Genomic DNA, 288,358 nt, shown 5'->3' on the forward strand with positions numbered 1-288,358 from the left:
ATATACTTTAGTCTCCAGACTAGTTAGAGTAGATAGCAGAGGCAATTACATAAATCTGGTACTTCACAGCATAAAAAAAAGAGTAAAACCAAATTTAATGCTTTTAAACAATTTTCAGAATAGCAATTTTGTTTAGCAAAAGTGGACTTTGTTAAGCTTGTTTTCACGGCCCAATTATACAGGCAATAATTCCACAAAGATGCAGTAATCACTTTTTTTCAGATGTCGTTAAATGAAGATATTCTTGTTTTCTTGGTAGTTTTTATTTATTATTATTTTTAAGCTATTGATAACATAGCATGGCAGAAAGATTACATCAGGAATGTGATATAATACAACTGTTTTCGTTGAAGCTTTAGACCTTACTATTCCCTAGGTGGCTGGGAGGTTTCCCCTCCCTTGCCCTAAAATACAACTGTGATGCCTCCATCGCCTCTCACCAGTGAATAGAAAAATATCATACTACACTAAAGGTACATTTTACAATTATCGTTAGCAGCATCTCTGAGCTTTCCATAATTGTGGTTCTACAGAGTTAGATACTTTAAAAACATGAGCAGATTTTTATGAAAGCGAAGTTCTGCATTATTTCTACAGCTGTTTCAAAGGCATCCGTTTCAGCAGCATGCTTGGATGTCACTAAAGCTTCCATGGTATAATCCAAAACCACCAGTCACTTACTCTGCCTTCCAGGTTGTCATTGGTAAGGTGATTTTTTTACGTTAAGATGAAAGTTTGTGATCACGCTGGCAGATTATTGTTTACAGAACAGTATTTTAGCTTTCAGTGAATTTGGTGTATAGAGACTTCTACAGCAGTGTTCTTTTAAAATGCAACCATGCTTAAACAAAAAAGGGGGGCATATAGATATATATTTTTGTTATAAACTTGGCCAAGAAAGGTATTTAGTTTCCTTATATTTTACTTGATAATAAAACAGCAAGAATGAGAACTGGCTATTGATTTTAAAACTGGAATAGCTTTTCTACCCATAAAAATGTTTTACCATCCATGTAAGTCATCCCTTTTATTTGAACAGCTTTTTACTATTCAGAGAACTTCCACAGTTAAGCTGTTGTTATCCTCACAACAATTCTGTGAGGTAGTTAAGAGGAAGTTTTGGTTTATTTCTAATTTAGAGCCGGGGAGACTGCAGCATGGAGCCCTTTTGTGGCTTGCTTATGCTTACACAGTTTGCTAATGGCCAACAGAAGAGCTTCAACTTAAACTCTTGTATGGAATCCTGGGTTATGGACCTGGGCCAGAATCCTTACTATTATACGATGCCTTTTCCTGCTAGTTATAAAAGCTGTGCTATCTAGTTTTAAATTCATGTCAGTTTCACTATATAGCAATTATCATAGTAGCTACCTACGAAAGGGAAAAACATGTACATATCTTTTATAGACATATAAAAAGCCAAAACTTTTATGGTATACCAACAAAGGTCATGCTCACACGTTTTCCCTCAGTCAGGTGTTACCGAGGCTCCACACAGTGAACTATTACAGTAGACCTTCCTTTTAAGATACCTGGTCCCAATTCCTAGGTATCTATGCTGTCCAGTTGTTTTTTTTTTTTTAATGACTAAAAGACAGTCCGAACTATAGAAGCATTCAGAGTGATCATTCCTTTAAGTCTGCAGATGTCAGATAAAACAATAAATGTATTTTGCATGATTCCTCTCGTTCACAACATTCTCATGCATGAAAAAATTTCTAAAACAAAACAGCCAAACCAGATATCAACAAGGTCATTTTAAGAACAGTCCTCTGAAACTTCAAATATCCTTGCACATGCTTTATTTCCTATGGGAGAACTGAAGCTGAAAAATAATGTTTCAAACTTCTATTTGAAAAGAAAGTATCAATATTTTAAAAGATTATATTTCAAAATCCTATGGTTACTGGTTTTTTTTTTTAAAGTAATCTTGTTATCCTCTCAAAATTCTTAACCAACTATAGTCTATATTTATTCCCTATTACATTTTGTTTTTCAATGCAAGCTCTTCAAAGTAATCACTATATTCTTACTATACTTAAACTGCACAGAAGCTTTAGAAAAAAATTTCACAGAAGCATAAAAAACAAGCAATATAGGTAATTTTTTTTTTTTTTTTTACTAAATCAGCATAACTAACTAAAGCTGCAGCATCTGCTTTCATATTACATTTGGCAAAATCAAAACAGAAAGCGTAACCTCCAAACCCCAAAATAACAAAAATCTCAAGCAAGTAGAAATTACAAACTTCATAACACAAAGTAAGATTCAAAACCTGTTCCCTCAATGATTGCTGTTGTCAAGTTGGGCATGCAGCAAATTTGTTGTTACAACCGTGATGGAAGTGAAAATATTTCAAGAATCTGGACAGTATGCTATTTAACACTAATTCAAAAACTAGGAAGAGGAGGGGGAAAAAAACACGATGAGACATCACACATACATAAACACAAAAAGTTAGCTTACATAATTACATAATTAGAAAAAGTTAAAAATAAATTAGTAAAAATAAATTCCCAGTATAAACCCAAAAAAGCATAGCTATAAATGCAATCTGAAACAACCAATTTAGTGGGCTGGTCATGTTTTAGCTGGAAAACCACCTTTTCCACTTTAGTTCTCACACAAGTAAATAACTGTGAAGCAGCAGGCCAAAGTGCATAATGAGAGGGTTTAAACGTGGTTGTATCTATGGTACTTTAGATGCAACTTCTCCTCAATCACTTGAAAGTTTAAATATGGACTGTTACACAGACTCAGATGGGCCAAATAAGTCATCTGATATGCTACTGAATGGCTGAGAGTCTATGAGTTGGGTTATCTCACTGTCGAGGTCTTCTTCTGTGTCATCTGTGTACTTGCTGATTTTCTTGGAGTGCTGGTCTGGACTTTCTGAAGATTCAATGTCTTCAATGCCTGCTCTGTAGTGGATCATAAGAAGTGTAAGAGCTTGCAGTCTTTCACCAGATTTAGCCAAAGCAGCAGAAAGAAGTAACTTTTTCCTTGTGTCAGTTGTCTCCTTTTCTTCTCTAACAAGGGAATTATTATGTTCCAACTCCTGATCAATTTCATTCTGCAGTTTATCTAGCATGAACTCTAGTTTCTGAATCCTCTCCTCTGTAGGCAAGCCTCTGTACAGATCACGACCGATCTCTTTAACGGCAATGAAAACGCTATCATCCAGACCACCCTCCTTTTTCACTAACTTTATTCCTGCGCTGTTGCCCCGTTTAGAAGGGCTATTTGAACCACAGACCTCTGTGTCACTGCCTTCATTGTCTGATGTGTTGGGTGTCTGTTTTGGTGAAGGTTCTACTAGGTCAGTTCCTGGCTCAGACAGGCGAGTTTTGGAGACTTGACGCAGGTTTAACAAACGAGAGCTAGTATTGATAATATGTCTCGTCAAACCTGTTGTTCTGTTGACTGACTTCCCAGCTTCAGCATCAACACGAGGGGGCAGGCCTAAGACGGTTTCTTGTCCTTCTAGCCTGAGATTTTTCAGGGCCCGGTCTATCCGCTGATCTGTCGCTCCACAAAGAGGAGTCTCGGCTAGACACTTTTCCTGACATTTTTTATGGCAGACATAAGCACACACCATACACTGGGAAGCAGCTTTAGTCCAGACTTTTTTCTTACAGTAATCACACCAAGTCGGGTTCTGGAACTGAGTGTCCTGGAAACTGTGTTTATTTTCTGTTAAACCCATTTGTCCAACAAAATGCTCCTCTTTAGGCAGGGCAGAAACCTCTTCGACCAAATGGAGTTCTTTTTCTTTCTCTAAGTTAGTAACTGCGTGGTCTGGCTCTCCTTCTTTCAAATATTTGAAGTGAACAGTAATGTCGCCGTAGCAGAACTTGTCGTTGAACCCCTTCTGCATACTCAAATTGCGCAGTGCGGTTCTCGTGACCATGGCCTTAGGTGACGGGGCTTCCAGTCTGAACTTGGAAAGGTACTCCATGTTCGAAGTAGCTAAGCATCCTAACGCCACCTCTTCAAGTTTCAAGCTCACGTGCCCCAAGCAGATGAGACCCCCTAGTTTGAAAGGGTCCCTGCACCACAGGGCAATGTTTAAGTACCTGTGGCAGGCTTCTATGTCAAAGAAACAGCTGGCTCTGGTTCTTGTCCATTTTCCCAGCTTCTTGCGATAAGGAATTTCCGATGATTCCCACATTTGATGGTCATCTGAACTGTCCTTAGGGGCGCAGGTGCTTTCAGAAATCAGATCTTTTGCCACTTCTTGCTTGGCTAAAAACTGCTTAGCTGCAGTCGCTTCTTCTATGTGATCCAGATTCTTCACTTGCTTTTCAGCAGGTTTATCTGCAGGAGGCGGTGGCAGCACCTTCTCTGGCTTTTCAACAGAAATATCTGGTTCAGCCTGAGTCGGGGCATCAGTAGAAGGCAAAGGAACTTTGACTTGCGGTCGTGGTGGCACAGGTGGTTTGAAAGTGGATCCTTGGGTGGGTTTTGACACTGGTGCTGGTTCTGTTACCTCAGAAGATTTTAGGGCTAAGGGCTTATTTCCTTCTTTGGATGGAAGTTTTGGTGGTGGTGGGTAACTTCCTGCAACTAATTTACGGTTTAAAACAGGTGATATAGTTCCAAGGGGTTTCACAGAAAGTGTTGTTGGAGTTCGCTTGGGGCTGTGACTTAGCGACTGTGCCTCCTCTCTGGCTTCAGCTTGTGCTCTGACATCACTTGCTAAGTCTTCAAATTCAGAATCCAGGTCTCTATTTTCAGCATCTACTGCCAACCCAGTGGCTTCCTCTTCAAAGTTCGGTTGGCAGGAGCCTGTCAGAAAGTTTTCTTCCAGCTGTCCAAAGTTATCCTGCAGCACTGTACCCTGATTACTCCGGCCAACAGGCCTCTCATAATATACCAGCACTCGGTCACCAGCCTGCTTGATGAGCTTCAGCACCTGCAGTGTAGATGTGATTTTCACACCTGTTTCAAGATTTTAAAAGGGGAAAAGAAAATTACTGCAGTAAAAATTACCTACATTCACGAAGTATAACTGCCATTAATTCATGATCAGTTAACTAACGGAAAAGCAATAGTGGAAACTCTAAAATCTGCTATGGGCTTATGGATACATCAGTGTGCTGATTCTTAAACTCTGACTGCTCCAACGTCCTGGAACTGTTTACCTTTCCAAACCAAATGGTGCCATGAAAATCTTAGGAGAGTGTCAAGCTGCTAACTCCCAACTGCTTCCCATTCCTTCCTAGGTTTAAATGACATTTTTTCTCAGTTTGAATTGAAGTGAACCGAGTGAAACCTATTGAAAAGGATTTTATTAATGGTTAAACCAGGCTTAAAAATGATGGGAAACTGTGATTCTACTGAAGGAAATTCTACAGCGCTTCAGGGATTATAAGCTAGGTGATGAATGATTCAAATTAAAGAGACCGGTGCTTGAACTAAACTTAGCAAAATACTATGCTGTGAATAGTGGACACTTACAGATTCTATTAGCCCTACCCATGAAACAAATCTTTTTCAGGACAAGAAAGAATAAGGAAGGGATAGGAGGGCTTTAAAGTTAACCAAGTTGTTTATTACCTGTATCTGTATCAATAATACCTATCTTAAGTTTTCATTCTATTTTCTGATAGGTGCTATATTAACTCAAAATTCAAAAGGCACAAAAAGAAGCACAGTGGAAAGTCTCCCTTCCCTGAGGCAAGCCAAGCCAGCAGCTTCTGATGCATTCTTCTAGGGACACTCCAGGTGTAACTTTAAAAGGTCTTTCTGCCCTCCCTCAAACAGTACTTACCTAAGCAATCCGCTGCTATAGGACTTAAGAGAAAGGTGAGTCTTGGCTTTCCAAAGATCCTACAGCCATCCTCAATAGATCAAAAGAGTATCAGCCCCATCTAATAACCTGACTTCAGAGTTCCCCAACCTCTATATTCTCCAACTTCAGCTGCCCAGGCAAGAGCATGCTTTAGATCTGGTCATCACTTGGAACTTTTCCACATCAAAGATCTTCTACTTGGAAATGAACTTCTGATCACAGTCTCCTATTTCCACCTCTAACAAGCCTGTCTGCTGTTTTGAGGTAGTGTCCATGCCCGGTCATTCCTCCTTTTGCTCTCATGGTCCAGCTGGTCCACTTGCTTCCCTCCCCAGGCTCAGTCTCAAGACCTTAATGGTCTTCACATCAAGCTTTTTTATGCTTTTGCCCTAGCCTGTCCTCTTCACCATAATGGTGTTAACAACAAGCTTTGATGCCGGGAGCCAGTGTGAGGAATCCCGCCCGTGACAAGGTCATGAGGAAGGAAGCTGACATACGCAAGGCGTGCTCAGACTTCAGGGGCCCCTCTGGAAATTCCTAAGCATGTACCCCAACAAAAATCTGCGGCTTTTGTGCTCTGCTTTTCCACTCTTCTGACATTTTCTGGAAAAAGTCAATTCAGGGCTTTAGTCTTCTGCGTTTGAAAGACTGTTTCAATCCAAAAAACCCTCTGATGGCTTTCTAGCCTGCCTGCAGGACTCCTACAGCTGCGCGTGTGATTGTTTGAGGCCTCCTGACCGCAGGAGGCACAGGAAGCTTAAAACATCCTAGGAATGTAGGAGCTTCCGAGGAGTCAAAATCTTTAGAATAGGGCTGATTAAAGGTTTCATTTGTTGAGTCAATATTTGCTGCCAAATTTTCACATCCTTTAGTTGTAGATATAGTTAGAAAAACAAGTAGTAGACCTTGTGTTAGCAACATTAGATCTTTGAGTTAAGTACCTTCTTTGTTATATCCCACTGCACCTTTGTTCTATAGAGATGTAACTTTAATGCTAATGCTTTAAGGAGATGTAGATTAAAGAAAAACACTTCAGGGGAAACAAGATTAACATTCATTAAGGAAGAGAGCCAAAAAGTGTTAACAAGCCTCTTGGCCAGAAGATAATGTAAATCACCTGAGACCTTTTGTATACCAAATGATGTATAGAAAGAGCCTGAGCTGCGAACGCTACATAATCTTGTGTTACCCATTGATCTCTGTGTTTTATCAAAAGTATAAAAGGCCTTCTGAACAATAAAGGATGGGGCCAGGGGCCGGGGGCCAGCTTCTTGGACCAGCTTCTCTAACTAGTCTCCCGGCCTGGTTTCTTGGGGCTCTGGCTCCCCCCGTGTCTCTCTCTCTCTCTTTCTTCTTCTCTCTCTTTCCCTCTCTCTGCTCTTTACTTTAACTTCAGGCTGAATCTCCACCTGGGGCGCGGAGGCTCGCCAGGTCTACTTACTTGCCCTGGCTGTTAAGACCCGCACGAAAGGGAGCTTAAGGCGAGGCACCCTTAGATATTCAAGCGGGCGCCGGTGGCCCAACGTAGATGGTGCAAATTCCTTATCTGGAATTTTATTGGCCTTCCGCGTAAACCAAGCTATTCAGCCCTCTTCCTCCACTTAATCTTCTTACTACACTATAGTTTCTTAATCTAATCTTACATTAATAAATAAACAAGTCTTTCCACGCCGACGCCGTCCACCCTTCGAATTCCCTGGATCCACCGGGGCTGGACCCCGGCACTTTTTTATGCTTCTGCTCCAGCCCTCTCCTCTTCTACCATCTGCCTGTCCCGATGATCCCTAGCTGGGCTAGCCCCTTCCCTGCCCTTTCCTACTGCTGAGCTTCCTACCTGGAGACAGCATCAAGTTATGCCATCTGTCTCCAGCATGTTTCTCAGTGATGCTTTAGCATTCTTTGAATTGGTCTCTAAACAACTAAGTCTCCAAACACCAGCTTCAAACCTTTCTTATTCCCCTGAAACCCACCGTTCCTGCTCTTTTATTCTATAGATGACATCACTTTATTTACTGAAAAGACCAACAAACTGCTGCCTTTTCTCCCTGCCAATCATTTTCCGGACTGAGCTGTCTGAGAGGGGGAAGCCGCCCTTCACCTGTACTCTGGATTCTGTTCCCCATCTCCTTCAGGACTTTGCTCTGTCAATTATTCTTGCTGAAATGTAAATTCCCGTCCTTCTTTTCCTTTAAAACCTTCCTTCCCCTTGTTTTTTACAATGCTGTGGTAATTTAGCTCTGATCACCTTTCCTTTCCTTTCTTTCTCCCCCCACCTATATCGGTCCCTTGTATGCAAACATTCCCATGGTTTTGTCACTAGTTTCCTTGACCTTTTTGTTCTCTCCTTAGATTACACCCATTCAGTAGTTTCAACCATCAACTTTTTCTCTGGGTGGCGACCCCTCTTCTTCAATCTAGTCATACATTCCCAAAGGCTTCTGGATATCACCACCTGGATGTTTTATAAGTTAAAACTTCTCTTTGACATTCTCATCTTGCTGTCCTCACTAGTACATGAATCAATCTGCTGCCCTCTCAGTTAACCTGATTTGAATCGTGAAGATGGTGGACTCGAGGTTCATTCTGCTGTGAATCCAAGAGTTCCAGTCCATTTTCCTTCCTGGCTCAGATCCTCCTGACCACTTGTTTCAACTACAGTAATAAACAGCTTTTTACTATGATCCCTCACTTGGAGCGTCCTTATTTTAATCGCCAAACATATGCTGCTTCCCAACTTTCCTAAAACATTGGTTCAAAACCCTTTAGCTAAACTCAGTCATACGGAAATCAAGAGCTAACATGACTTCATGATTCATCCAGCCTTAAGCTCTACTGCCTCCCTCTAACCATACTATTTTCCAGCAAAACTGTAGTCTGACATAAAAAAATAAGTCCATCTGAAGATCTGAGGTAGACAAAACTTCACATCAATCTAAACTCATCCTTCAGAACCAGCCAGCCAAATCTGGATTATTCTCCTTTTGGAATATTTCAAATATACACAAGAGCAGAGGAAATAGTAAAATGAACTCCATCATTGAGCTTCAATATAATATTTTGTCAGTCTTATTTCAACTATCACCAATCCTGTTAATTTTTAAAATATTTTTTAAATGATACATACCTGCATAAATGAAGTACAGTGATTAAAAAAAAAGAATGTGTATTATACCTGCCCCTTATCTCAATATTATAATTTGTAACAAATGTTAGACATGAAGAGGTGACTTTTGTTTTTTCACCCCATCTATATTTATATTGCTTGGATTTACTTTTGATAATAGATATTTATGACTTATGTAACTGAAAACAAATATCTCCCGTAAAAGGGCCTAAAAAGGAAAATTTTATGCTGTAGGTAAAATAAAAACAGGGTATATATAAATATAAAAAATTTATACTGAACTGTGATTTTTGGCTGAGGGATAAGTGTTATGTTTATGTTAAATGACTATGTAACAGATGAGGCCTATTTTATAGCCTTATTATCCTAGGTGTTTATGAACCAGAGTCATCATCTGGGAGCTTGTTAGAAATGTAGAACCTGGAGCCCCACCCCAGATCTACTAAGTCAGGACTCACACTTTAACACCATGCCTGGGTGACTGGAATACACAAAAGACTTTGAAAAGCACTGTTTCAAAATTTTCAAATTCTAATTTTTCAACATTTTGAAACTTAAAAAAAATTTTCATTATTTTATTGTCATGATGGATATGAATTAAAATAAAGGCAGAGTTTCTCTGACATATAACCAAAGAAAACTGCTCCTTAATTTAGGAACTAAGCTACCTGGTTATTTATTGTCTTAGCTGTGAGACAATATTCCACATTGCCTTTAAAAGCTCAGCTGTAACCAACCATGTGTTCAAAAAATCTCTTGACAAGTCTAGAATAGGTGGGCCAGGTACTACAAAGATCTGAAAAGGTTTAGACTTTTCCCCACTGGTGTCCGTAAGTTAGCCTTATTGATAATTTATACACATGCAAGCAAATAATCTGCCAATCAACAGGTTTGCAGTTTTTGTTATATCAATGCAACTGACAGGAAGGCATGCAGGTGACACATTCTTCTGCTAGTGACAGTGACTTGGGCTGCACTCTGAATGACAGTCTATCAACAAAAGGCTGGCCAATAAGGAACAAGATAGGCCAGCAATATGGGGGTCACAGGATAGATCAGGTATGCCCTGTTAGACAAGGAATCTCTCTCCTGTTCATTATCTAGTCCTAAGTGAGGGGGTAGCCGTGCTAATTCTGTCAGTTTTAGGCTCAGACTAGTAATGGTGGTGAACATACAGAAAGATAAGAGAACTGTTGACCTGCCCTTTCATATTCAGTAAAAAATAGAGAAGTAAAAGGAGGAAAGTGGTCCAAAGAGGAAGTATTTTAAAGATTTATACATTAGAACTAAAATGATACCTGTTTCAAATTTTTTAAGGCTTCCTTCAGATTTTTACTTATAGTAATGAATTTTTTCCCATTATAAACGTAATGTGCTTATAGAAACAAAGAAGGAAGAGGAAAAAAGCCCCACTTCCACTCTCTGGTTTTCTCAGTAAATGTCAAGTATACTGCACATCAGCATAATTACCTCCAATAGCAATCAGTCGATCTCCCCGCTGAAGGTTAGCAATTGCAGCAGGTGAATTTGGGGCCACAGTCTCAATTATGACGTGCCCAGCATAGCCGTCAGTTGACTGGACAAGACGAAGTGTAAGTCCGACACTTTGTAAATTCCCCTTTATTAATTCAACCTTTGATAAAGAGAAAAAAATGGAAACAGATTCAGTGGGTCCATAGTGGTGGAGTGAGAAAAACACGAACACACAGAGCACTACAGCTGATGCTTTTGCGCCTGGTGATTATTACAGACCGATACAAGGCAGGAAATCTCTACTGTGACAACAGAGACTAACCTACGCTTGGATTGCACATCTGGGCCACTGGAACATGAAACACCTTATCTCACATATGTTAGGAAAGATGCATGCTTGCTGCAGAAAATTTGAAAATAAGGCAAAATTAAAAGAAAATCACTCCTAATCTAGAACTGCTGTGTGTGTGTAGAGCTGAGACCCCATTATGAATATAATCCTGAATCTTGCTTTTTTGAAATAAAATGGGAATAATCTTCTATTAATATCTATTAAGATGTGCTTAGGAACTTCCATTTTTTATAGTATATTGTTAAATTTTTCTGGGGGGGGGAGTTTATGCTCATGTTTTATTAAGAATTATCTTGTGAAATATCCTGTTCTAACTCATCAAGATCATTCTGTTTTCTAAAGAAATACCACCCAATTTATTAGGAGTATGTGTCTCAGACTCATATCATCTATAAATTAAAAAAAACAACATATGCTATCTGCCCTCATTTGAATCACTGATTTAAAAAATGGATAGAATACCACAACCCTCTAGATGACAAGAATTTAATCTGTGTTTATTAAGCTAAATTATAAATCAGTCTAACTGTATTATTACTCAGGCCATGTCTATTCTTCAAGCTATCTCATGAAGGACTCTGCCAAATAATCTACTAATATCCACATATATCACTGTCTGTAGTGCTTTAATTGATAAATCCCATTTAAAAGCCAAAAATTCAATTCTCCTACCTAATGATGCTGGCCTAATGATGTTATTGAATGTTGTTCTTTAATATGGATGTTAATAGATATTGACAAGTTATTTTTATATTAAGAAAAATCTTACCAATATTAATAATATGTTCAAGAAATGGAAAATGTAGTCAAGTTTTTGACTATTTAAAAGTTTACCAAAAAATCTACCAAAACAATCCTTCCATAAAACATCATTTCTGTTTAAACCTCCGGAAACACTGGTCCAATTCTTGCCTCATGATATAGTAAATAATCACCTTATAATGTTAAAAGCATTTTTCAGTTAATAAAAGCCCTAAAGAAAACTTTCTCTCAAATCCATGAACCTGTATGTATTCTTAATATACAGAGTACCAAAGCTTAAAAAGAATCCAAATTCTTCTACTTTCAAAAAGTTAACGATGGCCAATGGATAAAAAAAGGCTAAACTGTATGAGTCTGAGAACTGTAAATTTTACAAATTAACATTTAGAATGTGCTTTTTTGTGACGTACTCCTTGCTCCTAAAGTGGAACAGAGATGGGAGGATGGTGGGGTTGAGAAGGGAATTAAGTCTAATACAGGCTTCTGCACAATTCAGTTTCTTAATTTATTTTCTCCCAACCAATCATATTATTTCCTTTGCTTTTCTTATTTCCAATGATCCTTGAAGTAAACATTTCAGATGGAAAAAAGGTTTTTAGTAGGAATAATTAATAAGGGCAAATACTAAATTACTTCCTTCTCCCAACTTTTCTGATTATTAGTAAATGCTCTTAATTTCATACATAGGGTACAGAGCTTAAGATACTATTTATTTCATCTCCTTTCTTATTAAATGCTTATTTCCTTTTAAGCTAATACTGCTGACCCATCTACTTTCAGAATTAGTTCCAGCCTTCTCTGAAATACAAATTTAAAACTTATAATTAAGTTGTGACAATGATTCAAAAACTTAAAATTAAGTTGTGACAATGATTTTAAAGTTTTAAAGTATAAAAACCCCTAATAATTAAAAACCTGAGAAAAATTTTGAGGAAAATATTTAAAGATGAATATCACAAAACATTTTTATTTTAATGAAAATTTAAGATAATGTTTACAAGACCATTCAAATATCCCATACTTTTAAAACAATACTGACATGTCCATTGGGGTAAAACTATTTTTAAATTAAAAATAGCAAAATAATTATATAATTCTCCCCTATATACATGTATCTATATTTTAAATTTTTATATGATTATTGGATATACCATGTACTATAAAACATACGACAAAATAGATAAACTTTTAAATGATGAAGTGAAAATAGAAATCCTAAATATTTTCCTTACATCTGGTAGCAAAATTTTAGGGAATTTCACCAGTAGATGAGGATAATAATCACAATCAAGTGGAGTTGATTCAGGAATTCAAGGCTGATTCAAGCAGCCAGGAGTCAATAGTATAAGTCACTTTCTACTTTCTAAACTCTATCATCAAAGTTGATAACTATTATATTCATTTTTAAACTATTTTAAGCCATCAAGGTTGACTGAAAGTCAGCTATGTTTAAAACTTTATAACTATATAAATATTATTCATTGAGATCTGGGACATCTTTACATTTTCTGTTCTTGCTTTTCTTGGAGGTTTTTCTTAAAACAACAGCTTTCACTTTAAATGCAGGATTTATGTAATAAGTACTGTTTCTGTAATTAGCTCTTAAATGCACCTATCCATTTGTTTACATATTAAATTATTTAGCATTTGGTCAAAGGGAAGTTTTTCTTTACCTCTCCCTCATTCCTGCCTAAAAGAAGCCAGTTAATAAATACAGAGAGAATGATTATATTTGAAAAATCACTCTTTTATAATCTCCCAAAAGGGGAGAGAAGCATTTAGATTAAAAAAGAGAGAGACAAAGACTAAAGAGATGTAAACAACAATGTGTGAATCTTGGTAAGACGTAAGCTTGGGGGAGGTGGAAAAACTCACAAAAAACATTTATGGGCCATTGGGAGCATTTTAATATAGACAAATTAAGGAATTAATTTTTTATGTGTGATGATGGTTATTGTAGCATCTATCTACCAATAGAACATGTAGTAAAATGTTCTATTTTTAGAAGATTCATACTGAAATACTTAGAGGTGAAATACAATGTCTTCAACGATCCTTGCCTATGACTTTAGGCAAATATTAAGTTCTGTGAATGTCATTGACAAAATGATGTCTTTTTCATATGTGGAGCTGTGAAAAGTTTCAGCATTTATTATTATTCCTATTAGTAAGACTTGGCATCACTAGTCAAAATGGGATACAAAAGCAAATTTAAAAACCAATCTGCTGTAAATGAACTTAATATACTGCTCAACAAACAAGGCAAACATATCATGAGTGAGTGAGAGAGTGAAGTCGCCCAGTTGTGTCCGACTCTTTGCTACCCCATCGACGATAGCCTACCAGGCTCCTCCATCCATGGGATTTTCCAGGCAAGAATACTGGAGTGGGTTGCCATTTCCTTCTCCAGAAGATCTTCCCGACCCAGGGATTGAACCCAGGTCTCCCGCATTGTAGGCAGACGCTTTACCATCTTGAGCCACCAGGGAAGTCCTGTGAACTTAATATACTGCTCAACAAACAAGGCAAACATATCATGAAACAAACATTAATTCAGGACATTAGAACAGTTAAACTATTTTATATCATACAAATGTTAATTTACTTTTATAGGATCAAGACTGAGAAGCTAAAAATAATTTTATGATCACATAAAATTTAAAAATTTAAAAACTGTCTCATTAGAAAAGACATAGATGGTGACTGATGTCAACATCCAATAAGAGAACAGCAGCTGGTTCAAACCCACTAGGAGAAGAATGGGCTCAAGCATGGTCTTTATTAATATTTCTGAAATCTAGAAACCAGCACAGTGATGATAAATATCTACCTTTTCACAAAATAATGTTTTTGTATTTCTATCTAAATTATATTTCTATCCCACTGGAAAGTTTCCTCTATAGAAGACTAAAGACATATCAAATGAAAGGGGAAGGAGTCAAGAAAAGCAACAGCAGGAAGATAAAAAAAAATTATATTTCTTATGGACAAATAAGAACATATATTTTGAATGAGGAGAGTGAAAAAGTTGGCTTACAACTCAACATTCAAAAAACGAAGATCATGGCATCTGGTCCCATCACTGCATGGCAAATAGATGGGGAAACAATGGAAATAGTGACAGACTTTATTTTTTCGGACGCCAAAATCACTGCATCATGGCAGATGGTGACTGCAGTCATGAAATTAAAAGACACTTGCTCCTTGGAAGAAAAGCTATGACAAACTTAGGCAGCATATTAAAAAGTAGAGACACTACTTTGCCAGCAAAGGTCCATCTAGTCAAAGCTATGTTTTTCCAGCAGTCATGTATGGATGTGAGAGCTGGACTTTTAGGAAGGTGAGCACCAAAGAATTGATGCTTTTGAACTATGGTGCTGGAGAAGACTCCTGAGAGTCCCTTGGACTGCAAGGAGAACAAACCAGTCCATCCTAAAGGAAATCAGTCCTGAATATTCATTGGAAGGACTCAGGTTGAAGCTAAAGCTCCAATACTTTGGCCACCCGATGCGAAGAACTGACTCACTGGAAAAGACCCTGATGCTGGGAAAGATTGAAGAGGGGAAAGAAGAGAAGGGGATGACACAGGGTGAGATGGTAGGATGGCATCACCGACTCGATGGGCATGAGTTTGAGCAAGCTCCGGGAGTTGGTGATAGACGGGGAAGCCTGGCGTGCTGCAGTCCATGGGGTCGCAAAGAGTTGGACCCAACTGAGTGACTGAACTGAACTAAGTGAATTACAGTAAAACACCTTTTACTGGGAAAAAGAAATAGCCTTTCAGAGAACATTTCATTACCTATCATAGAATCCTACATATTCTGATTATCCTACAGAGAAAAAATCCTATAGGAAGTTGTTTGGTAAATGTATAAAGAGTTTGCAATTAATGTATAAAGAGTATAAATGTATAAAGAATATAGAAACTAATATCTAGTTGCTATAAACATGTTCCTGAACGAGTACTTTGTAGCATGGCAGATATTTTATAAGAGAAATAAGAAATGAAATTAATACTTACCACAGGCTTGGTAAAATAAACACTAATGTTTGCCAAATTCTCCTCTCTGGGACTATGTCTGCAACCCTTTAGTCCTTCCTACAGTTACAGTGGGAACAGCCATGCTTATATAACATGCTTCTACTGCCTTGCCTCATTGGATGGTCCAGGGGCACAAACCTGGCCCAAGCTGTATCAATCAGAGTCCTTTCCTGGCTGGTAGGTATTCAGATTCAGAGACTCCTTGAATGGAATAAAAATAAACATGGCTATAGGTGTCTGTGTATCTTCTTATGGGCTGGGAAGGGGAGAAAGCAAGTCTACAGAGTGAAGAATACAGCACTGAACAGCCAGAAGCAGGGAGGAAAAAGAGTGGTTTAGTTTCGGGTTCCAGTTTGCAGCTAAAGCCTAGCTGGATTCCTACTAAAAGAGATGCAGAACCTAGCCCACACAACCCTGAATAGTGACCAGGACACCTGACTGTGGCATGAAACACCATGGAATCCTCAGAATAAGTACCCGTTTTGTGCTTAAGCAAGTTTTAGTAGGTATCTGTTTTAAACATGTTCAGGCTTACCAGGCCCTGTTTTAGAAATCATGATATACAATATGTCATAAACTCAAGTCGCTGTATTTATTAACTACACAGCTACAAATACATTATGAGTGTAGGGGGGAAATCTGCTTGTACCTAGCCAGGGGCCTCTGCTGCCTGCCCCTGCAGGGACTTGGGGCCTGCGAGATGGGTCAGAGAAGGGAGGAGCATGAGGACCGGCACTGTACCAGCAGCTCCTCCTGACAACACAGGCTGCCTCTTCCACAGACAGGGGCCTGTCTAGCAGCTCAAGGGGACTCAAGGCTTCAGAAGTGGGGTGCTATCCTTGCTAAAACCAAGTCCCCCCAAAGCAGAGTTCCCTTACTGAGTTTGTGGTTATTCTATCTAAAGCTTTATTTCCTTTCTTTGTCACCTCTTACTCCAATCCTGTGCTTAACTGAACAGCAATCAACTAGAGTCATAGCTAAGATTACTGCTAACATCATTAATGTATCAAAATTGCTATTGTAGATATCATCTTTAAAGTACAAACTCAAGTTGTTTCTCCAGGGCAAGTTTAGCTAACAACTCCCTGGGGAACACCTGGCCTGAGAATCATAAACCAGAGATGGCCTGAGAATCATAAACCAGAGATACCCTGACTCCTAAAATTATGATTAAGACATGCCATATACAGTAAGTGAAGAAGAACTAAAGAGTCTCTTGATGAAAGTGAAAGAGAGTGAAGAAGTTGGCTTAAAACTCAACATTTAGAAAACTAAGATCATGGCATCTGGTCCCATCACTTCATGGCAAATAGATGGGGAAACAGTGGAAACAGTGATAGACTTTATTTTTTGAGGCTCCAAAATCATTGCAAATGGTGACTGTAGCCATGAAATTAAAAGACGCTTGCTCCATGGAAGGAAAGCTATAACCAACCTAGACAGCATATCAAAAAGCAAAGACATTATTTTGCCAACAAAGGTCTGTCTAGTCAAAGCTATGGCTTTTCCAGTAGTCATGTATGGATGTGAGAGCTGGACTATAAATAAAGCTGAGTGCTGAAGAATTGATGCTTCTGAACTGTGGTGTTGGAGAAGACTCTTAAGAATCCCTTGGACTGCAAGGAGAACAAACTAGTCCATCCTAAAGGAAACCAGTCCTGAATATTCAATGGAAAGACTGATGCTGAAGCTGAAACTCCAATACTTTGGCCACCTGATGTGGAGAACTGGAAAAGACCCTGATGCTGGGAAAGATTAAAGAGGGGAAAGAAGAGAAGGGGACAACAGAGGGTGAGATGGTTGGACGGCATCACTGACTCGATGGACATGAGTTTGAGCAAGCTCCAGGAGATGGTGATGGACAGGGAAGCCTGGTGTGCTACAGTCCACAGGGTCCCAAAGAGTTGGACATGACTGAGCGACTGAACTGACTGACTGATAAACACTATGTGATTAATAGATATAAATTACTGTAGACCAAAGATAAACACCGAAGCAACAAAGATTTACTCTATAGCACAGGGAGCTATATATTCAATACTGTATAATAACCTATAATGAAAAATAACCTGAAAAAATACATACATAAAACTGAATCACTGTGCTGTATACCTGAAACTAACACACACTGTAAATCAACTACAGTTTAAAAAAATAAATGCCATGTAGAACAACCTAGTGGTTACCAGTTGGGGGAGGGAAGTGGGAAGGGACAAGACAGGAGCAGGGGTTAAAAGGTCTTCTCTGGTGGCTCAGATGGTAAAGAATCTGCCTGCAATGCAGGAGACCTGGGTTCGATCTCTGGGTCAGGAAGAGGCCCTGCAGAAGGAAATGGCAACCCACTCCAGTATTCTCGTGTGAAGAATTTCATAGACAAAGGAGCCTGGCAGGCTATGGTCTATGGGGTTGCAAAGAGTCAGACACGACTGAGTGACTACCACCACCACCAGGGGTTAAAAAACAGCAAACTACTATGTACAATATAAGTAAGCTACAAAGATGTATTATACATGCAGCACAAGGAAGATGAATCTGCCTGCAATGCAGGAGAAAGAAAGAAAGTGAAGACTCTCAGTCATGTCTGACTCTTTGTGACCCCATGGGCTGTGGCCTACCAGGCTTCTCTGTCTATGGGATTTTCCAGGTAAGAGTACTGGAGTGGGTTGCCATTTCTTCTCCAGGGAATCTTCCCGACCCGGGGATCAAACCCTGGTCTCCTGCATTGTAGGCAGACACTTTACCGTCTGAGCCACCAGGGAAGTCCCAGCAGGAGACCTGGGTTCAATCCCTGGGTTGGGAAGGTCCCTTGGAGCAGGAAGTAGCAACTCGCTCGAGCATTCTTGCCTGGGAAATCCCATGGACAGAGGACTTCTGGTAGGCCACAGTCCATGGGATCGCAAACAGTGGGACATGACTGAGTGACTGACACACACACACAACAAGGAAGGTTGCCAGTGTTTTAGAATAACTATAAAGGGTATACGACCTATAGAATGGTGACTCATTATGTTGTTCCCCTGAAAGTTATATAATACATGAGCTATGCCTCAATTAAATCACAAGGTGATGATTAATCTTGTGACTTTCTTACCCTTTAAAATAGCCCCTGAATCAAAGACCAAATCGGAGTGGATCTGAGATCTGTCCCCCACTCCCTTGCTCGGCACCCTACAAACAAAGCCTCGCTTTGATTCATGCCCCTGCTGTCAATGTTGGGCTGCTACATCTCGGGTACACGAGCCCTGCTCCATAACAAGAGGACCCCCAGGCTGGCAGCTCCAGGTCCTGGAGTGTCAGCGACAGAGAGGCTCTTGGAAGGGTGCAGGTCTAGGCATCTCCAAACTCATAAGCTGCGTCTCCAGGGTCTCCATGAGGCTTGAGCTGCTGTCCCCAGCCCCCAGGAGAAGCACAGTGGCTTCAGAGAGTCTTGGGAGGAGCAGGGAACTGCTAGAAGACATCCTTGTTGGGCAGAAGTACACCCCTGCTCCCTGCCCTTGTAGTACCCTCATGTGTTAAGTAAAGTGGGCTTTAACATCTGTAACTTGTATCTTAGTAGTTGATTATACTCTGAACTGTTATGAAGAAATTCTTTAACTGTGCTGTAAACATAATCAATATACCAACCTCTACTAGGAATAGAAAAAAAAATGTAGGATGGAAAAGTGTTTTCTCTGTGGCTTAGCATGTATCATTTGGCCTGAATTTTGCGGAAACCAAAAGATAAATTTCTACTGGAATAGAAATACTATTTCCAGTATTCTTTTGCATGATATACCAAAAAAAAAGTTTATCAATTGTTAAGAACTGCTGACACATACAAACTAAATGCAATTACCTGAGCTAAATCACTAGTCAATACATACAAGATTGCAGACAGCCTGCATTTAACTTCACCAATAATGTTGGACTCAGGTTAAAAAATTCTAACTGTATGGGTACCTATCTGGCGGACAGCGATTTAGTAAAAACACCAAGATAGCCTTTAAGAGCTCTCACACTCTGACATAATTTTAGCCTTTCCTGGACCCAGCTGTGATGCCTTATTTTCACCTAAGAGGTTGGGAAACAACATATTGATTTTTAAATCCCTTCCTAATGGGGACATAATTTTATATAATTGATAAGAAGAGGATTTATTTTAATAACACATCAATATAACTCCTTCACAAACTGTTCCCTTACTTGAGCTTGTAACATTGAGCAAAAAACCAGAAATGCAAGAAAGAATATAAGGGTCTATGTGAAAGACCCTTGAATTACTGTGACCATGTATACGTCTGAGTATTCTTTCATCAAAAAAAGCTTCTGAAAAAGACATCATGAGGACTATTTCCTAGCTTTTTTAGTAGAGTAGGGAAAAAGGAGGAGAAATGACACAACAGCCTGTACACATATGTACACAGCACCTGTACAAAACTGAACTTTTTAACAGATCACCTTTACTTGGCTTACTTTGGGATGTGGCATTTAAATTCTGAATATTTGGGGCCCAGTCAATTATGATTAAAGATTTATCCCCAAACTCTGATTTATATTTGAGAGGTCAAGATTTCTAAAATTAGAACAACTTTTATATTAAATATAAGTTTCTGAGCTGTTTCCAAGGGAAACTTTGAAGTACAACATACTTGGCATAGAGTGTCTTAGAGGTGTAACTTTCCGGTCATTTGCTTGAATTCCAGATGTCAGATCAATCTGTTTATGGCTATAGGGCACAGAATATAGCCAGGCTTGGGACCAACAGTTTACTGTCCATCTCAATTAGAAGCAGCAATGAGGCCGTTGAAGAGCTAGAGCCAGATTTCACTTTTTTTGTGGGTGTGATCTTTTTTTTTAATTGGAACATAGTTGCTTTACAATGCTGTGTTAGTTTCTGCTGTACAACGTGAATTGGCCATATGTATACATATATCCCAGGGAAGGCAATGCAACCCACTCTAGTACTCTTGCCTGGAGAATCCCATGGACAGAGGAGCCTGGTAGGCTGCAGTCCATGGGGTCGTGAAGAGTTGGACACGACTGAGCGACTTCACTTTCACTTTTCACTTTCACGCATTGGAGAAGGAAATGGCAACCCACTCCAGTGTTCTTGCCTGGGGAATCCCAGGGACGGGGGAGCCTGGTGGGCTGCCGTCTGTGGGGTTGCACAGAGTCGGACACAACTGAAGTGACTTAGCAGCAGCAGCAGCATACATATATCCCCTCCCTCTTGAGCCTCCTTCCCATACCCCTATTCCACCACTTTATGTCATCACAGAGCATCGAACTGAGGAGCTGAACTTCCTGTGCTATAGAGCAGCTTCCTGCTGGTTAGCGATTTTACACACGGCAGTGTATATATGCCAACGCTACTCTCAATTCCTCCCACAATCACCTTCACCCACTATGTATTTTACCGTCTATCACCTTTAAAAAGCAAAACCATAATTGATGATTCCACTAACTCCATTAGTTAATCATGGGGCTCTAGACTATTGGGTAACTATGCTGCTTCCAAAGATTCAACTAAATTCTCAACTGTCTTCCACTAAAGTTTACCACTCAACCAGAAAAAAGAAGATACTATGTTTATTAGCTGTCTTCTTTCAAACTCTTATCAGCAAAGAAAATTCATAATTTACTGTCTTTTTCACAAAAAAGTGTAACTCTTAAAACATACATATGGCAAACGTCTTGTTTTTATCGCTTGGCAAACAACTATCAACTCAGTAAACTTTTTCAAAGACCGGCATTAAAGTTAACCACTTCATAAAGGTTTAAATCATAACAGATTTTAAACTCATAAGCCAGATAAATAAAAAATAAAAGAATCTGTCAGATAGAGAAGTGCCACCACAGAAGTAAATTTTCATGCCCTGTCCCAAATGATGACAAAAATTATTTTTAAAAGAGATGGGTGTTTCTTAAAAAGGCATATATTAATAGTACAGGGGATAAACCGTAAATTCTCTCACAAAGACAAGTACACATCTTTTTTGTTAGCAGAATGTCTAAATTTTCAGTCATCACATCTTAATGAATAGGTTAAAAAAAAAAACAACAAAAGAAACAACAAAAATACTGAAATAAACTCGTCAGTACTAGGACCAATTCAAAATTCTTCTTTGAAGAAAAACTGCAGTGTCTGAGATGGCCTGTATTCAGTATTGGATTTGAATTTTAGCTGTACTAGTTTTGTGGTCTCAGGCAAGTGAGTCAACCTCTATGGGTCTTCTTTGTGAAAAGGAGACACTAATATCTACCACACTGGGGTGTTGTCAAGATTAAATGAACTCCAGGAATAAACTTCAGTACAATTCAGGCACTTTAATTATCTCTGTTCAGGTGGATGAGGAAGACCTCTTTCTGGGATAAAAATACAAGTGAGACCCTGAAGTGTTAAAACGGAATACCAGCTTGGCCACCTGATAATCTTGTCTCTAAAGCAACTGGATGGTAAATTAGGGCTGCATCCTTTCATTGCCTCATCTGAGAGACAACAAAGATGTACAGATATGCTGAGAAAAAAAGTCCATTATAAAAATACCATTGACCTAAGAGAGCCAAAGAATAATAATGACCCTTTGCCCAGGTTCAAAGGCTCTTAGGAAAGTAAGCTGAGCCAAATGATTACCTTGCCATACCCTAGGTTTCTTCTCTCTCTCTTTTTAAATGCGATTGAAGTCTGCATTAATATTTTGATCTCCAGTGAAATAAAAAGCTCTGAAAAGTACATTAAGTCTGAGCTGTTGCGGAAACACGCAGTGGAACACTTTCGCCCTTTTTAATTCCTTTGCCAAACAGAAACAGCTGATTCTGAATCACCAAGTCAACTCGCAGCTCTATGTATTATCAACCATCCTTCTGCTGGGTGATTTACACCTCACTAAGAAAGTATGAGAGCTTTAGAGCTGGACCATTTTTTATTTTGAAATAATTTCAAATTATACAGAAACATTGTACTAAGGGTTTCCATTTATCCTAAATCCAGATTTACCAATTATTAACATTTTCCTGCTTTTTTCCTCTCTCATATTTTTTCATGAACCATTTGAAAATGAGTTGCAGGCATGATGTCCCCTCACCATTAAACATTTGACTGTGTATTTCCTAAAGAGGACATTTTGTTATATAACCACAGCACAGTTATCAAGGTCAGAAGATTAACACTGATATAATACTATTATCTAATTTATAGCCTTGATTCTAGCTGGGATGCAATTCTGAAATACCTACTAAATGCTTTTTTTGGGGAGGGCATAATCTTTGAATCAAGGAATCATTTAGATCAGGGGTCAGCAAACTACAGTCATTCCTAAAAAAGTTGTATTGGAAAACAGCCACACTAATTTATGTATTGTCTCTGGCTGCTTTAGAATTAAACAGGTGAGTTGAGTAGTTCTGATTTTCTACATCAAAAAATTGGAAAAAGACCAAATGTTTACCAATAAATGATTGGTTAAATAGATCATGGTACACAGTGGACTATCGTGCAGACATAAAAACAATAACATATGTATTGAGATAAAAATATGCCCTTGGTATATTGCTTAGTTGGAAAAAAAGTAGGCTATAAAATATACAATCTCATTTTATTCTTATTTACAGAACCATATACATACCTGTGTGTATATGCTTGTATCTATAAAGTTCTTCTTAAAAGTTATTAGTGGTTTCTCTGGAAAGTAGTAATATGGCTGGCTTTTACAGTTTTATTTATAGCCTTCTCTCTCTTTTTTTTAGTATGGGCAAAAAAAGAAAGCTCATACCAATTTCCAAACATATATAATTTTAATCTTATATAAATTACTGATTTTACTGTTAAAATACACAAATTTCCTCCAATTTCACAAATGAGTGTAACAAAAACTAAAACTCTGCTTCATGATACCTACTTCCTCATGCTCAATGGTTTCCTACTTAGACTTGTGACAACATTCTCATACGTGTGCTAAGTCACATCAGTCATGTCCAACTTTTTGTGACCCCATGCACTGCGGCCTGCCAGGCTCCTCTGTCCAAGGGATTCTCCAGGCAAGAATACTGCAGTGGGTTGCCATATCTTCCTCCAGGGGATCTTTCCAACCCAGGGATCGAACCTGTATCTCATTGTGGTTCCTGCATTGGCAGGTGGGTTCTTTACCACGAGCACCACCAGGGAAGCCCAAAGTTCTGATCAGTTTACAAAAGATAATCATCAGCTGTGATGAGGAGTAGCTAGTTGATCTCTATCTCTCCTCTAACAGCTTTTAATAACCTTGTAGATGTTTTTAAAAGTAACCATCTGAAACTCTTAAAACAATACTATCCCTTCAGGAAGCTATTTCCTTGTCCTCCTCACCTTGTTATAGGAAGGATTTAAAAGGGAGAGGGGGATTTATAAGAATGTACAAAATATCAGATAGCACTAAAAACACTGGTGCAAAAGAGGCAGCATTTGGGTCAAATTCAATAATAATAGTTACTGTTATAGTTACCATGACACTGGGCTAAGTGTCCAACCGTTACTAGTATTTCTTTCTTAGAATTATGAAATAACTTGTTCACTGGCATAGAACTAGAGTGGAAGAACCAGACTTGAAGCCACCATTCATGGAGATGGCATAGTAATGCAGAACCCCAGCTCTGGAGTCACACTGCCTGGGTATGCAAACTGTCTTACCATCTGTTTAGCTGGATGGTCTGAGTCAGTTACTTTCTCTCTGTGCCTCAGTTTCCTCATACATAAAATGGAGATGATAAAGTGCCTGTCCTCAAGGAGTTGTTATAAGAATTTAATGCATGTGTCTTAAAATCCCAAGAGGCACAGAGAAATCACTGCTATCTTGTTATTGCTCTTAAATACCACCGGACTGAATGAACACATGTGGGCAAGGAGCTGTAATACACTGCAAGATCTCTGATAAAACCTAGCACTTTTCTAAACTGTCTATTTCCTAGTTCTGTATCCTGTATCTGAGTGTATCAGTCAGAAAATGAGCTATCTGGCTAAGCGGATTTCTATGGGAAGGTGCTACTGTGCCTTGAACAGAATGTTTCAGTTCATGACAAAGAAGGACTTAGGGAATCAGTTTTACTTGGATTGCAGTGAACTGGAGAGTTCTTATTTAAAAAAAAACCCCAAACCAGTGTTTAGGTCTCATTAGTATTATTTCCTTAATGTGTTCTCAAAGGCTCTTAAAAAAAAAAAATTTAGATTCTTACTATTCTTTTGCAAAACCATTCTGCTTCTTTTTATCCTTAAATAAAGAAATCTAAAAATAGAGTGAAGTGAAAGTTGCTCAGTCGTGTCCAGTTCTTTGCGACCCCATGGACTGTACAGTCCATGGAATTCTCCAGGCCAGAATACTGGAGTGGGTAGTCTTTCCCTTCTTCAGAGGATCTGCCCAACCGGTGATCGAACCCAGGTCTCCTGCACTGCAGGCGGATTCTTTACCAGCTGAACCACAAGAGATATTCCAAATAAAGTGTTCAACTTACCAGATATTAAAACTTTGAGGGTGTCCCTGGTGGTCCAGTGGTTGAGACTCCGCACTCCCCATACAGGGGGGATGGGTTCGATCCCTGATCAGGGAACCAGATCCCACATGCCGCAACTAACTGCATGCTGCCAATTAAGAGCTCACATGTTGCAACTAAGCCCATGCCACAACTAAGACCCAGTGCAGCCAAATAAAGAAATAAATATTAAAAAAAAAAAAAAACTTTGAACAACAGCACTGAAAACATTAAAAACAAATGAACAGAAAACAATAAAAGCAGCACGTTAAAAAAAAATTATCTCCGGACTGACCTCTGACCATCACTGTACCCTAACATGTTACAGGGACAGTGATGTGTGCGTACTCAGCACATCCAGAATGAGACCTCCTTTCTCCTCTTCCTTTACCCTCCTCACGGCTCTTGTCTTTCTGGTTTTCTCTCTCATTCTCCAAAACCCTCCATTTCCAGTGGTATCTGAGCCACACTGATTCTATTTTCCACATTCACCATTGTTCTGTTTTAGACTTCCATTACCCTTCACCTCTTCTATTTCAAGTCTTTCCCTTGTCAAATCATCCTCGCTTTTACTCATTTGCTGCCAGGTTTAGTGAACATTTTATTACCTACTATATGCCAGATATTGTACTAGGCATTTTAATATACATATTCTCATTTATCTACTGGTTCAGTTGGTAAAGAATCTGTCTGCAATTGCAAGAAACCTGGGTTTGATCCCCGGGTAGCTAAGTTCCCCTGGAGAAGGAAATGGTAACCCACTTCAGTACTCTTGCCTGGAGAATCCCACAGACAGAGGAGCTGGGCAGCCTACAGTCCATGGGATCACAAAGAGTTGGAAACGACTGAGCAGTATTTGAGAGACAAAATACTTGTGAATGAGATAGGTTTGGGGACTTTAAGATCCTCCTGCCAATAAGTGAAACAGCTAAGACTCAAAGTGAGAGCCAAGTCTGTTTAAATCAAGATTGCGCTGACATCAGTTTCATTCTAAAAGCCTCTGTAACTGCTGTCTGGGAGTTAAGTCAAATTTAACATGATCCCACTGCTTTTACTCTTGTTTTGCATGATCTACCTGCATTACCAAATTCTCTAGCCTCAATGGATGACACAATGCATGCTCACTCACTCAGTTGCTTCAGTTGTGTCCGACTCTCTGTGACCCTATGGACTATAACCCACAAGGCTCCTCTGTCCATGGGATTCTCCCATGAATACTGGGAGTGGGTTGCAAGAACACTGGAGTGGATTGCCATGCTCTCCTCCAGGGGATCTTCCTGATCCAGGGATTGAACCCAAGTCTTTTTATGTCTCCTGCAGTGGCAGGCGGGTTTTTCTTTTTTTTTTTTTAACCACTAGTGCCATCTGGGAAGCCCCCAATGTATCCTGCTGCTGCTAAGTCGCTTCAGTCGTGTCCAACTCTGTGCGACCCCATAGACTGTCCCTGGGATTCTCCAGGCAAGAACACTGGAGTGGGTTGCCATTTCCTTCTCCACAATGTATCCTAAACATGCTCAAACATTCGTACTATTTATTTGAATTTACCCCATGTCTTCCACCCTTAAATGCCCTCCCTATTACATTTCAAAATCCTACATATACTGTGAGGCTTGGCTCAAATGTCACCTGAAAATATTCTTTCCTGGTTTTCCCAAAAGAAAGCTATCTACCCTCCAATGGAACCTTATCATGAAACTCTCTTAGAGCATTCATGTGCTAACAGGAATATTGATGCTCATCATGTTGTTGTTGTTCAGTTGCTAAGTCGCATCCGACTCTTTGTGACCTCATGGACTGCAGCAGCCAGGCTCCCCTGTCCTTCACTATCTCCTAGAGTTTGCTCAAATTCATGTCCATTAAGTCAGTGATGATATCTAACCATGTCATTCTCTGCTGCCCCCTTCTCTTTTTGCCTTCCATCTTTCCTAGCATCAGGGTCTTTCCCAATGAGTTGGCTCTTTGCACCAGGTGGCTAAAGTATTGGAGCTTTAGCATCAGTCCTTCCAATGAACATTCAGGTCTGCTCATTATATTGCTGATCTTATTTCCTCCTCCTTGAAGGAAAGGACCACATTCTCATCGCCTTGCACCTCATGCTCAGTTTCCTCTTTCTCATACTCAATGCTTTATACTGACTTGATTTGGAGATACTTCTGTATTTTAACCTAAGTTCTATTCTTTTCACAGGATTTCACAATCATATTAAACACAGAAAACATGAGACAGAAAACTGCATCCTTCATTTCTAACCAAGATGAACTTAAGAGTGGAAATGCTAAATAGGATTTACTCCTAAAGCTCAAAGGTATTTAGTTTATTTAAGAAGCCAAATTACAGAGGGTTATATATGGTTAAAATTTCAGAGTCCCTATTGAATTCATAAATATTATAAAATGGAACTAAAGCAGAGTTTTCATAAAAACTGACATTTTCAAAAAAGCTTTATTTGTTTTAATCTTTCTCTTCCTTTCAATAAGATTAAGACTGTAAATGGCAAATGGTTAAACAGGAGCACCAAAAAATACCATCTGCAAGGCATATGGCCTTAAACAAACACACCAAAATGCCAACTCTGAAGTATCTAGCTTAATGTGCTTATAAATTTGTCTCTTATGTTCTTACTTAAAATCACAGTTCTTTAGGGAGCTCTTTTCGACAGTTTGTGTGTACACACAATTCATGGACGAATACTATTCAGCATGAACTTCTAAAACTCTCCAAAACTAAGAAAGAAGTGAGGCAAGTAAAATTTTAGATCCCAGTCATTTTATTTCAGGATACGCTGAATTACACACATTGGGTAAGAAGTTCTGATATTTTCAATAATGCCATTATGCTTTTATGTGCCACATGTGTAAATTCCTCACTCTAAAAACTAGGCCTCTTGAATACTGAGCCGTAAATCTCATTTTGTGGTTATCCTTAACCTAAATATTTTTATTTGCTTAAAACATACATCAGAGATAGACTTGAAGGGAGAAAGGGGACAGAAATGTGACTAAGCCATGCTGAAAGTTTGGAAGAAACACTGTGGGATCTAAATTTTACTAGCCTTACTTCCCTTTAAGTCGTGGAGAGTTTTAGAAGCTCTTGCTGAACATAGGGAGGAATTATAATATTATTAGCAGAGGCTAGAGGCTGGAGCATCAAGCAGATTTTTCCACCAGAAGGTACAAGTGTAGTGAGTTTGTGTCCTGTGAGAAGTATGGAGCCATGAAGGCCACCAATCCTCCTCGTCCCCTCCCAGGACATGCCAGGAATTCTAATAGGTGTAGGACACATAGCGTAAATAGAACAGAATATATTTGTGCTCCTGCAAGGTCTATCAGCAAGTACGTAGTGTGCAGTATTACCAAAGACCTTTTAAGTACCTTTCTTTTAGCATTTATCATCTTATTATCATCAGGGCTATGAGATTTCCTTCACAGACCTATAGACTTAGTTCCTTGACTCTGTAAATTTGATCATTCTATTGTTTACTTTTTATATTTATATTCTTCCATTAATCATTTGCCCACATTTGTCTTTTCAGCTGAAGAACATTAATTTTTTCGCATCCATTTATCTTTATATGGCTACCTCACTTCCATGTAAACTTTAGTTCTTTCTCCCTAGCTTATCTAGCAAATATAAATTTGTAGTATTATAGAAAACAGAAATGTACAAACAACTTATTCTGAGAATTTCATAGCTTTAAAATAAGCATATTCACTTTGTGACACTCACTCTAATGAAAAGCTGTCTTGTTTTGGAGATACAATGATATAACTGTCTATTTCCTTAGGGAACCTAGATTTCACATATTTGAGGCACAGTTTAGAATTCTTTCTTACACATTTGTCCTGAGAGTGCATTCTCAATTTTGTACCTCTTAACAGGGTACATTCTAGAAGTTTAATGATATGTGCAAAGCTGAGTTGCTTTCTCTACATTTGTGTTGTTGGATATAGTCACATGTGGTTGAGCACTTGAAATGTGGCTAGGATGAATTGTGATCTGTTGTAATTGTAAAATATGCACCACATTTCAAAGACTATAAAAAAACAGTCTCCTTAAATTTTCTGTTATGCAGAAATGACAATGTTTTAGGTTTATGGGTCCAATAAAAGATTACTAAAATTGTTTACTGGCTAATTTCTACTTTGTCAAACGTGACTACAAGAACATTTAAAATTACTTAAATGGCACACATTTTATTTCTATTGGAGAGTGCTATTTTATTTTAGAGTGTTTGTGAAAACTCACCAAAGTCCTGAACTCAATCATCCAGGATATTACATCTGGTCATTTTTACCCTGTTTCCCCTTATCCTTAAGGCAAATCTGTGACAAAATATTCTCCTAGTAATTAGATGATTTGGGAACCTACAGTATGGATATTCATCAAAAGCTTTTTGAAAGTTGAGAATACATTTACTGTTTCCATTCCTTTTATATGTTTAACATCTTCACACTAGACAGGAAAGATCTCCATATACATTGATTTTCTCCCAAATGACTAGCTTCCTTCTCCAAATGCTTCCTGTATTCAGTGGGCCTAACCTTCACTCTGGAAGTAGAGGAAGAATCATTCAGTTCAGCTGCTCAGTCGTGTCCGACTCTTTGTGTCTCCGTGGATTGCAGCACACCAGGCATCCCTGTCCATCACCAACTCCCGGAATTTCTTCAAACTCATGCCCACAGAGTCGGTGATGCCATCCAACCATCTCATCCTTTGTCATCCACTTTTCCTCCCTCCTTCAATCTTTCCCAGCATCGGGGTCTTTTCTAATGAGTCAATTCTTCGCATCAGGTGGCCAAAGTATTGGAGTTTAAGCTTCAACATCAGTCCTTCCAATGAATATTCAGGACTGATTTCCTTTAGGATGGACTGGTTGGATTTCCTTGCTGTCCAACGGACTCTCAAGAGTCTTCTCCAACACCACAGTTGAAAAGCATCAATTCTTCAGTGCTCAGTTTTCTTTACAGTTCAACTCTCACATCTGTACATGACTACTGGAAAAACCATAGTCTTGACTAGATGGACCTTTGTTGGCAAAGTAATGTCTCTGCTTTTTAATATGCTGTCTAGGTTGATCATAACTTTTCTTCCAAGGAGTAAGACTCTTAATTTCATGGCTGCAGTCACCATCTGCAGTGATTTTGGAGCCCCTCAAAGTAAGGTCTAGGACAGTTTCCCCATCTATTTGCCATAAAGTGATGGGACCAGATCCCATGATCTTACTTTTCTGAATGGTGAGTTTTAAGCCAATTTTTTCACTCTCCTCTTTCACTTTCATCAAGAGGCTCTTTAGTGCTTCTTCACTTTCTGCCATAAGGGTGGTGTCATCTGCATATCTCAGGTTATTGATGTCTCTCCCACCAATCTTAATTCCAGCTTGTGCTTCATCCAGCCCAGCATTTCTCATGATGTACTCTGCATATAAGTTGAATAAGCAGGGTGACAATATACAGCCTTGACATACTCCTTTCCCTATTTGGAACCAGTCTGTTGTTCCATGTCCAGTTCTAACTATTGCTTCCTGACCTGCATACAGATTTCTCAAGAGGCAGATCAGGTGGCCTGGTATTCCCATCTCTTTCAGAATTTTCCATAGTTTATTGTGATCCACACAGTCAAAGGCTTTGGCATAGTCAATAAAGCAGAAATAGATGTTTTTCTGGAACTCTCTTGCTTTTCCAATAATCCAACAGATGTTGGCAATTTGATCTCTGGCTCCTCTGCGTTTTCTAAATCTAGCTTGAATATCTGTAAGTTCACAGTTCACGTTCTGTTGAAGTCCGGCTTGGAGAATTTTGAGCATTACTTTACTAGCATGTGAGATGAGTGCAACTGTGCAGTAGTTTGAGCATTCCTTGGCACTGCCTTTCTTTGGGACTGGAATGAATACTGACCATTTCCAGTCCTGTGGCCACTGCTGAGATTTCCAAATTTGCTGGCATATTGAGTGCAGCACTTTCACAGCATCATCTTTTAGGATTTGAAATAGCTCAACTGGTATTCCATCACCTCCACTAGCTTTGTTCGTAGTGATGCTTCCTAAGGCCCACTTGACTTCACATTCCAGGATGTCTGGCTCTAGGTGAGTGATCACACCATTGTGGTTATCTGAGTCATGAAGATCTTTTTTGTACAGTTCTTCAAGATTCAGTTCAGTTCAGTCACTCAGTCATGTCCAACTCTTTGTGACCCCATGAATAACAGCACGCCAGGCCTCCCTGTCCATCACCAACTCCCGGAGTTCACTCAAACTCATGTCTATTGAGTTGGTGATGCCATCCAGCCATCTCATCCTCTGTCATCCCCTTCTCCTCCTGCCCCCAATCCCTCCCAGCATCAGGGTCTTTTCCAATCAGTCAACACTTCGCATGAGGTGGGCAAAGTATTGGAGTCTCAGCTTCAGGATCAGTCCTTCCAATGAACACCCAGGACTGATCTCCTTAAGGATGGACTGGTTGGATCTCCTTGCTTCTGTTAGGTCCATACATTTCTGTCCTTTATTGTGCCCATCTTTGCATGAAATGTTCCCTTGGTATCTCTAATTTTCTTGAAGAGATCTCTAGTTTTTCCCATTCTATTGCTTTCCTCTATTTCTTTGCACTGATCACTGAGGAAGGCTTTCTTATCTCTCCTTGCTCTTCTTTGAAACTGTGCTATCAAATGGGTATATCTTTCCTTTTCTCCTTTGTTTTTTGCTTCTCTTCTTTTCACAGCTATTTGTAAGGCCTCCTCAGACAGCCATTTTGCTTTTTTGCATTTCTTTTTCTTGGAGATAGTCTTGATCACTGTCTCCTGTATAATGTCACAAACTTCCATCCATAGTTCTTCGGGCACTGTATCAGATTTAATCCCTTGAATCTATTTGTCACTTCCACTGTATAATCATAAGGGATTTGATTTAGGTCATACCTGAATGGTCTAGTGGTTTTCCCTACTTTCTTCAATTTAAGTCTGAATTTGGCATTTAGGAGTTCATGATCTGAGCCACAGTCAGCTCCTGGTCTTGTTTTTGCTGACTGTATAGAGCCTCTCCATCTTTGGCTGCAAATAATATAATCTGATATCAGTGTTGACCATCTGGTGATATCCATGTGTAGAGTCTTCTCTTGTGTTGTCAGAAGAGGATGTTTGCTATGACCAGTGGGTTCTCTTGGCAAAACTCTATTAGCCTTTGCCCTGCTTCATTCTGTACTCCAAGGCCAAATTTGCCTGTTACTCCAGGTATCCCTTAACTTCCTACTTTTGCATTCCAGTCCCCCATGATAAAAAAAAAGGACATCTTTTTTGGGTGTTAGATCTAAAAGGTCTTGTAGGTCTTCAAAGAATTGTTCAACTTCAGCTTCTTCAGCATTACTACTCAGGGCACAGACTTGGATTACCGTGATATTGAATGGTTTGCCTTGGAAACGAACAGAGATCATTCTGTTGTTTTTGAGATTACATCCAAGTACTGCATTTTGGGCTCTTTTGTTGACTATGATGGCTACTCCATTTCTTCTAAGGGATTCTTGCCCATAGTAGTAGATATAATGGGCGTCTGAGTTAAATTCACCCATTCCAGTCCATCTTAGTTCACTGATTCCTAGAATGTTGACGTTCACTCTTGCCATCTCCTGTTTGACCACTTTTAATTTGCGTTGATTCATGGAACTAACATTCCAGATTCCTATGGAATATTTCTCTTTACAGCATTGGACTTTGCTTCTATCACCAGTCACATCCCCAACTGGGTGTTGTTTTTGCTTTGGCTCTGTCTCTTCATTCTTTCTGGAGATATTTCTCCACTGATCTCCAGTAGCAGACTCATTGGACTCTATATTAAGGCAGATTATCAAGCTCAATCTTTGGCAATTAAACATGGCTGACCTTATTATGAAGGCTCTTCCACTCAATTTCCATCTCCCCACAGTCTCAAAGCTCTCCTTGCCTCTGGTCTAAAATAATCCCACTAACACCGCTCCCAAATTGTCTCCTAATTATCAGACTACCACACATAGTCTAATTTTTGTTAAGAGGTAGTAGGATTTGAGGGAACAAGAACAGATCCTATGGGCAAAAAGACTTTGGTTCTTTATATATGGTAAAAGAATCCAGTATTTCATAGACTCTTAAGTATTATTTATGTGACATATTTGGTTTACATGTTTCTTTTCCTACACTGACAGTTCTTAGAAAGTAGGCATCATCTCATCAAATGTTTCTCTAATTCTAGTCAAAGTCTAAGTTGCTCAGTCGTGTCCAACTTTTTGAGACCCTATGGACTATACAGTCCATGGAATTCTCTAGGCCAGAATACTGGAGTGGGTAGCCTATTCCTTCTCCAGTGGATCTTCTTGACCTAGGAATCGAACTGGGGGTCTAATTCTGAGGGTAGGTTAAAAGAAAATGGAAGGGAATCTGATATAAATTATTTTTCCCTCAGAATCAAATCCTTTCAAAAAATGAGGTTTTGATAGGGAAGCGGTAGTAGAGAGAAGGAAAAGTATCAATCAAGTAAAACAAAAAGATAAAAGTCTAGACTCTAGAAGACTTCTTCTGACTTCATGATTTTGGAGGTGCCTGATCCTATCTAAAGCCCTTCTTAGAGCAGTGGCCAGTTTCAAGTTGCCAGCTGACAACACATAACCCTCTAAAAGGAATACATTCGTTCTGGTTAAGAGTTTCAAATTATTACTTATGGACTCTCCCCAAGTGGTTAGCCGAACGCTTTTCAGGAATTTATTACTTATTTTTCAGACAAATCTGAAATGTCATGACATCTCCTAATGTCTTTAACGGTTCTCTCTGGCATCTACATACTGGGCTACATAAGTGCTTAATAAGACATTAAGTGCTTTTGCTTTTCATACTGAACACGTGACTGTAACAGTAGCTCTCTTTTGTCCACCTACTATATATCCAGAGAAGATTCCGTGCTAATTCTTCATCACCTCAAAGGAAATCGATATTCTTTCTTCCTGTTTGATAGTGACATATTTATGTGGATGAACTGCCTTAACAGTTATTTAGATTTTTAGCCTTCTATCTCTAATTAGAGAAGGGAAAACTTAAATCTTACAAGGGACAATTGCTATAAAGGGTCTCCGGGCATAGTCTGGTAGGCTGGAAGGAGAGGGAATAGGGCTAGTATCAAAAATGTACATTAAAAAGCTTGTTTTTCAAAATTAAAACTCCTTTTATATTTTTATTCAAAATGGAGAACAAGGGAAAGCTAGACTGAACAGCCGGGTGCCAAGAGGCCCACACTGCTTTTCCCTCAACCCCAGAATTTCCACATTCAGAGGTTCCACAGCTCATTTTCATGGTGCCTTCTCTTCTCCCCAAATGGCCTCAAGAATTTCACGTTGCACCAAGAATAAAACAATGTTTGAAGACTCCAGTGGCAGTTTGGATAACTGATGGACGAGAAGACATGGATGGCACAGACAGGATAGTTGAGAGAGAGTAAAAGAAAAGAGCATTTACAGATAACCTATCTTATGTCCAGGAGTAAGGGTAAAGCGGAGAAGGCAATGGTACCCCACTCCAGTACTCTTGCCTGGAAAATCCCATGGATGGAGGAGCCTGGTAGGCTGCAATCCATGGGGTCGCTAAGAGTCGGACACGACTGAGCGACTTCACTTTCGCTTTTCACTTTCATGCATTGGAGAAGGAGATGGCAACCCACTCCAGTATTCCTGCCCGGAGAATCCCAGAGACAGAGGAGCCTAGTGGGCTGCCATCCATGGGGCTGCACAGAGTCAGACATGACTGAAATGACTTAACAGCAGCAGCAGCAAGGATAAAGCAAGTGGGTGGTCAAGGATGAGTGAACTCCAATTCTGGGAGGGTAGCACTCAAGATCTCTCCTTCTTTAAAACCATGTGTGTCTAAGCGACATTTATGAGATCTGTTTGCTTTACCATGCACACAATAGTGATTGTGATCAATATGTTTAATATGTGTATATGTTAAGTTGCTTCAGTCATGTCTGACTCTTTGCAACCCTATGGACCATAGCCTGCTTAGCTCCTCTGTCCATGGGATTCTGCAGGCAAGAATACCAGGGTGGGTTGCCATGCCCTTCTCCAGGGGATCTTCCCGACCCAGGGATCGAACCAGTGTGCCTTAGGTTTCCTGCACTGGCAGGTGGGTTCTTTATCACTAGCGCCACCTGCGAAGTCCCATGTTTAATAGATGTCAGGTTAACCGTACTGTCAATAGAGCTGAGCTATACTATTGTCTTCATCGCTTCCTACTGAAATATCATCGCCTGAAACTTTTTTAAAATCTGAAACCTCCTTAAATTTGTTCCTTAGTAAAAAAGCAAACTATCATCACCAAACCTGTATAGTGCAACAGACTGAAATAAATCATAAAGTGTCCTGTCTCTTTTGTGCAAGTAAATAAATTTTTAGTGCTAGTAAATACATTTTTAGTACTGACACTGTCATCACTTGCAAGATGATCCTGTAATTTATGTTTAAGCCTAATTTCCAATTTATTCCTCATTCTATCTCATGAGGAATCTTTACTTATTATTTTTAAAGAACAAACACTACCATAGAGTACTTCATTTACCCTATGAGCTCTTTCATTGTGCAAATAAGCTAACAAACAGGGCACCAAACTGAGTGTCTGAGTTTGATCCAAACTTTCCTCAGATTTCTAATAAGGTAGAAAGTAGGTTCTATGCAGGGTATTTATTAAATTATTCTTTTAAATTATTCTCTGACATCCCAATTTAAGAAAAATTTCACAAGACAATTAAGTTCTTTTCTTGCTTAAGCCACTAGTCATTAGATTTAGCTAGGCCTTACAGCTATTGCATTACAACTGTTCCACAATTCAAAAACTTTCCATTTATTATTGATCTTACCCAACTTAAGAGCATAAGGTACATTACACTTTAAAAAAGGTTTGAAAAACTCAAAGGCATATTTAAAACATGTAATTAAGTTTCTTTCAAATACTTTTTTTTAAATACTTTTTTTAGCACACTTATTTTGAAATGATAGACTTTTTTCTAGCCAATTTGCAATGTATCTCAAATTATCAAATCCTATTCTGTAATGCTTTACGTAGTCTTGAGAAACACTGTGATTCTCCTCCCTAGAGTTATTAAATTCAGACACATGTGATTTAATGCCTGCAGACACTTCAGTGCTGCTGCCATTTTTGACACCAGATGTAATTACTAACCTAGAATTCCTTCCCCAAAACTACCTATGACATATGCTAAGATCTAAAATTATGACTCAAGATTAAAGTCTCAGTAACCTTTGCTACAAAATATTAAAGCTGTCTAATCTCATATCTTTGCAAGTATAATAAAGGAAACTGAAAATGCCAACAGCAATGGCAAATTAGGACCCTTTCATATCTAGATAAAACAATGCTGGTTTTCATGTATTTATTTATTTGAGAACAAACTGTAAACCTGGCTATTTTCTCTGAGAAGTTGCTTCAAATTGTTTGAGATGTAACAAAGGAAAGGTGGCATGAACAACCACAAGAGAAAGGGGAGGTTTTCCTATAAAAAACTATTTTGACCCTGTCACTCAGTTCAGTTCAGTTCAGTTCAGTCATTCAGTCGTGTCCAGCTCTTTGCAGCCCTATGGACTGCATTCCCATGTCCCAAATCCTATGCTCCCAATTACTTTCACATATTCAAACTCTGGGGGTCAGCCCATCCTCCCTTTTCAGCTTTATTTCTCCCTCCTTTCCCATACTCACTGAAATTACTCTATTCCAAAAGAATTTCACAGTGCTCAACTTTTTTACATAAGAATGTTCACAACAATTACTACATAGAGAAGCTGGCAACAATTCAAAAGCCAAAGGGACATCTATAAAAATATCATATAACCGTTAAAAGTAAAAATTTTTGAAAGCATGGTAATATGTTTACATACCTGTTTAAAAAATTGAGAACTGTCTTTTTTAAAACGCTATGAAGAATAACAGATTATTCTAGAGATTCCAAAAAGTACCCTTACTACTACCGTGAAACAGGTAGGTAGTACAGTTCAAAAGTACTTATTCACCAGTATAATGAAGACAAAAGAGAGAGCTTTCTTAAATACTGGCTAAAAAATAATAATCACAGGATTAGTTATACTGCCACCAAGAGTTAAATGTGAACAGCTAAACATCTAACTTATTAAACACAACTTTAAAAACACAATAATTTATTCCTGCAAAAAACTACTGATGTACTAAACAGATCTTACCTTAAAACAGACTAAAAGTAACTTTGGAGAGGTCTGGGGTTCCAAAAGCACTCTTGGAATTTTATTATTACTAAATCCATAATATCTCAGTATATGCAGTAAACTAAATAAACCTTTTTTTTTTTTTCCACAGTCTGAGGGTCCCTTTAGGACACTGACTTTTTTTTCTTCTCTATTTCAGCCATAAAATTCTGGGATTCTATTTTCATTGTGTAACTTCATGGGCTTAATGAAATTTTGTAGGCAATATCTTGAATAAATGCTCTAAAATCTTTAATAGACTACTAGATTTATGCAAAGTCCAAGAAGCAAGACATAACTGCTACTAAAACTGCTATGCAGAACATTCAAAAACACCAACTCAACTTTGAAAACAAATTAGCTAATAACTAGTGACAATTTTTACTCATTTACAAACCAAAAGAACACAGACAAGTCCAAATAAAACATAATGAGATTAAAGCACTGTTGTTTTTTTAATTATAGCACTTAAAATATTTTTTAAATGCTTTTACAGTTTTTTCAAACTCTTTGCAATTTAGGTGACAGCTTCTTTTGAGAGAGATCAAAAAAGGAACCAGAACTCCAAGTCCTTCACACACCAAAAGTAGGTCCCAAATCCATTCTCTTCTTTCCATTTCCTTGGCTACCACCTAGTTAAAGTAGCCAATGCCTCCCCTAAATGCCTCTTAACTGATCTGATCTCTCTGCAGGTTTACCCCTGTCCTCTTGTAATTCTTTCTCTGTGCAGGCAGATGAATATCAAACCTGTCTCGTAGGACAGCACAACAAAAACAGGGTCTCTTGTCTTGAGAGACAAGAGACTGTTTTCCCAGCAGCTAACACAGTGCCTGGTACCAAGTAAGTGTTCACAACATATCCGTGAATGAGTGAATGAATGCTCTGAATGTACACACTTTTCAATGTTTTCAGAATTATTTCCCTCTGATCCCACAACTATGAAACAACTGAAGTTATAAAAAGAAAATTAGTCAGACAAGGTTTTTGATGCAAGCAAGCAATTAATATTATAGTTTTACGTGATTCACTTTATTATGGATACATTACAACAAAACAAATAAGAGCTGTTCATAATTATTTGCAAATGACTAAAAATAACTCAAGGATACAGAAATATTAAAAAAACACTTATAGAATATAAACTTTATACAGATGTAAAACTAAGCAAATATATCTTACCGTCTTAATAGAACTCCTTTGCTTTTCTTCCCAAACACCAGTACTCAGTTCAAGTGTGCAATGAATATTTGCTTCAGTGTCATATGATCCAAAAATAAGTAATCTGAAGTATAAAATAAAATATAGGGACTATGATACCAATTATATGTATTAAACTTTTTCTTCCTGATCATTATACCAAAAACTAATAAATTACTCTGTTAATAGAGGAAAAAATTTAATTAAACACTTGGTACATGCTCTAGTGGAAAAGCGAAATAAAATGAAGAATCAGATGAAACTCTAGGACAAGCTGTTTTTAAGCAGCTTATTCAAAGAAAGTAGTATCTATTCATGAGGTAAAAAAATTGATCAGACATTTATACATAGTAGCAAATGCTACAGATTTTCAAATCAGGCTGTTGAATTTTAAAAATAAGTTGCAAAGTGATGCATATATACAGTATGATACCATCTCTGTAAAAATTAAACACACATAAAATAGTATAATATACTTGCTTATGAACACATACACACACCTCTCCATCCACTAATGTGACTTGGGCAAATTATTTAACTTCTCTAAACTCCTGTCTTCCTCTGGAAACTTCAGGCCAAGAACAGTAACTTACCTCTCAGAAGCAGCTGTTGTGAGAATAAGAGACAATGCACATAAGGCATTTAGCATAGTGTTCAGCAAACAGTTTGGAGAAGGAAATGGCAGCCCACTCCAGTATTCTTGCCTAGAGAATTCCATGGACAGAGGAGCCTGTTGGCTATAGTCCATGGGGTCTCAAAGAGTCAGACATGACTGAGTGACTAACACTTAGCGAACAGTCAGTGCATAATATATGTTTACTATTTCTATTACCTTGAAAACAACTGTCACAGAATAACTGCACCACTTAATTTTACTGTTTAATATTTAGATCTAAAAAGGAAATCTTTAATCCAATCTTGAGATGATATAAAGCAGTTTTTCTTATTGAAGGAGAAAAAACTGTTACCCACATGTTCAACTTCTATATTACATATTTCCTAAGTCAGAATGTGAGTCTGCCAATGTGTTTTAGGAGTAAGTTTGCAAATAGCTTTAGCATTAATCACCATTTTGACTATTACTCTATTACTTTATCTCTACACAAAGATCATAGGGATAGGAGCGAGATAATGAAAGAAAAGTGGGTAAAAGACCTTAGAGTATTAAGAGAAAATTATGTCCTAAGGTTGGAGAACTGAAGAAAACAATGCTCATAATTCACAAACTGGTTTCATAAACTGAAAAGCCAGAATAAACTCATAGCAAAAAAGTCCCTAAATTTAAATAATTTTTAATCTTAAATGGAAATTTAAACTTACTGCCTAACAATTTATTACCAAGAACATTAAAAATCTTCATAATTCAAAAATACTAGGCTTAAAAATTGAGAATTTTCATTCAGCAAAGCTCTGCTGCCACCATCTGTTCAAAAGAGCAAACTACCTGAAGGATTTACTGTCAATCCAGAGAAGGCTCTGCACCATCTGCTGCTGCTGCTGCTGCTGCTAAGTTGCTTCAGTCGTCTCTGACTCTGTGCGACCCCACAGACGGCAGCCCACCAGGCTCCCCCATCCCTGGGATTCTCTGGGCAAGAATACTGGAGTGGGTTGCCATCTCCTTCTCCAATGCATGAAAGTGAAAAGTGAAAGTGAAGTCGCTCAGTCGTGTCCAACTCTTAGCGACCCCATGGACTGCAGCCCACCAGGCTCCTCCGTCCATGGGATTTTCCAGGCAAGAGTACTGGAGTGGGTTGCCACTGCCTTTTCCAATGCACCATCTAGTACTCCCAAATTCTCAACAGGTATTACAGGATTCAGGAATGAGAAAGCGTAATTCTTGCAATCCTTCCCTAAAACCATAAATCATTCTATATTTTTGACAACACTTGTTTTTAATTGTAAAAACATGTAATAAAAAGTAATCAAAAAGTAAGCCACAGAACTAAATATCTGATAAGAAATAAATTTCTTTTTTGTTTCAGAAAATAAATTTCTGATAAGAAAACAAAAGCAAACATTTGTGACCTTAATCAGGCAACAATTTCTTAAAACAGGAGAACAACAACAAAAAAATAGGTGAATGGAACTTTACTGAAATTAAAATTTTTCTCCTTCAAAGGATACCACCAAGTAAGCAAAGATAATCCACAGAATGTGCAAATCAGGTGTCTCATAAGGACCTAGTATAACCCAACTGAAAAATGGACAAAGAATATGAATCGACATTTATCCAAAGAAGGTATGCAAAGAGCCAATCAGCACATGAAAATATGCTCAACATCTTAGTCATCAGGGAAATACAAATTAAAACCACAACGAGATATACTTCATACCCACTAGATGGCTAATTTAAAAAGAGAGAAGTATGGGTGAGGATATGGAGAACCTAGAATCCTCACACAGTGCTGGAGGGGTTGGAAAATGATGTAGTCACTTGCTTCTTAAAAAGTTAACATAAAATTAACACATGACCCAGAAATTCTACTCCTAGATATATAATCAAGAAAAATAAAAGCATATATTCACATAAAAACTTGACATGAATGTCCATATAGCATTAGTCACAACAGCCAAAAAGTGAAAACAACCCATATGTCCATGAAGTCATGAACAGGTAAATAAGATATGGCATATGGCATATATACACAATGGAATATTATTTGGTAACAAAAGGCAATGAAGTGATTATACATGCTACAATAAGGATAAACCCTGAAAACAAGCTAAGAGAAAAAAGCCAGTCACAAGAGACCTCATACTGTATGGAATGTCTGCTGGTGCTGCTGCTAAGGCGCTTCAGTCGTGTTCGACTCTGTGCGACCCCATAGACAGCAGCCCACCAGGCTCCCCCGTCCCTGGGATTCTCCAGGCAAGAACACTGGAGTGGGTTGCCATTTCCTTCTCCAACGCATGAAAGTGAAAAGTGAAAGGGGAGTCACTCAGTCATGTCCGACTCTTAGCGACCCCATGGGCTGCAGCCCACCAGGCTCCTCCATGGGATTTTCCAGGCAAAAGAGTACTGGAGTGGGGTGCCATTGCCTTCTCTGATGGAATGTCTGGAAATAAGCAAATTTATAGAGGCAAAAGTAGCATCAAAGATCACTGATCATAGATCACCATAACAAATGTAATAATAATGAAAAAGTTTGAAATACTCTGAGAATTAACAAAATATGATGTAGACACAAAGTGAGCAAATGCTGTTGGAAAAAATGGTGTTGACAGACTTGCTCAATGTAGGGTTGTCACTCAGTGTAGGGTTGTCACTCAGTGTACGGTTGTCACAAACTCTCAATTTCTAAATGTAATATTCATGAAATACAGTAAAGCAAGGTGCAGTAAAACAGGTATACTTGTGTATCTCTACTGCTATTTCATGTAGTAAAACGATTTTCATGCTTCTGATATCTGAATAGTAAAAGAATTTGAGAAAATTAAGTACAAACCCAGATGACATAAAGCCAACACTGTGTTAAAATGCCAGACTCCAAAACATTTCAGTGTGATGTTGGCATGCTATACACTTACATATGATACCTTCCACAAAAGTGAACTGTGAAATGAACTGTGGTCAGAAAAATAAGAATTCAAAAGACTATTGGTTACATAAGGTCTGGGGGAAGAGAACTAGAGGGAATAGGAATTGACTGCTAATGAGTGTGGAGCTTCTGTGACAGGGACAAAAATGTTCTAAAATCAGACTGTGAGGATGGCTGTACCTTCTTCTCCCTCTGAAACAAGTGTCACTATTTCCCCTACTAGTCCTGGAGAGAGAAACTTTGTCTTGAACTTTATAACCTCTAATATTAGAAAATAACCAATACTTGACCAAATCAAAGTTCAATGAGATCATAACTCACCTAGACTCAAATTCTTAACATTCCTTGGCTTCTTCTACCTACACCCACCCACATATTCTGTCACTCACTAAATCCTGTCCTAGTTATACCATTTGTCCCTTTTCGTTTCTACTAATACATGTATTTCAAGAACTTAGTTCCTCACTTTTAACCTATAATACCTCTTAATTTGTTTCTGGGCCTTCAATTTCTCTTACTATGCAATCCATACTATAAACAGCAATTTCTGAAAACAAGTGTTATCTTAATGTCACCTTCAGGTATCTTTAATAAGTTCATCAGAAGCACCTGATTGACAGTTATGGCATCATGGTGCAAAGAGAGGGAAAATTCAGATATAATACCCTTGGATTTTTATTTTTCTGACCACAGTTCATTTCACAGTTCACTTTTGCTGAAAGTATCATATTTAAGTATATAGCATGCCAACAGCACACTGAAATATTTTGGAGTCTGGCATTTTAACAGTGTTGGCTTTGTGTCATCTGGGTTTGTACTTAATTTTCTGAAGTTCTTTTGCTATTCAGATATCAGAAGCATGAAAATCGTTGTTTTACTACATGAAATAGCAGTAGAGGGATATACAAGCAAACCTGTTTTACCACGCCTTGCTTTACTGCTCTTTGCTTTATTTTATAAATATTACAATTTTTAGAAATTGAGGGTTTGTGACAACCTTGCATTGAGCAAGAAAGTCTATCAATACCATTTTTCCTACATCATTTGCTCACTCTGTGTCTGTGTCACGTTTTGTTAATTCTCAGAGTATCTCAAATTTTTCAATATCATTATATTTGTTATGGTGATCTATGATGAATGACCCTTGATGCTATTATGTAATTATTTTGGAGCACCATGAAGAAGGCAAACTTGTTTGACTTAAAAAAAATCTGTTAATGTACCTTTTATTTCAGTTGAACAATGCAGTGATAGTTTCAGGTGGACAGAGAAGGGACTCAGCCATACATATACATGTATCCATTCTTCCCCAAACTCCCCTCCCATCCAGGCTGCCACCTAACACTGAGCAGAGTTCCCTGTGCTAAACACAGTAGGTAGTTGTTGATTATCTACTTTAAACATAGCAGTGTGTTTGGGTTCATGCCAAACTCCCTAAGTATCCCTTCCCCCTGGCAACCCTAAGTTCATTCTGCGAGTCTCTGTTTTGTTAAGTTCATGTCTCATTTCTTTTTAGATTCCACATATAAGGAATGTCACATGATATTTTTCCTTCTCTGACTTACTTCACTCAGTATGACAATCTCGAGGTCCATCCATGTTGATGCGAATGGCATGATTTCATTCTTTTTAATGGCTGAGTAATATTCTACTGAATATACGTACCACATCTTATTTCATTCCTCTGTCAATGGACATTTAAGTTGCTTCCATGTCTTGGCTACTGTAAATAGTGCTGCGCTGAACATGGGGGTGAATGTATCCTTTCACATCATGTTTTTCTCCAAGTATATGTTGGCGAGTGGGATTGCGGGGTCATATGGTAGCTCTATTTTTAGTTTTTTAAGGAACCTCCATTCTGTTCCCCATAGTGACTATACCAATTTACATTCCCACCAACAGTGTAGGAGAATTCCCTTCTCTCCACATCCTCTCAAGCATTTACTGTTTCAAACTCAATTGACTTTTGAAAATGACAACAAAGGATTTAGATTATTACATAAACTTTACTGATAAAACAGTGGCAGGATTTGAGAGCACTGACTCCAGTTTTGAAAAAAGTTCTGCTGTGAGTAAAATACTATCAAGCAGAACTGCATGCTACAGAGAAATCGTCTATGAAAGGAAGAGTCAATCAATGCAGCCAATTTCTCTGTTGTCTTACTTTAAGAAATTACCATGCCATCTCATCCTTCAGCAACCACCACACTTGGTAAGTCACGGGAGCCATCAATATGAAGGCAAGATTATCCACCAGCAAAGAGTTTATGACTCGCTGAAGGCTCATATGATGGTGAGCATCGTTTGGTAGTCAAGTCTTTTATAATTAAGGTATGTACATTTTTCTAGACATAATACTATCACACACTTAATAGACTACAGTCTAGTGTAAACATAACTTTTATTTGTACTGGGGAACCAAAACATTCATGTGATTTGCTTTATCGTCATGTTGTGGTGCTCTGGAACTATGCCTATACAATTACAAAAGAAACAATACTATTTCCAACACAATAATCTTAGGGAAGAGGAAGCGGGGGGAGAAAAGAATACCTACATAAACCTAGGGCAAGTGAACTCCAAATTTAGCATCTTCTGAGAAGCCTGCTTCTAGTCAAAAACAACCTAACTACAGGAAGATTACTTAATTATACCCCAGAGAAGTGTATAGAAACAAAGGGAAATCATTCAGTTATTTTATTTTATTTATCTCTTACTGCTAGAGGAACTTAAACAGTTAAATAAATACAGGCATAGGCATAAGATCTCTAGGAATTCAGTTTATCTTGTAGAGTTATATGTCCAAATTCAGAGTTACAGACCATCATTGTTACAGATCCACATAGCTTTTAAAAAAAAACTCTAGGAATTATATTCAGCAACAGTGCCAAGTAATTCTTCTGTTTTTCAACAGCTCACTTTGAGTGGAAGTTTTCCCTTAAACAAAATTAAATATCTCATGTTTGAGCTAATTTCCTTTTATCTCTCCTCCAGCCTTTATATAAATGATGCTTCATTATTAATACACATTTCTATATCTCAAGATCTTCCTGAAAAGGTAATTTAAAAAATGACTTGCCTTCAAACAGATTTTTTAAAAAATTCCAAAATTTATATACTTCTAACACAATATGAAAAATTTAAGAATCAAAACTTTCTTCAGCAAGCTAAAGAAAAAAAAAGACTATGAAGATAGAATGAGTGAAGGATTTTGAAGTCAAACAAACTTAGCTTCAAATTCCAGCTATGTGATTTTAAGCAAGTAACTTGTGGATCTCAGTTCTTCATCTATAAAACAGATATATTACTAATCTCATGAAGATGTTCTGAGGACTGAAATAATGAATGCGAAGTACCTACTATATATATATATGTATATTGTAGATAATAAGTAAATGCTATTAATAACAATAAAGGTATCATGCCCCCAAATATATTCAAATTTAGCTAGATATTTTCTCTTTTGAAAAAAGATAAAACTGTCAAATATTAAAGTAAATACAGACTATAAGGTACATCTATTTACCAACTACTCAGAAGGGGAAAGTTAATATTTAAAATTATTTACTGCAGATAGATGAATGGATAAGAAAGCTGTGGTACATATACACAATGGAGTATTACTCAGCCGTTAAAAAGAATTCATTTGAATCAGTTCTGATGAGATGGATGAAACTGGAGCCGATTATACAGAGTGAAGTAAGCCAGAAAGAAAAACACCAATACAGTATACTAACACATATATATGGAATTTAGGAAGATGGCAATGACGACCCTGTATGCAAGACAGGGAAAGAGACACAGATGTGTATAACGGACTTTTGGACTCAGAGGGAGAGGGTGGGATGATTTGGGAGAATGACATTCTAACATGTATACTATCATGTGAATTGAATCGCCAGTCTATGTCTGACGCAGGATGCAGCATGCTTGGGGCTGGTGCATGGGGATGACCCAGAAAGATGTTCTGGGGAGGGAGGTGGGAGGGGGGTTCATGTTTGGGAATGCATGTAAGAATTAAAGATTTTAAAATTTAAAAAATAAAAAACTAAAAATTAAAAAAATAAAAAAAAAAAGAAAGAAAAAAAAAATAAATAAAATAAAATTATTTACTGCAGATAATTTTTTTTAAGTTACCACTCGAGTCAAAAATAAACAAGTGAATGTACTCAAACTCAATCCTAAAATAAACGGAAGATTACAGACAAATGTAAGCTAGAATTATATCTTTGGTTTTAACTTTTTAAATAGCTCATGAATTTGAAATGAATTTCAAAGCTCCATGTTAATAGCCTTCTCCATGGAAGAACTAAGTACTTCACTATATAATATGGATATAATGCTACTTAAAAGTATTAATTACTTCTGCCAAATTTTTATTTCAGCTGCCTCTAATAGAAGAAACAAGATCAGCTACTTTTATTTCAAAATTGTTTAATCACATGATTAAACCCTTCCCTTTGTCTTATAAAAATCTAAGTAAAAATATGTATTTCTGGTTCTAGAAGGATGGTGTAGTGATAGCATGGTTCCAAAATCTTCCCATAAAAGCACAGAGAACAATCAGGAAAACAAAGGCAAAACCTGTCAACAACATCTACAACAAAACCAGGTGAACAGTACTTCAGGTGATAGTGGTAAAGTGGTCACACAAACTCTCCAACAGACTGCAGTATAAAAAGTGGATAAAAAGAATTGTAAAAACACATTTAAAGGCAATGAAAACCTTTCCAAAGCAGAGAGAAGCCAGAGGACAGTCTAATTTCAAAAAATTTCAAGAAGGAGTACAAATTACTAGCTTGGGGTTTACATAGCTCAGGGCTAGAGCTGCAGGAAAATGGTGGTATAGTTCATGCAGCAGAAAGTTGAAGCTTTATGGGTTTTAACTATCAGAGGATGGAGTGCAAAGCCGACAGAGCAGCTAGAAATTATGGGGTGACCCCTACGAGCAAAGAAACCACGGAGAGGGTAAGTTCCATCTCTGCTCAAATCCTTGGCTGACTGCTATATACAGGAGGAGACTCTGGGACACCAGTCTAACACGGCAGCAGTGGGAAGACAAAACAGAGAGCGGAAACACGCTGCTGCTGGGAAGATGGAAAGGCGGGAAGGGTAAGGAGACGAGGACAGGAAAGCCAACTGCCCTCTAGAACATAACATCAATCATTCCAGAATATAACAGAATCCAGAGTTTCTACAACTCATTATTTCCAATGCCCAGTTTTCAAGAAGCAGCAGCAAGAAAAAGAAAAGCAAAGAAAAAAGACAAGGTCATGTCACAAGCATATAGGAGCCAGTTTGAAGAGGCTCCAAGAAGCTACATCTGAGAAAATTTAGGCACCAAAATAATTAAGCATGGTAAAGAATTTAACCATTCTCTCCTCCCCTGAAAAGCAGGCAGGGTTTATCAAGAGATTAAAAACTAAGAAACCTATCAAGTTTCCTTCTCCAGAAAACTGACCTCTTTTCTACAAGGCTGTTTTTTTAAATCTAATTTATCTTCTATTTAACTGCACATGGGAATATTATTTTCTTTTGCAAAGTATCTAAAATCCTCTTAGAAGCTGAACTATAAAAATAATCTTAATAATCTTAGTGACTGCAACACTAATGTGAAATAATTTAGTCTTCTAATAGCAGTACTACAAACACAGCATTGAGATCTTCTGTGATTAAAAAACTAACTTTAGTCAATGCAAAAAAAAAAAAAGGCAACTTCAGAATGACTGTTTGCTTTCTAAAACATTTGATAAAAGCAAGGTATAAGAACCAATTTTTACAAACACAATTATGTTTCCATTCCCAAGCTTTATTTGGGAAATTCAAAACTGTATTTCATATAATTAGAAAACAACTTCCCTTCACGGTGCAAGATCCTTTCAAATAAATGAAATTCAAATTCCAGTTCTCACAAGTAAATGTCCAAAAAACCCAGTTTTCTATAAAGATTTACTTTTTTCTTGATAAACATGAGAATGATTATATCAAGGCATAAGAACAGAAGTTACATCTACTGAAGCCTTAGTGTGTAGTAACGGCAACCCACTCCAGTACTCTTGCTTGGAGAATCCCGTGGACAGAGGAGCCTGGTGGGCTGCTGTCCATAGGGCTGCCCACAGTCAGACACAACTGAAGCGACTTAGCAGCAGCAACAGGCACTATAGTTTATTTACCTATCTCTGATCACAATTACCAGCAAAGCAGCACACTTGTCCATTTTTACAGATGTGTAACTTGCCCAAGAACATGTAACTAACAGTAAAACCGTAACGCCAGGATGTGAACATAGCACTTGTAACTCAAAAGTCAGGATTATTTCTACTTCGCGTTGCCTTCTGAAGCATAAAGCTGTACAACTCCACTATTTTCAGTAAAGGGCTGTCTATTAATACTTCTAACTTGTTTCCTCTTTGGCAAAATTGACTCTTAAATTACAACAGCTAAGTTTGGTAAATCTTCACACAGACTTCTGGCAGTCTGAAATTAAAAATAAAGTTAAGAAAGAAAAAAATCCTCACAGAGAACCAACCATTTTATTATTTCAAAATAAAGTTTAAGAAAACAAAGAAATCCTTGCAGAAAGCCATCACTGTCTGTGGGTGATGAGTATGATCCTTTCCTGGATTTTGGGAAAACATTATTAAAGTTATATTTTACTTGATTCAAGATCAAGTTCAAAAATGCTTAAGAAACAAACATTTAAAAGAATATTAAGCTAGGGGATTTCCCTGGTGGCAGAGTGGATAAGAATCTACCTGTCAATGCAGGGGACATGAGTTCAATCCCTGGTCCAGGAGGATTCCACACGCTACGGAAGCCCATGTGCCACAACTTCTGAGTCTGTGCTCTAGATCCCACAGGCCACAACTACTGAGCCTGTGTGATGCAACTACTGAAGGCCACGTGCCCAGAGCCTTTGTTCCACAACAAAAGCCACCACAATCAGAAGCCTTTGCACTGCCACAAAGAGTAGCCCCTCTCACAGCAGCTAGAGAAAGCACGTGTGCAGCAATGAAGACCCAGGGCAACCAAAAGATAAAAATTAAAAAAATATATTATATTAAATTAAAACTATAACAACATTGGGCTTCCCAGGTGGCTCAGTGGTAAAGAATCCGCCTGCCAATGCAGGAGACGCAGCAGATGCAGGTTTGACCCCTGGATTGGGAAGATCCTCTGCAGGAGGAAATGGCAAACCACTCTAGTGTTTTTGCCTAGAGAAGCGCATGGACAGAGGACCCTGGCAGGCTGCAGTCCATGGGCTGACACAACTTAAGAGACTAAGCATGAACGAACATGATAATACTAAGCTATCCCTATGACACTGTAACAACTTGGACATGTTTAAATAGGTCTCAAGTAGGAGAAGTGTGAACACGCATGCCTAAATGTTAAAAACCCAAGAAACTTTGAATCATGATAGCATGCTAATTTAGAACAATTTTGTATACATACAAGTGGTCTACAGACATGTTCTAATCTTAACTGGTTTATGCTCTTTCAAAAATCTGATCATTCTAAAACGTTCTTCTATTTGTTTCAAATATTTTCACATGAAGCTGGGTTTCAAAGAGGCAGAGGAACCAGAGATTAAATTGCCAACATTTGCTGGATCATGGAGAAAGCAAGGGAGTTCCAGAAAAATATCTACTTTTGCTTCATTGACTGTGCTAAAGCCTCTGACTATGTGGATCACAACAAACTGTGGAAAATTCTTTAAGAGATAGGAGTACCAGACCATCTTAACCTGTTTCCTGAGAAACCTGTAGGCAGGTCAAGAAGTAACAATTACAACCAGACATGGAACTCACTGGTTCAAAATTGGAAAAGTAGTACAACAAGGCTGTATATTGTCAACTTCTGTGCAGAGCACACCATGTGAAATGCTGGGCTGGATGAATCACAGGCTGGAATCAAGATTGCCAGAAGAAATGTCAACAACCTCAGATATGCAGATGATACTATTCTAATGGCAGGAAGTAAGGAGGAACTAAAGAGACTCTTCATGAGGGTGAAAGAGGAGAGTGGAAAAGCTGTCTTGAAACTCAACATTCAAAAAAACTAAAATCAAGGTCCCATCATGTCATGGCAAGCAGAAAGGGAAGAGTAGTAGTGACAGATTTTATTTTCTTGAGCTCCAAAATCACTGCTGACGGTGACTGCAGCCATGAAATTAAAAGATGCTTGCTCTTTGGAAGGAAAGTTATGACAAACCTAGACACCATATTATAAAGCAAAGATTAAAAAGCAAAGAGTCATGTTGATGTATAGTAAAACCAATACAATGTTGTAAAGTAATTAGCCTCCAATTAAAATAAATAAATTTATATTAAATAAAAAATAAAAAGTAAAGATATCACTTTGCCGACAAAGGTCCATGTAGTCAAAACTATGGTTTTTCCAGTAGTCATGTATGGATGTGAGAGTTGGACCATAAAGAAGGCTGTGTGCCAAAGAATTGATGCTTTTGAACTGTGGTGTTGGAGAAGACTCTTGAGAGACCCTTGGACAGCAAGGAGATCAAACCAGTCAATCCTAAAGGAAATCAACACTGAATATTCATTGGAAGGACTGATGCTGAAGTTGAAGCTCTAATACTTTGGCCATCTGATGTAAAGAGCTGACTCATTGGAAACAACCCTAAAGCTGGGAAAGATTGAAGCCAAAAGGCGAAGTGGGTGGCAAAAGATGAGATGGTTAGATAGCATTACCGACTCAATGGACCTGAATCTGAGCAAACTCCAAGAGATAGTGGAGGACAGAGGAGACTGGCATGCTACAGTCCATGAGGTCACAAAGAGTCGGATGCTACTTAGCAACTGAACAACTACTTTTCACATCACTAAGTGAAGTAGTCATGGTAAAAATATCTTAAGAGCTCTTAAGCCTTAAGCTTCCAAAATTGAAATAAACGAAAAGCATTTTTTTGTTCTTCCTCCAAAAAGGGGGGCATTATTATTCGTTCTTCTGTTTTTTCTAGAGTGTCATTTTCTGTTTTAGAAATTACAATAAACCACACAAGATGAATTTATATTCAGTAGGGAGAAAACTTAAAATACTGAGATTACAATAGTATATTTCCTTTAGTGTGAATTCTAGAAACTTGGACGCTATATGAATTGAGAGTTCTTTTTTTATAGTAACAAAAATGTTTAGAGGAAAATAATGTAAAAAAGATTTTAATAAAAATGAGATGAATGTTTCAACTTCTCAACACAAAGACAAAAAAGCAAGGATGAGTTGAAAACAATAATTTATTCTCTCCTCCAGTAACAATTTTACGTACGCCTTAAACCACGTGAATAATACTCAGCACCACAACACTAAGTAACTTTACACGGTCAGGTGTGTAACCACAGTGACTAAAAACTATTGAGACAGCGTGCTTGTTTCCAAGATTAAGCTGTCACCCGGGAAAAGGTGCTGGCACTATATAACCCAAGCTTACAAGGACTAACATAAGAACATGAACTATCCAGGCTTTGTCCTTCAACTCTCCAGAAATACTGGTCTTTATTTATATTTTTTGACAAGGTGATAACAGTCACAAAAAACAAACAGTACAAAAAAAGTTTATAGTGAGAAGTTTGGCTCTCACCTTCACCCCTGTCCAGCATCATTAACCCAGTTTCCTCCACCTTTTCCCCATAAAAATCTTTATTGGTTTCTTATATATTCTTTGTTATACAGGTCCTTATTAAAGTAAAGTAGGATACATATACTTCACAATTGTCATGTTTTTCTTCGTATCACTGATCTCAATTCAACATGACCTAAATAATGCCTTACCATACTCTCTTGATGCCTTCATAGTCTTGGGTCCAAGACTGACCCAAGGCTTTAGGTGAGCAGTATCTCAGATGCAGTAAGAGAATCGTGAGCAAAGGAGACAACAATAGCTAGTGATTAAAAGCCACAAGCAATAGACACAAGGAGCTTGGTATGTTTAAATATCTAAGGCTGGGAATGGCAAACTATGGTCCATGGACCAAATCCAGTTCACTGTTTGTTTTTCTATGGCCTGTGGGCTACCAATGGTTTCCACATTTTTAAATGGTTAAAAAAAAAAATCAAAAGAACTTTATGACACACAAAAATTATAAAATTCATATAATACAGTGTTATGCTTACACAGTCAAGTCAGGCCCATTCATTTGCCTACTGTCATATCTATGACTGCTTTCTTACTACAAGGCAGAGTTGAGTAATTGCAAAAGAAACCATGCGAATGCCAAAGCCTAGACAATTTACATATCTGGCACTTTAGAGGAAATATCTGCCATCCTCTTCTCTTAGGAAGGCCTATTTGGCTGAAGCACTGTGAGTGAGGGGCTGAGTACAAAAAGAAACTGGAGAAGTAAAGAGGGGCATGCATGTCATGGTAGTGATTTGGGTCTACAGTCTAAGGGGAATGGGGAAGCCATTAAGAGAATTTTAAGTAGGAAAAGGACAAGCATTTTGAAAAGCTTATTCTGCTTGTCATATTGGTAACCAGTGTTAGGAGATAAGGAAGGAGGCTAATGTAGTAAGTAGTTCAAGCAACGTATAAACACAGCTTAGACTATAGGGATGGAAAAATAAAGAGGCTGGGCCAGATTATTTCTGAGATTCCCTTCCAGCTCAAAATTTAAGAATCACAAGGGTTTACAAGTCTGGTTTTGCAACTTTCCAGGGTATTTTTAATTATCAAAAACAATTTTCCAAACTGTTATGCTATGAACAGCTTTCTAACAGGTAGTAAGAAATATGCCAACAGAGCATTATGTATCTAAGAAGTCTGGAAATTAGTGCAGGATGAATGATTCCCCCCATTAGCATGCTTTCTAAAATATTGTTTATATTTTCCATAAGTTGGAAAGGACTACTCTTATGAAATTTACCACTAAAGAATTTACAGATAATATAATATAAATTAACACAGAGGGGAACAAGCACAAATACTGCTCAAGTGCACTTTTGGTATACCTTCTTTCCTCTAAGGTAGTAATAATAACAAAGAACATACCTGCTACATTCTAGCAATGTAACTTTAAGGCGGCCTTCAGTAAGTGCCCATTGTTGTATATGGATAAGCTCTTCGTCGTCGTCTTCAAATCCTTGCAAGGTTTGGAACGGGAAAAAAGGCTTATACCTGACGAAAGTAAAGATAAGTCTAAATTTCTGAATAATAAACACCACACTTTAAAGCATAGTAACAAAACCTACCTGTAGGAAACAACACAAAGCAAAACACCTAATACTTAAATTATAAAACCAAAGTTTACCACTCTCCCGCATAACTGGCTGCAAATGGTGCTTTCTTTGCGGCAGTCAAAACTTCCTGGTTTTTCTGGCATGACCTCACCGACCAGGCAGGACTCCGGGAAGAAAGTTAAAGAAAATCTAAGGCCAACCAGTGGGCTCTGAAACTTGAGTGGGGAGGAGAGAGATTCTTTCTGGACCAGATGGGATCTTGTTCCTACAGTAACAAGATCAAAATTCAGAATGCGCTGTTCCATGGAAACAATATAACTGGATAGTGATTAGTACTAGATAATGATAAATAATAACACAACAACAATTAACAGCAGCAAAGGTATTTAACAGAGATGTTTACTATTTGCCAGGCAGTGTGCAAAGAGCTTTACATGCTTTGTATCTTATTTATGCTTTGTATCTTATTCATGCTCACAATCCTGAGTGGGCAATATTACTAGCTTCCCTTTCCAGATGAAGTGAGGGTTAGAAAGATTAAAGAATTTGTTCAACATTACATGGTGAGTAGCACAACCAGAATTCAAGCTATTCTTACTTCATCAAAGCTCAAACTACGTAACACTTCCATTATGTAGTGTTTATAAACAAACACTTCCATTACCTATGAATTATTCAGGTCTTTATGTGTTCGTTGTTAATACTCTAGGTTTTTATGGAGATGCTTGTGGTGAGTTACAAACTGCAGCTTTAAAAATCTTTACTTTGACACATAATTCGTACTTTTCCATTTAAGCAAAGGACAAAGAAAATAAGAGAAAATTGGAGGTGAGGGTCTATAGTTTTCAATTAACCCTACTTGCTGTCACTAGGTATGACATCTGCCTGCTCAAAAGCTTTATGCCTTCTCACTAACCATACAATATAAAAGATAGTCAAAAGTCCTTGGTTTCATATTCAAGGTCTACCAAAACCAATCTTTCCAATAGCATTTTTCCTTAATAGAAACTTTCCAATCTCGAAGAGTAGTCACCTCATGAACCCAGAAGATGGCATGTGTATTCCTGCTTTCAAGCCTTTTGCACAAAGTGAAGGTTTCCCCTATCCCTCAAAGCCTACTCAAATCCTAAACAACCAGATTTAGGTCCTGAATCATGGTAGACCACACACACTGCTTTCATTCTTCTTTATCTTATGGTGATTTAAAAATTGCTGGGCATTTATGCCTTGAAGTCTCAGATATAATCTGGTCTCACAATTATCTAACCCCTCACACATACCATCAGGACTGAAGCATGTATCGATCTGGTTTATAAAAATCCAACATTAAAAATGAAACAAACATTAAGAAAATATGAATGGCCCTCAACAGTTTATACTAAAAAAGATTGTTAGAGGGAGAGAAATACTATTTTACGGTTGCCCGCTAAAACAGGAGTAAAGAAAGGCACTTCTCAGGGAAAGGTGAGCAGGCACACAGACAACGCTCAGTGCTCTTCTGTTTCTGAAATGGATGGAAAGCAGAAAGGCCCCTTTAGTTTCTTAATTTCCACTTAAGTTATTTGATTCAGACAGACTGGCACCAAATTTCTGAGAGGAAAAAAAGTTAGAAACTACATCTATCATAGAAATGACAGATGATGTGGTAGCTGAGTGTTTTTAATAAGCCTTATGACTCCTGAAGAACATGTTACAGTCACTCTATTAAAAACAAAAAAATCGCAAAAAGCACTATATACACTAGCAACTTTGAATAATCCAGGTGCTAAATCACAGCTGCTCCATGAATTACCTCTTCTTGTCAAATATAAAGCTAAAATTCAATTAAGAAATTTCTCACAGGTGTGTGACTTCAATGTCACAAGCAGTAAAATCTAATTTGGGTTTATTAATACTTCTAGGGGTGTTGCTGAAAGGATTTCTACACAAAAATAAACCAAAATTTAAAAAATGTATTCCATTTAAAAATAGCACACTAAACAGTGGGATAAAGCTACTTGTTCAACACCCTCTCATCATTCACAAAAACAGAATCAAAATGACTTAAAGACTTTAAGACATGACACCGTAAAACTCCGAGAAGAGAACATAGGCAAAACATTCTCTGACATAAATCATACCAGTATTTTCATAGGTCAACCTCCCAAGGCAATAGAAATAAATATAAACAAATAGAACCTAATCACACTTATAAGCTTTTGTACAGCAAAAATAAATACATAAATAAACAAAACAAAAAGATGACCTACAGATCGGGGGAAAATATTTGCAAATGATGCAACTGACACGGGCTTAATTTCTGAAATATACCAACAATTCATACAACTGAACAAGAAAATAGCCCAAAATAAAAATGGGCAGAAGATCTAAAAAGACATTTCTCCAAAGAATAAATACAGATGGCCAGTAAGCACATGAAAAGATGCTCAACATCACTAATTATCAAAGAAATGCAAATCAAAATTATTACAATGAGGTACTACCTCAAACTGGTCAGAATAGCCATTATTAAAGAGTCTACAAACGAAAAATGCTGGGGAGGGTATGGAGAAAAGGGAACCCTCCTACCTGGTTGGTGGTAATGTAAGTTGGTGTGGTCATAGTCACTCTAGAAAACAACAGAGAGGTTCCTCAGAAAACTAAAAACAGAATTACCATATGATCCAGCAATCATACTCCTGGGCATATATCCAGACAAAACTATAATTCAGAAAAATACATGCACCCCTATGTTCACAGTAGCACTATTCACAACAGCCAAGACAGGGAAACAATCTCTACACGTCCACAGACAGATGAATGAATAAAGACGATGTGCTACACACATACAATGAAATATTATTCAGCCATAAAAAAGAACAAAATAATGCCATTTGCAGCAGCACAGGTCAACAGATGCAGCTAGAGATTATCGTACTAAGTGAAGTAAGTCAGAAAGAGAAAGACAGATACCATGTAATATAACTTATCCGTTCAGTTCAGTTGCTGAATCGTGTCTGACTCTTTGCAACTCCATGAACTGCAGCACGCCAGGCCTCCCTGTCCATCACTAACTCCTGGAGTCCACCCAAACCCATGTTCATTGAGTTAGTGATGCCATCCAACCATCTCATCCTCTGTCATCCCCTTCTCCTCCTGCCCTCAATCTTTCCCAGCATCAGGGTCTTTTCAAATGAGTCAGCTCTTTGCATCAGGTGGCCAAAGTATTGGAGTTTCAGCTTCAACATCAGTCCTACCAATGAACACCCAGGACTGATTTCCTTTAGATGGACTGGCTGGATCTCCTTGCAGTCCAAGGGACTCTCAAGAGTCTTCTCCAACATCACAGTTCAAAGCATCAATTCTTTGGCACTCAGCTTTCTTTATAATCCAACTCTCACATCCATACATGACCTCTGGAAAACCATAGCCTTGACTAGACGGACCTTTGTTGACAAAGTAACGTCTCTGCTTTTTAATATGCTGTCTAGGTTGGTCATAACTTTCCTTCTAAGGAGTAAGCGTCTTAATTTCATGGCTCCAGTCAACATCTGCAGTGATTTTGGAGCCCCCAAAAATAAAGTCAGCCACCGTTTCCACTGTTTCTTTTTTAAGGCCAAGTCACGCAGCATGTGGGATCTTAGTTTCCCAACCAGGTCTTGAACCAGGGACCCCTTCATTAACCACTGAACCACCTGGGAAGTCCCTGAAGAATCTAAAATATGACACAAATGAACCTATCCATGAAAAATCAAGGACACAGAGAACAGCCTGGTGGTTGCCAAGGGGGAGGGATTTGGGAGAGGGATAAAGTTGGAGGTTGGGGTTAACACATGTAAGTTTTAACATATAGAATGGATAAACATCTAGGTCCTACTGTATAGCACAGGGAACTATAGTCAACATTCTGTGATAAACCATAATGGAAAAGAATATGAAAAAGAACGTATTAATATATGTGTGTATAACTCAGTCACTTTGCTGTATAGCAGTAATTAACACAACGCTGCAAATTAAACTATACTTCAACAAAACAAAACAAAAGCCACTTGTTCACAAGTTAATAAACAGAATCCACACACTTTCAAAGAACACTTGGTTTTCAAAACTTTTAGTTCAAGTCTTTAGTTGCTCAAGCTCATAAAGGAATCTAAACAATGAAGCAGGCTACTTCTATACCTTCCTTTTGTCTTCCCAAGCAAACATTTCATGCAAAGACAGGCACAATAAAGAACAGAAATGGTATGGACCTAACAGAAGCAGAAGATATTAATTAAGAAGAGGTGGCAACAATACACAGAAGAACTATAAAAAAAGATCTTCATGACCAAGATAATCACAATGGTGTGATCACTGACCTAGAGCTAGACACCCTGAAATGCAAAGTCAAGTGGGCCTTAGGAAGCATCCCTACAAACAAAGCTAGTGGAGGTGATGGAATTTCAGTTGAGCTATTTCAAATCCTAAAAGATGATGCTGTGAAAGTGCTGCACTCAATATGCCAAAAAATTTGGAAAACTCAGCAGTGGCCACAGGATTGGAAAAGATTAGTGTTTATTCCAATCCCAAAGAAAGGCAATGCCAAAGAATGCTCAAACTACTGCACAACTGCACTCATCTCACATGCTAGTAAAGTAACGCTCAAAATTCTCCAAGCCAGACTTCAACAGTACGTGAACTTTCAGACGTTCAAGCTGGATTTAGAAAACGCACAGGAACCAGAGATCAAATTGCCAACATCCGTTGGATCATGGGAAAAGCGAGTTCCAGAAAAACATCTACCTGTTTTATTGACTATGCCAAAGCCTTTGACTGTGTGGATCCAAACAAACCATGGAAAATACCAGACCACCTGACCTGCTTCCTGAGAAATCTGGATGCAAGTCAAGAAGCAACAGTTAGAACTGGACATGGAACAACAGACTGGTTCCAAATAGGAAAAGGAGGACGTCAAGGCTGTATATTGTCACCCTGCTTATTTAACTTATATGCAGAGTACATCATGAGAAATGCTGAGCTGGAGGAAGCACAAGCTGGAATCAAGATTGCCGGGAGAAATATCAATAACCTCAGATATGCAGATGACACCACCCTTATGGCAGAAAGCTAAGAAATAAAGAGCCTCTTGATGAAAGGGAAAGAGGAGAGTGAAAAAGTTGGCTTAAAGCTCAACATTCAGAAAACTAACATCATGGCATCCAGTCCCATCACTTCATGACAAACAGATGGGGAAACAGTGACAGACTTTATTCTGGGGGGCTCCAAAATCACTGCAGATGGTGACTGCAGCCATGAAATTAAAAGACGCTTGCTCCTTGGAAGAAAAGTTATGACCAACCTAGATAGCATATTAAAAAGCAGAGACGTTACTTTACCAACAAAGGTCTGTCTAGTCAAAGGTATGGTTCTTTCAGTAGTCACGTATGGATGTGAGAGTTGGACTATAAAGGAAGCTGAGCCCCGAAGAATTGATGCTTTTGAACTGTGGTGTTGGATAAGACTCTTGAGAGACCCCCGGACAGCAAGGAGATCCAACTAGTCCATTCTAAAGGAAATGAGTCTGAATATTCATTGGAAGGACTGATGCTGAAGCTGAAACTCCAATACTTTGGCACGTGATGCAAAGAACTGACTCACTAGAAAAGATCCTGATGCTGGGAAAGATTGAAGCAGGAGAAGGGGACAACAGAGGATGAGATGGTTGGATGACAGCACAGACTCAATGGACATGAGTTTGAGTAAGCTCCGGAAGTTGGTGATGGACAGGGAGGCCTGGTGTGCTGCAGTCCATGGGGTTGCAAAGAGTCAGAGCAGACTGAGCGACTGAACTGAACTTTGTCATCCACCCTATCACAAAATCCTTTCATTAGCCTTTATCTCTTGTTAACCTATCAACTTAAAACTGTCAGTTTTCTCACTCAAGTTCCCAGAAGACAAACCTTTCACAAGCTCTCTGTATTTCCTCTTGTAGAAAACTTTAAAAACTAATCTGGGAAGATGGTCTTTCATAACAACGGCATGAGATACTCCATTGACTTGCTCCCAGTAAAACTGGGGAAATTATCAAAACAAATATTAAGGCCTCTGGAAATGGTTCCAAGGGCAAACAGCAAGTAAAGAAATTTCTAATCAAGAAAACCTATAGAGACGTGGTAAGAAAGATAACAATCTGTGGTGTTGAAGTCAAGACTGCTCCCACCAATAGGCTCAGCAAGAAAGAGATTTCACTCTGGACTGCTGAAGCCAAGAACACAGGCTGCCTTGCCATCACCACCGCCCCAACTCCAATTCCCTGTCAGAGGAAAGAACAGGTCATCAGTGTTTCTCATCTGGCCCTCAACTACCTATGATGAGGTTAAGTTCAGGGCAAGAGTGCTCAAGAAATTGGGAGCTCCTTTCATTGACCCTGTCCCCACTTGAGAAACTCAGACTCTATCTTGGGCATAACACATTTTGGATTGTCCTTGCCCTGGTTCATGACACAGTGGTTCTCTGCCAAGAGAGGCAACCCAAGAGGACCTCAGGCTTCTGCCACCCCGTGAGGCTTCTGCCACCCTCGCATCTCACTTCCATCTAACATCCAACAGCTAGAGCCAGGGAACATTCCAGGGCATTGTTGAAAACAAAAGTCATGTCAGAGGCTTAACATGCCACTAAAATAATCCAAGCAAGTCACTAAAACAATCATTAAACAAACACACACTAAACCCTGGGAGAGGGGGGACAGTATCCAGTTACTATATTATCTAAAATATTTGGTTTCCAACAAAAAATATGAAGATTATAAAGCAACAGGAATGCATGATCTGTAAAGCAGAAAGCAGGCAACACAAACTACAACCTGCCAGCTAAAATGACCAGGTGTTGGACTTAACAGAAAAAGACTTTAAAATAGCTCTTAAAAATATGTTTGCGCAAAAAATGTTTAAAGCATGATTAAAGAAGTAAAAGGAGGTATTATGACAACGTCACATGAAATCTTTAATATCAATGGATACATTGACATATTTTTAAAAATATATATTAAAAAAATGTGAATTCTGGACTTGAAAAATACAATAAAATTTAAAGTACAGAGAAATTTTGAAGTTCAACAAAAGGGCTCTGAACAGTAGCTATGAACTTGTAGAAGAAAAAAAAGTAGTGAACGGGAAGACAGAGCAACAGAGGTTGCCAAGTCAAAGAACAGGGGGTGGGGGGGGGTGGGGGGGTGGATGAAGAAAAACAAACTGAGCCTTAGATAAATGGTACCATTGAGTATACCAACATAAACATAATGGGCATGCCAGTGGGAGGGGAGGAGAGAGAGAAAAGCAGAAAAAAAAAATTCAAATAGAGGTAGCTGCTACTGCTAAGCTGCTTCAGTCGTGTCCGACTCTGTGCGACCCCACATCCGGCAGCCCCCTAGGCTCCTCCGTCCCTGGGACTCTCCAGGCAAGAATACTGGAGTGGGTCGCCATTTCCTTCTCCAATGCATGCATGCATGCTAAGTCACTTCAGTCATGTCCAACTCTGGGCGACCCTATGGACAGCAGCCCACCAGCCTCCTCTGTCCATGAGATTCTCTAGGCAAGAATAATGGAGTGGGTTGCCATTTCCTTCTCTAAAACAGAGGTAGCTAATAAGCTCCAAAGCCACAAATTACATGATTTCATTCATATGACAATCGAGAATAAAGACATCTACAGAGACAAAGTAATTAGTGGTTGCTTAGGGTTTAGGGTGATAGATGGGTAAGGAGGATGATGGTTGAGGGTATGGGGTTTTGTTTTTGAGGTGATAAAAAATGGTTTAAAATGACGATAGTGACAGTAGTACATTTCTGTGAATATACTAAAAACCACTGAATTGTAGCTTTAAATAGATGAATTTGGAGTATGAATTTTATCTCAATAAAGCTACTTTTAAAAAATCTAACCCAGTTACCCAGAGATAATTGCTCTTGTCATTGTTTTGATATGTAAATGTTTGGTTAGAATTATCTGATTAAAGAAACAAAACCATGCACGACACTTTCCATTAAAATAACTTATAGGGGACACACAGTTTTTCAAGGCAGAAGCCCAGTGTGTCCCCCTTTGCCTGACAAAACAATAAATCTCTCCTTTCCCAACTAAAATAAAATAAAGTAACTTACAGGTTGTTTTAAGGGTTATGAGAAAGAGTTACTGAATGGCTACCATACCAGGGACTGACTGTATAAAGCACTTGTTTGCTCACTTCACTCCCCCAAACCAGGCATTAGCACACCGTACATAAGGAAACAGCCCTAGATGCCTCACAAACACTACACACTGGAGCCAAAACTGGAACCTATCTTAGGTTCCTAGCACTGCCACAACAGAATCCCACAGACTGGGCGGCATGAAAAACAGAAACTCGTTTTCTCACAGTGGAAGTCAAAGATCGAGATGCCAGGAGAGCTGGTTTCTGGTAAAAGCTCTCTCCTGGCTCACAGTCAGCCACCTTCTTGCTGTATCCTCTCACGGCCTTCCTGCTGCATCCTGCTCACACACACTCTGCACACACACTTCTGGTATCTCTTCCTTTTCTTGTAAGGAGCCAGTCTCACTAGGACTAGAACTCCATCCTTATGAACTCTTTAATGTTAATTACCTCCTTAAAGGCCCTATTATCTCAAATAGTTACACTGAAGGTTAGGGCTTTAACATTTTGGGGACACAATTTGTCCATAAAAGAACCCCAACATAACTCCAGAACCTGGTCTACAGTTCCTGAGGCTGACTTGATGACCACCCTGATTTCTGCTGGAACACGTGCTCTAAACCTGGTCTGCAGTGATCTGACAAGGATGGGCATGGTTTCACATGTACTACTGTGCTTGATTCTCACTCAGCAACAACAGGGTGAGGCACAGCTGCAGATCATTTCCCCATTTCACACAATAGGTTCAGAGAGAACAAAGAGCCTTGCTGGAGACTGTATCCTTTATTAAAAAGTTACATGAAATACATGCCAACAAAATGAGGGTCTAAAGCAAGAAAAAAGAACGTAATCCAGGAAACAGGGGATCCAAGTCAAGAAGGCAATGATGTCCTAAACCCAGATGACAGGACTGTGGCAAACCAAGGGACAAGTCCAGTTTGGGGAAGGTGATGAAAACTCCGAGAAGGAAATCTCCAGAAAATAGGGAAAGAAAGAAGAAATAAGGAAGAGGTTCATTTTTCAATTAAATCTTGAGGATTTGGTTAAGACAATTTGGTAAGAGGATAAAAAAGAATTCAAACTTGACTCTAGGAACTTACTTGAATGGCTCAAAGATTTTTAAGCTGTAGTATAGAAAAGGAAGCATAAACCGGCATATTTGGCAGTTCTGCAATAAAAAAAAATATTGTACAGACCTAGCAATAAGGTATATATAGCAATCAAGGAAGATTTAAGTCTGAATAGAACATAATTGTTATCATATATAATGAAGGGTGCAGTTCAGTGAATGAGCTGAAAATAGCGACATAACTGGACTGGAAAAGACAGAAAGGAATGCGCTGCCGCTGCTGCTGCTGCTGCTGCTGCTGCTGCTGCTAAGTCTCTTCAGTCGTGTCCGCCTCTGTGCAACCCCACAGAGGGCAGCCCACCAGGCTTCCATGTCCCTGGGATTCTCCAGGCAAGAATACTGGAGTGGGTTGCCATTTCCTTCTCCAATGCATGCTGCTGCTGCTAAGTCGCTTCAGTCGTGTCCGACTCAATGTATGCATGCATGCTAAGTCGCTTCAGTCGTGTCTGACTCTATGTGACCCCATGGACAGCAGACCACCAGGCTCCTCTGTCCACGGGATTCTCCAGGCAAGAATACTGGGGTGGGTTGCCATTTCCTTCTCTGAAAGGAAGGTGAGAAGGTATCATTTAGCTAAATCTTCATCTGTCTTAGGAGGAAGTCAATCAATAGAAAATATTTAAAGATGCTGAAGCAAGACAACTGACTGTATGACTTTGTTGAACAATAAAGGTAATGTCATAATTAATTAGTACAGCTAACATTTACTGAGTACGTACTACATAAGTCATTTATTAATTCTCGCAATTTTCTAAGACAGATACTATAATTAATCCCCATTCTGTAGATGAAGAAACTGAGACACAGAGAGGTTTAAAACACTTGCTCAAGGTTACACAATTAGTAAGTGATAAAGCCAAGAAGAGAATCTAAGCAGTCTGGCTTCAAAATCTATGCTATTTATCACTGCCTCTTAAATTAAAAGTTGCTAAAAACAGAAATATAAATGGTACTGAAGACTGTGACTTACGGGAGGAAAGTAGAGGGTTTAGGGAAGTAATCATTGGTTTTAATTATCAGTCCTTCTATTATGTTTCATTTTAAAATTATGTACATTAACTCAAATGAAAAGACATGTGTGCATACATGGTAAATCACTTCAGTCGTGTCCAACTCTTTGCAACGCTATGGACTGTAGCCCACCAGGCTCCTCTGTCCGTAGAATTATCCAGGCAAGAATACCGGAGTGGGTTACCAGGCCCCACTCCGGGGGATCTTCCCGACCCAGGAATCAAACCCGTGTCTTTAAGTCTCCTACACTGGCAGACAGGTTCTCCAAATGAAAAGACAGAAGATATCAAATGCGGAAAAGGATGTGAAACTGCGAGTGTGCTATTGTAACTACTGTGAAACTGTGTGGCTATATCTACTACACCAGGATAGATGCTTAACCTGTGACTCAGCAATCCCAGATACCCAATAAAATGTGCATAAATGTTCACCAAAAACATGTATAAGAATACTCATAACAGCAACATCCAACTGTCTATCAACAGAAGGGATAAATCAAGGTACGTGTGGAAGACACCACAGCAAATACAATGAACAAACTATATCTATACACAATAACATGGAAACAATCTCACAAATGTACTGTTGAGTCAAAGAACCAGAAAAACAATGAGTGTAAACACTATGGCTCAATTTATACAAGTTAAAAGACAGGCCCCCCTGCCCCCCCGCCCCCACAAAAAGCAATGGTGGTAGATGGCAGGACAGTAGTTACTCCTAAGCAGAGCAGGGAAGGCAGCATATGAAGGACCTCCTGATTGCTGGTAATATTCTATTCCTTGTTCTGAACACTGTTTTGTTCATTTTGTAAAAATTCACTGAACTTTTACAGTTAGTATGCTTTTTAAGCAGTGAGTTATACTGCAGGAAAAGTTTAAAAGAAAAACCATGTTTAATTTTAAAATATGTTACTTTGATAACATTTTAAAAATACATATTTAAAAAATAACACTTACAAGAAATGCCAAGCCTTTTTCTCATTTGTGGATCCGAGAGACTCTTTTTTAACATCTAAAATATGTTTTTGCTCTAAGATGTTTCAAGACTATTCTATAAGCACCCTGAATGCCAGCTGGTGACATCTCCATCACATGGCAGCAGTAGAACTGTTTGCAAACACTGTGATCTTTAGAGAAAAGGCTTTACTACAAACCCAATGTAAAAATATTCTCAGGCCTAAATCTACTCTGGACTTTACCATGGGTTCTTGCATCCTTGCCATAATAATAAATCAGCTAGAGTTTTCAACTCAATAAAATGGAAAACTTTTTACCAATTAAGAGATAATAATAACAATAAAAAAGGCACAACTGTCTCGAAACATTGCTTGCCTTCTATTTCTCAGAATATTCATGTAGAGATTGGATGAGGCCTTGTCAAGGAGGCAAGGTGTTGTGTAAACATGATTTAGAGTCATACAAACACAGATTATGGTCCCAGTTCCTAAATATTTGTTTCAAAATAATCAAAGGAAGGGAGCATGGGAAGATATAGTTGATCAAAAGTAACTACAAGTTAATGACTGTCTGGCTACAGATAATGGGGTTTATCAAACTATTTCTCTTAACTTTTGAGTAAGCTTGAAATTTCCCATAATGGAGAATTAGAAGTTTATTCTGTATACTAAAACAACTTGGATTCTTTTTCTTTCCTTTCTCTTCTATACTTTCCTTAGCAACATCATTTGCTCTCACTGCATCTATGAATTCCATATATTTATGGTTAAAAGTAAATGGAATACCTTTGCTTCAAACTTGCTCCTCCTCTCCTGTTTTCTCTTATTGGCATCATTGATTTCATGAACTCTTATAAATCTGAAGTTAACTTGTACCTCCTCCTCACGACCATCCAGTTCCACCTCTGCTCCCCTAATTTCACACTGCTAAACTGTCTCTTCTACTATTCTTCTGTGTTCCCCACTAGCTTGGTTCAGGTTATCAATGATTACTCAGAATTTTGTGACTTCTAAAATTATGTTTCCTCTTCTTAAAAAAGACTATTTTCTGAGCCCAAAACAAGAGCCTTTGTCCTTTATTTTCTTTAAATAAAAAGCTACTTCACAGGGCTATTAATTAGAGAGTTCACACATGTGAAGCACCTCATAGAGTTCTCAGCAGTTAACAGGTATACAGATGCTAGTTTTCTCCCTTCTCTGTGCTTGAGTCTCATCAAACTGGCTTTCTTAATGTCCCTAAAGATAGTACACAGTGTCCTGATTCTGTTCCTTTGCTATTTCTTCTACCCACACTAAACTTCCATCCCATCTCCCTAGGTCTAAAGCCACACCATCCTTCAACAATCAGCTTAAATGTCATCTCATCCCTTCAACAAAGGTTTACTGTGTTCAAGAATGGAGAGACCAATTACAGTCAGGCTCTCAGAGACCAGTCTTATCTCAGGCTCAGGAACATAAACAGCACTACATCTTGCCTAATGAACAGCAGAACAAGCAGACATGAGCAGGCCACTGGGAGTTCTGAGTGGTTTTTGCCTTTTAGTCTGACAGTCTTGACTTTCTCACATTAGGAACTAGCAAACTTAAATGTGCTCCCAAATCTCCTAGACCAAATATATAAACTAGATAAATCAGTGGTGATCGTTTCAAAATGTGTCTCCATTCAAATTCATTGTTCTTCAGAGGCACCTCAGTAGTCATTTAAAGAAAGAGTTCTCCTGGTGCATTTAAACATCATCACAAACCTCCATTAGTCATAACTCGTATGGTGCCCATTATTACGCAAAGTATGGTACACATACAAAACCGTGTGTAATGAGAAAGAAAACAAAGTACAAGTAGTTCGAAACACTCTTTATTTTCTATATTGGTAAACTATGGAGCTAAATTTCAAATCTTCTATTTTATGTAGACAATTCACCTGTTAGTACACTAAAAAGACAATTCATACATCAAGCTCCTCCACTGAGCAAGGTTAGCACAGCCATATTATTTATTTCTCCTGAGAGACTTGTCTGCCTGCTAATCACTCTGATCTTGTAACTAGCCCCAGATGGTAAGTTCCTAATTTACACTATTCAAGTTCTCCTTCAAAGCCACCTCCTGTCTAACCAGCAGCCCCCTCCCCACCCCCACCGTCTGGTCACAGCTTCCTCGGCTGTACTCTAAAAGCACTTTACACATACTTCTGTTCTGTCACTAATCACCCCGCTTACATGTCTGTCTCTCTGTGGTTCTCCCACCCCTCCCACCCGTCCCAGCTAAACAGGGAGTTGCCTGAAGAGAGGAAACATCTATCGCAGGTAGTACAGAAGGGCGGTTAAGAGCAGACTCTGGAGCCAGACAGTGGGGCTTGGGGTCCTGTTCTGCCACTTTGCAGCAACATGACCCTGAGTCCACTCTTGCCTTTAAGCCTCAGTTTCCTCATATCAGAAGGAGGACAATAATAACAACTATCTCACAGTGCTGTTATAAGGATTATAAGAAATAATATAAAGCACTTAGCATCCCTCACTTCTCAGTTTCTTTTTAACATGGTAGTTTAAAGCAATGGTAAGGACACAGATTTTAGTTAAGACTTAGTTTTGAATTTCAGGCCCAACACTTATTAGCTTTGAGACCTGGGCAAGCTATTTCAACTTTGAGAGCCTCAGGCTCTCCATCTGTAAATGTAGTATAATAGTTAGAACCTACCCGTGGCGGATTCATGTTGATGTATGGCAAAACCAATATAATATTGTAAAGTAATTAGCTTCCTATTAAAATAAATCAATTTATATTAAAAAAAATAATTAGAACCTATCTTATAGGGTTACTCAGGATTAGATGAGAAAGTTCACATAAAGCACTTGGCATAGGGAGATGCTCTAGAAATATTTCCTGTCAAACTTTATTTATTTGAAGGCTGGTTTCCTAGAGACATGTTAGACAGCAAACTTCTTCCCTTCCACAAGGAACCATCTCATGACTTGGCAGTCACCACAGATGATGTTCAAGATTGTAGCTGTCTGTCTTCCTTGGACTTCAGATTTCTCATGACCATGGTTTCAGTCACTCTACTAGCTGACCTTTTAAAAACTGTGCCCATTATGTGGATATAAACTTGCAAGTGCAAAGAAACAAGTTAATAATAGCCAGTATGCTTCCCTACCTCAGGTATCACCTTTATACTTCTGTGTCATTAAGCTTTTTAAACAAAGGCTTATATTAAATTGAATATATTATGATATGGGTTTCCTTAAGAAACCGACACAGAATTGTTCTATTTATGGAATTCCTTGGGGCACACTAGGTGGATAAAGTTCATACTTGGGAAAATGATTTTAATTTCTGTACTCCTGGGGAGAAAAAAGTACTTCTAAGTGGTAATGAAACTAATAAAAACAAGGATAACAAATAATATTACAAAAAAACTTTCTCTCCTGCTCATTCATCCATACACCCTCTACCTAATATGAGGGGTTCACTTTTATCCAAACTCCTAATTCTGCATAGACTAATCAAGGTCTAAAATGTTACAGAATTTTCTGAAGTGGTTTTATATATAGCCTGATAAGAGTGATAACAGAGGCTGCAAGTCCCTCACTGAAGAACTCAATAGCTGGTGACTCAAAGGTGAGTCAGTGTTAACTGATATCCTATGCATGAGAGAGATAAAGTATCAATCGAGATGAGTTGCTCAGGAAACCAAAACAATTCTCTTGACCACGTCCAATAAATCTATCTTTTTATGTTCATCACGACCTACAACGTGAAGGTCTCTTACCATGGCCTATGACCAATTACATTGAAACTCTAACCTTTCATGAAGCTTAAAATAAAGGTAAGCAATTGATCCCTAAAATGGCCTTTCATTTAGATAAACTATATTCATGGGCTTTACTACAGACTAAGATTGCCATGGTTTGTCTCCTTATACTTCACGAATTTCAAAATACCTGAACTAAATCTGTGCTATCTACCATTCCAGAATGAGTAAACAAAAGCTACCATATTTCGTTACAAACATTTACTTAAATTCTTCCCATGTTAAGAGTCTGCAATTCTAGTCCTGATTAAAATCCAAATTTAAATACTGAGAACTAATAACCTTCCCAAATATTAAAATAGACCAGATATCATCTCCTGAATTTTACAGAATATTGTACTGAATAATGGTGAGAATAAAACAAAAATTTCAGTGTGTTATAAAAATAATTATCATATGATAAAATTAGCTATAGAAGAATGACTCTTAACTTTAGCTATATGAAGTTTCACAGAACTAAAAGCTTTGAATAATTTACTTGCTTGACCAAATAACTAATGCAGAGACTGTGCAGTCAGCAACCACATCCATCCTTAGTAATGAGTATGAGTATAATCTTATATGCATGAAAGGCTATTGTGTGAGGAGGACAATGAGTTAGCACACACCACCAGATACTCTGTTTAGTAGATACTGATGCCTGCATGAAACAGCTGTACTAAGAACACAGTCATTTTCAAAACAGACATTCTTATAGCCAGCTACTAAACAGAAATACTATCTCCCCATATTGCTACTGAAGATTTTACAGCAAGAAAAAAAAAAAAAACTAAACTAAAAACAATAGTTAGTCACTTATAACTGCAGATTATCTAGGAGGATATGGAGTTGATCCTAGCAGAAACACCATTTCTAAACAAACACCTATTCAATAACAGCCACATACCTCACCCAATGAAACAAGTAAACATTAACAGGTACTCAACACAAAACAGTGCGCACATGCTCAGTTGCTTCAGTTGTGTCCGACTCTGCGAGCAGGCCTCTGTCATGGGATTCTCCATGCAAGAATACTGGGAGTGGGTTGCCATGTTCTACTCCAGGGGCTCTTCCCCGTCCCGGGGATCAAACCTGTCTCCCCAGCGTCTCCTGCACTACAGGCAGATTCTTTAGTACTGAGCCACCTGGAAAGCCAGATACAAAAGATTAAACTCTTCTAAAAGATCTTTACTGTTGTGCTTGCTAATCAGCATGTTTGTTTTAAGTACATATCAAGAAAAACTAATTATGCTGGGGAGGGGGAAATTGTGCAGCTTTTTAATCAAAGTTATGCAAATCAAAGCACAGATATTTCAGTAATTCCCCTAGCGTATCATCAGCTCCATTCCCCCTACAATATATAAAGAATTCATGGTCATAAAATAAGACCCAATGTGCTGATTACAGAAGAAATACATGTTCTGAAGCATTCAGCTGGTTTTAAGAAAACTGGTAATTATGTGAAAATAAGTTTTACTGTTATTCTGTATCAGTCCAAGGGAAGGATGATAATCTAGTTTATCAATACTGACCTTTCCAAAGAATGTGAAATCAAAAACCAAGGTTTCTAGAGTGTTAGAGAAGGGTGCAAATGGATTCATGTTTTGTCTTTGTAAGAATCAGAGGAAGAGAGACGGTGTCCATAAGGTGCCTGACAGACCTTGAAGTCAGCACTGCGAACTTTTGGAAACCTCAATTAGCATCATTTGTGTGCATGTATGTGTGTTGGGAGAGAAGGCATTCCTCTTCAGTACTGATTTTACAATCAGAATTGGATTACATCATCAGTCTGTGTTTATAACGACAACCTTCAACCATTAAAAAAAAAAAGTTAATATATTCTATACATTCCATTTAAAGAAAGTCAACGAACAGGTATTCTTCAGACTAAATTCAAAATTCCAACACTTCAGTTACAAGGCTGAGTTCACTTTGTGAGAATTTAAGTGTATCCTTAGGATTTGGGCAGTTTCTATATCACACATAGAAACAGACACACAATGTGTCAGTAAAAAGTCTGTGCAAAAAAAATAATAATTCCATATAACATGCTAATGTACTTTTTATATAGGATAACTAAAAGGTGATAAGGAGGCAAGGACCTGAAAAGTGACAGGGTGAGCTCTTTGGCTATCTGTGGGAAATATATTCCTGGAGAACAACTAGCCAAGGCCTCGGGATGGCTGCAAGATCGGAGTGTGAGAACCCTCAGGAGGCTGGAACAAACTAAGTAAGAGCAAGAGGTATAGAATATAAGGTCAGAGCCAGAGAAAATAAGAGATAGAGAAAATAAGGTATGGCCAGGAGTGGAATAAATCAGTGAATTAGACCTATACATACTACCTGGAGGGATGTTCGTGTTACACCTACAAACCAATTTTCAGGGTCACATTTATATTACACTCCCCATTTTTTTATTAAGGAGAAAAGGATGGGGACATGGAAAGGGAGGGAAAGAGAGGAGACAGGCACCTCTTCAGTATATAAGAGGCTTGTATATGTGTGTTTGAGCATAAGAGTTTGGTGTACGCCTCAAAGGCTTGTATTGATGTACCTGTGATTGAGCACAGAGCTGGGTGTACACCACAAACTTAACAATGGGTTTATCGAGGAATGAAATTAAAAGGGAGAGGAGTATATTTTCAACTCCTTAACGCTTCTAACTACTACTTGAACACTGGCAAAAAAAATGGGGGAAAAACAAAACAAAACATACTCCTTCCAAAAAACAAATCACAAGAAAAAAAACTAGTTTCTACTCAAAGATATATAGATAGAGAAATGTCTGTGGTACCATTATATATATTAGTGAAAAACTGGGGGAAAAAAATCAACAAGAAATTGGTTAACTTGTGGTACTTGCAATCAGTGTAATTCCAAGCACCTTTAAAAAGAAAATAAAGCAAGATAAAACCTAAGATTTAAAAACCTAAGATACAGTGAGTAAAACAAACAAAGAAAGCAAGATGCTAACAGTGGGATACCAACTGTTTTTATAAACTAGTAACAAATTACAGGGGCTTCCAAGGTGGCACTAGGGGGTAAAGAATCCACCTGCCAATGCAGGAGACACTGGCTGGATTCCCTGGGTAGGTAAGATCCCCTGGAGGAGGAAATGGCAACCTGTTCTAGTGTTCTTGCTGGGAGGATCCCATGGACAGAGGGAAGCTCCAATACTCTGGCCACCTGATGTGAAGAGCCAACTCACTGGAAAAGACCCTGCTGCTGGGAAAGATTAAAGGCAGGAGAAGAAGAGGGTGGCAGAGAATCAGATGGTTAGATAGCATCACCAACTCAATGGACATGAATTTAAGCAAACTCCGGGAGATAGTAAAGGACAGGGAAGCCTGCTGTGCTGCAATCCACAGGGTCACACTAAATCTGACATGACTTAGTGACTGAACAACAACAAATTAGAATACATTTAGAAAAAAATATGCAAGAATAGTCCCTGACTTTAACAGTTTTCTTTAAGAAAACATATTACAGGAGATTTTCCACTGTGATTTTCTCTAACAGTTAGGTTTCCCCTGTTTCTATTTTTTTTACAATGAGCTTACCACTCATTTGAAAAGAGAAATTTTTATTGCGGTATCACCTAACAAATTTCTGACGTATCTCTGGCAAAACATGACAAATGTAGGATAATCAATAAATGTGTACATTCAATTAGTTACTAAAGCAAAGATATATTTATTCAGTAGGTATCATATATGACATTTATTATCTCTAATTAGATAGATATTATTTCATCTCCATTTTACAAATATGGAAACTGAGACTAAGAGAAGATAAAAGCCTTTTGTCCAAGGTCATTCTGAGCAGCAGAGTGCTGAATTAAGGTATATGGTAATCCAAAACTCTATATATTGGAATAGATAACTGAAGTACTTCTCTGTAGCCTCAAACAAAAGGATGAAATAATTCCACAGTACTGGCAGCCTCGCTGTAACACCTGCAGTTCTACTCATTTGAAGGTAAATAATTAACACTTAACACCTCATTTTTCCTTACAAAGTATGTGGTTTTATTGGAGTCCTAGCAGTTTGGCACAGAGAAGGCAATGGCACCCCACTCCAGTACTCTTGCCTGGAAAATCCCATGGATGGAGGAGCCTGGTAGGCTGCAGTCCATGGGGTCGCACAGAGTCGGACATGACTGAAGTGACTTAGCAGCAGCAGCAATTTGGCAAGAGAGATTTTGAAACTACTCTGTAAAACTTCTGCTAATGACCAGGTAGGTGCTTTACAACTTTCCAACGAAGTGTGATATGCTCTAATGTCATGACAAAAGTGTTGGTAGGTCCTAGAAAGAAACAAAGGGATTTAACAGCACTTGTTTCCTGGTGACAATGTTCGGAGGGTACAGAGAATGAGAAGGGAAGAAATGCTGGGTCAGTGAGCCATAGAAGCCATATAAGAAGGCCAGCAAAAGTATGAAGTGCTTAATATTTATTTCAGAAGATTAGTTCTAGTTGTATTTATGGGAACAAAATTGTATTCCTTTGTGTTTACTATGCAACCTGGGCTAAGAATCCCAGACAGGTTTCCAGGGGACCAAAAATCCCATGAAATTAAACTGTTCATGCATTTTTCTGCAAAGTACCACAGTTATCATTAGCTTTCCAAAAAGATAGGACCCTCAAAAAAAGGTTTAAAAGTACCTTTCAACGTACTGTATATGCACACATGTTCCTTTTTGTATACACTTAAGCACAACTTTTTTTTTTAAGGGCTTTCTGTTTCAGGGTTTAGACCAGAGATTAGCAAACCTTTTTTAATAATGGACCAGAAAGGAAATATTTTAGAATCCATGGGCGATTATGGTCTGTTGCACATTCTTCTTTTTGTTTGAACAACTTTAAAATGTAAAGTTAAAAAATGCAAAAGCCATTCTTAATTTTTGAGTCTGGCACCAGTTTGTTTGCAAACTCCTGGTGTATTTAGAGTAACCATTGATTTACCTCCGTAGAAAAAACACAGCATGGCTTTGGGAGTCCAGGACTTTTTAAAAGGACTCTGAGAAAGTCCCTAACCCCCTGGAAGTCTCCAGTTTCCAACATCTCTGTAAAAATGAGATACCAACTTCTCCTACACAGTTCCTGGAACTACGAAAAAAGATAGCAAGTATATGGAAGTACACACACAGTGCTTTGCATATAGTTAGCAAACTGATTTTATTACCTGTGACTCTATCTCATATGATAGACTAGTAATATTTATAAGTCAATATTAAGTGTTTGATCAGGCATGCTCCTTCAAGGCAATCTACTTTATAGTGATCTGCTTTGGCTATTTCCAGTAACACAGTAGGGCTTTCTCAGAAGCCAACAGATCTCTACACTACTGATTAGACACCAACAGCTTTCTCATTATTATTCTTCTCTTTTCAATATGTAAGTCAAATTTTTAGAGCAAAGATTTAATGTTCAATATACTATTTTCCATCTAAAGAGTTTTAAATGTCTAAATCATAATAATTCAAAATAGCTGAAGAAAACCCAACTTGCAAGAAGTTAAAACCAGCACTAAACTGGAGCATACTCAGGTATTCCAAGGTCACAAAACATCACACAGCACAAAGTAATCAAGTGTTTGCCTAGCAGACACTGATTGCTCCTCTTTATTTCTCACAAAACTGAAGGTCTTAGATGTATACAAAAGCCAGTATAATGATCTTTAACTGTTTTTTGTTTTTCCCAGGAAGAGTAACCAGCTTGAAAGCATGAACTACGCTATAACCATTTTTATCATCATACTCTTACCACAACACTAGGTATGGGGTGTGTGTGTGTGTGTGTTTTAGTCACTCATTCACTCAGTATTGTCCAACCACAACACTAGGTATGGTGTGTGTGTGTTAGTCACTCAGTATTATCCAACCACAACACTAGGTATGGTGTGTGTGTGTGTTAGTCACTCAGTATTGTCCAACCACAACACTAGGTATGGTGTGTGTGTGTGTGTGTGTGTGTGTTTGTTAGTCACTCAGTATTGTCCAACTGTTTGCGACCCCATGGACTTAGCCCACCAGGCTCCTCTGTCCATGGAACTGTCCAGGCAAGAATACTGGAGTGGGTTGCCATTTCCTTCTCCACCTGGTATGGTAGTCTTCAGGAAATAGTTACTAAAAATAAGTGACTATTTTAAAAATGACAATTATTTATCTAAGACAATGTTATCTTACAATTCCATTTATGTAAGATACTCATCTGAGCAGAAGTACAAGAAATAACAAATGAAAAATTAGCTAATACATTACATCATTACTCTAGAATAGCTAGAGTGATATCCCAATGTCTTTGTCTTCACTATCCCAAAGAACCAAAGGTGAACTTTATTTCCTACCAATATGAGTAAGTAAAATTATGATTAGTAGCTATTTTAAAGTACTTTCCAGCCTAAGCAAAGATATCTTTTAAAAGCGGTCCATATACAGAAAGAAAAGTATGAAAGTGTAAGTGAATAAACACAGTAGAATACATTTAACTTTACAAATGATTTTGTCAGCTTTCAGAGAATTCACTTTGATAATTTTTAAGAAGGCACTGATTACTAGAAACTATCTTTACTTCCAATATTCAATAAAATTTTTAAAAGTTATAATTAACATTAAGAATAAATGCTTTTCTTTCTCATCTCAGACCAAGGAAGAAATAACACAATTACAAGCTACATTATAGAGTATGAAGCTTTCCAGACCAAGCCTAATTTAGTTCTCTGAAATTAATCATATATTAGAGAAGATACAGATAATTATGCTAAAAGAACCTATCGAACTAAATACAAACCTATCCTCAATCTCCAGTCATTAAGAATATGTGAAAATTTTCTACAAATATGTATCAGAACATTGAATGAAACAGTTTTGACAAAACAGTCATGCTCAGAAGACATTCCATGAACTTGAAAAGTGAAGTTTTCCAATATTTGTTCCATACTCATTTATTAAATTCAAATAGTGTCAATAAGTAGATGCCCCCTTATTTGTAACTCAGAGAAGTAAACACTTATACATAGTTAATTGATGACCCACACTTTGCACTAAAGCAAAAGTCCAGCACTCAAGGGAAAAGCAGCCACTGTCTACTTACTATCACTATACATCAGATAAATGAAAAACATTCAAGGGATTTTAAAAAGATTTCCAATAGAATGATGTTTTTAACATTCAACATTATAATGATAATATCTTTTATAAAATAAAGTTGTTCAGTGAAAGGCTTTTCAAAGATATAATGTTTAAAAAGGGGTAAAAATGATCACCCTCTACTACCCAGCTACTGACACTCTTCCCACTTGCAGTGAAGAGCAAGAGTAATGTTCTTCATTTAGTAAGCAATTTCAAATGTATATAATGCCAGGCCAGGCAAGTGTCATCAGTAAATGTAGCAAGTGGGTGGGGACTCACTCTATGTACCAGCTTCCTGCAGCTGTGACTAGACTCCATCTCTCCCATCTTATTATTGCTAGGACAAATGCAGGCCTAGTGCTTTAAGATCTTCCAGATTTTCCTAAGAGAAGCCAGAAATCCAAATCATGCAATATTTTCCATTTTTAAGTGCTGGCAATGAAGAAACAAAAGAACTATAGTGCAGGCCAAATTGAAAGTACCTACGAACCAGATCTGGCCTTTCAGTATGCAACCACTGCTGACTATTCAGCAATGATACCCTAGGAAGAGGAGCATCAGTAAGAATCTTAAATATCTGACTTGCAAACCCTAAACTCCTCAGGACTATGACTCAGATTTCATGTTGAAGATGGGTTCTCCACAGAGTCAAGATCACTGGTAACCCACAATTCTCTGCTAATAGGAAATTGAATTTTAAAAAAATTTTTGAGAAAAAAAAAAAAGACTAGAACACTGATGGTAATCTTTTTCTCTTGAAGACTAATTTTTGGTTAATAATAATTTTTAAAATTATGGCTTTACTATTTTAAAGTGTACATTTTAAGAAAAAAATCAAAAAAATTAAGAGAGATCGTGACATTGGAATATTAATAAAATTAGAATAATATGTAAAAAAATGTATACTCATTAAAAAAATACTACAACCTTTACCAACTATGTTAGCTGGGTAAAATGAAGTGTCTATCAGCTAGGTCCTTAGAAAGCAGCCAACCACTTGAGCTGCCCTCTCATCTGATGAGAACTGGTAGCCCTGATGGGCCACTTTACACTTTTAGCAACATGAAAAACAAATGAGGAGGGGGAAGAAGTGACAACAAGGCCAACTGTGAAGATATTTCTGCTTTATAATAATTCCAAGTGCCAAAAGATCCTAAGACTCAAAACAGCTCTACTAAATAGAGTAGACAGCTAAAAAGGATAAACTAGCAAGACCTTCTATTTGGAAACAAAATCTGCTGGATTAAAAATGAAATGCTAAATAGAGTAGCACCCAAAGATTTCTTAAGAGTTCTCAGTTAATTTGGAAGGATACCCACCCCCCCCACATACATCACTTTGATGGCATACTTTAAAAATCCCTTAAGGACAACACAGTATAGTTTAAGAAAACAGGGTAGTCTGGCTTTATCTGAGCTGCATTTCACCATCTGACAGTTGTGTGACTTTAAGCAAGTTATTTAATTACTCTGAGCACTCTTCCCCCATCTATAAAAAAGGAGAAACCATAGCTATTTTAATTCTCATTATGAGAATTGTGACACATCTTAAATGTATTTTAATTTATTCTCTTTGCTAAAACTTGAATTTGCTCCACAACATCAGTAGTTTAAAATATTCCTGGCAGAAAAGCTACACACAGATAAGAGAACTCAACACTTTCTGAAGCAGCACTATCCATCCTCATACTTCTATCATTTTCTTTTCTAAACTAAAATCAGCTTCCTAGTTACTTCAATGTTACCCCATCAATGACATTCTAGCTAAATCTTATGAAGTACAGCTAATCCAATCCTCACTAAACTCCAACCTCCATTAGGGTTGAGACTGTATTTAAACTCTGTACCCAGAAAAATGGTAAGCACACAGCAGATGCACAGTAAATATTTACAAATTGAGTGATATATTCTGTGCAGTACTTACTGACTACTGAAATGCTTTGGAATACAGAGCACAAGTGTGTAGACTGGAGGTGACCATTTAACATTTAAGGTTTAAAAGTTGAAATATCATGAACACCCAAACACACCCAAGATTTTTAGGTTTTCTAAAAATCCTTGTGGACACAATAAATAAAAGCAATTTTAAATGATGATGTTATTCAATTCAACAGTGCTAAAGTTCCTTCAAAGGAAATAAACCTATTAATGGCTCCATAAGTCCTAAAATCGTAATTTCCTTCAGATTTAACTGAATTTCAAGTCAACATTGAAAACAAACAACCAAACAACTCAAATCACATGTAATCTCATTGCCGCTGCTAAGTCACTTCAGTCGTGTCCCACAGACGGCAGCACACCAGACTCCGCCATCCCTGGGATTCTCCAGGCAAGAACACTGGAGTGGGTTGCCATTTCCTTTTCCAATGCGTGAAAGTGAAGTCGCTCAGCTGTGTTAGACTGTTAGCGACCCCATGGACTGCAGCCTACCAGGCTCCTCCATCCATGGGGTTTTCAGGCAAGAGTACTGGAGTGGGGCGCCATTGCCTTCTCCGTTACCACTGGCTATCCTGCAAATAACCCCCAAATATTAGTAACAGCTTAGTCAAGTCTTTGGCATCTTAAAGCCACTTAGAAAATATTAGAACTGAAGTTGTGAAAACATATCAAAATCTGTAACAACTTTCTCTCATGACTTTCTCAGCCACACACTGCTATAAACACCTCACCGCTTAAACACTGCCATTCATTGAGAATTTAGTCACATATTCCAGAGCTGAAAGAGCAGGCTTCATAAAATATGTTCTACTTCACAGAACAGGAAATCAAGACAGTGATCAGTTCACCATCTTCTGCAAATCTATGGAACTTTTCCATTATAAATTTCTGCCACCTGACAGTTTTAAGCTGTCACTGTGCTATTAGCCTAAACAAACACAATTACTAAGGTAAACCTGCCACATAACACAAGTCAATACTCTGTCCCAAACATAAAACATTCCTGAATTACCTGGGTCATTGATGTTTTAAACTGTGGTAGCAAGTTAGTGATCTAGAAACATGTAACTTCCACTAAAGGGAACTAGGTAAGCCAAATACCAGACTGACATAATTTTATGGTAAAGAACAAAATCCAAAAGGGTTAAACACTTAAAGTAAAATTAAAAATTTATCTGTTTTAGAATGACCACATATGACCCTTCAACACCGACTCTAGCCCCACAAAACTTCTTTTCCCCTTCCACTTTTACGATATTAAAAATAAATAAAAACCCAAACCCTTGTACATTAATCAAAATAGTATACTACACAAAAATCAAACCGCCAAATATAGGTAGGCTTTACAAAGTTAAAATCACTACCCATCTTAAAATACTACCTGTTGGGCAATTTCAGGTACTGTGGGAGGAGCCTACAGCCAAGTAGAGTTGAAAGGTCACGGGGCAGCCTGGGGTTGTGCTACAGAATTTACCCTAGACGACAAGAACACAAAAGGTACAGAGAAGTACAAGATGTATAGGCTCCCAACTCGTTTCCAATTTGCAGTGGAAAAGTATTCCTTTCCGATAGATGCTGCCTCTGCCTTGAAAGTTGCCAAAGCACCACGGCAAAACTGGCCTGCGTTTGCAAAATACAACAGCTCTGGGCTCCCAGCACACTCCTCATGCCTGTACTTGGTATCCACGAACAATTTCTCAGTGTGGCCGAGGCGATGCTGCAAGGCTGCCCTCAATGCAGCAACCACCTAGAGAAATAGTTTCTCAACAGTCCCAGAGCCGTCCGGGGAAGGAGGGACTTCCCTTCCATTTTCAATATGCTGCTTCGACCCGCGCTGACAGCACCGTGGATGACCAAGAGCACACGGAAAGGCTTCCAGCTCCTTATTAATGCCCTTCGGAAGCAAAGAATGTGGGCACTTAATCGAGGGCCCCGTCCAGGGTGGGGAAGAGCCCTGGAAAGCAGGGGCTGTATAAGTCTTTGCCCTTCCCACCCAACGACGGAGGCAGTGCCCTGCCAGGCTCAGGGTCCCAGCAGCCAGGGGGCCCTAGCGCCCGGGCGACCTTCCCCCGCAACCTTCCTCTCACCTGATCTTGTAACTCGGGAGGGTGTGCTTGCGCTTGATGATCTTCTTGAGCTGGTTGACGATGAAGGAGGTGAGCTGGGGCAGGGGCCGCCCTTCGAACTGGGAGCGCACCTCGAAGTCGATCAGCGGGTCCTCCACGAAGGAGAAGAACCAGTGGGTGAAGGGCACGCGGGTGAGGACGAAGCGCAGCCTCCCCACCACCCGTGAGAGCTTGACGAACAGGTAAGCGGACTTGCCGAAGACCAAGTCCACGTCGATGGCCAGGTGGAAGCCCCCGTTGTACTCCACCTCCGCTTCGAAGGCCAGCTCCTCGGGGGTGGTGGCGGGGGGCAGCGCCTCCCCCTCGGGGCCGTCGGGCTCCCCGGTGGCCGAGGGCGCCACGGGCCGGAGGAGCCGGATGGTCTTGATGAAGGGCACGGTCTCGCCCAGGAACACCTCCCGCAGGCTCAGTCCCTCCAGCAGGCGCCCAGCCGTCTTGGTCTGCAGCAGCTCCTCGAACTCCACCTTGATCTTCTTGGTGACCCAGCGGCGGGCCAGTGCGGTGTCCCGCAGCTCCCGGAACAAGAACAGGATGATGGCGTTGAGGAAGTAGCAGGTCTCCCGCGTCGGCGGGGCGGGGGTCTCGGGGGCAGGGGTCGCGCCGCCCTCGGGGGGCCCGCCAGAGGGCTCCTCAGCCCCGCCGCCGCCGCCGCCATAAAGGTACTCTCTCAGGGGCAGGCCCGGCACCGGCTTGATGTAGCGGAAGCCGTCGGCCGCGCGGACGGCCTCGTCCGGCGGCGGCTCGGGCTGTTTGCGGTAGAGCAGCAGGAACTGGGTGAGGAGCGTGAGGAAGGAGCCCAGCACGGCCGACGCCAGGATCATGAGAAGCAGCCCCATCCCGCAGCCGCCGCCGCCGCCTCCGCCCGGGACGCCCGGGCCCTTGCCCCAGCGCCCACAGCGCCGCTTTCTTCACGCCGCCCTCCCCGCTGCCTCCATCTTGAGGACATCGGGCGGCGGGGGTCGGAGCAAGCGGCACGCTGGGCCTCGTCCGGCGGCTCCGGACCGGGGGATGCGGCGCCCGAGCCTGCGGCGGCCCTGCGCCCCCTCAGACACTCCCGGAGGCGGCTGCCGTGGTGGCGGCGGAGGCGGCGGCGGAGGCGGGAGGGGGCGGAACGGCGCCTCCCTCCGACCGCCGCTCATTGGACGAGCGGCGCGTGACGTCAGGAGCGTACTCGCTCCCGGCGGCGTCGCCTGGCAGCCGGCGCCCGAGCATGCGTACGCGGGTCCTTCTTCACCTCTCAGGCGCCCTTCCAGCCCCGCCCCCCACAGCAACATTCTAGTCCCCCGCAGTCCACGTGGCTGTCACTTCGGAAGCCGCTGTCCGGATCTAGGGGGATAACTGGGGCCACCGGCTGGAGGAGAAGAGGCCGGGCGGAGAGGGCGTGGCGGCGTGTTCTTGATCCCGGTCATCCCGTTATCTTCTAATGCGCCCATCCCCCTTCATTGGCCTCGGTCCCTGTCTGTTACCTCTGCTGCAGTGTGATTCTTCCACTCGCGCCCCTGAGAATGGGCTGGCGGCTTTCCATGCAGGGCCGCGCCGCAGAAGATCTGAGCTAGCGGTTCGGAGACTTTCCAAGCCGAGGACAAGATTGCATTGCCTCGGAGACTGCCGTAACCGACCATCAGCCTGACCAACAGACGCTCTGCGTCCGCAGAGGGTGGGCCCTGGGAAGGAGGGACAAACCAAAAAAAAAAGCTTCAGATGCGAACTAACCTAGATAGATATTTGAGATTTAAACCAGAAGGACAGAAAAGAACCGCTACAAGGAATGAATGAGGAGTGAGATGAACTTGCTAGATGATTGGAAGATGAATAGTCGCTGTCAAGCTCTTGGAGTGCGTTAAGCCCCTGAGTGTATTGCCACATTTAGTCCATTTAAGAGACAGTTTTCGTTAGCCACCAGTTTTAGTTAGCCAGCATCCGTTTTACAAATGCAAACGCTGGCACAGAGGCAAAGGAAGTTGCTGGGTTACACAATGGAGCCTGGTTTGTCTAAAACTAAACCCTAAGTCCTCGGTCACCACTCTGCACTAGGATAACAAGATGGCTAGAGTTGGAAGGGGGCTGATTGGTTCTCTGGGGCACAGGAAGGGGGAGTTGGGAAAGAGGGAGGGGGAGGTGAGGAAAGACTTTAGGAAATTTTGCACAGGGTAGCCCCTTGAGGAAAGCCATAGAGTTAATGAAGCCAGGTTGCCCAGCAACAATGTTACTCCCCCTGCCCTCTGGTTACATCATAAATGCTTTTGTGCTCCAACCACAGGGACAACACAAAGATCTGCCCCTACTCCCACACGGATCAGATCAGTTCAGTTCAGTTCAGTCGCTCAGTCCTGTCAGACTCTTTGGGACTGGACTGCAGCATGCCACGCCTCCCTGTTCATCACCAACTCCCGGAGTTTACTCAAACTCATGTCCATCGAGTCTGTGATGCCATCCAACCATCTCATCCTCTGTTGTCCCCTTCTCCTCCTGCCTTCAATCTTTGCCAGAATCAGGGTCTTTTCAAATGAGTCAAGTTCTTTGCATCAGGTGGCCAAAGTATTGGAGTTTCAGCTTCAGCATCAGTCCTTCCAATGAATATTCAGGACTGATTTCCTTTAGGATGGACTGGTTGGATCCCCTTGCAGTCCAAGGGGCTGTCAAGGGTCTTCTCCGACACCACAGTTCAAAGGCATCAATTCTTCGGCACTCAGCTTTCTTTATAGTCCAACTCTCACATCCATACATGACTACTGGAAAAACCATAGCTTTGACTAGATGGACTTTGTTAGCAAAGTAATGTCTCTGCTTTTTAAGCTGTCTAGGTTGGTCATGCTTTTCTTCCAAGGAGCAAGCATCTTTTAATTTCATGGCTGCAGTCACCATCTGCAGTGATTTTGGAGCCCCCCAAAATAGTCTGTCACTGTTTCCACTGTTTCCCCATCTATTTGCCATGAAGTGATGGGACCAGATGCCATGATCTTAGTTTTCTGAACTAAAGGTCAGAATACTCCATACCTAAAAGTCTCGTTGGTTCTGGATAGCCTTAAGGGGCCAGGGCAGGGCTCCTCTCTAGTCCTGGAAGATCCCCAAGCCAGTGACTGTCCTGAGTCTGGGCAAGTCTAGAACGAAAACAGAATTCTGACCCAGCTGGAGCAGGTATAGAACTTTGGAACCAAGCTGATCTCATCTTACTTACTCATGCCCAAGTTGGAGAAGGCAATGGCGACCGACTCCAGTATTCTTGCCTGGAAAATCCCATGGACGGAGGAGCCTGGTAGGCTGCAGTCCATGGGATCGCTAAGAGTCTAACACAGCTGAGCGACTTCACTTTCACTTTTCACTTTCATGCATTGGAGAAGGAAATGGCAACACACTCCAGTGTTTTTGCCTGGAGAATCCCAGGGACTGAGGAGCCTGGTAAGCTGCCATCTATGGGGTCCCACAGAGTCAGACACGACTGAAGTGACTTAGCAGCAGCAGCAGCATGCCCAAGTATGAGACCAGAATGGCTCCTTTACTATGAAAATGTAATCCTGATGAGAGAACTAGGCTCAAAACCATATTCCACATCCTGTGGAAGTCCAGAACCCTGCAGGGATATCTGGGAGCTCCAAGCAGCCTCTTTTCCTGTGATCACCTCTGGCTCCTGCCTCTGCTTCTGGGCTGCTGTCTCAGTTCTACACTGTTTCAACCCCAGTGGGAAATGTAGACCCTTAATATCCACCAAAAACCTTTGTAATACTCCTGCACCATTGTAGTAAGGCTTCCCTGATGACTCAGAGGGTAAAGAATCTGCCTGCGATGCAGAGGACCTGGGTTCGATCCCTGGGTAGGAAAGATCCCCTGGAGAAGGAAATGTCAACCCACTGCAGTATTCTTGCCTGGGAAGTTTCATGGACAAGAAGTGCCTGGTGAGCTACAGTCCATGGGGTCACAAAGAGTCAGACAGGACTGAGCCAATAACACGTTCACATTGTATTAAACATCACAGAAGCTGGAGGTGAGGTGGAAGATTGTCTGAGTAATCTTCACATTACTGAGATACTTCAAATTGTGCGTTAATGCATTATGCATCTTAAAATATTCTTCGCCCACTTCCCTCCCCCACACACAAGTTGATGATTTTCCTGGGAGTCTCGGTTTCAGACTCCATCTTGCAGGCTCTTCCCTGTTCTGCCCTCCTACCTCATCCTTACTCCTCAGATCACCCCTGAGAACCTCAAATCTTCTCAATCCATTATGTAGGGTTGATCAGGGGCCCAGCAGAGTTTGTCCCCTAAGGTTCATTCATTCGTGCTCATGCTCAGTCATGTTCTAATCGTTGCTACCCCACGGACTGTAGCCTGCCAGGCTCCTCTGTTTATGGGACTTGCCAGGCAAGAATGATGGAATGGGTTGCCATTTCCTTCTCCAGGGGATCTTCCCAACCCAGGGATTGAACCAGTGTCTCTTGCATTGCAGGCAGTTTCTTTACTGCTGAGCCATCAGGAAAGCCCATGTGTCAGGCTTAGTGTTACAGATTTTATGTGCCTTATCCCATTTTAAAATCAAGATGTCCATAAGCGTTGGCCCTGTCCCTCCACCCTGCCCAGGCCTGGGATAGCCAGTCCACCCCCTGTCTAGCTGACCTCATCATAGCCCATCTGGCCAACCCACTCCCACATTTGAACAGTGTCTGCCAATGCAGATGTCTGCCAGGTTGGGGGCTTCTCTTCTTTTGCCTTTCATTAAGGGCAGCTAGCCCAGGGTTTCTGAACCTGGGCACTATTGTCATTTGGAGCTGGAAAATTCTTTGTTATGAGGGACGTCCTGTGCATTGTGGGAGGTGATACTGTGTTCCTAGAAGCTTGTTATTTTTAATGGCATTCTCTGGAAGAATAGCAATTCAGCAACCTTTTAAAAATATTAATGCTAGTTCACAGAAACTCAAAAGTCTGAGAACCTTTGACCCCCAGCTCTCAACATTTATGATTCTGAGTATATTTTTGAAGGAAGAAGTACTTAGCCAGCCTGCTGACCTTTTAATGAGTTTCAAATGATGTCATTGGAATGTATCTGCCTCACCAGCCTTCCTGGGAAGTATCCATTTCAAGGGGAAAGGCAGTTGAATACTGGAAGATGGGGTACAAATAAGACCAGCATTCTCACCAGCCAGCCAGAGGCATGAACCACTTCTGCTGTTAAATTCTGAATTCCTCTTGGTGAGGGAACAAATAAGATGAGAAAGCCAAAGCATGTGAATATGGAGACTTTGTGAGTAACCTGCTAACCATTTATAAAAATGATATAAAATAATGCAAATATCACAAGATATGGAGAAAACCATAGAGTTTAGAATGCATTGAAGATAATTAAACAGAAAGAAGAATCTTAGAACACTGATGATACTGAACCTATATACAACCTTGCAGTCCCACCTCTGGACCTCTTTTGCTTTAGAGAAATATATCCTTTAAGCTATCTAGCTATTTCTCAGGTCTCTGTTGTTGAGTTGCTAAGTTGTGTTCAACTCTTTTGCGAACCCATGGGATTCAATCCTGACATAGGTTCATCATGTCTTTTTGTCATCACTTGTACAATGTGTGTCTTATAAACCACAGTGTTTCCCAGTCAATGTAGAGCTTGGAATGTAGTAAGTGCTCAACTGATATTTATTAAATGAATGAATATATTCACATGTCATCCTCTCCACTTTTGGTGAGAGAGAGCTACCCTATTTTTCTGAAACTTTGAGACCACTTGTTTGAAGGAAAAGGCTAGAGAAGAGGCAGCACTGTTACCAGAATGCCCCATTAGACTGAGAGGAGAGACACTGCTCTTGGCTGTACTCCCCTGCAAAGCAGAGGAAGGTAACTGTGGGGGAGAATGATAGGCTGCAACTGCAAGAGGCTTGAAGTTTGTAAGCCCCTGAGATCTACTGGCGGATCCAGATCTACTGCTGGGAATCAGTGCAACAATGGGGTCCCAGGGCACATTCACCTCTTTTGTTTTTGTATTCGCTCCTTCAGCCAGTCAGTTCAGTCACTCAGTCGTGTCTGTCTCTTTGGGACCCCATCAACCACAGCATGCCAAGCCTCCCTGTCCATCACCAACTCCTGGAGTTCACCCAAACCCATGACCGTCGAGTTGATGATGCCATCCAACCATCTCATCCTCTGTCGTCCCCTTCTCCTCCTGCCCCCAATCCCTCCCAGCATCAGGGTCTTTTCAGATGAATCAGTTCTTTGCGTCAGGTGGCCAAAGTATTGGAGTTTCAGCTTCAGCATCAGTCCTTCCAGTGAACACCCAGGACTGATCTCCTTTAGGATGGACTGGTTGGATCTCCTTGCAGTACAAGGGAATCTCAAGAGTCTTCTCTAACACCATGGTTCAAAATCATCAATACTTCACAGTCCAACTCTCACATCCATACCTGACTACTGGAAAAACCATAGCCTTGACTAGACGGACCTTTGTTGGCAAAGTAATGTCTCTGCTTTTCAATATGCTATCTAGGTTGGTCATAACTTTCCTTCCAAGGAGTAAGCGTCTTTTCATTTCATTGCTGCAATCACCATCTGCAGTGATTTTGGAGCCCCCCAAAATAAAGTCAGCCACTGTTTCCACTGTTTCCCCATCTATTTGCCATGAAGAGATGGGACCGGATGCTATGATCTTAGTTTTCTGAATGTTGAGCTTTAAGATAACTTTTTCACTCTCCTCTTTCACTTTCATCAAGAAGCTCTTTAGTTCTTCTTCACTTTCTGCCATAAGGGTGGTGTCATCCCCATATCTGAGGTTATTGCTATTTCTCCTGCCAATCTTGATTCCAGCTTGTGCTTCCTCCAGCCCAGCATTTCTCATGATGTACTCCGCATATAAGTTAAATAAGCAGAGTGACAATGTACAGCCTTGACGTACTCCTTTTCCTATTTGGAACCAGTCTGTTGTTCCATGTCCAGTTCTAACTGTTGATTTCTGATCTGCAAACAGGTTTCTCAAGAGGCAGGTCAGGTGGTCTGGTATTCCCATCTCTTTCAGAATTTTCCACAGTTTCTTGTGATCCACACAGTCAAAGGCTTTGGCATAGTCAATAAAGCAGAAATAGATGTTTTTCTGGAACTCTCCTGCTTTTTCAATGATCCAGCAGATGTTGGCAATTTGATCTCCGGCTCCTCTGCTTTTTTTAAAACCAGCTTGAACATCTGGAAGTTCACGGTTCATGTATTGCTGAAGCCTGGCTTGGAGAATTTTAAGCATTATTTTACTACCATGTGAGATGAGTGCAATTGTGCAGTAGTTTGAGCATTCTTTGGCATTGCCTTTCTTTGGGATTGGCATGAAAACTGACTTTTTCCAGTCCTGTGGCCATCTATTTCCCATGAAGTGATGGGACCGGATGCCATGATCAACAGGACCCTTCCATAAGTTATGTCATACAACAAAAAGGAATTAATGTTGCAGATGGAACTAAGGTTGCTATTCAGCTTCCTTTAAGAGAGGGATATTATTCTGGATTATCCAATTGTGTCCAGTATGATTGTTAGAGCCCTTAAAAGTGGAAGAGGGAGGTAACCAATCAGTAGTCCTTCAGCCTGAACACCCACTTTGTTACCCTTTCACCTGAATATTCCCTATATAAGCAGTGTAACCCAAAACTCCAGGCTCCTCTCCTTAGCTGCCGGGTCAGTAACGGTGGGAGCCCCAGCTTGAGCTTGGTAATAAAAACTTTCTTGCTTTTGCATCGGATGTTGGCTCCTGGGTGGTCACTGGGAGATTTCGCGACTTGGGCATAACATGGTTACATTTTCCTAACCACCTACTGAAGTGTTTAAATTCTCTTTCAATAAGGGAGTCTTTCTTTTGACCATATTCCTTGCCAGAAAAGTAGCTCGTTTCTTGCTGTCTAAAATTCAAAGATAGGGACTTCCCTGGTAGTCTAGTGTCTAAGCCTCTGAGCTCCCAATGCAGAGGGGTTGGGGTTCAACCCCTGGTCAGGGAGCTAGATGCCACATGTTGCAACTAAATATCCTGTGTGCCCAAATTAAGACCCAGTGCAATCAAATTAATAAAATAAATAAAACTCAAAAACAGAAACATTTTCTCTTGAAAAGGCAGAGGAAGATATTCCCAGGGCATCAGACTATAGTGATCAAGACAGGCAAATTCCTTAGGAGGAAGAGTCAAGTGTGGTTTTCCTTCAGTCAAGGAGGTATTTACTGTGTGGATTCCCGTTTACACCCTGGGATGTAGGGTGAGCTACATATTTAGAAACCAAGACTCTTTTCTAAGTAGTGTTGGCCTTGACAATCTGAGTGCAAATAGCCCTCCTTATTTTGCTGACTCGGCACTCATATTTCCAAAAGAGAAGGTCTGATTGGTTAGCTCCCCAAGCCCCCTCACCCCGCATTTGTGCTGAGTCATCTCAGTGTTGTTCAACCTCTCTTTTGTTCAACTGATGTTGTTGCAGGCTGCTCTGGGACCCATCTCTGGTCTACTCTGCTCTGGTCACAGGAGCAGAAGCGGCTTCCTCTACAAAGCATGTGGGCACTGGCCTGGCCAGCATAGATATAGCAGGCCTAGTTATGTCACTGGATATTTTTTTTGTCTGCCCAGCACTGGTTTCATTTGGAAACACCCCCTCGATCAGGGGTCTGCAAACTTTTTCTGTAAAGGAGCAGAAAGGAAATATTTTAGATTTTGTGGGCCATGAGTTCTCTATTGTAACTACTCAACTCTGCCATTGTAGCCAAATACAGCCACAGGCGGTAGATAAACAAATGTCGCTGTATTCCAAGAAAGCTATATTTACAAAACTAAGCAGGGGCCCATAATTTGCCTACTTCCTGGTCTGGAAGATCTGGAACTTTGCCCTGTATTCACAATCCAGCCTCACTAGCCTCCTCTCAGAATCTTCATGCTCCAATCCACAGGGCTCTTTCCTTAAAGGGCTCCCAGCCTGAAACAGTCTCCCGAGCCTTTGTATGGTTTAACCCCTACTACCACCTAGGTCATTGCTGACATGTCACTGCCTCAGGGAATTCGTCCCTACTTCCTTTGTAGCTCAGCTGGTAAAGAATCTCTCCCGCAATGCGTGAGACCTGGGTTCGATCCCTGGGTTGGGAAGGTCCCCTGGAGAAGGGAAAGGCTTCCCACTCCAGTATTCCTGGCCTGAGCAGACACGACAGCAACTTTCACTTCACCCTGAGACTGGGCCAGATCCCCCTAGTTCCCGCTTTTCCAGAACACCTACCTCTCCTTCGTGGCATTTTGGATCATCATGGCGGTTTTCAGTCTTTTCTCGTTAGTTTGCTCTCTGTCTCTCTGCTGGACATAAGGGTGAGGTTCTGTCTGTTTTGTCCTGAACCAGGCATAGTTCTTAGTGCATAGTGTTAACTCAGTGTGTATTTCCTGAAAGAGAGAGACAGAGACAGAGGAGACAGTGGGAGAGAGGGAGAGAAAGGAAGGAAAGAAGAAATCAGACCTCAGAATGAGCGTCTAAGAGTAACACAGTTACATGGGACATTCTTCTTCCCTGTGTATGTTAAAGTCAGGAGAATATGAAAAGCTGGCAACACTGGCACTCCTGCCCACCTGTTCAGATATCTGTTAGTCCTTGGTGCTTGGGGATGCTCCCTGGAGGGGACCTCAAATCTCCGGTCTGACTGCAAAGTCCAATGGAACGTGTCCTTACAGCCCTTTCTCCCTATACCTTGACCCTCCCACATCACCTTCCTCTGTCCAAGCTGCCCACGGCACTGTGCATCAAGGTTGCCTCTCCTAACTACCCCTTCCCAGAGTTACTCTGGCCTCCTGGAGTCAGATCCCAGCTCCAGGATTTAGAGGTTATATGACCTTGAGCAAGTCACTTAAACTCTACAAACCTCAGAGTCCTCTCTGTAAAGCAAGGATAATAAAATTACTGGTGACACAAGACTATTAAGAGGGTTTAATAAGGTAATATATGGAGAGTGCTTAATAGGAAGTCTGACACATGCTTAGTGTCAGTAAGTTATTACTAGCTAAACTTCAGGAAAAGAATAATCTGATTATCTGATTGAAGCAATGGGGCCCAGTCTTAAAGTATGTGGACTCAGGGCTAGAGTAGGAATACTGAAAATGTTTGAAAATTATAAATCAGGCTGTTAAACAGGATTCGTCTTCTCTTTCTGCATTATGAATATGGATTCACAATGGCAAAGCTTTAAAAAAAATTTGCACATTCTAGTTTTTATGTGGCTAAAAGTTGGCAAAATATCAAGGGCAACTGAACTTTATTATTATTGTTTATGTGCTATTGATGGCCAAGAAATATTTGCATTGTTACAAAGATTCCTACTCAACCCCCAGAGAATTTCTGGAGTGAATGCATAATGTATATGTGTTCATTATATGTCCAATTCGTTTTGAACCCGTGGACTATAGCCTGCCAGGCTCCTCTGTCCATAGGATTTCCCAAGCAAGAGTACTAGAGTGGGTTGCCATTTCCTACTCCAAGGGATCTTCCAATCCAGGGATCGAACTTGTGTCTCTTGCATCTCCTGCATTGGCAGGCGAGTTCTTTATGAATGCTGCCACCTGGGACCTTTAAAAGGAAATTTGTATAGTGCTGCCTGCCCTTACTGCCCCTTACTGCCCCCCACCCCCTCTATACTCTATTTTTTAGCTAAGCAGCAGTAGAGCCACCACTGTTCAGTAACAAAATACACAGCAATCAAATGCTTTAATTCTTTATTTCCTGGTTGATAGCAGAGTTTCAAGGAAGAGCTTGGATAAGTAACTCAATAATAAACACATCAAAATAAAACAGAACTAATGAAACAGGAATAAGATACTGATCTGCAGAAAATGCCAACACTATTTTTAAAATCAGGACAAAGTAACCAAGATATAGTGCTCATAAGTGCCTGTTAAAAGCTTTTTAAAAACAAAGGTAACTGCAATGGGCTAGGCCCTCAGATAAAAACTGAATCAGGACGCGTGCGTGCTAAGTTGCTTCAGTCATGTCTGACTCTTTACGACCCCATGGACTGGGGTCCACCAGGCTCCTTCTGTTCATGGGATGGAGATAGAATTCCTATTTTACAGAGAGGAAATGGAAGCACAGAGAGGCTAAGCAACATGCAGAAGGTCACACAGCCACTAAGTGGCAAAGGAAGAAAACGAATCCAGGTTCACGTGTCTGGATTCCAACCTGGTGACCACCTTGACGTACTGGCTCTTTGCTGCCTACCATCTCACATCCAGAGAAGCAAATAATCAACATTAGTGAAGAAAGATTCAATGGGACACCTAGCTAAGCATCTTTATTCTTCTAACTCCTTAGATTCTTCAGAAAGACAAAGCTTATTAACACCATGCAAACAGTTAATAAGCATGTGTTAAAAGTTAGTTTTAAGATGTTGTAAAACAATATTTTCTGACCTACCCTTTCCTATTGAGTAAAAACCTGACCTCTGAACTTAGAAGTACTTCTTCTCTCTAATTACAAAACTTTGACTTGCTTCATCTTTTGAAGACCAGCCGGCTTTACAAGGTTATTACAAGTTGAAAAAGTGCCAAGAGGGGTTTGAGTAACAAGCTGGGGAAACATACTGTAGTACTAGGAAGATATCGGCATATCTTTACGTTTTATATTTTGTTGATATCTTTATGATTAGTGAGATTTTTAATAGGTTTGTTGAAATATTTTTCACATACCATAAGATTCATCCATTTAAACTGTGCAGTTGATTAGTTTTAATATATTCAGAGTTGTGATGCCATCACCGTAATCTAATTTTAGAACATTTTTGTTACCTGAAGAAGGAACCTCATGCCCATTAACAATCACTCTTCTTTTCCTCTCACTCCAACCCCAGGCAACCACGGATCATCTTCTATCTGTGTGCTTAATCTGGATATGTCATGTGAAAGAAATGACACAATATGTGATTTTTTTGTCCCTGGCTACACTTTGGCCACCTGATGTGAAGAGCTGACTCATTGGAAAAGACCCTGATGCTGGGAAAGATTGAAAGTGAAAGGAGAAGAGGGCAGCAGAAGATGAGATGATTAGATAACATCACTGACTCAATGGACATGAATTTGCGCAAACTCTGGGAGATAGTGGCGGACAGAGGAGCCTGGCATGTTGCAGTCCATGGAGTCACAAAGAGTTGGGAGTGAATCAGTGACTGAATAACAACAACTTGCACTCAGCATAATCCCTTTAAGATTCATCCATGCTATAGCATTTATGAGTATTTTATTCTTTTTTAGGACCAAATAATATTCCCTTGCATGAATATACAATTTATTTATGCATTTAGCAGATGTTAGACATTTAGGTTTCTCTGCTTTTTTGGCTATGACAAATAATGTTGCTATGAAACAGTGTGTACAAATGCTTGTGTGGACATATGTTTCCATTTCTCTTGAATATACACTTATGACTACAGTTGCTGGATTTTATGGTAGCTCTATGTTTAACCTTTTGAGAAACTACTAGGCTGTTTTTCAAAGCAGTTGCACAATTTAACATTCCACCAGCAGTGCATATGGGTTCTAATTTCTCCACTTGCTTGCCATTGCTTGTTTTCTTGATTTTAGCCATCCTAATGAGTGTGAGGTAGGATCTCTTTATGGTTTTGATGTGCATTTCCCTCATATCTAATGATGATCTTCTTTGGAGAAATATCTTTTCAAATCCTTTGTCTATTTTTAAATTGGGGTACTTGTCTTTTATTATTAATTTACAAGAGTTCTTTGTATTTCTGGATATAAGTGCCTTCTCAGATATATGATTTGCAAATATTTTCTCCCATTCTGTGAGTTGTCTTTTCATTTCCTTGATGATTGGGCTTCCCTCATAGCTCAGTTGGTAAAGAATCTGCCTGAAGTGCAGGAGACCCTGGTTCAATTCCTGGGTTGGGAAGATCTGCTGGAGAAGGGACAGGCTATCCAATCCAATATTCTTGGGCTTCCCTTGTGGCTCAGCTGGTAAAGAATCTGCCTGCAATGTGGGAAACCTGGGTTCAATCCCTGGGTTGGGAAGATCCGTTGGAGAAGGGAACGCTACCCTCGCCAGTATTCTAGCCATGGAGAATTCCATGGACTATACAGTCCATGGGGTTGCAAAGAGTTGGACACGACTGAGCAACTTTCACTTTCACTTTTCCTTGATAGTGTCCATTGACGTATAAAAGTTTTCAATTTGGATGAAGTCAAATTTATCTGTTTTCTTGTGCAGTTTGCATCATTACTTAAGAAATCATTGCCTAACCCAAGGTCATGAAGACTTGCCCCTATATTTTATTGTAGGAATTATAGTTTTAGCTCTTACGTGTATGTAGTACATAATCCACCTTGAGTAGACTTTTGTGTATGGTGTGAGGTAGGGGTCCAGCTTCATTCTTTTTCATGTAGATATCCAGTTGTCCCAAATCATCTGTAGGAAACACTTTGTCCTTTCCTCCACTGTACTGTCTTGTGCCCTTTTCAAAAATCAGTTGACCATAAATGTGAGTGTTTATTTCTCAGGAGTCAGGTGATCCTGCTTGTTGCATATATTTAAGAGAGGTGGGCCAGTTAGCTGATAGGAACTTTGTGTATGTTAGTCTGCTTCTAGATTTGAACTGTCTGTAGAATGATCTGAATCAGCCACCCTTAGAGTAATTGCTCATGCTGTATCATTAGATATTTCCTCTCAGGCAAGTTAGATTCCTTAGAGAATGTTCTTTGATTCTCCTGGCTTAAAGATACAGACCAGAATGTCAGGGTTCTGGGAACTGTGTAAGGGCAGAAATCAGGAGGAATTCAGAGATCAGCTGCATCCATTTGCAAATTTTAAGTTATTTTACTATAGCACTCATGCCCTCAGCTGTGTTTTACTCTCTCCAAATATTATAATCCCAGTCTCTGCCAGGGTGAGAGAGGAGTAGTGATGTGGAGTGGGAGGAGGGAATTATTTCTCACACAGCTTTCAACTAAGTCCTCCCAATTTTAACTAATTTTAATCTCCCACCTTTACTTTCATTTCTAAAGGTATGTGGTGCCACCATTTCCTAAGTCTTTTGAATTTTCTCCACATTCCCCATTGCCAATTTAGAATTTGGCTTCCTTGTGTTTGTCAAGTCAATTAACACTCCTCTGTCTGCTCTCTGGGCTTCCCAGGCGGTGCTAGTGGTAAAGAACCCACCTGCCAATGCAGGAGACATAAAAGATGCCAGTTTGATCTCTGGGTCAGGAAGGTCCCCTGGAGGACCCACTGGCAACCCACTCCTGCATTCTTGCCTGGAGAATCCCATCGACAGAGGAGCCTGGTGGGCTACAATTCATATGGTCGCAGAGTCAGACATGACTGAAGTGACTTAGCACACACACACATCTGCTTTTCAGAATTTTGATATTGTCTCTTAGCCAACTTTCTCTGTCCTTGTGGATTTAGGTATTAGAAATTTTTTCTTTAATATAGTTTTAAGTGAGATTTTTAAGAGGAGGAAAACCAGATGCTTGGCTTAATACACCGTCTTTGCCTGGGAATCTGATAACCATCTATTTTAAAAAAACTAAGTGAAGGGAGAAGGATGGAGTGAAGGCCTTTCTTCTCCTTGTAGTCTGTTTTTCCCTTGGATTCCATTACACTGTCCTCTCCCAACTCCTGTCTTTAATCTCTGATTATTTCTTTTGGTTTCCTTTGCTGCCTCTTCTTCCTTTCTCTGTCCCCTAAACGATAAGAACCTCCACATTTGGGTCCTTAGTCCTCATTTCTGGGGCTTCCCTCATAGCTCAGTCGGTAAAGAATCCACCTGCAATGCAGGAGACCCCAGTTCGACCCCTGGGTTAGGAAGATCCCCTGGAGAAGGGAAAGGCTAGGGTCCTTAGTCCTCATTTCTGGCCTTTTCATCTTTGGCCTCATTTAACAGCCTTCATCTCAGAATAGCCTTCCCAGACCATGTTTTCTAAGCTGCTTTCCAAACCCATTACTCTGTCTCGCCTCCTGATTATTGCCTTCACAGCACTCATCACTATGTGAAATTAAGTTTATTAGCTTGTTTATCCTGTCTCAGCCCATCAGAACATAAACTCCATGAGCTCGGGAACTGCATCTGTCTTGTTTATTGATGTATCAAGAAGTACCTGCCTGGTAAGTAATAAGTATTCAGTAATGCTCTCTGACAGGGAGGCCTGGCGTGCTGCAATTCATGGGGTCGCAAAGAGTCAGACACGACTGAGAGACTGAACTGAACTGAACTGAACAGAATGCTATCTGAGGCTTCCCTGGTGGCTCAGATGGTAGAGTCTGCAATGCTATCTGAAGCAGTGAGTGAAAAATCTGACCTCTCCTGGTGTGGACAAAAGGGAACCCTCCTACACTGTTTGGACTTAAGTTGGTGCAGCCACTGTGGAAAACGGTATGGTGGTTCCTCAGAAAATTAAAAATAGAATTACCATATGATCCAGCAATCCTGCTCCTGGGCATATATCCAGACAAAACTGTAATTCAAAAAGATACATGCAGTTCTATGTTCATAGCAGCACTATTCACAATACCAAAGACCTCTAAATGTCTATTGAGGTTAGTAATAGATAATGAAGGTGTGCTACATATATACAATGGACTACTACTCAGCCACAAAAACGAATGAAATAATGCCATTGGCAGCAACATGGATGCATCATACGAGGTGAAGAAAGAGAAACGCAAAACCATATGATATCACTTATATGTGAAATCTAAAATATGGCACAAATGAATCTGTCTATGAAACAGAATCAGGGACATTTAAAATAGACTAGAGATTGCCAAAGGGAAGTGGGGTGGGAGAGGGATGGACTGGGAATTTGGGATTAACAGACGCAGCAGATGATATGTGTATATGTATGTATATATAGTGGATAAGTAACAAGGTTCTATTGTATAGCACAGGGAAGCTGTATTCAAAATTCTGTGATTTTGATGGAAAAGAAAATGAAAAAAGAATGTATATATGTATAATAATCATTTTGCTGTACAGCAAAAATTAATATAACATTGTAAATCAACTGTACATCAATAAAAATATTGATTTTGAAAAAGATCAGATCTCTCCCTATATTTCTTCACCTTTATCATACATCCCTGTTTCAATACTCATCATACCTAACCATCGGCAGTCCCCTGAGTACTAAGATTTTATACCTCAGGGCCTTTGCACAAGCAGTTCTCTCATAATGGCGTGCCCTTGTCTTCCTGCCAGCTTCCCTCTTTTTTCTTGAAATTCCTTCTCCGAGCCTTCTGACACCCCTGCCTCCAGACCTCCCTTTTCTCAGGACAAAATTCTATCCTTGACTCAGTCACTCCACAGGAACTTTTAATTTGCTGACATACCTGTCACTCCCACATGACTGTGCCTCTTGAAGGCAGGGATTACATTCTATCTGTGTTTGTAACTCCAGCCCAGGAATTCAAAGTGTGTTGAATGAATGATTTGGATACATTTGGTTTATGCGTACTCCTGTGGGTAGATAAGCACACTGATATTGTACAACTATTGACACTATAAGTCACATGTGTGGGCATGTTTCTTATACATACTGAACAGGAGCTTAGACAGTTACTGGATTCATTGACAAGTAATAGATGGTTTATTAAGAGCCTGATCAGGCTTTATACACACATATTTAAAAGAAATCCATTTGAGGACCAGAATGCATTGATCAGGTAAACTGTCAAAACTTCTCTTTTCTTGGAACTCTATAGAAATTGACCGAGGTGCTCATTCAGCCCCAGGAAATTCTGCTTTCATTTGTGCTAAAGCTACTTTCCTCAAACCACGCTTGGGCTCATTACATCCTCTAATACCTTTGATCAATAGGTGGAAGGTGCTCATGGGTTTCAGATGTTTCTACCCTCAGTGTCTCACTTCCTGGCTCAGACCGAAATATCTTTGGACTGAAGACAATTCAAAACCATCTATCCTGTCCAGTTTAGACCACATGACTTTTTATGGTTATTCCCATCACAGTGAGAGTAATTAAGACTTCGACTGACAAGTGTATGATTTTTTCCATAAAATCGCTTAGCTGGGCAGACTTTCTTCTTCTACGTTCTTTAGTGACCTCAAAGGTCTCTGGGGGTAGGTTTGGGTGGGGTCTCATTCTTAAAGAAAAGGAACCAAAATGTCTTTCACCAAGGAAAAATTCCTACTCCAACACTTAATACTCCATGTTGTCTAATGAACAAATCTGACACATGTTCCCAATGTATTGTGAAGGTTAGGAAACTTCTACTTTGAAACTACTCTCTACTCTGCAAAAGATCCTTCAAGGGACTTCATACTAATTTTAACCACAAAACCACTGCAAAAGGCCTTGCATTATTCCCTTCCCCTACCGTTCATGTTCAGAGGTCATATGCAAGCAAAAACGTGAAAAGTGAAAGCGTTAGTCACTCAGCTGTGTCTGATTCTTTGTGATCCCATGGACTGTAGCCCTCCAGGCTCATCTTGTCCATGGGATTTTCCAGACGAGAATACTTGAGCGGGTTGCTATTCCCTGCTCCAGGGGATCTTCCCGAACCAGGGATCGACCTTCATCTCCCATGTCTCCTACACTGGCAGGTAGGTTCTTTAGCACTAGCAGGACTTGATGACTGATTGGGCGTGAGAGAGCTCAGGATGACGTCCTGGTGGCTGACATAGGTGACTGTGTGGGTAGAGCTAGTGAGTAGGAATAAAGGGGGAGGTCAGTGATGATCTTGATCTGCACCGTGTGTCGGGAAAAATTCCACTGACAATAAGGAGGAAGAGGGAAACTATGAGAATAGGCTTTTGGAAATAAATTCTTCCCCTGGGGTTGGGGTAGAAAACTACCAAGACAAAACATGTACCAGGAGAAGCCGTCCCTTTGGGGCATGACCTTGAAGGCTGCTTCACTTCTCATCCAAGCCCACAACTTGAGAGGTGATATTAGCAGCTTCTCCAGCGAGAAGAGTATTCTTTTTTTTTTTTTTTTGAGAAGAGTATTCTAATTCAGGAAGTGCTTTCTCATCTTCAGTTTACAACTACCACTCTGGTGTCTACCTGTGTTGTGTTTCCTTAGGTTGGTAGAAATAGATCTATAGGGGCTGATAACTCCTGGGCACTGATGAGCAGGAGCACATGGGACTTTGTCCTACTGACTTCAGCAGGTTATGTCCAGGGAAAGACCTGGTTAGCCTGATTGGCCTCCTGTGAATTTCTGTACCATCTCTCTCATGGAGGATCTATAAAGATCAAAGGAGATAACTGTGATGACCCAAAGGCAGTGCTTGACATGTGGTAATGTGTGTGTGCTAGGTCACCTCAGTCATGTCCAACTCTTTGCGACCCTATGGACTCTAGCCCACTAGGTTCTTTTGTCCATGGGATTCTCCAGGCATGAATATTGGAGTGGGGTTGTCATGCCCTCGTCCAGGAGATCTTCCTGACCCAAGGATCAAACCCTCATCTCTTGTGTCTCCTACATTGGCAGGCAGGTTCTTTAGCTAGTGCCACCTGGGAAGCTGACACATAGTAGGGGCTGCCCACACTAGGTCCTTCTCTTTTCTCTAATATCCACAAGCCCTCAAAGGTGCCAAATCTCCAAAAGGTCTTCCTGGTGATGAAAATGCTGACTTTTCACCAGACCAATTTGAGTGTGACTCCTGGGGATATGAAAACCACCCTCAGAAGATCATGGTGTTGCCCCATAAAGAGTCAAATACAGTGTCTGATACCTAGCACGTGCTCAATTCACCACACTATATTATCATCAATACAAATCCAGAAGGGTCTAGAGAAGACAGTGAGTTCAGATATGACAGACCAAGGCTTGACTCCATCCCAGAATATTCAAGAACAACTGGTCACAAAGCACTTCCCCTACCAAAAAAAATACAAATTGCCTTTTATCTCATTTATTCATTCTTTAGAATCTATAACAGTTTGTGTTGTGGGCTGTACATCAACTGGTCACTGACACTTTGCAAGCCTAATCAGGAATGTTTGGTCAACTCACCCCTGGGCTCAGTGGGTTGCAAGGTATAATGAGCTGAATGGCGACCCTCAAAAAGCTATGTCCAAGTCCTAACCTACAGTGACTATACATGTGATTTCATTTGGAAAGGGATCTTTGCAGATGTAATTAAGTTAAAGATCTTGAGATAAGATGATCATGAATTAACCAAGTGGGCTCTTAATCCAATGGCAAATGTCTTTAGAAGTGACAAATGGGGAGAGAGGCAGAAGAGAAGAAGTTCATGTGAAAATGGAGGCAGAGATTGGAGTGATGTGGTTACAAGCCAAGGAATGCCAGGAGCCACCAGAAACTGGAAAAAGCAAAGGATTCTCCCCCTAGAGGCACCTGAAGGGGTCTGGTCATCTTGACACCTTAGCTTCAGACTTCTAACCTCTAGAACTGTGAGAGAACAAGTTCTGTTGTTCTAAGTCCCCCAGTTTGTGGTAATTCGTTACAGCAGTCACAGGAAACTAATACATAAGGAACAGAAACACAGTCAAAGCTCAGAGGGTGAAGCGTCTGCCTACAATGCCGGAGACCTGGATTTGATCCCCGGGTTGGGAAGATCCTCTGGAGAAGGAAATGGCAACCCACTCCAGTATTCTTGCCTAGAGAATCCCATGGATGGAGGAGCCTGGTAGGCTACAGTCCACAGGGTCACAAAGAGTCAGACACGACTAAGCAACTTCACTCACTCACTTACTCACTCCAAGTAACTTTGGCAACAAGAAATGTGAGGAGCGGGCATTTTCTCAGGAGACACAAGGGGTATCATGGATTCCAAGGATGGAAAGTTCAGGCTGGCCTCATAAGGGACAAAGATCACGATTCAGGAAGGTGGGAATGGGGTGGCTGTCTTGTTCATGGACACTTGACCTCTTGTCATCTTCCCTATCAGCAGGCTGGCCTTCTCTGGTTCTTCATACGTGCAGCCAACACAGTCACCTTCAACGTGACTTGTCTGCACATTACATTTCAAGTGCATAAACAATTCTATCGCACTTGACAGGTCAGGGAGAATCTGACCTTCTTTCCAAGTCTTCTTTCCTGCTTTAGACAATGTCCTTAGCTTTCTAACCTTCTGTGTCCTCAAACTCCTCGCTATGGTATAACGGCATCATATCATAGAGGGGAGAAAGCAAAGAGCTGTCCATTAGATTCTTGTTTTAAACATGAAGTTAATCTACTGGAAGGAAAACATTATTGATTTGTGTCTATGATAGCCTTCTGAAACAACTGGTGTATGCTACTCTTGGCAAAATATTTGGCTTGTTTGAACTCAGATCTTAATTTTTTAAAATTCCTATTTACTATTTTTGCATTCTTCCTTTGAAGGGCTCCTTTTGGCCAACTGGCACAGGAGATATTTGGAGGTGGAAGGACTTTGCCTTTGCCTATAATGCCTTTGATCCACAAAACAAAGCCTCAAACCAAACAGAAATCCAAGCCAAGCAGTGGTGTGGCAGAACAGGAGAAACAAGTTCTGGGAGAGAATCTCATTACTTGAAATTCATTGAATAACCAAGGAGAATTTTCTGAGTGCATAATATGCACAGAAATAGAGCTAGGATTGTGCATGTATGCATGCTCAGTCGCTCAGTTGTGTCCGACTCTTTGCGACCCCATGGACTGTAGCCCACCAGGCTCCTCTGTCCATGGGATTTTCCAGGCAAGAATATTGGAGGGGCTTGCATTTCCTTCTCCAGGGGATCTTCTTGACATAGGGGTTGAACCTGCACCAGGTAAGAGCTGGGATTACAGAGAGGAATAAGCTGGACTCTGTGCTTCCCACATGGAGCCTGTGACCCTGGGAGAGGCAGGCAGAGATAAAAGAAAACGACCCAGATGAATGCATCATTGCAAGCTACAGCTAAGGTCATGGAGGAGAGAGAGGGCTTGGCACAGAGAGTATGAATAACTTGGGCAATTAGCCTGAGGAGTCATGCAAGTCATCTCTGAAGAAGGCACATTTCCCTGAGATCTGAAGGTGTGTTGGTGTGTAACTAGATGAAGCTGATAGAGGTGGGGAGATGAGGGGTATTCCAGGTAAAGGGAATGCATGTAGATACTCATTATGCCATCCAGGTAGAAAGTCATGTAGAGACATTCACACACACATAGACCGACTGACGTGTGAAGGAATGAGACATCAGGCAGTCATGTGCTGCTTTTCTGCACATCCACAGATACAAGAGGTTGCATGCGGCTTTCCAACAGGCCTCTGAGTCCAGGTAACTCTCACTAGAGCCTCTGGCATCCCTGGCCTGACCCCGCAGGGCTCCCTCAGGGTCGACATCCTCTAAAGTGTGTCAAGGAGCTCAGTCTAAAGAAGACTAGGCAAGCCTGGATGGGAGGGGAGTTTGAGGGAGAATGAATACATGTCCATGTATGGCTGAGTTCCTTCACTGTTCACCTGAAACTGTCACAGTATTTTCAATCGGCTATACCCCAATACAAAATAAAAAGGTTAAAAAAAATAAATAAAGGTGCTCTAGGCAGACAGAAAACAGATTTTGTCAGAAAGAAAATTTATTCTGAAATGAGGAACTGTTTTGTCTTATTTTGTCTCTAAAGGAAATCAACCCTGAATATTCATTGGAAGGACTGATGCTGAAGCTGAAGCTCCAATACTTTGGCCACCTGATGTGAAAAGCCAGCTCATTGGAAAAGACCCTGATGCTGGGAAAGATTGAGGGCAGGAGGAAAAGGTGATGACAGAGGATGAGACGGTTAGATGGCATCACTGACTCAGTGGACATGAATTTGAGCAAACTCCAGGAGATGGTGAGGGAAAGGCATGCTGCATTTTGTGGGGTCGCAAAGACTTGGATACAACTTAGTAACTGAATGACAACAACAAAGGGAGGTAGGATTCCTAGGGCATGGGGAGATGTCCCCTTGAGATTTTTCTATTTGATGATGTGCTTGTCTGAGAAGGCTACCTGGAGGAGTCAGTTTATCACCCTAGAAGGAATCAATGCTGGCGACGTTAGTAGGAGCGTCTACCTTCTCCCCTGGACGTTGACCTTCACTGGCCATTCCTGATGGCCCTCTCCCCACCTGTCCCGGGAGCCTGGGCTACGCCTCTCTTGTGGTCCACTTTATAGTGTTTTCCTATCTGTCTGCTTCCCTAGCTAGCTACTGGGCTCTTTGAGGGACTGTGTCTTTCAGTTTTTGTTCTGTGCCTGGCACCTGGCAGTCACATGATAAGCATTCAATAAATATTCATTAAAGGAATGAATACTTCTACTACTGCTGCTAAGTTGCTTCAGTCGTGTCCAACTCTGTGCAACCCCATAGACGGCAGTCCACCAGGCTCCCTCGTCCCTGGGATTCTCCAGGCAAGAACACTGGAGCGGGTTGCCATTTCCTTCTCCAATGCATGAAAGTGAAAAGTGAAAGTGAAGTCACTCAGTCGTGTCCGACTCTTCGAGACCCCATGGACTGAAGCCTACCAGGCTCCTCCGTCCGTGGGATTTTCCAGGCAAGAGTACTGAAGTGGGGTGCCATTGCCTTCTCCGAATGAATACACAGACCTTATTAATTTACACTCTGTTTAGTACCAAACATTTTGAAGCTGAATCATGTTGCTTAGTAATAGATGAGAGGAGACTGGATGAAGGATATGGCTCACACTGTTGTACAGAGTCGTTGCTCAGTTGTGACATACCGAGTGGGTGGTTACTAACATCTCCCTGTTACTGCTCTGGTACAGGTGGTGGAGTGATAAAGAACCCTGCCAGCGCAAGAGATGCAAGAGATGTGGGCTTGTTCCCTGGGTCAGAAAGATCCCTGGAGGAGGACATGGCAACCAACTTCAGTATTTGTGCCTGGAGAATCCCAGGGACAGAGGAGCCTGGAGGGCTAAAGTCCATAGGATCTCAAAGAGTTGGACATGACTGAGGGACTGAGCACTCACACACACACACACACACACACACACACACACACTCACACACACACACACGCAGCACAATTCAGTTCTTAAAGGCATTGATTTTGTAACAAAGTGCCACTTTTGGGCAGGATTCACACATTCCTAAGCTAGTTGTTTCAGTGAGGCAGAATCTTCCAGTTACCATTCTTTTTTTATATAAGAGAATATATTTCTGCCCTTCCATTAAAGATAGGACATAGGCTTCTTTTGTTGTTTTGTGTGTCTTATTCTTGACCTTGGTAGATCAGGACAACTAGTTCCCCTAATTTGTGTGTACGTGTGTGTACGTGCATGTTCAGAAAACAAAGGCTCAAAGTCCTTCAGCAAAGGCAGCTGAAGCTCCTATGTCTCCTCCTTGCATAATGAGTCCTGCCAGTTAGGGCCATGCAAGGGTGGGAGGGGGTGGCGACTTGCCAGCATGGTCTGTGGCATTTGGATAAACAGACATCAATATTTATCAGAGCTGCTCCAATGTGCTTCCACAGCAGCTGCCAGAACAAGGAGCTCTAACTGTACTTGCATATAGTTTTCTCAGTATGAGATAAAAGTTTGGGGCCATTAAGGGAAAAAAATGTTTGTACTCTGATCCCCAGTTACCTAGGCTAATTTACTGCACTGGCAGGCTTTGTAGTTCATTAATAATATACAAATACAAACCAAGGGAAGAAATTGACTTGTTAATTGACTTTTGTGATGCTAATCTAGGACTCCTTGCCTTTAAACATTACTCAACAACTGGGCTTGCACCAAACACTTTAGAGAAAGCAGAAAGTCACCCAATGCAAATGCTTGAAATCGTTGCCTCTGGGTTATATAAACAGACACAACTCCACTGGTTCTCTTTAGGAGTCTGGAAGTGGAAGACTCAAGGAAAAGTCGCAGAGAGATGGGGATAGACTCAGCCATCCTAGAATGCAGCCCAGACATGCTACAAGTGCAGGCCAGGCCATGCTGGACTGTGCCGGGCTGTGTAGAAAGCTGCCAGGCTCTCTGCTCCAGACCAGATGGCTGCAAAGCTTGATTAGATGCAGTTTTATCAGGCTTAGCTGACTGGTCCAATTAGGAGCAAAGTTCATCAGTATCTTAAAACACCAAACCTCTCCCACTGACATCCCTAAGCTAGGCTTCTGTCTCTTGTCCTCTCTGATCATCGCCTATGGAGAAAATACAGAGCTTTTGTCAGCTCACTAATGATGAATTGGGAAGTAGCAGAGGTGAGTGACAAGGTTTCCCAGGCCAGCCTTGATTGTCAGATAGATCTGGATGTGAAATCCTACCCCTTCTCCCACCAATTACCCTTCCTTACAAGTCTGGAGAATGGGAGTTTCAAGTTCATGAATGTGACTTTAGGGATTAACAACTTCCTCATCCTCTTTGAGTCCGCTGGGGTCACCTGGATGACAAATCTGGTTCTTCCTGGTAGAAATCACTCACCCACGGTGTAAGGAGTCATGCAGATTTTACGGCAGATTTCACAGGGTAGACAAAGGGGAGCCTTTATGTTGCATGCCCCACAGCACAGAGCTTATTCTTTCTGCTTGATTTTTCTATTTCTCTAAGGTCCCCCTTTTCAAAAATTTTTCAAAATTTATTTACTTTTAATTAGAGACTGCATTGCTTTACAATATTGTGTTGGTTTCTGCCATATATCCTGAATCAGCCATAGGCATACATATGTTCCCTCTCTCCCCGAGGTCCTTCTTGATTACTTAATCTCTGGGACTTCTTCTTCTCTGACTTTGCCCTTTGGAGTCTCCTAATTCTTCTCATTCTTTTTTTTTTTTAATAATAAAATTTAAAAAAATCAGATCTGGTGTGTGAAGCCTGAGATTCATTTTTCTCCTGTAAAATGGGGATGACAATAATTCCTACCTCATAAGGTGACAGGGAGAATTAAATGAATATTAACTGAATTCTAAAGCCATGTTTTTCTAACATGACCCTGAAATCAGTTTAGTGGGTTGCCACCAGCATTTAAAAAAATAAAGTAGGATAAAAATAGAATAGAAAATATCAGAGGGCATGACTTGTAGTGTGTGTGTGGGGGTCACTCTTATTTTGCTAATCTTTTCTCTCAGCTTTATATATTTTGGTGCAATTGTGTGTCACCACTGATGGAGCATAAATAGATTATTTTACTGTAGATTATGGTAAAAAAATGTTTGAAATATTTGTTATTAAAATTTGTCTTCAGCTTTGAGGTGATCATCTCTGAGAGCTAGGGAGACACCAAATCCTAATGTTGATAAGATCAGAGACCCTATCTCCAGCCTGCAGCCAGGAGGCTATGACATCACACCAAAGCACGCTTGAGCAGCAAGGGACTCAATTCTGCTCATGGATATTTTTGGTAGCCTAGCACTGCACTGACAAAAAAAATTTGAAATCATTACTATCATTTGAAAATCAGATATAAACATCTAGATTTTCAGGTTCTCTGGAAAATTCAGATGATTTAACCATACCAGGTATCTTTCCCACAATCTCTGTCTTGTTTGCATCCTCACTTGTCTCCCATCTGGGTTTGGGAAACGTGCAAAGACTTCTGGTAGATTCCATGGGTGGGTTGCTGCTCATTCCTTGACCTAGAGTCCTGGGTCTATGTTTTAATAAAGAATCACAAAGCTGGATTGTAGTCAAAGACTTTGGTCCAAATGCTCATTCGGAGGTGGAAGAAAGAGGCCCAGGGAGAGGGAGGTGACTCATCCAAGGTCACACAGATCATCTGTGATGGGGATGGGAAAAGTACCCAAATCTCCATCCTCCTAGGTCAGTGCTCCTGTCCTCATAAAAACTGAGACTTCCGGGGGGGGAGGAAAAAAAAAAAAAAAAAAAAACAAAAACTGAGACTTCCTTAAGAGATGTGCTTGCTTCACTTTAAAGGTCATCAGCCCTCACTTTTTCCCTCTGTCTCTACCAAGGCAAATGTTTACCTTGCAGAACTGAAATTTGATCCTGAGTGGTTCCTGCTTGTTTTACAAGGTGTTTACATGACTCCGCCTTTGTCCTCCCTGACTTCCCTGTGGCTTGGCTGTGGCTGCAGCTGAGTGAATGTGGCTTCTGCAGGAGGAGGACACTCAGGCAAAGAGATTCACCCTGGTGGGTGTTAGGAAAGGCCATGTATCCCCAATATAGTCTGGTTATTTGTTTCTTTAGCTGAAGAGCAGAGAAAACCAGCTTCAGATGCATTGTTTGTCCAGCATGGTCACAGGCAATGCCAGTAACAGCACATGTGTGATTCCCCATAACCCTGCAAGAATATACAGGGTGGCCATTCTCAGAGGCGGAAGCCTCCCTCTGCCAGGCACAAGGCCAGGAGCTTGACAGATATTTTGGCTGTTTTTAATTTTTTTAATGTAATAAAATAGTCAAACATATACCAAAGTAGAAAGGATTAGTACAACGAACCTCCATACACCTATCACTCAGACTCAACATTTAAAGATCTTGTTGTGTATACTTCCTAATCCCCCTTTTAAATTTTTCTTTGACATGTAATTCATATTTAGTGTGATTCAGATATATTTAATGTACAGGTATGTGGTTTTTTTTAAATTGAACTTTTATTACTTCGAAACGATTTCATAATTGTAGAAAGTTACAAAAATAACATGAAGAATTCCCATATACTCTTTAATGTGACTTCCTACATGTTAAAATTTTACCGCATTAGCTTTATCATACTTTATACACATATTGTCATCGTCATCATCTTTCTGAACCATTTGCAGGTTGGTGAGTTTTGCCATCTAAGCAATTATCAGTGAAATCAGATTATAAAATATTTCCAGCAACTCCAGAAGGCGTCCTGGTGCTCTTTTCCATTTCTCATTTTTCATTGCTTTTCTTTCATTTTCATTTCAATTCTCATTCTCATTTTTATCATCATAAATTCATTCTGCCCTTTCTTGAGCTTGATGTGGAATCATCCCCCACTATATTTTTACTCAATTTTTTAAAACGCCTGATCTTATGCTGTTTCCTTTCTGTATATTTTGTGTCTCTCTAAAAGTTATGGGCATTTTCTTATATAATCATAATGCCGATGGAATTATGTAAAAAGTCTTCACAACAAGCTACTGGGATTATCTCTATTTTACAGGTGAGAGCACAGACCCAGGGAGGAGGCAAAACTTGCCCAAGGTCACCCTGGAAGTAGCTGGTGGGGTGGCAGTTGTTCACCAGAGCCTGTACTTAGGGCTCCCTAGTCTCAGATGTGAACCCGGTGAAGGGTCCTTGTGGAGGTATTTGCCTTCTCTGGGGCACATGCAAGGCTGGCCCCTCTGCAGACCCTTTCTTGTGATTCCTCTCAGCTGAGTCCCCTTGGCACATAGCACATGACAGACCAGAAACGCACTCAGAGTGACCCTTTGAGCATCCGCCCACATATACCCTCACTCACCCCAGCACTTTTGAGAATGTTGCCTGTGGCCTCTGGCTGCCTCTCTTTAAAGACAGAAGAAAGAAAACACTCAGCGCCCCAGTGGCTGAACAGACTGAGAAGGCAGATGTGTTTGAAGGCTGCCCAGAGCTTCCCATTCACCAGGATCTAGACCTCAAAAAGGTGCGGAGACAGTCCAAATGCAGAAAAATACATTTCTTGCCTTTAATACTGATATTTTAGATCATATTTGCAAATGAGTTCCAATAATACACAAACTCACCTTTCATTAAAAAAAAGAAACTATCAATAACACCCACAGCAATCTGTTTTCCAGGAGACAATTAGGTATTAGTAGAAGGAAATCCAAAAGGATCTTTTCCCCACTCTGGAAGCCCAGCACATAACTTATTGGAAACAACTTGTTGTAAGCCTGGATGAACTGCTAGTAATCATGATTTTATTCAATCTCATAAATTGTAGGGCTCATGAAGCAAGTAGATAATTCAGACTTAAATGTATTCACATATAAAACCTTACCCTTTTCCCGGGAGACAGAATTGTTTGGTAAATACATCTTTATTGCCTGTTTCCAAAACAGAGCTCGGAGAAGGCGATGGCACCCCACTCCAGTACTCTTGCCTGGAAAATCTCATGGACGGAGGAGCCTGGTAGGCTGCAATCCATGGGGTCTCGAAGAGTCAGAGCGACTTCACTTTCACTTTTCACTCTCATGCATTGGAGAAGGAAATGGTAACCCACTCCAGTGTTCTTGCCTGGAGAATCCCAGGGACGAGGGAGCCTGTTGGGCTGCTGTTTATGGGGTCACACAGAGTCGGACACGACTGAAGCAACTTAGCAGCAGCAGCAGCAGCAGCAGCAGCAGCAGCAAAACAGAGCTGGATGGACCTGCTTGATTGGAAATGGATTTTCAGCAAAAAACATATTTCTCAATTCCTTAGAAATAGACTCCTCCCTCCTCTCCCACCTTCTTCAAGTCTCTATTCTCCACATGATGGTCCCGTTGAACCCAAGCCCATCTTACAAGGTTTTCAAGCTCTCTTTGCTTTCCACAAAAATCAAAAGAGGGGCCTCATAGACCAGGGGATGGAGGTGGGGATGGGTGGAGCCTCCCTATCTTTCCCTCCTTCCCTCCTTGCTTCCCTTCCTTCCTTTTAAATAGCTCTCTGGCTCCTTTGTAACCTGTTTTATGTACTAAGCTTGTGTACAAGGCTCAGACAGTAAAGAATTTGCCTGCAAGGCAGAAGATCCGGGTTCAGTCCCTGGGTTGAGAAGATCCTCTGGAAAAGGAAATGGCAACCCACTCCAATATTCTTGCCTGGGAAAGCCATGGACAGAGGAGCCTGGTGGGCTATAGTCCATGAGGTTGCAGAGTCAGACATGACTGAACAACTAACACAACACTTGTGTATAAGATGGCCTTTGGAGAACAACCGGCCTCATTGACCTTTTCTTTCTCTAGCATGTGAGATGCTAGGTAAGTCAACATGGTGATGGTTTAGTTGCTAAGTCGTGTCCAACTCTTGGGACCCCACGGACTGTAGCCTGCCAGGTTCCTCTGTCCATGGGATTCTCCAGGCAAGAATACTGGAGTGGGTTGCCATTTCTTTCTCCAGGAGATCTTCCCAACCCAGGGACCAAACCCAGGTCTCCTGTACTGCAGGCAGATTCTTTATCGACTAAGGTAATTCCCTAGGCTGTCAGCACTGGGCAGGGCTGGGAAGTGGCCTTGGGTCCTGTAGCTGTCAATTCCGTCCTGAGGCCCATGGACTTATTGCCATGCTGCCTCCACCTCCCCAGTGACTTCTGGGTATCCAGAGAGGGAAAGTGTGATTTTAAATGGAAACCAGCAATACACAAAGGCTTGAGAGACCTTTCAAGGTTTCTTACCTCCTCCTCTTCCTTTCTCCCCTCATCCTTATCATCTTTATAAAGTTACATGCTGGGGTCTTCTCTGGTAGTCCAGCGGGTAAGATTCTGCACTTTCATTGCAAGGGGATAGGGGTTGATCCCTCGTTGAGGAACTAAGATCCCACATGCCATGTGGCATAGCCAAAAAATTTAAAACAACAACAACATGCTCATGGAAAAATTAGTAAAACACAGAAAAGTAGGAAGGGAACTTCCCTGGTGGTCCAGTGATTAAGACTTCACTTTACAGTGCAGGGGGTTCAAGTTCAATCCCTGGTTGGGGAACTAAGATCCCACATACTTCCTGGCCAAAAAACCAAAACATAAAACAAAAGCAATATTGTAATGAATTAAAAACTGACTTAAAAAAAAAGAAAAGTAGGCAGAAGACAAAAAAAAAATCATCATCCACTGGCTAGACACAAGAAGGTGTTTTCATCTTTAAAAAACTTTTTTAATGCATTTCAACATAGCTTGGATCATACAGCATGTAGTACAACTTTGTACTCTGTTTTTTTTCACAATCTTTTTTCAACATGAAGTTTTTACTGATCAAGTAAATCCCTTTGCAATACTGGACCAAGATTTCCCTACAAGTGGGAGTTTACAGGAGGGTTTTCTTTTTCTATGAAAATTGCTTAAAATGTGTCCTAACCTTGCACTGAGGGTTTCCCTGATAACTCAGTTAGTAAAGAATCCGCCTGCAATGCAGGAGACCCTGGTTCAATTCCTGGGTCGGGAAGATCCACTGGAGAAAGAATAGGCTACCCCCTCCAGTGTTCTCGGACTTCCCTTGTGGCTCAGCTGGTAAAGAATCCGCCTGCAATGTGGGAGACCTGGGTTTGATTCCTGAGTTGGGAAGGTCCCTTGGAGAAGGGAAAGGCTACCCACTCCAGTATTCTGGCCTGGAGAATTCTATGGATTGTATAGCCATGGCCTCTCAAAGAGTTGAACACAACTGAGCGACTTTCACTTTCAACCTTTCACTGAGTGGGGAGGTCCCTCCCCTCTGTCTCTCTCCAGCACGAAGCAAGAGGGTTGCATTTTGCACAGAGCCTGTGCTCACAGTGATGGAGCAGGCAGCCCCAAAAGCCAGCTAGGAATGAACTTCTTTTAAATTCTGCTGCTGCTGCTGCTAAGTCGCTTCAGTCATGTCCGACTCTGTGCGACCCCATAGACAGCAGCCCACCAGGCTCCCCCATCCCTGGGATTCTCTGACACAAACCCTATTCATGTGGAGCATGGTGAGTGCATGGTCAAGGTCTGTGACCCAGAAAAGTGCTCCTCAATTTGTGGTGCTGGAGCACCGCTGCTTCTGGGCAATAAATCACTTCCTTGGAGCTTTCAGGAGAGCTCACTGCCCTCTTGTCTCATTAATCATATGTATATTTCAGGTTCTCAAAGCCTTTCCCATACCTTTATTATTCCCTCCAAAGGACCCATCAAAATGTCCCCTCCTCTCCCTGCACCATCAGAAAGCACTCTTTAACGTATAGCCCTATAGAATGCAATGCCCCAAAAGGAAGGATGGAAATATTCACCAGATGTGTCTGCACCAGGCATCGTGCCAAGGCATTACGTGTAGGAGATTTCATTTAATCTTTATGAGGCAGGACTTGTTCTCCCCACTTTGCAAATGAATGAAGTGACACTCAGAGCTTGAATTATATGCTTAAGGCTGCCAGGGCTTCCCAGGTGGCGCTAGTGGTAAAGAATCTGCCTGCCAATGCAAGAGATGTAAGAAACATGGGTTCGATCCCTGGGTCGGGAAGATCCCCTGGAGAAGGAAATGGTGACCCACTACAGTATTCTTGCCTGGAAAATTCCAAGGACAGAGCAGCCTGGCAGGCTACAGTCCATAGGGTTGCAAAGAGTCAGACACGACTGAAATGACTTAGCATGCAAGGCTCCCAGGTCGGAAGGGCAGAACTGGGACTAGGACCCATCTCCCTACCTTACCTGCCCTGTCCGGCACCGCAGCCGTGGGCCATGATCAGTTGCAGAACCCCTTCACTGTGGCCAGTCAGGACTTTCTTCTTCACCACAATTCTCTTCCTGGCTGGAGGAGCCAGCCACCCTTCCTCCCAGGCCTTCTTAGTACCAAAGGTAAAGGTGTACCCTTGGCTGCATTGAAAGCCCTCACAGGATCTCCCCAGAGCCTGACAGTGTTCAGAGAAATGAGGCAGGCAGAGCTCCCTAGAGACAGGGCCTGTTTATTTTATTTCATTTCACAAACACAATGAAAAGAAAAATTCCGCTAATAGGATTGCCGATTCAGCATGCCTAAGCAAGCAACTCCAAGTAAATATAAAGCATCCCAGCACACCTTGAGACTGATGACAAGTCAGGAACAATGACAGGCAACCAGAAACCAACCAGGAGAGTTGTCTCTTACTAAAGGGAGGGGGAGGGAGAGAGAGCAGACAGGAGGGCGCAGCTGTTATAACCAACTCCTGTTGATTTTGTGCCTGCTTCTTTTGGGGCCCCTGTGGCTCCTAGGAGCTGAGGAAGCAGCCAGGTGACTCTCTGGGCTGCCCGAGTGCTTGCATGCATACACGTGAAGTTGCTCCAGTGTCCGACTCTTTGAGACTCGATGGACTGTAGCCCGCCAGGCTTCTCTGTCCATGGGATTCTCCAGGCATGAATACTACAGTGGGTTGCCAGTCCCTTCTCCAGGGGATCTTCCCAACCCAGGGACTGAACCTGAGTCTCCTGGGTCTCTTGCATTGGCAGGTGGCAACTCTGACCAAACCATCACTCTTCCTCCATAGGGAATCTCTCTGCCTATGAAGGAGGGGCTTCCTCTGGTCCAGGTGTGATAAACCTTCTGAGGTCCTGAACCCTGCACTTCAAGCCTTGCTGGCAAAGCATGGTGTCTCCTGGGCCAACACCGCCCTCCTTCTAATACTGACCTGGCACCAGCAGCTCTAACTTGGGGCTGATGGATCATGGCCAGCCTGCATACTGCTGTCAGTCACCTCCTGGGTTGGGCGGGTCTTGAGTGGACCATCTGCATGTTGCCCTTCCCTGTTCTTATCTTTCTCCTTCTCCCAGCAGCTGCCTGTGGTAAGGAAGCCGGTAAGTGAGTGGGCCAGTGTCCTCTGGGGGTGGCAGAGAAACCCAAACTGTGCTCTGCGCTGGGCATGTATGGTTCACAAGTCCCCTCCTCTTTCTGGTCATGGTTAGCTCACCTGGAAGGTGGTCTGTGCTTGTTCAGTTCTTAGAAGGTACAGCTTAAATGTGTCAGAAAACATTTATGATCATAAGCTTACCCTTCACCTCACATCCTATATCCTAGTCAAGAATCTTCCAGAATGTCCCATGCTCTATACCTTCTCCATGCTCTCTCTCCATGCCTCTACTTGGCTATTGAAGTCCTAGCTCCAGCATCACCTCCTCCCTGGTCCTTAGAAGGCCTTATTCCTCCTGAGTGTATCCCCACATCTTGTCTGCATCTAAATGGCAGGTAATTGCCACCCAGTTAACTGCTGTCCACTTCTTAAACCAAGTTCAGGGCCACATCCCAAAGAAATACACCCAAGAGAGGCATCTCAGGCTCAACTTTGTAAAATGCAGGCACGTGAGAGGGGTGAGAAGCACTGGATCCATTTCCAAACCCCGAAATCCTGCTACAGAGGCACCAGACTCAGACCCCCAGTTTTCTTCTAAGATCCAGAAGGTCTTCTGAGCCTGAGAGCCACCATCAGAGGCATCAGGTTGCTTGCACTGCTTTTCATTTTAAGATTCAGCAGTAACTTCTAGGAGCGCTAATCCCTGTGGATGGGAAGTGCTGCTGGCTTCCTTGGTTTTCACTGTCTCTTTGTCACAGGGCAAAGGGCAGAGCACCATTGCGGGGCTGGAGCCTTTTAGATGTGTGACTCTCATATCCACACAGACCTGTGTCTTCAGGAGCCCCTAGGCTCCACCAGGAGGGGGACATCTACATCTCTGCAGGGAGACATGGGCAGGGCACACCCAAGTGTCCACTTGTAGGACAGTGAGGCCTCAGAGGTTTCAGGCTCTCAGGGATGGCAGGCTGGTGGCGGAGAGCTAGAAGACCTGGTTTCGGCCCAATTCTGCCCTTGTAAGCCGTGAGTTTCTTCCTGCTGGTCACAGTGCAACAGAGGTTCATCCTCTTCAACCAGGCTTATTCTCCAGCCCCATTAGGTTCTCTCAGCTCAGCTCAGCTCAGCTCAGTCACTCAGTTATGTCCGACTCTTTGCAACCCCATGAATCGAAGCACACCAGGCCTCCCTGTCCATCACAAACTCCTGGAGTTCATTCAGACTCATGTCCATCGAGTCAGTGATGCCATCCAGCCATCTCATCCTCTGCCGTCCCCTTCTCCTCCTGCCCCCAATCCCTCCCAGCATCAGAGTCTTTTCCAATGAGTCAACTCTTTGCATGAGGTGGCCAAAGTACTGGAGTTTCAGCTTTAGCATCATTCCTTCCAAAGAAATCCCAGGGCTGATCTCCTTCAGAATGGACTGGTTGGATCTCCTTGCAGTCCAAGGGACTCTCAAGAGTCTTCTCTAACACCACAGTTCAAAAGCATCAATTCTTCGGCGCTCAGCCTTCTTCACAGTCCAACTCTCATATCCATACACGACTACTGGGAAAACCATAGCCTTGACTAGATGGACCTTAGTCGGCAAAGTAATGTCTCTGCTTTTGAATATGCTATCTAGGTTGGTCATAACTTTTCTTCCTGGGTACCTGGTTTTCTGGTTCTAGGAGATAGAGCAGAGGGATGTTCACATTTGGGGAGAATATTGGGACAATAGAGCAACTGTCATCCAGAAACCACTCACAGGTAGAAGCTGGCAGGGACTTGAGAGTCAGTCAACCCATTTGTGTCTTAAAGCTTAGTGCAGCAAGTTGGAGGGTTTTGTTTTGTTTTAACTTATGAAGGGCACGAACCATTTAGTGCTATGAAGTAACTGAAGAGGCAACATGGTAGTCAAAATTGTCAAGCACCAAACTGTGGTAGATACCCATGATGGGGATATGTAGATCACAACCCTGAAGGAAACTCACAGAAATAGGACCAAGTCTGGGCTGAGCGGTCTCATCCTATGCCACACCAAGCAATTGATTAGCTTAGTGCTGGCACCTGACTCAGATTAGACCGATCAGAGTTCTTACCTGGGAATTCAAAAACTTGGAACCATTTAGAACATAAGACAGGGTGCTCAAGGCTGGTGCACTGGGACGACCCTGAGGGATGGGATGGGGAGAGAGGTAGGAGGGAGGGTCAGGATGGGGAACACATACACACCCATGGCTGATTCATGTGAATGTGTGGCAAAAACCGCCACAATATTGTAAAGTAATTAGCCGCCAATTAAAATTTTTAAAAAAAGTAAAAAAAAAAGAACTTACAAAACAGGAAGAGACTCACAAACTTAAGAGAACCAACTTACGGTTTCCAGGGGTGGGGCCGGGAGAGGATGGGGGAAGGGAGAGTTAGGGAGCCTGGGAGGGACATGCACACGCTACTATATTTAAAATGGGTAACCAACAAGGACTACTGTAGAGCACAGGGAACTCTGCTCAGTGTTATGCAGCAGCCTGGATGGGAGGGGAGTTTGTAGGAGAATGGATACATGTACATGTATGGCTGAGCCTCTTCGCTGTTCACCTGAAACTGTCACAACATTGTTAATCAGCTATACCCCAATTCAGAATAAAAAGTTTTTAAAAAGTGGAAAAAAGATTAAAAATTTGGAACTCTTTGGAGGTGGGAGCATCGAGATGTGAGATAGATGAGTGAGCGTGTTCTCAGCTCATGGAGAAAACCGGGCTGCATGAGATTAACTCAACGGGCGGAGGAAAGGTGGTGCTGGAGTTCCTGGTTTCAGTCATTTCTGTAGCCCCGCTGCAGCTCTTTCCGTGGTTGGATGAGAAACCTTTCCGTCTGAGCTACTTTGGTTGCATTTCTGGTATTTGCAACCCAAAGTGTCCTGACTCACAGAAACAGAAAGCCTGACTCACAGGCTTAGAGCTGGTTGTCCTTAAAACCCTATCTGGATCTTAAGAAAGATCATAGCATCTGTAGGAGATGATGTCAGAAGAGAGTTCTGTAAATTGGAAGTATCTATATTGAAATTACATTAGGCTCCCAGAGAGAGCTTTCAGAACCAAACAAATAAACAAAGCACAACTTCTGGTGTTCCCTAACTGCTTCTGATCTCAGCACCTCCTCATCAATGCTCTGATCTGCTAGGCTGCATCTAACCATCCATGTGTTTCTAGGGTAGAAGCAGCGCTGGACTGGGAGCCCTGATGCTGTTCCTTTCTGTCACTTTATGTCAAACAAACCACTCACCCTCTGTGGATGTTTCCTCATCTATAAAATGGAGGCCCAAATGGGACTGAAGTTCCAAATTCAAGTGCTGTGACTATCTCTTGGGAAAAGAAAAACAGACCACATGGTCTGACAATTCTTCAGTCATTTGATTCAGTTCAGTACCGTTCAATAAATATTGCTGAGTCACCCCCCTGAGCCAGTTCTGTTTGGAGAGCTGGTGATGTTGTAATGAGCTGGGGAGATGAGGGCTGTTCTTATGCAGCAGAAAAATAAATAAGTCAACCAAGAAATGAACACACAGGGACACTTTGAAGAAAGAGAAGTGCTATGAAGAAAGCAAAATGGGATGCAGAGTGAGTGAGTGAGCTCCTGAAGAGAGCAGGGCAGGCTATTTGAAATGGGGCCAGTCCTAGAAGACCTGGGGCATGAGGCACCATGCTAATAAACCTGTCTTGGTAGGTTGTACACCCAGCATGCAGTGATGGGCCTATGGCCAATGAAGGATGTGGATAAACAGTTGAAGAAATCCCCATGCACACTGCCTACCCAGTTTTGGTCTCTGCAACCCAAAGAACTGATATCAGACTCAGCTTAAAAAAAAAAAAAGGGTATTAACTGAACAATGGCTTGAGTAAGGAAAAAAATGCCCATCTGAACTCACACTTCCTTTGGCATTTCTTTGCTATGGATGATAGTAACTTAAAACTTTTCCAGGTTAAGGCTGATTTAGCATCAGTGTTTCCCCCTCCCTCCACCTTAGACAATTGGGTCCCATTCAGTTTGCCCAGCTGCTGACATCTTTAGAAATCTGACTTTCACCATTGGGCTTCTAAATCCTTCTTCCATAATGATTCTAATTGTTGGAAGGAAGGTACTAAAGCCTTAGACATTATGGCAGGCACATATCATCATTTAATTCTTATAGGACTGAACTTGGTGAGGTTTTATGACTCAGCCTTGGTCACAAGTTACAAACCAATCACGCCTGAATCTCAGTCCTGGGTTGGTCACCCAGCCACTTGGCTTCTGAGCTTTGCCAGTGGCTCTGCCTACAAACGACAGGAAGCATCCCATAGGAGGCTTTAAACAATGCCATGTTGTGGGAGCTCTGTACCCATTATCAGTTTATCTGCACAATTTCTCTGTGAGGTGTCATGGACATTTTTATCATGACTTGTCAGCATCCCTTATTCTCTTTCTCAGGTTTGCTCCCCCTTTTCAAGGAACTGCACCTGCCTCATTCCAATGAATTGGATCTACAGTCACGGCAATAGATTTTGCCAGGCACCAAAAAAAAGGGAGGGAGGCTTCCAGTCAGCCCAGCTCAGTAGGTGGTTTCCTGGTAACAGAAGAGGCACCTGCTCCCTGTGGCCTGATTCTGCTGTGTGACTGGAAATTATACTTTTCCAGCCCTTCCTATAATTCTATAAGCTGTAAAAAACAAAACGGAACAAAGCAACCCTTCTAGGGATAGAATGGACTTCCTGGGTGGCTCAGTGGTAAAGAATCCACCTGCAAAGCAGGAGGAGACAGGGTTTGATCTCTGGGTCAGGAAGATCCCCTGGAGGAGGGCATGGCAACCCACTCCAGTATCCTTGCTTGGAGAATTCCGTGGACAGAGGAGCCTGGTGGGCTATAGTCCATAAGGTTGCAACTGAAGCAACTTAGCACACAGCACGTGCAGGGCAAGAATAGAATTTTTTACCTTGACAGATAGACTCACACAGCAACATAATTATTTCTTTGGCTTCGACACCCTCTGATACCTCAAGGAAGCAGGGGATAATTGGTTTATAGTTCTTTTAAATTAAGCTCAAGTAGAAAGACTGGACTAAGCTTTAAAAAATTCCGCTCTGGTAATTTATGAAATCTGATGGCATTGAAAGAGTCAGAACAATGGTCTTTGAGTCTCCAAAGTCACCTCCCCACATTTTCTCTCCTATGCACAACCCATTTCGCTATCTCTGGTCATCTCATAACTTCATTTAGAGCCACTTTGCAAGACTAGTCTTCCTTGCCAAAACCCTAGTCCTAATACAAATGGAAAAACAAGAGAAAAAATAAAAAAGAAATGTACAAGGGTGTAGTCTACTAGCGCAATTAGCATTAACAATAGCTCCCTTCGACATTAGAAGAAATGGTGCTTTGTGTTTTTCCTTTGGGTTATGATTCTATTTTTAAAAATCTGTTTGATATATGATTTTTGAAGTTAGCTGGGCTCTGAAGTTACTCAACTCTCAGAGACTTGAGTCCAGGGGAAAATGTAGAATGCCCTTTTCTGATGAGGTCACCCTGGCGGTCCAAGGCTGAGCCTCCAAAGCCTCAGTGAAATTGGAAATGTTATCTGTCATTTGTCCAAACCTCCATAGTCACTTCTCAACATGTATTTACCAGCTCCTGTTTGCCCTACTCTGTCCATCACCATTTCATCCTAGAAGCCCCAGCTGCACAGCATTTCGCAGCTTACAAAATGCTTTGCAAACATTCTCAAATGACACTTACCACAGAACTATGAAGCTGGCTAAGAAGGTAGCACCAGCCTCACTTTGAAGGTGAGGAAGCTGAAGCACAGAGAGTTTAAGGGGCTTGCTCAAGGTGACACAGAGCAGCAGGTCTTGAACCAAGGTTTTTTTCCTTGGCTGTGCTGGGTCTTACCTGCCACATGTGGGACCTTCGATCTTCCCTGTGCCCTGCAGGATCTTTAGCTGCAGCATTTGAACTCTTAGCTGTGGCATGTGGGATCTAATTCCCTGACCAGGGATTGAACCCAGGTGCTCTGCATTGAGAGTGTAAAGTCTTAGCCACTGGACCACCAGGGAAGTCCCTTGAACCAAGCTTTCTAACTTAAAAGCCAGTGTGTTTTTCAAGGCCCTGTGGCTCTTTAACATTTTAACTTTGTATGGTCTTACTGCATTGCCGGTGATGGCCCCATTTTCTCCCTATGACACTAGGGTCATCATTCAGATAACCCCTGGGCATCTTGTAAACTGGCAAGGCTTTGGACTGAGTTGCTTGGCCTCTGGCTACAGATCACACCATTTGCCAAGTTAACAGCATGTATTGGTAGCTGTCAGCTTCCATAGCTCCTCCTTTCCTTGGGTGAGCACCCACTGGATTCTGGGAAGACAGAGATGGAGAGCTTCAGGCAGAGAATTCTCTGCGACCACTGGATGTCAGTACTGACCTACACCAGATGGCAGAACCTCTTCCCAAGCCGGGCAGAGCCACCAGCACTGGGATTTAAAATGGAACAGGAGAGGCACGTTGATCAAAAGCTAAGTGTACCGTGACTTCATATTTTAATTAAACAGTTGGGTTTCTGCAGCCCCATCTCTGAAGGCTGCTGTTCTTGGATTCCCCCTCTAAGCTGTTTGGCTTAGCTGTTCTGGACCTGATCTAGCAGGAGAGAGAGCAACTGAGATTCCAAGCAAAGCTGAGGACATCTCTGTTGGCTGGTTAATTTCCTTTCTCAGGATGGTACAACTTCAGATGTAGCAAAAATATCACCAAGCAAAGAATTTCAGTTCAGTTCAGTTCAGTTCAGTCGCTCAGTCGTGTCCGACTCTTTGTGACCCCATGAATTGCTGCACGCCAGGCCTCCCTGTCCATCACCAACTCCTGGAGTTCACTCAGACTCACGTCCATCAAATCAGTGATGCCATCCAGCCATCTCATCCTCTGTTGTCCCCTTCTCCTCCTGCCCCCAATCCCTCCCAGCATCAGAGTCTTTTCCAATGAGTCAACTCTTCGCATGAGGTGGCCAGAGTACTGGAGTTTCAGCTTTAGCATCATTCCTTCCAAAGAAATCCCAGGGCTGATCTCCTTAGTGGCTGCCTTTGAGATGGAGAAATCAGAAGACTTGGAGACCTATGAGATTCTTTAAATTAAAATTATGGCAACGTGTAGTCTGAATAAAATGGAAGAAAAAAAAATGTTACAAAGCAGTCACAAAATGTAGAAGGAGGGGAAGGTAGCAGCATGTTCATCTCACTACTCCCAGACCTTCCAAAACGAACTTCCTCTCTGGAGGGACTTCTGACCTTCCTTATTTGGCCACGGCCTCCTGCCAGCTTTGTTTTTTTGCTATTTCTCATCACACCTACACACACCCACACACATTCATGTAAGTCTCCATGTATTTGCCTGTGGTTTTGCCCATCTGCAATTCTCCCACTCTCCTCCAGATTCTCCTCTTAAAAAAAAAGAGAAAACAGCTTTATTGAGATACAATTCACATACCACACAATCCACCAAAAGTGTAAGATAAAATCGTTTTTAGTGTATTCACAGGTATGTGCAATGTTTCACAGTTAATTTTAGAACATTTTCATCACCTTAAAAAGAACCCGATAAGCTTTAGCCATCACTTCCCCAGTCCCCTCAGCCCCAGGCTACCAGCCCTAGACAACCCATAGTCTATTTCCTTTCTGAATAGATTGCCCTGTTCCAGACATTTCATATAAATGGAATGGTACACGTGGTCTTTTGTGACTGGCTTCTTTCATTTAGCATAATGTTCCCAAGGTTTCTGGGTATCGTAGCGTGTCAGAACTTCATTCCTTTCTATGGCCAAATAGAAATATTCTCATTCTCCCTATCTTTCAAAGTTCAGCTGAATCTTCGTTTCCTCCAGGAAGGCTCTGTAGTTCCTCATGCTCTTCTAGACCTCTCCCTGGGATATTTTCAGTGTAGTATGGAATTGTCCCTGTGTCCTTTCTTCTCTTGTCAGATGGAGTCCCAGGCCAGTTCCCTGGGAAGCAGGCTCTTGCACACGAGAAGTTTACTGGAGATGCTCTCATGCCCAGGCTCATGGGGGAGTAACAGGTGCAGGAGTGGGCAGAGGGAGAAGATGAACTGCAGCCCTGCAACCTTGGTCTCAGCCAACCTCCAGGAGCACTAACATGGGAGCGCTTTCAGAGCTGGGCAAAGACTGGGCGTTTCCACCCCCTCATTGAGTCATTGGAGGCAGCTGGTCCCGGAAGAAGGCGTGACCTTGGGCCACTTGTCTCTCTTCAGCCCAGGGCAAGTCCTGGAGAGGGGCTCAGCTGAGGGCCACAGCTAGCAGCGCCTCCAGTGACTCAGGGAAATGAGGACATCATGGTGTCCACTGTGGATCGGAAGCCCCTTGAAATTGGGGGTCACGTCATTCTTCCTACTTGCCTCTCCCCTCCCCTAGCACCTGAGTTTTGTTCGAAATTGGGCTGTGGAGTCAGGCAGTAATGGATTCAAATCTCAGCTCTGTAGCGTATTATCTGAGGAACCATAGACATGTTCCAATTCCTTTAAGCCTGAGCTTCCTCACCTATGAAATGGGGCTAATAACAGTTCCTACCTTACAAAGTCGCTGGGAATACTGAGTTGATATTTAAAAAGTGTTTAACAAAATTGGTACGTGTGTGTGTGTGTGTGTGTTAGTTGCTGAGTTGTGTTTGAATCTTGCCAACCCCATGGACTGTAGCCCACCTGGATCCTCTGTCCATGGGATTCTCCAGGCAAGAATACTGGAGTGAGGCAGCTATTCCATTCTCCAGGAGAACTTCCTGACTCCAGAAGTTCTGCAGGGATTGAACTCAGGTCTCCTGCACTGCAGGCAGATTCTTTACTGTTTGAGCCACCAGGGAAGCACATATTGGTACATACTAAGCTCTCAATAAGTGTTAGTTACTGTTGTTATTAATGTTATTATTAGCAGATGCTCAAGGCAATCTGATCATCAGCTGACAAAAAAATGGGAGCTGATATATAACATAAGGGGCAACAAATGAATCAGATGTCAATATTGAGATGTTAGTATTCTAAGGCAGAAAGTTATTTTTTAAATTAGGAAATATTTCAAACATTCAGAAAGGTATATGGATTTACTGAATGTTCATGTTCCCATCACTGAAAATGATTTGCAGAATTATAGATATATTTGGAGCCTTTTGGGTACCCCTACCCAATATGCCCCTGCCCCCAAGGTAAATCTTACAGATGATGTTTATCATTCTAAGGAATGTCTCAGTGCTGCTGTGTATGTCTGAATCTCTAGAAAAAATATCATGTTTTCTGTATGTTTTAAAACATTTAGGTAAATGACCTCATCCCTTCTGCTTTTTTTTTAACTCTACAGGATGCTTGATGTCAACTGTGTTTTTTGCTGGGACTCTGGCTCATTTATTTTCCCTGCAGTATAAGAATAAAAAGTCTGCTCCCAAAGTATAAGAAGTGGAGGGAAAGAGACCCTTTCTGAGTGAGCTGCTGGGTCCCAACTTCTTTCCAGTCACCCTCATCTTCTGGGGGAGGTAGTGTAGCCTAGAGGTTAAAGCCACTGGAGCTGGATTCTGTAGGTTTGAATCCCAAGTCTACCATCTGGGGAAACTTGGGTAAGCTCCTTAACCTCTCTGTGCCTTGTTGCCTCATTTGTAACACGAGAACAATAACACCTCATGCCTACTTTAGAGGACTCCTTGGGAACACTTCACGAAGAAGCTCGAGGTGTGGTTCCAGCAGGGTCAGCTAGGACTCCTCTACTTGGGTTGTTTCTAAGCAGATGACATGGAACGTAGCTCCATGAAGCATCATCCCAGTCGCTGGCCTGATTCCTTCTCTGTAGGGGAGGGCAGCTTTACAGACCTCAATTTTCTACATTTGGGAAAGCCGGGATGCTGACATGGAAAGCTGACTGTTCGATTTGTGGTTCCATATCCTGCTGGTGGCTCCTGGCCCAGTTGTGTAGAAAGGGCTCCTGGCTCCCATCTGTCACTGCCTTTGAACTGTCCAGCTCCCTTGAGGCCAGTCTTAGTATAGCCCCCATTGCACAGATGAGCAGATGGGCTCAGGGATGTAAGCTGACCTGCGATTAATAAGTGAGCTGTGCTGTGCTCAGCTGCTTCAGTCGGGTCTGACTTTTTGTGACCCCATGGTCCGTAGCCCACCAGGCTCTTCTGTCCCAGGATATTCCTGGCAAGAATACTACAGTGGGTTGCCATTTCCTTCTCAAGAGGATCTTCCTGACCCAGGGATGGAACCCATGTCCCCATTGTTGCAGGTGGATTCTTTACCTGCTGAGCCATTGGGAGCCCAACCTCCCAGAGACCAGAATCCGTCTCCTTATTCCAAATCCTGTGACCTACAGCTGTCTAGTTGGCCTCCCCAAATTCTATCAGTGATTTTCAGCCTTTTGTTTTCTTGCTTGAGAGCAGGGCAGGACTGGAGGCTGGGGAGGGAAGAGAAGCAGTTTTCAGGACCACTCACCCCATGGGAGGCATGACCTGCTGCTGGCCTTGCAGGATCAACAATCACACGGCAGAAAGCCATGTTAGAACCAGAGGCTGTTTTGTGGATTTTTCTATCTTTCCTCAATGACTTTAGCTGAGTCATCAAAATGTATTTTCCGAAAGGCTGAACAGCCAGCAGGGTGGGTGTGAGGGGGATCAGTGGGTGGGTGATGAGCATGGAGGCAGATGGTGGTCAGGCAGCTCAGCTTGCATTCATCCAGATGTGCAAGGTTTGCCTTGCCTCACCTTGAAACGCAGTTTCCATGTGGGAAAATTTGTCAAAGTAGACAAATTCTCTCCGTTTTGAAATGTCTTATGACTATTCTTACATGCAGTTATTTATTTTAAAAGAGTTCACAGTGGCAGAGCTCACTGCCATCAATCAGTTTCAATTTCCATTACAAAACCAATTTTGGAAGGTGATGGTGTCTGCTACTTCACCTTCTTCAGGACTTAAACTTTATGTTTTTCTATTTAAAAAGGAAGCAGTTTGTGTATATGTTTTAAGAAACTAAGGGCCTGGACTCTTTGGGGGTGGGTTAGCAGTAGGAACTTAGGCAAGAAAATTGATAGTAAAGAGGTTTCAACTCCCATGATAACTTTGACCAATTTGTATTGGGTGACTGGAGTGTTGAGTTGAGAAGGATTCTGAGACTGTGTACAGCATCAGTGGACAAGAGCTGTGGTTGATTAGTGATGTCTGTCATGAATCTCTGCGTGGGAAGGGAGAGCCCAGAGAGAACCTTGCAAACACTCATTTGTAAATAGAGTAAGCTTAGTAGTTTTCTCCTAAGACAAACCTTTATTTCTTTGTAGCACTTGATGGTTTGGAAAGCATTTTCATGTGCTTTATATTCATTGAACCACTCCATCATCTGTGTGAACTAAGTAGGGCTAATCTGTTTTCATATTAATTCATTTATCCATTAATATTTATTGGCAATTACTGTACTAGGCTGTGGTAGATTACGTATAAGGAGGATGACCACCAATGTCTTCCCTTCCAGTTCACGAATGCTGTCCCTCAACAAGAAATAGAATCAAATTTCCTTCCAGCATCTGGCCTGCTCTTACTGATGTGCTTGACTAATAAGATGCAGCTGAAATGATATTCGGGGACTTCTAAGGATAGGTCTTCAGAGCCTCTTTCAGCCTATGTCTTCCTGAAGTGTTTGCTTTTGATTACACTTCTGGGACTAGAGAGAGGGTCCCAGCTGAGCCCAATCTTCCAGCCATCCCACTGCAGCACCAGTGATATGGGAAGCCGTCTTGGACTCTCCAGCCCAGCTAGCGGCCAGCTGAATGTCACTGAGTCACCCCAGTGGAGACTGTGTATAACAGAAGAATCACCAAGATGACTCCTGTATAAATTCCTGATTCACAAAATCATGATGTGAAACGAGTGTTATTTTAAGTGAGTAAGTTTTGGGATAGTTACGTAGCAGTACGTAACTAGGACATTGACACTAGGCTTCCAGAGATGAGTAAGACCCAGTTTCAATCCATAAGCACAGCCTCTTGGGAGAGATGGACCCATGAACACACAAATCATAATTTGGTGAAACCAAACATGTACAAGATTACTCTAGTTCAAAGGAGGCTATTTTGACCCTGCCCATGTTTCATGGTAAAACTAAGGTGAGGAACTGAGGACAGTTCTTGGATTTTTCTAGGTCCCATATGTCTTCTCAGGGCTTCCCTGGTGGCTCAGATGGTAAAGAATCTGCCTGCAAATGCCAGAGACCTGAGTTCAATCCCTGGGTTGGGAAGATCCCCTGAAGAAGGGAATGGCTACCCACTCCAATATTCTTGCCTGCAGAATCCCCATGGACAGAGGAGCCTTGTGGGCTACAGTCCTGGGGTCACAAAAAGTTGGACACAACTCAGCAACTAGACACACATATGTCTTAGTGTGAGGCAAAGGCGGAGTCCTTCTGGCTTGAGTCAGTCAGATGGAAGTGGACCATTGTCCACCTGTTTCTCTGTGTGTGACTGTGTGAAAGAGGATCTTTTGGGTCACAGGATCAGAGATGCACTCAGGTTGTTCCAGATTACAACAGAAACTGAAATGCTCCACCTCCTCAAGCAGCCATGTCTCAGGAAGACTCCTCTCCCTCCAACATCATTCCCCTCCTCTCAGCAAATCGTTCCACTGCTCATGCTCATATTTAGTAATGATTTTCTGCAGCTCTCAGTGCCCCAGGAGAGAGTCTGGTTGGTTTAGCTTCTGCTCTAGGACAGAGCTTTGGCTCCAAGTCAATCATAAATCCTGCCTTTGGGGCTGTGTCCAACTCCTGGTGAACTAGGTGCAAAGCATGGTAGACCCTCTATGGGCATCTTAGAAGAGGTTTATGAGAAAGCAGACCCCTGAGCTGCCCCCACAAGGGGAAGAGTCTTTGGCAGGCATGATTATGAGTGCTGGAGTTAGGGCTGAACTGTGCCAACTGATCACCCCTTGCAAATTACAGGCTGTGGCTCTGAACCCAGAATTCCCGGTTTCCAACCAATTGGCCAAACCCAGTGGAAGTGGACCAGGTGCATCCAGGGGAGGCCACTTTTGAGAATAAATTCCCTTGGGAAACTCCGAGGGCAGCTTAAATCTCAAGAAAGCAACTCATTAGGAGCTTGGGAAGCTGTTTAATTGCCCTGTCCAGCCAAGATGCAGTGCTGCCTGGCCAGCTTGCTGAAAAGTAATGAATTCACTAGAAGTCCCAGCTCCCTCCCTGCCTGCCCAGGTTCCCTCTTGCTTCCTCTTCGTCCTCTCACCCCAGGCACTGTGGCCCCCTGTTGCCCAGAGGCCCTTGAGTGGTGCTCTGTAACCTGTCCGTCCCTGGGGCAATCAGATTCTCGGAAAGAATATACAGAACCAGGCAAAGGGATGTTTTGCTGAACTGTTAATGTAATCACTTGCAAGTTATGTTAACAAAGGTAGAAGGAGTAAATCACATAGAAATACTACTCATCTCTGCTTAGAAAAGTATGACAGTTAAAGAAATCCATCCAGTCTTGGAAAAGCTGTGATTTTTGGTTGCCATGGCAACACCCGCCTCCTCTCTGGAGCTACCCTGGAGCAGGCTAGTTGCAGGCTGCAGGATAGTGCAGTGGGGGCAGAGACCACTGGAAAGGGAGCTGGGAGGTTGTGTTCTAGTTCCAACTCCGCTGGGGAACAGTCCCTCTGAGCTTCCCAAAGAGGAGTGCTGCATTATAGATCTCAAAAGTCTTTTCCAGCAGGAACATTCCATAGTAATTATCTATCCATTTATTTCGATCTATGTTTACTGCCTCGCACCGCTTCCGGGATCTTGGTTCCCCGACCAGGGATTGAACGCAGGCCAAGTCAAAGTGCCAAGTCCTAACCCTTGGACTGCCAAGGAATTCCCCCATCCACGGTAATTATCTGAAGTCAAGGGACCTTAGACCTTTTTAAGGGGATCTAGCGGGCTGCCGTCTATGGGGTCGCACAGAGTCGGACACGACTGAAGCGACTTAGCAGCAGCAGCAGCGTGTGAAACTTCTTGGTACTAGGAGACATTCTCCCACAGGCTGGGTTAAGGTGGGAGGCGGAGCCTCCAGGTCCCTGAGGAAGGCCAAGCCCAGCAGAGGGCGTCTCTTCGTTCTTGTCCACTAGGGGGCAGCACTTAACTGTGCTGGCCACTGGCTCTCTCCCCTGGAAGCTGGAATCTCGAGTGACCCAAAGAGGCAGAGGCTGTTCCGCCTGGTAGTCGCTGTTGCTGGTGTAATGACTGTGACCGGGAGTGTCCTCTGGTGCCAAGAGTGATGTCTCAGTCAAGCTTTTCTTGTGGCATGACCGTGACTGTGTTCTCTGTTAACTTGGTCTTGCCTCTTTTTTTTGCTTCTTGTTTAATTTTCTAAGCAATGGCTTCCCAGGTGGTGCTAGCGGTAGGCTTTCATCCCTGGGTCAGGAAGATCCCCTGGAGGAAAAAAATGGCAACCCGCTCCAGTATTCTTGCCCGGAGGAATACCATGGACAAAGGAGCCTGGCAGCTACAATCCACAGGGCTGCAGAGTCAGACACGACTGAGAGACTTAGCACAATACTTTCAGTAAGGATTTGGTATTTTCTCTTAGGTTGGCCAGGGTTGATTTCTCTCTCTTTCTGTCAGTTTAGTGGCAGCTTGGGGTTTCACATGTCAGGTGACTCTCAGCCGATTCTTCCTATATCACCACCATCTCACATCCACTTGACTTTAATCATCTCTGTTACTGGAATATCTTACAGTATTAGTTTTCTGTGGCTAATGTATTAACAACAAAGTACCCAAAGCTTAAACAGTGTGAATGTATCTTAGAGTTCTTAGGTCAGATGTCTTATACAGGTCTCACTGGGCCAAAATCGAGGTGTCAGCCAGGCTGCTCTTCATTCTGGACGGTCTGGGGGAGAATCCATTTCCTTTATCTTTTCTGGCTTCTAGAAGTTTCTCATGTTCCTTGACTCATGGCCCCCTCTTCGTCCACCTGCAAAGCCAGCAGTAGCTGGTTATGTCTTTCTCCCATTGAATCACTCACTGTTCTTTCTGTCTCCTTCTACATTTAAGGATCCTTGTGATCACTTTGGTCCCATCCATATAATCCAGGATAATCTTTCAATTTTCAGGTTAGCAGACTACCAACTTTAATTCCATTTGAAGCCTAATTCCCCTTTGTCAAGCTAGGTAACATATTTCCAGGTTCCAGGGATTAAGTCAGGAACATTTGGTGGGGGGTGTGTGTGTGTCCTATTTTGCATGGGCTTAATGGGTAGCTCAGTGGTAAAGAATCTGCCTGCTAATGCAGGAGATGCAGGAGACACAGGTTTGATCCCTGAGTAGGGATGATCCCCCCCTGGAGAAAGAAGTGGCAACCCACTCCAGCATTCTTGCCTGGGAAATCCCACGGACAGAGGAGCCTGGTGGGCTACAGTCCATGGGGTCGCAAAGAGTAGGACACGACTTAGCGACTGAGCATGCGCATGTCATATTTTGCCTTCCATACTCACTTTCTCGCCGCAGTCAGGATCTCTCATCCTGAAAAACCATTTCTTTGGTCCTGCTACCTGTGTGCATGTGCTACCCAGCTCTCCTGGATTCCATGCTAAGCTCCTTGGAGGAGGGTCTACTCTTGCTGTTTCCCAACCTTTTTTACCCACTCCTTAAAAAAAAAAAAAACTCAGATATGATTCACACACCACAATAGTCACTCTTTTGAAGTGTATAATTCAGTGGTTTTAGTGTGTTCACTATAGTGTGAAGCCATCAGCACTATCTAATTCTAGAACATTATCATTGCCCTAAAAAGAAACCCTATACCCATCAGCAGTCACTCCCAAGTCCTCCCTTCCTCAGTCTCCGGCAACTGCTAAACTTCTGTCTCCGGATCCACCTATACTAGCCTGGACAGTTCATATAAATGTAATCATAGAACACGTGGCCATTTGTATCTGGCTCATTTCACCAAATTCCCTGGTAGCTCAGGTGGTAAAGAATCCACCTGCCTTGCAGGAGACCCTGGTTCGACTCCTTGGTTTGGAAGACCCCCTGGAGAAGTGAATGATAACCCACTCCAGTATTCTTGCCTGGAGAATTCCATGGACAGAGGAGCCTGGCAGGCTACAGTCCATGGGGTCGCAAAGAGTTGGACACGACTGAGTGACTCTCACTTCATAGTGTTTCCAAGTGTCATTCATTCTTACATATCTACCAACCTGGCTTCCATGAACCTTCCCCATGCTTCACTTGCTGAGATCCCTGTAACATCCACTTGGTTCAGTTCAGTTCAGTTCAGTTGCTCAGTCGTATCCGACTCTTTGTGACCCCATGAATAGCAGCACGCCAGGCCTCCCTGTCCATCACCAACTCCTGGAGTTCACTCAAACTCACGTCCATCGAGTCAGTGATGCCATCCAGCCATCTCATCCTCTGTTGTCCCCTTCTCCTCCTGCCCCCAATTCCTCCCAGCATCAGAGTCTTTTCCAATGAGTCAACTCTTTGCATGAGGTGGCCAGAGTACTGGAGTTTCAGCTTTAGCATCATTCCTTCCAAAGAACACCCAGGACTGATCTCCTTTAGAATGGACTGGTTGCATCTCCTTGCAGTCCAAGGGACTCTCAAGAGTCTTCTCCAACACCACAGTTCAAAAGCATCAGTTCTTTGGTGCTCAGCTTTCTTCACAGTCCAACTCTCACATCCATACATGACCACTGGAAAAACCATAGCCTTGACTAGATGGACCTTTGTTGGCAAAGTAATGTCTCTGCTTTTGAATATGCTCTCTAGGTTGGTCATAACTTTTCTTTCAAGTAGTAAGCGTCTTTTAGTTTCATGGCTGCAGTCACCATCCACTCAGTTGCTTCCAAATTTCATGGCCTTTCATGGCCTTAGTCAGTCACTGGTAGCAACCTCCCTCTTGGAACACTCCATCCTTGGCTTCCACCATGATGCCCCTTCCTGGTTTTCCTTCCATCTTACGTCCTTGCTTCTCCTCTGGCCTTAGTCTCTCCCCTGGCCTTCTGAAAAGAACTGCCCCCAATGGTCAGCCTAGGTTCTCTGCTGTTTCCTGTATCCCAGAGGTTCTAACACCCCACGCTGGGACCTTAGATTGTAGATAACATTTTTGTGCGTGCATCTGTAGCTTTCATCTGCTTCTCAAATGGGTCCATGAATAGTAAAGTGTTAAAAGCCACAGCTATGTAATCTTTCTGCCTTTGAGAAGAGAGGTTGCCAAGAAACTCTGGGTTGCAAGTGACAGAAACCCAACTTAAGCCAAGTTGGACAAAGAGGGAATTTAGAAGCTTACATGCCTGGAGTAGCTCAAAGAACTCAAGGAAGCACAGCAGCTTTGTGGATTTGGGTGAACTGGAATCAGGAGCATGCTGCTGTCAGAATTCTTTATTTTTCAACTCTGCTTGGCTTATTCTCTCCTTAAAATTAGCTTTTTCACACACCACAGAGGCTGGTACCCGGCAGCCCTCAATTTCTTCCCACTCTGGGACTAAAAAACCAAGCCCTTCTCCTCCAACTGCAACTTAACAGTCCCGAGGCAGGGCTCTGAGCACCCTGTGTTGGGTCATATCCTCATCACTGGAGCAGTCACGTGGCCAAGCGAGTTGTGTGCTAGGATTGTGTTAGGTATCCTCATATATTGTGGGGCAGGGCTCAGCGGTCCTGCCAGATGCCCCTAATGGGCATGAAGGGGAAGCAGCTCTTAGAAGAGGTGTGTGTGCATGTGCTGGACAGTGAGAAACAGCAGATGTCTCCTTCAGGAGCCTGCCAGCCACTGTTGCCATGACTACCACCATGTGGCTAACTCCCAGTTATCCAGATGTCTCCTGAGGCCTACCCGGTGGTCCACTGGCATCCCCAAACTGAGCATCTCTGGGGTCCCCAGTCTTGTCAATGGCACCTCTCAGCAAGTCTCCCAAGCTTCTCCCAGTTTCTTGCCCCATTGAATCACTGTTCCCACTCCTGCCTAGGTAGTGGTGCAGGCCCATCTATCTTTGCACTTCAACATCGTTCCCAGCCCTTGTTCTCATCCCCAAGGCTCCCCGCCTAGGGAAGACCCTCAGTGCCTGTGCCTCAATCCACCCTCCTGAACTCTTAGTGAGACTCCCTGCCTCAAGGCAGATTCAGCCACCATCCATGGAGCCTCTACTCCATGCCAGAAATGTGCTCAGCATCACTTAAAAAAAAATCCTCATAACAATTCCATGAGTAAGATAGTGTTATCGCTGATTTATAGGTTAGGAAAGTGAGCTTTAGTAAATTAAGGGCTTGCTGAAAGAGGCAGAGGTGGTGGAGGAGAAGAATCACAAGGAGAGATAAGAAAGCCTTCCTCAGTGATCAATGCAAAGAAATAGAGGAAAACAATAGAATGGGAAAGACTAGAGATCTCTTCAAGAAAATTAGAGATACCAAGGGAACATTTCATGCAAAGATGGGCTCTATAAAGGACAGAAATGGTAGGGACCTAACAGAAGCAGAAGATATTAAGAAGAGGTGGCAAGAATACACAGAAGAACTGTACAAAAAAGATCTTCACGACCCAGATAATCACGATGGTGTGATCACTCACCTAGAGCCAGACATCCTGGAATGTGAAGTCAAGTGGGCCTTAGAAAGCATCACTATGAACAAAGCCAGTGGAGGTGATGGAATTCCAGCTGAGCTATTTCAAATCCTGAAAGATGATGCTGTGAAAGTGCTGCACTCAATATGCCAGCAAATTTGGAAAACTCAGCAGTGGCCACAGGACTGGAAAAGGTCAGTTTTCATTCCAATCCCAAAGAAAGGCAATGCCAAAGAATGCTCAAACCACTGCACAATCACACTCATCTCACATGGTAGTAAAGTAATGCTTAAAATTCTGCAAGCCAGGCTTGAGCAATATGTGAACCATGAACTTCCAGATGTTCAAGCTGGTTTTAAAAAAGGCAGAGGAACCAGAGATCAAATTGCCAACATCCAATGGATCATCAGAAAAGCAAGAGAGTTTCAGAAAATCATTTATTTTTGCTTTATTGACTATGCCAAGGCCTTTGTATGTGTGGATCACAATAAACTGTGGAAAATTCTGAAAGAGATGGGCATACTAGACCACCTGACCTGCCTCTTGAGAAATCTGTATGCAGATCAGGAAGCAACAGTTAGAACTGGACATGGAACAACAGACTGGTTCCAAATAGGAAAAGGAGTGCATCAAGGTTGTACATTGTCACCCTGCTTATTTAACTTATATACAGAGTACATCATGAGAAATGCTGGGCTGGAGGAAGCACAAGCTGGAATCAAGATTGCTGGGAGAAATATCAATAACCTCAGATATGCAGATGACACCACCCTTATGGCAGAAAGTGAAGAAGCACTAAAGAGCCTCTTGATTAAAGTGAAAGCGGAGAGTGGAAAAAGTTATCTTAAAGCTCAACATTCAGAAAACTAAGATCATGGCATCTGGTCCCATCACTTCATGGCAGATAGGTGGGGAAACGGTGCAAACAGTGGCTGACTTTATTTTTCTGGGCTCCAAAATCACTGCAGATGGTGACTGCAGCAATGAAATTAAAAGATGCTTACTCCCTGGAAGGAAAGTTATGACCAACCTAATAGCATATTCAAAAGCAGAGACATTACTTTGCCAACAAAGGTCCATCTAGTCAAGGCTATGGTTTTCCCAGTGGTCATGTATGGATGTGAGAGTTGGACTGTGAAGAAAGCTGAGTGCCAAAGAACTGATGCTTTTGAACTGTGGTATTGGAGAAGACTCTTGAGAGTCCCTTGGACTGCAAGGAGATGCAACCATTCTAAAGGAGATCAGCCCTGGGTGTTCTTTGGAAGGAATGATGCTAAAGCTGAAACTCCAGTACTTTGGCCACCTCATGCGAAGAGTTGACTCATTGGAAAAGACTCTGATGCTGGGAGGAATTGGGGGCAGAAGGAGAAGGGGATGACAGAGGATGAGATGGCTGGATGGCATCACCGACTTGATGGACGTGAGTTTGAGTGAACTCCGGGAGATGGTGATGGTGATGGACATGGAGGCCTGGCGTGCTGCGATTCATGGGGTCACAAAGAGTTGGACAAGACTGCGCGACTGAATTGAATTGGCCTGAACTGAAGACTGCATAATATGATAGTTATAAGACAGTTATGGTGGTGGTTTATTTGGTAAGTCATGTTCGACTCTTGTGACCTCATGGACTGTAGCCTGCCCACTCCTTTGTCCATAGGATTCTCCAGGCAGGAATACTAGAGTGGGTCGCCATTCCCTTCTCCAGGGGACCTTCCTGACCCAGGGATCAAACTTGGGTTGCCTGAACTGCCGGTTCCGGGGGAAAGGGGGGAGAGCTGTACTGTCCTGGCTGCCCTAGAGGAGGCACCCTGTGGCCTCCTCTGGGCAGCTTCCACAGGCTCTGTTGTTTGTTTGCTTGTTAACGTGCTGGTTTTCAGTCTCTCCCCGTAGCCCACAAAATAAGCTGCAAATGAGGACCTTGCCTGTCTTCTTCAGGACCAGTGCTAGACCATGAGAAGGTGCTCGTTACATACTGGCTAGGTAGATGGATGGTTGGATGGCCTGGAGGGAGAAGGAAAAGAGTTTCTAGTTAAAGTCCTAGAATGAGATATTCTGAATTGTTACTATACCACCCAGTGTTGTCATTCAGTTGCTAAGTGGTATCTGACTCTGTTGTGACCCCATGGACTGCAGCCCACCAGGCTCCTCTGTCCATGGAATTTCCCAGGCAAGAGTACTGGGGTTGCCATTTCCTTCTCCAGGGGAACTTCCCAACTCAGGAATCGAAATCTCCTGCTTGGCAGGCAGATTCTTGACTACTGAGCCACCAGTTCCACCCAAGCGGTCATTTATTTTCTACTGAGTAGATCAAGTGTGCCTGAATAGGGAAACCCTGCAAGGACATGGCCTCCAGCCAGGTATAGCAGTCTCCGTGCTCCCAGGCCCTCCAGGCTGCTCCTCCCACAGCCAACCTCCTGCTGTAGAACACTGGGCTGCTCTCTAATTGACCTTGAAAGAGGCGCTGTTTACAGCTGCAACTTAGCAGCCATTGATCTTGAATTGATTAAGCCACCATTTTGAAAAGGAGAACCACAGGAACGGGGACAAAGAACCCCATGTCCTGAGGATTTCACACCATCCATTTACCTCCTTTGCATCCAGTGTGTGTGTTAAAAAAAAAAAATAAACAAACAATTAATGAATTACTTAGAAGAGGAAACAGGTCCAAATTTTTCTCAGCAGGAGGGCACACTGGCTGCCTAGATCGTTGAAAGGGCATTCCCAGCCCTCATTAGTTCAAACTGGAGAGGTCTGTCCATTGTCCCAAGCCGGCAGCTGATCAGGGCTCAGAGGGTTGGGGCTTCGTCAGACATTGTAAACTCTTTGGATCTGCTTGTTTTTTTTTTTTTTTTTTTTTTTTGTGGCAGTTCCAGCACTTGGCAGGGCACCCGGAAAGAGCAGAAAACCTGAGTTCTCCTCTTGGCTCTGCCTGGCTGAGCTCGACTGGGCAAGTGACCTCCCTTTTGGGGCCTCAGATCACTCGTGTGTAAAATGAGGGGGTTGGAAAAGAACATTGGTTTCTAAACCTTTTACTTTTTTTGCCCTGAAATGTGTTCTGTAAATGAAAGCTAAGTGGGTCTCCTCTTCCCCTCCAGCACACTGAAATGAAAGTTGGAAAAAAAGATGGGATAGGAAGAGGCAATGGGGTCCCCTATGCCCCCACTCCCAATCTCCAGTCTGAGAAGCAGGATCCACGGAACTGCCCGGCTTCTGTGGCATGCAGTGTGGAAACCACTTCATGCTCTCCTGCCCAGCTCTAATTGGAGTTGTTCCTCATCAGAAAAAGCCTAATGTTTGTAGTATCTAGGAGTTGTGCATGGTTGCTAGTAATAAAGTGTTAGACACTCAGTCATGTCCGACACTTTGCGACCTCATGGACTGTCATCTGCCAGGTTCCTCTGTCCGTGAATTTCTCCAGGCAAGAATACTGGAGTGGGTAAACATTCCCTTCTCCAGGGGATCTTCCCAACCCAGGGATCTAACCCAGGTCTCTTGCATTGCAGGCAGTTTCTTTATCTTCTGAGCCACCACAGGAACCTGATAAGTAAAAGTTTAAGCAGATTGGGAGGGTTGTTCATTCATTCGGTAATGAGAAGTCTGAAGGCAGGCACTCCACGACTAGTATGGTAGCTCCCTAGCATCATGTGGGAGAAGAGTTCCAGATTCCTTTTATTTTTCTATTCCTTTATTCTGAGCATATGGCTCCCATCCTCAAAGTTGGCTCATGGTTAGAAAATAGCTGCTGAAGCTCCAGACATCACACTCACATTCTAAATAAGAAAAAGGTGAAAGGGAAGAAGGGCAGACAAGCATTTGCCAATTCAGTCTGCTCCTTTTAAAAGGTTTCCCCGGGTGCATTACCGGAGATTCCAGCTGACGTCACCTTGGCAAGAACAGTCTCACATGAGTACTGGGTGCAAATGAAGCCAGGAAACTTTAGTATCATCATTTTTTAAAACCAAGGTGTATTGGCACCCAGCATAAAATCGGCATTCTGCTAATAATGACAAGGAGAGACTGGATATTGGGTGGGCCACAGGATAAATCAACAGCTAACAGCTCTGGAGCACTTATTAAATACCATGCATGTATTATGTCATTTAATTTTCATAACTGCCTAGTGAGGTAAACACTCATCATTCCCATTTTATAGCTGAGAAAGTCAGAGCTCCAAGAAGTTAAGTGACTTGGCCACAGCAAACAAGTGATGAAGCCAGGATATTAACCCAGACACTCAAGCTAGAGTCCAAACCCTTAACCACCAGATTATACTGCTATGGTAAAGACCAAAATGTAGATTACATGCAGGGCTTTTCAATGCTGTTTCAGCATCTTGACAAAAGAGAGACACAGCAGTCCACAGAGAGCCAGCGCCTGCCTTTTCTCCTCCTCTGCAGTTTCCACATTCTCTTTCTCTAAGGACGACCGCAGTGGCAGACTGAATTGGCTATGATGCATTTACCAGAAGGTAAGTGTTTTAGATACGGTTTGGAGGGAGTTCAGGGGAAACATTTTCAGGGACTTGACTTACAGAAATGATTGATGAAGCAAGATTAAAAGAACTAAGTCTATTATGGGCTGGCACAGTATGAAAGGCAGGGAGGGAAGAAGGCAGCATGGAAGTTGAGCACGTAGGCAGCCTGAGAGTTCCAGAAACCTAGAGGAAGGCTGTGCTCCACGAAGCAGAGGGCTCACAGCTCAGATCCCATTGGAAAAGGACCAACAGCAAGCCTGTGGCAATGTCTTTAAGTCGTTTCATATTTACAGACCACTTGGGACACTTTTTTCTCTTTTAATCATCACAATATTATCCCAGGTGACATCACATACCCCGGGCAGTGGGAGATCCAGGAGTGCGGACGGCATCAAAAGCAGCATCTTGGGCTTCCTTGTTGGTCCAGTGGTTAAGAATCTGCCTGCCAGTACAGAGGACAAGGGTTTGATCCCCAGTCCAGGAAGCTCCCACATGCTTCAGAGCAACTAGGCCCGGGCGCCCAAAACTACCAGCTCACATGCCACAATTACTAAAGTTGCCTGCATACCCTCGGGCCCATGCCCCACAAAAGAGCAGCCAACTCAGTGAGAAGCCCACGCACCACAACTAGAAAGTAACACCCGCTTACCACAACACAACGAGAGAAAACCCATGTGCAGCAATGAAGACCCAGAGCAGCCAAACATAAATAAATTAAATTAAAAAGTGGCATCTTCATTCAGTACATCCACCGACATGTCATAGTTGCACATAAAAGTTCTCTGTAGCTAATGCAGCTTAGAACCAAATCCATGGACATAGCCCTTGTGGATCAGGATTTCTCTTAAGGGAAGTGCAACTTCAGCTTGTTCATCAGGAGGCAGACTTCCAGAAGGGAAAGTAGGAATACTCCACTGTAAGACCAAGGAGTAATGCAAACGAAATTCTCGTGAGCCAACACAGAAAGAACTAGCTCCTAACCTGGCATTTTATTTTCTAATTGAGTTCTTTCTTAATGGGGGCTTTCTGGGCTTTTCGTAACATTCTATATCTTGATCCATTTGTGAAAACTCATTGTGCTTTATTATTCATATTTGCCTTTTCTTTACCAAAAACACAAAAACAAAAACGGGCATCTTCAACATTTCAAGGTGCTAAAATGGTATTCTGATTAAGAATGTGATGTGGCAGAGACCACTGGGTGTCTCACAGTCTCACTCTCTGCTTCCTCCTTAGAAGGAGACTCCTGATTTTTAACTGGGCACAGGGCTAGCTGGAATGAAACTACTGTACATCTTCCACCTTCTCTCGCAACTGAGTGTTGCCTTGTGACCAAGTTCTGGGCAATGGGATATGTGATAATCATAGTAAGCAGTTTTAAGAAGTCACCTTCTTTCCTTCCCTTCTCCTTCTTGTTGGCTTGAAAGTAGATGCAATGGCTGGATCTTTGCAGCTATCACAGTCCAGGAGGTGGAAATTGTGCTGTGGATGTTGGCACACAGCACAGTCGGTCCTTGAGTATCATACAGCTCCCACAGCAGCCTCGAACTGTTTTTCTCCAGTTCTCTTTTTATAAGGGTGAATAAACTGCTATCCTGTTTAAGCAGCTGTTTTGGGGTTTCTCTGATTTGTAGCCAAATTTAATCCCAATAGATATATAGGATGGACCCCAAATTCAGATTTTTTTGAAGAGAGGGAGGAGAGAGTGTGATAAGTTTCAATTCTATTGGTAAAAAGTTTGTTTCTTAACCTGGGTGGTGGGCATACAGGTGGTACTTATGTTAAATTTTAAACTTTTGGGTGTATATCTAAGTATCACACATTAAATCTCTTTATATGTATTGGTAAAAATAGTGTCAAAGCAAGACTATGAGCTACATGGAAAAATAATCAAATGGTGGCCATTTGAGGCTTCACCCCAGCTCTGGGTTCAGATCAGCTTTGGTGTGAGAATCTAAGTGCTGTCTCTGAACAAGCTTAATGGACAGAGTGAGCAAGATTTGAAAGGGTAAGGGTGGGTTCAGTCTGTGGATACCAAACCCAGTGTTTGGGAGCAGGAAAGGAAGAAGAAAGCAAGAGCTTGGCACCATTCTCTCCCCTATTCTGCCCAGGCCCTGTCTGGGACAGGTCAACCAGAATCTCTCATTGCAAACAAGCCATGGAAAGTTCTCTTTTCCAATCCACCTACCTCATCCCTCTGCTCTCCACCAATCCCCACTTTTATTTTCAGTTCAGTCCAGTTCAGTCGCTCAGTCATGTCCAACTCTTTGCGACCCCATGAATTGCAGCACGCCAGGCCTCCCTGTCCATCACTATCTCCCGGAGTTCACTCAGACTCACGTCCATCGAGTCACTGATGACATCCAGCTATCTTATCCTTTGCCGTCCCCTTTTCCTCCTGCCCCCAGTCCCTCCCAGCATCAGAGTCTTTTCCAATGAGTCAACATGTCTAATGTGGTGGCCAAAGTACTGGAGTTTCAGCTTTAGCATCATTCCTTCCAAAGAACACCCAGGACTGATCTCTCCAAATGTATTTAAAATCCTATATTTGCATGACAACAAATTCAACTAGATGTGGTTAAAGTGAAATATCCACGAAGCTTCCTCCTCTGATCTAATCCTACCCTTCGGAGCTAGCTATGCTGAATAGCAGAGTGAGCCTGTGACTGCTGGCAAAGGCAAGTTTAAAGGCTGGAGCCCCAGGGAGACCAGGCAGATTTCTTGGTGGTGTAGGAGTAAAGAATCCGTTTGCCAGGGCAGGAGACCTAGAAGACTTGGGTTCGATCCCTGGGTTGGGAAGATCCCTTGGAGAAGGTACTAGTAACTCACTCCAGTAGTCTTGCCTGGAGAGTCCCATGGACAGAGGAGCCTGGCGGGCTACAGTTCATGGAGTCCCAGAGTTGGCCAGGACTGAGAGATTGCACACAGTCTTCTGCTTAGGTACTGCCCATGGATATTGTAGGCTGCTGTGGTAGGGAAGGGCTGCTACTCCTGAAGACTAGGCCTGGGAGCTCCTTGAACCTGTAAACTCCACACCACTGCTTTCACTTCTCCTTCCACCTGCCTCCCCCTGAATGCATCTTCAGTTCCGACGATGGGGGCGCCCATCCAGGAAGCCAGCCCTGATCTCTCTCCTCCCTGCAGGAATCCCCAGCCTCACTGTTGGGCCCCCAGAGCTCGCGAAGACATCATGGAAACACTTGCTGCCCTTTATAGCATGGACGTGAGCCTGTGTCTCGTCTGGCCTTGGGGAGCCCCTGGGGGCTGGTTTCTCTCTCTGTTCTCTGAGGCTTCAGACCAGCTGGAGCCCACCCCACACTTGCTGATTGAAAATGGGTGTTTGGCCCAGATGTCTGTTTGGAGCCACATCTAAGACAGCCTGTGTTGTGGGAAAGGCTCCCCACCTTCCCGAGTGCCTGAGCCAGTCACCACAATCCCCTCATCCTGACAAGAAAAAGAACCCGCCAACCTCTGCCGGGCTGAGCCCTCTGAGAAGTGGGAGAAGATTCCAGAGCTGGAGCCTGGCCTGCCCGGAAGGCTGAGGGCAGCGTCTACCTCCAGGGCCTGGGACCGGAAATGGAGGGGCGGGGGCAGGAAGGAGTGGGGGAGGAGCCGGCGGTGAAGGCTCTCCAGGATCCACAGGCTTTGTAGTGGCCTCTTCTCTGTCACCTCCATGAAAGCACCTCAAAGCAGGTGTCACTATCCTCTCATGTCACAGAGAACACTAGGTCAGTGAGAGAGCTTGCCCAAGGTTCTGCTGCAGGAAAAGGAGGCCTGGCTTGGGATAGTCTGCTTGCTTTTAAATAAGCAGAAGTTTGGGCCCGGGCATGCTGTGACTGCTACTTGTGGGCCCACTGCACAGAGAGGCTGCTCACCTGCTGGGAGATGGGTCAAGTCTAAATAGGAAGACAGACAAGATGCTTCCAGTTCAGGTCAGTTCAGTTCAGTCACTCAGTTGTGTCTGACTCTCTGTGATTCAGATTTGGATTGCAGCGTGCCAGGTTTTCCTGTCCATCACCAACTCCCAGAGCTTGTTCAAACTCATGTCCATCGAGTCAGTGATGCCATCCAATCACCTCATCCTCTGTCGTCCCCTTCTCCTCCTGCCTTCAATCTTTCCCAGCATCAGGGTCTTCTCCAAGGAGTCAGTTCTTCACATCAGGTGGCCAAAGTATTGGAGTTTCAGCTTTAGCCTTAGTCCTTCCAATGAATATTCAGGACTGATTTCCTTTAGGATGGACTGGTTTGATCTCTTGCAGTCCAAGGGACTCAAAAGAGTCTTCTCCAACACCACAGCTGAAAAGCATCCATTCCACACTGGTGCTCTATTGATATAGAGACTCTATACCCACATCCTTGTCTACACTGACACAATAGAGCTCAAAGCTCTTTAGTCCTGTTGCTGAAGGTTGCAAAAGGAAACTAGTGCATGGTGGCTGAGTCCAGGAGAGAAGAATGCACATTTGGGAAGAGAGATTTTGAAATCGCTGCTTAGCTGAGTGACCTTGGGCAAATGACTGCACTCCACTGAACTTCAGTTTCCTCATCTGTAAAATGAAAATAGCCATGCTTTCCTTGCCTAGTTGTCCAAGGATTACATGTACGTGAGGTATTTAACTCAAGCCTGGGCCACAGCAAGTGCTCAGTGAATGAGCTGTTATTGCTAAAATAAATGAGTGCTACCATTGTGTGTGTGTGCTCAATCATGTCCGACTCTGTGACCCCATGGACTGTAGCCCACAAGGCTCCTCTGTCCATGGATTTCTCCAGGAAAGAATACTGGAGTGGGTTGCCATTTCCTTCTCCAGGGGATCTTTCTGAGCCAAGGATTGAACCTGCATCTCTTAAGTCTCCTGCATTGGCAGGAGAGTTCTTTACCACTAGCACCACCTGGGAATCTACCATCAGGAGACAGTTTTGTCTCCCCTGAGCATAGAGCAGAGTGCTAAGCCCATGGGGTCAGGAATTGTATCCTCCTCCCTCGTCTCTGATCTCTGATGCCCAGACATCGTCTGGCAGAGAGGAGGCACTTGGTAAAGGTCTGCTGGGTTGAACTCAAGACTTGTTATTCTTCATTGTTATGGGGCACTCTGCCCTTATTCAAATCCTCTGAGTATATTATTCCTCTTGAGCTTTTCCAAATGCCTGTGGAGCAGGCTGGACAGGTGATACTATCTTTAGTATCTTTAGTTCCCACTTTATGGCTGAAAACACACTGAGGCTTAGAGCAAAGATGCCTCCTGCCCAAGTCATGTGGCTGAGCTGAGCTGAGGTCAGTCTCCAGACTGTGGGTTTCATGACCCCTGTGTGTGAAAACCATCCACAGGAAGTGCATGGTGTTGCAATGAGCTGGGTTGAAACCCCTTGGGAGACAGCCCCCTCTGTCACATCCCAGGATTCTCTGACCACAGATTCAGAAAGGGTTTCAGAGAATGACTCAGTGTAGGTCATCTAAGTCACACTGATCTTGGCTCATCTTTCTACCCAGGCACAGCCCTGCTCTGCATCTGAAGTAGATGCCAGCTGGACCTCCTGGCCCATCAGAAAGGACCTGGAGAGCCTGTGGATTTCAGAGCAGGTCAGACAGGGACTGCCTAGGGCACTTGGAGGAACTGGAAGTATGGGGCCTTGCCTGGCTGCAAACAACACCTACTGTCTGCATCCTGGCCCAGCTGACAGCCTCACTGACAGGTTTAGTACCGGGTTTTATGACTTTGAAGCTTAGTCACTGCCTAAGGAAGTCAGCCTGCTCAGAAACAAACATTTAGCAAAGCCATGACCCAGATGCTTAAGCAGGGAAAGGCTTCTCCACCCTTGGCATAACTGGCCTCTGGAACCAAGTCCAGGGATACAGGAGGCAGTGAGGCTGGGGTCCTGGTATTTTTCAGTGACCCACATGGTTGTCCTTTATTTGCCCAAGTTTCCACTGCTGAGTTTTAAGGGAGCAGGAAGCAGATGTCAGCTACCACCAGAGACTGCCTGACAAAGGCTTCTGATCCCTGACAGAGGCCTTCCTTGTGAGTTGAATCTGACCGGGTGAAGAGCAGAAGTCTGGTTCATCCTGTGGTAGATAAATCAACCCCCTTCCTGGCTTTCATTTCATGCCCTGCAGACAGAAGGTCAGTCTCTGATCCAAAGCAGTTCAAGCCTGGATTCCTCCATGTTGTTCCCCATCCCCACCTTGGCCTCTATGAAAACTGGAAGCTTCTCCAGCATCTTTTCAGCTTTGATCCAGGTCTGCAATCTACCCTCCCTGTGAGACTGGAACAGGCCCAGGCAGAGTGGGGAGTGGGGACGCACCTTGGCCCAGGTCACACAGCTGCCCTCCTGCTATAAGGATGTGGCGTCCTGCTGGGGACTCCAGCTAACTGGGGACCCCAACCCAGGCTGAAGAAGAGATGAGGTGCCCAGTTAACCGGAAACCAGCCCTGACCTAGAGTTGGGCTCTGTAGCTCTTAAGTTTGGATGGGGAGGAGGAACTTGGAGGATGCCATTGACCTTAGGTTGGTTGACTTGCCCAGGTCCCTCACAGCATGGCTTTAGGACGCTTGCCACATCATGTGTGTTCATTCTCCAGGAGCTCACTTAACCCTTTCACCCTCGCTCAAGTTACCACTGTCACTTGCCTGATGATAACCACAAGCGTCTTCCCATGGATCTCCTGGTTGGAGTGTTAGCTCCACTCCAGCCTCTTGAAATGAATAATAGTAATCATCTCTTTTTCCTTCTTTCCCTCACTGGGATTTTTATCTTCTTAAATACAATCCATCTCCTTCATTTCTCTTTCTCCCTTTCCAAGACACTTAAGTTTTATTCTAAAAATTGCTCCTGCTTTCTACTGAATTTTAATACCACAAAACCTGCTGTAATACCACAAAGTGAAGTGAGAGTTGCTCAGTCGTGTCTGACTCTTTTGCAACCCCATGGACCATACAGTCGTTGGAATTCTCCAGGCTAGAATACTGGAGTGGGTAGCCGTTCCCTTCTCCAGGGGATCTTCCTAACCCAGGGATCGAATCCAAGTCTCCCTCATTGTGGGTGGATTCTTTACCAGCTGAGCCACCAAGGAAGCCCCAAAATACTGGAGTGGAGTGGGCAGACTATCCCTTCTCCAGTGGATCTTCCTGACCCAGGAATTGAAATGGGGTCTCCTGCATACCACAGCCCAGGACCACAAAACCTGCTATTAAACAGGCACTTAAATTTTTATGAATTAGGATAGCATCACTGATAAGTCTATAAAACGACTAGAATAAACTTGTGCAACTGAGCAGCTCCAGGCTCTAGGGGCCAGTTGTCCAGTACATCACATCCAAATTCAGATTATCACAGAATCAGTATCAATGCAAAGGTTTTATTGAAGCAGCACCAATACAAACCTTTTGGAGGACTTTAGCCCCAGAAAGTCCTAGCTTTAAATCCCAACTCTGCTACATGCTAATTTTATAACATAGGCCAAAGAATAAACCTCAATTCTAGTTTATCCATCTAGAAAATGATAGCAAACAAAACTTCATAGAGTTGTTGTGAGGTTTAAATACTGTGTCAGCTAGCTAGCTATTGCTGCGTAACAATCAACCAGAACATCTCAGTGACATCCAGTAACAAAATATTTACTTCTAATGTTTCCAAGGGTTGGCTGGGACCAGCTGCTGGAGCTGGGCTAGGCTGGGCAGCTCTGGCTCAAGCTGTGTGTCTGGATAACTCCAGTCTCCTCCATGAATCTTACTGCAGGCCCAGGCTGAGGTGGCAACAGCTGCCTAGGGGAATCTCTTCTCATAGCCAGAGCAGAGACACAAGAAAAAGACTGCTCAAGCACATTTCAAGTCCTTGCTTGCATCTTTTCTACTAACATGCCACTGTCTAAAGTAAGTCACGTGGCTGAGCTTGGTGACAGGGATCAGGAAGCACAGTCTGCCCACAATTGGCCCAAGGCAAGGGCATGAGTGCAGGGAGGAATGAAGAATCAGCATTGATAATTCAGGCAACCACAGAGGACAATGCTCACTGAAAGCAGCTATTCAGCTTCTGACATGTGGTAGGTGCTTAGTGAAAGGTATCCATGATCACTGCATGACCCCTTAGAGTCTGGGCAAAGCAAAGTGTCTGAGTCTCATCCTTGGTAAGCAGCAAAGTCAGGAATGGGCCTCTAAGCTTCTTGCTACTGGTCAATATTTATTTAAGTGGTCCCATCACTAGCTTCCCATGTCTGACTTATCCCAACCCCATACATCAAGAGAGATAGGTAAGATAGATGAAGGGAAGGTAGAAGTGAGAAACTTAGGCCACAGCAGCCAACGATATGTCCAAGACTTGTAGATATCAAAGGGGAGATTGATCAGCCCCTCTCTTCCCATTTGCTTAGTGATGGGGAACCACTGGGAAGAACAAGGCTGTGCGTTAGAATCCTGGTTCTGCAGCTCACTGCCTGGGTCACGGAGGGCTCCTGCAGATGGAAGTTCTCTTTGAGTGGTCTGTTTGCATTAGGTCCCCACATCATTCACTCTCATGGTACCTCTGGCCTTTTTTTAACTATACTTTACAGTGACATATAATCATATATTTATTTGTGGGCTCATTTCTTTAATGTGGGCTTCCCTTCTGGCTCAGCTGGTAAAGAATCTGCCTGCAATGTGGGAGGCCTGGGTTCAATTTCTGGGTTGGGAAGATCTCCTGGAGAAGGTAAAATCTACCCACTCCAGAATTCTGGCCTGGAGAATTCCATGGACAGTACAGTCCATGGGGTTGCAGAGAGTCAGACACGACTGAGCAATTTTCACTTCATTTCTTTAATGTGGGTCTTCCTCACCAGACTGTAAGCTCCATGAAGGCAGGGCCCATGTCTGTTTGGGTCAGTCCTTACCTAGTGCGAGGCACAGTATTTGATATGTTCATTTGTAGGGTGAATGAATAGATAAATAGTTGACTCTCCAAGCTTCACTATCCTCATGTAAAATGTGAGACAATATGCAATATGTTCTTTAAAGAGATAGTTTCTTTGAAAAATGTAAAGAAAACTATTAGGGGCATGCCTTCCACAGAGCCTGGCATGGTGTGGGTCCATGGTCCATGGTACATCTACCCAGCACTCCACCCTTAGTTTTTACCATCGAGTGGTTAAGGGAACAAAGTTCAGATGTTCAAAGCAGACCCATACTTCTAGCTTCTCTTTTCAGCTCATTCTCCATCTCCTCAGGGACACTGGGGGCCTTAACACTAGATTCCTGGGCTGCCTCCCTCAGCTGCTCCTGTCTAGCCTATAGAGAAACCCCTCCTCATTGGTTGCCCCTCTATCCCCATCTCCTCTTCCTCATGGCCCCTAGGTCCTTCTGACTCAGGATTGTGATTTGCTAAGGACACACTGTCATTTCCTCATGGTGATTAAAATACTGAAATCCTCTCATGCTGCTGCTGCTGCTAAGTCGCTTCAGTCGTGTCCAACTCTGTGCGACCCCATAGATGGCAGTCCACCAGGCTCCGCCGTCCCTGGGATTCTCCAGGCAAGAACACTGGAGTGGGTTGCCATTTCCTTCTCCAATGCATGAAAGTGAAAAGTGAAAGTGAAGCTGCTCAGTCGTGTTCGACTCCTAGCGTCCCCATGGACTGCAGCCTACCAGGCTCCTCCGTCCTTACGGTTTTCCAGGCAAGAGTACTGGAGTGGGGTGCCATTGCCTTCTCTACCAGATGGTTAAAAAGTACTAGTTCATGAGACTACAAAGCATCATTGTAGTCCCTGGCAGATATTGGCCCTGGCAGCCTAGAGGTTACCAGGTGGCTAGACACTGGAGAGTAGGCTGGCAGCCCTTGATGGCACCAAGTGGATGGGGGCAGTGAGGGTAAGTGCCGTGCCAGCCCACTGCCCCAGAGCAGCCAGCATTGGTGCATAAGAGAGCAGGTGGCAAGGCAGGCAGCCACAGTGGCAGAGGCTCTCCCCCTCCAGACGACGGGGTAGGTGTGTGTGTTCCTAGCCATGACATGTGGGCACAAGGCCATGCTTCACCGGCTGTAAGAGGACACCAGGTGCCAGGGACCTCGTGACCATCACCCCGATGGCGACGTCCCTGGAAGAATCTGATGCAGTCTTTCCTTCTCTCTTAGGCACTTTATACTCAAGGCTTTGAAACGTGAGGGATGCATAAGCTACAGATTTCAGAAACATTCAGGAAGTGAATGCAGAGCTAAGAATATGTCAGGGGAAGTTAGGCAACTCTGAGGTTTGTTTAAGTCCACCAGGGCAGGGTGGAGGCAGCATCCAGAACATTGCCCACTCCTCCTGCCCATGTCGGGGAAGTAAAGGACACATGGAGGCTGAAGGTCTGGGTAGCACTGGAGATTTTTCAACTTTCATATACCATCTACTCAGGCTACGCTTGTGTGTTAGTCACTCAGTCGTGCCCAGCTCTTTGCGACTTCCATGGACTGTAGCCCGCCAGGCTGCTCTGTCCATGAAATTCTCCAGGCAATAACCCTGGATTGAATAGCCATTCCCTTCTCCAGAGGAACTCCCCGACCCAGGGATCGAACCCAGGTCTCCTGTATTGCAGCCACCAGGGAAACCTCACACTATATTTACAATGTATTTAAATAAAAGTTTTCTCTGAAAAACAAAACAAAAAAGACATTGATGCAGTCTAGATAGTGAATTGGGAACTTCCCCAGCGGCTCAATGGTAAAGAATCTGTCTGCCAATGCAGGAGACACAGGTTTGAACCCTGGGTCAGGAAGATTCCCTGGAGTAGGAAATGGCAACCCATTCCAGCATACTTGCCTGAAAAATTCCATGGACAGAGGAGGCTTGCTGGCTACAGCCCATGGGGTCACAAAAGAGTCGGATACAATAGAGCCACTGAGCATGCAGGCACTGTCAATCATGGCAGAGGGACAGGGACCTCAGACAGGGACCTCCCAGCTAGTGGCAGCCAGAACAAATGAAAGAATCACTCACAAATGAGCTGGTAATTATTAGAGGGACTGAATGAATGATTTGTGTTACATTTATTTGTAAGATAAAATGCCAGCATAAATAATTTTAAGTTAGAGACAGAAGGTAGGAGTCTGTTTTGGATTTACGGAAGGACCAGGTGGGACATATTTTGCATATTCCCTTACTCTGGGCTCCTCCCAGGGATTCTCCTCAGGGTCCCTCTTCAGTCCTGCAGTCAATCAATCCCACTTGGCTTTGTACCTGCTCTGACCTCAGAGTGGGGAACCTTAAAGACAATCAGGCCTTTCCTGGGTCAAAGGTGACTTCTCTTGCATAGCGCTTAACTGTTTCTATGCTAAGTATCCTCTCTTTTTCTACATTGAGCCCTGTGATGGTTAATTTTATGTGTCAACTTGACTGGGCAACAGGTTGCCCAGATATGTGGTCAAACATTAATTATTTCAGGTATGTCTGTGAGGGTGGTTTTGAGTGAGATAAACATCTGAATCCACAGATGCTGGAAAGCAGATTACCCTCCTACAGTGGGTGGGCCTCATCTAAATAGTCAAAGACCTGGGTAAAATGAAAAGACTGACTCTTCTGCAAGTGAGAGAGAACTCCTCCTGCCTGACTGTTGAGCACAGATATCAGCCTTCCCCTGCTTTTGGACAGGAACTGAAGAATCAGCTCGTCCTGGGTCTTCAGTCTGCTGGCTTTCAGACTGGAACATTCACCATCAGGTGTCTCTTGATTTGCAGGCCTTTAGACTACACGCACATCTCCAATTAGTGCTGTCTCTCTGCGGACTCTGACTAATACCAGCCCCAGTTCCTCCGGCTCCCTTCTGTCCTCCCAGTTTTGGTGTGTGTGGTGTCCATCAGGGGTTATGAGGAGGAAACCCCCCACCCCAGGAATCTGTGGGATTGGCATTACACCTCTTATTTCTGCTGTGTCCTTCCCCTCTGGTCAGCTTCCTGTCATGTTGCTGAGTCCTGCTCTGGGCTGGGCAGAGTGATCCTAAAAAGATGGTGAACTGGCCCAGAGGGATCATTCCCAAAAGCACTCTTGGGGGTCACAGGGAGACCTCCACAGGGCTGGGCTTAGTGGGTGTTGATTTATGTCGCTTTTCCCAAAGATGAGAGGCTCAGTGTCAGGGCTGCTAATCCGTCTCCGAATGGCTCCTGGCTCAACCCACATGGAATTAAATCCAGAATTAAAATTCAGAGCTTGTTCTGGACTCGAAGGGCAGACTTAGCTGTTTTCCTCAGGGATAAGGAGAGGCCCGAGGCTGGCTTGGGAAGCACTGTTATGGTTGTTTGGAGCCCAGGGGCCGCTGGGATGGTGGATCGTCTGCTGTGTGTTGAGAGGAGACAGAGGTGCTATCAGCAGGGGGTTTACAGATGTAGTGGGGGAGCCTGGAAGGGGCACAGGAGGCTGATGGGCCCTCAGACAGGAACAGCCTGCTGGTCTCGCTCTTCCAGAATGTCAGCTCTCCCTGTAGGTGGGGGGACCCTACTGCTCTCTGTGGAGCTGCCACCTCCCCCTTAGCTTTGCTTTGCGTGCGGGGATGCTCAGTTACTTCAGTTATGTCTGACTCTTTGTGACCCTATGGACTGTAGCCCACCAGGCTCCTCTATCCATGGGGATTCTCCAAGCCTGAAAACTGAAGTGGGTTGCCATGCCCTCCTCCAGGGTAGCCTTGTTTGAGTGTGTTAAAAATAAAATATTCAAAAGAGTAAAACTGAAGATCTAATTGGTTTTATTCAATGATTCAAGAATGCAGCAGCATCCCACCTAGTGAGTAGAGGATGCTCAGAGGAATTACACAAAATGGATGGTTTTTATAGGCAGGAGGAGGGTAAGGCAAAGAAACTCTTCCGCAAAAGACAAGATAGTATGGTCTCAGACCAGGCCACCTTCTTGGGGGCAGAGGCAGGAGACGAAGGTCTATCATGCAAGTTACCTCTTCATCCCTTGGTGGGGGAAATGGAGATCGCCCCATGATAGATGATCTCACTGGTGCTGACCAGGAAATTCCAGACTGGCTTAGTGCCATTACCTTCCTGGGGAAGGGCAAAACTATAGTTGTCAGGCCTGTCGGCAGAGGCTTTAGTACAGGTGATGTCATCTGGGGCCTTTGGGTTTCTCTTTAACAGGGGGCTGTTTCTTTCCTGATTTTCTGGTAATGCTCTTCCAGAGGCTGCCTGTGGCCATGATGAGAGAAAGACAAGAGACAGAGGGATCTAGGTAGGAAGCTGGTCTGGTCTTCCTTCACCCCAGCAAGCTTGCTTTTCACTCCACTCAGCCGTGCTGTTGGGCCTGTGCCCAGCTGATTCTCAGTTCAGTTTCTCCAGTGCCCAGGTCATAACCTAAACCTGGGAGACCCCACATGGCAGAATCCACTCAAGTGAGGAGGTGGGTAGTGGAGTAGATAATTATGGAAGGACTATGTGGGTTCAAGTCCCAGCTCTCCCCTCTTAGCAGCTGTGTGACCCCATGTCAGCACATGCCTATGGGCCTCACTTTCTTCCTCCCACCTTTTGGAGTTGTTCCAGTTAATGTCATTAACAGATTGAATGAGTCAAGACCATAAAGCTCAGAGTCAGGTTTATCATAAGCACTTGGTTATGTTGACTATGACATCATAATGAACTGTGATTAATTATAGGAGGGCCACCACGTCCTTCTTCATGGCTCAATGAGATGATGTACTTGCCAGGTGTTGCAAGGGTCCTGGGCCAGTTCTCTGAATTCTATTTCCTTCCTTTTCTCCTTGATGAAGGCCCTTTTCTTTCATTGTTGGTTGTAGGAGACTCAACTTTAATCAATAAACCTGCAGAAATGTAATCAGAGGGGAGACATCCTGGTCTAAGAAGTAAGGGGCCAGGTCCTCCTTGGCCCCAGATAACTGTCCAAAGGCCTGGCTTTCTAATGGTCCAGGCCCCACAGGCCTTTCAAAGCTAACCTACCTCTATGGCATGCTCCCCACTGCTGCAAGACCAGGAAGGACTCACAAAAGGGGAACCCCCAGCCCTGGCACAACCACCAGCCTGACCTGGGGCCTGGGGCAGCCAGTTTCTCTGCTCTCCCCTGCTTCTGAGTGAGCACCATCTTTTCCTCTTGATTTGTCTCCCTTTTTCTGTGGGTATCTGCGTTGAGTAATTCCAAGTGTCAACTTGCCTGGGCCCCAGGGCACCTGGATATTTGGTAATACATTATTCTATGTGTTTTTTTGTGAGGTTGTTTCTGGATAAGGCTAACATGTAAATCAATAGCTTAAGTAAAGCAGATTGCTCTTCTTATACGGGTAGGCCACATCCAATCAGTTGAAGGCCTGAAGAGAACAAAAAGGCAGACCGTCTCCTGAGTAAGATGGAATTCCTCTTGTCTGACTGCTTGCTGACTGAGATGGTGGCTTTTCCCTACCTTCTGAGAGGAACAGAAGTACTGGTTCTTCCTGGCACTTGAGCCCGCCAGCTCTTGGGACGGGACTTATACCATTGGCTCTTCTGCTTCTCAAGCCTGCAGACTCAGACTGGAGCTACACCATTTGCTCTCCTCGGTCTCCGGCTTGCCGACTCACCCTGCAGATCCTGGGACTTGCTAGCCTCCATGTCATGTGAGCCAATTGTGTAGAATAAATCTTTCTATGTATCTGTGTGTGCTGTTGCTCAGTCATGTCCAGCTCTGTGCAAACCCCTGGACAGTAGCCCGTGAGGCTCCTCTGTCCTTGGGATTTTACAGGTAAGATTACTGGAGTGGGTTGCCATTTCCTTCTTCAGAGGATCTTCCCAACCCTGGGATTGAACCCACATCTCCTGAGAGACCTGCTTTGGCAGGTGGATTCCTTACCACTGAGCCACCTGGGACGCCCCTTTCTATGTATATGCACATCTTATTGGTTTCATTTTCTGGATTACCCTGACAACCACAGCACCCTGCTCCGGTAGTGCAGGGACCTTCCTTCCAGGTGCCACAGCCCTTCCCCATTTCTCCCATGTGGCCCAGGAGCCCCCCTGCTGAAGAGGCTCCTAGCCCTCCCAAAGGGGCAGGTCATTTGATACCCCTAGGCCTGTGACCCCTCCTGTTCCATAAATGCCCGTGTGTTTGGGGAGCTCTGCTTGGCATCAGCAAGAAGACACTGCCCATCCTGACTCCATCCTGGCTTCACTTGCTCAGAGGGAAGCAGAAAATGTGATGAGTAAAATCCATCCGAGAGCCCTGACCTGGGTGTTGATCAAACCTTGTGTCAGAAGCAGCAGTGTTACAATTAAGGAAATGGATGACCTCAATTCGGAGGCAGTGTTTGTTGAATTGAATCTTCAGCAGGTTAACTTTCCTCAGACGAGTAAAAATGATATTTGGGATTAAGTTTTCACTGTGCTGAATGCATTACTGGATTTCTGCCCCACGTCATTGGAAAGGGGACGTAACCTTCACTGAGGAGGTCTGCGGGGACTAGGACAGGTGGCTAACTGCAAAGCGCAGAGTGACCACAGGGGATTAAGGCTGCGCACGACTCATTTCACACTGAGAATAAGCTGATTTGTTTTTGTTTTCAATAAGCCTTATTAAACTGTCTGCCACTCATGCTGGATCTGCAGGAGCATCACAAGGCAGGGCTTGGCCGGCAGAAAAACCACTTGCAAACAACAGCACCTTCCTGCATCAAATCAGGAATAACCTGGAGAGCATCGCTGCTGGGGGCCCCAGGGAAGGGCCGGAAGGCACACTCTTGGGGAGCAGTTGACTGTGGGCAGCCTTGGGCCACTAGCCAAGCTGCAGGGGCTGCTGTACCAGGTCAGGTGGGCACGGCTGGCTTTCCCTGCTGGTCTCCCTGCATCTGTCAGCCTTTATGGAGCTCCTCGTAGTGAGGCTTTTCTGAACTGTACTCGATTTCCCGTTCAGATACTCTTGCCTCCCCTTTCCCATCCTCTCCACAGCCCCTCTAGAGACCCTGCCTTAGTCCTAGGACAGAATATTCTGGGGGGCTTCTCTGGTGGCTCAGTGGTAAAGAATCCACCTGCCGATGCAGGAGACAGGGTTTTGATCCCTGGTCCAGGACGATCCCATGTGCAGTGGGATAAGCCCCTGTGCCATAACTACTGAACCGGTGCTCTAGAGTCCAGGAGGTGCAATTACTGAGCCTACATGCTGCCACTATTGATGCCCGGGTGCCATAGAGCCTGTGCCCCACAATGAGCAACTGCAGTAAGAAACCTGTGCCCCACAACGAAGACTAGCAGCAACTCCAGAAAGCTTGAGCACAGCATCAAAGACCCAGGGCAGCCAAAACCAAATTTAAGAGAAATTATGTTCTGGGAACGTTCGAGCATCCTCTGGATCCTTTCAGGAGACCCAAAAGGTCAAAACTATTCTCATCAGAGAATATTAGGCTGTTCTTTGCCCTTTGCCCTTTCATTCTCTCATGAGTGTGCAGTGGGGTTTTCTGGAAGCTGTGTGGAGTGTGATGATGTCATCACCCTGATGGCCCGTGCACCTCTGTGTTCTTGTTTGGTGCTTATTTCTCAGCTTTAATTTCGAGTATGGAAAATATCAATAGATACAAACGCCAGCAGCATAAGCCCTTTGGGATTCTTCAAAATTCTTTAAGAGTGTAAAAGGGTCTTGAGACTAAAAAGTTTGAGAATCTCTGTTCTGTATCTTTCCTGTTTTTTTTTTTTTTTCCTTCAAGGGGAAGTACCATGTTCATTGTCATATTTATGTATGTTTTAACACATACAAAACCGTGCTAATGTTTGGTTCGGTACAGACATATTTTTTAAAATGTGTAATCAACCAAGTTTCTGTTATGTCCCAACTCCATTTTCCCCATGAACTCTATTTTTATTATGTAATTTTAAAAAATTGTTTTAATTGTGGTAAAATATATGTAACATAGGGCTTCCCTGGTGGCTCAGATAGTAAAGAATCTGCCTGCAAGGCAGGAGACCCAGGTTCAATCCCTGGGTTGGGAAGATCTCCTGGGGAAGGGTATGGCAACCCACTCCAGCACCCTTGCCTGGAGAATTCCATGGGCAGAGGAGCCTGGTGGGCTACAGTCCAGGAGGTCGCAAAGGGTCAGACACAAATGAGTGACTAACACGCTCACTTCCTCTGCTTTTAAAGCTATGAGGACTTAAATGCTCTGTGCCTTAGGCGCGTCCACTCTAAAACCAGGATAAACCACCCTCCTCTCTGGGTGGTTGTGAGGATGAAGAAAGCTCCTAGAGGGGAATGACAGGAAGCTCTGAAGAAGGTCTGTGGTTGTGTGAAGGCCCAGGGAGAGGGAGAGTCTGGTACAGGGAGGACTGGAAGGTGAGGAGGGGGCAGCACCTCAATTTGCCAAGTGAGGAGTGGACGGTGAGGAGCGGAGAGAAAAGAGGATGAGAAGCCACGTCATGATGGGTCTCATGGTACTTGGAAAGTTTGGGCTTTGTTCGGAGGCAATGGAGAGCCATGGAAGGCTTTAGGCAGAAAGAGACAGTCAGATTTGCATTTCATAAAGGTCCTTGGACTGCAAGGAGAACCAACTAGTCAATCCTGAAGGAAATCTGTCCAGAATGTTCACTGAAAGGACTGATGCTGAAGCTGAAACTCCAATACTTTGGCCACCTGCTGCAAAGAACTGACTCCTTGGAAAAGACCCTGATGCTGGGAAAGATTGAAGGCAGGAAGAGAAGGGGACGACAGAGGATGAGACAGTTGGATGGCATCACCGACTCGATGGACATGAGTTTGAACAAGTTCTGGGAGTTGGTGATGGACAGAGGAGCCTGGTATGCTGTAGTCCATAGGGTCACAAAGAGTCAGACATGACTAAATAGCTGAACTGAACTGAAAGGTCAATGTGAGCAGGTGGGGAGTTCACCAGTGGGGGACACAGTGAGAGATGTGAGGACTCTATCGCAGCAGCTAGGAAGGATGCAGCTGGGTATCTTGACGGCAGAACCCCAGAGAAATGCCCTTGGCATCTCTGATCTTTCCTAGAAGTTTATCTTCCCTGCTTCACGTTGCCTCTTTCTTTTAATGTATAGTCTCCCAAAACTTCATCATTATTCCGAGCACTCCTGGGTCCACCATCAGCACTCACCCCCTCTCGAGGTAAGCCAGGTGGTTAGCAGGACAGAGGCCATTCCCTGCCCCTCAAGCATGCCCCTTGGGGTGCCTCCATTCAAGAGCTTATCAAGGTATTCAGAAACAAGCTGGCTGTCTGGCTAGGGTATCTTTGCCAAGAGAATGCGAGCTGATGCAGTCACTGGTTGCTTCTGGTTCCTCCTGTCCTCTGGTGCCCCTCCCCAGGGGCCATGGGACCATCACCCCAAGAAAGGATTGCTGTCGTAACACTATGACGAGAACACGAGTTCAATTTTTGGCTTTTCAGTTTTGAAAGCCAAGGTCCAGTGATGGAACAAAAGATCTGGAAAGCTGTGTGGCCAACCCAAGCCAATTCTCACACACCCAGGAGAGAAGATCCAGTGAATCCCAGTGAGGACTGGGTAGTTGGGGGGTGAAGGGGAGCAAGAGGCTGAGGTGGGCTTGTCCTCCCTGGCTGAGTTCCTGTGTATACTATGAGCAGGGAGAGGAGAGGCAGGGAACACAACAGAACCTAAGCACGTTTGAAGATCTGCGAGCAGAAATGGCTATGTGCCCAGCAGAAGGATGCAGGAAAAGGCATGGGTCTGTGCCCAGGAAAGGGGTTTGGATTCTATTCTAACAGCTTTGGGAAGCCAGTGGGAATGGACCAGAGCTGTGAAGTCTGATTTACATTTTTTTAAAAACACTTTGGAAGGACTGAGTCTGAAGCTCCAATACTTCAGCCATCTGATGCAAACAGCTGACTCACTGGAAAAGACCTTGATGCTGGGAAAGATTGAAGGCAGAAGAGGGCAACAGAAGATGAGATGGTTGGATGGCATCACCAATGCAATGGACATGAACTTGGGCAAGCTCTGGGAGATGGTAAAGGACAGGGAAGCCTGGAAAATTGTAGTCCATAGGGTTACAAAGAGTCGGACATGACTGAGTGACTGAACAGCCACTCTGCTCGGCGTGGAGAATGGAATAAAGCAATGAACCTTTTGGTGTGGAAAGGAGAGAAAACTTTTTGTTACTTACAACCCATACTCCTTCCTAAGGAGGGTGAACTCCATTATACAAAAGACCCTTCTGTCTCCTTGTCAAAAAATCTAGGGGCAGAGGCTGGAATGAATTAAATTTCAGTGTATAAGAAAAGGGAGGGATTTTATTTATTCTTGGCAACTGTTCTTCTGAGAGAGGACAGAAATATGGAGAGAAAACGAAAGATCAAATAAAAGTCCAAAGATCATAGCCCCAATTTAGAAATATTTGGGGGAATTTTTAGCAACAGCCATACTGAACTCTGAATTTTAAGTTATATGTACATTAAAGTGGGCTTCCCAGTGGTGCTAGAGGTAAAGAATCCCCCTGCCAATGCAGGAGATGCAAGAGACATGGATTCAGTTCCCGGGTTGGGAAGATCCTCTGGAGAAGGAAATGGCAACCCACTTAAGTATTCTTGTCTGGAAAATTCCAAGAACAGAGGAGCCTGGTGGGCTATAGTCCATGGGATCGCAGAGTCAGACACGACCGAGTGACTGAACACAGAACATCTTAAGCTATAAATCCTTTCAGTTCCCCTAAGGTTTCAGTAGTCTGCACGCACAGTAAGAGGGGGTGTGTGTGTATTACAGAAAAGGGCTTCATCTGGATTAACGTGGCACAGGAAAAAACATGTGTGGGATCATTAACAGAATTTCAGGGTTGCTCAGAATGTAGAATCAGTAGTGTCCCTAAAACTTCAACTACTCACCCTTCTCTCAGAAAACATGGCAGGGCACTGACCTGGGAAGATCTGTAGAATGGAGATTGGAAGCATTATTACTTAGAATTTAAGGAGCAAGTCAGCACCAGCTGGTATCTGATCCATAAACACTTAGGTGTTTATAAAGTAATTTCACATTCTACCTAAAATTGACATGACATTTTAAAAAAGGCTGTCCTTGAGAAATTATCACTCTCTGGTTTTGGAGTTGAAGATTATTCTGAGTGAGAACTGCAAGATCTTCTTAAGAAGTGATCAGGCGGTGTCTAGTACAATCTAAACACATACTTCCTCTGACGCTGCAGTCAGGACTCTGCCCTACAATATCAAAAACCCCAGAATGTCAGGAGAGATACATCGTAATTGTTAGAGGATCCTTTATAATAATAACAAAATAAAAACAAAACCCCCCACAACAACAAAACCCAACCTGGAAACAACTTGAATGTCCATCGACAGAAGACTGGCTACTAAAATCATGGATACTGTAGACTGAATGTTTGTGTCCTCAAATTCATGTGTTGAAAACTAACCCTCAACATGATGGCAACTGGAGCTGGGGCTTTCAGAGGGTGCTTGGTCATGATGGTGGGGCCCTCATGAGTGGGATTAGTGCTCTTATAAAAGAGACCCCATGGAGCTCCCTCCCTTCTTCTGCCACATGAGGACATAGTGAGAAGGCCACCCCTAAAACAGGAGGCAGGTCCTCACCAGTCACTGGACCTGCCCGTACCTTGATCCTGGACCTCCCAGCCTCCAGATTGTGAGGAAGAAATTCCTGTTGTTTACAAGCCACGCGGACTGTGATATTTCTGTTACGATGGCCTGAAAGGACTAAGAAGACAGTGGTACATCCTCAGAAAGAGATGCAACAGGGCTGTTAAAGAAGAATGACCCAGATCCATCTCACGAGCTGGAACAATACTTGGATATACTGCTATATATATATATTTTTTTTAACAAAGCAAGTTTAGGAATACTATGTTTTCCCATTTCATCTGGGGAAAAATACCAGCAGGTCAATGTGTTTTTATAAGCATTAAATAAAAATTAGTGTACATATCAAAATAGTAATCCTCAGACACTTAGGATTAAAATGAGAGAGGGAAAGACCATGAACTTAAAAATATATATACCTATATAAATCTATTTCTGCTTCATTGATTATGCTAAAGCCTTTGACTGTGCAGATCACAACAAACTGTGAAAAATTCTTTAAGCGATGGGGATATCAGATCAGCTTACCTGCCTCCTGAGAAATCTGTGTGCAGGTCAAGAAGTTAACAGAACTGGACATGGAACAACAGACTGGTTCCAAATAGGGAAAGGAGTACGTCAAGGCTGTATATTGTCACTTTGCTTATTTAATTTATATGCAGAGTACATCATGCAAAATGCCAGACTGAAAGAAGCACAACCTGGAATCAAGATTGCTGGAAGAAATATCAATAACCTCAGATATGCAGATGACACCACCCTTATGGCAGAAAGCAAAGAACTAAAGAGCCTCTTGATGAAAATGAAAGAGGAGAGTGAAAAAGCTCAACTTTCAAAAAATGAAGATCATGGCATCTGGTGCCATCACTTCATGGCAAATAGATGGGGAAGCAATGGAAATAATGAGAGACTTTATTTTTGGGGGGCTCCAAAATCACTGAAGATAATGACTGCAGCCACTAAATTAAAGGACCCTTACTCCTTGGAAGAAAAGCTATGATAAACCTAGACCATATATTAAAAAGCAGGGATATCACTTTGCTGACAAAGGTCTGTGTAGTCAAAGTTATGATTTTTCCAGTAGTCATGTATAGATGTGAGAGTTGGGAGTATAAAGAAGGCTGAGTGCTGAAGAATTGATGCTTTTGAATTGTGGTGTTGGAGAAGACTCTTGAGAGTCCCTTGGACTGCAAGGAGATCCAACAAGTCAATCCTAAAGGAAATCAATCCTGAATATTCATTGGAGGGACTGACGCTGAGGCTGAAGCTCCAATACTTTGGCCACCTGATGTGAAGAGCTGACTCATTGGAAAAGACCCTGATGCTGAGAATGATTGAGGCAGGAGGAGAAGGGGATGACAGAGGATGAGATGGATGGCAACATGGACTCAATGGACATGAGTTTGAGCCAACTCCAGGAGATGGTGAAGGATAGGGAAGCCTGGGTGCTGCAGTTCATGGAGTCACAGAGGTGGACATGACTGAGTGACTGAACAACCATCTAATACTTTTTATATTGTGTGATTTGGTTCTATATTTGCACAATGAAGTAGGAAAACATCCTGAATTACTCTGAGCACGTGCTATCATTCCAAGCAGTGAGGTGGAGGGGTGTCCTGGGGTTTTGTGAATACCTGATATTTCCCTGGGGCACAAAGCAGGACAGCACAGTACTTGATTCTCTAAGGGGCCACCCCCAAGTATTGCCTTTTGCACAAGAGTGTGTGAATGTGGGTAGGTGAGTTGGGGTGGGGAGGAAGGGTATAGCTCCAGCCAGTCCTTTTAAACCCCTTACCCTGTGCATCTTCATCCACACTCTCTTGAATAACCAAGAGTTGAAAAAGAACAGTGTTGAAGACGGGGTTTCTAAGATGGAAGCTGAGTTTCCTTATGCAAACAGAGTAGGTGGAAAATTTGACAAAACACTGGAGATGGCTGGCAGAGTCCCAGGAAAGCTTAAATTATCTCCAGGCTTGAATTTTCCTGGTAGAGACTTAAATTTTCCTCATCCTGTTGCATGGAGAATCCAGCTGGCGAAGGAATCCCGAGTAACATGGGCCCCCACTGGCCATTTCTCTTTCCCTCTTCTTCCTGTCTCTCCACTTCCTCTGTGCGTGTGTGTGTGTGTGTGTGTGCATGCGCCCATGCGCACACACGTGGGTGCTCAGTCATGTCTGACTCTTTGCAGCCCCACAGACTGTAGCCTGCCAGGCTCCTCTGTCCATGGGATTCTCCAGGCAAGTATACTGAAGTGTGTTGCCATTTCCTCCCCTGGAGGATCTTCCAATCAGGATCAAACCTGTGTCTCTCACATATCCTGCATTTTGGCAGGTGGATTCTTTACCACTGTGCCACCTGGAAAACCCTGAGCTCTATCTATCTCTGCATTTCCTGTCTCCCCACTTTCCTTCCCAGTCTCTACTTCCTGTGTCCACCTCTTGCCTGTCTTGCCTCATCTAACATGTCTTAACCTGCCGCTTAATGCCCTGGGGCTGTCCTGGGAGCACAGACCCCTCTTGGTCTCAGCTCTTCCAGAGTTGGCCCCTTAGGGGGAGAGCTGTGCCATGTAGCCTCCTCTGGTTTCACAAAGCAGTAGGACTTGGGGTTTTATCGGCTGGATTTCTTTCCTGATTTAGTTTTCTCTTTGCTCTACCCCTTACCAGCTCCAGTGTGAGGAAGGCGAGGAGGCAGACGTGGCTTTGGGAAGCTTCTTCATCAGGTGAACCAGGACTTGGACTGGAAAGAAAAGGCTGAAAAGGGGGTCCAGGCTCTGCAAATGGGGCTGGGCAGTGGAGAGCTGACTGTTCAAGTCCCCTGGGTTTCTTCAGTCTTTAAGATTTAACAAGAGGCAAGCGGCCACTGGCTCTTCAAACAGTGCCTAACAGGAAGGTTTGTAAAGCACCCTCCTTCAGGGTCCTGGCCAGAGCTCCAGCAGACCAGGGCTTGGGCCATTCAGTATAAAAAATATTAAATGAACAATGACTCTCTGCACACAAGTGGCAACTTTCCACTTGGAGGGGGTGTATTTTCCATTTGAAAAGCTAATGAAAACTAGTCATGGTGAAAAACCCAACCAAAGAATGAATTTAGACTTTCTTTTCTTTAAGAAGAGACCACCACCATGTTCCGGGTGGTTCTCTGTGGAATCTGGACTCAGGGAGAAGAGGGGACTGTGGCTCTTGGAGTTCCCCAGACTCCCACTGGAAACTGGGCCTTGGGGGTGGACAGGAGGCTGAGTGGGGTTGGCCATGGCTGATGAGGCAGAAAATGTATTCAGTCTTCAGGGGGGTGTGGGGAGTGTCTGGGTAGAGATTTCTGGAACATCTAAAAATAGTGGGAAAGTTGGAGCTAAAGAGCTGGAGAGAGACAGGAACTCAGCTGTTTTAATAAACTTGACACTTTCTTAGCTGTTTCTTTTTTAGTTCCTGTGCTGAGGTGGCTATGGGGGAAATCTAGGCTGAGTCTAAAATGCTCCAGGTGTGATATTCTCTGTTCATGGCTTAATGAGACAAATGGCTTTTCCTTCTCAGCATGCTGCCTTCACTGGGACACTGGATCTAGATGGATCGTCCCATCCACCAGAAACCCCTGCCTCCAGGAACCTTCTGAGCTCCTCCCACCCCGGCTCTTCTCCTCCATCCTCCAGGGCACTGACAACGTGGCTCATTTCTACTGCCTCTACTGCCCTGTGATCTTTCAGATGCTCTCTCTCTTGCCACTTAACAACCTTCAATGGCTCCCTACTGCTTCCAGAAGTTACCCTTTTATAGGTTGCCACTCAAAGTTCTTTATAATCTTGCCCCCACCTCTAGCTACATCTGCCATCACTACCCTGAAGTCCTCTTACCTTCCAGAATGAAGCCAAGGATGTATGCCCCTGCTGCTGCTGCTAAGTTGCTTCAGTCGTGTCCGACTCTGTGCGACCCCATAGACGGCAGCCCCTCCTGCGTCCCTGGGATTCTCCAGGCAAGAATACTGGAGTGGGTTGCCATTTCCTTCGCCAATGCATGAAAGTGAAAAGTGAAAGTGAAGTCACTCAGTCGTGCCCGACTCTTTGCGACCCATGGACTGCAGCCTACCAGGTTCCCCTGTCCATGGGATTTTCCAGGCAAGAGTACTGAAGTGGGGTGCCATTGCCTTCTCTGTGTATGTCCCTAACTGTACTCATTTACACCCAGGTGCTTCTGCGTATGTGATCCCGCTCCAGGAGTTCCTTTCCCTTCTGTTGTGCCTGCTGTGGATTCTCTGAGTCCTTCAAGAAGCAGCGCAGATACTGTTCTGCCCTTGCCGCTGCCTGTGCTACCTTGAAAAGTCAGTCCTGAGCTCCCAAGGCAGAGTGGCGGACTCCAGTGGGAGTGCTTTGGACACTGAGTGGCAATTATTCAGACTGTGGCCACATTTATCCTTCAGAGCTGCAGGGTCCTTGTCTGTAAAATGGAAATAATAGGACCTCCGGCATGAGGGGAGGGGAGGATTACAAATGAAGCAAAGCCTGCAAGACCCCTGGAAGCACCCTGTTAACTGCTGATTTGTTGTTGTTCAGCTGCTAAGTCGTGTCCAACTCCTTGCCACTCCATGGACTGCAGCACACCAGGCTTTTCTGTCCTTTACCAACTTCCGGAGTCTGCTCAAACTCATGTCCATTGAGTTGGTGATGCCATGCAACCATCTCATCCTCTGTTGTCCCCTTCTCCTCTTGCCCTCAGTCTTTCCCAGCATCAGGATCTTTTCCAATGAGTCACCTTTTCCCATCTGGTGGCCAAAGTATTGGAGCTTCAGGTTCAGCATCAGTCCTTCCAATGAATTTTCAGGACTGATTTCCTTTAGGATTGACTGGTTTGATCTCCTGGCAGTCCAAGGGACTCTCAAGAGTCTTCTCCAGCAGTGTAGTTCGAAAGCATCAATTCTTCATGGTCCAGCTCTCACATCCATACATGACTACTGGAAAAACCATAGCTTTGACTATATGGACCTGGATTAGCAGAGTGATTATATTATTAGATGGTGGACATTTGGAGAATTTTAACATATGAATTTGGGGGGATATTGTTTAACTCATAATAATGGCCTGTCAGGAATCTCACCCTCTCCAGGGAGCCTTCTGCACCCACACAAGCTCATCTAATCTCCCTTCTCTGGAACTCCGACAGCCCAGAGTGTCTGAGGAACTCAGTGGTCAGGGCATGCCTGGCCTCCTTGGGTGTTCACATTCTGTCTTTCTAAGTCAGGACTTAACTTCAGGTGTATAGCATTTGTGATTTTTTAAAACAAGCAGAGCACAGCAGAAACTCTCCTATCTGATGGTATCAGGACTGGGGGTTAGGAGGTAAACTGAAAATCTGAGAGGAATGCCTGCAAAAGGCTTCCTAGCATCATGGGCCCAGCAGGCAGCGGACGGCAGGTTTACATGGGGATGGAGAGCTGAGGTCAGCCACTCTAGGGTTAAATGGAAGCAGACTAGGAGAGAGTCTTCTCATAAAAACCAAGCAGCAGCCCCCCAAGATGAATGAAGACTGAGTGCAAAGGGGTCCAACCTCCCACTGAGAGTGCATTTAAAATGTTTTAAAAGAATTATGTGTTTTTAATTGAAGTATATATAATTGCTTTACAATATTGTGTTGGTTTCTGCCACACATCAACAGGAATCAGCCATAGGTATACATATGTCCCCTCCCTCCCGAACCTCCCTCCCACCTCCCACCCCCCTAGGATGTCACAGAGCACTGGGTTGAGCTCCATGAGTCACACAGCAAATTCCCACTGGCGATCTATTTTACGTATGGTAATGTATATGTTTGCTTGCTACTCTCTCCATTTGTCCCACCCTCTCCTTCCCCTCCTGTGCCTGCAAGTTGGTTCTCTTATGTCTGCATCTCCATTGGTGTATGGAGATTACTTTAAAAACTAGGAATAAAACTACCATATGACCCAACAATCCCACTACTGGTCATATACCCTGAGAAAACCATAACTGAAAAAGACCTACATACCCCACTGTTCACAGTAGTGCTATTTACAATAGCTAGGACGTAGAAAGTCTTTCCTGGTAGCTCAGCTGGTAAAGAATCTGCCTGCAATGCAGGAGACCCTGGTTCAATTTCTGGGTCAGGAAGATCCACTGGAGAAGGAATAGTCTACCCACCCCAGTATTCTTGGGCTTCCCTAGTGGTTTAGCTGGTAAAGAATCTACCTGCATTGTGGGAGACCTGGGTTCAATCCCTAGGTTGGGAAGATTCCCTGGAGAAGGGAAGGGCTACCCACTCCAGTATTCTGGCCTGGAGAATTCCATGGACTGTATAGTCTATGGGGTCGCAAAGAGTTGGACATGATTGAGTGACTTTCACTTTTACTTTCAAGACATGGAAGCAACCAAGATGTCCAACAACAGATGAAAGGAGAAAGAAGTTGTGGTACATATATACAAAGGAATATTACTCAGCTATTAAAAGGGACACATCTGAGTCTGTTCTAATGAGGTGAATGAACCTAGAGCCTATTATACAGAGTGAAGTAAGTCAGAAAGAAAAAGCATATATTGTATATTACCGTATATATATATGGAATCTAGAAAGATGATACTGAGGAACCTATTGAGAGTATATTTTTAAAACAAACAACCAGCAATAATACTCCAGACCATTTTAGACTTCTTTTATCTGATACCTGGGTGTCAAGGGAAGGGGCCATATAACATGGGGGCTTTAAAAGTGGAAAGAAATCATGGACCAAGTGAGGGGCCCCATTGGAACTTGGGTTCAGATAAATAAGATAGTCTTCTGAGAGTTAAACTATGAAACAAATATAATTGTTCAGAGCAGAGAGGGGCGAAGAACTTTGTTTTACCAGATTCATAGTATTAACACACCCAAAGGAGAATGTGGTCCTCAGAAGCACGTGTGTGTGTTAGTATGAATGTATGTGTGTATGTGTGCTATTGTGTGGGGTTGTATGTATGTGGATGCCCCTGAGTGTGAGCATGTGTGTGGGTATATGAACCTGTGGTTGTGCATGATCATGTGTGAGTGTGTGTGTGTGTGTGTGTGTGTGTGTGTGTACAGCTATGCAGACCCAGGCAAGAGACAGCAAGCCTTAGCAAAGCCAAGTAGTGTGTTCTTGCCTTTCCCCAAGGGAAAAAGAGGGCCCCTGGGCCAGGAACTTGAGTGGTCTGTGCTGAAGGTCTGTCCGTTCAGGGAGATGGGTACATCAGAGGCATCAAGTTTTACAATGCGATGCCTCCATGGTTAATATCATCCCTATTAGCCAATGCTCCACTCACTGGATTTTGAGCTCACTCAGCCACTGACTTTCACTGGACTTCCCATGGACCTTCCTGCAGGGAGGGGATGTGCCCATGAGCAGAAGTGCCAACTCAGCCCATGGGTATAGAGGCTCAGAGCCTGGACTGGCATTGGCCTGCCTAGGCATGAATCCAAGCTCCTCTCCTCACTAACTGGTATCCTTTGGAAAGTTTCCTAACCTCTCTCAGCTTCAGTTTCCTCATCTTTGAAGTGAATTTAATAATAGTACCTGCCACATAGGCTGTTGTGAGGATGAATGAGATGATCCATGTAAAGAGTTTAGCACCATGGGCAAATATATCCCATATATTTGCTTTTTTAAAAAACATAAGCTATTATCAGCATAATTATAAATATTATAATAAATAAGCATGTGTGCATGCTAAATTGCTTCAGTCATGTCTGACTCATTGTGACCTTAGGGACTGCAGCCCACCAGGCTCCTCTGTTCATGGGGTTCTCCAGGCAAGAATACTGGAGTGGGTTGCCATGCCCTTCTCCAGGGGATCTTCCCTACCCAGGGATGGAACTGGTGTCTCTTACATCGGCAAGTGGGTTCTTTACCACTAGCTCCACCATGGAAGCCTCAATAAAGCCCCAGTTTTATTTTTCATACATCAGTCATGTGCCGTTGAGAAACAGATCCCTTCCCAGGGGCTGGCTGTGCAGTAAACTTCATGAGAACATATTCTGCTTCTTCATCTGAACCCCCAGTGCTGGGTGCTGGGTCTGGGATAATAGATGCTCACTCAGTGTTTGTTGAAGAAATGAAATGATTGTGTTTGTTGAAGAAATGATTGGGTGTGTTAGTGGGGAGGAGGGAGTTTGGAAGCCCATGAGTCCAGGGATTCTTTACTGCTGAGCCACTGTTAGCAGGCAATGCAGGAGGCACAGGAGACGCAGTTTCGATCCTTGGGTTGGGAAGATCCCCTGGAGGAGGAAATGGTAGCCCTCTCCAATATTCTTGCCTGGGGAATCCCAAGGACAGAGGAACCTGGTGGGCTGCAGTTCATGGGGCCACAGAGTCGGGCATGACTGAGCGACTGAACAACGGCAACAAGGTCCAGGGATGTGGTAAATTTATGAAGGTACGCTCCCTACACACTTGTGCCTGGTGACCAGTCTCTTTTTTCCTGGCGACGGCTGACCCCAACCTGCTCTTGCACATTGCTCACTCAGGGGAGAGAGCCAGGGAGTCTGCAGGAGCTCCTGGTGCAGTCCCTCAGTCACCAGGCCAAGGCTTGGGTCATTTCACCAAACTTCCCAGGCTGTCAAATTGGATCGTCTACACTCACTATCTTTAGAGCCGTCCGGAGGCAAGTGGAAGTGGTGCTGAGCCAAGGCACATCCTCCCATGCCTCGTTACTTATTCTCAGTGGGTTCCATGGACCAGCAAATCGCCCTCAGCTAGGAGCTTGTTAGAAGTGCAAATGCGCAGGCCAGATCTGCAGGGGTTGTGTGCGCATTAAAACACGAGAGCAATGCTCGAGGAAAACTGCTACAGGGAAGCCACGGTTCCAGTCACCTTCAGAAGAGAAGCCAGTGGCATAAGAGTCACTGTTTCTCCCCCACCCCAGAAAGTGCTCCCAGGGTCTGACCAAGCGGACAAAGCCCCCGGGGTGTGCACTCACACCGTGCCTTCTGGCCACAGGATCGCCCTGCTCCTTTCCTGAGACGCTCCTTCTTCTCAACAGTCCTGCCTCTCCCCACGATGGTAATGAGAAACCTCTGCTGTTTGCGGATGCATCAGTCTTTGCTTCCTGGAAAAGCGTTTTTAATTCAAGGGAGCTGTTAATGCAAGCGGTACTGCTGTGAGTTTTAAGCACCCCTCTGTGGTACCACCCCAGGCCATGGCATGCACCCTCTGGCTCTTAAGGAGAAAACGGGATGCTCAGATGCCCAGACAACCCCCGCTTCCCCTCTTCCGCATCTTTCCACATCTGCCCAGCTGTGCAGACCTAGCACCCAGGAACACCCTCCCTGCACTCTCCCCACCCCTTAACCTGCTCAGGGGAGAACACATGTCAACGACAACACAGTGAAACCCAGGATAGCCCAAGAACTCCTAAATCTCCCAAACTGCTGTCTGCACTTCCTCTGACTTTATACCCTAGCATGCCTGAGCAGACCCAGCCCCGGGTACAGCCCCAGCACCTGCACTCCAGCACCTGCTCATTCTGGCTGCTTTGGGAAATGCCAGGGCTCCAAGTACCAGGTTCCTCCTGGCTGTTCCTTCTAGAGCTGGGGACAGCGAAGGAGCCAGGGGAATAGAAAACGGAACCCAGAACTCTCCCAAGCCCAACTCTTGTAAGGCTCCTTTAGTTTTCACGTGGAAAACCAACCCACCAACCAGCAAATGAATACATTCTGTGAATCGGACACAGGAACCCCAGGGCAGGACAAGGACAATTCCCAGTGGGTAGGGTTATGGCAAAACAGTGGCATCTCTTTCCCAAGCGGCCCTGTGCTACATAGTTAGTCAGTGTCAGTCACTCAGCTGTGTCCAGCTCTTTGTGACCGCATGGACTGTAGCCCACCAGGCTCCTCTGCCCATGGGATTCTCCAGGCAAGAATACTGGAGTGGGTGGTTGTTTCCTTCTCCAGGGGATCTTCCTGACCCAGGGATGTATCAAACCCTCATCTCTTGCATTGCAGACAGTTTCTTTACTGTCTGAACCACCAGGGAAGCTGTCTGTGCTATATATGGGAGCCCAAAAGAAAAGTCTGGAATTTTTCATGAGCAGCTAGAAATTGTGTTTCTGTCCTCAGGCTCAAGTTGAAAACAGTGGTTGGAATTCTCTCTTGGACCAGAAAAGTTCCTTGGGGGTGATGTGTCCTGTGGCCCCAGCGTTTGCAAAGGGCTTTGTGAGACAGAGGCTCTGTGGGGCCACTCGCTCCTCCTGGGTGCAAAGAGGCCAGTGCTTTGCCTGCAATCCTTTCCTACTTTGGAGTGGACTCTTCCAGTTTGGGTGGGAGAAGCAAAGTCGTTTAAAAATTCATTTCTTAGTGGAGGATTGATCATTTTAAAGCATCCTGCCTCTTTTACCAACTGACCCTATAAAAAGACAAAGCATGATCATTTCTATTCTACTGTTGACTCCCCCAGGCAAGACAACTAGTTCGGTGGTTTATCAGGAGACAGATGGAGTGCTCAAGTTGGAAAATTTAGAGTCTCCTTTAAAAAAAAAGGCCATCTACAAAGATGTGGGTGGGGTACAGAAAAACCAAGGGAGGCAGTGGAGGATGCTGAGACTAATCCCTGACTTACCACACTTGGGCCTGAAGGAGCGAGAGAAGAGAGTGTTACGGAAATCTGCAAGCATACCATCAAGTAGGGAGGGTCACCGAGGGAGCCTGAGATTTCAGCCCAGGGTGCAGCCAGCTGGAGCACAGCTGGGAGAAGGCAGTCAGAGGAATACCCATTTCAGCTTCACTGTCCTCCTTGTTTCCGGTCTTCTGCTGGGCACTCACCCTGCGCCCTATGTTGTTTCAACCTGACCAGGAGCCAGAGCAGAAGGAACTTAGGCAGGTGGTACAGTCAGTTCAGTGTGGCCAGGCCGAGAGCAAGGTGAGAAGGACAGAGGGAGACGGTGGAGGGGCCAAGACGTGATACCAGCACAGCAGGCATTCTCACATTCATCCTACACCCCACCAACGAATTCCTTCTTAAGGCTGCAGCCACATGAACATCTCATCATTTGCCCTTGAACTGTCCACTCGTGTCATTATCATGCTATGCCGTCTAGCTATCTAACCTGCCAAACCCGCTTGTAAACTGGGGACAGAAACTGCATCTTACCTTGCACCCCTGCCGCCCACCCCCCCACTTCACCCATGGCCCTGGGCCCCTGTCTTGCACGCACAGGTTCTCAGTAAGTGTGTGTGTGTGTGAGCATGTCTGCATGTGCACATCAGCGAGGATGGACTAGGTTATATTGCAGTAACAACCACCAGATCTTAGCAATTTTACACAGTGAATGCTTCCCATTCACGCTACCGGTCCGTTACAGGTCAGCAAGGGGTGATCTGCATGATACAGTTGTTTTAGGACCCAGAATGGCTTCATCTTTTTTTTAACTGTCCTTTTATATTGGAGTATAGCTGATTAGCCATGTGATAGTTTCAGGTGGACAGCAAAGGGACTCAGCCATACATAAAACGGTATCCATTCTCCCCCAGATCCTACCCAGGCTGCCAGACAACATTGAGCAGAGTTCCTTGTACTGTACCGTAAGTCCTTATTGGTCATCCATGTTGAATATAAGCAGTGTGTACATGTCCATCCCAGACTCCCTAACTACTGCTTTGTCCCACCGAATGGCCTCATCTTGACACATACATCTACAACCACAGCAGAAGAGGGAAGATGGAGTGAATTACACACTGGCCTGAGGTTTCTGCCCAAAGTGTCACTTTTGCACACATCTCATTGGCCAAAGCAAGACTCATGACCACATCTAAGTTTACACATGGGGAAGCAGACCCCTTACACACTCAGAAAGCAGATAGCCTGAACTGTTTTGCGAACAGTCTCCACAGTGGGCAAGGGTGGTCTCCATTGGACAGTCCTGGAGGAAAAATTGATGTTTTGAATTTAACTGAACAGTAAGTGTCGATAAAAATCAAATGACTAAACAGCTCTATGCCTTTTGACATATGCAGTTCAAATCGGTCAAGTCAGCAATAGCAACAAAATCAGAAATTAAAAAAAAGTCAAATCAGGTGCCCAGGAATTATGGAAATCAAATGATTTTTTAAATGGACAGACTGGTTTATATCACAATATTCTATTTCTGGCTCATTTCAACACAGAATTGCTTGTGTTATTTGATATGAACTGTTACTGGGGTGTGGTTTCTTGTTCTCCCCCATAACTCCATCAGATTATGCCATTATGTTCTAGATTCTCACGGCCTTAGCTATTCTTTAAGACTCTGACAAGTTGATACAGATATGCTTGCTGATTCTGATGCTTCTTTGGCTCAGCTCCAGGGAGAATGTAGCTGCTGCCACACTCCCCTCCCACTGTGTGGGGAGCATCCTCCAGGAATGGTACCCTCTAACATCCCCAGGCATCAGGTTATATACTTGCCCAATCCTGGACCCCCAGGTAACTCCTGACCTTACAGCAAGTCACTTCACTTCAAAATTAGGAAAGGGTGAAAAAAGTTTCCAGGTCTAGGCAATGTCTTTGTTGAATGAAAAAAAAAAAAAAATTAAACCAAGTTCTCAGGATTGTTTTCTTAAGTAGGAAAGCATATTCACTCATCTTCAGAAACTGTCCACACCTGAGGACTTGTGTGGGTGACGACCATGGGCCCCTGGGGTTACCATCTAATTGTCTTGTCTGCTCAGCTTCTCAAAGAAATTGCCTTCAAAAAACACAAGGAGGCTGTGACTAAAGGTGTAAAAGACAATTACATTCAAGAAGACAGTGTCTCCTCTCTGTTCCCTCTTACTCTTTGTAATCTTTTGCACACCAGGAACCCTGGAAGCAAAAGCCAATACTGCTTCCTCAAAACAAGCTGTCAAAGGAATTTTGAAGGCTGGACTTAGTGAACAGATGTTTCATTTCTAATGGCAAACCAGATCTTTTGGGATGAACATTAATTCATAAGATATCTCTAGGGACCTTTGGGGGCGGGGTGAGAAAAGAAGTGTGAAATTGACCCTTGTGACTCAAAATGGTCATGACAGTTTCTGTAGCAGCAGCCTCAGAAGGTTATGGAAGTGGACAGCTTGTCGTTTGTTGTTTAACCACTAAGTTGTGTCCGACTCTTGGGATCCCTTGAACTATATATAGCCCACCAGGCTCCTCTGTCCATGGGATTTCCCAGGCAAGAATACTGGAGTGGGTTGCCATTCCCTTCTCCAGGGGATCTTCCTGATCCAGGGAGCGAACCCGCATCTCCTGCATTGCAGGTGGATTCTTTATCACTGAGCCACCTGGGAACCTGGGATGGCTGGCAGGGTCCTTACCTGTCTCCCTGGGGGGCTGGGGTCAATTTAGATCCAGGACCTTCTACAGGGTCTTTTTGTCATCCTGCCTCTCATCTTCAGTTTTTTTCAGCAGTTTAGAGTCTGGTTTGACCTGCCACAGAGGGAGTGAGAATCATCAGAAAGAGTAGCTTCCACTTCTATAATTCCTTTATCTGATTATAAAAGTAGCACATGCTCATCACAGAGAATTTGGAAAAATCTGAAAACAAACCAGAAAAAGGCGTCCATATTTCCCCACGCAGCAGTAATCATCACTGAAATTTTCTGATGCCTCTCTCTCCCCTCTCTGACTTTCAGCTTTCTCTTTACTGATTTTTAAATTACGTATTTAGATCATTCATTCATATTCATTTTTTGAGCACAAGCTATTGTCCTGTTCTCATCATTAATGATAGACTGGTAGGATAAATGGAAAAAGTCTGTTCTTCCAGAGAGAATTATTAAAATCTAAAGAGCAGAAAGAAAACAGGAAAAATCACCAAATATTTGGAAATTAAATAGCATACTTCAAAATAACCCATGAGGCAAAGAGGAAATACAAAGGAAATAAACAATTACATAGAGTTTAAATGAAAATTAAGATACAACATCAATAAATGTGAGGTGCAGCTAAAGTGGGACTGAAAGGGAAATATATAACATGAAATGCTTACCACTTTAGAAAAGAAGCATTTCAAATCAAAAATCTATGTTCTCACTTCATGAATCTAGGAAAAGAGCAAAATTAGACCCAAAGTAACCAGGAGGAAATATTAAAGGTTGGAGCAGAAATCATTGAAATTTAAAAAGGAAAACAATAGAGAAAAATCAATGAAAGAACAAGTTGGTTCTTTAAAGACATCAATAAAATTCATAAACATCTGGCAAGACTGACATAGATATAAAGAAGACATAGATGATCAATATCAGAAATGAGACAAGCGTCACTATGAATCCTGCAGCCACTAAAAAGGTAATAAGCAAATACACTGAGCAAATTCATGTTTCATAAATTCAACAACGTAAAAGAAATGGATCAATTCCTCAAACACCACAAACTACCAAAACTCAACCAAGATAAAATTAATAATTGGAATAGCCCTATAACCGCTAAAGAAATTGAGTTTGTAACTTTAAAAGCTTCTGAAAAAGAAATATTCAATTCTGTGCTGGAGAATTCTTCCAAACACTTAAAATAATTAACATAAAATTTACATCATCTTTTCCAGAACGTACAAGAGAGAACAGTTTCCAACTCATTTGATGAAACTAGTATTACCCTGTTGTACCCAAACCAGACAAAAAAATGACAAGAAAAGAAAACCAAGAGACTTTTAGTTTCTGGTTTGCCATCTATAGAACTTAGCAGTAGCCACTGCATCAAAATAAATAAAAAGCTGAATAAACTGAAATATCAACAAATCTTCTTATATTCATTAGCGAAATGAGGCAAATTTCTGCTCCAAAAATTGGAGAAATAAACAGGAGGATGCAGAAAATCACAAGTTAACAGAGCAGAAACCTCTGCAGAAATCAGTGCAGAGATAGGAAAACCTGAATTGTAATTGACAAATAGTTGGAAGCTCAGTGTGGACAAGTCTGTGAATTACACTCTCCACCAGTTTAATTCACAGACATGGGGGTCCCTACATTTTTTGCGTCTTCTCTTCAGAGGATCCACCAGTGGATAATGGAGAAAAATCCCCTTGTACTTCCAGCAGGGGCTGGAAAAAGGAGCCACTTTGAAATGTGTGGGAGAACTCTGTTCTTAACAAGCCTGTATTCAAGCAAAACTATTTACTAGAGACAAATTTGCTAGGGTTTTATCAGAGCCTAATTGACCTAGGTGGAGAGAAATACTCAGTTTCACCTTTTTTAGCCTTCCAGAAGGAAAATACTAACTTCAGCATTCTCTAGCCATCCTGTCCCACCAAAGTTGAGGGAGAGAAACAGATGCATTGGTGAAGTTCACAGACCAGGGGCATGGACTCACCAAAAGTCTGAGACCTAACCATGGGACTAAAGAACGCATGTCTTTAGTCCCTCCCTGCATGTCTTACCAATGCATTGCTGCTGCTGCTAAGTCGCTTCAGTCGTGTCCGACTCTGTGCGATCCCATAGACGGCAGCCCACCAGGCTCTGCCGTCCCTGGGATTCTCCAGGCAAGGACACTGGAGTGGGTTGCCATTTCCTTCTCCAATGCATGAAAGTGAAAAGTGAAAGTGAAGTCGCTCAGTCGTGTCCGACTCTTTGAGACCCCATGGGCTGTAGCCTGCCAAGCTTTTCCGTCCATGGGATTTTCCAGGCAAGAGTACTGGAGTGGGATGCCATCGCCTTCTCCAGTGCCTCTTTAAGGCAGTTCCTTTTACCTAGTACATCATGCCTGGCTTAAAAAAAAAAAATTACAAGGCATACTAAAAGTCCAAAAACACAGTTTGAAGAAATTGAACAAGCATCAGAATCTGAGTCAGGAACGTTTAAATAATCAGACTAGGAATTTTTAAAAATTATCATTCATACGCTAAGGACTTAATATAAAAATAAACCAATGCATAAGAAAGATGCGTTGTACAAGTGGGAAAATTCTAAGAGTAAAAAAGAAAAGCTGGAGATCAAAAACATTGTAACAGTCACGAAGAATACCTTTGATAGGCTCATTAATAGGCTTGACATGGCTGAGGACAGAATCTCTGAATTTGAGAATATCTCAACAGAAACTTCTAAAAGTGAAAAGCAAAGAGTAAGGCTGGAAAAAGTACAATAGAATATCCAAGAGCTGTGGGACAACTAGAAAAGGTGTAATACAAATGTAATGGCAATACCAGAGGAGATGGAAAGGAGAAGGAAATAGGAACAATATTTGAAGTCACAATGACTAGGAATTTCTCCAAATTAATGACAGACACCAAACCACAGGAAGCTCATAGAACATCAAGCAGGGTAAATGCCCAAACAGACAGACAAACAAAAAAACTACACGCAGTAGACATCACATTCAAACTCCAAGAAATCAAAGACAAAGAAAAAAATTCTTGAAAGAAGCAGTGGGGGGCACTTTATTTATAGAGAAGCAAAGACAAGAATTATTCCAATTTCTCCTCAGAAAACAAGAAGGAAGAGGACAGAGCAGAGTATTTTAAAGTGTTGAGAGAATGTTACCCACCAGTCTAGAATCCGATGCTCTAGGAATTATCCTTCAAAGCTGAGGGAGAAAGAAAAACTTCCTCAGATAAACAAAAATTGAGGGAATTTGTTACCAGTAGACCCGACTGTCAAGAAATGTCAAAAATTCTTCAGAGAGAAGAAAAATTATATTGATCAGAAACTCAGATCTATATGAAGAAAGGACGAGCACTGGAGAAGGAATAAGGGAAAGTAAAATAAAAAAGTTATTTTTGCTATTCTTAATGGATCTTATGAATGTAGTTTGTCCAAAATAATAGCTACAACATATTACATTATATTGGAGAAGGCAATGGCACCCCACTCCAGTACTCTTGCCTGGAAAATCCAATGGATGGGGGAGCCTGGTGGGCTACAGTCCATGGTGTCACACAGAGTCGGACACGACTGAAGCGACTTAGCAGCAGCAGTAGCAGTATTACATTATATATAAGGATATATAATCTAATGCACATACATCATGTGTGCTTACAAACAAGCAAATTGAATGATATTAATGATATAAGAAATGAGCGGGAAGAGTCGAGACTTTTGTTGTTGTTTTTGTTATTATACGTTATTTTTGTTGTTATTATAAGGTACTTGCACTACCTGTGAAAAGGTGTTTGAAAGTAGAGGACGTGAAGTAGTTGTAAATCTATATTGCAAATTCAAGGGCAACCATTAAAATGATTTTTTAAAAAATGAAGTATATTAAGAAAGGCAAAAGGGAAATTATATAAAATATTCAATTAAAGCCGCAAAGGCAGAAAAATTGTGAAGACAAAAACAGAAACAAAGGACAAGGACAACAAATAGAAAACAGTAACATATATGGTATTGTTGTTCAGTCACTAAGCCATGTTCAACTCTTGCGATCCCATGGACAATAGCCCACCAAGCTCCTCTGTCCACAGGATTTTCTAAGCAAGAATACTGGAATCCTTCTCCAAGGGATCTCCCTCACCCAGGGATTGAACCTGAATCATGCATCTCCTGCATTGGCAGGTGGATTCTTTGCCACTGAGCCACAAGGGAATCCCTACATATGTGGTATATATTAATTCAATTGTATCAATAATCTCTTTGCATGCCAATGATCTAAATATCAAGCTAAAAGACAGAGATTGTCATAATGGATTAAAAAGAGGACTGAACTATATGTTGTTTGCAAGAAACTCTCTTTTATGGATTAAACATAAAAGGATGGAGGAAAATATACTGGGCTAACATCAATTAAAGAAAAGGAGGAATACCTATGTTAATTTCAGACAGACTAGGCTTCAGAGCAAGGAAAGTTATCAGGAATAAAGACAAGCATTACACAATGATAAAAGCGTCAACTTTTTAAGAATATATAACAATTCTTAATGGGTATGTGCCTAATAACAGAGCATCAAAATACATGAAGCAAAAACAGAACTATAAGGAGAAAAAGAAGAATCCAATAATATAATGAAGACATTTGATAGACACCTGTCTATCAAAAATAGAACCAGCAGGGAGAAAATCAGTAAGGACATAGTTGAAGTCAACAGTACCTTCGGTCAACCTCATATAACTGACATTTATAAGCAAGTTCATTCAGCAACAGCAGAATATACATTTTTCTCAAGCTCCCATGGAGCATTTATCAAGATAGACCACATTCTGGGACATAAAACACACTTTAACAAATTTAAAGGAAATGGAAATCATGCAACATCAGCTTTCAGACAACAGTGGAGTTAAACTAGAAATTAACAACAGGCAGAAAGCTGGAAAATCCCCAAACACTTGGAGGTTAAACAATACACTTTTAAATAACACATGAGTCAAATAAGAAATCTTAAGAGAAATTTAAAAATATATTTTAATGAAATGAAAATGCAATTTATCAAAATTTGTGGGATGCAGTGAAAAGAGTGCTTAGAGGGAAATTTGTAACACTGAATATATGCATTAGAAAAGAAGAAATATAAAAAATCAATCGTTTAAACTTTCATACTATAAAACTAGAAAAAGAGCAAATCAACATAGGAGAAAATCCAGATGACCTTGGATGTGGCAATGACTTTTTAAAATACAATACCAAAGGCACCATCCATGAGGAAGTAATTGATAAGCTTGACTTCATTGAAATTAAAAGCTTCTGCTTGATAAGGTAGTGTCAAGAGAACGAGGAGAAAATATTTGCAAAAAATGCATTTGATAAAGGACTATTATCTTAAATATACAAAGAACTCTTAACACTCAACAATAAGAAAACAACCAATCTGATTTAAAAATTGGCAAAAGATCTGAACAGATCTCAGCAAAGAAGATATACAAATGGCAAAAAATTATGAGACCACGTTCCACATCATATACCACCTCAGAAATGCAAATTAAAACAATGAGATGTTACTACATACCTATAGAAATGGCTCAAATCCAAAACACTGACAACGTACACAGAAGGACTTGCCCAGAAATATTTATAGCAGTTTTATTCATGACTGCTAAAACTTGGAAACAACCACGATACACTTCAGTAGGTAAGTGAATAAATAACATTCCAGACACGACTTTGTGGGTGAACAACAAAAATCCACCCAATATTCCAGATAGTGGAATATTTTCAGGGCTAAAAAGAAGAGATATTTGTCTGTTTGTTCACTAATGAATCCCAAGTGTCTGTAACTACGCCTGGTACACAGTTCCTGCTATATATATATATATTTTAAAATTTTTATTTTTACTTTATTTTGCTTTACAGTACTGTATTGGTTTTGCCATACATTGACATGAATCAGCCACGGGTGTACATGAGTTCCCAATCCTGAGCCCCCCTTCCCCCTCCCACCCCATATCATCTCTCTGGATCATCCCCGTGCACCAGCCCCAAGCATCCTGCATCCTGTATCGAACATAGACTGGCTATTCGTTTCTTACCTGATAGTATACATGTTTCAATGCCATTCTCCCAAATCATCCCACCCTCTCCCTCTCCCACAGAGTCTTAAAGTCCGTTGTTTTTTGATTGAATGCAAGACACTCCATTCCTTAGCCTGCCAGCCGAGGAGACTATGTCATGCCAGGATTACCCAGCAGATGGCGGCCGAGGAACGCTAGCGACAGCTGGGAGCTACACACTGAATGCAAGATTCCTCCCAATTAAGCCCAAGATAACAACCAGCAGACAAAATCAAGTCCAACTTACTCCTAACACAGACTTGTATTCATGAGAAAGAGGCTGTATGTAGGAGGTGAGCTGCTGAGCTGATAAAGCCTTTATCTACTATCGGAGGTTGTTTACACACAATTCAGGGATGAAAAAATGAAAACAGCTGTTGAGAACTGAAGTCAGAGTCCTCCCCTGGTGGGAAAAAAAAAAGCAGTGAAGAAAGCTTATGGTCACGTATCTGCATCAGTCCTCCAAAGGATGGAAAAGTGACATGTGACTGCTATACCACCAAAGGACAGAAACGACACTAAGAACTAACCTTCCTTCCTCCAAACATTCCCGAAGATGCCCTCTTACAAGAACCTGAGTCTCCCTCCCTCTCCTCCAGCGTCCTCTGGACCCCTGCCAATCTGTGCTCTTCCTGGGTGCTTCTGTTACCCACGCAATCAGGGAATTGAATTGCAGTGGTAACAAACCCTTCAAAAGCCAAGTTCAAGGTGATCCCTGGATCAAATTCAGCCTCAGAATGTGACGGCTTAGGGGGAGGATCCAAGATAGATACTGCTTGCGGATCTGAGTCTGCTGACCCAGAACTATCCCAGCCAGCTGGTCAACCTGCTTACTGCTATACTGATAACAAGAGCTAGCATTTATATTTCCTATGTGCCCTGCATGTGCTGCGTGCATCACCTGCATTTTCTCATTAATCCTTAGAGCATCACTTCCAAGTCCACACTGTTCTCCACATCTCACAGGTGACACAAGAGACGTGTTATTTGCCCCAGGACCCAGCACGTTGCTCACAAACTCACTCTTAATCCCTGGGAGGATGGGAATATGCTGAGAGGCACCAGAGACCCCAATGGACCTCAGAGAACATTTAATCCAGCCCCTTCTCTTCAGACGGAAGAAGTGAGGACCAGAGTGGGGAAGGGACTGAGTCAAGTTCACGCAGGGATCCCGGAAGCCTGCCCAAGCACTACTCACTGAGAACTACCCTACACCTTAACATTCTTGGCTAGTGTCAGGAAAACCTCTTCATCCCCGTCACAGGCTTTATTTAATTTCCCCCAGACTCCAAATGTGCTTCAGTCCTGCTGCACTAAACACTCTGCATAAGATTGTGTCACAACAATATAGCTCTTGTTTTAGGAGTTTCACCAAGTAGCAGACTGTCCAGCCAGGATCACTCATGAATTCTAGCTTCTGCAGCTGGTGTCGTTGGCCAGAGCCACTTAACCTGAGCTGGTTTGCTCGCTGGTTAAGGGAGAATACCAGTATTCGTGAAAGGGTAAGTTATATTCTAGGCCAGTGCTGTATAATGCAAATATAACACGAGCCACAAGTGCAAGCCACATTGTAATTAAAATTTTTTCCAGTAGCCGCATGAAACGATGTAAAGGAAACAGGAGCGTCAAAACACTTGACAGGCACACATCATTATTAATTTCCATAATTTGTTTCATTTAAGAATCTGTCTGCCAAGCAGGAGACGCAAGTTTGAGTCCTAGGTCCAGAAGATCCCCTGGAGAAGGGACTAGCACCGCACGCCAGTATTCTTGCCTGGGAAATCTCATGGACAGAGCAGCCTGGCAGGCTACAGTCCATGGGGTCACAAAAGAGTTGGACGGAGGCAGAGTGGGGACCGCAGGTAAGGTAGCTGAGACACAGGGGCCTGGGCTCTCCAGAGGTTCTGAGGGGAGTAGGGACCCACCTCCTCTCCCTACGTGGGGAGATGGTTTGCTTCTAAATTCATCTTGTATGTGTCACCATTTAAGCATCCATTGGGATTTAGTTGGGGCGAAAGGAAACCATCAAAGGGGCTACTAGGGCACGTGAATGAACTTACATGCATCCAACAATCAAAGCACCACACGCATACACCAGCACACACCAACAACTGAAGGCCTCCATTGCATCCCCATGGACCAACAACAACTCCCACACCCCACAACCATATCCCACATCCACAACACACGTACCCAACAACCAGCATGCTTTACAACACCGAGAGCTTTCACTGCCCCATCCAACCAAAGGGCTTGCCCCCGCCACACACACATTCTCCATAATCAAAGAGCTTCACACACCCTCTCAATAATCAAAGCACTTCATACCAGAGAGCTTCACATACATACACACTCCAACAACCAAAGGGTTCACACACCCACTCACACTTTCCCCACAACCAAGCCCTTCACACACACACACCCCAAAGAGTTTTACTCTCCCAGCCAAGGTGCTTCTTACACACCCCCAAGAGCAAAATGCTTTACTCCTACACAGAACAGCCAAAGCTCTCTATACAGACACCCCCACAAAAGAAAACCCCAAGTACTTCGATTTGTTTGCCACAGCAGCAGGTACTTGAACACCAAGACGTTCAACTGTGACTTTCTTTTCAGATTAATGAGCAGAGAAAGATTGGAGGAGGGAGGGGGAGGATGGCGGGAGAGAGCAATTACACCCGAATCTTTTCTCTGTTGATTAGGGATTCCTTCTCCAGCCTGCTTTGGCTCCAGCTAAATCTTTTTCTAATGAGATGTGGCTTATCCAGATCAGGGCGCTGAGAAAAAAGTTGCAATTAACTTTAAGAAGAAAAGAAGTGAGTGAGAGAAGGGAAGGGGTAGGGCGAGGCTGGGAGACGGTGAGTGGGGGCAGGGAAAGGGGCGGGGCTGGCATTCCTGGAAGAGCTGGGTGGACCGGCCACAGGACCCAGCCTCCTGTGGACCATCCATCAGCTCCTTTGATTCCAGACTTTAGGGATAGCTCTTGATGATTGTTTGGGAGTGGCCTCTGGGCTGCTCCAGGCTCAAGCCAAGCATTGGGAGGGCTGGGTCTCAGGGTGGGGTGGGGGTGGGGTGCGGTCCAGGGCCTTCCTAACTCTGCACTCCTGATATCTGGCGGGGATTCTTGGGGAAAAGGGGCCTCTCAACTGCATCTCTTTCACACCTGAGCTGTGCCTTCTGTTCGCTGGCTCCTGCAAGGGCACGGGGCCTAGGTCACAGGTTAAGAACCTCCATGACCCCCAGGTGTCCAGCCAGCATGAACTCTTTTCTCAAGTGCTAAGGCCAGCACTTGACCCTGGCAGCCAGCAGCAGTCCTGGACTGGGTTTGCGGTACTGACAGCCAAGCTGGGGTCTCTCCAGCTCACCTTACTGTTCCTACCTGGGAGCAGGGTCCCGATCTCTTCCTGTGAGCCACGGAGAAGGGCGGAGAGGGTCTGGGATTGAAAGAGAGGTTTCATGTAGAAACGGTGGAAAAGCCTCAAGCCCCTGGAAGCAGCACAGATTTACCTTCCTTTGCTTCTCTGTCCAATAGCATCAAGCTCGACCAAGCGACAACCGCAGGAAAGCACCCCGTCTCTCTGGCGTTTAGTTTGTTCATCTGCTAAGAGTTGTAGCGGGGTGAGGTGGACATCAGCTCTTGCGAGATCTCCAGTCCTGATGCCCTGAGATCCCGCGAGAGGTGCAGACACACACTAGAGATCCCGCGAGAGGCAGAGGCAGCCTCTGGAGATCCGGAGGCTTTGATGGGTGATTCTGCACGCTCAGCCTCGTCCGCCCACAGGACACTTGCACCACCTGCAGTTCCTATCCAAGTGGGGACTGGGTTTCGCCCTATTTGGCAATAAATACTGAGCACTGCCTGACGGCCGTATGGTCCTTTCCCGTCCAATGGACCTCCCCGTACAAATTAGGAAGGGTTTGTATTGCACTGCTGGAGCCTCAGTGCAAAAAGTGAACTGGGAGCCTCTGAATCTTGCCTCACCTGACGAGCTTCCTTGAGTCCCAAGGAAGAAGGGCCTCTGTGTGTTGGTGGCCACCCAGACACATGGTTCCCTCGGAGATATGTTTGAGTGACCTCTTACCAAATAAGCTATGGAGATGATACTGGGCCAGGGGACAGGTGAGCTAAGGCTGCTTTTCCTGTGCCTAGCTTCCAGAGAGGTCAGCCTATAATTCAACTTCAAGGCCCAGAAATTTCCTTGAGTCTGGTCCCCTAGATTCATGGTCAGACCTCCTTTGTGCCTCTGTCTGCCCTCCACCTTGTTAGCTGCAGAAGACAGTCCTGGCTTTCTCCTATCTCTCTTTTTGGCTGTCGCCAATCTAATAAGCATATGTGCTAGAAATACTAGCTGGAGTGTTAAGTTAGAAATTCTTAAACATATAGTAAGGTCAGATGAAGGGAAAAAAGAAAAAAACCCAGAAAACAAAACAGAAAACCCCGAATCAGAAATTGGACACAGGAGGGCAGATGTAGACTGAACAGGAAGTGCTGGCCCTAGGCTAAATGAAACAGCTGTCACCATTGTTCTGGACTGAAAACTGCCTTCGCAAACTCCATGCGGGCCAGGCGCAGAAAGCAGATGTTAATAATTATAGCACATGAAACGAAGGGCACAGGATTAGGCAAGTGACGAAAAAGAAATGGTACCAGTAGATTTATAACTCGCTCCGGCAAATCTGTTTGGGCTGGTTGGGGGGTGGGCATGGCGGCCTCACTGCAGACGCCCCCCACCCCCCCGCCAGTCCCCTTCCTAGTTTGGCATTTTGGCTTCTGGGATTATCTCAGAATGGAAGGATTGTTGAAACTGTTTTAGGGGAGTGGGCTGTGGGAGAGTTTTCCTGGCTACCTTTCTGGGGATCCTAGGGCTATAGGACTACAGCCTGTTGCCTCTGATCTGAAGAAAAGCATCAAATCCTCAATACCCAAGCCAAACACCAAAAAGCAGAATATCAGTAAATGAAATCATCCCTGAATAGTCATTGGAAGGACAGATGCTGAAGCTGAAGTTCCAATAAGTTGGCCACCTGATGTGAAGAACTGACTCATTGGAAAAGCCCCTGATGCTGGGAAAGATTGAGGGCAGGTGGAGAAGGAGGTGACAGAGTTTGAGATGGGTGGATGGCATCACCATTTCAATGGACATGAGTTTTAGCAAACTCCAGGAGATAGAAGGACAGGGAAGGCTGGCGTTCTGCAGACCATGTGGTCACAAAGAATCAGACACGACTGAGTGAATAACAACACTAACAGACAGATGAATCCTGGAGTTGGATGCCTCACTGGTAAACAGGAACTCAGGGACGCAAAGCCAGGCAGCCATCTTCAGAGCCCTTGCTTTACCAAGGGGTTCATGTTTAAAATCCAGGAGCTCAAGTTCTTTGCAGCTGAAATTGATTCACACTTTAAAGTCAGCCAGCCCCCAGCGCCTGGGAGGAAGCAAGAGAAAGCTGGGAGAATGCTGGGACAGTTGAAGAAAGTAAGAAAAGCAAGTTTCTTGGGTTAATTACATAAGTAGCAGAGAGTCTTCCCATGTTTTCTTGAACATTCCTCAGTGCTTTTCCATGTGAGCCAGAGCTGTAAAAAGCAAAGCAAAACAGCACACACTCAGTCACATCCACCCCAAAGCCTCCCATCCCACCACCCCCTAGAACGGACGTCTCTAAGAAAGGTTAGAAAGAAGGTAGAGCATGTGTTTGCCATCTTTACGCCTGATATGGAAACCATATGCTTAAATACACTAGCAAACATACTTAATATAACACTCTCTTTTATTAAATGTGGTTTTATAAACGCTCTCCCCAGCCAGGGCACCTTTGCCGTGCTGGAGGCTGGAACTTGGCAAAATAATCTTCCCGCTGTTACATCTATTGATACACATTTTTTGAAAATGAGTCTCGGACCCTTGGAAAATAGACTGGTTCTGATTATTATTGCAAGCAGGAAGGGGCACACAAGGGCATCTTTTTTCCTCTGATAAATTAAAAGAACTGTAACGGGTGCTTTCTGCAACCTGTAAAAGGGCAGAGCCATCTGTGATTCATTTAGCAGCTCCTTACAGAAGATTTATTTGATTAATTCGGTCAGAAGAGAGAGAATATGGATTTTCCCCTGCTCTGAGAGGCGCATTCGCACTCACACTTGCACACATGCACCCACCCATGGGCAGACATCTCAGGAATGAAAAATGACTAATCGTGTTATTGGAACTGGCCAACGCGGGGGCCCTGGTGGTGAGATCGAAGGCTCCCGCCCTGCTGATGAGAGGGCCGGTTTCAGAGTAGATTTAATATCCTTAGGCCCAATGCCACCAGAGGGTGACCCTAGAGAAAAATAATACTGTGGACCCTGAATCACGTTTATTGGGCGTTGAGCACTTGTGCCAGGCTCTGTGCTGAGCCCTTTGTATGCATTACCTCACTGCACGGTCTCAACCACCCCTCTCCAAGGAAGCACTATTTCATTTCTGCTTTACAGGTAAGGAGACTCCCCTATTGCCAGCAGGCCTCTGCTCGAAATTCTTTACAATTTTTTCAGAGTGTATTTGACTTTCTCCATGCCTCTGCCATGCAGATGGAGGCCATGTCTAGCATCAGTCTCATAGCAGATAAACTTTAACACAGTCATCTGCCTTGACTCTGCTTCATGCCCTGTGGATTTCAGTTCAGTGTTGACAGAGTGAGATGTTCTTTAGAGGTTATTTCTAGTCTCAAGGTGGAGAGCTGGCCTTGATGGTATCTAATTGGCCTTGGGTCTCTAACTGGCATGCCCCAAACTCTATAAGCAATTGTCTGCAGACCACTGTCAATTCCCAATGGGTGGGAACAGACTTTGAGATAGGTCTTCAGAGAAGGTAAAGAAAACAGCACAGAAAAGAAGACTCAGAAAATCGTACAAGATCTGAGCCAAAGAGGATTTTGGGGATCTATGTCAGGAGTGGCAAATATAGGGCAAGAAAGGTGGCTATGCTCTCCTTCCCAAGCTCGCAACAGACATTGCTAATTGATCCCAGCGCTCTCTCTCTCTCTCTGGCTAACCCTCAAAATCCTCAACCTAGTGATTGTCTGGCTTCCCTGTCTGGTATTCTCTGCATCCACCACAGTGGAGTTGGTGGTATAGTGGAAGCCAAGGTACAGTGGGTCAGAAGCCTCTGCCTTTCTCCAGGTCTCTGAGAATCCCCATGGACAGAGGAGCCTGGCAGGCTATAGTCCATGGGATTGCAAACAGTTAGACCTGACTGAGCGACTAAGCGTGCACACACACACTGCTCTCCCCCGGGCCCCTCACCGCATGGGATGGCACTGAAGCTGCTCTGCAGATAGGATGAAAGGTGTCCCCTGGGAACGTGCAGAAGACTGAAATCTCACTGCAACTTTGAGAGTCCCTTGGACTGCAAGATCAAAGCAGTAAATCCTAAAGAAAATTGGTCCTGAATATTCATTGCAAGGGCTGATGCTGAAATTGAAACTCTATTACTTTGGCCACCTGATGTGAAGACCTGACTCATTGGAGAAGATCCCGATGCTGGGAAAGAGTGAAGGCAGGAGGAGAAGGGGATGACAGAGGATGAGATGGTTGGGTGGCATCACTGACTGGATAGATATGAGTTTGAGCAAGTTTCTGGAGTTGGTGATGGACAGAGAGGCCTAGCATCCTGCAGTCCATGGGGTTGCAAATAGTTGGACATGACTGAGCGACTGAATTGAGCTGAACTGAACCCCTAAACTGGGACAGACTAGGACAGCTTGAACCAGTTTATAATTTGGGGCTTAAGATTCTAGAATGAAGTGGAAAGTTTCACTTTGGAGACATGAGCGCCTGCAGACTCTCTCCACGCCAGCCTTTCCCACCTCCCTCTCACTTGCTGGACCACAGGAAATGCCTAGATCAAAGACAGCCAGGATGTGGAAGGCCAAAGGTATTGAGCACTTGTCTGAGCTGGTTGCAGGCTCTCCCTCGTGTCCTCAGATTTTTCTGCCAGGCAGAAATTCTCTCTGGGAAAAATGATGGTTTCATGAATAGAATGAGGGGTCTTCAAGCTCAGAATTTCTGCCTCTCACGGGGTCCTTTCTTGCTGGTTGCCTCCTAGGATCTGAACTAAAATCTTTCTCCACTTGGTGTGGCCCAAGAGGGAATCTGAGGATCACTCCCTGATTCTAAGAGGGAATCTGAATGTCTGATTGGCAAAAACAAGCCTTTCCATAGAAGTGGAGCTGAGGATCAGGATGGATTCGGAGAATCAGAGAATCAGTCTGAAATACCACGTATTTTGAAGGGAGGCAGCCATGCGTGATGACTCCGGTCACTACCTTGTTTAGCAAGGTTACCTGGAAGATCTTTAGGGGACTTACTTAGAGAATGGATAAGAGTTTTGTGTAACTTGCATGTCAGCTTTAGGTTGCTTGTGGGAGAGGGGGGAAGATTTCTGCGATTTTTGAGAAGGCTTGAAAACACTTTATTTAAACATGATTTCTACAATCTTTTCACTATGAATTTGTACTTCATAGTGAAGAAACGTTTACTAATGAAATCATACTCTACTCCAGCGCAGTGTCATGAAAAGATCACAAATATTGAGTTAGTGAGGCCCCAAATAATGAGGATTTTACAGAGCTCAGATGACACCTCTTGAATAGGTTTGTTGACCAAACATCAATTGTTGAATAAAGGTGTTTGTCTGCACTGTGAAAGTGGTTTTCTGGAATGTTCCTGAGTGTGAAGGTGATTGAGCAGCTTGGAAAAAGAGTCAAGTTTGGGTAGTTAGGAAGGGGTGGGGAGTGGGGAGGTAAGTAATGAGGATGGGAGGCTCTTGGTGCACCATTTTGGATTCCACGTCGGGATACATGAGTGGGCTGAGGTATGTATGAGTTGTCCTTAAAGACTCCAATAAAGAGAGGGGTCATGTGCCACTGGGAATAACAAAGAAACTTAAGGGCCAAACCAGTGTTTCTAGCTGTGTGATCTTGAGCAAGCTGGATAATCTCTCTGTGCTTCAGTTTCCTTCTCTGTAAAAAAGAGGTAATAATAACACCTGATAAAAGTTGTTGTGAGGATTAAATGAGATACAGCCCTTAGAACAGGGACTGGCATATAGTATTAAGAAAGCATTATCTTCCAAATTTACATCCACTGATATATGGGTAAACCAGATGTGGTGTATCCATACAATGAAATATTAGTCACCTATAAAAAGAGATGCAGTGTAGATATATGGATCTAGGCAGTATAGATACAATGTGGATGAACTTGGAAAATACTACACTAAGTCAGAGAAGCTAGACACAAAAAGTCACCTATGGTATGATTCCATTTACATGAAATGTCTAGAACAGGTAAACCTACAGAGATAGAAAGTAGACTGATGATGACTCAGGGCTAGTGGGAGGCTTCCCAGGTGGCACAGTAAAGAATTCACCTATCCGTGCAGAAAGACACTGGAGATGCAGGAGGCATGGGCTTAATCCCTGGGTTGGGAAGATCTCCTGGAGTAGGAAATGGCAACCGGCTCCAGTATTCTTGCCTTGGATATCCTATAATCAGAGGAGCCTGGCGGGGTATAGTCCATGGGGTTGCAAAGGCGGACACAGCTGAAGTGACGGAGCACACGCACACGGAGGGCTGGTGGTGGGTGGAAAGATAGGGAGGTGACGGCTAAAGGGTAAACAAGGTTTCTTTATGGAGTGATGGAAATGTTCTAGAATTGACTGTGAATATACTGAAGACCATTGAACTGCATGCTTTAAATGGGTGAATGGTATGATATATGAATTATCTCAATAAATATGTTTTTAGAAAATAAAATATTATCTTATGTTTATAAGATAAAAGTATATTAGTATGCATTATATTGTAGATATTATATTATTTTTATATGAATGCAATAACCATAACAGGGGGTGATGAGGCCTGTGACACTGGACAGTGTATGTTCCTTCTAGAAACATTTTTATTAAAAAAAATGCCTGTTTTGGCTGAGGTTTGACCTCAGTTTCCCCATCTACTAGAAGAGACAGAACCTCCTTGTTCAAAGGACTGTTCGAAGGAGAAATGAGATAACTCACGTACAGCACTTAGCATGGAGGCCGCACATAGTAGACACTCAGGAGACAGCAAGGGTCTTGTCACTTTTCCATGAGACTCTTGAATTCTATTGGAGGGGTTTGTGGGGGACAGCCTGGTTGGAAAGGAAGGGGTGACTAAGGGTCATGGACCAAAGCTGCAAGAGTTACAGACTGCATCAAGCAGACCGAATCAGTTTAGGCAAAATGTTTCAACAACAAAAACATTCACAGAATTTTCTAAAGATGCTGATATACATTGTTTTCACACTTTTATAAGGCTGAAGCAATCTTTATCAAATAACATATTTTCTAAAAATTTGAGATGCCTTTGTGAGGAGGCTGAACACTGTGAAAGAACTAAATTCTCCTCCATTCCTGCAAGCCGCCTGTAGGTGCCACCATTGTTTTTAGAATTAAGTATTCAGAGAAAAAAAAAAAAAAAGACAAATGGCCATGTATGAAGGGCACTGGGCAGCGTCCAGTGCTGGGCTCTTGACCTCACTTGACCACTCACCAACCATGTGACTTAAGGAAACAAATTTAGCTTCCCTGGACTTCAGTTTTTTTTCAACTATAATATGAGAAGATGGTGGCTGTGATTTCAATGCCCCCCAAGAAAAAACCTTCAGTCTGTGATAATGGTCATAGACTGATAATGGTCAGTGATAATGATGATGGTACAAACGTTTTTTAAAATTATTTTTTATTTTTGGTTGCACCGGGTCTTCATTGCTGCACACTGACTTTCTCTACACGCGGTGAACAGGGGCTCCTCTTTGCTGTGGCGCACAGGCTTCTCACTGCGGTGGCTTCTCTTGTTTTGGAGCACAGGCTCTGCAATTTGGGAGGTCCAGCCCTCAGGCTCAGTGGTTTCGGCACACAGGCTTAGTTGCCTTCATGGCTTGTGGAATTTTCCCAGACCAGGGATAGAATCTGTGTCGTCTGCATTGGCAGGTGTATTCTTATCCACTGTATCACCAGGGAAGTTCAACGGCCCAAATCTTATTACCAACTAGGAAAACCCTTCTAGCTGTTCCAAAGCTGTGGATACGGGTTCCATGGTGTAGAACTTGTCCCTTCTATTCCAAGCGTCTTGAGTTCTAGGCCCCCAGTCCGATGCTCAGAGCACAGAGGCCAGAGAAGGACTTCATTATCACTTCCATCCTGATTCTCCTCCAGAAGGAAGTATTCATGTGGTTCCTTTCTCTCTTTGGGGCTAGAGATATTGCACCGGCTGCTGCTGCTACTGCTGCTGCTAAGTGGCTTCTGTCGTGTCCGACTCTGTGCGACCCCAGAGACGGCAGCCCACCAGGCTCCCCCGTCCCTGGGATTCTCCAGGCAAGAACAATGGAGTGGGCTACCATTTCCTTCTCCAATGTATGAAAGTAGAATGTGAAAGTGAAGTCACTCAGTTATGTCCGACTCTATGCAACCCCATGGACCGCAGCCCACCAGGCTCTTCTGTCCGTGGGATTTTCGAGGCAAGAGCACTGGAGTGGGGTGCCATTGCCTTCTCCAGTGTCCCTCAAAAAGTTCATGTCCTCCAAAAGCTGTGCATATGGTCTTACTTGGAAATAGAGCTTTTGGAGATATAATCAAGATGATGGTCATAATGGATTAGGGTGGACCTAATCAAGTGAGATAGTTGGACACCATCACTGACTCAATGGACCTGAATTTGAGCAAAGTCTGAGAGACGGTGGAAGACAGAGGAGCCGGGTGTGCTGCACGCAGTTCATGAGGTCTCAAAGAGTCGGACATGACATAGCAACTGAACAACAGCATGAACAGTCAAGTGACTGGTGTCATTATAAGAAGAAGGAAGTTTAGAAACAGAAATACATAGAAACAGAGGGCTGAGAACGCAAGGTGAAGACGAAGAAGGTGGCAATGGGAGTTATAACTGCCACAGCCAAGGAATAACCAAGGCTTTCTAGCAATCACTAGTAGCTGGAGAGAGGCATGGAAAAGATTTTCCCTCGGAGGCTCCAGAAGACACAGACTCTGATGACATCTTGATGACTTCTAGCCTCCTAAATAGTGAAAGAATACTTTTATTTTGTTTTAAGTCACCCAGTTTGTGAACGTGAAAGTCAATCAGTAGTGTCTGGCTCTTTGCGACCCCATGGACTGTACAGTCCATGGAATTCTCCAGGCCAGAATACTGGAGTGGGTAGCCTTTCCCTTCTCCAGGGGATCGTCCCAACCCAGGGATCGAACCCAGGTCTCCCGCATTGCAGGCGGATTCTTTACTGTCTGACCCAGTTTGTGGTACTTTGCTATAGCAGCCCTTGGAAACCCATATGGGGCTGGGGATTCCTATTCTCCCAAGTGTCAGAATCATCCTGATGAATCCTGGGAGGCAGGAAGAGAGAATGCTGTCATGTGGACACTGTTGGATGTCCATCCAATAGGTTCACATGGCTGCTTTATCAGATGATGCTTCCCCTTGACCCATGATGTTTAGCAGACAATCGGGCAGCAGAGGCTGGGAACCACATGCTCAGACTGTAATAGAATAAGGCTGCACTTGAAGCAGGGTTTCCCCATGTAATTTTTACCATGATTAATCTTACCTTGCAACCTAGTACACACATCCACAAAATGAAGTTGATGTAATAGTACTTCTTACTTACACTTTGATATTTTCTATTCTGTATTTTTTAAATGTCGGTTGCTGTTCCATAAATTGACTTATAGCCCATCAATTGAGTGTAATCTACAGTCTGAAAAACACTTTGAGTTGGAGGAAATGTGAAAATGGTAAGATCTGCCTCTCTAAGCCTATTCTCTTCATATTTCTTTATATTCAGAAAAAATCTTGGAATGAGCCACCTTATTCACTCATCAAACACTTATTAGTGTCTACTCAGGCTCTGAAAGGGTTGGGGGCAAGGAGAGAGAAGAGATTCCAAGATATAAGCAATGCTAATAGAGCCAGTCTCATATGCTATGTATTGCATTAAGCATATTATATGGATTTTTCTCATTTAATGCTTACATCATTAACTGCTCAGTCAGATGCTTAAGAAAACAGAAAGACCAAGGTTTGAATTCAAATCAGTCCAACCTCAGAGTTCAATGAGCTAAACCACTCGACTCTTTAGGGGAAGGAGGAAGGCTCATTTATGAAAATTTGAATAAATACAGCAAAAGTTGACTTCTCTTCCTAGCCACGACCACTGTCAACAGATTGAAGAGTGTCTATTCAGACCTTTCCCTGTATGTTTACATGAGTCCAGTGAGAAATACAATTCTCCTTTTAGTTTGTACTCATAGGAGTTTATGAGAACTGATAACACTATTCCAGGATTTTTCACCCCTGCCTATTCCATGGACCAACTACTCCAGTTTATACCTTCTTGCCTTATTTCTGGATGTTAAACTCATTCCTAATTTTTCATTATTACAGGAGTACTTTTGTATATGGGGCTTCCCTGGTGGCTCAGTGGTAAAGAACCCACCTGCCAATGCAGGACATGCGGGTTCGATCCCTGGGTCGGGAAGATCCTCTGGAGAAGGAAATGGCAACCCACTGTAGTATTCTTGCCTGGGAAATCCCATGGACAGAGAAACCTGGTGGGCTATAGTCCATGGGGTGGCCAAAGAGTTGGACATGACTTAACTAACAACAATAATTTTTGTACCATGTATCTCTGTTCACATATGTGATAGTTTCCCCAAGGTGGATTACTAGAAGGGAAAGAAAGTACTAAGTGGAAGAATGTATGCTTTGTAATAAATACTGCCAAATTCTCCCTTCAAGAGTCTGTACGAGTTATATGTTCACCATCAGTGCGTGAAAGTATGTGTTTTCCTGCAGCTTCACTACAGAGGATATTATCAATTATTTCAACTTGTGTTAATCAGATGGGTATAGAAATATTCTCCTTGCTGATTTATGTTCCCTCTGATTACATGAACTTGATCTTGGCATCTGTGTGACAAACATGGAATCTGCCATATACCCCAATATCCAAACACTGCCCAGGGCTTCCCAAATAAGAGTAACTTCCCTCAGGGTTATCACAAGTCACAGAGCACCTCTGGGCAGATTAGAAAAAGGGGCTTCTTCCCCAAGACATGTTACTTCTATCTGTTGGAAAAGTGTTATAATACATTGATTATTAGACATTTTATCCCAGTCCAGAGAAATGGAATAAATATATAAATCTACCATATCTAAGAGGTGATTGGCACCACCTTGCTGGGGAGGGGAGGGTGCCCTGCTGCCGTGCACAACCTGCCCAACTGTATGGAGCCGTCCTGCTCTTAACTTCTGGACAGTCTCCTTGGGCACACAGTCCCCGCCTGTATCCTCTGGCAGAAACTGGTGTGAGTAATGAGCCTCCGGTCCTGGTCCCTCCATCCCCATCTTTCTGGTTGACTTCAGATTTGTCCCAATCTCTCTCTCTAACTTCATGAGGTCTTCTTCTGTCTTCCTCTTTCTTCCTCCTGAATGAGGCTTAAGGGAAATTTTTGCCTGTAGGGAGCCTTTGAAGAGTCAAAAGTTTCCTTGCAGATGTGTTTTTAATACTATGGGAGCACATTAAAGTTGACATGATCTAACAGCATTCACTGTGTTTTCTTTACAGGCTGGTGGTTCTGGGCTCTTTCAGACAGCCATCCGGAAGTGCACCAGGCCTGGGCTGTGCCTGCCCTTGGAGGGGGCACCCCAAGGGGTAACCCCAGGATTTCTTGGCATCTCGTGCCATCTGGACTTGCTTTGCACAGTCACAGAGAGGCTCGTGTCCCCACTTCATGTGTTTCTGGGGCCAGAACCAAGTGAACATCTTGGAAATTGTACTATTCTTCTGCCCTAATTGGTCTCAGTGCGGAGCCTGGTCCGTGGGTGGTCTGCAGTGAGCTACAGCAGTCGGAAGACAGATAAAGACTGCCATTCTTCAGGTAACCTGGCAGGGGTAAGGATGCACAGGACCGGGATCTCAGAGCCACAGGGTTGGCTGAGAGTTTTCTGTAGACTCCTAAGCACTTTTGCAATTTCTAAGAGTCTCACGGCATGGTGAAGATGCTCCTGAAAAGATCACTTGGGCTGATTGATACTTCACATTCCTTTGCAGTGATCTGGAATGATATCAGCTGGACGTGGTGATGCCGATTCTCTCGTGGTGGCCAGAAGCTGCCAGAAGGGCAGGACTGCAGCTAAAACTGACATATTAAAGTAAGAGCATAATTAGAACATGATAAGTGCATTTGCTGGGTAAACAACTTTCAAAATGTAGAACTATAGAGAAGAATGAAATAATTGAAAGTGTTCTTGGGAAGGAAGAAGCCCTTACTTTATGTAATAATAAATACTTTTGAACAGCACCTGTGTGCCAGGCCGTGCTTGGGGCCGGAGACAGTGAAACCTAAGAAGAGAAGACCCTTGTTCCCTTGTGTCTGATGTGCTTATAGTTAGGAGACAGGAAATAGGGCTACAAAAGTGATTGTGCTTAGGCACTTAGTAAATGGTAGTTATTAAATATCCTACAATAGGAGATTGGTTTAGTATATTTTAATATACCCACACTTTATTTTGTAGTCATTATAAACATGGTTTTGAAGAATATTTTATGACATGGAAGAGAGCTCACAGTTCATTCATCCATTTATTCAACAGACATCAGTTAAGCACTTACCCTGTGCCAGGCTCTAGCGTGGACTCTGGAGACAGAACAGGGAGCAGCACAGGTGAGATCAGACAGGCTCCCTGTTGTCGTGAAACTTACAACCTCTTCAGGGGTTAATAAAAAAGTGCAAAAATAATACCCAAACAGGAAAAGGTCAGATGGAAACAGCAAAGAAAGTGACATGGTTGGTGCCTGCAATGCAGGAGGCCTGGGTTCAACCCCTGGGTCAGGAAGATCCCCTGGAGAAGGGAATGGCAACCCATTCCAATATTCTTGCCTGGGAAATCCCATGGACAGAGGAGCCTGATGGGCTACTGACCGTGGAATCGCAGAGTCAGACACGACTGTGACTAACACACAGGGGAGAGAGGGATCTGCTATAGCCTGAGTGGTCCAGGAGGGCCTCTGGGAGGAGCTGACCCAGAAGGAACAACGACCAAGAGGGAGCCAGTAGGAGAAGATAGGGAAGCTTTATGGAAACTGTAGGTCAGCTAGCCTTTCTTTAGCGTTACAGACTGCGAAACTGATGTGACATGGCTTGGTGGGGACATCGGTGGCAAAGCCAGGATTAGACCTTGAGTCTGGGCTTCCTGGACAGACAGTGCTCTTTCTACACTGTGCGCCAGTTTGACTCTCATTAAATGTCCCTCTCCAGTGCTTTTATGGACCTAGGGCCACACAAAGGATATGTCTCCATCAAGCAGGTCTCCAGGATTTCTAGATGTCCTGCAGTGCACATGGTGCAGTGCCTAGAGCCATGAAGAGTGTAACACGCTGAACCAGGAGGGACCCACATCCATCTGCCATGTAGGAAAGTGAAAGCAGCTATGCCAGAGCGCACGGATGTGGGTACAGCATCCTGAGATGCTGCCAGCAAGCAGGGATTGAAGGAGGAGAGGTTGCCGAGTCCAAGTTGGAAGACTGAATTCTCATTTATCCACAGACAACAACAGCTTCCACTTGGTCAGCCCCCAGCCCCGGCAGGGGAATAGGGTGAGGAGGGAGGTCTTCAGCCTTGCACCCAGGGATGGGGTGTCCCAGTCCTTCCAGAAACCCCAGGCCAGGGATGCAGCTACAGGAATGATAGGGGACCAGCCTCACCCCTGCTCACTTCTGTTCCTCGTTGCTCCGCCATACCCCCCCCCCCCCCCCCCCCGCCGGCTTTGATCACAGTCTCACTGAGCTTGGCTGGGCTTCGAGGTCTCCTGCTGTGACGCCCCAGGCTGGGACTCCAGCTCACAGGGACTCTCTCTCTCTCTGTATCACAGCATGGATCTGGCCTCCTGCCTGCTGGGCTGTGGCAGCAGCACCCCTAGGGACCCAGGGGGAGGTAACAAAGGAAAAAGGTAACTTTGGGTCAGATTGAGGAGAGGTTTGCCAGCCAAGGGCATCTAGGCAGATGCACTTTGGTGGGTGATGGAAGCCACCCCGCCCCTGGCTGGCTGAGTGGCATGTAAGACCTAAGAGGGGTAGTTAGAGGTAGTCATCAGGAGTTCAGGCACCAGGTGGGAATACCTGTTCACATTCCAGGATAAGCCATGTACTCCCCAGGTAATCATGGCCATGTGCCTTAACCACTGTGGACTTTAGTTTGCTCATCTGTAAAATGGAGGTAATAAGATTTGCTTCAGTATCTCAAGCATGCGTTGCATGCTCAGTCATGTCCGACTCTCTGAGACCCCATGGACTGTAGCCCACCAGGCTCCTATAGGATTTTCCCTCCCAAGGACAGATTTTCCCAGCAAGAATACTGGAGTGGGTTACCATTTCCTCCTCCAGGGGATCTTCCTGACCGAGGGATTGAACCTGCCTCTCTTATGTCTCCTGTATCGGCAGGTGGATTCTTTACCACTAGCACCACCTGGGAAGCAATTGCCTCATGAGATCTGCCAATGCCTGACACACAAATGATGTGAGTTCTATCCCAGGGTCAGGAAGATCCCCTGGAGAAGGAAATGGCCACCCACTCCAGTATTCTGGCCTGGAGAATCCCACGAACTATATTATAGTCCATGGGGTCACAAAGAGTCAGACACAACTGAGCGACTTTCACTACACTTCACAGCTTTTCATTTAAGACCCCTGGCAAACTGACCTCTTCTTAACTTTCCAGCCTTAGGTGGATCTGGGAAGTTGAAGCCTGAGTTGGAATCTAGGCTTCGCTGGATCTGAACTGTGCAACCCTAGGGAATGTATATAACCTCAGTGCACTTTGGTTTTCTTATCTGTGATGTGGAAATAATTATCCCTGCCTTATCAGCTTCACAAGGATGTTTGAAGGTCAGAGTGGGGGTGGGTGTGCTGACTCTACCTTGAAAGTGACTCACAGTTTCTAAAAACTCAAAGTTTTTAGACCACAGTGGCGTCTTTGTTCTTGCCATTCCCTCCACCTGGAGTGCTTAGTCACCCTCAGTTACCATAGACCACGTGGGCGCATCTTCAGGGCCCAGGGCAAACACCATGTCTTCCCTGAAGTCCCTCTCATGTTATATTCTGTTGCTTTTGTTTGTTTTTTTTTTGTTGTTTTAGTCACTCAGTTGTGTCTGACTCTTTGAGAGCCCATGGACTGTAGCCCACCAGGCTCCTCTGTCCATGGGATTTCCCAGACAAGAATACTGGAGTGGGTGGCCATTTCCTACTCCAGGGGATCTTCCCGACCCAGGGATCAAACCCGGATCTCCTGCAACTCTGCATCTCCTACGTTGGCAGGCAGATTCTTTGCCGCTGAGTGAGTCACTGGGTACCCAGTCATGTTGCTTACTTGCTCTCAAACACCGTGAGAGGCCCCATAGTACCTGTCTTCCCATATCGGCTTCACCTCCTTAGACAGTGAGCCCCTGGAAGGCTGGACTAAAATCAGCTCTGGTTTTCTCATGGCAGATCATACCCCCCACACAATCGGTGCTTGAGGAGTACTTGTTGAAAGGACAGCTGACTGGATGCATGAATGAATGAATTTTGGTAGATGAGATGCACTGGAAGGGGAAGAGATGAGTCTGATCCTTCAGGGGGCCTGTTTTATGGCCTAGATTTTCACAAACAGAATGGATCCAGGGTGCCCAGACAGGAAGGGTTTAGGGGCAAAAATGGGGTGGCAGGTTGGCGAGGGACAGCTGTGTTCTAATGAGCAAGCACACGCGTTCGCGGGGGACTTGGGTTAGGGGATGGGGCTCCGTGCACAGCAGTACCCAGGAGTGCAGGTATGTGCAATACCTCACTCCTCCTCCTGAGGGCGCCTGCCTGGCGGCGGTGGCAGGGTAGGAGGGGGGTGGGGAAGGTGGGAAGGAGAGGGGGAGGGGGAGGGGAGGGGAGGGGGAGGGGGAGGGGAGGGGGAGGGGGAGGGGGAGGGGGAGGGGGAGGGGAGGGGAGGGGAGGGGAGGGGGAGGGGGAGGGGAGGGGAGGGGAGGGGAGGGGAGGGGGAGGGGGAGGGGAGGGGGAGGGGAGGGGGAGGGGGAGGGGGAAGCGTGGGTCAAATCTCGGAGCCAGGGAGGTGACTCCCGGTGATCTAAATTTTGTTTGCCACATAGGAGCACCCGATTTATTATCAGGGGCTGAAACACACAGAAGGAACAAAGGGCCCAGGGGACCTTTGTGACCCAGCTGCTCCCTTTCCGTGTGGAGCCGGAGCCGAGGCCTTGCGTTCTCAGAGTCGCCTTTTCTGACTTTGTAGGAGGCAACGACCCTCCTCACCTACCCCTCCACCCCAAAGGTTATAATCTGGGCCCACACATTCCTCAGGCACTGTTGAATCCTAAGTATTTTAATGCCTGATATCTATCTCCGTGTGCATTTTAGTTTTATCGGGGGGGGGGGGGGGGGGGGCAATGGAAAGTATTTTTTTGATATCTCTTTGAAACAGATGTCAGCAAAAACTTCCAGCACAGATCAAGGGCAGGTTAAGGCCTTTGAGATGGGTCTGAATGTCCCTTTAACATCATTCAATCTAATACCCAACTATACCGCCAGTCATTACCCTGTTTTTATAAGAAGCTCTGAACCATATGTTCGGGAACCAATTAAGCATACACATCAAGCCCTGGGATCAGGTGGAGCTCTGTTTAAATATCTTAACCTTTTATGATTATCTTAATTTAGAGAAAATTCAAAACACATTCCGAAGTCTTAGAAAATGAACTAACTAGGAATTTACTGGCCGGGTTCTTTTCTTGATGTTGGGATCACTTCTTTACAAGCCCAGCCTGGATTCCTGGGGAAATCTTCTGTAATCACAACTTCTGGAGAAATGTAGACATGGGCAGGCCTAGGAAGCTCAGAAGGGACCACAACAGACTTCTTTACCTTCTACTGGCGGAGCAGCTTCTCCCAGCACCAGACCCTGCCATTCCCCTGTCCCAGCCCCAGAGGTGTCCTGCTTCCCAGATGGAAGGGGAAGAAAGATAAGCGGACTCTGAATGTGGACGTTTTGTCTCCTTTAATAAAATTAATGAGGTATGGAATGAGTTGGCATAAAATACTCTTGCAACCCCTGTTGTTTTGGGGGAGCGATGGATTGGGGGGAGTTCAGGGCAGGGTCTGTGGTATAAACTGCACAGATCTGACTGCACACATGGTAGTCACACTGCTTTTCAATTCCAGCTTGATTCTGGGGGTGGGAGTGAGGGCTGGGGTGGTCAGTGGGTCTGTCTTCATGTGAACCTCAAATAAAGGAGATGCATGTTTAAAATATATATGCCTCCCCATCTGATGGACTTATAACAAGGTCTTACAGGCTCTTAGCTGCTCATGAAATACATTTTTATTGAGCACCTACTAGATGCCCTGTTCTGTTCTGGGCACTGGGAATTCAGTGAGTAAGAAAGACACAGTCTTAACAAGGATATCAAACTGCCTCTGACACAGGTGCCCAGGTAGAATACCAGGACCCAACTGGGTCTCAAAAACCCTCTTTCTGGTGAGATGAATGGAGAGAATTGTGAGAACGCATATACACTACCATATATAAACTACATAGCCAGTGGAAATTTGCTGTATGACTCAGGGAACTCACACTGGGGTTCTGTAACAACCTAGAGGGAAAAGGGTGCGAGATGGGAAGGAGGTTCAAGAGGGAGGGCATCTATGTATACCTTGGCTACTTCATGTTGATGTATGCACAAAGCAAACCAATATTGTAAGGCAATTATTCTTCAATTAAAAATAAAATTTTAAAACCCCTCTTTCTTAGGATTAGTAAACCTTTAGAATAGGGTTTCCTGATAAAATACAGGATGCCTTGTGTAAGTATATCCCAAGTATGGTCTGAGACATATTTATGCTAAATAATTATTTGTTGTTTACCTAAAATTAAAATTTCACTGGGTATGCTGTATTTTTGTTTGATAACTCTTGCAAACCTACTGTAGAAAAAAGGATGAGGGGTAGTATCTCAATCTTGGATGTTAAGTACAGATTTTGGAGGTAGGCAAGCAGAAAGCAACTTTGTGCCAAGTCTCTTTACTGATGTTATTTCATTTAGATCTCACTGCAACTCCATGAAGTAGTTTTTATTATCATCCTCATTTTGCTGAGTAGGCAGAAGCTCAGGGAGGTTAAGTGACTCACCCAAGGTCCCCCAGCTGAACTTCTAGAACACTTTTGCTGAACTTGGAGAGCTGGGCTCTTTTCATGGCACTCCAGTGCCAAGCTGATGGCTATCTTTACAGAGTTCTTATTTTCCTAGCCTGCCCTGGCTTCTCTCAACTTCTTCCCCCTTTCATCCACAAACGTTCAAGGAGAGATTCACTCTCGTCAGATCAATGTCACTGCCGTAATGAAAACCACCATCCAAACCCACGAAGGATGAGATCTGTCGAACCCTAATGAGAATGGTTCCGATTATGCAAAAAGCAACCTCATGGTTATTCTAATGTTACAAGTAAATATAAAACATTTAGAAATACTTGGCTTGGGCTGTTTTTTTCAAGTACAGATGTCTGACTCCCTGCCAGTTTGTTATTAAAAATGCTACGGTGGTTTGGGTACAAAGATTGCTGTAAAAATAAAAGCTGATGCACTCCGAGCACTCATTTTGACTTTGTAGGGAAAGTCAGCAAGGGCGAGGCCGCAGCAGATGGTGGTGAATGGCGCCTCCCAAGTGGGGACCCCAACCTCCATAGCTCAGTTGCCCCTCCCCCAAAACCCTGCAGGAACTTCCCATGGCACCTCAAATCCAAAATGGGCTCCCGCCTGGCTCCAGCGCCATCTGCTCACCCTCTCCCTCCCACTTGCTAGCTTATTCCAGCTCCCCACGCTCTTGCACTTGCCCTGTCTCTGCTCACCGTGTTTCTCCCCTGGCCACGGTTCATCTAGCTGGCTCCTTCTTGGGCTCCATCCTTCAAGTCTTCCCTGACCACCTTCTCGGATGTGGTTGTCCTTCTCTCGCCTCCCATCACTCTTTATTATGTAACTTAGCGTCTTTCCTTTGTTTCTCTTGAAACTCTGAAATGATCTTGATGACTTTTTGTCTGTGCTACCAGAAAGTAAAGCCCATGAAGACGGGGACCCTGTCTCTCTTGTTTACACACCTTGTCCCCAGCATGTAGAGCAATGGGAAGGAACGTGGTAGTCGCTTGATAAAGATTTGGTGAACAAACTGATGGATTTCCCAAAGCACCTCAAGCCTTGCATTGCACAGTCCCTTCTTGGTCCATGGATGGGGCAGCTTCTCCAAATGTAATCAGTTCATAGAAAATACTGAAACTTGGGAGAATCTTAAACCTCTGTGAGCAATGGTTTTGAGGCTAGCAGGAATTTCCAGGATGGTGCTCCAAAGCTCAGCAATGTGAAACACTTGAATTTGCCATGGCATTAGAAGACTGAGGGGGTTCAAATGTCACCCTAATGTTCTCCCTGGTTCTTTTTTTATAAAAAAAAAAAATATATATATATGTATATATATACATGCTGGTGCTGCTAAGTCACTTCAGTCGTGTCCAACTCTGTGCGACCCCATAGACGGCAGCCCACCAGGCTCCCCTGTCCCTGGGATTCTCCAGGCAAGAACACTGAAGTGGGTTGCCATTTCCTTCTCCAATGCATGAAAGTGAAAAGTGAAAGTGAAGTCGCTCAGTCGTGTCCGACTCTTAGCGACCCCATGGACTGCAGCCCACCAGGCTCCTCCATCCATGGGATTTTCTAAGCAAGAGAACTGGAGTGGGGTGCCAGTGCCTTCTCCAATATACATACATATATTCTCCCTATTTCAGACAAATGTGGTGATGTGATGAGAACAATTTTGGGGACATGAAGGGGGAGCATTCCCTGGAGACTTCACTCCTTACGCTGGCACTCGACTCCTCACACGCTTGTGTCAATCTCCCTTCCCCAATTGTGCTTCTCTTTACACCGACTGTGTTCCGCGGGTCCTGAATTGTCTGTCATGCCTCCACACTTCCCTGCATGGTTTCTCACACCTGTCCTGTGACTCTCACTGTGTTTTCAACCTAGAATTCCCTTCCTCCTTCCTCTGTGTAGGTCCAAAGCATGCTCACCAGCTGGACCTGGTTCCAAGATCATCTTCTCCATCTTTTCTTACACCCCTCCTCACCTGGCAGTGACCTCTCCCTTCTCTGAACTCCCTGAATGTTTTTGCTTTTCCTTGTCATGTTCTACTTCATGTCAAGCTTGACTTCAAACTCCTTAAGGGCAGGAGCTATGCTTCATTTTCGTGTCCTTCACTGCCCCCAGCAAAGTCCTTTTTGTGATGAGTTAATGTCATGAAATTAAAAGACGCTTATTCCTTGGAAGGAAAGTTATGACCAACCTAAATAGTATATTGAAAGGCAGAGACATTACTTTGTCAATAAAAGTCTATCTAGTTAAGGCTATGGTTTTTCCAGTGGTCATGTATGGATGTGAGAGTTGGACTATAAAGAAAGCTGAGCGCCGAAGAATTGATGCTTTTGAGCTGTGGTCTTGGAGAAGACTCTTGAGAGTCCCTTGGACTGCAAGGAGACCCAACCAGTCCATCCTAAAGGAGATCAGTCCTGAGTGTTCATTGGTGGGACTGATGTTGAAGCTGAAACTCCAATACTTTGGCACCTGATGAAAAGAGCTGACTCGTTTGAAAAGACCCTGATGTTGGGAGGGATTGGGGGCAGGAGGAGAAGAGGATGACAGAGGATGAGATGGCTGGATGGCATCACCGACTCAATGGACATGGATTTGGATGGACTCTGGGAGTTGGTGATGGACAGGGAGGCCTGGCGTGCTGCGGTTCATGGGGTTGCAAAGAGCTGGACACGACTGAGTGACTGAACTGAACTGAATGACATTTCCTGAACACACACAGCCTCAAGTCATCTGCTCTGGGCAAGTCTTCTTTCCCAAGACTGGAGGATGAAGTCATGTGACTTATGGAATGGGCAATCGAAACCAGTGTCTGCGAGACCCCCATGTGTCCCAATGAGAGGTCCAGAAAACAAAGGGAACTTTCCCTTTTCCATTCAGATGTCTTCCTGTTGGGTGGCCAAAAGCCCGGAACAAAATTCCTGGGCACCCTCAACTCTCTCCGCTTCCCATCTTTCACAAATGTTTTATTTCAAAACTCTGTCCAAATAAAAAATCTCCAAAGAAAGTCAAGTGCTAACACTGAGCACATGAGTCTGAGAACCAGAGATACAAGTGGAAACAAAGACTCTGCTTTTGCTAGGTAAATGTTGTCAAATACAGAAACATGCAAATGTATTTATCTCAAGTGGGTTGTAAACAGAGTGTGCATCCCACATGGGGTCCAATCACTTGCAAGAAGATGGTAACCGGTTTTGGAGAATCTCACACACATTAAGCCAAGGATCCTCCCTTTCTGCATGATTCAGGAGATTTGGAAATGTTCTGCGAGCAACGTGGTTTTAAAATGAAGCCCAGTACAAGCTTTTGATCTATATGGGATAGTATGTGTGCGTGTGCAACTCTACTGAACCGATGGGCTAAATTTAAACATTCCTCACGTACAGAATCTGGATTTACTGTTTTGCTTTGGGACACACACATCTTTTGAGTTTTCTACATCTATGGCACATGGCGAGGTGAGGAGAGGGAAGCCTGTGATCTTTCTAAGGCCAACACCCAGTGTGGCCTTGGCCACTCTGCGGGGATTGTCATATTTTCAATAAGCAATTGCTGTTAGAGAGTGAACCAGTGAAAATCTTTCCCTGAACTCATGGATCGCAACAGGAGGAAACACTCCATCACTGGAAAGTGACACTAATGTATTCTATTAGATTTGCTTATCATGTTAAAGAGCATATTAAAAGGAAATGTTTGGAAAAGGGATGCCATAACATGGTATGATGGATTGAGAATTCCTAATTTGGAAAAAATGTGCTAAGACAACATGATTGATGTGAGTGACCTACTTTATTTTATAAGAAAGTATGAGCTGCCTCAGGCTCATTGGTACACATATTTGGAAAAAGTTGTTTTTTTTTCCACATTAAGTTTTTATTAACATTTTCAAAAGAGCAGAAACACCATAGAAGGATATAAGTTGTGACTTGTCAATGCAGACGTGTTTGTAGTCATTTGCTGCTTAGAAAATGTGTCCCCCTTGCTGGAAGGGTTTCTGAATTAGGCGTTTCTTGCCACACAAACACCTGATGGGGAGAAATATGACACCTTTTCCTACCGATAAAAAAAATGACAGTGAAGGGGTGTTTTTATGTAAACCGTAAATGGATCTTCTGCTCCTTGTAGGCAGCAAACTCTTAGAATACTTAACATTTCAGGAGCATCCTGGCCACCTTCCTGCTACACAGAGGAAACAAGATCAAAGCTGAATTAACCATTTTATTTCTACTTGAGAATTTGGAACCCTAAACTGAGGCTCCCCATCATTGAACAAAGCTGCTAGAGGTCAGAAACTTTCTGGAAGTCAGGAATTTTGGGTTATCCCAGAAAACAGAAATAACTGCAAAAGTTCCAGTGAGGGTTGGTGGCTGACAGAATACTCTGCTACTATTAAAATAATGGTACAAGTCCATTTAAGAACTTAAGAAATCCATATGGTATAATGTTCACTGATGAAAGGGAAACATGAAGAAGAAATATGTATGAAAAAGTGGAGGCGGGAGAATAAGCTTTCTAGAGGGCAATTTGTCCACTTCATCACAGAAACCTTAGATTTCTGCATGCCTTTGGATACAGAAAGTCCATTTCTAGAAATTTCTGTTAAAGAAATAATCATGAATATTCACAAAGATTTATGTCATAAGACGTTCACTGTAGATTTATAATATTAAAAAATGGACTCTAAGTGTTCAAAGATAGGGGACTGCTTAAATAAATTCATACACCTAATGGAGCCATTAGAATGATAGTTTAGAACTATAATGTGAAATTTTATTAAGTAGGAGAAGTGGGTTAGAAAACAATATGCGTATTATGATGCTACTTGTAAGACTCTATAGACAAATGTCTACTTAATTCTTAGGTATATATGTCTGTTTACATCAGTAGATATATGTATAATGTTATATATATTATGATACTATTTTAAATATATATGTGCATATTACATGTAGTTTTTTAAAGGGCATTCATCACAAGGTAAAGAATGACTACATCTGAAGGGTAGATTTTACAGATATTGCTTGTTTCTTTCCTTTTGTATGTTTTCATTTTCTACAAGAGACATGCTTTATTTTGGTAATAAATAAAGCCGTTATTAAATGGAAAATCCAAGAGACCCAGCTGATTACTTAATAGAAACAATAAGAGACTTTGCAAGGATTCCCAGACACAAGCTAGTTTTCTCATATAATAGTAGTAACAGGTTAAAAATATAAAATGAAAATTATTCCATTCACCATAGCAAAAACAAAACAAAGCATAAATCTCCCACAAAACTGAAAATACAATGACTTATTCATAAGAAATATCTAAGACCTGTTTAGAAACATACTGAAGTACATCAAATAAATTACTCTTCTGCTTGGGATTGCTAAATATTGTGAAGATTTCAGTTCTTCCTCAAATTAGTTTATAATTCTTATGCAATTTCAATAAAATTTCTGATTAAAAGAACAGACAAGTTGATTTTAAATTTTATCTAAGCCATACACATGAGAATAGACATTTTTTATAAAAGAAGAAAAAGAAGAGGATTGCTTTATTGGATTTTAAAAGCTATTACAAAGTCAGAGTAATTAAGCAGTACGATAATGTTGTGCTGCGCCTGTTAGTCACTCAGTCATGTCTGACCCTTTGCGACCCCATAGACTATAGCCCACCAAGCTCCTCTGTCCATGGGGATTCTCCAAGCAAGAATACTGGAGTGGGTTGCCATGCCCTTCTCCAAGGGGTCTTCCCAGTCCAGGGATTGAAGCCAGGTCTCCTGCATTGCAAGGGGATTCTTTGCTCAGCCACCAGGGAAGCTTATGGCAATGTTGTAGGAATATCAGATAGATAAATGGATAAAATAGAAAATAGGATAGAAGAAGACAGATGAATGAAATAAAATGTATCTTTGGGAATCTATATATGACAAAGATTGTATTTCTTATTAGTGAAGAAGGACCGGATTTTTCCATAAACAATGCTGAAATAGTTATCTGTTTGGAGGGTAAAAAAGTCAGTTTTCACCTTACGCTACATTTACAGAAAAAAACAGAAACAAATGTATTAAAGATGTATACATTAAAAAAAATGATATGAAGTTGGAAAAGAAACCTAAAAATAAGAATTCCATAACCTTGAGAATGAGGAAGCTTTTTCTTGAAAAGAGACATACCTCAGACTCCAGAAAGGAGAACACTAACAATTCTACTGGCATAAGTATTTAAATCTTTGGTGTGGGGACCACCACCCCTCCTCCCACCCCCTGCCCTCAGCCCATGGAAGCAAGTTCCCTTTGTTCCAGATTGGCTGGGACACAGGGCACTCGTGGAGTCTTCTAAACAGTTGAGGATGACTTTTGATCCCCATCCCCTGACTCAGTGTCTAGAGTGCCTGGGCTTCCACCAGCAGCTCTGGGGTGAAACTGGCTTGGCTCTTGAGTGACTAACACCCCTCGCTTTCTGCTCTCTCGGGGCTCTCTGAAGAAGGGCACAGACCTGTGCCCTGATTCTAAGTGGTTAGCGGACAGGCCTCTAACCACTGAATCCCGGCTCTGTAAGCCCTGTGTTTGATTCACATCTGTGCTCCCACAGTCTAGCCAAGTGCCTGGCAAACAGTAGGTGCTCGCTAAGAGTGTGTTGAATCTCAGTGGATTGACTGTAAAGGCCCAGGTCTATCTCCAATCTTCCTAGAGCTCACCCTGACCCTCCACTATCCCTGTCCTCACTGAGATTCTTTTTTTTTTTTTCTTTTTTCTAAATAACATGAATGTGGTTCATCTCTAGGACCTGAAGCCACCCAGCATGGCTAGGGGTCCTGCTACCAGCTTAGCTTCAGACCGAAGGGGCTAGAAGAACACAGGCCAGCTTTCTCCAAGAGGTTTAGAGCCAAAGATGGCAGAGGAGAGGAGGAGATCTCCCTGCTTCTCTTCTGAGTCCGCTTTTCCAGCAGTTTCATCAGCTTCAACATCCCCCCCACCCCACCACAAGAATCTGACTCCACCACAGCTCCTTACGGCCAGTGACCTTGCTTTTCTGCATCTTGGTCCCAGCACGTGGCACGTGCACGTGAACAGTGTGATCTCAACATCTTGCCACAATAGAAATCCGAAGCTTAGGAGGAGCAATGTTACAGGCCGTACAGTGCGGCTCCTGCCCTCGAACTCAGAAGCAGCAAAGACCTGCCCAAGGTCACAGAGATGATGGAAGAGATTCAGCCAGGATGCCTGACCTCATTTTCAGAGATCAGCCAAAGCTAAAGCTAGTTCACTTGACTTAGTTTGGGAACCAGGGGATCCACCCATCCCATACCAGATCCCCTGCGTTGGCTCCAGCTGAAGCTCAGTTACTGCTGGAAGAGGCATGATGCTCTCATAATGAAATCATATCTTCAGCAAAGATCCTTGAGGCTACCTAACTGTGAAATAATTACATGGGCCTCAAAACTGGGAGATCAAGTGTTTCTATTCCAACATCCCATGATGCTCTTAGAAAAAGCTTCACTATAAACTGCAGGTGGGGTGGGGAGAGGCAAGATTTCTGAGCCAGGACCCAGTGGTTTAATTCCACCTTTTATGTTTTGGCATCATCTCATCTATGTGTATATCTCTCTATAGACATATTAAAACAACATTATAAGAGATTAAAAGAGTAACAATTGTCATCTGTAATCATACTGCTATAACTCAATTGTACCAGCATGCATGTGTCTCCTTATTTAATTACATAATGCATAAATGCACCCTTGTTGTCAGAAACCACTATCATTAAGTTGTAAAGAGCATAAAGAAGGCTGAGCGCTGAAGAATTGATGTTTTTGAACTGTGGTGCTGGAGAAGATTCTTGAGAATCCCTTGGAATGCAAGGAGATCCAACCAGTCCATTCTAAAAAAAATCAACCCTGAATGTTCATTGGAAGGACTGATGCTGAAGCTCCAATACTTTGGCCACCTGATGTGAAAAGCTAACTCACTGGAAAAGACCCTGATGCTGGGAAAGATTGAAGGCAAAAGGAGAAGGGGTGGCAGAGAATGAGATGGTTAGATAGCATCACTGACTCAATGGGCATGAATTTGAGCAAACTCTGGGAGATAGTGAAGAACAGGGAAGCCTGGCATGCTGCAGTCCATGGGATGTCAGAGTCAGACATGACTTAGCAACTGAACAATAGGTTGTAAAAGTCCCTGGTCCACACCATCCCCAACCATGTCAGCTCTCCTACCCTAAAATAACACAGTTGCCAGCTGTGTATCTTTCAAGAACTTTCCCCTGAGTTTACATGTAAGTATCCACATGTAACTTTATATTATAATGTGAATAAAACACAGATAAATAGTGTTTATTTGAAACATTAATAGGATCATCCTATGTTTTATTCTGGAACTTGTTTCCCCTCACCTTTAACAGGCTTTGGGAATCTTTCCATAATACTATACACAGATAGCTACTTCCATCTTTGAACAGTTACACAGTTTTCTGTAGTATGGCAGCATCATAATTTAAAAAAAAACCTGTCCCATATTAAAGGATACTTGGATTGTTTCTGATTTTTCAATGTTCTAAACAGTATATATATATGCTCATTTTAGCTATAAGCTTTCTGCCTCTCTCACGACGCATGACTGATGAGCCTTATTCATGTCAGCAGAAGGTCCTACTAAGGGATGTCAGAGATTTTGTCTGTTTTCTTCACTGCTATGTTCCCAGTGCCCACAACAGTGCCTGCTCAGCCTAAGTGCACAATAAACATTTGTTGAATGAATAATTGACCATAAAGGGAGGACGCAGCTGAAAATCATTTTCACAATTAATTGCCTAACATGTGTACTTTACAAAGGCATTTTTACTCCCTAATCATATTCTAGGGCTTCCCTGATAACTCAGTTGGTAAAGAATCCTCTTACAATGCAGGAGGCCCTGGTTTGATTCCTGGGTTGGGAAGATCCCTTGGAGAAGGGATAGGCTACCCACTCCAGTATTCTTGGGCTTCCCTTGTGGCTCAGCTGATAAAGAACCTGCCTGCAATGTGGGAGACCTGGGTTTGATCCCTGGGCTGGGACTCCAGTATTTTGGCTTAGAGAATTCCATGGACTGTATAGTCCATGGGGTTGCAAAGAGTCAGACACCACTGAGCAACTTTCACTTTCACTTTCATTATATTCTAGCCTTAGAACAGTTGTGTGAGGTCAGTAAAGCTTGCATTGTTATTACCCCCAACTTACTGATGGGGGGAAAACAGGAAATTTCATGTCTGAGCACATTAAATTTTCTAGTTCTCCAACTAGCCCTTGAAGGCAAGGATCATAATTCACTAAATTTTTTAACCCTGTTAATTGCAAGTCAATTGTAAATTTCCTTATAAATGGTAAGTGTACAATATTGGTTAAATGAATAAATGATCCCCTGATACTATAAATGTGAAGTGGTCCCATCCTTGTGAGAGCACAGGGCTTCCTAGCCCACTCTGCTTTCAAGATGGCCACCAAGCTGTCCTGAGCCAACTTCGCCACCTGGTGGCTGGTGGGGAAATCGCCTTTTCTTTCTTCCCCACTGCTTCCGGTTATGCTTTTTCCTCCATCACTACTGGCTCAAATCTACCTCTGACAATCCTTCTAGGCTTACATACCTTCTAAATCTCCTTTCCTTTTCTCTTTAGAATTTTAAGTCTTACCCTCCTCTACTCTCTCCAAATTATTTAAAAGTAAAGGACAACCAGCCAACCCCAATCATGACTGAGAAGTCAAACTATAATGCTCTGGTAGCAATGAAAAGGGAAGACATATATTTTGAAGTAGAAACAGATTTAGGGCCACTCAACCTTCAAAGTGCCCCAGGACCCCTTACAGTCTCTCCATAAGTCTTCATCTAATTCCTTATCCCGTCAACTCTGCCTGCTTTGAAATGTGTTTTCCCTTGTCAGTTAACATTCACTTCTATTTTTCTGTTTTTTAAAAATGATGACAACCTCTATCCAAACACCTGTAAGATGTCAACATAGTGCCTTGAAGACAGCAAGATATGTTTCTGGAAAAAGAAAAGAATTTTGCTTTCTTCCTATTTTATTTTTTTACAGGGCTCACAACCACTATAATGATGTTTCTACCAAGTGTAAAATTCTATATCTTATGAACAGTTCACTTAATAGACTTTGGGGGAGGAGAAACTTGGAACTTTGACCATCATTTATAACATTGTCTATGAGGTACAAACATATTGAGTCCTAGATAGTCATTAAGAAAGAAACTTTTGGAACATAATCTATTTGAAAGTTAAGACCTTCAATCTCCCTTTCTGACTCCAGCACAGATTCTTATTAGGCTCCAAGGGACACACACATACACACATCCTCACCACTTTACCCCCCTTTAAAAATACCAAAAATCCAAATAAATCCCTCCCATCCCTTCACCTCCATCCCCTGCCTCTATCAGGAAATGCAGTGCCTCATTGCAAATATAAAAGAGTAACAGCATCAAAGAGGGAGAGTTTGGTAGATGGTGGGCCCAGCTGGATCTTCAGATTACATTCCCTTTTTAAGGCCTTTTAGACTTAACTGCTGTCCTGCAGAGGGAAGCAGTGCTGAGGATTGGTGCACTGGGAGGTGGGTACCCAACCCTGCTACTCTCTTCTATTTAGTTCCAGACATTGTATTTGCCTTGTCTTAGCTCAGCGTCTCTTGCTTTCTTTTTCTCCTTCCCCATATTCCTAGTTTGGTCTTTTGCTATAGTATTTTTCCAGGATGCTTTCCTTTCTTTTTCTTTATTGAGGCATAAAAATTTATAGTAAAATACACAGGTCTTAAGGTTGGTGAGTTTTGGCAGCTGAATGTGTCTGTGTTACCATGGCCCAAATCAAGATATAGAACATTTCTAGGATCCCAGAAAGTTCCCTTGTTCCCCTTTCAGTGAACCTTCTCCCAGAGGCAATCACTCTTCTGAATCCTATACCCAGTTATGAACTTCATGTAGATAGAATCATATAGTATATTTCTTTCTTTTCCTTTCCTTACCAGAACACTGGCAATGAAAAGGTATAAATATAAATTTCTTTTCTTTTCCAAGATTGTCAAAAGTTAACATCCCAAATGCTGACAGTAGTGACCTCTGGTCAGGAGGGGTTTAAGTGATTGTTACTATCTTCATTATACATTCTAATCTAGTATGTGTGCACATGTTAGTTGCTCAGGTGTGTCTGACTCTTTCTAAGCCCGTGGACTATAGCCTGCCAGGCTCCTCTGTCCATGGAATTCTCTAGGCAAGAATACTGGAGAGGGGTAGCCATTCCCTTCTCCAGAGGATCTTCCTGACCAAGGGACAAAACTGGGTCTCCTGCATTGCAGGCAGATTCTTTACCATCTGAGCCACCAGGGAAGCACTGGTCTAGTATACAGATATACATATAATTTTATAATAATGAGAACAAATAAAGCTTTTTCATGGGAGGTGGGGCCATGGCTCTTGGGGAGAGTGAAGATGTGAGGTTCAGAATGAGTGTGGGGATAGAGCCCTGGGCACCTGAAGGCTGAGAACACACTCCCTAGCTAAGGACTTGCTAGAGGCAGGGGACATGGTACACTATCTCAAAGTCAGAGACACTTTGAGCTATTTCCTATCTGGAGTCTCAATTATCCCGTTAGATGTGGAATTATTTGCTCAGAGGATTTCTCCAACCTCCAACTTAAATCTTAGCAAAGAAAAGCATTGTCTAAGCAAGAGTTAAAAATGCTATTAAAGTCATGGAAACACACACACATATGCAACTTTAAACTCTTGATCACACATTTGATCGATGCAAGTAAAGCAAATGGTAATTGAACAAAATATACAAATAATAATACAGCAAAAATTGTAGATAAAATCTGTACACTACGGTCTCTAACATTTGAACTCAGATAGCGGCAACTCCTTGTTCTGTTTCCTTGATGGTCCTGTGATACAGATTGGTACGTACATGGAGAAAGAATGTGTGTAAGAGGGGCAGAAATTAAGAAAAAGTTTTGAATCCCAAAATAACATTTGCAGAAATACTTAAAACAAAGAGAAAACAACCTAGCAATTTCACAACAGAATGCAAGGCCTAACTCTGTTGGTTAAATGGTCTCATATGTGGTATCTGCGGAGCTGGGAGGCTTGGAATGAGCCAGCTCAGGCCAGTCCCAGGGTTCTGTGTGAACTGGCTGGGCAGTGATCACGTCCTGATAGTTCAACCTCACCGAGCCTGTTTCTGTCTCTTTAAAATGCAGTGATAGTGGCTACCCACCTGAAGGGGTTGGTGGGAGGGATGACTGAAGTGAGGTGTGAACAAACTCCTTATGCACCGCGTATACTAGCCATATGCCAACTGCTTATTGTCTCTTCCAGAACTGGAATAAATGCTCTGGAGAGAATGGGGGATCCAGACTCTGGTGGACTCAAGAGCAAAGTGTTATGTCTTTTCTTACCCTGTGGAACTTCCTCACTGGGGAAAGGGAGACGTTTTGATAGGAAATGAGATGGTGGGATGGTGGGGGTGGGGTGGGATACTGGAATCAGATAGATGGGCTTGGAATTCAGACCCCTTCGTTTACTAGCTGTGTGTGAGGTTAGGTGAACCTCTTAACATTTCAGAGCCCCTGTGTTCTTATCTGGAAAGTGAGAAGAGAAGTATTCTGATGGATTGTTCTGAAGACTGGATGAAATAGGTCCTTGTAATGAGTGCTTAGCCCAGTACCCTTGGCAGGTGCCATGAGTGGTAGAAATGGACTGTCTCGTTCAAGATGCTTTGGTGGCAAATGCACAATGAAAAAGACCCTTTCTTGTTCCAAGCACACGTGAGCATCTGCTCCTTAAACCATGATGGGGTTGGCGGGGTGGGGGCTCAGAGCAAGAGGCAGAAACATGGAACTCTTAACACTTCCACAATTAGAACAAAGTTTTCTACCACTCTGGGCAGGGGCTAGACAAATCACCTGGATGAAGGAAATACTACAGATGGGCCAGATGTGCTGAAGTCCATCTCGGTGAGATTCACATGGTTGGCACTGTGATCCACCCTTCATCTGGAAGCCCTGGCGTCTCCTGCGTGTTCAGACGCCTCCCCAGGCAGCCAGGCTCCGAGACTGCAGCCGTGGGGAGGAGGAGGAGGAGGGGTCAGTTGTTTTATTTTTAGCAACGTGAAGACATTTTCCCACTTCCTGGTCCCCAGCTCATCTTAGCAAATACCTCAGAGTCCAGCCAGGGACCGAGTCGCGAGGGCATAGCCTGCACTCTTGCACGTCGGCAAAAACGTGGAAGCCTTTTCCTAAGGCTGGGGACTGGACCAGATCAGAGGAGGACTCGCTGAACCCGGGGTTTTGCCTGAAGTGGGAAGCCCACCTCTTGGTCAGATTTTAGCCGAGTTTCATTGCTTTGTTCCACAAGGTGTTCGCCAGGTAGCCATTTGGGAGATCTACTTTCAAGAAATAAACAGCTCGCCACACCCTGCCTCCTGGCGGTCTCTGATTGTTCTTGCCCTTTCTCCAAGTCTTCCTCCCGCCCCCCATTCTCCCTCCCCCTCCACTCCAATTTCTCTTCCCGACTCCCAGGCCTCAGAAGTAGACCCTTCAGGTTCATCGGGCTGTAAAGTCGGGGCGTTTCTCTTTCCTGATGCTTTAGTCGGCACTAGACTTCAATGATCTTTTTTCCTCCCTCCGTAAACTGGATCTCCGGCGTGGGGCTAATAACCTAGGGACATCTGAAATCCCGATTCCGTTCCACCTGGCCCCAGCCCTCCTGCGGGAGCTCCCAACTGCTTGCTTTCTTAGGCTCTTAATAGATATTAGAAGCCGACCACCTGATCTGCAAGCGGTCTAAGCCACAGAGAGCTTTTCCAGCCGCGGGGTCGGCGGAGGGCGGCTGCAGGTTGGAGCCGGGCCCCGCGTGCGCGCCCGTGTCGGGCGCCGAGGCCGGAGCAGTCATTCCGGCGTCTGGAGCCCAGAACCCGGGGTGAAAGGCCTCCGCTGCTCTCGCAGGCGCCGCAGCCGAGCATATGCTGCACTCTCCAGATTCATTTTTAATTCATGACATCAGTGTAGGGACCACAGGAGCCTCTAAACAGCCTCTCTCAAAACCAAAACAACCACGCGAGCGGGGAGAGGGGCCGGCCGCCCAGTCCAGAACGTCGGCTCCTCGGTCCCCAGGGACTGGGCATTTGGAAACCACTTTCCAGAGCGAACCTGCTGTCCCTTACGGCAGAGTTCCCTCCCTCCCCCACCCCCGCTTCGGTCCCTGGAGCCTAAATTGGACTCCAGGGTTATTTGTTATAAAGACATGGCTGGTGTCAAAGTGGTTTCGGTTAGGATTTTTTTCAGTAACGTTGCATGAAAACGATCAAATATGTACTTGCAGGAAGATTAAAGGCTTCCCTAAATACTTTTACACACATAAAATAAATATATTTATGTGTACTTATATATGAAGAGCTATCTACACATACAGTATAATATATAATGTATAAAAAGATGTTAAATAATACAGTATTGTAATATTAGAGGTTAAATATATGCCAAGCAGTACATAATATGATGAAATCCATATAATATATATTCTATATTAAACAATATAGAAAACAAACGGCCCGAATGTAAAATATATTAGACAGTATCCTTCTCTGAAATATCCAAAGTCCTGGAGCTGGGTGTCCCTGAACCCCAGCTCAGCACAGGGCACCTAAAAGGAAGGAGGGAGGCTCACAGTGGTTCCTGAGTGCTGATGCTGCCACCCCAGCTCCCCACAAGACACCCAAGTGTCTTGGGCTGGATCAGCTGCTTATTGGAGTGACAGAGTTAACAGATGATCTCCCCCTCTCTCTCTTTTTTTTTATATAGAACATAACCACATTTATTTAAGAATGAATTCCAGTATCAAACGGCAAATTTCAATGCAAAAACTATTACATTTGCACCAAACTCATACTCTCTTAGCAAATTTCAAGTATTTAGTACATTTTTAGCAATAGTTACCATGCTCTTAACGGAGGAGGTCAGACTCCAAATGAAGGGGAGACACAGATTTCCTAAAGGAGACCTGAGGGCATCCATTCCCAGGACCACTGCAAGCCCTGAATCTGGCCTTCTGTCCCACCAGTGTAAATGTAAGTGTTCTTTTCTCAGGCACCTAAGACAACTTTAAGGGCCATTTTCCAACGTAGGCATTTACAGGCAATTTGGAGATTGAAACGGATCTTTTTATGCAAGATATGAACGTTCTGGAGGCCCTTTAAAGTTGTGGTTAGAAAGGCGGTTAACAAACCCGGGGATGGGCTGCAGGAGACGACTCAAAGCAAAGCAAAATGCAGTTAGAAATTTGATATTAACCACGCACTCGCCAGTCCTGCAGCCTAACTACCATCGCTGCGTGCTTACACTTCTGGTGCTGGGGGAAAAAGGAGAAACACTGACAGCGAAGTCACCCTGAAGAATTACCTCGTTTAAATGGGGGAAAAAAAAAAAAAAAAAAAGCTCAGTGGCTTACTGGCAAACTAAAAGAATGTGCGTGGGAATTCGTTTTTCTCCGGAGTTACCCAGGAGTGGAACCTCAAAATCAGATGGGGGAGGACGGTGGCAAATGAGGGCGGTTTTCGATGGAAAGGAGCGGCCCGCCTCGGAGCGGCCTCCGGACCCCAAGCCCCTCTTCCGAGCCCCGGTTCCCGAGTCGGAGGCCCGGGGCGCACGCCACTGGGAGCGCCTGGCGGCGGAGCCGTAAGCGGCCCCGGAGCGCGCTGCGGCGCCAGAGCTTTTATTTGCAGCCTCTTGAACTCTCCGCTTCTGGTTCTCTTCCCTTCGAGCGCCCTGCCGTGGAGTGTTAGACAAGCCCTGTCGTCTGTGGGCTCTCACCTCAGAGTCAATATTATCTCAGATGGGCACAATAGACTGGAATGAAAAGCTAATATTGAACCAATGAGGTCCCTGCCCGCGCCGCCGCGATGCCACCCTTTGTTGCGCAGCCCCGGGCGAGCGGCTGGCGGCCGCGCTAAGTGCGGGGCGGCTGTGGCCCGGCCTCTCAGGGTCCCCCCCTCAACGGGGGTGTGGCCGGGTTGGGGGACACGCGGAACGCAGCTGTGCTTCGGGTCGCCGGCAGTGGGGCCCCACTCTCGCCTCTCCTCCACCGCCAGGGGCTTGGCGGGGTCTCGGGGGAAGCGGGCAGCACCGCGTGCCCCCCCCCACCAACCCCAGCTCAGACATCGAGGAGACGCAAATAGGGGAGCAGGGCCTGGTGTGCCCAACCTCTGGATGCCCTCCCCTGAATATAACTGTGGTGGGCAGCCAAGCAGCTTCGGGGCCCTGACCTTCAGAAGGCTTCTCTGGATCGTCTTGGGGAGCGGCCTGTCCGTGACGGGGGCAGCCTGTAATTAAAGATCGCCAGGGCCAAGGCTCCAGGAGGAGGGTCTCCTCAGGAAGGGGGCCATCAGACCCTCCCTGTGGGACTCTTCGGAAGCTCCCAGCTGGCGGCTCTTCTGTCCCCTGGCCAGGCCAGCTCCGCGCAGGCTGGGCAGAGTAAGGGAGGCAGAGATCGGTCGCTAGGCCAGGGACTTTCGGGGCACCTTGCTGGCTGCGAGGGGTCCTCGGGCCGCACTCTGGGATCCCCGACGCCGGCGCAGGGCCGCTCTGTGGGTATCCGCGGAGGTTTCAGGGCCGCTTTGAAGAGCTACAAGAGGGTGTGGAGCGCACGATGTCTCAGCCGGGTCAGCCCCTGCGCTGACTGGCCGCAGTGAGGCCGCCTACCTTCTGATCCTAAACTAGGGGCTTTAGTCCGCAGAAGACTACCCGGGAGGAAGCAAAAGCGTGTGGGGTGAGGCCTAAGGTGGAAACAGTGGCCTGGAGGACAATAGTGGACAAGTGAGTTCGAGGCAAGTGATGGGGTTACGAGCCTGGACTGGCTTCGCGTGTCCCTTCAGCCTGCCGCGTCTTCACTGCTATTTCTCATTGGCTTGAACGCATTGACGTTGGACGCTGGGGAGCTGGAAGTGGAAGGAACCTGGCCCCAAGGCTCTTTGCAGATGACCTCTCTGAGCCTCAATTTTCTCATCTGGAAAATGGGTCTCATGACTCCTTCTGTACCAGATTACGAGGTTCACTGAGAACTAGGTGTGCACAAACATGACGTTAAAAGCTAAAATTCGTTACAGGGAGCGGAATTGCCCTTCTAAGTCTTCCCCAATATCTTCCCAGGGTTTCTTGGAGAGATGCATCGTCCAAGAGAAAAAGCCTCCAGTTTCTTTCTCTTTTCCGGCAGCCATGATCTTTCTAAGCCCTAGTTTAGCCCCCAGAGCCCAGAAAACGAGGAAGTACAAAAAGAGGAGACAGGTCCCTGAGAGAGGGCCCGGCGGCCCGCCAGCATTTCAGAAACTATCCCTAGGTTTGAAAGTGGATTGCCACTGACACCCTCAAGGATGTCCTTAAAGGACTGGGCCCCACTAGTTACAAGGCCCATGAAGGGTGTCACGAGTGGAGTCTGAAACGAAAAGACGGCAGAGAAGGTAGCCTAAGAGTCAGCAGATGAGTTCCCCGCTGCCCGTGTTGGTCCTGTGACCCTGTGCTGCAGGTCACCTTATCCGGCCACAGGCAGCTCCTACAATAGTCGGTGACCTGGCGGCCCACTGAAGCCAAGGCTTTTGGGACTGTTGGAGGGGAGAACAACAACTCTAGACACCCACCAGCCGGGAGAGGGCAGGGGAGAGGGAGCTGTCTCCACCCCTGACCTGGCAGTCGCCTGAGCAAAAGCGTCCAAGTTCCTTAATTCTTGCATCCGTCAGTCTGCCCCCACGCCTATACTTGCTTGGGTTTTAGACTTTCATTTGAAGGTAGCCAAGGGAGAGAGAAACCGAAACTTCCTTTGATCTGTTTCTTTGCTTTCAATAGTGAAAAGGGACAGCCTGTGTGTTGAGAGATTGACGAGTTTCAGCGTCGTGAAGGAGGTAAACTCGATGGTCAGGTCCTGAACTTTCTGCATCAGTGCGGAGTTCCTGGCTCCTGAAACGCTGGCTCTCAAAAGGGATGGATCTCTGAGACCCAGACGCTGGCAGCCTCCTCCTAACAGCCGGAGAAGGATAGCGTGTTTCCTGCAGTGGTCTGGGGCTGCAGAAGCTTGGACCTGGGTCCAACCCTCCTGGGAGGGCTCGGTCCCCCCCCTCCCCCCAGTGAACGCCTTGAACAGTTACACACCGGTTTCCAATGAACCCCGCTCGGATTCCACGACTTCATCTCACGGAGGAGCCGGCTTGCTCTGGGACAGATAAGGGCTCCCGGAGAAAGGGGCCGGTCACCACGGCCGCCCTATCCGACTGCGTGATCAACCAGTGCCCCAGTAATAACCATCGGGACCCTTGCCTCGGGGCGTCCTTGGCCGGCCGCGAGGGGGCGTGAAGTTAGGAGAGCCGCACGCGAGACCCCCACGGGAGAGAACCGCACCGGAAAGCCCTCTCGACTGTACCCCAGGCCGGGCCAGCGCAAGCCAGCATGGGCCCATTCAGAGCCTCCGTGGTCAGGCCGCAGGAGAGAGGACTGACGCATGAAATCGTGGTCTCATCTGAGCGGAATGGCCCCGACAACAGGTGATGGGGGCCTCGCCGTCCTTTTTGGAGCACTACCGGCTCTCTCTTCTTCTTAGCATCCTTCCGAAAGAAGCCCCACTGGGGTGGAGCTGGAATTCAAGCGTGGGTGGTGAACGTCGAAGCGGCGAGCTGATGGAGGGAGGAGAGACGGATTTCCAAGCTGCCCTCTCTTTCTCTGAGCCAACTTTGACGTTCTCTTCCGGCTCAGGCTGCGGTCGCGGGAAGGTCTTGGCAGTGGGGCACACAGGGGCTCAGCCGCCGGCGGGGATGCGGCTAGCGCCCAGGCCCTCGCCACTAGGCGCCGCTGCGCGCACGCGGATACCCGCCCCAGGCCGCTGCGCCAGCCCAGCGAGCGGCCTCAAGGGAGGACAGCAGAAAGGGATTTGCCGTAGTAACAATTTAAAGAAATGTTTTTAGGATATTAATTGTTCTCTTCGTTGTCCCACCGCCGTCCTACGCATTTGGAGAGGCCAGGTGGCTGGGAATCACAGTGGGTTGGAGGAATTCTTAGCCGGGTCCCAAGGATCTCCCCATCCCGGACACCTTTCCCATGCCTTGCTCCCGGGAAGCGGCTTCCCCTCCATCGACGTCCGCGCTTCCCGCGCTGCTAGGCGGGCCCACAGTGCAGCCTCACGGTACCGCTGGTACCGCTCACCTGGAGGCTCCTAACTGCCGCGTTTAGCGGAGTGCCACACGTACAAAGCCATCGCCTGACATTAACATTTGATAAACGGTTAGAAAAAAAAAAAAAAAAGACCTCGATGCTGGGGACAATTGAGGGCAAGAGGAGAAGGGGGCGACAAAGGATGAGATGGTTGGATGGCATCACTGACTCAATGGACATGAGTCTGAGCAAACTCAGGGAGATGGTGATGGACAGAGAAGCCTGGAGTGCTGCAGTCCATGGGGTCGCAGAGAGTCAGACAGACAGGACTTGGCGACTGAACAACAACTGTGCCAAGCATTAGCTCACTTACTCCTCTCAAACAACTAATAATAATAATCCTATATTTCCTTTTCAGAAAGAAAACCGAGGCTCAACAAGGTGAAAGTCACACAGGTAGTGGCCCAGGCAGCACCTGGCGTCCATCCTGGGTTGCAGGAAGCTATGCATCCACCCCGGTTGTCAAACAGGCCTGGCAGGAGCCGGAGGAGGGAAAAGCACTGCTGTTTGCTCCTCCAAATGTAGGGGGTCTGCTGGGAAACTCAGAGCAGATGGTATGGGAGAGAGGACCAGAAATCGCTGCCCTTTGATGTCTCCCTAGCCAAGAATGCAAGCCTCTCTCACCCCCAGCATCCCCTTAAAGAAGCCCTGGCCTTTAGGAGAAGGTGGAGGGGAACATGTCAGGAGCATGAGGTGAGCAGTAGCTTATGTTTGTACAACTTTATTGTTCAGTCTTGAAGCCCAGTGAGAAGCCTTGGAGGGGAGCCTTGCTTTGATAATAGCAATATCAAAGACAGGGACTACCTTTATTACAGCTCATTCATTACATGCTAGACACTAAGCACTTTGCTGGGCTTATCCTGAATGACCAGTTAGGTTTATCATTGAGCAGTCTCAAGAGCCAAGATATAACTTTGCCTAAGATCATCCAGGTCTGGCTTTGGGAGGGCCGGGGGTGGGGGCAGGTTTACTAAGGTGTAATTTACATACAGTAAAACTCACCCTTTGTTGTACACAATTCTGAGTTTTTAAAACACACACACAGAGATGTATAACTGCCTGCCATGATCAGGAGGTAGAGGGGTTCTATCACTCCCTCCACAGCCTTGCAGGCAGCATTGGTCGTGATTTTAACAGATGACAAAATGGAGTTTGGGAGAGGTGGTGGTGTTGCCTAAGATCGCTCAGTGAGTAAGTGACAGATCAGTGACTTGAACTTTCATCCTGTGCCTGCCAGATCAGCTACCTGCACAGTGTAGCCTCCTAAATCTACTGAGCTCAACCCTCAGTGGCTGGGGCTGTGGAAGGGAAGAGCCTCCGAACCACCCCCGCCACAACACTCTCCACTGCTCGCACTGGTACTTAAGCCAACACCCACCTTTCCAGGAAGGGTGAGGAACAAAGAGAGGCCGAATTCTGCAAGGCTTCGGAAGCCACAGTAAAGAGAACTGCAGCTGCTGGGTCCAGGGAGCGGAGTCTAGGGGCAGCTTAGGCTCCGGGTCCAGACAGACTAGGGTGCCCAGCGACTTGATGTACCTCCACCGCCAGCCTGGTTAATGAGTTACTCTCCTAGTTAATTCCCCTGCATGTCGAGGCCAGCAGCGCCAACTCTTCCGAGCTCTTGGTCCTGGCGCATGAATTAGCATAGATTACTCTCCCCTTCCAGGACTTTGGAATGAGGCCCCTCACTCACTGGAAACCCGCTTCTTCCTCACCAGGGCCCAGGAAAGGCGTGGGGCCAGCAGCAAACAGGGGCAGAGGAACTGGTTTGTCCTTCTGCCTCCAAGAAGGCCGATAGGAGATTCTCTCAGCCTCATCCACCTGCCGATAACTAGAGCCCTCTGGGGGTAAAGCCAGACCCCTTCAGGGCAGTTTGCAAGAGGCCGGTGGTCTGTCTCTTGTTGTAGGCTGGGAGAATCCTGGGCCCTGTGCCCTGGCCAACTGGTCCTACTTTGGGAGGGAGGCTGGGGTCTGGGCCCCAGACCACTCACTTTGTTAGGACACCTTCTGGACACATCTTGACCAAAGCAGGGGAAAGCGTTTAAGGTTGTACCAGTAACACTTGAGTGCTCAGCCTGAGAGTTTAGAAGAGATGGCTTCACCCCTCCGCCCAGACACTGAGTGGAGGCCCTTGGCCTTCAAGATCGTGTCCTTTTATTCCTTTCAGCTAAGATCACTAATATTGACTGTGCAACGAATGGCCATTCCCTGCCTGCAGACAGGGTGGGGCTTTTAGTACCCCCAGTTTCCATTTGGAGCCTAAGGCCGAGTTTGACAGGTCTGGTCTGCAGGTGAATCTGAACCTCCAGCCCTCCTGGAGATGTTTCTATGGAGAATGGGGTCCTCTCCCATCGACTCCAGGATCGGGGATCTACAACCCACCTAAACTGGGTGCTTCTTTCTGGGAACAGAAGGCTGACCTCTACTTCTACCCCAGACTGGCTGGCTAGTGCAGCCCAAAGACTTCCAGTTTTCCTTGTGGCTTCAGGCTCTCTGTTGGCCTGGGCACAATGGGGCTTGTGTCCCTACAGCCTAAGTGAAGGAAGGTTTTCTGAACTGGAGATGATATTTTTGGTGGTCTGTGGTTTAGGACCCAGGGAGATAGTATTCAAAATGCACCTCACCCCAAAAGGCTGGATCCAGCACCCTCTTTCCTTGGGCCTGTGGGAAAGGATGGGGGGGGGGATGCCACAAAGCAAGGTGGAGAGAAACTGCTAAGGGTGAAAACTCAGCCAAGAGCGTTGCCCATAGCTGCCATCAGAGAGCTGAAGTCTGAGGCAGGGGCAGGCTTCTTGGGACATGAACACAAAGCTGAGGCCCAAGACTGTCCCATGTGTGAATGTGTGTATGTGCCCTGGGAAGGTTGGGAGGAGGCAGCACCTGATCTCTGCTGGGTCCTCCCTAAGGCCAGGTGCCCGGACAGCCCCAGAAAACACACTCCTAACCCCTCTCTCGCCTAGAGTGTTGTCTAAAAGGAGTGTTTGGACCCTCCTCTCACTGCACCCCCAATACAGACTATACCTGGAATAAAGAGAAATTGACATGAACATAAATACACAGCAGATGAATCCACAGAGGATCAAGGGTGACCCCAGGACAGGGAGCAGATAGCTGGCAAGGCAGGGGAACACGTTCCCAGACCTGGGGACCTATGACTGATGAATCTAGGGGCAGTGCAGCCTGACTTACAGGACTTCCCTCTTCTTCCCCTCCCAATCGACATTTTTTCAGTCTCACGGCAACCTCATCACCAAACACAGGCATTTCTTCGTCCTTAAGCAAAATGACATGGGCCGCCAAGTAAGAGATTTAAAGGATGCCAGTTTTTTTTTTTTAATCATTGATTGTAAACGTGCAAAATACCTGCTGGTACTTCACTTTAGAAGAATGTAATTGGCAAAAAGAAAAAAAAGAGAGAGAAAAAAAGAGGCGGCTGATGAATAGATAATAGATCTTTAACCACCAATAAACAGAGAGCAGCGCCAGCAGCCTGGGGGATGTGATCATAATTATGCTGCTGCGTGAGCCAATGGAGACGAGGGAACTCGGCCCTAAAATCATCCCAAAACCGAAGGCAAGCTCGAAAATGTGGACATGGCCTAGGACTGGAGAAACGATCTGCGCTCCCTAACTGTAAGCCCTGGGTTTGCACAGCAACCCGCCCCTGGGACGACAGATGGCAGAATAATAATAAAAATAGTGACAATAAATAACAATAATGACAACAACATTGACAAAAATAACGACAACCTAATAGTAATAGTAACAGCACATCAGCCTCTCCCTTGACCTTGGACCCCTAGTCCCAGATGTTGAAGAAGGAGCTGTTTGGGGGAAGGAGATGAGCCCCTTTCCGGAAAGGAAAATCGAGACCCTGTGGGGAAGTTGGAAGCACCCACCGTCCCGGCAGGTTCATCCACTCCGGTCTCAACTTGGAAAAGAACGAGGCGCGTCAAGGATGGAGAGATCAGCGATCCTGAGACCTCGAGGCTACGCGCGGTTGGAGGACCCAGTACTCCTCCACGCCAGGCTCCCTCCTCACCTAGGAAATCGCCGGGAGTTTCGCTGACCGAACAGCTCCGTTAACCCTCGCCGGGAACCCACCCCTGCCCGCTTACCCTCGAGGGCTCCCGGGACGATTCCAGCTCCCCAGACGCGGGGCTGCGGGAGGGCAGCAGCGCGGAAGCACTGGGCGCGAGCAATCTGTAGCGTCCGCGCGTCCGTCTGTCCCCCCAAGCCCGGGCTCGGCAGGCTGGGGAGTCCAGGGGGCCGCAGAGGAGGCGGCGCCGACCGAGGACTCTGCAGGGACCGGGGGTGCCCCGGAGGGAGTGATGGTGGTGGAGAGGAGGCGGTGGCCGAGGGGGAGGAGGTGGAGAAAGAGGAGGAGGGAGAACTGGAGGAGGAGAAGGAGGAAGAGGAGGAGGAGGAGAAAAAGCGAAGGAAGAGGAGGCGAAAGAGGAGGAGAAGAAGCCGCTGCGGCGCCGCGGGAGCGAGTGAGCTGGGGACGCGGGGCGACGGCGCGGAGAGGCCGGGCGGCCCGGCGGGCGCAGGAGGCACGGCCGCAGCAACGGCGGCGACTCCGTTCCACTCTCGGCCCGGATCCAGGCCTCCGGGTTCCCAGGCGCTCGCCTCCCTCTGACGCACTTTAAAGAGTCTCCCCCCTTCCACCTCAGGGCGAGTAATAGCGACCAATCATCAAGCCATTTACCAGGCTTCGGAGGAAGCTGTTTATGTGATCCCCGCACTAATTAGGCTCATGAACTAACAAATCGTTTGCACAACTTGTGAAGAAGCGAACACTTCCATGGATTGTCCTTGGACTTAGGGCGCCCTGCCCGCCTTTTGCAGAGGAGAGAAAACTTTTTTTTTTGCCTCCCCCGAGAATCTACCCCCCCCCCCACTCCGCCTCTAACTTCGACCCCCCCCCACGCCATCTCGCCAAAAAAAAAAAAAAAAAATTACCCCAATCCACGCCTGCAAATTCTTCTGGAAGGATTTCTCCCCCTCTCTCCAGGTTGGGCGCGTTTGGTGCAAGATTCTCGGGATCCTCGGCGTTGCCTCTCCCTCCCCCTCCCCCCTCCTTTCCTTTTTCCTTTCCTTTCCTTTCTTTCTCCCTTTCCTCCCCCCACCCCCACCCCACCCCACCCCCACCAAACAAGTCCCCAATTCTCGTCCGTTCTCGCCGCGGGCAGCGGGCAGCGGGCGGCGGAGGCAGCGCGCCGCGGTCGCCGGGAGCCGGGAGCCCCGGGCGCCCGCTCCTTGGCGCAGCATGTTCCAGCCGGCGCCCAAGCGCTGCTTCACCATCGAGTCACTGGTGGCCAAGGACAGTCCCCTGCCCGCCTCGCGCTCCGAGGATCCCATCCGTCCCGCGGCGCTCAGCTACGCCAACTCCAGCCCCATAAACCCGTTCCTCAACGGCTTCCACTCGGCCGCCGCCGCTGCCGCCGGCAGGGGCGTCTACTCCAACCCGGACTTGGTGTTCGCCGAGGCGGTCTCGCACCCGCCCAACCCGGCTGTGCCAGTGCACCCGGTGCCGCCGCCGCACGCCCTGGCCGCCCACCCCCTGCCCTCCTCGCACTCGCCACACCCCCTCTTCGCCTCGCAGCAGCGGGACCCGTCCACCTTCTACCCCTGGCTCATCCATCGCTATCGATATCTGGGCCACCGCTTCCAAGGTACGTGCCACGTCGCGGGGCCGCGGAGCGCTGCATCCCACGCTGCCCTTGGCCTGCTCCGGGTGGGTGCCCGGCGAGGCCTGGATGGAGGTTTTTCCGGCTCGACCGCCGGCGCGCTGCGTCTGGAAACTGGGCGGCGAGGAGTCGGGCATGGTGTTCGTCCCCAGTCTCCGAGCTGCGGCCGGTTCGGGGGCTGGCCTGAGGCCTCTTGACCCTTTAGTGAGGGACGCAGAAGAGTTGCCTCCGAAAGCTCTCAAGGCGGGCTGTCTCAGCCTGCTCCGAGGGCTGGCCGCCGAGGAATCCGTGGCCCGCGGGGTGCCCAGGCTCTCCGTCTCCTCGGCTATGCTCTCGCCGTCCTGGCTCCGAGGGGCGCGGGCAGGGCCCGGCCCCATGCTCGCCTTCCACTGCGTGTTCGCCACCCACTCCGCGCCCCTGCCTCCTAGACCCGCGACGCCTCGGTCTCTGACCCTCTTCCGGCAGCGAAGAGACCCTTACGGCCCCGGAGGAAAGTCTGGGGGGAGGTTGTTTTATCCTGCTTATTTCGGAGGCTGGGGAGGGGCGGGAACCCGCACGGGTAGGAACCTCTCCGAGGCTCGGCACTCTCGCGGTGACCTGCTCAATTCCGGCGCCGCGCCGCCGCGGCGGGAAGGCAGGTTCGGACTGATTTTTGTTTTTGTTTTGAAAGAAATGAACCGGGTCGGAAGATGGGCTAGAGGAAATCTGTTTGGGTGTTTTCCTTTCTTGCTGTTTTTTGGGATTTGTTTGTTTTCTCTGGGTGGAGGGTAGGAGGAAAGTTAAAACTCCAGTAAAGGGGGCAAGTAATTAGTTTGGCGATCCGAGCGGGGAAAAGACCTACCTCCGGAGGCAGCCGATCAATACTCGGCGGCTTGTCCATTTGTTAACCCTTTGCGTTCCTGCCAGCGCCAAAAGTCGGGTAGACCCCCCCCCCTTCCTTAATTTCAAAAACCAAACCAAACCAAAACAACGTTTTACCCTTATTCCCAGACCGAATTTGCCTCCATTCCCCCCCTGAACTGTCGGTTTGTTTTGGGGGGGGGGGTTGGTGAATCGATTTCCCACCCCAATGAGTGAACCTGAAACTGGCTTTGCTTGCAAAGTTTAGGGCTCCCTTTCCTCATTCTCCAGCAGCCACGGTCTTGGTCCTCACACCAGACTCGGAGCAGCTGGGATCTTCGGGGGCCGCGAACAGTCCTAAAAGTTGCCCGTAGCTCCTTACTCCCCCGGGTTACGATGTCTTCGCTCGCGTCTCCTAGTTCTCCGGAGCAGGGCAGCGGGGAAGCCAGGACCTCCGGGAGGCAGGGGCAGGAGAAACCCTGCGCGTTCGCCGGAGAGATTTCTGTGAAGCCCGGGCTGCAACGACACGCCCGGCCTCTGCGCTTTTCCGGAGGAGAAAGACTTTTAAAATACGTATCCGAGAAAACTTGAGATAGTGGCTCATCACCTCTCCGCCCCTCTTCCCCGGGGGCAAACTTTTCTCCGAGATGAGAAAAAAGAGAAAGCCGTTTCTTTGGGTCCAGGGCGCCAATCCCCGGATCCGGCCTTGCTGCCCCCTCCTCGATCTCCGGGTGCCCGGCGCGGAGGTGGCGAGGCCCGCGGCGCCCAGAGGTCTGCAAAGCCCGCCTAGGACAACTGCTGGGTGGCAGCTGCTTAGGTCCGGGCCCAGCGGACAGGGCCAGGCGGCTGGACCGGCGTTCCCTTCGCGCGTATGGAGGGGCCCGAGCCCCCGTGGGCCAAGCCGCACCGGCTACGTCCGCGAAGGCCCTGAGCTCTCTGCCAGGTCAGCCCGGCTCCGGAGAAGCGCGCGGCCCGGGCTAGGATGGCCCCCTCTAACAGGACTTCTGCTGTGTTCCCGCAGGGAACGACACAAGCCCGGAGAGCTTCCTTTTGCACAACGCGCTGGCCCGAAAGCCGAAGCGGATCCGCACCGCCTTTTCCCCGTCCCAGCTTCTGAGGCTGGAACACGCCTTCGAGAAGAACCACTACGTGGTGGGCGCCGAGAGGAAGCAGTTGGCGCACAGCCTCAGCCTCACGGAAACTCAGGTGAGCGGGCCCCGGCGCGGCCACCGCATCCCCGATCCCCAGACACAGGCAGCCCGCAAAGTGCGAGGGCTTTCCGCCAGCAGGCCGGGAGTTACTCCCACGCCCTGGGCTCAAGATGTTTGTTTTGAGGGGCTCTTGGCTTCCTTGGGCTCCAGCACCAGTCTGTAGGAGCCAACCCGCTGGAGGTTCCGGGGAGGGCGGGAGACCGGCTGAGTTGCTGTTTCTGTAGGGCCGGGCTGGACTCACAGCTCCTGGCTGAGGCACCTCTGCACTTTTGATGAGACTTTCGGTGCGAGTCTGGGGTCACGGCTGGAGCCAGGAAGAGGTGTAGGAGCGTTTGGGGCTCTAGGCTGGGAAGAGAGGGCTTGGAGTGGGTTAAGAGCGAGGTCTGTGCTGCCAGAGGCTCACGGCTCACACGGACAGCTCCCAGTTACTCCCCTTGAGGGGACAGGAGAGTCAGGCCATCGAGCCAGGCATCCTGGGTGCGTCCCTAAATCGGAGAAACTGAGCCAGGAGGCTGCGGAAAGGGGCTGCCTCAGGGGCAGACCCTTGCTGCGCAACAGGGTCCCCCGGCGGGCCAGGCTCCGGCCTGCCTCGGGGTTGGGGAGGTGGCTTCGGGCTACAGTAGGCGCAACTGTACGCGGAGCCGCAGGGCGGGGTCAAAGTTCCCGGCAAACAGTAACATTTTTGGGCAGATTAAGTTGTAACACTTTTCCTGGGAGGCGCAAAGAGGTCGAGGCTTTTGTTTTAAAACGTCCCCCCAGACAAAACCGAGGAAGGCCTCGCGGGTTGGTGCGGGGCCCGGCACAAGGCGCGGCCCGGCTGATTTCTCCTGGATAGCCGAGGCGGCGGTGGTCTTTGTCCGCCTCGCTGCCCACGCTGCCTGGAGTCTTTGTGTGCGTGTCAAGCCCCGAGCGCACCGACGCGCGCCTTGGGCGAGCGCCGGGGAGAAATGAATCGTCCTCCCCCTCAATTAGCAAACTCAAAGCAAATTAAACTCAGCCTTGTTCCAGCTCGGCTTTTTCAAGGAAACACTTTGGGGGACTGGGGGCATTCGGGGAGAGCAAGCTGGGACCTGGGCCTGCCGACTCAAAGGAGAAAGCCCAGCGGACTTCAGGGGCCTGGGGGTACTGCTAGCAGAGTAGGGACAGCCCCGGGGCCGTGGAAGGAACAGTCACCACCGTTTTCCTCACCTGTCCCTCGCTGCTGAGAAGCTCGGGCAGCGCCATTGTCTGGTCTGGTCAGTGTATAGGGACCCATCACCAATCTCCCCCAGGGACCGTGCAACCCAGTGCCACATCAGTGCTCCCCAGACTTCTAGCTGCCCTCGGGGGAGGCCAGACCGCCAGCCCCGCCCTGGTAGGAAGTGATGCTATCGGGTGGGAGTTTGGCCCTGGCCTGCCCTGGAGCTGGTCAAGAAGAGGACAGAGGGGGCTCTTCCCTTGTCTTTCTCAGTTTTCCTTTTGCTTCCCCTCTATCCCACGATCTTGCGGAAGCTTTCACTTTTGAGCCTCTTTTCCCAGCTGAAAAGATTCAGCTGGGTTAGTCCCCAGGGCTCTGTACCCCACCGTCCCCATTGGTTTTTCCCCCAAACCCCCACCCCCGACTGTCTCCCACAACCGCTCCTGCTCACCTGCAAGAGTCCTGGGCACAGAGGAGGAAGCACAGGCAAATCCTGACTGCCTACCGCAGGGCCCAGGCCTTGCAGAGGAGGCGCTATATTTAGTCAGTCGCTGCTGAAACCGACAGAAAATAGAAAGCAAGTTGGGCCCAGCAGCGGGAATGAACTCTTTGCGGCACTGGTTAGGCAGAGGGAGTCAGGGACCTTTTAATTTTCCTTTACTTATTATTTTATAGGGGCTTCCCAACGTTTGGCAGGCTTTTGCACTCAACGGGGATGTGGGTGTCCTGAGCTGGCTGAAGCTAAAAGGGGCACCAAGCACGCGGAGCCGGCGGGGCCAGGGGAAAGGTTTCCCCAGGAGGGCTCAGAAGGGCCGGAATCCAGGCTTCTCAGGGCCTGGCAACAGGAGCTCTGTTCCCCAAGGGAGGGCTGTAGCGGGGTGGGGGTGCCGCTTAACGGGATGTGCGGCCCGGGACACTGGACTTTTGTAATCTCAGCCCAGGATCTGGCCAGGCAATAGAGGAGGAGGTAGGAGGGCGCTGTGCAGGAATACTAACGCGCCCTCTCTGCCTCTCCTGCAGGTAAAAGTATGGTTTCAGAACCGAAGGACGAAGTTCAAAAGGCAGAAGCTGGAGGAAGAAGGCTCAGATTCGCAACAAAAGAAAAAAGGGACGCACCATATTAACCGGTGGAGGATCGCCACTAAGCAGGCGAGTCCCGAGGAAATAGATGTGACCTCAGACGATTAAAAACAGACAGAACCCCACCGAAACGGACATCACAGAGCAAAACAGAGACAGGGAGAGGAGGGGAAGACGAAAAAAAAAAGAAAACAAAAAACCCTACAAAACAAAAACAACCGCACACACACATTCACGGAGAAGGGGACAGGGAGTCAGAGAGAGGAGCCGCGGCGCGACGTAGACGGCGGCAGAACGCAGGGTTCTGATCCGAGGCCGCGCCTAGATGGCAGAAGACGGGAGGCTCCTTGATGAACACGCTACCCTTGTCTAAAGAGGCAGCTGAGTGAGTGAGTGAGGCAGAAAGAAAGAGAGAGAGAGAGAGGTCCTAAGGTGGCAAAGCCGAAGGCGCTCTGACAAGGGGAGCTGTCAGTCAAACGCCAAACCAGAGAGACAAGATGATTGGCAGGTATTCCGTTTATCGCAGTCCAATTAAAAAAAAATGATGATGATAATGGTGATGATAAAAAAAAAAAACAACCAACCAGGCACAGGACTTTCAAATTTTGCCCTTCGAAGTGTTTTTCCCCCCAATCTTTAAAAATAATTAGTAATAATAACAATCGAGATTCCATATCCAGCCCCATCCCACACCTGTTCAAAAACTTGAATTGCATGTAGCAGTTGTTGGGCGAATGGTGTCTAAAGACAGAAAATGAATTGTAATTTTCTTTTCCTTTTAAAGACAGGTTCTGTGTGTTTTTTATTTTGATTTTTTTTTCAAGAAACGTGCAGTCTGTAAACACTTTCTGATACCTTCTGATGTCAAAGTGATTGTGAAAGCTAAATGAGGTAGGCTCAGCAATAGTGGTCCTCTTTCAGAGAAACGGGGAACAGGATGGGGGGCTGGGGGTGGAGGGGGAGGGTGCCCATAAGAGGAGTCAGAACTTGTGCTGGGAAAAGAAACAACAACAAAAAACCTAAATTCTATTTCTTGAACATTCCCTTTCCTAACATCCCGAGGCTTAAAATCACGAAGTAAACTTCTTCTTTTAGTCATTGAAGATATTGGCTGAGTTCAACCATTTGCTGTAAAGGCCATTCCAAACTTTAAATCTATATATTGCAAAAACTGAAGGACTGTAGTTAGCGGGGATGATGTTAAGTGTGGCCAAGGACACTGCGGCAAGTTTTCAAGCACTGAGTTTCTATTTCAAGATCATAGACTTACTAAAGAGAGTGACAAATGCTTCCTTAATGTCTTCTATACCAGAATGTAAATATTTTTGTGTTTTGTGTTAATTTGTTAGAATTCTAACACACTATATACTTCCAAGAAGTATGTCAATGTCAATATTTTGTCAATAAAGATTTATCAATATGCCCTCAGAGTAGTCGTCTTGGGAAATTGAAGTGATTTTTTTTTTTAAGCATCTTTTTAATTTGAGTGTGGTCCTTCCCCAACTAGGCTCAAGAAGCACAGGCTCACCACCCACAAAAGGGCCAGACTGATGGATTCTTGGGCATTTTAAAGAGAGAAGAGGATGGAAAAGGGAGAGGATTAGGAAAACTTAAGTCCTTCAGAAAAGAGATGGAAGAAAAGTTTTCCATCCAGAACTTTGCCCATTGCACGGCCTAAAGAAGGAGTTTAATTTGAATTTCAGGTTAGACATGCTTACTACTCTTAACCTCTAGTTATGAAAAAAAAAAAACTAGACATATAGCTATGCACTGAAGAATATTCCCCTAGGATTAGGGAAAACACTTAGCAGAATCAGAATCCTAGGATTTTAAAAATGTGTTTCTGACCTCAAACTCCTGAAATATGTCTCGTCTCCCTCTCTTTTTCTTCCTCCTTCCCTTCCTTCCTTCTCTCCTCCCTCCCTCTCTTCTTTACTTCCTCTCTCCAGCCCCAATCTGCTAAAGGTGATGAGATGAGCCCAAGGGCCTCAGCAGCCTTATAAGGCAAGCATTCTGAGAAACCTTCAACTCTCAATTTTAACAGTAAAGAAAAAGTTGTAACCAGTCTTGGAGGAAACTTAGCTCCCCCCCACCTCCTTCCCCCTTCTGGGGGTACGAGGTTGTTTTTGCATGCTTCATTTGCTTCTTATCCTGATAGGCTGCATTAATCAGTTTTATTTCCATTGATAGAGAAACCTCGTCTGTTCTGTTCGAGCTACAAAGCGTCCTGCGAGCTTTTGTGAAAGTGCAAATCAGTTTAAGCAATTATCATACCAGGAATATGAAGGGGAAAGAGGAGGCCTTGCCCAGTGGTCTCCTTTAATCTCTTAATCCACGGATCCAGGGGGGCTGCCTGGACATAATTTAGGACAATCTCCCCACCCTTTACACTGTGATAAGGCCAAGTTACAATGCAGGGCAAAAATACAAGCTTTGTTAACATCCTGCCTTGAAAAGTTAAGATTAGACATTCTGTGCACGTGTGGGGACTATAGGGCACTATGGAAATTTTTCTTTCTTTTTTTTCCCCTCCCTTCCTCTCTTCTAAAGTAGATTTCATTCTTGGTCTCTCTCTCTATTTTTTCCCCTTTTTATCTCTGCTTTTCTCACCCCCTTTCTCCCTCTCTGTTTCTTTGGAGAACTCTGGCATTTCTACACAGACTCCCTGGAAAGGTGTGTGTGGACTGGGGGAGACTCGGCTCTGAGGATGCTGGGCCAGAAGGGGCTGATTCAGAAGAGGGGTATGCTTCAGGAGAGGGGGACAGGTGCTGCCCTGTGTATCCTGGGGTCTCAAGTCGGGGATTCCAGCCACTTGGACAGTGGGACTCTGTGGCCAGTAGCTGTCCTCTGTGCTTCGCAGTCCCTGCTGCAGCACCTCCGCACCTCTTTCTTTTAAACTAGAGGCCTTTCCCTTCGACCCACTTCCTCAAGCCCAGAACGCATCAAATACGGAGCACAGACCTGTTAAAATTCAGACTAGCCTTTCTTGAAGAAAATTTTCCATCTTGACAAAAGGCTTATTTCTGCAAGAAGCGTATACTTCTCTTTTTTTAAGTACCAGAAAAGGTGGAGGGTGGTGAAGATTTATTATTATTATTATTATTATTTTTTGGTAAATGTCCTATGTAGTGTAACAGCAATAAAATCATCAGAGAATACTATTAGCTTTGAAAAAAAAAAAAACTAAAAGCTTTATTACAAACCAAGCTTTGAAAATAGGGGGGATTAGGCGGCTGAAAGGGTCCCACAATGGTAAGAAGAAAAGGTTTCATGCTAATGAGGTTAATGCCCTTTGTATCTCGGGCCTCCACATCTTCATTACGCGCTATCTCCGGCTGCACGGAGCGGCTCAGAGAGCCGCAATCCACTCCAACGCCCCCCTTCCCGGCCCAAAGAAGGATTTGATAGCAGCTCTGTTCAAACTAGATAATTATATCTTTTCAAGTCGGAATTAAGATAAAGAAAGTGAAGCAGAGGCGGCTCGCCTTGATCCACTGCAAACAAATTTGGCGCACTTTCGAGTCCTTCCCCCGCCTCAAAAAGGCTGGACAGTCAGCTTATTAGCCGCTCGTTTGCTTTATTAATTCATCTATTTAAAGTGGCAGGATTAGAGGGTCTAATGTGGACGCGGGCTGCCGTGGCGCCGAGGAATATAAATATTTGCGAGATGCCATCCCACGATGACTATCTGGGCGCTGGGCGCGGGGCAGGGTGCGGGGCGCGTGTGCTGTGCGGCTGCGTCCCCGTCGCAGTGCGCGCGTGCTGGGCTGGAGCCCCTTGGGGAGGGCAGCGTGGGAGCTGTGTGCTGCAGGTCTGTGTCCTCCCTCGTGGTTCATGGGTACCAGGCCTAGATAACCCCGGCAGGGCCCAGTGGGCGTCCAGGGTCAGGTTCGGCTTTTCTCCCTACACCTGGAGCTGCACGCATGTTGTCTTGTGTCCAGCCTGTTATCCCGGATGGGAATGTAGGTTACACGTCTGATCGATGATCCGCTCTCTTGTCGATTGTGTGCGTTCACCTGAGCTGAGTGGGTTTAGGGAGCCGAGAGGCATGGGTTCTCCGTTAACATTTCCCCGAGGGTCAAACCGAATGTACAAGGCAAGGGTGCCCCAACCTCATTCTCCTTCCTACGAGGTACAGAGGAGCTCGGCGCGCGTTTCTCATTTGGGGTCCAATTCCTCAGGGCGGCAAAGGGCCGGGTAGGCGCAAGCAGAGGTCGGGGGGAGGGTGGTTGCGTTCAAGGCATCAGAAACTCATAAGATGAAAGCCTGGGACCTCCGGACCGTTACCCCCTTCTGCCTCTTGTCCTGCGTGCCCGGTACCCCCGGCTCGCTCCAGCTCTGTTTCTGGCAGCCAAGCGCAGCCGGAGCGGTAGCTTTGGCGGCGGCCCGGAACCTGCCGGGCCACTTTTGTGCTAGGGGCGGATTGTGGCAGGCAGAGAGCCGCGCCAAGCGGGCCAGGCAGAAAGGGGGCTCGGGCCTGCGCGCGGCCTTGGAAACCTCGGCTCCTCCCCGTCCCCGCCTCGAGTCGCAGGAAACAAAGTCTCGGACGCGCAGGCCCATTGGGGCGGGGTGGGGGGTGGGTGAACTCTGGCGGGTCGGAGGCCTGGCCCGGGGCCCCGCGCCGCCGTTGGGGGGGATCTGGGCTGGGCTCCCCGCATGTGGGCAGTTGCAATTCGGAATAAGGGTGGGGACGTGAGTTAGGGCGGGAGGCTGCGCTTGTGACTTTGTAGAGGTTGAGTGTACGAGTTAGGTCTGTAAAACAGTTGTGCTTGTGTGTCTGAGCCAGGAGTGAAGTCAGAGTGTGTAGGTGCTAATTGTGCTAACTGTGTGAGTTAGAGGCCGGAGAGGCCAGTCCTGCGTGTGTAGATTTGAGAGTGTCAAGGTGGCCAGCTTTCCTTGTGCGTCCAGATTGTATGGAGTTCGTACAGGAACGCGCAGCTGCGCGGCTGTAATCAGCGTGCTTACAGAGGTGTAGAAACACAGTTGTGCGAGGATTCGTGTGCCAGCGTCGAGTGGCCGTGAGCCCCGCCGATAGCTGTGGATCTCGGAGGATGGGAATGACTTCGGTGTGTGTGGCTCGCGGGAACATTTCTCCGTGTTTGGATGGGCGTCCCGGGTGATGGCGTCCGTGCCGCCACCGAGGCGGCACTTGTGTGTCGCGGGATCTAGACATGCGTGTCTAGTGAGAAAGCTTGGGTTTGGTTATTGTTTCCGCAGCGCACCAGTCGCCCCGGAGTTTGGCAAACAGCTGGGGGTTTTTTGGTAACTGCGCATTTTTCCAGGCAGGCCTTTCTTATTCCGGCAATCAGCGTTTGGTTTACGTGGGTGCCGCCTCCGAGCAGCGGCAGGCCGGGCGGGAGAGGAAGCGGGCCTGCCGCGTTCAGCGGGCTGCGGTGCCCCAAGGCCGAGTTGCGGGGCCGCGGGCGCGCCAGGTCCGCAGCTCCGCTCCCGCGCCGGCCGCTCGGCCGCCGCCTTCACTTCCCCCAACTCGTCCCTCGGCGAGCGGGAAGTGGGAGTTTTGAGAACCCGCCGACCCCAACCGTGACCCCGCTCGGGGAGGTGGCTTCTCCCGGCGCGACCCAGGACTTCGGGAAACCCGAGGCGGTGCCACGCTTGAAAGCGAAAGGTCCATTCATCGGCAGAGCCCCGGCGTCTAATTGGCCTTTTGTTCGTTAGTGCCTGTTGCCCCGCAGGGGGGGTGGGGGAACTTGGGAGGGCTTCGCCGAGACTGCAAGTAGGGGTGCCTGGCGTTCCGGGCTCGGGTCCGCGTAGGGCAAAGGCGCGTCGCACTCCTAGGAGGGGGCGCCAGAGCGCGCCAAAGATCACGCCCACGTGCGAGGATGCTCGGCTGGAGGCTGGGTCTCCGAGAGCCCCCGCGGGATCCTCCGAGCTGCTGGAGACCCACGGACTCGTCTCTGCTCCCATCTCCACCTGCATGCAGACTTAGTCTCCACGTCTTTCCTTCGCGCCTTCGGATTTTCAGACCTGCCTTCCTGCCTTTCCTAAGTTCCCAGCTCAGGCTCTGGCTTAGGGGCTGAGTTGGGCTCACGCCCAGCCATTCTTCCTGCGTCTTTCGCCCTGCTCTAGCCGCCTACCATCGAGCGACTCTGGGTCCCCCTACTAGGCACCAAGCTGGCACTAGCGTCCCCCTGCACCCAGTTTCGCTGGGTGAAGGGATTGAGAGAATATTTTTTTTTTCCCACCAAGGAGGTGGGAATTGACCGTTAGGCGATCAGATCGCGGAGGAAGACCGGGTCTCCACCACTGCAAATTCTACCTGGCTCTAAATCAAGCCTGACCATCCCTCTCCCTGTCCCCCACCCAGTGGACCAGTCAAGCCTCCCCGGTCCCCCCTCTAACCCACATCTATTGCACACCGCCATCGAGTCCTACAGAGAGCGCAGGGGCAAGGTCTCCTCTACCAGCATAAGCCCAGGGACCCAGACGCACCTGATGCGCCAGGGAGGTGCCTGGAATGGGGATGGGGTCGCGTTTGGAAAATGATCCAGGGCCCCCAACCCACGCCTCTCCTCTTTCCCGGACGAGGACCTGCTTTGCCCGGCAGTGGTCTGGCTGCCCGGCTCCTGGTCTCAGCCCTATCCCAGGCCGCCCCTGCCCCCAGCTAGCTCCAGGTCCTATATATAGCGCTGGTCTCCGCAGCCCTCGCCTGGACCTTGACGTCAGGAAGAACTTGATCTTGCCTGCTTCGCTCCTGCTTCTGAAACTGATCCTTGAAATGAGAGAACAGACTCTACACAATTCCCATGGCCTTGACATAAGGTACAGCGATAAATATACACCACTAATGAGCAATTACCATATAATCACCTTCCAATTAGCTCGCATAATGATGAATTAAACATTCTAGCAGGCGGGATTAGGTTTCTTACTTTGTATATTATTTACGAAGGCTATAGCTTCTGCAAAGAACCAAATATCAAATTAGATGGGGAATTTTCACTTGGGGGTAATTATGCATTCAGGCCAGCGGCTGTATTCTGGTCACTTGTCAAATGAGGCCTCCTGCAAGGTACTGACCAGTTCGTTTGGGCGTTTGTTTCCTCCGTTTCCTCTTTTTCTCTTTAGGCTGCACTTGCCTTTCCTTTTCCTTTAACCGCCCTGGCCAGAGGGTGGGAGGCTAGTTGGGTGGGGGGAGTGTCGCTTGGGTCGGGGAGGCGGGGTTAGGGGAGGGAGGTTCGTCTTGCACCTAGGATTCGGCTCAGGCGTCCAGGCCCTCGCAGCGCAGGTTTCCTGGGCCCTGCTGGCTCTGGCTCCAGCTCTTTTCCTCCGCGTCCGGGAAGGACGACCCCGGGCGCACCCCGGAGGCCATCCGAGCGCTTGGAGAACAAACGCGCAGGCAGGGCGCTACTGCTGGCGCGGGGCCGGGGCAGCGGCCCTCCCCGCCCCGCCCCGCCCCGCCGCACCTCCACGGCCCCGCTTGCTGCTGTATCCTCCGCGGGTTCTCCCCTAGGCCCCCCGGGGCCTCCATGAGGTCTATTCGCCCCTTTACCCTCGTCTGCACCCCAGTGACAGGGAGGGAAAGAGGGTGTGTGGGGAGGAATATAGAAACAAACAACAGACCTCCACCCGCCCAGAGCCACCTCTCTTGTTCGGAAATGAATTTTGGCAAGAGATTAGCTCCTAATCTGATCTAACGCTGCTGACATTTGGGAAGAAGATGAAAATGGCAGCTCAATTTCATTCAGAAAAGGGGTCACTTCGCGGGGCCTCGCTGTGCTCCCCAGAGAACGTGGGTGCCCCTCCTCCCTCTCCCCTAAACCAGAGGAGCTGGTCTGAAGCTGGGAGGGGGCAGGGAGGCGTCCGGAACTGCCCACCCCCAGCCCTGGGCTCAACCCTGCCCTGCCCCGGCTTGAAAAGTGAGGCTGTAAGGAGGGTGTAGGCTAAGGTATCGTCTTCAGTCCTTCACCCCTCACCTTCTCCTTGTCTTCAGAGCATCGTACTTAAGGATTGGCCAGGGAGGAGGGGGTGTCCTAGGCCCCCATCCAGAACATTTTAGGCTGGAGAACCCATGGGAAATAACATTTCAGGCCTCATCAGCGGTGATGCGGCTAAAGTCAGGTGTCCCAAGGCCTTTTCTTGTGCTTCCTGGGCAGGTAAACACGCACCTAGGAGAAGAAAGGTTGGACCTTGCGCTCCCGTTGGGTCCTAGACCTGCCTCATTTAGAAATCATGGATCTGACTTAGCCTCTCCCAATTTGGCTCAAAGAGAAGGCTGAGAGGTGGGAGCTAGGACTTCCTGGAGGCAGAGGCCGCCTGCACAGCACCCTCATGTTCTTGGCCACCCAAGGGCCTCATCGTGCCTAACTTCTCCCCCCAGCTGGAACTGTGTGACCAGTGGCCTTATCCTGGTTCTGGGCAAGGGGGATAGGTGGAGTGACTTTTGGGGGGCACCTGCCTGATCACTGGATCTTGAGGCGGGATTCCTGTCCTCCCCGACCCTTCTAAGGTCCTCTGTGTAGGGTGCAGGACCTGGAATGGGGGCTGAGGGCATCACCTTCACCCTGGGTGAAGGACAAGCAGAAAGATCTGTGCCTGGGCCCCTGGGAGTGAGCCGGGTAAGGAAGCGATTTTGTACCTGAGGATGGCCGTGCACTTCACATATGATACACGAGTGGCCGTATATGGATGCGGTTACAGCATGTGACCTGAGCATGTGGACACATACGTAGACGTGTAAGTGTGCACATGGCCTTGGGGTGAAAGGGCTGCTGGAGCACATACAGAACTTAGGAAAAGGCACTCCTTCTTCTGGGTGGATGGTTCCCTGTCACTTGAAGAGTGAAATGTGGGCTGGATTGCAATGAACAACCCCTGCTCCACTGCTGCCCCCAGACCACTTATGCCATACTCAGCCTATATGCCATACACTCGGGCTCTGGTGGGGATTTTGTGTGTTGGGTGTGACATTTTATTTATGTTTGTCTGTGCTGGGTCTTCATCGCTTTGCCGGGGCTTTCTCTAGTTGCAGCAAGTGGGGGCTTCTCACTGTTTGTTGTGGTCTTCAGGCTGCTCATTTCTGTGGCTTCTTATGTGAAACATGGGCTCTGGGGCTCAGGCTTCAGTAGTTGTGGTACATGGACTTAGTTGCTCTGAGCCTGTGAGATCTTCCTGGACCAGGGATCAAACCCATGTCCCCTGCATTGGCAGGCAGATTCTTATCCACTGCACCACCAGGGAAGTCCCTGGGTGTGATATTATTGAAGGTCTTTATGACTGAGACTCAGCTTTGGGCCAGGCTGTCTCTCCTTCACTGGCTGGGGACTGCCCCCGTCTCAGTGTGGAGGTTTTGGGTGTACCAGCCACCTCTGTCTGCCACAACGACATTCCTAAACATCATGTAAAAGGCTTGTAACTGCAGGTGCCTTTGTACTTGTAAGTGAGGCTCAGGAACAGAGTGCCTACATAGGGATGAATGAGTTTGAGTGAACATAAACAGTTGTTTGAGTTTGTGGGAGAAGGCTGCAAGCCTGTGTATGTGTGTGTGTAGTGGTGGTGAGGATAGGAGCGTGAAAATCCTTTATTAATAGGACTTTCTTTGAGCACTGGAGAATGTCCTATCTCCTTGGAATTTACCTGGTGACGTGACAGTTGTTTGAAGCATTGCCTGCCTCCATGCCCCTTCCCTCCAGTTATGAAAAAATACAAGCTCGAACAGTAGTAAAGTGAATTATTTAATTTATACATCCCCTATCTTCAACAATTACGTGATGAGTTGAATTGTGTACTCAAATTCATGTACTGAAGTTCTATACCCTAGGATCTCTGAATGTGACCTTATTTGAAGACAGGGTCTTTATAGAGGCAATCAAGGTCATTTATAGAGGCAAAATGAGGTCATTAGGGTGGGTCCTAATCCATTATACCTGGTGTTCTTCTAAAAGAGGAAGTTCAGACCCTGATGTACAGAGAAAAGCTAATGTGAAGACATGGAGAGTAGGCAGTCATCTCCAACCCAAGGCAAGAGAGGCTGGAACAGATCCTTCCTTCAAATTTTTGAAGGAACCATTCCTGCAGACACCTTGATCTTGGACTTCCAGCCTTCAGAACTGTGAGAAAATAAACTTCCGTTTTTTCAACCACCCAGGGCTTGATACTTTGTTTCAGCAGCCCTAGCAAATGAACACAAATGATGAAATCAAGGTCACTGGCTGCAGCTGTCATTCCCGACACGGTATCTTTCACTAGTGACGATTTTAGGATGTACCTCAAACAGGATTCTTTTAGAAGCTTAATCACAATACCATGACTCCTTAATTATTCTCCTCTCTACGAGGTGATGGGCTGATTTGTGAGTAGACAGGGGTCTGGATGTAACTTGTGGCCTGGGGTGTGAACTCCTTCTAGATTATAGTGAAGAACAGTCCATCTGAGGCCCAGGGCAGGTCCATCTGTAAATGCTGGTGCCCTCCTACCGTTTGGAGGATTTCCCTTCCCAAAAGTCTGTGTGTCTGTGTTGAAGGGTAAAGTAGGTCTTCCCTTTCCTTAGTGGGGACCATGGATCTTGATGTTGCCGGTCTGACCAGACTACAAACCACAGCAGGAGCTGAGGAGACTTGGAGGGAGCTTTGCTCCCTTACCTGGGGTCTAGCTGCCTGCTTGGGTGCCGGCATCTTCTGCCACAGCTTACCCTGCCATGCCCTTGCATGGAGTGCCCATGGGGATCAGCAGGGGTCCCCAGGACAGAGGGGCAGAACCCGAGCATTGCTCCTGTTACTCTTTAGTGTCACCTCTGCAGCTAGGGAGGGACCCACCATGAGGGGCAGCCCAGGAGGTCCTCCTCGTTGCTCTCTGAACAGTTCCAAGTGGACCTTTCTGAGCTTCCTGGCACCCTGGTGGCTCCTAGGGAGCAACTGGGTCAGGGCTGCCTTCCTCTGGTTTACTGGGGGCTGGGGTGGAAGCCACAGCCGTGGGGCTATAGCCACTTGGAGGGGAGCTGAGCCTGGTTCTCCCTGTGGCCCAGCATTGGGTAAGCATTGCTAAGCAGTGTCCCTGGCAAGTAATTACACTATGCCAGCTCAGTTGCACCCTAAGCAAATTAGGTGCTGATCAGAAGGTGTCACGAAGCAATGGTGAGTGCAGTTTAGCCTTTCCTCTCTGGGCAGCAGTTGCAGACAGAGAAGCCCATTCCAGTACCTGCTGGAAGCCCATTTCATTCCATGACCTGCCTTGTTCAAAGTCCAGGCAGAGAGACCTCAAGGGCAACTTCAGTTCGGTTCAGTCTCTCAGTCATGTCTGACTCTTTGAGACCCCGTGGACTGCAGCACATCAAGCCTCCCTGTCCATCACCAACTCCCAGAGTTCACCAAAACTCATGTCCATTGAGTCAGTGATGCCATCCAACCATCTCATCCTCTGTCATCCCCTTCTCCTGCCTTCAGTCTTTCCCAGCATCAGGTTTTTTTTTTTAGGATTTCTAAATACTGAGGGAGAACCTTTGGATGTGTCCGGATGCTCAACATAATTAGCATTCTTTAGGAACAAAATACCCAACAAACATACTATTGTTTCCTTAATTATATGTCTTCAGATATAAAACAATCCCTTGGTGTTGGTGATGTGCAGATTAATTATCCCAAACAGTTTCTTTTGAAAGTTGGGAAGCGTGTATCTTGACCTCCTTCTCCATTTTAAGAGAACCATCCTCTCGAGTTTCCTCCAAAGCCTTGTCACTAGAGGTGGGGGGAGAAATGGATACCTCTGGGCTGTGGTGGGGCCAGGCTGGTCAGTGGGCTTTTGGGGCCTTGGAGGCCTCAAGGTGGGCAGACCCCCACAACTTTCCAGACTGGCCCGTCAGAGACTGACCTGCAGCCCCAGAGGCCTGGTCGGGGTGGCGGAGGGAATGCATGCAGGTGAGGATGGAACAGTTGTGGTGTTTGTCCGGAGTCTCTGGACCTTCCAGTCAGGACGTCCCTGTGACTCACTGAACATTCTTGCCCCACGGCCACCCCCAGTGGACCACCTCTCATTTTCTCCCACCCTCTTTTGTGTGTGGAACCCTCCCAGTGGCCTCGGAGAAGCACGCCAAGGTCAGACAGCAGCGGGTACAAGGCCTGGCCTGAGGGGGTCCACAGGGCTGCAGCCAGGAAAAGGGCCTGGAGCTTTGTTAGGTGTGTGTGGATGACACTGTGCGTGCTGAGGGGAGAGGCCCCCCAGAGAGCTCTATGTGTATGTGTGTGTGGGAAGGGTGTGTATATGGATGTGTGTGTATATGGAGATATATGGGTATGTGGGTGTATATGGATGTATATGGGTATGGATGTATATGGAGGTGTTGGTGTATGTATATAGGTGTGTGTATATGGGTATGTGTGTGTATATGGGTATGTATGTGTGTGGGTGTGTGGGTGTGTATGTGCACTGGGGAAATGGAGCAAGGAGGGGAATTTTCCTGGGAGGGTTTCTTTTCTGTTCCTGGTCTCAGTCTTGGCTCACAAAGGCCTGAAATGCCTCCCTCTGTTCCCTTACTTGTTGTCACTAGGCCTTCCACCTCCAGGAAGTCTACCTGGATTTTCCAGCCAGCCCTCTCCCCACGCAGAGCCTGCTGTCCTTTCCCCCTGCTGCCCCTGGTAGTCACCTCTCCCAGCAGGTAAATCCACTTCTCCAGTGGGCTCCAAGAATGCGCGTGGGAGCAGAGCTGCTCCTCGTCTTTCCTGGCGGCTCCTTGGTGCTCAGCTGTGGCCAGAGCTGCTTGGTCCTTCCTCCTCTAGCCCTCCTGCTTCTCTCTCCTCCCAGCTCCCTTTCTCAGCCCCATTTTTGGTTTCTCCTTCTCTGTCATTTCTGCTTGTCTCCATGTGTCTGTCTTTCCTGATTCATTACAAAAAACATTTGAGGTGAATATAAGTAAATGTAAGATACATATTGACACCGAAGCACCCACAGGGATGGCACCATTTGGCCACCTGATGCGCTCAAAGAAAAGACTCACTGGAAAAGACCGATGCTGGGAAAGATTGAAGGCAGGAGAAGGGGACGACAGAGGGTGAGACGGCTGGATGGCATCTCCAACTCGATGGACATGCGTTTGAGCAAACTTCGGGAGACAGTGAAGGAAAGGGAAGCCTGGTGTGCTGCAGTCCATGGGGCTGCAAAGAGTCAGACACGACTTAGTGACTGAACAACAATAACAAGATACATATGAAATATAAACCAATTATAATGTAAAAAAACAGTACAAATTAACAGCGGGAAAACCATAAATTAAAAGAATCAAGATGGTGGGAGGCTGGGGGTGGGATTTGGAATGTGGATATGTTGCAGGAGCCTGTGATGGTTCTGTGACAGCAGTGATGGTGAGTGAGTGTGCTTCATACTAGGCTCGGACCTTTATGTGTCTGATCTCATTTAATCCTCTCACTAGTAACCCCAGAGGTGGGGACTCCTATACCCCCATTTGACAGATGAGGACACGGGCTCAGAATTCAGTCTCCTCCAAGGCCACAAGGCCAGTATATAACACAGCAGAGGTTTGAGCTGAGGTGCTGTTTGGCTTCTGATAAGCCCCTCTGCAGCTTGTACCAAAGAATGCCAGGCTCATCCTGGGAAGGACAGAGCACTCGCTGGGGGCAGCAGTGGTCAGGAGGGTCCTTCGGGAGCAGGATGCTGGGAAGGGTGGAGAGGAGGGTCAGGGGGTCTTTCCACCCAGGAATGTCAAGTGGTGAGTGAGGAGTGATGAGGATGAAGGCTGGGTCAGTGCAGGGGCTTCTGTGGGTTAGGCAGTCAGATCCAAATTCTTGGAAGGAGGCGGCGGGGCGGAGTAGAAGCAGACCTAGCCAGCGGGTCCTGGGAGGTGAGATTCCACCTGCCAGGGCGGGCCAGGTAGCCTGGCTGCAGAAAGTGGAGGCCTTTATCAGCTCCCCTTCTTCCCCAGCAGGAGGGGGCCTCTTCCAGAAGAGGAAAAACAGCCTTGTGTTGGGGCACACCTGGCGGCCCCAGTGGACTGGGCATAGGGTTTCAGGAACACTCGATAACATGCCTGGGGCAGTTCCCCGGGGAGGGGTCTGTGCGCCCCTCTCTCCTCATATCCAGTCCCCTCTCCTGGCTGCTCACCAAACGACTACTTACTTTCCCGAGAGCAGGTGAGCAACAGTACACTATGGTGTGGTGTTGGGGGAGCTGGGCAAACGCTGCTGAATTAAGTGACTCAGCTGAGGTCTGAGGGGAAACAGGAGTAGGGGCCGTGGCGGGGTGCACAGGGACACGCCATTCAGGAGGAAAAGGGGAAGGTGTCTCATCTCATGGGGCGAGTAGACAGGCACGGCTTACAAGGTAGAAACAGGATCACTTCTTGCCACCCCTGTCTAGGGCATCAGTCTTGGAAAATATCTATGCGGTGGGTTTAAAAATCTTAGCTGAAATGAATGACTTGGGTGCAAGGAGAAGTGGCTGGTAGATGCAGCTGCTCTTGTTTTGAAGGGAAAGGGTTCAGACCCTGGTGATTAAATGATGGCCCATTTTGGGACTTTGCTTGTATGCAATGCTTAGGACTCCATGATTCCACTGTGGGGGACATGGGTTTGATCCCTGGTCAGGGAACTTGGATTTTACATTCTCCGCAGTGCAGCCAAGAAAAGAAAAAAAGAAAAAAGATATGGCCCATCTTAACGGACTCTCACTTGTGCTAGCCATTCAGATTTCCGAAAAACTGACTATGGTGGTAGGCTTAGTCGCTCATTCGTGTCTGACTCTTTTGACCCCATGGACTGTAACCCACCAGGCTCCTGTGTCCATGGGATTTCCCAGGCAAGAATACTAGAGTGAGTTGCCATTTCCTTCTCCAGAGGATGTTCCTGACCCAGGGATTGAACCCAGATCTCCTGAATTGCCGGCAATCTCCTGCATTGGAGGTAGATGCTTTACTAACTGAGAGCTTCCCTGGTGGCTCAGACAGTAAAGAATCTGCCTGCAATGTGGAAGACTTGGGTTTGATCCCTGGGTTGGGAAGATACCCTGGAGAAAGACATGGCAACCCACTCCAGTATTCTTGTCTGGAGAATTCCATGGACAGAGAAGCCTGGTGGTCTACAGTCCAAGGGGTTGCAAAGAGTCGGACACGACTGAGTGACCAACACTTCCACTTTCTTTACTGACTGAGCCACACACTGACTGTAGAACTCAGTTTATTTAGCATGAGGAAGCCTGTTTCCTACCATGGTTAAAGTGCATGTCTTGGCAACCTGTCCTTGAGGCCCCCAAGTCTGAGATGAATTGGTCCAACCACTATGGACAGGCTACTTAGCAGCTTTGTGACCTGGGGTAAGCTTTTTGGCGTCAGTTTCTTCATCCACAAATGAGGGCAATAATAAGACTTATAACATGGGGTTGCCATGTAAATTAAATGAGAAGAGCAGGCAGTAAGAACTCAGTAAATGCTGCAATTATTTCCACAGGTGGGGAGCAAATGACTGCCCTTGAATTCTCAAGAATTCATCTTTCTCTTGACTGTGTCCTGCTATTGGAAAGAGTCAGTTTATGTTGTGGGGTGAACCGGAGCTGGAACCAGGAGACCTGATTCCAGTTTCAGCTCTTTCTGATGGGCTGTCTGATTTGTGAAGAGGGAAAGAGCCCTTTCCCTCTCTGGGCTTCAGTGGTCTCTCCTAGGCAGGACCCTCTCAGCCTGATAAGACTGTGACATACCTTGAACATCATGTGTAGAACGGCCTCAGAAGGAGCCTCTGACCAGCCTCACAGGTGGGTTTGGCAGGAAGGGTCCTAAGCTTTAAAAATGGTGGGGAAGGCCTTGGGAAAGTCTTTTCTTTCAGTATAATTCACCTAGACCTCTAGTGAGCCTTTCCTTGCCCTGAATGCTTTGTTCAGAGTTGGGTAGAGGCCCAGGCCCTGCACGGTTTTAAAGTTGCACACACACAGAGCACTATCCCAATGGGCATGGTGGCACGCACGTTTGCACACGTCACATGCATACTCACACACAGAGCTGCTTCTATGGTCTGTGCAGAAACCACACCCCTTGCTCCCACCCAGGGTGTGGTGTGGTTGGTGGTCTCAGAGGGCCTGGATCCTGGGAGTTGTGTTGCCAAATTTAGCAAATAAAAATGCAGGATGCCCAAGTAAATTAGAAAGTGGAGCTCCAAAAGAGCTGAATTTTTGTAATTTATTGAACTTTTAGAAAGTCTTGCCAGCCCTGGCAGGGTGTAGCACACATTCAGCAAATACACCTTCTGGGGAATTCCCTGGCTGTCTAGTGGTTAGAACTTGGTGCTTCCTCTTCAGGGGCCGCAGGTTTGATCCCTGGTCTGGGAACTAAGATCCCCAACGTGACTATTAAAAAACAGGTATGTAATATGTATACAAGATTCCTGGCAACCTGTCCTGGCGATCCCAAAAGTGAAATGGATTGGTCCAACAACTATGGGGAGCTTCCTGGCCTGGAGACAAGGAGTTCTGCTGGAAAAGGTCCAGGACAGGGCTTAGGGCTTTGCTGGGCCAGGGAACCTGGCCACGCCATCTCCTGAGAGCTGATTTCCCCCTCCTGTCTCACTGAGCAATGCCCCACTCTCTGCTCACATTTCCATCAGCCTGTAGTTTGGGGGAGTGGCTGTGGGATGCTGCTATTCCAGGGTAAAACTGACTTAGGGAAGTACCACCTTGTTGGGAAGAAGAGACAGTTGGAAGGACCCAGATCAGCCCCTCGCCCACCCCCAGCAGGGGCCTAGGCTAATGACAGCCCCTTTTCAAATTTGTTGTTCATCAGCCTGCTGAGTGGGCCAAGACCCTCCCTGTGTTGCAGTAATGAATGTTGCTGCAGAAACAGAAAAAGGCAAGAGAACAGTGCCTCCTCCCAGAATTGGGACATGTCAGTGTTTTGTGTCTGCACTGCCTGATTGATGGAACTTGACATTCCGGGCTCATTAGTGCAGGAGCCCCTTCAGCGAGCAGCTTGCCGTGGGGAGGTCACAGAGGTCCTTTCACTTTGGCTTCCAGGGGGAAGCTGTCTGGTAGGTAGGGCTGATCCTTGTCCCAAGGTGTCCCCTGCTGCTTGGCTGAAGCCCAGTTGGGCTCTGTGTCCCCCTCTCCAGGGAGGAGGCCAGCCACTTCCCCCCGCATCTCCCAGGTCAAGACACTTGATTGTCGGGGTGGGAAGAGATCTCAGCAAGTCCTACCTGACCATTGGCATGGAGGGAAATTAAGGTCCAGGGATTTGCTCAAAGTCACTGAGGGTCTCAGGGAAAGAGTGCCTGCAGAGAAGGGTGTGGGCTCAGGAGGCGGAAAGATGAGCCTTGAGCCTTGCACTGACCTTGGGTGGCACCTGCCCTCACCCAACAAGAAACACGTGCAAAATGACCCATAGCTGAGCCTGGTGCAGACAGACGGCTCCGCCCCTGCTGGTTATCACCCTTCTTGTTGTGACTGTCCTTAAGCCCAGATCTCCTGACTTATGGGGTGGCCTGTCAGTTCCCGGTGAGTCCTTTTCTCTACTTTGGTGAGTTGCCCAGCAGAAGTCATGCAGCAGCTCTGCTCCAGCTTTATCCTGTGGTCTGGAGTGAAATGGTGGAGACCAAGTCACTAGGAGGCAGGGCTCCAGCAGATGGGAAAACGCTGCCTCTGCATAGCAATACTGTCAATATTATGCTTAGCTGGGCTCCAGAAAAACCCCAGCTGAATGAATGAATGATGGGAGGTTTGCTTGTTGATTTCTTAGAACCTAGGACCCCTCTGGAGGTCCCTGAAAGAGCTTGAGACTCAGAGCCAGAGGGCTTATTTTATTGTCTTACTGTTTATTCTATAGACTCAGTGGAAAGATGCAAGCAGTGTGTTGGCACATGGCAGGTGATTCCAAGGGGCTTTCCTGGTGGTTCAGTGATAAAGAACCTGCCTGCAATGCATGAGATACGGGAGACATGGGTTCGATCCCTGGGTTGGGAAGATCCGTTGGAGAAAGGCATGACAACCCATTCTGGTATTCTTGCCTGGAGAATCCCATGGACAGAGGAGCCTGGTGGGCTACAGTTCATAGGGTTGCAAAGAGGTGAACACGACTGAAGCGACTGAGCAGGCATGATTCTGAAATGGAAGCTACACTGAGCTTTCCCCAGCTCCCTCTGCACGGACAGGCGAGTCCTCCCATTGTATCCCTCTCAAGCCTCTGGACAGGCAGGAGATGCACTCTCACTGTGCAGGTGAGGAACCTGAGGCCCCCCAAAGGGGAAGTAGATTTGTCCAAGTCATCATCTCAAAACCAGGGCCTCAGGCCAAACCTCTGGGCTCCCAGGCCAGTCCTTGTACTGATGTGGTGCTTCTGGATGAAATTAAACCAGTTAGCAATTTCTCAGCCCTTCTCTTCACCTGCCCTGGGGGATCAGTTGCATTTTCCTCTTTCAAGGCATAAGCAGCCCTTAGGGTTGAGAGTGCATTGGGTTTCCGCCCCAGGGACCTGGGTCAGGCTTTAAGCACGGCTCCAGGAAGAAGGGAAGGGGGGTCCCTCACCATAGGATAGGGTATATGGGCAGGGGGCTGTGACCTCAGGTCAGGGGTCCTGTTTAGGCTGGTTTCCAGGTGAGCTGTTCATAGTTTCCTCCTTTGGGCCTGTCACGCAGCCCAGGCCGGACACACAGCGCTCCCCACCTGGCTTGGTGTCCTGGTGATGAGGATTTGATGAGCTGGCTGTGGAGAGCTTGGCTGCTGGGGCCATTCTCCCAGGCCTGGGGGATGTGTCTTTCCCCTGCTCGGGGCTCTTGAGTTTTGTGTTTCAGGCCAACCTGCTCCTCATGTATCTATTTGGAACCAGCAAGCCCCCGAGAGCATTTTGTTGGGTTATTTTGAATGAAGAGTTTTAACAGCCTGCAGTGCAAACATAGAAGCCTTTAAGGAGAGAAAGAGTAAATGAAGCCAGCAAGGGGGAGAAAGGAGGAAATCCCTGCTGAGTTTTGGCTCAGGGCGTGATTGTGTTGGTGACAGGAGGCTGCCTCATCTAGGACAGGAATGATAGCTTACATCCCCATGGCTTACAAAACACTCTGCCCTATGTAATTCTATGTAAACCACACAACCACCTTGAGAGGCAGTGATTTGTTTTCCTTATTATCTGGATTTTACAGACAGTAGAACTGAAGCTCAGAGAGATGCTGAAACTCGCTCAAGATCACACAGCAGAGAACAGGCAGAGCTGAGATTCTGGGCCAAGCCTGGGGTTCTCTTCCTGGCATCACAGTACAACCCTCACTCCTAGTCTTTCTTTTTTAAATACAAATTTTTAAGCTTCATTCAGATACAGTTGATATACAAAATTGCATATATTTAACATACATCTTCACGAGCCTTTTTTTTTTTTTGGCCAAGCTGTGCAGCACGCAAGATCTTGGTTCCCCCAATGTGGATAGAACCCATACCCTGTGCAGGGGAAGCAAGGAGTCTTAACCACTACACCTCCAGGGAAGTTACCCTGCTCCCGCTGAGTCTTTGTTATCTATGCTCCAGTTAAGTGTCAGTAGTGGGTACTGATGATGCTCTGTTCAGATTCAGGGTCCCCCACCTAGGACTACCCGCTGGCTTCCGTGTGCTTTGCTTCCCACGGCTCTTGCCTGCCACCTTCTTCAGGAGGCGGCTGCCTTTGTGCCGTTGAAGCTGTTTGCCCAGGCATAGGGCCACAAGTGCTTGAGAGCTAACTGGGTGCCCATGAGTGACTGGAACCAGCTTCCTCATCTGCAGGCAGGTGTAGTTTGCACTGTAGAGCTCCCTGAGGAATCAGGCTGGTGCTGGGATTCCCCTGGGATGGCATCCTTGCTTTGTTTCTCTCTCTTCCCTCTTCACCTACTCCCTCTCTCCAGTCTCTCCTGGAAGCACCTCCAACTCCCTTGCAAATAAATTCTCATCCCAAGATCTGCTTCCAAAACTGACCTAAAAAAGTGCTGAACAAGGGTTCGGAGATCAAGACTGTGAACAGAGGTGGGATCAGGGAGGGAGGCGTGGGTCTTTTGCTAAAATCTGATCTTGGAGAGGAGCCCTTAGTGAAGCTGTGGCCAGCAGAGAGGTGGGGAAGAGGTCGTCTGAGAATGTGCTGGAATTATGATCGTAGATGGCTGAGATCTCACCCACTCGTCTGAATGACAGAGGTGGGAGGTTGGGGAGTGGACCCTGGCTGTAGATAAGGGCACAAACACCTGGGTACCCTCTTGGGTCTGAGGCAGAGATGAGCCGACCAGGTTTTATTTTGTTGTTGTTCAGGAGCTAAGTGGTGTCCACCTGTTTGTGATCCCATGGGTTTCAGTACACCAGGGTCCTCTGTCCTCTATCTCCCAGAATTTGCTCAAAGTCATGTCCGTTGAGTCGGGTTCTATTAGGGAGTTCTTGTAGGGACAAAAGCTTCCCTCATAGCTCAGTTGGTAAAGGATCTGCCTGCAATGCAGGAGACCCCAGTTAGATTCCTGGGTCAGGAAGAGCCCCTTGAGAAGGGATAGGCTACCCACTCCAGTATTCTTGGGCTTCCCTTGTGGCTCAGCTGGTTAAGAATCCGCCTGCAATGCGTGAGACCTGGATTCAATCCCTGGGTTGGGAAGTTCCTCTGGAGAAGGGAAAGGGTACCCGCTCCAGTATTCTGGCCTGGAGAATTCCATGGGGTCTCAAAGAGTTGGACACAATTGAACAACTTACACTTTATACTTTAGGAACAAAAGCTGCAAAGAGGTGAGGGAGACAGGAATGGGCAGTGGGGAACTGAGGTGATTTTAACAAAGCCCCCAGCTTATCCATGGCAACCTCTGGTATGGGCTGGTCCTTCAAGGACATCCTGAATCAAGGCTCGGGATGGGGTCTTTGTATCCCCCATGGGCCAGTCACTGGACATTGGCTGCCCCAGGGAGAGCACCTTGGACTAGGCATCTCCCTCCAGAGGAGAGCAAGGTCTGGAGAAGGAATCAGCCATAGGGGAGCTGGGCTGCTCAGCATCACAGACACCTGTTGGCTGACGGTTGGCCTGTTCTCAACTGGCATTTTCTTGTCAATGGTTCATCCAGTCTTTAAGTGGAGAAGTTGTAGAAAGGAAACCTGCCTGCTTTCAATTCCATTTAAGCAACATGGATTTCCTCAGGGCTTCATGTGTGTTGGTCTTTCAGAGGCCCTGTGGAGGATGAGAGATGAATAAAGCAAGGTCCTTAGCCTCACAAAATTTCAGTTCTCATCAGAGAGACACAAATTTTGTCTCTGAAAACAGAAATGATAGCTCAGAAGAACTGGGGTTTTAATGGCTAGTGTTTACTAAGCACTTAATGTGTGCCAGGCACTGAGCTGAGAACTTTATCAGCATTAGCTCAGACATCCTCTCAATAATTCCTGATGGCTAGAGAGTCTTTCAGCTTTATTTCACAGATGGATTCCCTGACTTTCCCCTATAGCTGACTTTCCGCATATGTATATGGTCAAACTGGGGATTTTTAACTCAAACATTTGGACTCCAAAGCCTGAGCCCGAGGAACCACCCTCTACTGTCTTTGTAGGAACTGAGAGGATGCTGGGGTTACCTGTAGAGTTTGGTGAGGAGTATCAGGGAGGTTTGCCTGGAGGTGGTGGCACTGGCTCTGATATTGAAGATTGTGTATATTAGGGGAGTGGGGTTTGCTCCAAAGTCACACAGAGACAGGGCTTGCCTGATGGCTCAGATGGTAAAGAACCTGCCTGCAATGCAGGAGACCTGGGTTCGATCTCTGGGTCAGGAAGATCCCCTGGAGAAGGGAATGGCTACCCACTTATGTATTCTTGCCTGGAGAATCCCATGGACAGAGAAGCCTGGAGGGCTACAGTCCACAGTGTCACAAAGAGTCAGGCACGACTGAGCAACTAAATTTCACTTCACTTTTCGCATAGAGAGAAGGCAATCCCTCATTGTATACATGATTAATGAAATGGTTTTTTTCTCTGAGTGAGTGAGTGAAAGTTGCTCAGTCATGTCTGACTCTTTGTGACCCTATGGACTGTATGGTCCATGGAATTCTCCAGGCCAGAATACTGGAATGGGTAGCCTTTCCCTTCTCCAGGGGATCTTCCCAACCCAGGGATCCATCTCCTGTATTGCAGGCGGATTCTTTACCAACTGAGCCACAAGGGAAGCCCTTTTTCTCTGAGAAGTCTCTAAATATTGATCAGTATAAGCTTCATGGTTTAATGGTACCCCCACTTCTGAGTGGAAGAGGAACACTTGTCTGCTTACAATTTTTGCAGTTGCCACCACATCCCAACAGCTACATCCTGTCTCTGCTCTCACCCAGTGACGTACTGGTAAGTGTTTAACAACTGCTCTCCAAAAAATGAAAGAAAAAAAAAAAAAAACCAGGCCAAGTAGTGTTTGCCACTGCTATGGTGTAAATACTTTCAGTGTGGCCAGTTCACGCTACTACCACGATGCTGTTGAAGGCAGAGCTGGGGGCATGGTTGTCTGCCAGAGGGCAGTGTGAGCTGGCCCTAGCGAACCACTGCCACCCTCTCTCGGGGCTCTAACATCTCTGTGGCCAGAACTGGATCCTAAGTGTCCAACTTTTACAGTATCGGAGAGAGGAATGCCTCCCTGGGTCGATTTGGCTATGACCCAAATGGCAACCCACTCCAGTAATCTTGCCTGGAAAACTCTATGGACCGAGGAGCCTGGAGAACTACAGTCCGTGGGGTCACAAAGAGTCGGACATGACCGAGAGACTGAGCAGCGGGTGTCACACTGACAAGCTGAGGACATGGATTTCACTGTGTAAGTCAGCTGTTCCCATGGAGTGGACACCTCCCACCCCTCCCCTGGGACCCCCACCTTCCTCTGTGCTTGACGCTCCCAGGTCTGGATCTGCACCGGGCCCTCTCTGATGCCACCCTGACTCCTCACACTAGAGAGCACTTTACAGTTTGCAAAGCACTTTTTGCAGCCATCTGCTTATACAGCCTTCCAACAGTCCTTCAAAGTTGACTGTGTAGGTGCAAGTACCATCCATTTACAGAGAGGTCATCTAAGACTTGGGGGAGGTTTACAGACAGGCTTAAAGTCTGCCCTGGTGGCTCAGACAGTAAAGAATATACCTGCCATAGGGGAGACCCGGATTTGATCGACGGGTCAGGAAGAGCTTGTGGAGAAGGGAATGGCTACCCACTCCAGTATTCCTGCCTAGAGAATCCCCTGGACAGAGGAGCCTGGCGGGCTATCACCCTGGGGTTCTCAAAGAGCTGGACACACACTTTCACTTTCCGTGGCCACACCAACTAGTACCTGGTGGCAGAGCAGGACCTGAACTCCGTGGTCCCCACCGCCCCGTCTATCACATTTCCTGCTGTTTGGGGCAGATTGAGCGTCACAAATATTCCAGAATGCATCACAAACTGAAAGCTGGATTACAAACCACATGCCGACATTTATCCTTTTAATTTAGAAATGTTAATCCTTCAAAAGTATACCCAGTTTTTCATCCTTCCCCTGTTCAGTTGTCAGTAGTAGGTGAAAACCGGGAGATTCGGGAGGAGCAGGGGAAATGACACTGATCTTAGGTGATCCTGTCCCTCCCTGGCAGGTTCGTTCTCTCCCTGGCCTCTCCCGAACCCCAACACTGCAAAGTCCAGGTGACCATGAAGAGGTAGGCAGAAGTAATATTTCAGCCCAAAGTGTTTTAGGTCAACAGCTTCTGTTGCCGAGATGACAGAGGTATTTATTACAGGAAATCCCTGGCAAGGATGACCTATGCTTTTCAAAGAGATGGCAATAAAGTCACTTTTGCCTAGAGCATGGGACTTCTGAGGCTGATCTGCAAGTATCTGAGGGCAGCGGCATTAACATTCCTGCAGGAGATGGAATCCGCTCTTCTAGTTAGGAAGTCTTGAACAGCACACACCCAGTCAGCCCAGGGAGATTTATATCCATGACGCACTTGTGATCTGTTGTTTTCTCAACTCCAGGATGGGAAGCTTCAGTGTTTAATTAGGCATCCAGGAAAGGTAAACCATCTCTCTGCCAGACACACCCGCCTACACGGTGCGAAGTCTCATCTTTGTTTTCTTCCAGTTCAGTGTTAAAGCCTGGATGAAAGTTTGTAAAACTTGTTTGATGTTGGGGGGACTTTACTAAAAATACATATTCCCAGGTTCCCTCCAATCTGATTTAACAGATGGAGAGATTGGTGTGAAGAAGCTATACAGTAGTTTTAACAAGATTATTTTAACAAGGTCACTTGTAATTCTTATTACAAGAATTGCAGTAAGATCAGATTTATCTGGGTTTTTTGGTTTTTTTTTTTTTAGTTGCTAAGTCATGTCCAACTCTTGTGACCCCCATGGACTATAGCCCACAAGGGTCCTCTGTTCATGGGATTTCCCAGGCAAGAGTGCTGGAGTGAGTTGCCATTTTCTTCTTCAGGAGATCTTCCCGACCCAGGGATTGAACCCACGTCTCCTGCATGTCCTGCATTGGCAGGTGGATTCTTTACCACTGAGCCACCTGGGAAGCCTGGAGGGCCCATTAAAAACAGTGCTGACCTCCTTGTCTGAGCCTGTGAATTTGCATTTCCAACACACCCTTGGGTGATGAGGATGCTGCTTGTGTGGGGACGACCATCTGAGAGGCGCTGATGTAGACAGATCCTGGAGCCGGACTTAACTTGTGTAGCCTCAGTTTCAGCATCTGTAGTATGGGGTTGGTCATAGTATTTACCGCTGAAGGGTTATGACAAGGATTACCTGAGTTAGTGATTGTAGCTGTGGTACTGGAGAAGACTCTTAGGAATCCCTTGGACTGTAAGGAGATCAATCAATCCTAAAGGAAATCAACCCTGAATATTCATTGGAAGGACTGATGCTGAAGCTGAAGGTCCAATACTTTGGCCATCTGATGTGAAGAGCCAACTGATCAGAAAAGACCCTATGCTGGGAAAGATTGAAGGCATAAGGAGAAGGGGGTGGCAGAGGATGAGATGGTTAAATAGCACCACTGATTTACTGGACATGAGTTTGAGCAAACTCCAGGAGATAGTGAAGGACAGGAAAGCTTGGCGTGCTGCAGTCCAGGGGGTCCCAAGGAATTGGATATGACCGAACAACTGAACAACAACAACAACGCTCTTACAGCAGTGTCTAGCACATGGTAAATTAATATTATATCAAAGCTTGTTAAATAGATAAAATAAATGCCAGCTGAGATTATGGGTATCTATTCATTCATCCACTAAATGACTACTCAATGACCCCACCCTGTGCTGGAATGAGCAGAAGTATGGGACCATGTAGTGGTGTGGAAGGCAGACACAATCCCTTCTCCTTCTATGGTAAAAAACACTGAATTTCCTGATTATGGGTGATGCATTCTTCCAGCATGTCATTTATTTACTCAGACCTTGAAAACAATCCTGTGATCAGCATAGGACCCTGTCCTATGGTCTCAGGTCCCTGTCCTTTGTCTACAGAGCACCCACACAGCCATCTGTGCAATGGTTCAACAGCTATGTCCTTGAGGATGGCTTGCTTCATTAGGATGGCTGTGTTTCTGTGGCTTGTCCCTGCTGAGTTCCCAGCACATGCGCTGTGCTTGGCACATTGTAGCTGCTCAATAAATTTGTCAAATGGATGGATGGATAGATGATGGATGGGTGGATGAGGGATGATGGAGGGGTGGATGGTGCACAAGGATCAACCTGGGTCACTTACCAGCCTCTCCCAGGGGACCACTGCAGTTTCCTGACAGACTTTCTCACTAGTGTTCTTGGGCCCTTCAATCCATTTTCCCCTCTGCACCTGCGGAGAAGATTCTAAAATTCAAGTTTGCTATGCTCACTCCCCTGCCTGAAACCTCCCCGCTGGTACTCTCTTTAAATAATTTCTTCTATGGGCATGTGTAGTCCAGTCTTCATGACTTATGAATTAATTCATATCTTCATTTACAAATAATCAAAGCCACAAGGCTGCCAATCAGCATTGTTGATTAGCCAGAGATAAGAAGTGCTAATAAAATTTTAGCTCAAAGCAAAGAAACTTGGTATCTTACCGACCTTTGCATATTTACCTTGCAAAGCAAGGTACAGTTCTTGCAAAGCTTTTAGAAGTGCTGAAAATAGCTCATGGATACTCCTTCCCCATAACAGCCTACTCAGACTCTCAGGGGTCAGAGATGCCTGATGGGGAAACCATGTGATTAGGGGCAAAGGGCAAACTTCTTAACCTGGAGCTGAGGCTCACATACTTGGCTTGATCTTCCCTTTTGGGTTTTGTCTCTTGCTCCTTCCCATTGGCTGTCTATTCTTGGGTGTCTCCTTGATCAGGTGAGAATGACCTGAGGGCCAAAGTCTAGTCTAGTAAAACTTGTGTTCAAAAACTATGGAATAAAAGACCGGCACTGCGTAATGTGGGCTTCCCTGATGGCTCAGAATCCATCTGCAAATGCAGGAGATGCTGGGCCCTGGGTTGGGAAGATCCCTTGAAGAAGAAAATGGCAACCCACTCCAATATTCTTGCCTGGGAAATCCCATGGACAGAGGAGCCTGGTGGGCCCTAGTCCATAGAGTCGCAAAGAGTCAGACACGACTGAACAAGTAACAGACACACACATTTTGCTAAAAGGATCAGAAAGATGCGAAGCTTCTGTGGCAAAGCGATTGCTTGAGACCTGGAACTTACAGCAGACCCTGAAGAAGCACATAGGTGATGACGATGTTCTGCGGATCCCAAGGGTCCTACATAACAGGTGACCACGGATGTGGATGGTCAGGGGCCGACCAGGAAAACAGAAACCATGACAGGTATTTATAACAGAAGACATATAATACAAGGAATCTGCTACACAAGTGATCTGGGGGAGTCTGGATGGCAAACAGGGTTCAGTGACATCCTCGGAGGGGAATCTGGGCAGGAAGACATGCCCACCTGAAACTGGAGAAACAGAGGGAAGAGACAGTGCTTCTAGAGCCCAGTGTCCTGGGAATCAGGCAGGCCTGTGCCGTGAAAGCTGGAGCTGCTGCCAGAGAAGACACCCCAGGCAGAGGAGCAGGAGCAGAAATGTGCGTTCCTCCTTCCTCCGCCCTCCAGTCTCTTTTCAGTGCCTCCCATTGGCTGACTCAGGAGTTTGGGGAATGAGGCCTGCAGGCTCATCCTGCTGTGCCATAGAGGGGAAGGATGTGGAGTAGACCCAAGAGCACAAAGGCCCAGGGCTGGCCCAGCATCCTAGCACAGAGTGCGAGTGGATACTCCACTAAAAGGCTAGCAGAAGACCTCCAGGCTGTGAGAAAGTCATACAGGTTTAGCCAGAATAGTAATGCCAGCCATTTATGGATAACACCAGGTACCAAGTGATATACTTGATTTCACGGAAGATTTTATGACAACCTTGTGAAGCAGATGGAGTCTTATCCCCATTTTATGGATGAGGAAACTGAGGCCCAGACATTAAATAACTTGCTTTAAGTCTTAGCCACTCAGTTGTGTGGTTGGAGCTGGAGGTTGGATCTGTATCTCTCATAACTTTGCTTCTAACCACCACCCTCAAGGGCTTCCCTGGTGGCTCAGATGGTAAAGAATCTGCTTGCAATGCAGGAGACCCGGGTTCCATCCCTGGGTCAGGAAGATCCCCTAGAGAAGGAAATGACGACCCAGTCCAGTATTCTTGCCTGGAGAATCCCATGGTCAGAAGAGCCTGGCAGACTAGATCACATAGGGTCACAGAGAGTCGGACGGGACTGAAACGACTTAGCACGCTCCACCTTACTTAGCTATCCCTGGGCCGAGTGAGAGGGGAAATTGCTGATCAGAATTCCCTGCAAATCATCCACAGTTTGTGGATACAGTTGTCTGCAAGGGAACAGAGCCATAAAGTGTCTAGAATTTTCACCCTGTGGATTGGTTCAGCAAGTTCTTCTTCTCAGCAGATCCTTTTGCTGGCGTTGTGAAGTGTCAAGTTAGTGGCACCTCCAGGTGGAATTTTGGCCAAATATGGACACTGGGTAGATCCTTCTCCTGACAGTCTAGTCCCCGAAGTGGGAACTTCCAGTGAGCAGAAACTTGAACAAGTCTTATTCTGCATTGTCTTTTTAATCTTTTTGGTAGCAGTTCCAATGGCTGTGTAGTAGAATCTCATTATATTTTTAATTTGCATTTCCCTGATGACTAAAGGTGTCGAACATCTTCTCATGTGCTTATTGCCCATCTGTACATCTTCTTCAGTGAGGTGTCTATTCAAATCTTTGCCCGTGGGTCCCCCCCCCCCCACTGAGTTTTCTGCTTATTGAGTTGTAAAAGTTCTGAATATGCTTTGGATGTATATTCTTTGCAAGTCCATGGAATTCTCCAGGCCAGAATACTAGAGTGGGTGACTGTTCCATTTTCCAAGGGATCTTCCCAACCCAGGGATTGAACCCAGGTCTCCCACATCGCAGGTGGATTTTTATCAGCTGAGCCACTGGGGAAGCCCCTCTTATTGAGTTGTAAAAGTTTTTTTAATATATTCTGGATGTATATTCTTTGAAAGTTATCTCTCTAGATACCTATCAAGTGGTCTGTGTGTGTGTATACATAAGTATCTATCTATCATCTATTTATTTAGTGAATCTTTTCTTGTGTCTGTTGCTTTCTTATTTTTTCTTAACAGTGTCTTTTGAAGAGCAGAAGTTTTAGTTTTGATAAAATCAACATTATCTTTTCTTTTTATGATTAGTGTTCTTTTTTTGTGACCCATCTAAGAAATCCTAGACTACCTCAAGGTCGTGAAAGATTTTCTCTTAACTTTTCTTCTAAAAATTTTACAGCTGTAGTTTTTATCCAGGCCCATGACCCAGCTATTTAAAGCTTATTTTTTGGTGTATATGGTGTGAACTCTGGGTCAAGATTAATTTTTTTCTCCATTTGGATATCACTTATTCTCCTGGTGCAGTCCCTGGCTCTTAGCAGGTATACCCTAAAAATTCTTGTTTTCTAACCTCCCCTTGACCTAATTCCTGGGCCCCTGGAAAGCTCCACGAGCAAATGAATGAGATCTTCCTTTATATGTGTTAGGAGAAGGTAATAAATCAATTAAGGTGTTCAGCAAGATAAAAAGAAGATCAGGACATCTGCTCTGTCCAGGTGGTTGAAATCAACGCGTTTCCTGAGGAAGTTTTGCCCAAGTCCCCTCCAAAGTGTTCTGTTGTTTTAACTTCTAGAAGAGTTTAATGATAAAAATATGTCCTGGACATGCGTTTCTGTCCAATATGGAGCCCAGCCAATAATGCTATTTTCAGACCTGACAGTAAGATGCTGGGGACTCTGGGTACCAGAAATGATAATAAGTGTCACGATGGCAGAATCGGGCCACTCTGCTCTGACAAAGATAGCTGCATGGCTTCAGGGCATTCTCCTCTGCAGGAAGATGGACCCCTATCCCTGTGCTGTCTTTCTAACCATGTCAACCTTATTTTCATGTCATCTACTGTAGACTTGAGCACAGAGAACCTTCAGAGAAGGTGTGGGTCACCTGCCAGAGCAAAGCTACTGACCCCCTTGTTACCTGCAGCTCTGAAATGGCTGAGCTGGTGTGGGGGAAGGGGAAAGATGAGGAGGGATGAAGTGAGGGAAACGTGAGGAGGTTGTGATAGATAGAAAAATTGAACACGATTCTTCACTCCTCTCTAGGAGCGTTCTACATCCACTCCCTTGTCAGAACTTCATGGTGGACAAGGGGAACCTCTCTGTCCCTTGACTATGAGCCTTGCTTTGGCCAATGGGATGTTCGCAGATGTAATGTGAAGGAGGACTGAAATGTGATTGCTCAACTGGCTTTCTATTTCTGTGATTCTGCTATTGCTGAGAGGTGTGTGCGCCCTGGCCAGCCACTGCCCTTTCGGTTGAAAACCCAGAATGTGGCACATGGAAGAGAGCATCCCCAGTTGAATCACAGATTTGCAAATATGAAAAGTGAGTATTTGCTGTTAGTCATCGATATTTTGAGGTTGTTTGTTACGCAGTGGTAGGTGTTAGTAGCTGACTAGTACAGGGGAGAAAGCTGGTATGTGTCAGGGAGGTATTATGTTGACAGGAAGTTCCAGTTCCTTTCTCAGGATTTCAGCTTGGTCTGACAGCCCTCAGCTACCTGCTTCTTCATCTCTCTGGCTCCCCTGGTGGGCTTCAGTGCTCTGCCTCTCCGAGGAGTTTTTGGAATATGGGTTCAGTCAATCCTGTTTTCAATTACCTTGTATGGTAGGTTGTTGGAGTAATAGCCCCCAATAAACCTACCATTTTCTGTGTCCGTTCTCTCATGTGGGTCTTTCTCAGGATGATCCTGGGCTTGGCTGTGTGACTTGCCTTAGTAAACACTAGTAGATGTGATATAAACAGAGTCTTATAAAGTGCATATGCATTGGGCTTTCAACCTCTTGCTGCTAGGAACTCATCTGCCATTTTGTGAAACAGCTTGGCCAGCCTCCTTGAGAATGAAAGACCATGGTGAGAGAGGACCCAGTCATACTAGAAGCCTTAGACATGTGAGTGAGGAGACCCTGGACTGTCTGGCTCCTACTCAGGTGCCCAGGCCAGAAGAAGCACCAGCCAGCCCATGGGATCATGAGAACTAGTGCGTGTTTATTGTCTTAAGCCAGTTCATTTTAGTGTGGCTTCTTTTGCATCAATCAGTTCAGTTCAGTTCAGTCGCTCAGTTGTGTCCGACTCTTTGCGACCCCATGAATCTCAGCACACCAGGCCTCCCTGTCCATCACCATCTCACAGAGTTCACTCAGACTCACGTCCATTGAGTCCGTGATGCCATCCAGCCATTGCATCAATAGCTAACTAATATACCCAGGCAAAAGATAGTTTGGAAAACAAGAGGGGCATCATTCAGGCATATAGACTTTGTGTTGTGTCCAACTCTTTGTGACCCCATGGGCTGTGGCACCCAGGCCCCTCTGTCCATGGACTTCTCCAGGCAAGAATACTGGAATGGGTTGTCAAGTGCTTCTCCAGAGGAATCTTCCTGACCCAGAGATGGAACCTGGGTCTCCTGCATTGCAGGCAGGTTCTTTACCATTTGAGTCACCAGGGAAGCCCGCCTGACACTTTGTAAACACTATGTTTTGGCCTTGGGATCTTCAGGAAGGAAGCAAGTATTACTTTTCAAATGCGGAACCAGAAGGCAGACGGCCTCGCAGGGGCTTTGTCTAAAGTGCAGTCAAGATGCGTCCCATGAGAGGTGGATGTTGACACTGTGGAGAGCAGCGTGTCTAAGGCTGAGAAGGGCAAGTCAAGGAAGCATTGAGTAGTATGAGGGCAGGTTCAAGTTAGGCTGACTGTGAGAGCTGCAGTGGGTGAAGAGAACAGAAGGTCCCAGAAGGTGGGGGATGCCGGCCCCAGACAGGAAGCTCTTGCTCCTGAGCTGTAACATCAGGATAATAAGAATATTGCCTGACATCTGTTGCACACTCTCACACCTAGTTTCTCATTTGATTCTCATGACCTTGTGAGTAGGTGGGCCAGGCGTTCTAGCTCCATTTACCAAAGTGGAAGTGAGGTAGAGAAACCCGCCCCAGGCCAGATGGCCGCTAAGGGGCAAAACTGGACTCTGCTTGAGTCTAAGGCCCATGTGTATCTCCATCCATCACCCCCAAATCTTCCAGTACCTGGAGCCCAGCTCTGGTCCCACAGTCTCCCTGGAAGGTTCTGAAGATGCAGGATCATGGGCCAAATAGCAAGGAGTGGGATAAAATGGCAAGTGCTAGAGGTTGGTCAGGCCAGGGAATTAGGCTCATGGGAGTAGGCTGGGGGTGAAGGACCCTAAAGGAAGGAAGGAGAGGTTGTCCAGTGAGAAGGAAATACATGACACTAGTTAGCGAACAAACCAACCCCTCTACTACCCATTTGCCTGACTATAAACCAACCCTACAATTCATCTTCTCATCCACCTGTCCACCCATCTATCTATCCAACTATTCAACCACCTACTCAACCAGACAACTATCTATCCACCTAACTGTTAACCAACTACCCATCCATCTATCCTTCCATCCAAACAATTTTTTGTTCAGTTGCTCAGTTGTGTCTGACTCTTTGTGACCCCATGGACTGCAGCACACCAGGCTTCTTTGTCCTTCACTATCTCCCAGAGTTTGCTCAAACTCATGTCCATTGAGTTGGTGATGCCATCCAACCATCTCATCCTCTGTCGTCCCCTTCTCCTCCTGCCCTTAATCTTTCCCAGCATCTGGGTCTTTTCCAATGAGTCAGCTCTTCGCATCAAGTGGCCAAAGTATTGGAGCTTCAGCTTCAGCATCAGTCATTCCAGTGAATATTCAGGGTGGATTTCCTTTCCAAACAGTAAACCTTTCAGATAACCCACCAATCAACCAGCCTACCTTCAGACAACCAAGCATCCAGCTAGTCATTATTTCCTGCTGTGAGCAATGCAGGGTGCCAGATGTTGAGTCTCACTTGACTCTTTCCCCCACCCCCTTAGCTCCCACATCCGGTCCATCGGTGCTTACTTAAAAATATATGCCCTAAAATTATACTTTAAATCTGCCTCCTTGCCATCTCCACTGCCTCCTCCCTAATCTGGATCATCATCATTGCTCCTTGACTCCTGAAATAGCCTTTTATCTGGTACTTCTCTTTCTGCTCCTGCCATTGTACAGTGAGAGGGATCACATCCTTCTCTGGGTTAAGCCATGGTTTACTCATCACACTTAGCAGTAAATCCAGGCTCCTTACCAGGTTGACGGCGCCCTGGCTGACAGCTCCAGTCTCATCTTCTACCACTTCTTCCTCGATTTACCCTACTCCACCCTCTCTGGTGTCTTTGTCTCTCACGCTCATAAGCTTGTTCCTGTTTTAGAATCTTCTTTGCTTTCTACTTTGGAATGAACTGCCTTCAGGTCTCAGCATGCCAGGGCTTCCTTGGACTCCAGTCTTCAGATGTCACCTCATCAGAGAGACTTTCCCTAAGTGCCTGCTAAAATGTTAGCCACTCCGTCATGTCTGACTTTTTGCGAGCCCATGGACTGTAGCCCGCCAGACTCCTCTGTCCATGGAATTCTCTAGGCAAGAATACTGGAGTGAGTTGCCACGCCCTTCTCTGGAGGATCTTCCTGACCCAGGATCGAACCCAGGCAGATCTTGCATTTCAGGCAGATTCTTTACCATCTAAAGGGCTACATCTAATCTGTCTGTCATCATCCTGTTTCATGCTCTTTATAGCCTATATCGCTGGAATGCATTTATTTAAACTCAATAATAAATGAAGAATAAATAAATTGTGGGTTGTCTGTTTCCATGTTTAGAATAAGCTGGGTAGAGCAGGGCCTTGTCTGTCTCACTCACCTCTGTATCTCTAGGTGCCCAGAACAGCAGCTGGGAGTGGCAGTTGTGGATATTACAGGTGCCACCTGACTTCTCCTTGCCGCCCGATTTCTTTTGTGCCAAAGTGCACTTGTCAGTCTCCCGTCCACATAAAAGCTGTCCTAGTTTTTCCAACAGAAGGCGTGCTCACTTATTTGTCTTCATCCTCCCCATGGGCCCCCTGAGGGGTACCCACACCATAATGAGCGCCCAGGCTGGTGCCTGTGAGGAATCTGCTTGCCAGCTTCATTTTCATGGCCCATCCTGGTGGGATGTTGGCTTCACCTATTTTCATGCAAGGACATCCTTCATCTTTCTTTTTGGGGGCTTTGCCCCCTTGGGCCCTCCCTCATACCCAAAGCTCTCTCCTTATGGTGTGAAATTAAGCAGATGGAGTCAGAGCAGAGCCTTGCAGGGTACGGCATGATTGAAGTGCAGTAGTGAACCCCATCTTGCCAGGCATGCAGCAGTGAACGTGACCTAGTGCTCAGCTGTCCCAAGTGGAGAATTTCCAGAGAGCTAAGTGTTTTCATTCAAGCTTCAATTCTCAAAGTATACTTTCAGTAGGATTATCTTGAAATGCACCATCTATGGTATTTCCTTACTAAGAAGAACTCATGGAGCATAGTTAGGTCTTTGGCTTCTAGGCTTGGGGTTCTCATTTTGAACAGGAATGATTTGTGAGCTCTAACACCACGAACCCAGTGACCACAGGACCAAATGGCCCCAGGCCATAGCGATGTGGAGAGAGATCCTTAAGTCTGCTTTCCCTTTTCTTAGGTAGACTTTATTTTTTGAGCAGTTTTAGGTTCACAGTCCCTAGAGAACAGTTAGGGTAAATAGGGCTGGATCACCTTGGGAATGATGTCCCCACTCAGGGAAGCAGCCACAGGTCTCCATCAGTGGCTGGAGACACATGTTTTGAAAGCAAAAGAGAAGAGAGAAACCGTGTCCTTCTTCAGTCTCGGAATCCTGGCCACACCCGTTGCCTTCAGGCTTGTAGGTGGCCACGGACCATACTTGGAGCAGCTGCCCACACATCTGTGTCCCTCCACAGCCCTGAGAAATGTGTTATGCTTAGAGAGGAATGTAGAGCGGTAGACTTGAGGTCTGGGTGGGTGGGGTGGTGGTTTACGGTAAAACCTTTCCACTAACATCTCTTCTTTTCTGGATGGAGGACTAGATTTAGGATTCTCTCATCCTTTACCCCTAACCTAACCTTGCAGGGTAGAAGTGACCCTATCTGGCGGCCAAACTCACAAACTCATCAGCAATCACTGATACTTTTCCGATTAGCTAACATGTGGTGGACCAAATGGGAGTCCTGGACAGGGGGCGGTGGGGCGGGGGAGCGGTTTGTGGAGGTGAGGAGGGGTCTTGTCAATGAGGCCTCTGGGGTTCAGGAAGGAGGCTGTGTGTCCTCTTGTCCGTGTCAGGACAATGCAGGAGGAAAGTATACTGTAGAGTTCACCCCACATTCCTGGGAAGATCAGAATATTTTGAAGACTAACAGTAGGCGGTGGGGCTGGGAATCCTGCCTCTGCCCTTAACACAATCATGGCAGGATCAGGTCTTTGGACTCATGCAGAGTTGGTTTTTATTTTGGCTGAGAGGGGTCTTAGTTCCCCAGCTAGGGATCGAACCCGTGCTCCTACACTGGAAGTGCAGCATCTTAACTCTTGGACCACCAGGGAAGTCCCACAAAGATCTAGTGTTAAATTCTAGCACAGCCACTTTCAGGTTGTGTGACCCTGAACAAGCAGCAATCTCCCTGTCTCAGTGTCTTCATTTATGCGATGGAACTACTAATACCACTTGTAGGGTTTCATGGAGATTATATGAGGGGTGGAGGTGAAAGCCTGGCAGAGTAGATGTTCAATGCATACTAGCACTTTCAATCTTTTCCTGCTTATAAACTCAGCCTGCTTCTTCTTTTCTTTTCTCATTCCCTTCCTCTTCTCTTTCCCCTCATCTCTGTGTGAACCATACGCAGATCACTTAAGCAGTCTGTTATTACAAACCTGGGAAGTTGACAAGAAAGCATGGCAAACCTTTTATTTCTCTAAAGCCTGAGTGTGTGCATATGTATAATGGGAGCCTGGGTGAAAGTGAGTTTAACTTCTCCAGTTCTAACCACAAACACACTGTAGGCACCGTTATTCCTGTCTATTCTTTGTATCCTAAATGATTTATTTTAAGGTCTGCTATAAAAGCAGGACATTGCTTAATTGTCTTGCTATAAAATATGTAAAGTATTACACTATTGGGGCTCATTAGCTAAAGCGGAGCTGCTGTTTAGAAATCCATACGGTGATCCTTGTTAATGAACGCTGCAAATGATGCTGCTAACTACCTAAAGAGTAATAATAGATATGTCATCTCGAACAAACAAGTCCCCAGTCCCCAGGGGGCGAGGAGACATTGGATCATAATTAGACCGAGGGGCAGAGCAGACACTTGTATTTTTGTGGATATGATTCTCCGTGTGCTTTTCCATCACTCCTTCCCTGTCTGCAAAAGTGGAGTGCCTCTTCCATCTCTACCCTTATCTGGGTAATGGCTCTTTTCCCGCTGATATTGGAAGGTACCACTGGGTGTTCCTGAGAATCAGAGTTCCACTTGCTGAAATGTGGGGCCATTAGGATTCTTATTTACAGGTGGAGTGGTACTTCCAGTGGGTCTCTCAATCCCTTGAGGCTAAAGATGAAGCTCATTATTGTTATCCACTCCACGCTCTCAAGTCTGAAATAAAGCAGAGTGGGTGTGGGGGGAGAGGGAGTATTGGGGGCACCAGTGTGTTAAAAGCCATTTGGTCCTTAGAAACCAATATGGCGGCTCTTCAAAAACTAAACACAGAATTACCATATGGCCTAGGAAGTCCACTTCTGGGTATATGCCCCAAATAATCGAAAGCAGGGACTCAGATAGATATTTGTACACGCATGTTCATAACAGTACTCTACAGTAATCAAAAGGTGAAAAAACAACCCAAAATGCCCATCAGTGGATGAATGGACAAAATAAATTTGATAAGTATGTACACTGGAATATTATATAGCCTTAGAAAGAAATGAAATTCTGATACATGTTATAGCATGGATGAACTTTGAAGACTTCCTTCTCAGTAAAATAAGTGAGATACAAAAAGATAAATACCACACGAATCCACTTGTGTTTAGTACCGAGAATAGTCAAATTCATACAGACGGAATGTAGAACAGTGGTTATCAGGGGCTGAGGGTGGGGAAGGGATGGGGAGTTACATTTAATGGGTACAGAATTTCAGTTTAGGATGATGGGAATGTTCTAGAGCCGGATAGTGGTGGCAATTGCACCACAATGTGAATATGCGTAAAGCTACTGAATTGTGTACATGAAATGGACAAAATGATAAATTTTGTGTCATGTATTTTTTTTTTTTTTTTGCCACAATAGAACAAAAAGCCAGTTGGTCCTAATTTAAGTGTGATCAGATGTAGCTAGAAACAGGGCCCGCATTATGCCCTGACCCTTTGGTCTGGTGACACTGTCAGAGCTAAAGAACAAAGGCAGCACCAATCCCAAAAGCATTTCTGCAATAACCAAAGGCCATGACATTGAACCAGAGTCAACTTCTGGTTACCTCAGTCCCAGCACCACTGGTCTCGCCTAGTTCACTGTCTACAAAGTATCTCAATGCTTGCTCATGCCTTTGATATGTCTATGTCCCACATCCTCCCAGCCATAAGATATTTATTTAATTATACAGAGGAAAATGGTAACTCTACAGTAAGAAACCTGGGGACACCAGATGAACTAAGGATCAAAGTCAAGCTGACAGTAACACAGACAAATCAACATTGTTTATCTCCCCGAATGATGCCCTGAGATGGCGTAATACCTTTACTATATGATTGTCCTGCTGAAAATGCAGAATCTGAACCTGGTCAGGAGAAAAACTCGGACACACTCAGATTGAAGGACATGTCACAGCATAACTGTTTTTTCCCTTCAAACTAGTCAAGATGATGAAAGCTAAGGTCAGAAGACTGTCCAGATTCAGTGAGACTGAAGAGGCATGACAAGTAAATGAATGGGCTGTCCTGGACTGGCTTCTGGGCCAGGGAAACGACAGTGGGGTGACAGTTGGTGAAATGTAAGTAAAGTCTGAAGATTAGATAATGCTGTTTTATCAATGTCCATTTCCTGATTTTGATAATTGCCCTGTGGTTATGTAGGAGAATGTCTTTTTTTTTTTTTAAAGAAATACACATTGACGTATTTAGAGATAAAAGAACATTGTGTCTCCACCTTGCTAGGAAAGATTGAAGGCAAAAGGAGAAGAGGGTGGCTGAGGATGAGATGGTAAGATAGCATCACTGACTCAATAGACATGAATCTGAGCAAACTCCAGCAGATCGTGAAGGACAGTGGACCTCAGTGTGCTGCAGTCCATGGGCTTGCAAGAGTTGGACACGACTTAGTGTCTGAACAACAACTGCCTCTACCTTACTCTGAAAAATTCAGAGAAAAAGTTAAACTTATACACGTATAAGTTTATATACATTAGAGAGAAAATGGGAAAATGTTAAAGCAAGTTGGGAAAATCTTAACATTTGGGGAAACTGGGGGAACGATATATGGAAATTCTTTACGTTTGCAGCTTTTGTAAGTCTGACATTACTCCAATAAGAATTAAATTTTTGTAAAAAAATTTATAAGCATTATCCTACTATGTAACCACTTGTTTCGTTTAATTAATTTATTTGTCTAGGCCACTGTGGGAGGTCAGTACTGTTATATCACCCATTTCAAAGGTGAGAAAATGGAGGCTCAGCAAGATTCAGTAACTTGCTAGTAAATGGCAGAGAAGTTTTAAAAAATAATTTATTTATTCATTTACATTTCTGGTTGCGCTGGGTCTTTGTACCTGTGTGTGGGCTCTCTCTAGTTGCACCAAGCGGGGGCTACTCTTCACTGGGGTACAGTGGCTTCTCATTGTGGTGGCTTCTTTTGTTGTGGAGTACAGGCTTTAGGCTCATGGGCTTCAGCAGTTGTAGTGCTTGAGCTTGGTTGCTCTGTGGAATGAGAAATCTTCCTGGACCAGGGATCAAACCAGTGTCCCCTGCACTGGCAGGTAGATTCTTATCCACTGTACCACCAGGGAAATCCCCAAATGGAGGAGTTTTGATTAGAGATTTGATTATAGGTGGTTTCATTGCAGTGCCTGATGCTTGCACAGTTCACCACAGGTATCAATTGTGTCCATTGCTAAGTGCTTTGCACAGGATGCTTTATGTAATTCTCATGATAACCCTTTGCATAGGCAGTGCCATTCTGATTTTTTGATGGGAACATGGTTGCTCAGGAAGGCTGAAGGATGGGCAAATGTCCTACAGCTAAGAGACAGCAGATATGGGATTTGAACTCTGGTCCTCTAAGGCCAAAGCACTACTCCTCGTGCTTCCTGGTCAGCTCCAGGCTGGGAATTATCAACAGAGTATCCAGATCCTGGAGCACATCAAGATGGTGGCTGTGCTGCCCTTCTTCCTTGTGGAAGAACCATCTATCTGTTATAGTAAGTCTAAAAGCTGCAAATTTTCAAAGATGTGGGCATTCACAAGTCCAATGACATAACAGTTCAAGTGTCTGGTGTACATTGTCACGTGTGTGTATCCTCTAAAGAGGTTGCGCCTTTGTTTACTTTACTGTATAATACTGTATAGAGTACGGAGTGCAGTATATTTGTTTCAAGCCCAGGATGTCTGGAAGCAGCAGTGATGTAGCTGGTAATGCTAAGAAATACCAAGCAGTAATGACGGAGACAAAAGTACAAGTAATTGAGAGAGTGGAACGAGGCAAAAATATGGTAGAGCTGCTATATTGTACTCCTGTGCTTTTCAAGGCTCTGTATTGTAAGAGTAAAAAAGTTTTCTTTGTTTTTTGTTTTTTATGTGTTATTTGTGTGAACAGTATTATAAACCTGTTACAGTACTGCATAGCCAATTGTGTTGGTTGGGTACCTAGGCTAACTTTGTGGGCTGAACAGATTGGACTTAAGAACGTGCTCTTGGGAAGGAGCTCGTTTGCATGTAGAGGGCTTACTGTACAAGCCTGGGCTCTATATTCTGGGGAGCTCCATGTATTTGCACAGTGGCAGGAGCTGTCATTGATGGGGATACACAGTATCACCGCAGCTGGGAAGACTCCTGGGGAAACTTCTACAGACACACCATCCACATAATGATCTGATCCCCGTGAACTGTACCCCCGACTCTTGACCCACTCTCAGTGGGAGGGGCTGGGGCGGGAGATCCTCTTCTCCCAGGAGCATTTCACTGTGGTTTGTGGCACGTGGACCCAGGGCCTTGTTAAGAGAGTCTGCAGTCATCACAGAGCACCAGGCTGGGCTCCCTGGGTTATATAGCAACTATATATCTATAGCAATAACTATATATCACTAGCTATCTATTTTATACATGGTTGTGTATATATGTCAACGCTACTGGGATGGGGGAGGGAAGGGAGGATCAAGAGGGAGGGGATGTGTGTGTATATATATATATATAAAATTATGGCTGATTTGCATTGTTCTATGGCAGAAACCAACACAACACTGTAAAGACATTTTCCTCTAATTAGAAAGATTTTTAAAAAGAGAGAGTCTGGGGGATTTATCCACTGCTCCAGGCCTGCCTCCCTCTCCGAGGGATGGCTGTGGACAGCATTTGCTCACAATTTTGGCAAGGCAGCCTGATCATGAGTTAGGTATAAAAATATTCAGGGGAAGACAATGATTCATAATTGGGGAATTTGAGGGGATACACGCGATGTAATATGGTTCTAGCACAAAATCCAAGGGGCCGCGGGATATGAAAGACAGGGATAGGCAGACAAAGAGGCCCAAGGGGGGACTATTAATTCCTGCAAACAGGCTGTAGATGTCACTTTGATATTTTCTTAGATTAAAAATATGTGTGATGTTCCTAGATGTGGGTCTTGGAGTATGCAAATAAATCAACTTCCAAACCAGAATCTTAGCCGGTTAGCGCTGGCTGGAGCCCACAGGTCAAGGAGTTCAGTGGCCGTATTTTGGCCCGAGGTGGAGGAAGTCCCATCGGTCCTGACTCCGGGCCCAGCGATTTTTCTCACTAAGTTCTCTCAGCCGGGCCTCCCCTCAAAGGCCTCCCCAGCTCACCCTCCGCCTGCATTCCCCAAGCTGTTTTGCATTAGAATTCCCCTGGGCCAGTGGCTCTTACACTTGAAAAAAAAAATGTATCCCACAGTAAGAAATACATTTTACATTGTGGCGTAGTACACACACACACACACACACATTCACACACAGACCCTGGATCAGCAGTAAGTCAGGGTCCCAGCAGCAAACAAAATCCCTCCAAGTGGTTTGAATAAAGAGATTTATTTGAAGAGATACTGATGGAGGCGTGGGCCAGTGAAGGAAAACATGGCCGAGGAGACGCGCAGACCCTAGCAGCAGTGGGAAGTTATTACCGCCCCCAGGGCAGAAGGGACGAGGTGAGGAGCAGTGTGGGATCCTGAAGAAGACTCCTGGCAGGAGCTGTGGTCCTGGGAGATGCGGTCTTCATCAGAGGCTCTGCGCTGAAGCGGGGCTCATGTACACAGACTCTACTGGCCCATCCCAGGTGGTGCCGGTGGTAAAGAATCCGCACACCAACGCAGGAGATGCTAGAGACGATCCCTGGGTTGGGAAGATCCCCTGGAGGAGGAAAATGGCAACCCACTCAGTATTCTTGCCTGGAGAATCCCGTGGACAGAGGAGCCTGGCGGTCTATAGTCCATGGGGCTGCAGGGTCAGACACGGCTGAGCATGTGTGTAACACAACCCACGGTCCATATGGCCCCTTTGTGAGCATGTGAAGAAGGGCACCCCTCCTAGAGAGACATCCCAGTTGGCACACAGCCTGGCACACAGGAGAGCATCTCTGTGCACCTTCCTCCTGGGGATGTACTCCTGTGTCAGAGTATGGGTGGTGAGTTAAGTTTGGGCTAGTGCATGAAGGCCAACCTGCCAACTGTTCCCCATGGCCCTGTACACATGTGCAAAAACAAAATAAAATTTTCTGAAACAGGACTCCTAGTTGGTTGGATTGCATCCATATAGCTTAAGTATGCTTCTCTGATAGCTCAGTTGGTAAAGAATCCACCTGCAATGCAGGAGAACTTGCTTCGATTCCTGGGTTGGCAAGATCCTCTGGAGAAGGGATACACTACCCATTCCAGTATTCTTGGGCTTCCCTTGTGACTCAGCTGGTAAAGAATCCTCCTGCAATTGTTTACAATACCCGGGACATGGAAGCAACCTAGATGTCCATCGGCAGATGAATGGATAAAAAAGCTGTGGTACATATACACAATAGAATATTACTCAGCCATTAAAAAGAATGCATTTGAATCAGTTCTAGGTGGATGAAACTGGAGGTGGATGAAACTGAGGTGGATGAAACTGGAGCCTATTATACAGGGTGAAGTAAGTCAGAAAGAAAAACACCAATACAGTATACTAATGCATATATATGGAATTTAGAAAGATGGTAACGATGACCCAAATGCGAGACAGCAAAAGAGACACAGATGTAAAGAACAGTCTTTTGGACTCTGTGGGAGAAGGTGAAGGTGGGATGATTTGAGAGGGTAGCGTTGAAACGTGTATATTATCATACATGAAGCAGATTGCTGGTCCAGGTTTGATGCGTGAGACAGGGTGCTCAGGGCTGGTGCCCTGGGATGACACTTGGGGATGGGATGGGGAGGGAGGTGGGAGGGAGGTTCTGGATGGGGAACACACGTGTGCCCGTGGTTGATTCATGTCGATGTTTGGCAAAAACCACTACAATATTGTAAAGTAATTAGCTTCCAATTAAAATTGAAAAAAAAAAAAAAAAAGGAATCTGCCTGCAATGCATGAGACCTGGGTTTGATCCCTGGATTGGGAAGATGCTCTGGAGAAGGGAAAGGGTACCCACTCCAGTATTCTGGCCTAGAATTCCATGGACTGTATAGTCCATGGGGTCACAAAGAAAGACTTTCATTTCACTTCACTTCAGCTTAAGTCCGTTCTGTTCTTTCATGAAAAAATGCTGGTTTTGACATGACTAATGGGTGGTCTTTGCAGTTTAAAAATATGCTCTTAAATGTGGGTTGGGGAACTTCCAGTGCCCGATGACCAGGTGTAGCACTGTTTTCCGGGCACAGAATGGACTTCACCCTGGCGCTGCTCACCCGCTGGGTCTAGACTTCCTGGGGGAGCCCAGGCTCCAGCACAGGCGGGTAGGGGCATGGACCCTGTGAGACATTATTGTGGCTTTGGTGTTAGAAGGATCTGGGCTCAAATCTGGCCTCCATTGTGAGTGGTGTTGGCTGGGTGACCCAGCCTCTTTCACCTCCGTGTCCTCCTCTGTAAAATGGGCATGATAAGTATCCAGCTCTTAGATTTCTGCCCCTGCTGCTGCTGCTGCTGCTGCTAAGTTGCTTCAGTCGTGTCCGACTCTGTGCAGCCCCATAGATGGCAGCCCACCAGGCTCCACCGTCCCTGGGATTCTCCAGGCAAGAACACTGGAGTGGGTTGCCATTTTTTATGAGCATTAAATTATACTCAATGGGGTCAGTAACACACATGGCACATTCATACCTCCGCCCCCCCCCCCACCCCACCCACCCCGCCCAAATATTGCAACAGTTGTTATTGTGATTATGGCTCCTAGGGATTCTGATTCTTTGTGAGGAGTCTTCTCCCACCCCTGGGAATGGCAGGCAGAGACTATGTTTCTCAGGCAGATGTTGAAAACTCAGGGATTGGATGACCTGCAGTGAAAGCTGGCTACCAGCTTCTGCCTTTCTAAACTGTGAATAAAATAGGCCAAGGGTCAGCTTCTATGTGCCCTGGGGCACTTGGAGGATGGGCGAGGCCCTATTGTAGTCACTGGGTGCATTTGTACAGCATTCTCCTGGCTACTGAGAAGCTGGACTGAAAAGTCCAAATACTCAAAAATGTTTTCTGCACTTAGCTTTCATGAAGGAGAGATGCACACAAATAAAGCAGCTGAGAGTTGGGGTTTGTGCATGAGAGCAATTTCCTGGGCAGGTCTTGGAGGATTGGGGACACGGCTCCAACCTCAGTCATGCCCAGACCATCAAAATAAAGCTTGCTGGCCCCTTTCCTCAGCACCATGAAGAGCGCCCTTGTCACTGCACAGCAAGGGCAGAGTCAGCGGTCACCAGCTACAGCCTTCAGAGAGGACAGTAGGCCCCCCTTTCCCTGTGTGTGCATTTTCAGTTGTGTCTCTCTGTGGCCCTTTTGCAGACTGTAGCCCGCCAGCCTCCGCTGTCCATGGACTTGTTCGGGTAAGAAGATTGGCGCGGGTTGCCATTTCCTACTCCAGAGGATCTTCCTGACCCAGGGATGGAGCCCACATCTTTTGCATCTGCTGCGTTGGCATGCAGATTCTTTACCACTAGCGCCACCTGGGAAGCCCCACCCCCTTTCCCTACACTTTGCTTAACCCAGCTTGGTTTTTCAGGTCTCACCTTTGAACTCCTCTTCCAGGAAGCCTTCCATGACCATCCTAGTATAGCCAGGCCAGCCCCACCTCTGAGCTCCCTCATAACTACCCCCCTCAACCCCTCCCACACACTGAATTCCCTCAGAGCTAACCCCTCCCACACTTAATGGGAAACTCCTTTAGCTCTGGAACAGTTGAGCATGGGTGGGACTGTGAGTTACTTGGGGGCAGGGCTTATCTTGATTCACCTCTGTGACCCCAGTCCCAGGCAAGCAGCTTTGGATGTGGCAAGCAAGCACTGATTCCAGGCTTGTGGAATGAATGGTGTGAAAAACATTCAAATGAATACTTTTTGAACTTCATGTCATTTTCCTTGTGTGCTGTGTGCTGACTACATTTGGAGGAGGCTACTTAGTTAAATTAAAACCAAATGCAAACCCTGATCAAATCCCTCCCACCCAAACTTGCTGATTTGTGTAAGGGGAGCATCAGTCAAAAAAGCTTTGGAGATGAAAACAATCAGAGCACCATGAGTCCTCATTTTTTCTTGTCTTCTTAACAACTTAGCTTAAGGCTTGTGGAATCTTCCGCTCACCCTGACCTGTAGGCCTGTGATTCATTCACTCACCTTCCCCTCACAAATAAAAATAGCTTTGTTCTGATCGCCAAAGTAATATATATTTATCATAAAGAATCAGACAATACCTGGAAGGTATTGTCCAGGTATTGGACAACAAGGAACAAGGAAGAAAGTAATAATTACCTACAAGCCACTCCTGAGGGATAACTCCTATTATCAGATAGTAGGAGTGTGTTCTAGACTTTTCCAAGTGTGTGTAAACACATACACATATTTAAAAACACACGTCATCATCACCTCCACAGCGCTTTGCAACATGTTTTTGTCAGTGAACATCACACCGTGACAGGTTTCCATGTCAATAAATACAGTTCTAGGACCTCCCTGGAGGTCCAGCGGTTAAGAATCTATCTGCGCTTCTCTTGCAGGGGGCGTGGGTTCCATTCCTGGTTGGGAAGCTAAGATCCCACACACTGCAAAATAAATAAATGAACAAAAAGTAATCTTAAAAAAATACATTTCTGAGTCACGTCATTGTTTTCAAAGCTCCTTTAAGTTCTATTCGTTACATGGTTTTATCATAAGACTCTCTCATAACGGGGCATCTAGGCTGTTTTCAATCTCTTTGCTATTGGAAACAACACTGAGTGTGGACATAGCCATGTGCCCCAGAATTTGGGAGGAGAATGATATTTGTTTCCTGTGAGAAGCTTGACAATAGGACTGTTTATCCCCCCACTAAATAGACTAATTAGTGTGTAGATAGCCTTAAAGTGAGAAAGCGCGTTTTCTCTTCTGCCCAGATGATAACCAGTCTTATCAGAAGGAAGATGAAGCCTTTTGCAGGGACCTGGGTGTTTTTTCAAATTGGTGAAAAAACCCAGCGGGTTCAGGGAGGAGAACAGTTTTCCCTGTGGCCATCACGCCCATCTTAGGGGCTGAAGCCTTCTCTCTACCAGTACACAGATGTGTGTTTTACTCTCTGGCATGACAACCTACTAGGGAAATACAGACAGAAAGCCCCAGAGAGCTCAATAAGACGACATAAACATGCCTATGTTGAAGAAGGTGAGAATTAAGATCAAGACCCGAAAATCTTCTATCCACTTCCTCCCCGTTTATGAAAAAGGGTTTTCTTCCAACAGCCTGTAATCAAATGCGAAAGCGTGTACCATGATACAAAGGCACTTACATTGGTGAGCTCCAAGAAAAATCCTGGTGATGTAACTTGATTGTGTTGACAAATTAACCTAATGAGAATAGTTTCCCACTATGAATTCATTAAGCAAAAATGTGCAAAGTAGGTATTTGCAGCCTGTTAACCCTTAATTGGCTCAACACTGAAAACACTTAATTGTGACGTGTGTCACCAAAATCCCTAATGTAGCTAATCATTGGTAGACTTATGAAATGATACATTTTAAATGATGATCTTTAATTAAAAATTATTTGGAATTATCTTTAGCCCCCGCCTTAAAATGAGCAGCTTGGGTACACTTGAGAAAATGGTGGTGAAGACAATAGCGTGGGGAGGGTTGCTGTCTGCTTGTAAATCAAAATTCTGCTCAAGGGGAATGTGGAGATAAGACCCAAGCAGTTTTCAAATAAGCTTTTAACATTTCAAAGTGGTATGATGGAGAGTGCTGGACCAAAAGAGATGAGAGATCTTGCTCTTTGAAGGCTGTGTGACCTTGGATGCATCGCTTCTCCGTTTTGGGACTCAGGGTTTTGATTAGAATAACGTGGGGGTCGGATTGGTCTGGTACACACAGGAGGGAGATGAAAATAAATGTTTTAATGCAGCCATCTCCAGCCTTTTTGGCATCAGGAACCTGTTTCCTGAAAAACAATTTTTCCATGGATTGAATGGGAAGGATGGTTTTGGGATGATTCAAGCACAGGTTGGATCCCAGAGGTTGGGGACTCCTGTTTTAATATATCCATTGGCTCAAACAAAACTCCAGACACAACAGATAAGCTTCTCACTTGATGAGTTGATGAGCAAATGTGATATAGACTCTAAAATGTGCCCTGGAAACTTAAAAAATGGAAACAACACAAGTGGGGTTCCATTCAATTTTCTTTCTGGCTCCTGACTTCAGAACACTTGCTGATACGTAATTGCTTCCTTCCTTCCTTGGTGGTCCCAGTAGGTGGGAAGGAAACTTTTCATCCTAACCAACAAGCCCTATATTGCAAAGAGAATACTTTTCTTGAGTTGGGGGAAAAAAAAAAAACCAATTAAATTCTGGAGTTGTGCTAATCTTCTCAACCCCTTCTATATCCTGCACAATCCATTTCAGTGTTCAGATACAAATTATAGTAGCATCTTTTGGCTCCCTGGTGACCCTTCATCATGTACACAATTTTAATGATCTATATTCTAAGGTGGTTGAACAGTGGTCTCCCCCAAGAGACCTGGAAGTCTCCGAGGTGTGTGTTCAAAAAACACAGCTGGTGGCAGGCCTGGAAACCTCAGTGGGGTTGAACGTGGAGTGGGTAGGGGAAGGAGGGAGGTTGACCTGATGACCGTGTCTGCACAGAGTGTTGTGGCCACTTTAGCAACATGGTGGCCTCTGGCCTGATCCGCAGTAAAAAGAAGGATGTTGGGAAGAGGTTGAGGATGGACTGCAGTGGGGCTGAAATGCCAGACTTGTCAATCAAAGGGAATATGGGTATTCTTAGGTCATTGTGATTCTAGATCAGGAGCAAAGAAGGCCAAGTTCTCTGGGTGAGGCTTACCTGAGATCTAGTGTGGCCCCCTGTAGGTCAACTGAAATTCACCCATCAGTGATTCAATGCCTCTTGGGTACAAGGGTCCATGCTGGGCCCTGTGGGTCTTGGAAGGCCACTTCCTCTTTTCCATCTTAAGTCCCTCCCTTCCAGCCAACTCGCTCGATATAAACAGACCCTGGCAGCTCATTGATGAGCTCTGGAGCTTTGCTAGCCTGTTCTCATCAGGCCTCTAGGATCATTAACCTCTACTGTTTGAGCTTAGCTGTTCCTTGAATTACACTCCTTGTCAAAGGCATCATAAAGACCCCTGGGCTCTTTATGCTCTGACCGGGCTGTTTTTCCGGATCTCCTTCTGGCTGGGGCAAGCACCGTGGCTGCGGGTAAGAGGCACCCACGTCCACCACCTCAGGATTTCCCTGAGGCTGGGTTCCTCTGCCTTCCCAGTGAGGGATGACATGAAACACCGTGAGGCAACTCCAGCGGAACATGAGATGAGGTCCCCGAGCTCATGGGCTTTATGCAGGCTGGGGAGGGCTCATGACTCCCAGAAACCAGGCACATGAAGAAAAGCCAGGGGGAAGGCTTTTCAAAGCTCAGTATAAACTTTACCTTTCCTGTATCAAATGAAACTATATAACCAAGAGAAACAGATAAAAGCTGAAGGTGGAACTTCCCTGGTTGAAATGAGGAATAGGAGTCTCTAAAGAATAGAGATGGAGAAGGCAATGGCACCCCGCTCCAGTACTCTTGCCTGGCAAATCCCATGGACGGAGGAGCCTGGTAGGCTGCAGTCCATGGGGTCGCTAAGAGTCGGACACGACTGAGCGACTTCACTTTGACTTTTCACATTCATGCATTGGAGAAGGAAATGGCAACCCACTCCAATGTTCTTGCCTAGAGAATCCCAGGGATGGGGAAGCCTGGTGGACTGCCATCTATGGGGTCGCACAGAGTCGGACACGACTGAAGCGACTTAGCAGCAGTAGCAGCAGCAGAGAATAGAGAACATGTAAAAAACTATTAGTCACTCAGAAAATTCATACTCCTTTGAAACAAACAACAAACATTAAAAGATTACACTAAAATCTACTCACCTTCCATGACCAGGCTTGCTTCTCTTGAGCCCTCCCCAGAGGTAACCACATTACGAGTTGGTGGGTATTCTTGTTAGACCTGTAATACACACTTGCAGGCAAATCTCTGTCTCCCTTCATAGCACTGCCTTGAGTGTGTTTTATATCAAAGTTACTGGACTGTCAACCTGTATACACTTGGCTCATTCCTTTTAACTGCTGTATAGTATTCCATTGTACACTTATTCCTCGTTTTACAGAGCGGCCCCCTGTTGATGAGCACTTAGGTTACTTCTGTTTTTCCTGATCACAAACAAAGCTTGTGCATGACTTCCCAGGCACAGGTAAGAGAGTTTCTCTACTGAGGAAAGCTTTTCTAACAACTTGGAAATCACTGTATAGGGACTTGGGTGGGGTGGGTGGTGGAGATGGGGGAGGGGAGGGGGAAGGATGGATGGGAAGGCCTCACAGAGGAGCTGGGCTTACATCAGGTTCTGAAAGATGAACCAGGGTTTCAAATAGATGAAGAAAAGGAAGGAGGGGTCTGAGTGGGGAGAGACAGATGGTGAGGTCAAGGTGCCAACCCAGAGGGCATAGGAGGTTGGTGACTGGTGCTGGAGTAGGGGTTGGGGTGGCATGGAAGAGGATGCTTTTTGGGGGGTGGGTCAAGAACAACTCACAGAGGTGTTTGCAGGTGTCCAACTGGAAATGTTGGACCCAAGGCTGGCTCTTTCTTAGGCACCTAGGTTTATTTCAGCCTTAAAATTGTCAAAGTTGGGGGAGGGCTATGCCAACACCTGTCTTCTTCCCTCTGACTCTGTAACCCAGGCCTCTCCTTTCTCTTGCCAACATGCTGTCACTCAGCTGTCACCCCTGCACAGCAGTAGGGAGGAGCCAGCAGCCAGCGTCACCAGCCTCCCCAGGGGATAGAGGGCAGGGCCCATCCAGTGCTTATAGAACCCTTAGGAGGCGTGGAGAAGGACACTGCAGGCGAGCTCCCTCTGGGTGATCCAGGGAGGATCCATCACTTGGGTGCTGGGAGGTACCTCATTGCTTCATGGTGTTGGAAATCATGACCATGGTCTTCTCACACCTCAGCTATACGCCTGGCAGGGAACCACGGTCCCTAAACTACTGTGAGGATGCTGGGGGAGGTCCTTCCATGTTGGCCCTGGGAGGGACATGGAAGTCCAAGGAGGGGGCAGCAGTGAATGTCCCTTTTCCTGGAGGGGACATCACTCCTAAAACTCATTCTTGCTCCAGTACAGTCTTTTCTAATTTTTTTTAAAAGACTTAAAAAATTTTTTTGACATGGACCGTTGTTGAAGTCTTTAATGAATTTGTTACAATATCGCTTCTGTTCTATGTTTTTCAGTGTTTTGGATGTGAAGCATGTGAGATCAGGGATTGAACCTGCACCCCTTGCATAGGAAGGCGAAGTCTAAACCACTGGATTGCCAGGGAAGTCCCTCCAGTACAGTCTTATCAGCAGGAAGCCTCTGACTATGCCTCCTTTCCCACGTGCCTTAGCACTGGCTCCTCAACCTCTTGACGTCTCCCCAAGTGGGCCTAGGAATCTGCGTCTTGTCTCCTGGGTGGGAGGTTCTGAAGACCAGTGGGGAGTGGAGACAAGGGGTGACAGCACGTTGGAAGTCTCAACTGTACTTATGCATCTGTAAGCATCTTGGCCGTGGCCTCTACCACCAGCCCCTCTGAGGTCAGCACACGTTCCAGGCAAGAGGTCTGACACCCAGTGGGCTTTCAGAAGAGAAAGAGGCCTGAGCCCCGGAGCTAAGGTTGGAGGATAGAGGGCAGTGGGGTTCAAAAGGAAGCTGAGGCTGCCGGCCTGAGGGACTTCCACTATCTCCTGTAGGCAATAGGGAGCCACTGAAGGTTTTAGAGTAAAAGCAGCAAAGTACCTGCTAAGGAAATACAAGATGGATTGGGTGGGTGGGGAGTCTAGCTGGGAGAGACTGGGTGGTCTGAGCATGAGTAACAAAGAGCTGAGCTATGGGACAGTAGGGCAGGAGCAAAAGGAGCAAAAGCTGCAGAAGAAATTCTGGAAAACTCAGGAACTGCACCGGAAATCAGGGAGGTGGTACATGCCCAGTGGGATGACATGGCCCAGCTCCTACTGGCTGCATTTTCTTTGGGAAAGCCATCCTAATTAAGGTGACTTTTGTTGGTGGATGAGTAATTAAAGGAGCAGAACTTCTAACCTTTGAGGCCCTTAGCAGTCCCAGGTAAAAAACAATGGTCTGGTCCTTGGAGACAATTAATGCCAAGGCAACAGAAGAGAGGCCTCCTCCACAACACCCATCTCCGCCCCCAACTAGCTGTGTGCGGGGATGAAACCTGTCTGGATCTTTGTTTTCTTATCTGGAAAATGGGCACAGTGCTATCCCCAGACTTTGTGGAGCCGTTAACTGGGCTGATGGGTGCCGTGGGAGCTGAATGCAGAGCATGGTGTACAGAGACTACGTAAATGGCAGTTGTCATTCATGACAACAGGATTCCCAGGTGGCTCAGTGGTAAAGAATCTGCCTGCCAATTCAGGAGATGCAGGAGACCTGGGTTCTATCCCTGGGTCAGGAAGATCCCCTGGGAGAGGAAATGGCAACCCACTCCAGTAGTTTTGCCCAGAAAATCCCATGGATGGAGGAGCCTGTAGGGCTGCAGTCTTTGAGGTCATGAATAGTTGGACACGACTGGGTTTCTGAGCATGCACAGATTCATGACAACCTGGCTGAGGCTTTTCTCAAAGCTTCTTCCTTTTCTAAGCACTTCTCAAGAGTCCTGTCTGATTTCAGAGGAGTCTTTGCTCTCAGGATATCCCACATGCCACTTTGTCCCATCCCATCAGTCAATCCTGAATTCCCATGAGGACCACTCAAGGGCCATTTGAACTCATGGTTCCACGGGACTCTCCCCAGCCAGACCCCTGTCTGAGGTCACCACTTCCACAAGGGCATTCGGACTCATTGCCTTGCCTACCTGTGAATTTCTCTCTCCCATTTTCCTGGCCTGTGATATTGAAAGTGCATATTTTTCTTGAACCTGGGTCAGGCAGTGGGTAGTTTCTTTTTTTTTAAGAATTAATTTATTTATGGCTGTGATGGGTCTTCGTTGCTGCTCACAAGCCTTCTCTATTTGCGGCGAGTGGGGGCCACTCTCTAGTCGCAGTGTGGGGGCTTCCATCGCGGCGGCTTCTCTTGTTGCGGAGTATTGGCTCTAGGGTGTGCGGGCTTCAGAAGTTGTGGCACACTGGTTTAGTTGCCCCATGGCATGTGGAATCTTCCCGGACCAGGGATCGAACCCCCGTCCCCTGCATTGGCATGCAGATTCTTAACCACTGGGCCAGCAGGGAAGTCCCAGTTGTGTCCTTCTGTCTGTAATAAAACCCAGCAATGTTGCTGGTCCAACACAGCCAAGTTTTTAAGACAACAGTGATATAAAAGGACATAAAAGCAGGGACAGCCTTATTAACACTTTCTCCAGTTGGCACATAGCTCTGAATGCAGTGCCCTTAACTGTCCCACGTGCTCTTCTTATCACAGTGGCACATTCTTCCCTGCGCTAATGAGGTGATGCCAATGTTCAGCTGAAAAGGGAGGGGATTAACCTTGGGCACCTCTGCGATGGAAGGATCCCCAAATGAGGAGAGGTTCAGGGGCATCTGGGGTCCAGGGAGGTCAAGGGAATACACTGATGAAAAGTCTCTCTGTGGAAGAGGACCGTGGTCCAGGGCTGAGACCTACAAGTTCTCGGAATGTGCCTGATGGAAAGAGGGAGGCTGGGTGGGTATTGGGATTTCTTCTTTTTGCCAAGAATGGAAATGAGGCAGGACATCAAAGTCCACTCAGCGCCTGGTGGCAAATTCCTGGCAGAGAAGTGAGCTATTTTGTCTTGTGGGGAGAAGTCTGCCTCCTCAGCATATCTATTAGGATTCGCATGTGTTCCTGGAGCTACTGGAATGTGGATGAAGACAGGTGCACCCATTTGAGGCCTAGTCATTTGCCTGTGCGTTGATGGCTGGAGGACTGTGTGTGAGGAATGCAGAAAGGGTTAGTGAGCACAATGACACATGTGTGGGGCAAAAAGAAACACGTGATCAAAAAGCCTTGCCACACAAGTCATAGAATTTACGGTGGGAGGTGAGTGTAGATCATACTTTATTGTTCTATTTTTATCAGCTCAGCAATCATTTCAACCTTCATTGGAAACTCACCACCCCCCGCCTCCACCAAGAGAAAATGATCACTTTCTGTTCTCAAACCATGAGAATGAACTGACATTACTCCCTGATCCAGGGTAGGCCCATGAATCAGACCTGGCCAATCAGAGCGTTCCACTCCCCATTGGCTATGGTGAATGGTTCAGGATTAGGGCAGATGACCCAAGCCCATCTAGTGAGGCTGACTTCAGATAATATTGTGAATGAGGAACATTTTGTCTACTAGTGTTTAAGCCTGGAATTAATAGCACTCATGTGGGGAAGCCTGTCTGAAATAAAGCAATCAGAGGGGAAAGAAGAGTTTAGAGATGAAGAGATACAGATTTCCTATAATACTGATCGAGCACCTAGATTCAGCCATGCCTGAAGTCCACTTAAACAATCAGTCATATACGCCTCATCCTCCCTTTTTGACTTGTGTTTATGTTCCTTCAACCTTAAGAATGTTGGCTACTTCAAAATCTTAGAGGTAGACTAATCCAATTGCCTCTACTTTAATACCTCTACGGATGGGGGATCTCATTCCTCTTTGAGGCAGGAAAACCTTAATTTAGAGCAGCTTTCTTGGGACTTCCTGGTGGTCCAGTGGTTAAGAATTCACCTGCCAATGAAAGGGTTATGAGTTCAATCCCCAGTTTGGGAAGATTCCACATGCCAAGGAGCAACTAAACCTGAGTGCCAAAATTACTTAGCCTGAGTGCTACCATTACTGAAGCCTGCGTACCCCAGAGCCTACGCTCTACAACAAGAGAAGACACTGCAATAAGAAGCCTGTACACTGCAATGAAGAGTAGCCCCTGCTCACTACAACTAGAGAAAGTCTGTGCAGAGCAATGAAGACCTAGCATAGCCAAAAACAAATACATTTATTTAAAATTAAAAAAAAGTAGAAAAACCTAAGCAACTCTTTTTCAGAAGCATGAGCTTGTGTGCAACTCTTCTGGAAGAAATTTTTAAGTCCTGCCAGCTTGTGACTAACATTTTCATTAATTCTTTCTGCCACAGTCCAACTTGAGTGCAATTCAAACTGTTCTGACAGGTACCTGGGGATGCAGTTTGTGTGAAATTGGTAAGCAGGCCAACTTGGAAAAGCAGGTAGCTGTTGGGCACTCGACGTCATCCAATCCCCACACTGGAGCTGTGAGCCCATGACCAACTAAACCAGGTGCGTGGAGCTCTGGCACCGTCACTTTACCTTCCTATTAGTTTTGCAATCGTTTTTCTTGTCTAATAATGAACTGATATTCTTTAAGGGATGATTTGGTTAGATCTTGGCCTATCTTTTTCTTGCCCACTTACTGATGCTTTGCATGTGAGATCCTGGGGCTTCCCTAGTGGCTCAGCGGTAAAGAACCCACCTGCAGTGCAGGAGATGCAGAAGAGTCGGACTCGATCCCTGGGTTGGAAGCTCCTCTGGAGGAGGGCACAGCAACACACTCCGTTTCCTTGCCTGGAGAAGCCCATGGCCAGAGGAGCCTGGTGGGCTACAGTCCACAGGGTCGCAAAGTGTCAGACATGACTGAAGCGACTGAGCACTTACACACAAGTCAGCTCCAGGCTCTGAGAGTGTCTGAGAGCTGCTGTTAGTGCAGTTGGTGGAGTCTTTGCAAAGGGTCTGCATGGAGATGTCCCAGCTCTTTCCTACCAGGGACCAGTGGGTGAAAAGGGCTTGAAGGTGCTAGGATGCAGATACACCCACAGAGTGGGGCAGGTTCAATACAGCAGCCTCATCAGTCCCAGGCCCTGCTGGCTTCAATACAGGCAGCCTGAGGCAAAGCTGAGTTATGTGATTGCCCAACGAAGACCATGACATTCACTGACTTCTACTGCATAACAGAACCGGCAACTTCGTGGGGGTAGGCCTCGGTTCTTCCACAATTTAAACATCCCCAGGACCTGTCTTTCTCTTCTCTGTCTCTGCTCTGGTTTCCACAGTGTCATCGTCATTCTCAGTGTAAGCCCCACATTCACATCTTTCTCGAGACCAGCACTCCCAGACTGAGATACCGCCTTCTCTGGCCCTCACCTGGCTTCATCTCAGAAGCAAACTCTGATTGGCCAGTTTGGGTCACATGTCTTCCCCAATCAGGTGCTAGGAGTTGAGCATGGAGTACTCTGATTAGCTAGTCACCCTAGAAGAAGTGGGTGTGGCCCCTTGATTGACAGCTCTATCGAAGTCCAAGGAAGTCAGTGCTGTTAACTTACAAAAGGGATGTACTGCATACCCCCAAAGTAAGTGAGATCTTCTATATTCATAGTTTAAATTTCTTTTCACCTTTCAACTCCATCAGATTAATGTTGGCTGCCCGCAGTCAGTGGATTGGAAGCCTACCACTGATTAGCAGGGTCTGCCATGGGGGTAAAATGTGGATGCAGTGGACACGTGCTCTGTTTTTTGCTGCGTGTGAACTTCTAGGGCGTGAGAGGCTAAGTTCACATCGATTTAGTTTGGAGGGACTCTCCTAATCACACACGAGAGTTGCTGATCCAGAAATCCCAGGGCACATCATTAACTTGCTCCGAGCCTCTCTCCCCATTCCATTTCCCTGCTCCAAGGGAGCGGTTCCTCCCTCCTGGTTCAGGGCCTCTGCTTGGACTGGGGGAGGAAGCCAGATACTCTAGCTAAGGACCCTTCTCTTCCGCTAGTGGTGGAGCTGCTGCTGCTAAGTCGCTTCAGTCGTGTCCGACTCTGTGCGACCCCATAGACGGCAGCCCACCAGGCACCAGGCTCCTCTGTCCCTGGGATTCTCCTGGCAAGATCAACTAGTCTTCTTCTTGGGAGGAGGGGCTGTCCTGGGGCCAGGTGCTTGCTTTTTGCTTTCTTACCCTAGTTGGAAAGGAAAACAAAACAAAACAAAACAAACACAGGAGAAGAAAAAAGAGTTCTATAGCAATTTTGATGCTTTACTCTTAGCAGATTCTTCTCTGCCAACCAACCGCATCCTGGCTGGTGAAAGGAGATGGGCAGGGGCCGGGACACCTGGGGTTGAAAGCCATCCTTGAGTGGGAGTCCTTGGCACCTTTCCTGGGCTCCATGTCCCCATTCCTGAAACAAGGGATCAGTCCTTTACAGACTTCTCCAGCCCAGACCCTCTGGAGTTCCATGATATAGTTGCTCTTTTGTCCTCATAGTGGTTTTTCACACAGAGTCATACAAGTGGTTCCTTCTAGTCACACACACACAGGTGCAATCCCATATAGATTTTTTATGTATTATTATTCAAAAAAAAAAAAAAAAAATTTGGACCACACCATGTGGATTTCAAGATCTCAGTTCCCCAACCAGGGATTGAACCCTGATCGGAAGAGTGACAGTGCTGAATCCTAACCACTAGGCTACGGGAGTACTCCCCAGATTTTTTTTTTTTTAAACAAAGGTAACTTTCAATAACAAAGAGAACTTGGACCCCACACGTTCCAGATATATTTGACCTCCCTTTGCTTTACTCTCACAGGGCAATAGTTTAACTGACCCCCCAATCTATTTTCAGTGACATAAAACATGAAATCAAATGCCAGCTGTGCCTTGTGACTTTTTGCTGGGCGACCTTGGGCAAATTCCTTTGCTTCTCTAAACATGATATTCTTCCTCTGTAAAGAGTGGTTGCCCACTTATTGGGCTGTTGACATTTTCAAATATTTAATAAAGGGTTTGAAAAATCATAAAGAATTGTACAGGAGACAGGGATGAGCTGTTATTAAACTCTCACTCAAAACTGGCCTAAGAATGGGCCAGAAATTCCTTCAGGCCTGTTTGTTCTGTGCCTTGCACGTAGCAGACACGTGGCAAATATTTGTTGAATGATTGGAATCCCAGGGGCTGCTGGAGTTGTGGTGGATCTCCACACTGCATATGGGCTGTGCTACTTTCTGTCCCAGAGCAAGTCTCTGATGGGGCAGCTGAAAGGGTGGGTTGAGGGCCTGGACCAGGGCTTTCTGGTACCTGCTTGGTGCCAAGGCCACTTATTCGCCTGACATGAGGCATCTGTCAGCCAAGGTAGGAAGATGGATTTCCAACAGCCGGTGGGGGTGGTGCTGGTGATGGAGCTTGTGTTTTTCTGCTCATGTTGTAGCTGTTTTTCCTCTTTCCTTTTGGGAATAAATTACTGTGGCTTTATAGCCCTTACAAGGGGTTCCTGGAAACTCCAGTTGGATGAATCCCAAAAACTGAATTCTTTTTCGAGTTTCCAACTCCCTCAGATCCTCATTTGGAAGGAAAATGGGATCAGTCTCTTTGCTTTTTGACAGATACCCGATCACCCTCCACACGGGGTCACCTCTCCCTGATCTTGAAAATCTTTTTTTTTCCCCCCCAAAGGATTCCCAAGGACATGGCTGAGCCACTCAGAAATACAGCCACTCCCTGAGGGTGAAGAGAGCGCTTTGGAAGCCATGTCACCTCCATGACCAAGTGATCAAACCAATCAGGACAGGGCTGGAGGGTGGGGTGGGGTTGAGGACTTGCCCAGTCTCCTTGTCTAGTCCTGTATTCCTTTTTCCTAAGAAAGAGGCATTGACATACATTGAACGCTTTTGCACCCGTGTAGGTGCATAGGGTTTCATAAGCGTTAGTGATGCTCTATTGTCAATTAAATTAAACAACTCCTCTGTCCCTGCCCCTATCTTAGAAAAACACTCTGTGCAGCCAAACATCTGTAGCCCAGGATATGTAATCTCCCTCTGTGTCGTTTTGCTCCAGACAAAAATGGTGGAAAAGCTGAAATTTATGCCTTTGGAATCTGAGGCATTAACCGTTGTAAATCAGCCCTAGGTGCCCAAAGGTAGCAATTACCGCTCTCATTAATAGATTTCCCCAGTCTCGCTCATAAAACAACTCTGGAAATGTCTCAGGGGACAGGGTGGGGGAAGTGTGCCCGGGGATCATTAACAGTCAAGTACCCTGGGCGTAGAGGGAGCCCGAAGCCCTCTCCCCGGGGCCGGCCCGGCGGACGTGAGAGAAACTGCATGCACACGGGGGCCCCCAGACAGGACCAGGGTGCCGCTTGCATGAGGTGGGCGTGCAGACTGAGCAGAAGCCCCCACATCTGTGCAGTCCCTCCCAGGCACTGGGAAGCACTGGGTCTTGAAGAGGAAAGGGCTGAGGAGAGAGGCTGGGAGGCTGAGAGAAGGAAGAGGGACATAAGTAGTGGGAGAGGTGAGGAAAGCTCACATCTCTATGACTACCAGTGACTTTCTTCTCTTGGGAACACCAGGACCGGAAGACATCTTGCCTTCAGTAACTACACAGGGGCAATGGGAGCCCAGGACTGGTCCAGGGTCCCCTGGCAAGTCAGTAACTCAATCGTGAGCGTGAAGAAAGATGTAGTGGCCTGCCCAGAGTGTTCAGCGTGGACCCTTCCCATCTCTGGTTGGTTGTAAACTGGATTTGCACCCAGGTAGTGCTTTCTTCTGCCTGGTCTGGATATGGAAGGTGCTTGAGCTGCGGATGTTGCTTGTTCACTGCTAGGCCTCCCAGGTCCCGAGGCTGGGCTGCCTGTGGGGAATGGCCCACGGTGACTGGGGCGAAGCGGGGAGGGCGGATTTATTATCTCTGGTCTCTGGTGCTTCACGGGTCAGGTGACATGGCTAATCCTTAATTACACCTAATGTTAAAGGTTAGTCCACCTCTGGGATGCTTCCCAGCTTGAAGGTGCCTATGGAAAATTAGTTCATTCGTAAAACAAAGTGTCAGGTTACAGACCCAAATGGTTTCCCCTCATCTCTGGTGGAGGTAGGGTTGGGGCTGGGGCTGGGGGGGCGGGCGGCGCTGCTGCTGAGAAACATCCCGAAGCTAGCCTCCTGACTCATCCGTTACCTCTAACAGGGTGTCAAATGAATGATTCCCTTCCAGAGAGATAGTAAGTGTGCCCAGAGGAAGGGCGAGTTCAAAGGGCTTCAGAAGCATCGGACAATCACTCGGACAGACAGAGGTCAGCGTGAGGAAGATGAAGCCCAGGGAATTTCATGCCGATGGTTCAACTTCCCTGTTCCTCTGCAAATGTCTTTCCCCCCCATGGCCGCTGTGCTTTTTATGATCAATGGAGACGTTGCTAAGTTGCTGAGAAGTGCTGGGGCCCCTAACTCTGCCCTGGGCAGTGCCCAGGTGGCCCCAGAAGTCATCACAGCCAAGTGCCTGCACTCTGAGGCAGTTTTGCTGGGGCCAAGTTCTGCTCGCTATAAAGATGAGTTCCCATCATTCCAAAATATATTAACTCATCCTGCAAGTATTTACTGGGCCCTCACCATGCCAAGTACTATTCTAGAATCTGGGGATGGATTGCAGTGACCAAACGGACAAAACAAGAATGGCTCCCCTCCCAGAGATTCCATTCTAGTGTTCGAGGGCACAGACAGAAAACGAGTGAAACGTGTTAGCAAAATGATAGTGTTTTCTGATGGTGATGAGGACCATGGAGAGAAAGAAAGCAGGGGAGAGAGATAGAGGAAATACTGACCCGAATGTATGCTGTACGTTTTGATAGGGTATTCCAAGCAGCTCTCACCCGAAGTTGAAAGTGGTGCAGAAAACAGGAGATGAGCCAGTAAGCCCAGAGGAGATCTCAAAGAACAGATACTCCAGGCAGGGAACAGTAAGTGCAAAGGCCCTGAGGCAGTAGGATGCAAGTATGTTTGAAGAGCAGCAAGGAGGCTATGTGGCTGGAGCAGAGAGAGTCGGGAAGAGTAACAGAAGATGAGGTCAGGGAGAGCAAAGGGCCACGCATTGGTTTCTGTGCCTCTAGCTTGTGCTCAGCATTCCCTGACCTTGACCATGGATGTGACATGTCTGTGTAGTGTTTTAGAGTAGGGGTCAGCAGACTACAAGTCTAGCCAAATCTGCCCACCTGCCTGTTTTTGTTGATAAAGTTTGACTGGAACAAAGCTATACCCATTCATTTGTTCCTGAGTGCCAAGATGCTTCAGTCTTGTCCGACTCTTCGCAACCTTATGGACGGTAGCCTGCCAGGCTCCTCTGTCCATGGGATTCTCCAGGAAAGAACACTGGAGTGGGTTGCTATGCCCTCCTCTAGGAGATCTTCCTGATCCAGGGATCGAACCCACGTCTGTTACATCTCCTGGATTGGCAGGTGGGTTCTTTATCACTAGCGCCACTTGGGAAGTCCACCCATTCATGTGCATATTGTCTATAGCTGCTTTCAGGCTATTGGGTTGGCCAAAAAGTTTGTTTGGGCTTTTCCAGGAGATGTTACGAAAAAAGTCAAATGAATTTTTTGGCCAACCCAATCCAGACTCATAGTAGTTGTGATAGTTGCTGCTGCTGCTGCTAAGTCGCTTCAGTTGTGTCCGACTCTGTGCGACCCCATAGACTGCAGCCCACCGGGCTCCCCGGTCCCTGGGATTCTCCAGGCAAGAACAATGGAGTGGGTTGCCATTTCCTTCTCCAATGCATGAAAGTGAAAAGTGAAAGTGAAGTCGCTCAGTCGTGTCCGACTCTTCGAGACCCCATGGACTGCAGCCTACCAGGCTCCTCCGTCCATGGGATTTTCCAGGGAAGAGTACTGGAGTGGGTTGCCATTAAATCCTAAGATATTTACTATTCGGTCCATGTTTTAGGGCACAGGCTTCAGAATTAGACCACATTGGTTCAAATCTCTGCTCATTTATTTATCCAAACAGCCCTGGGCAAGTTGCTTAACTTCTCAGAGCTTTATCCTTGTGAATGTAAAATGCTGATAATACCTATCTTACAGGGTTTCCTGAGATTAGATTAAACCACTAATATGAAATGCACACAGTTGATAAATCCAAATACTTTTTAAGGAGTCAGCAGTGGGTGCCTCATCCCTGACTCATAGGTTCAAGATCTTAGCAAAAGGCTTCATTGGTCTTAGTCTCAGTTTCCCTATCTGTTAAATGGGGATAATTGTGAAACTAAACTGAGATACGCTGTGTGGCTTCTAGGAAGCACACATTAAATGAAAGTTGCTGCTTTTAGTTTCATCAAGTTACCTTCCGTCATCTCCTTTGTGTGGGGCCATCTGCAAGTCCTCCAGGATCTGGGAGAAAAAATCCAACATCTGTCTGTATATCCATGTGCCACTGTCCTGCTGCTGGCTCCTGGAGCATACTCCAGCTGACGGTGCCTGGAAGGGAGTGAGTATTAAAAAACCTCCCTTCCCCACAGCTTGGCATCTGGCCTAAACCCACTGCTACCTGAAAGAGTGCCAACCTGTTCAGCACGTTTGAATTTGCAAATAATCTCTTATTTACTCTCAGAGTATCCACAAAGCTGAAGCTTCTCATGGGTTTTTATTATGTGGTAATAAGTACTGTTGGGGAAGATCTATCTTTGCAAAGCCCAATTAGTGTATTTATTTATTAGGCTCTTGTATCATCAGGTAAGAGTAATAAATAAGAGGGTCATTATAGGATTCTGCCCACTGAACCCAGTTTGTGCATTTGCTGATGGGCGGGGGTAGATGGCAAATGGCAAGAATTTGGGGTGGGACGGTGGTCTGGGCTTGGGAGACGTTGATTTTGTTGGACTTTGTCATGCCACTTGGCTGTGATGACAATCCACTTGAGTTACATTGCATTAAAAAAAAAAAGTGGCGAGAGTCCAGTGGTTGAAATGCAGACGCCCACATGTATTTATATTCTCAGTGCCTGGGCCATGTGTGCGGTGATACAGCGAACGAGCAAGTTGTGGAACTGAAAATAACATATGTCTGTCTGAAGTGCCAGAGGAAATTGTAGCACGGGCGAGAAGGGGAAGGGTCCAGATTTAGAGATGGGGGAAGAAATACGCTCCTTGTTCAGCCGTGGTGTTTATACACAAGCCCTCATTTCTGCTCACACGTAATGAACAGCCGCACAACTGACAGGAAAACAAATGCAAAACTGGGCATGTTGATTGTTTCTTCGGGAGCTGGTTGGAGGAATGGAGTTCTGGATTGAAAATAAAGTTCTGGCAGATTGAACTTTGACCCCCACCCCCATCCCCTTTTTGCGGTTTTCTGAGTTCCTGGGATCTGGTTCGTGAGAACGACGCTGTGGATGTGGCTGAAACAGGTCAAGGAGGACATGGTTAGAAAGGAATCCATCCTTCACCACAAACCTCCTTGACTTAAAAATGATTAAAATAAAAATCTCCAAACCAATTACTTTCAGTCCCCTGAGAGCCAGAGGATCATTTAGGGTTTTTCTGGACTCAGGGACCCCTAAGATCACATTTCTCTTCTGGCTGGGGTGTTATTTTTAATCCTTGGTTACCAGCCTCCAACTCTTAGTTCCATGTGTCAATATGTATAAATAGATGTGACTAAATTAAAAAAGAAATAATAGGTTGAATTCACATCTTTGTTTTTTTTCCATCTTCATGAAAACAAGTAACAGGTTTGACTTCATTTTCCACATTTCTCTTTGCCGTTTTGACATTATCAGATGCAGCCCGGTTCATGTCTGAGTCTGACGTTATCACCTCAGAGCACATTTGATCTTTGCAAACAAAACTCCATAGAAAAACTCAGTCTCTGACACCTCTCAATGGTTCTGTGACTCATTGCCTTCAGAGCACCCCTGAACCCCAACCACAGATCCAGCTGGAAGCCTCCCACCATGGCCCTTGGCTTGAAACTAGACCCTCAAGATTTTAACATACATGATGGCCAAGCCAGTTACATCTAACTTCCTCACCTCAGTGTTTTCATCTGCAGAATGGACATAATACTCTCGCCACCTGCCAAGATCTAGGAGAGGATGGGAGGAATTGGAGAAACACCCTTTGTGGAACTCAGAGTAGCTGCTGAAGTGAAATAGAGCCCGATGGCCACTCAGCAATTGTTTTCGGTTTCTTTTTCACCTTACTGGTTAAATGTGACCAACACCTGGTTTTCATGCCCTTATCTCCCTTCTGTTCAGAAGTGAGTTCAATTTGTCAGGCATGCTGGTCCCAGAGACCTGAGCCTGGGGGCTGAGCTATCACAGCTTGAACCAGGTGCCTCCCCTTGGTTTGGTATGTTACACTTCATGACAACTGCCAGAAAGACACTGCTGGTCCCATTTCACAGACTGGGAGACTGATGTGCAGCTGCTTTTGGTTGTTACAACCAAAGACGTGCAGCTGTCTGTTTGTGGAGAAGGATGAGGCAGACAGGCAGAAGGCAGGGCATTCAGAGAAGGGTCTTGGGAAGAAAGCACTGGATCCTTCCACATCCTGGGTAGTGGGTCTAATAGTGTCCCCTTACCTCGGGAAAAAAAAAAAAATTGTGTCTGCCCAGAGGTCAGAATATGCCCTTGTTTGGAAATAGAGTAGTGAACATGTAATTAGTTAGGGCTCTTGAGAGGAAATCATCCTGGATTTAGAACAAGCCCTAAGTCCAATGACTGGTGTCTTTACAAGACGAGGAGAGGGACACAGACACAGAGGGAAGAAGGCCATGAAGACGGGGACAGAGACTGGAGCCAGAGGATGCTGGGAGCTGCCAGGAGCTGGAAGAGGCAAGGAAGGATGCTCCCCTGGGGCCTCTGGAGGGAGCATGACCTTGCTGACACCTCGATTTTGTACTTCTGGCTTCCAGAATGCTGAGAGAACAAATTTCTGTTGTTTTTCTTTGTTAAGATTTTTTTTAAAAATGTGGACCATCTTTAAAGTCTTTACTGAATTTGTCACAATACTGCTTCTGTTTTGGGTGGTTTTTTTTTTCTTGCCACAAGGCATGTGGGATCTTAGGTCCCTGACCAAGGATCTAACCTGCACCCCTGCGTCGGAGAGTGGCGTCTTAACCACTGGACAACCCAGAAAGTCCCAGTTTCTATTGTCTTAAGCCACCAAGGTTGGGCAGTTGGTTAGGGCAGTCTTAACAAACTAACACTTTCCTGCTGTCCTTCTGGTGAGCTGTTTACATTTGGTCACCAGAAATGAGGGC

The 288,358-nt window shown here is 45.0% G+C and overlaps 2 protein-coding genes and 1 long non-coding RNA gene across 5 annotated transcripts; 1 reads left to right on the forward strand and 2 right to left on the reverse strand.

The window, feature by feature from the left end:
• Window positions 1–228: 228 nt before the first annotated feature.
• PDZD8 (PDZ domain containing 8) lies at window positions 229–80,597 on the reverse strand. The gene is made up of 5 exons (XM_069567617.1): window positions 79,369–80,597; window positions 52,999–53,124; window positions 38,437–38,539; window positions 10,389–10,551; window positions 229–4,941 (listed from the first exon to the last, which is right to left on the reverse strand). Exons 1-5 carry the CDS (start codon window positions 80,241–80,243, stop codon window positions 2,747–2,749), a joined length of 3,462 nt encoding a protein of 1,153 aa, XP_069423718.1. The 5' UTR covers window positions 80,244–80,597; the 3' UTR covers window positions 229–2,746.
• A 25,248-nt stretch (window positions 80,598–105,845) lies between these two features.
• Window positions 105,846–219,641, reverse strand: LOC138427797 (uncharacterized). Its single transcript, XR_011252183.1, has 3 exons — window positions 219,174–219,641; window positions 168,485–168,596; window positions 105,846–107,597 (listed from the first exon to the last, which is right to left on the reverse strand). It is a non-coding gene; the product is annotated as an uncharacterized lncRNA (long non-coding RNA).
• On the forward strand, window positions 218,385–226,481 carry EMX2 (empty spiracles homeobox 2). 3 transcript variants are annotated; one of them, XR_011252182.1, is made up of 3 exons: window positions 218,385–221,383; window positions 222,607–222,791; window positions 224,994–225,300. XR_011252182.1 is itself a non-coding variant. In XM_069567775.1 (3 exons), the coding sequence occupies exons 1-3, from the start codon at window positions 220,325–220,327 to the stop codon at window positions 225,159–225,161; spliced, it is 759 nt and encodes a 252-aa protein (XP_069423876.1). In that variant the 5' UTR covers window positions 218,385–220,324; the 3' UTR covers window positions 225,162–226,481. The 3 variants fall into 3 exon arrangements, 2 of the variants coding, with proteins under 2 accessions (XP_069423876.1, XP_069423877.1); XM_069567775.1 differs by having other exon boundaries at window positions 218,385–220,730; window positions 224,994–226,481; XM_069567776.1 differs by lacking the exon at window positions 222,607–222,791 and having other exon boundaries at window positions 218,385–220,730; window positions 224,994–226,481.
• The last annotated feature ends 61,877 nt before the right edge of the window (window positions 226,482–288,358 follow it).

This window comes from Ovis canadensis, chromosome 22, assembly GCF_042477335.2.
Source record: "Ovis canadensis isolate MfBH-ARS-UI-01 breed Bighorn chromosome 22, ARS-UI_OviCan_v2, whole genome shotgun sequence".
In the NCBI taxonomy this organism is placed as follows: domain Eukaryota; kingdom Metazoa; phylum Chordata; class Mammalia; order Artiodactyla; family Bovidae; genus Ovis; species Ovis canadensis.

What these genes read in the sequence shown, in the direction of transcription:
- PDZD8 (XM_069567617.1), bottom strand. Translation starts at nt 80,243, where the DNA reads ATGGGGCTGCTTCTCATGATCCTGGCGTCGGCCGTGCTGGGCTCCTTC. An exon ending in ACATTGCTAGAATGTAGCAG is followed by an intron (nt 38,540 to 52,998) that starts GTATGTTCTTTG and finishes TTTATACTTCAG; the next exon opens with ATTACTTATTTTTGGATCAT. An exon ending in TCGACTGATTGCTATTGGAG is followed by an intron (nt 4,942 to 10,388) that starts GTAATTATGCTG and finishes ATCTTGAAACAG; the next exon opens with GTGTGAAAATCACATCTACA.
- EMX2 (XM_069567775.1), top strand. Translation starts at nt 220,325, where the DNA reads ATGTTCCAGCCGGCGCCCAAGCGCTGCTTCACCATCGAGTCACTGGTG. An exon ending in TCTGGGCCACCGCTTCCAAG is followed by an intron (nt 220,731 to 222,606) that starts GTACGTGCCACG and finishes GTGTTCCCGCAG; the next exon opens with GGAACGACACAAGCCCGGAG. An exon ending in TCAGCCTCACGGAAACTCAG is followed by an intron (nt 222,792 to 224,993) that starts GTGAGCGGGCCC and finishes CCTCTCCTGCAG; the next exon opens with GTAAAAGTATGGTTTCAGAA.